Source organism: Pristiophorus japonicus, chromosome 1 (genome assembly GCF_044704955.1).
Source record: "Pristiophorus japonicus isolate sPriJap1 chromosome 1, sPriJap1.hap1, whole genome shotgun sequence".
Taxonomy (NCBI): domain Eukaryota; kingdom Metazoa; phylum Chordata; class Chondrichthyes; family Pristiophoridae; genus Pristiophorus; species Pristiophorus japonicus.
The window spans coordinates 521,611,349-521,856,524 of record NC_091977.1 but is presented as its reverse complement, the minus strand read 5'-3'; the positions used below and the strand labels follow the sequence as shown (position 1 = coordinate 521,856,524).

The 245,176-nt window shown below is 42.6% G+C and overlaps 2 protein-coding genes across 3 annotated transcripts; one reads left to right on the top strand and one right to left on the bottom strand.

Annotated features, from left to right (window-relative positions):
• Positions 1–24,393: 24,393 nt before the first annotated feature.
• LOC139277603 (inositol monophosphatase 2-like) lies at positions 24,394–69,949 on the bottom strand. Its single transcript, XM_070896293.1, has 8 exons — positions 69,781–69,949; positions 61,091–61,224; positions 41,509–41,613; positions 40,635–40,680; positions 36,138–36,246; positions 30,373–30,481; positions 28,681–28,832; positions 24,394–26,015 (listed from the first exon to the last, which is right to left on the bottom strand). Exons 1-8 carry the CDS (start codon positions 69,865–69,867, stop codon positions 25,873–25,875), a joined length of 885 nt encoding a protein of 294 aa, XP_070752394.1. The 5' UTR covers positions 69,868–69,949; the 3' UTR covers positions 24,394–25,872.
• On the top strand, positions 69,618–124,755 carry LOC139277611 (centrosomal protein of 290 kDa-like). Of its 2 annotated transcripts, none has more exons than XM_070896316.1 (7): positions 69,618–69,743; positions 103,370–103,509; positions 105,288–105,371; positions 107,416–107,509; positions 116,154–116,328; positions 122,771–122,865; positions 123,812–124,755. In XM_070896316.1, the coding sequence occupies exons 2-7, from the start codon at positions 103,484–103,486 to the stop codon at positions 123,947–123,949; spliced, it is 612 nt and encodes a 203-aa protein (XP_070752417.1). In that variant the 5' UTR covers positions 69,618–69,743; positions 103,370–103,483; the 3' UTR covers positions 123,950–124,755. The 2 variants fall into 2 exon arrangements, with proteins under 2 accessions (XP_070752417.1, XP_070752406.1); XM_070896305.1 differs by lacking the exon at positions 69,618–69,743 and adding an exon at positions 99,680–99,819.
• The last annotated feature ends 120,421 nt before the right edge of the window (positions 124,756–245,176 follow it).

The window sequence follows — 245,176 nt, the reverse complement described above, 5'->3', positions numbered from 1 at the left end:
CTTAAATACTCTAGGTGTGGTCTCATCAATACCCTGTACAGTTGTAGCAGGACTTCCCTGCTTTTATACTCCATCCACTTCATTTCATGTATGAGTTAAGATAGTCTAGGCTAAGAAGCTATTCAACTGCAGGGGCAAACAGGTTATTCAACTACAGCACTTCGATTAAGAAGATTCGATCCTATTCATCTTTTTCCTCCCTCTCTTCTAAGGCAGTAACTCCTTGCTGGGGTATAATTCCACCGCCACGTGTAGCTGACTGTATACAACACCAGTTAGGCCACAGCTAGACTTCTGCGTGCAGTTCTGGTCATCACGTTACATGAAAGATGTGATTGCACTAGAGAGGGTACAGAGTAGATTTACCAGGATGTTGCCAGGACTGGTTAACTTTAGCTCTGAGGAAAGATTGGATAGGCTGGGGTTGTTTTCTTTGAAGCAGAGCAGGCTGAGGGGAGATCTAATTTAGGTGTATAACATTATGAGGGGCCTGGATAGAATGAATAGGAAGGACCTATTTCCCTTAGCAGAGGGCTCAACAACCAGGGGGAATAGATTTAAAGCAATTGGTCGGAAGTTTAGAGGGGAATTGAGGAATAGAAAAATTACTCGGAGAGTGCTGGGGTCTGGAACTCACTGCCTGAAAGGGTGGTCGAGGCAGAAACCTTCAATGCATTTAAAAAGTACTTGGATGTGCACCTGAGTGCCATAACATGCAGGGCTACGGACCAAGAGCTGGAAAGTGGGATTAGGCTGGTTAGCTTTTTTTGGCCGGTGCAGATACGCTGGGCCAAAATGGCCTCCTTCTGTGCCGTAAATTTCTATGATTCGATAATCCAAGTCGCTATTTTTCATGTATGAGTTGAGATAGTCTGGACTAAGAGGCTATTCCACTGCAGGGGCAAACAGGGTAACAGCCACTGGATAGCGATCAGGGGTTTCCTTTGACTGCACTTTATAGCTGATTGTGACATTTTGTGTATTTTTAGTTTACTTCTCCCCTTGACCCTGTTGTGCCATACTCTTGTTTCTCAGTCAGGACAGAGCGGAGAGACTTCATGCTCCCTGTGCTCTGCGGCACTGGCGGTGATCACTATAGGCTGTAAGAAGGAGCTTGGAGGGTTTCCTGTGTGTTTTTTGATCTTTCCTATCCTCGCATGCATTGGCGCAAATTTAAACTCACTCTGGTAATCTCTGGGGTACATAGAAACATAGAAAATAGGTGCAGGAGTAGGCCATTCGGCCCTTCGAGCCTGCACCACCATTCAATAAGATCATGGCTGATCATTCCTTCAGTATCGCTTTCCTGCGTTCTCTCCATACCCCTTGATCCCTTTGCCGGTATGGGCCACATCTAACTCACTCTTGAATATATCCAATGAACTGGCATCAACAACTCTCTGCGGCAGGGAATTCCACAGGTTAACAACTCTCTGAGTGAAGAAGTTTCTCCTCATCTCAGTCCTAAATGGCCTGCCCCTTATCCTAGGACTGTGTCCCCTAGTTCTGGACTTCCCCAACATTGGGAACATTCTTCCCACATCTAGCCTGTCCAGTCCCGTCAGAATCTTATATGTTTCTATGAGATCCCCTCTCATCTTTCTAAACTCCAGTGTATAAAGGCCCAGTTGATCCAGTCTCTCCTCATAAGTCAGTCCAGCCATCCCTGGAATCAGTCTGGTGAACCTTCGCTGCACTCCCTCAATAGCAAGAACGTCCATCCTCAGATTAGGAGACCAAAACTGAACACAATATTCCAGGTGAGGCCTCACCAAGGCCCTGTACAACTGCAGCAAGACTTCCCTGCTCCTATACTCAAATCCCCTAGCTATGAAGGCCAACATACCATTTGCCTTCTTCACCGCTTGCTGTACCTGCATGTCAACTTTCAATGACTGATGAACCATGACACCCAGGTCTCATTGCACCTCCCCTTTTCCTAATCTGCCGCCATTCAGATAATAACCTGCCTTTGTGTTTTTGCCCCCAAAATGGATAATCTCACATTTATCCACATTATACTGCATCTGCCATGGATTTGTCCACTCGTCTAACCTATCCAAGTCATCCTGCAGCCTCTTAGCGTCCTCTTCACAGCTCACACCGGTACCAAGTTTAGTGTCATCTGCAAACTTGGAGATATTACACTCAATTCCTTCATCTAAATCATTAATGTACATTGTAAAGAGCTGGGGTCCCAGCACTGAGCCCTGCGGCACTCCACTAGTCACTGCCTGCTATTCTGAAAAGGACCCATTAATCCTGACTCTCTGCTTCCTGTCTGCCAACCAGTTCTCTATCACGTCAGTACATTACCCCCAATGCCATGTGCTTTGATTTTGCACACCAATCTCCTGTGTGGGACCTTGTCAAAAGCCTTTTGAAAGTCTAAATACACCACATCCACTGGTTCTCCCTTGTCCACTCTACTAGTTACATCCTCAAAAAATTCCAGAAGATTTGTCAAGCATGATTTCCCTTTCATAAATCCATGCTGACTTGGACCAATCCTATCACTGCTCTCCAAATGCGCTGCTAATTCATCCTTAATGATTGATTCCAACATTTTCCCTACTATTGATGTCAGGTCTATAATTACCTGTTTTCTCTCCCTCCTTTTTTAAAAAGTGGTGTTACATTAGCAACCCTCCAGTTCATAGGAACTGATCCAGAGTCGATAGACTGTTGGAAAATTATCACCAATGCATCCACTATTTCTAGGGCCACTTCCTTAAGTACTCTGGGATGTAGACTATCAGGCCCTGGGGATTTATCGGCCGTCAATCCCGTTAATTTCCCTAACATAATTTCCTGCCTAATAAGGATATCCTTCAGTTGCTCCTTGTCACTCTACCCTCGGTCCCCTAGTATATCCGGAAGGTTATTTGTGTCTTCCTTTGTGAAGACAGAAGCAAAGTACGTGTTCAATTGGTCTGCCATTTCTTTGTTCCCCATTATAAATTCACCTGAATCCGACTGCAAAGGACCTACATTTGTCTTCATTAATCTTTTTCTCTTCACACATCTATAGAAGCTTTTGCAGTCAGTTTTTATGTTTCCGGCAAGCTTCCTCTCATACTCTATTTCCCCCCTCTTCATTAAACCCTTTGTCCTCCTCTGCCGAATTCTAAAATTCTCCCAGTCCTCCGGCTTGCTGCTCTTTCTAGCTAATTTGTATGCCTCTTCCTTGGAATTAATACTATCCTTAATTTCTTTTGTTAGCCACGGTTGAGCCCTCCCCATTTTATTTTTACTCCAGACAGGGATGTACAATTGCTGAAGTTCGTCCATATGATCTTTAAAGGTTTGCCATTGCCTATCCACCATCAACCCTTTAAGTATCATTTGTCAGTCTAATCTAGCCAATTCGCGCCTCATACCATCAAAGTTACCTTTCCTTAAGTTCAGGAGCCTAGTTTCTGAATTAACTTTGTCACTCTCCATCTTAATAAGGAATTCTACCATATTATGGTCACTCTTCCCCAAGGGGCCTCGCACAACAAGATTGCTAATTAGTCCCTTCTCATTACACATCACCCAGTCCAGGATGGGCAGCTCTCTGGTTGGTTCCTCAACATATTGGTCTAGAAAACCATCCCTAGTACACTCCAGGAAATCCTCCTCCACCATTTACCAGTTAGGTTAGTCCAATCAATATGTAGATTTAAGTCGCCCATGATACTGCTGTACCTTTATTGCTCACATCCCTTATTTCTTGTGTGATGCTGTCTCCAACCTCACTACTACTATTTGGTAGCCTGTACACAACTCCCACTAGCGTTTTCTGCTGTTTGGTATTCCATAGCTCCACCCATATCGATTCCACATCATCCAGGCTAATGTCCTTCCTTACAATTGCATTAATTTCCTCTTTAACCAGCAACGCCACCCCGCCACCTTTTCCTTTCTGTCTATCCTTCCTAAATGCTGAATACCCTTGGATGTTGAGTTCCCAGCCTTGGTCACCCTGGAGCCATGTCTCCGTGATGCCAATCACATCGTATCCGTTAACTGCTATATGCGCAGTTAATTCATCCACCTTATTTCGAATACTCCTCGCATTGAGGCACAGAGCCTTCAGGCTTGTATTTTTAACACATATTGACCCTTTAGAATTTTGCTGTAAATTGGCCCTTTTTGTTTTTTGCCTTTGGTTTCTCTGCCCTCCACTTTTACTAATCTCCTTTCTAGCTTTTGCTTCTGTCTCCATTTTATTTCCCTCTGTCTCCCTGCATAGGTTCCCATCCCCCTGCCATATTAGTTTAACTCCTCCCTAACAGCACTAGCAAGCACTACCCCTAGAGCATTGGTTCCGGTCCTGCCCAAGTGCAGACCGTCCGGTTTGTACTGGTCCCACCTCCCCCAGAACCGGTTCCAATGCCCCAGGAATTTGAATCCCTCCCTTTTGCTCCACTGCTCAAGCCACGTATTCATCTGAGCTATCCTGCGAGACAGTGTTTAACTGCATGGTGCAGCTCTGCGTGAATCACAGCACCAGTGCATGAAACGCAGCCCACTCTGTGGTGTCGTTCTGCATGAATGCAGCAGCACTGCATGGCGAAGGTCTAGTCAGAACTCCTACACGGCAAGCGAGCCCAAGGTGGGCAGAGGAAACGTTACAAGGACACCCTCAAAGCCTCCTTGATAAAATGCAACATCCCCACCAACACCTGGGAGACCGTGGCCAAAGACCGCCCTAAGTGGAGGAGCTGAGCACCTCGAATCTCGTCGCCGAGAGCATGCAGAAATCAAGCGCAGGCAGCAGAAGGAGCGTGCGGCAAACCAGACTCCCCACCCACCCTTTCCTTCAACCACTGTCTGTCCCACCTGTGACAGAGACTGTAATTCCCGTATTGGACGGTACAGTCACCTAAGAACTCATTTTTAAGAGTGGAAGCAAGTCATCCTCGATTTCGAGGGACTGCCTGTGATGATGACGGTCAATAGAACACTCGTCTTTCCTGCCCCATGCCCCTTCCCCCACTTTTCCTTACCGTCTCTCCTGAAAATACAGACATTTTCTGGAGTCTGGTTCTGTCAGCACTCCACTACCCCACCTAATTGGTCATTTTGTTTTTGAGCTCAGACAATGAGTGTACCCCATGGAGCACTGTTGCACGTTCAATCATGGAGCCATTCATAGCTTCTCACATGAGCTTCACCACGCACACTTTCCAGCAGGGGGCGACATACTGGAGATCCGGACTGGGAACCCGGGTTGGTTTTCTCTCTCCTCCCTCACTGAGAGGCGCTGAAGCCAACTGTAGCGCACCCTACTGGAGCTCGACTGAGGGCAGCTCGCCCAACAGAGGTCAGAAGGTGAACCTCATGGGGTTGTGGTTCTTGTGGCATCGACAGGTGGGACAGATGGTCATTGAAGGAAAGGATGGGTAGGGAGTCTGGTGGTATGGTAGCATAGTGGTTATGTTACTGGGCTAATAATCCAGAGGCCTGGACTAATGTTGCAGAGTTCAAATCCCACCATGGCAGCTGGGGAATTAAAAAATTCAGTTAACTAAATAAAAATGGTGAGCATGAAATTACCTGATTGTCGTAAAAACCCATCTGGTTAACTGACCCTTCATCAGAACTGAGAGGGGTCATCTGGCAAAGGGTCACTGACCTGAAACGTTAACTCTGTTTCTCTCTCTATACATTCAATGAGCTAGCCTCAACTGCTTCCTTGGGCAGAGAATTCCAGAGATTCACAACCCTCTGGGAGAAGAAATTCCTTCTCAACTCGGTTTTAAATTGGCTCCCCCGTATTTTGAGGCTGTGCCCCCGAGTTCTAGTCTCCCCGACCAGTGGAAACAACCTCTCTGCCTCTATCTTGTCGATCCCTTTCATTATTTTAAATGTTTCTATAAGATCACCCCTCATCCTTCTGAACTCCAACGAGTAAAGACCCAGTCTGCTCAATCTATCATCATAAGGTAACTCCCTCATCTCCGGAATCAGCCTCGTGAATTGTCTCTGTATCCCCTCCAAAGCTAGTATATCCTTCCTTAAGTAAGGTGACCAAAACTGCACACAGTACTCCAGGTGCGACCTCACCAATACCCTGTACAGTTGCAGCAGGACCTCCCTGCTTTTGTACTCCATCCCTCTCGCAATGAAGGCCAACATTCCATTCGCCTTCCTGATTACCTGCTGCACCTGCAAACTAACTTTTTGGGATTCATGCACAAGGACCCCCAGGTCCCTCTGCACCGCAGCATGTTGTAATTTCTCCCCATTCAAATAATATTCCCTTTTACTGTTTTTTTTCCCAAGGTGGATGACCTCACACTTTCCAACATTGTATTCCATCTGCCAAACCTTAGCCCATTCGCTTAACCTATCTAAAACTCTTTGCAGCCTCTCTGTGTCCTCTACACAACCCGCTTTCCCACTAATCTTTGTGTCATCTGAAAATTTTTTTACACTACACTCTGTCCCCTCTTCCAGGTCATCTATGTATATTGTAAACAGTTGTGGTCCCAGCACCGATCCCTGTGGCACACCACTAACCACCGATTTCCAACCCGAAAAGGACCCATTTATCCCGACTCTCTGCTTTCTGTTAGCCAGCCAATTCTCGATCCATGCTAATACATTTCCTCTGACTCTATGTACCTTTATCTTCTGCAATAACCTTTTGTGTGGCACCTTATCGAATGCCTTTTGGAAATCTAAATACACCACAACCATCGGTACACCTCTATCCACCATGCTCATTATATCCTCAAAGAATTCCAGTAAATTAGTTAAACATGATTTCCCCTTCATGAATCCATGTTGCGTCTGCTTGATTGCACTATTCCTATCTAGATGTCCCGCTATTTCTTCCTTAATGATAGCTTCAAGCATTTTCCCCACTACAGATGTTAAACTAACTGGCCTATAGTTACCTGCCTTTTGTCTGCCCCCTTTTTTAAATAGAGGTGTTACATTAGCTGCTTTCCAATCCAATGGTACCTCCCCAGAGTCCAGAGAATTTTGGTAGATTATAACGAATGCATCTGCTATAACTTCCGCCATCTCTTTTAATACCCTGGGATGCATTTCATCAGGAACAGGGGACTTGTCTACCTTGAGTTCCATTAGCCTGTCCAGCACTACCCCCCTAGTGATAGTGATTGTCTCAAGGTCCTCCCTTCCCACATTCCCGTGACCAGCAATTTTTGGCATGGTTTTTGTGTCTTCTACTGTGAAGACCGAAGCAAAATAATTGTTTAAGGTCTCAGCCATTTCCACATTTCCCATTATTAAATCCCCCTTCTCATCTTCTAAGGGACCAACATTTACTTTAGTCACTCCTTTCCATTTTATAGATTGGTAAAAGCTTCTACTATCTGTTTTTATGTTTTGCGCAAGTTTACTTTCGTATTCTATCTTTCCTTTCTTTATTGCTTTCTTAGTCATTCTTTGCTGTTGTTTAAAATTTTCCCAATCTTCTAGTTTCCCACTAACCTTGGCCACCTTTTACGCATTGGTTTTTAATTTGATACTCTCCTTTATTTCCTTGGTTATCCACGGCTGGTTATCCCTTCTCTTACCGCCCTTCTCTTTCACTAATGCCCTTTAGGGAAGGAAACATGCCTCCTTACCCGGTCTGGCCTATATGTGACTCCAGTCCCACAGAAACGTGGTTGACTCTTAACTGCCCCTCTGCGGTTCAAGAAGGCGGCTCACCACCACCTTCTCGAGGGCATTTAGGGCAATTGCCCTAATTACGTTGACGCCCACATCCCAGGAACGAATATTTTAAAAACCACCAGTGAGTGTACAGACCCAGTGAACAAGTGGGGCCGGCGGGGCGATCTCAGTGAGGGAATGCAAAGGGCTGATAACTCCGCAGAAAGTGTGTGTATCCACATTAAACTGAAACATTCACCTGGTTGGATATTTTCAGTACTGCCGGTTGATGCTGTTGAGTCTAATTGTGAGAACATATGCCAAGCCCCGCCAATGATAATTCTACCGCCGTGTTCTTTGTTACTTTATTTTCATTCATCGTACAGAAATGAAAGGTTGCTATTTATAAAGCTACAACTTTGATATCTTTAAGAACAAAAGAATTAGGAGCAGGAGTAAACCATACAGCTCTTTGAGCCTACACCCATCATTCAATAAAATCACAGCAGATCGTCAACCTCAACTCCACTTTCCTGGCCGATCCCCAAATCCCTTGGGCTGGATTTTAGGTTTGCGGGATGGGAAAGTTAGTGGCCAGGAATGGTTTGGGCTTTAGTGTGTAAGTTTGGGCATCTGGGCCCTGCGTGGTGCAAGAGTGGGAACCTCGTGAACTAAAGAGCGAGGCCATGTGCGCTCCGTAAGAAGCCTGAGGGGGGGGGGGGAAAAAAATTAAAAATAACCCCAACAAAAAATTCTTAAAACATTGCCCATGGCACCGCAACACAAATCGCACAAAAATTAAGCACAATAAACATTCACACTTACTTTACTTTTACAACACATTGGCCCTGAAATTCCGGCCTCCCCAGGTCTGTACGGAGTTCCTACAGACCCGGGAAGGCATCGGAAATGCCAGTTTCTGGCTTGACAGATCGTAGCCAGATCGGGAGCGAGGACACTTGTAAGTGTAAGTTTCCGATAATTACGCTTACAAATATCCTCAAAAATCTTGTGCCTGAAAAAACACAAAAACATCTAAAAATACAGTTATTAAAACATATAATCATTAAAAACCCTCCCCACGACGGTAAGTTTATTTTAAAAAACTTTTTTAAAAATCGGGAAATTATTTTTTTTAAGACATTAATAACTTTACTTTAAATGAATGTAGTGTAATTATTTTCTATTTTTTATTACTGTTTTGGGTGTTTGGGGCTGTGTTCTGGGTCTATCACAATCATAGTAATAGGAGTTTAGGACCCAGCGGAACTCCTATTACTATGATGCGTTACCTGATTGGCTGCCCAGAGCCATGTGACTCCAGCTCGAGGCCTGCGCACGTGTCGACGTGCACGTGTCGACGTGCACGCGCTGCGACTGGCAGTCGAAGGAGGCCACAACGCCGGAAGGTCCAACGTGAGCACCAGCTTAAGGTAGGTGCGTACTTTTTCTCTAAAATGCCCGCGGGAAGGCCACACCGGAATTTCAGGGCCATTATCTTCCTCCTCGCCGCAGACATGGCTGGACCGCTCTGACTTCCCAGGCGGTCATTGCGGGGCGCACTTCCAGACGGACAGATCGGGCAAGACTCAAAACTCCTACCGGTGTTGCGACCAGGGGCGTTGCACACCCGACGCAGCTCTTCCCGGCGGTGCTGCTCTGAGCCACCGCAAAACCCGACCCGAGGATCGCGGCGAGGCCTAGGAGACCTGAACGCTGCATTTCACGCCCCGGAGCACAAAGGACCGGAAAATCGATTCCTTCAGTGCCCCAAAAAATGAATCTACTTCAGCCTTGAATATACTCAACAACTGAGCATCCACAGCCCTCTGGTGCAGAGAATGCCAAAGATTCACAACCTTCTGATTGAAGAAATTCCTCCTCATCTCAGTTTTAAATGGCCGCCCCCTTATCCTGAGACTGTGCCCCCCTAGTTCTAGACTCTCCAGCCCGGGGGAAACAACCTCTCAGCATCTACCCTGTCAATCCCCCTCAGGATCTTGAATGTTTCAATGAGATCACCTCTCATTCTTCTAGAGAGTATAGGTCCCATCTACTCAATCTCTCCTGAAAGCACAACCCTCTCACCCCAGGAATCGATCTAGTTTAAGATTAAGCACCTTCACTAAATAGCAGCCATGGGATGTTGATGCTTCAGCAACATGTGGGCAATATACAAACAGAATAACTTGTTATACACATTAATTAATGAGATAGGTACATCGCGTGCAACTTGTACAGTTCCCGTCAGAAGTTTCTATCAGTGTCTATTTAAACATAGTTTTTATTTTGCTTCACATCTCTGAAGATGTGAATGAATAAATAAATTATTCAAACAAATTCTGAATGTTTTTCTGTAAGACTTCAAAAATTTGTACTGTTAAGCTTTTTCTTCTTGCTAAATCATTTTCCATTTTGCTGAGGATGTAAGCTTCTTGATGGGGTATGCTACCACGGGGCACTGGCACCTCTTTTAGGGACAGGAGTAGGACATTCAGCCCCTCAAGCCTGCTCCAACATCCGATTAGGCCACGACTCATCTGTATCTCAACTCCATCTACCCGCCTTGGTTCTGTAACCCTTAATTCCCTTTCCTAACAAAAATCTATCAATCCCAGTTTTGAAAGTTTCAATTGACCCTGAGATATATTCTTACGACATCACTGAGAAACACACAACACAAGATGGCTCCAATACAGAAAACCTGTCACATGACCCTTTTATTACATACATCAGTAGTTGCATCAGTAGTCCACTAGGTGGAGCAGTAATCCACTATCCTCATAAGTCAACCCCTCATCTCCGGAATCAACCGAGTGAACCTTCTCTGAACTGCCTCCAGTTTCTAGCTTCCGCCATTTAGATAATGCTCTGATCAGTCTTTCCAGTGGATGACTTCACATTTCCCCACATTGAACTCCACCTGCCACAGTTTTGCCCACTCCCTCAATCTATCAATATCCTTTTACAACTTTCTGCTCCGATCTACACAGTGTACTGTGCCACCTAACTTAGAATCATAAAATAGAATCATAGGATGGTTACAGCACAGTCGGAGCCCATTCGGCCTGTCGAGCCCGTGCTGGCTCTCTGGGAGAGAACTTCAGCTCCCCCGCTCTTTTTTCCCTTCAGGTACTTATCCAACTCCCTTTTGAAAGCCACGATTGAATCTGCCTCCTCCACCTTCACAGGCAGTGCATTCCAGATCCTAACCACTCGCTGCATAAAAATGTTTTTTCTCACGTCGCCTTTGGTTCTTCTGCCAATCGCCTTAAATCTGTGTCTTCTGGTTCCCGACCCTTCCGCCAATGGGAACAGTTTCTCTCTATCTACTCTGTCCAGACCCCTCATGATTTTGAACACCTCTATCAAATCTCCTCTCAACCTTCTCTGCTCCAAGGATGACAACACCAGCTTCTCCAGTCTATCCACGTAACTGAAGTCCCTCTTCCCTGGAATCATTCTCGTAAATCTTTTCTGAAACCTCTCTAAGGCCTTCACATCCTTCCTAAAGTGTGGTGCCCAGAATTGGACACAACACTCCAGTTGAGGCCGAACCAGTGTTTTATACAGGTTGCAGTTTGGCGTGCAGTTTTGGTTTCCATATTTACGAAAGGATATACTTGCTTTGGAGGCAGTTCAGAAAAGGTTCACTAGGTTGATTCCGGAGAGGAGGGGATTGATTTATGAGGAAATATTGACTAGGTTGGGCCTCTACTCATTGGAATTCAGAAGAATGAGAGGTATTCTTATCGAAACGTGTAAGATTATGAGGGGGCTTGACAAGGTGGATGCAGAGAGGATATTTCTACTGATAGGGGAGACTAGAACTAGAGGGCATGACCTTAGAATAAGGGGCCACCCATTTAAAACTGAGATGAGAAATTTCTTCTCTCAGTGGGTTGTAAATCTGTGGAATTCGCTGCCTCAGAAAGCTGTGGAAGCCGGGACATTGAATAAATTTAAGACAGAAATAGACAGTTTCTTAAATGATAAGGGGTTAGGGGGAGCGGGTGGGGAAGTGGAGCTGAGTCCATGATCAGATCAGCCTGATCTTATTGAATGGCGGAGCAGGCTCGAGGGGCCGTATGGCCTACTCCTGTTCCTATTTCTTATGTTATTATGTGTAATGCACTTATGAATGACTCCATGAGGCAATGTGTTGTACTCAAACTGTCGTGACCTTGGTCCTTTTTTCGTAACTCCAGAGTGAGGCACAAGCATGGTGGGCAGCCTTTTATACTGGGCCCTGCACACCTATGCAGGTGACCCTTAGGTCTCCAACCGCAGTGCCCTCTGGTGGACAGCCTCTGCCACAGGGGCAGGAAACCCCGGTCTCCACCAGTTGCACCCTCTAGTGGTGCCAGCATAGTATATACACAGTGTAAACTTTATTGATAGTACATCAGGTAAGAAGTCTCCATCTTATGCAATTCTACAGTGACTACACAGAGAGTATATCTATAGTCTGCATATATAACATCACTCTCCCCCAAGTCCTTTGTGCCATTTGCCTTTGCACTATGTGCTCTGGCTTAGCTCTCCCAGACTTAAATGCCAATAGCCCTTGCACCTTGGCTGTGCTTTGGCTTGGCTCTCTCCCTGTTAACCCCCAAGTCCTTTTGCCACAATGTTGGGTAGTGGTTACCAGTTTGGATGGTTCGATGATGCAGTGGAGGTTCCAGTGGGTTCTGGGTGTGATCCATGGCTACATACATCCATTCCCCCCACCACCCCCCCCAGCGAGATCATGCAGCAGGCCCATTATAATAATATACAGGATCAGACACCGTGTAAGTACAAAGAAAGGAAGTTACAGATTGTATCATGACACCTTGGTTCAGTGACTTACATTCGTTACGTTTTGTGGTCGTACGCCAGGATTGGGTAGATTGCATTCATGGTTCAGTCATGGTCAGTACTGAGGTAGCAGTACAGATATGTGAGGACGCAGGTTCCAGAGCAACCAGACGGGGTCCTAGTCGTCTGATGGCGGTGCTGCACCCCCTGCTAGCGGGGTGGGCTTGGTTCGCTCACCTTGCTGGGACTCCGGGCCTTTGCTGTTTCCTAGTGGAGGGCAAAGCCACAGATGTGTGTGGCCTCCCTGTCCTCCTTTGAGGGCTGCAGAATCTTCTGCCTGCTCTCTCACGGTGTTGGGAACCTGGCTGCTCCATGTCCCGTTTGGGGAACTTGTTGGTTCTGACCTTTCGCTCCTGAACATGGCCGAGGTAGCGACTGGTCTGGGGGCTGCACACTCTCCACCCGGGCAACGGCGGCCGACTACGCATACTGGCACTGTTTCCATTTCCAGGTCCGTGGCGAATAGTGCCATCGGTTGCCTGCAACGTGGGATAGACTGGGGGCAGGGTATCAGGATTCGCGCCTTGACCCTCCCGAATTCGCTCGCTTGCTACTTTTGGGGACATTCTATTCCCGACATTTCACAACAACATGTTGTTCTTTACATTAGGACTGGTACCGACATCTCGCAACAACATTTTGTTCTTTACTTTAGGACTGGTACCGACATCTCGCAACAACATTTTGTTCTTTACATTAGGACTGGTACCGACATCTCGCAACAACATTTTGTTCACAATCTTTATCGGTTCGTTACATTGATTGCCATGTGTACAATGTCTCGTTAAGTTCAGCTGGTTGCAGGTCTCCTTTATGAGAACCCTGCTGACTTTATCCCAATCAAATCCTTTGTTAGACACCACATGTTGTTCCCTCAGCGTTGCACCTCGTGATATGGTTGTGGCCATCATTTTTTTCAGCCACGCTGCCTCTCGCTGCAGCAGGGACACCATCTTGCCTCTGTCCTCGACGTCGACTGCCTTGATCCTTCTTCCCTGCGATGCTGCCACCAAAGTTGGAAGAGTGCCCGTGAATTCGATCTTCCTCCCCAGGAGTCCTGCCACTGGAGCCGGGAAGGTACTTTTAGGTAATTCCGGTCGGATCATTGCCACGCAGTCGTGATGGGCGGTCTGTGCCTCAGGTGCTGCGCTGGTGCCTGGCCCAAGCGAAGGTGAGGTTTAGCTCTGCCTCTGCGCACGGGGGACATCGATTGCTGGAGTGACGAGGTCTTCCCATTTCCACTGGGTCTTCCTCATCCACCTTCTTCCGAGTAGCATTGGACCATCACCTGCAACAATCCACAGAGGTAACTTGTGCACCAGGCCATTATGGATTACATTTACATCTGCACTACCAAGGACTGGGATCAGCTCCTTGGTGTAGGTGTGCAACTTTTCCTGTAATGGAACCAGCTCGGGTCGTTTTTCGTTCCATAGCCTCTCAAAGGCATCCTGGCTCATAACTAACTGGCTCGCTCCCATGTCCACTTCCATGAAGACTGGAACGCTGTTTATCTCGACTTCCATCTTCAATGGAGGACAATCGGGGGTGCAGGTATACACTCCATATATTTCTTCTTGGGGCTGAACTGCTTCTCTGGCCAAATCATCATACTCCCCGCTGGATTCAAAGTTATCTACCGACTCCTCTGCTAGACGGTGAGTCGTTTTCCTTTTACACATACGCTGGAGGTGGCTCTTCATGTTACAGGCTTTGCATACATACTCAGCAAACCGACACTGGTGAGCCCTATGGTTTCCTCCGCAATGGCAGCATGGTGCTACTCGATCAGCACCCCTCGGTGGACTGAGTTCTGGAACCCTGAGGTCTGTGCTCTCTGCCCTGGGCAGAGCCATGTTCTACAGTCTTGCCTGTGAAAGGCACCATTCTGTGTACAGTACTTGCCGGGTTTGAGTCCACAGGATGAATAATTTGCTTGGTGCTGCAGGTTGAGGTCATGAACGCCTAACTGATGCTAATGGCCTTCTGCAGGTTGACCGTGGTGTCGGCAGATAATATCCTGTGAAGGAGGCCCTCGTGGCCAATTCCCATAAAGAAGATGTCTCGCAATGCTTCGTTCAGGTGTGTGCCGAAATCACACGGTGCCGCAGCATATTTTGCAATCTGCTGGCCCTCAGGTCTGAGGTGAGTGTAGAATCTGTGCCTGGCAGCGAGGAGGCTCTCTTTTGGTTTTAGTTGGTCGCGAATTAGTTCAGTCAACTCATCGTATGTCTTATCCTTGGCCTTCGTGGGTGCCAGCAAGTCCCTGACGAGGCGGTAGACCTCGGGCCCACAACTGGTCAGCAGTATAGCCTTGCGCTTCTCCGCCAATGTGTCCGTCTCCCCTGCCAGGTCGTTTGCCACGAACTATAGCTCGAGCCTTTCCTTGAAGGCATCCCAATCATCACCCTCTGCGAAGTCTTTTAGTGTGCCAAAGGTAGCCATAATCAGGTGAAAGTCCGTATTCTCGTCACCAGTTGTTATGTCTGTAATCCACTTATGAATGACTCCACGAGGCAATGTGTTGTACTCAAACTGTACTGACCTTGTGCCTCACTCTGGAGTTACAAATAAAGGACCAAGCATGGTGGGCAGCCTTTTATACTGGGCCCTATACACCGATGCAGGTGACCCTCAGGTCACCCACCGCAGTGCCCTCTGGTGTACAGCCTCTGCCACAGGGGCAGGAAACCCCGGTCTCCACCAGTTGCACCCTCTAGTGGTGCCAGCATAGTATATACACAGTGTAAACTTTATTGATAGTACATCAGGTAACAAGTCTCCATCTTATGCAACTTTACAGTGACTACACAGAGAGTATATCTATAGTCTGCATATAAATTGGCCAGAAAAAGCAGCAAACCTGAGGACTGGGAGAAATTTAGAATTCAGCAGAGGAGGACAAAGGGTTTAATTAAGAGGGGGAAAATAGAATATGAGAATAAGCTTGCAGGGAACATAAAAACTGACTGCAAAAGCTTCTATAGATATGTGAAGAGAAAAAGATTAATGAAGACAAATATAGGTACCTTGCAGTCAGAATCAGGTGAATTTATAATGGGAACAAAGAAATGGCAGACCAATTGAACAAATACTTTAGTTCTGCCTTCACTAAGGAAGACACAAATAACCTTCTGAGAATACTAGGAGATCGAGGGTCTAGCGAGAAGGAGGAACTGAAGGAAATCCTTATTAGTCAGGAAATTGTGTTTGGGAAATTGATGGGATTGAAGGCCAATAAATCCCCAGGGCCTGATAGTCTGCATCCCAGAGTACTTAAGGAAGTGGCCCTAGAAATAGTGTATGCATTGGTGGTCATTTTCCAACATTCTATAGAATCTGGATCAGTTCCTATGGACTGGAGGGTAGCCAATGTAACCCCACTTTTTAAAAAAGGAGGGAGAGCGAAAAACAGGGAATTATAGACCGGTTAGTCTGACATCGGTAGTGGGGAAAATGTTGGAATCAATTATTAAAGATGTAATAGCAGCGCACTTGGAAAGCAGTGACAGGATCGGTCCAAGTCAGCATGGATTTATGAAAGGGAAATCATGCTTGACAAATCTTCTAGAATTTTTTGAGGATGTAACTAATAGAGTGGACAAGGGGGAGCCAGTGAATGTGGTGTATTTGGACTTTCAAAAGACTTTTGACAAGGTCCCACACAAGAGATTAGTGTGAAAAATTAAAGCACATGGTATTGGGGGTAATGTATTGATGTGGCTAGAGAACAGGTTGGCAGACAGGAAGCAAAGAGTAGGAATAAACGGGTCCTTTTCAGAATGGCAGGCAGTGACTAGTGGGGTACTGCAAGGTTCAGTACTGGAACCCCAGATATTTACAATATACATTAATGATTTACACGAAGGAATTGAATGTAATATCTCCGAGTTTGCAGATGACACTAAGCTAGGTGTCAGTGTGAGCTGTGAGAAGGATGCTAAGATACTGCAGGGTGACTTGGACAGGTTAAGTGAGTGGGCAAATGCATGGCAGATGCAGTATAATGTGGATAAATGTGAGTTTATCCACTTTGGTGGCAAAAACAGGAAGGCAGAATATTATCTGAATGGTGACAGATTAGGAAAAGGGGAGGTGCACCGAGACCTGGGTGTCATGGTACATCAGTCATTGAAAGTTGGCATGCAGGTACAGCAGGCGGTGAAGAAGGCAAATGGCATGTTGGCCTTCATAGCGAGAAGAATTGAGTATAGGAGCAGGGAGGTCTTACTATAGTTGTACAGGACCTTAGTGAGGCCACACCTGGAATATTGTGTGCAGTTTTGGTTTCCTAATCTGAGGAAGGACATTCTTGCTATTGAGGGAGTGCAGCGAAGATTCACCAGACTGATTCCCGGGATGGCAGGACTGACATATGAAGAAAGTGGATCGACTAGGCTTATATTCACTGGAATTTAGAAGAATGAGAGGGGATCTCATAGAAACATATAAAATTCTGACGGTATTGGACAGGTTAGATGCAGGAAGAATGTTCCCGATGTTGGGGAAGTCCAGAACCAGGGGTCACAGTCTAAGGATAAGGGGTAAGCCATTTAGGACCGAGATGAGGAGAAACGTCTTCACTCAGAGAATTGTGAACCTGTGGAATTCTCTACCACAGAAAGTTGTTGAGGCCAGTTTGTTAGATATATTCAAAAGGGAGTTAGATGTGGCCCTTACGGCTAAAGGGATCAAGGGGTATGGAGAGAAAGCTGGAATGGGGTACTGAAGTTGCATGATCAGCCATATTGAATGGTGGTGCAGGTTCGACGGGTTGAATGGCCTACTCCTGCACCTATTTTCTATGACATCATTTTCTTATGTTCTTATGATCATAATTTCTACGCTTTTGCACTCTATGCCTCTATTTATAAAGCCCAGGATCCCGTAAGCTTTTTTAATTGCTTTTTCAATCAGCCCTGCCACCTTCAACGATTTGTGCACATATACCCCTAGGTTTCTCTGTTCATGCACCCCCTTTAGGATTGTACCCTTTAATTTATATTTCCTCTCATTCTTTCTACCAAAATGTATCACTTCACACTTTTCTACATTAAATTTCATCTGCCACGTGTTTGCTCATTTCACCAGCCTGTCTATGTCCTCTTTAAGTCTATCACTGTCCTCACTGTTCACTACACTTCCAAGTTTTGTATCAGCTGCAAATTTAGAAATTGGTTCCTGTACATCCATGTACACGTTATTAATATATATATATCAAAAAAAGCATAGGTCCTATTGCTGATCCTTGAGGAACACCACTGTAAACCTTCCTCCAGTCTGAATAACAACCATTCACCACTACTCTCTGTTTCCTGTCACTTAGCCAAATTCGTATCCATGCTGCCACTGTCCCTTTTATTCCATGGACTTCAATTTTTCTGGCAAGCCTATTATGTGGCTCTTTATCAAACGCCTTGTGGAATATATAGGATCATAATATCAGGACAGGAGGAGGCCATTCAGCTCATCGTATCTGTGCCTTGTCTTTGGTGCAGCTAACCAATGAATCCCACTCCCCTGCTCGGTCCCATGGCCCTGAATATATTTTCCCTTCAAAGATTTATCCAATTCTCTTTTGAAATTTACTATTGAATCTGCTTCCACCGCCCTTTCAGGCAGCACAATCCGGATTACAACAAGTCGCTGTGTTAAAAAAGATGTCTCCTCACATCACCTCTGACTCTTTTGCCAATTACAGTGACCTTTTGTTACCAACCTTTCTGCCACTGGAATCAGTTTCTCTTTATTTACTCTATCAAAACCATTCTCTATTTTGAACACTATCAAATCTCCTATTAACCTTCTCTATTCCACGGCCTACAGGTCACACACGCTGTGCTTCCGGTAGTAGAGACAACGCATTTTAAAAGCTACTTTACAGGACAATGTGGAACTTAACCTCTTGATGCACAGTTCCTCTACAAGTCACACACCATCCTGACTTGGAAGTATATCGCCGTTCTTTCATCGTCGCTGCGGTCAAAATCCTGGTACTCCCTCCCTAACAGCACTGTGGGAGTACCTTCACCACACGACTGCAGTGGTTCAAGAAGGCGGCTCACTACCACCTTCTCAAGGGCAATTAGAGATGAACATAAGAAATCGGAGCAGGAGTAGGCCATACGGCCCCTCGAGTCTGCTCCGCTTTTCAATAAGATCATGGCTGATCTGATGTTGGCCTCAACTCCACTTTCCTGCCCGTTCCCCATAACCCTCAGCTCCACTACAGTTCAAGAATTTGTCTATCCCAGCCTTGAATATATTCAATGTCTCAACTTCCACTGAGGTAAAGAATTCCCAAGATCCACACCCCTCAGAGAGAAGAAAATCTTCCTCATTTCCGTCATAATTGGGTGACCACTTATTCTGAAACTATGCCCCCTAGTTCTAGATTCCCCCACGAGGGGAAACATCCTCTCTGCATCTACCCTGTCAAGCCCCCTCAGAATCTTATGTTTCAATAAGATCACCGCTCAGTCTTCTAAACTCCAATGAGTACAGGCCCAACCTGCTCAAACTTTCCTCATAAGACGACCCCTTCATTTCAGGAATCAACCTAGAAAACCTTTTCTATAACTGCCACCAATGCAAGCATATCCTTCCTTAAATAAGGAGATCAAAACTTACGCAGTACTCCAGGTGTGGCCTCACCAATACCCTGTACAGTTGTAGCAGGACTTCTCTGCTTTTATACTCCATCCCCCTTGCAATAAGGGCCAACATTCCATTTGCCTTCCTGATTACTTGCTGTACCTGCATGCTAACTTTTTGTGTTGGAAGTATGAGGATACCTAGATCCTCCTGTACCACAGCATTTTGTAATTTCTCCCGACTCGAATAATATTTTGTTTTTCTATTCTCCCTACCAAAATGGATAACCTCACATTTTCCCACATTATGGGCCCAAGTTTCCACACGCGCCTAGAACGGCGCAGTCCCGACCTGGACGCCCGTTTTTCGCACCACAAAGTGCGCCTAAAAAAATCCTCCGTATTCTCCACCTCCCTGCAGGTCCTCTGGCCCTCGGCGCAGCCAGCACGAGCTGTAGGGGGCGGAGCCAGGTCCCTGCGCTGAAAACAGTGCCAGGACCTCTGCACATGCGCGCTACAGTGGGCACGCAAGTGCAGTAGCTCCAGGCGCCGAACTGTGTGGGAGGGGCCCAAAGCACGCAGCCCCTAGCCCTGGCTGAATGGCCTCACTGGGGCTGCGTGAATAAGGCTCCTCCCACGCCCAGCTCCTGCTCCCCCCCCCGCGACAAGACCCAACACTCGCTCCCCCCCCCCCCCCCGGACTGGACCCGACCCGCGCTCCTGTTCCTGTTCCTCGCCTGGACCCGACCCGACCCGCGCTCCCACCCCTTGACCCGACCCGACTCCCACTCCCGGACTGGATCCGACCTGACCTCCCCCCACCCTCCCTCTCTCTCCCCCCACCCTCCCTCTCTCTCCCCCCACCCTTCCTCTCTCTCCCCCCACCCTTCCTCTCTCTCCCCCCACCCTTCCTCTCTCTCCCTCCCTCTCTCCGCCCCCCCCTCTCTCCGCCCCCCCTCTCTCTCTCTCTCTCTCTCTCTCTCTCCGCCCCCCCCCCCCCGAACCGAACCTCCCCGACCCGACACCACCTACCTGTAAATCTGGTGCTGGGGACGGGCCCTGCCCGAAGTCTCGGGCCGGCCCGTTCAGCCTTCGGTCCCGAAAGGCCTGCCTGAAGCACTTTCACACAGGTAGGAAGATGGTTTATTTAATCTTTTCTTTGCTTATAAATGTTTATTCAGGTTGGATTTATTTGTATAATATTTGTAGAAGTATAAATAAGGATTTATTATAGAATTTAATGACTCCCCCCCCCCCCTCCCACCCCCTCGTTCTGGACACCTAATTTGTAACCTGCGCCTGATTTTTTAATGTGTAGAACAGGTTTTTTCAAGCCTCCAAAAATCTTCACTTGCTCCATTCTAAGTTAGTTTGGAGTACGCTTTCACTGTGGAAACTTTCAAATCAGGCGTCAGTGGCCGGACACGCCCCCTTTTGAAGAAAAAATTCTGTTCCAAAGTAGAACTGTTCTACCTGACTAGAACTGCAGAAAAAAAAATGTGGAGAATTGCGATTTCTAAGATAGTCCATTCTCCACCAGTTGCTCCTAAAAATCAGGCGCGAATCATGTGGAAACTTGGGCCCTACACTCCAACTGCCAAATTTTTGCCCACTCACGTAACCTATCTATATCCCTTTGCACACTCTTTGGGACTGACATTGCCCCTTCCCTTAAGGCCTGTTACCGCCGGAAATTGGCGGACATGTTGAAAAGTGAAATGGCCACCGTTCCTCGTGTAATGGCCTTCATTTTGAAAATTCCGTTCCTGAGTGATCCTGGTGCTGACCCACTCCCCCCACTACTGCTCCACTTCTGCCGATCCGTCCTCAGTGCGTCATCAGAGTGCGCATCACCAATGTTCCACCCCAATGGCGAAATTCCACCCAAAAAATTTTGCTGGCGCCACTTTTTTCTGCCGGTGCAGTGAGGTTGTAGTCCTTCTAAAATGGCGGTACGGCTCCCATTAAAGGGGAGGAGCTACTGCTGCTGCCGCCATGTTTTTTTTGTGTCAGCCGACTGCAATGTCGGGCCGACAATTGTGCCCCCCTCTTGGGTGCCAAGCCGCCGACCGGGCCGAAACCCTCCCCGATGGCCCAGTAGACTGAACTTAAACAATCGCGCAGGCTCTGCTCTTTAAGTGAAGGGGAGCGCCACAGTGACACGGCGCCGGAACGACATCATCAACGCTACGCCGATGACGGACAGCGGCGGCCACTACACCCGTCCCCTCCAGACTGCGAACTTCCGCTCACTGCCGCACATCTGTCCCCATTTTGACCGGCTTCCGGTCCGCCGACAAAAAAAGCCAAAGAGCGAAATTTCACTCAAGAGGCCACCGCGCCGGTAAAAACAACAGAAGCACAGTCGGTGCGTTTCGTTTCCAGCAGTGGGCCCTTTGTGTCCTCACAACTTGCTTTCCCATCTATCTTTTTATCATCAGCAAATTTGGCTACAATACACTCGGTCCCTTCATCCAACTTATTAATATAGATTGTAAATAGTTGAGGCCCCAGCACCGATCCCAGCGGCACCCCACTAGTTACAATCTGCCAACCTGAAAATGACCCATTTATCCCGACTCTCTGTTTTCTGTTAGTTAGCCAATCCTCTATCCATGCTGATATATTACCCCCAACACTGAGAGTTCATGGGCAATAAATGTTGCCAGTGGCACCCACATACCGTAAATGAATAAATTTGTTAATTCCAATATTAGAGGCTTCGGGCTCTATTTTCGCCATCATTGGGCACCATTTTTGCGTTCGCTGATTTTTTTTTGTTGGAGTAAACGTGAATATGCAACTTTCCTCAAAGTTTGTACGCTGGCGGCAACCGTCAGCGCAGAATTTTTTGTACGCAAAACTTTTTGCCGCCAGTCCGGTTGAAAACTGGATTCCGCGCTGTTGTTGGCCGTTTAAGCGATTTTCCCCAACACCAATTTTTTTTAAGGACGGGCTTTAAGTATTGTTCAGAAAAACCCTACATTAACTTAAGAAAATCGGTGCTCAGGTCTGTTTCTTTGCAGTTTAGTCTTGCTCATAAGGATAGTTTATAATGATCATGTTAAAGGACGTTCCTTCTTCATCTCTTCACATTAAGGATGACTTGTTTTGGTGTTGGCCCCTGCTCCCGGTCCCGCTGCAAGCCCGGGCTGAATGTCCCATCCCTACCCCCGCTCCTCGTCCCGCTGCAACCCCGGAGAATGGCACACCCCCCTCCTGCTGGAAGCCTTGGCTGTGGAACTTCAACCCTCAGTGTGTCTCTCATTACCCTGGCAACCTCAGCTTTTGGCACAGACTTGAAGCTTCACAACCAGATTTAACTTTGGGTACTGCAGCGCCAGAATGAAATTTTACTCCGCCGAAAGTTGCAACTTTTTTTTCCTGCCGCAATCGGGCACAAAAACAAATCGGTCGTTGATCCTCCTGGGTGCCAAAAATCGGCAAAAAGGAAAATTGAGCCCTTAGGATATTTTAAGTTGCGTAATCTTTCATTAATTAAATTGGTTAAGACACTTTCCATCCAGAATCTGAAGTACCAAAGAGTATAATTGTGTATCCAAATGAACACAAGAACATAAGAATTAAGGGCCCAAGTTTCCACATGATTTGCGCCTGATTTTTAGGAGCAACTGGTGGAGAACGGACTATCTTAGAAATCGCAATTCTCCACATTTTTTTTTCTGCAGTTCTAGTCAGGTAGAACAGTTCTACTTTGGAACAGAATTTTTTCTTCAAAAGGGGGCGTGTCCGGCCACTGACGCCTGATTTGAAAGTTTCCACAGTGAAAACGTACTCCAAACTAAAGTAGAATGGAGCAAGTGAAGATTTTTGTAGAACTGAAAAAACCTGTTCTACACATTAAAAAATCAGGCGCAGGTTACAAATTAGGCGTCCAGAACGAGGGGGGGGGGGGAGGGAACTCATTAAATTCTACAATAAATCCTTATTTATACTTCTACAAATATTATACAAATAAATCCAACTTGAATAAACATTTATAAGCAAAGAAAAGATTAAATAAACCATCTTCCTACCTGTGTGAAAGTGCTTCAGCCAGGGAGAATTCTGCAGCCGTTCGTTGCCACTGAGCGGGAGGAGGAGGAGGGGGGAGAAAGCCGTTCATGCCGCTGAGCGGGGGGGGGGGGGGAGGGGAAGGAGACAGCGGGTTGTTGCCGCGGAGGGGAGGGAGGGAAAGGAGACAGCGGTTTGTTGCCGCGGAGGGGAGGGAGGGGAAGGAGACAGCGGTTTGTTGCCGCGGAGGGGAGGGAGGGGGAGGAAACCGCCGTTTGTTGCCGTGGAGGGTGGGGAGGGGAAGGAGACAGTGAGAAGGCTGCAAGAAGCCTCAGTGCTGATGGCAATGTGCTTTTATTAAAAAATGTTCAAAAATTAAACAGCTACAAAGAACTACAAAAATGGCCGAGTGCCAATGTTTTTTTTCACATTGAGCATGCGCCAACGCTCCAACGCGCACGCGCAGCGTTGCCGGCAGGAAAAAAGTAATTTAAATAGTACCCGCCCCCTCCCACTTACAAAATCGGCGCGAGTGTAGGCTCCGCCCCCCTGGGCGCCACGCCAAACAGACAAGTAGCTGCAAAGCACTCGAGAATAGCGCGTTTTTTTTCTGGCGCCGTTTTAGGCGTGAAAAATGGGCGCCCAGCTCGGAGGGGCGCCCGTTTTTTATCCTGTGGAAACTTGGGCCCAATGAGTGGGAGTAGGCCATACGGCCCCTCAAGCCTTCTCCGGCATTCAATAAGACTTGGATTTATATAGCGCCTTTCTCGACCACCAGATGTCTCAAAGCGCTTTATGGCCAATGAAGTACTTTTATAGTGTAGTCACTGTTGTAATGTGGGAAACGCGGCAGTTAATTTGCGCACAATCCAGCTCCCACAAACAGCAATGTGATAATGACCAGATAATTTTTTTTTTTGTTCTGTTGATTGGGGGATAAATATTGGCCAGGACACCGGGGATAACTCCCCTGCTCTTCTTCAAAATAGTGCCATGGGATCTTTTACATCCACTTGAGAGGGCAGACGGGGCCTGGGTTTAACATCTCATCCGAAAGACGGCACACCCCTGACCAGTGTAACACTCCCTCAGTGCTGCACTGGAGTGTCAGCCTAGATTTATGTGCTCAAGTCCCTGGAGCGGGACATGAACCCACAATCTTCTGACTCAGAGGCGAATGTGCTGCCCACTGACCACAGCTGACGCATGCATAAGACCATATCTTTAACCTCAACTCCACATTCCCGCCCGATCCCCATATCCCTTGATTCCCCTAGAGTCCCAATGAGTTTGAGATATGAACCAAAACAAAAATTTAAAGTTTTTTATTAATGAACAGTTCAGTTCAATTTTAATTTCTATGCCAACAGTGCATTTTCAGTAAACTTAATAAAACCCTGAAATATAAGATATTTTTTTAAAAATAGGATTTTTTTTTGAAAGCAGTCTGAGTATCACTCACTCTGTGCTCACACGACTGACTGTCTGACCTTGCAGTGAAAACTGCTGCACTCGACGGTGTTTAAAATAAAAATTAGGTACAAAAAATATTTCGTTTGGATTCAAACCTTTTGGGGGTGTAACAGATCTTTGGTGGTAATGCACCAGAGGCACTGACCAATCAGGAGCCTGTTTTAGACCCCGCCTTGTGTTCTTTCCCATTGATCATCATAGGCAGTCCCTCGGAAGCGAGGATGACTTGCGTCCGCGCCAAAAAGGGACGGGTTCACAGGTGTTTCAATGTTCCAGATCTCAAACTGCATGTTGAAGGGTGGAAGATGTCTGTGCGTGGAATTTTTTAACGTGGGGTGGCCGTTGCACACCAGTCACCACACGGGCTTGACAGAGCTAGGTCTTGGTCCAGTGGCAAGGATTACCCAGGACGACTGGAGACCTGCTCTGCTGCACGGACCTAGTGCGCACACATAGCACAGTGTGGGCTGCTGGTTAGTGATCACCCATTTTGCTCTCCACCAAAGACCCATTTTACCCCATTTAAATCTGATTCAACCAGTTTTCGCAAATTAAAACACATGTCACTAAACATAGAACAGTTCAAGTGGGAGGGGGGGGGGGGGAACTTCATTTGTTCCATTAGTAATGAATAATTTACGAGCTGTTGAAATTAGATAAATGACGGGAGATTAATCTGGAAATAAGCCTTAAAAGTGATCTGTTGTATAATAAAGAAAGAAAGACTTGCATTTGTATAGCGCCTTTAATGACCACCCGATGTCTCAAAACGCTTTACAGCCAATGAAGTACTTTTGGAGTGTAGTCACTGTTGGAATGTGGGAAATGTCGATTTTTGTCGATGTGGATTTTTGAATTTTTTTTTTTTTACAGAATGGCGGTCTTATTTCCAGGTTTCTGCACTGTCCCATCACACGTCGGTTAGTTACTCCGTCAGCGCCAGCCAAGTGAATTTTACACAGACGAACACGCCCGTCGGGATCAGGTGCAACGCTGGATTTACACCAGGCCCGATATTCCTTTTCACTGAAGTCAGTGTAGAACCGGCGTTGAACCCGATCCCGCAGGTCCCACCCACCCACCGAGTTAGGTCAATCAGTCTGTCCAAACATTAAATGAGAACAGGAGAAAATGAGACCAACACAACTCATGTTACAGAAGACACACATTCTTGCAGGGAGAGCGAGACGTTATTCCACCAGTTTCGCTGTTTTTAATTTCTCTTTTTTTAAACCGCAGCACAGCTCTTCACTGGCAGCTATTTTAAATTTCAGCAGCTTGATTTCCGCCGCGGTTCCGCCAGCGAACCCGCCCCTTATTGGGGCAGCGAGTCCTCTGCGCCTTCAATGCCATCATCCCGCTCGTACGCCACCGGCTGCAGCTCTCGGGCAATCTGGCCAGCCATCTCGGGGGTGCCAGCCGCTACCACCCTGCGGGACATCAGGTCCAGGGGTCCTCCTAGAAATGAGAGAACCGTACACAAATCGAATGTTGCAGGTTTTGGCAAGGCTACAAGTATCAACCTGTTTGCTCAAAAAAAAAACACTCAACTGAATTCAAATCAATGACTTTCACAAAGCAATTAAAAAGACTTGCATTTATATGGTGACAGCTGTGGCTCAGTGGGTAACACACTCGCCTCGGAGACAAAAGGTTCAAGTCCCACTCCAGGGACCGCAGCACAAAACTCCAGTGCAGTACTGAGGGAGTGTTGCAGTGTCGGAGGTGCCATCTTTTGGATGAGATGTTAAACCTGCTTGTGAAAGATCCCCTGGCACTATTTCGAAGAAGGGCAGGGGGAGTTATCCCCGGTCTCCTGGCCAATATTTATCCCTCAATCAACATCACTAGAACAGATGATCTGGTCATTATCACGTTGCTGTTTGTGGGAGCTTGCTGTGCGCAAATTGGCTGCCGCGTTTCCCATATTACAACAGTGACTCGACTCCAAAATTATTTCATTGGCTGTAAAGCGCTTTGAGGTGTCCGGTGGTCGTGAAAGGCGCTATATAAATGCAAGTATTTCTTTCTTTGTAAAATGCCTTTCACGATCACGGACCTTTCAGTAGAGACACTTGCCACTTACCTAAATCTAGAGACCTTAAGCACACCTTGGCCAAGCTAAAAGCTTAAGGATTTTCCAGTGTGCACAGGTGTATGGCTGTAGTTTAACCAGCTAAAATCATATAGCTATTAACACAGAGCATTAGTAAGCTTCCTGCTACTTGTCCAGCTGGCCACCTACTCATTCGGACAGTGGCATACAGGGTTGTCTGAAGCCAAGTGTAAATAGTCCCAGCAACCTTATTGACAGGTCCCATTAATGCAACTGATGTGAAGTAATCAGGTCACGATTGCCCCAGTAAAGTATCCAATCACTGCAAGAGTTCTGCTTGCTAGCCGTGAAAGGTCATCAGAGGGAGGATTTGGAGTGTGACTGCATCGTACTTGGGAATGGAGGGATAGAGGTTGGGTCTGTGACTCACTGGGCTGGATATTAACGCAGAGGCAGGGAGGGAGCGGCGCTGCTTTGAGCTCCCAAAACCCGGAAGAACGGAAATTCGGCAGGACCCGATTAGCATTTTTTTTGCCTCCGTTTCCCGGTCTGGCTGAGGCGCGGGTAGGCCTTCAGCACCAGGCCGCAGCCTGGGAGCGGAGCACAGGGAGCTGGGCGGCGGCCTCGTGGTGGAGAGCAGAAGAGTGGTGGAGGAGATCGAAGGGTCGGGGCGGGGGTCCCGATCGCGGTGGGGGGGTGGGGGGCAGAGGTGGGTGAAGCGGGCAAGCTGGATCGAGCTTGTAAGTGGAAAGGCACGTATCTCCTGGATCCAGCAGCCCTCACCTCCCTTTAGCCGCCAGGTTTCCCGAGGCCCAGAACACTCAGTCGGCCAGGGTTAAATTTAAAATGGTGGTTACGTGAGGTGCGCGGCCCCATGATATTCAAATTGTGAATGCGCCTCCCGAGAGCGGCTTGTCTGTCCACTCCCCGTCCCGCCTCCGTTAAAACCGCAAGTTGGAGGCGGCTTGAGGTTGGGATTTAGATTTTTTACATTTTATCATCCTGACCCAAGCCTGACCATTTTGTGGGGGTTAAACCCCCCACCCCCACCCCCCACCCCCGCCCCCCCACCCCGCTCCCCACCCCCCACCCTCACCTCGCTCCCCACTGTATCACTCAGTTGCTGATCTCAGCTGTGGCACTGCGAGAGGCATCCGGTGGAGGGAATACCATCACTGGGCTCTTGTTCACAGTGCAGATCTTACGGGCTGGCTCTAAAGTAGCACTGTGGGGTGAGCTGGGAAAAGGCCCACCTACTTTCAGCTGCGTGTGGGCCAGGGATATCAGAAACCAGGTCGGGGGAAAAACACCGTAAACAGATGCGCTCAGAAAAAAATTTAAAGACTTGCATTTATATAGCGCCTTTCACGACCCCCGGATGTCCCAAAGCGCTTTACAGCCAATGAAGTACTTTTTGAAGTCAGGCCCTGTTGTAATGTAGGAAACGTGGCAGCCAATATGCGCACAGCAAGCTCCCACAAACAGCAATGCGATAATGACCAGATAATCTGTTTTTGTGATGTTAATTGAGGGATAAATATTGGCCAGGGCACATAGAAACATAGAAAATAGGTGCAGGAGTAGGCCATTCGGCCCTTCGAGCCTGCACCACCATTCAATGAGATCATGGCTGAACATGCAACTTCAGTACCCCCAGACACCGGGGAGAACTCTCCTGCTCTTCTTCGAAACAGTGCCGTGGGATTTTTTACGTCCACCTGAGAGAGCAGACGAGGCCTCGATTTAAGGTCTCATCCGAAAGACGGCACTTCCGACAGTGCAGCACTCGGAGTGTCAGCCTGGATTTATGTGCTCAAGTCTCTGGAGTGGGACTTGAACCCACAACCTTCTGACCCAGAGGCGAGGGTGCTGTACGCTGAACCGAGACTTTCAGAGCCAGCTAACCTGGTAAAACACACTTAATTGGACTTTGAGCTTGGGATCGGAATGCTCCAAGGTGCAAACCCTGTGGGGAAACAAAGAGAGTCTCGGATGGATGTGACCTCATGAATCAGGTAAAAATGAAGCACCATTAAAAGCCAGAATCTCGCAGTCAGCAGCTCCTACCTGCTGTATCCATCATGATCCCACCAGCTTCCCGGACAATGACAGCCGCAGCAGCCATATCCCAGCAGTGCAGACCAAACTGGTAAAAGGCCTCGACATCACCGGTGGCCACATGGCACAGATCGAGAGCAGCACTTCCTATTATCCTGATCCTAAGAGTCAGGGAAAAACGATTCAATAAAATCAGTGGAATTATCGCCAGCAACCTGCACTAATGCGATTGCGGAGACTGCCCGCTAGACTTCAAGGGCCATTATTCTTATTTTTAAAGCTATTGGTAATTGAAGACTCCCTTCCTTTCACATTTGGAGGGTATTTGAGGTGCTCTGTGCATACAAGTTCACAATTCACAATTTCAAACCACTGGGTTACGAGCTGGGATCTTAAGAAGAGAATTAAGCATAAAGGTTATGGGGGAGAAATTGGGTGCATTTGCGCCTCCTGTTAATGCCCTTGGGGCGCAAATGACTCTGAGGCCAGGCGCGGTGCCGCTAACGACTCCCGCTAAATTTGGCGGGTGTTTAGCGGCGGCGCTACGGCATTGCGCCCCAATCTCCTGCGCCCGGAGATCATGACGTCATCGCCGAGCACATCGACCCGTTAGCGCTCCGGACCATAAATTGGGCTTCGCCTGCTGAAGCAGCACCGGGCAGTAACAGCGACGGCTTCAGGGAACACGTACCTGGCGGCCAGCCGCTACAGGGGTAAAGGTTAAAGGGCAGGTGGCTGGCTGCTACTGGGGAAAAAAAATCCCATTTCGCTTCCCGCTCCGGTGCCGCTTTGGTCGCGGGCACGATCGCTCAGCCCGGTACTCTGCTTGAGTGCCGGGAAAATCATGCGGCAACTCCACTCCCTGGTGGTCCAGGTAGGCGGGTTCCTATTGTGCAACGCATTAAGCTTGGGAGACCAAAACTGTACGCAGCTCTCCAGGTGTGGTCTCACCGTGGCCCTATATAATTGCAGTTCATGCCTGGACAGACATGGGTTTTACTCTGCATTAAAAGGGTTCTGTGTTAATCAAAGTACATTAATGTATCAAGAGCAGTTCCAAAAAGCAGTTTTGGAGAAGTTTTGTACATTACAGGGCATTGGTGAGGCCACACCTGGTGTACTGTGTACAGTTCTGGTCTCCTTACCTAAGGAAAGCCATACTTGCCTTAGAGGGAGTGCAACGGAGGTTCACTAGGCTGATTCCTGGGATGAGGGGATTGCCCTATGAGGAGAGATTGCGTAGAGTAGGCCTATAGTCCCTAGAGTTTAGAAAAATGAGAGGTGATCTCATTGAAACATGTAAAATTCCTAAGGGGCTTGACAGGGTAGCTACAAGGAGGATGTTTCCTCTTGCTGGGGAAGCTAGAACACTGGGGCACAGTCTCAAAATAAAGGGTCGGCCATTTAGGACTGAGAGGAGGAGAAAGTTTGTTCACTCAATGGGTTGTGAATCTTTCAAATCATCTACCCCAGAGAGCTGTGGATCTTCAGTCGTTGAGTATATTCAAGACAGAGGTCGATAAATTTTGGGGAACGAAGGGAATTAAGGGATATGGGGATAGTGCGGGAAGGTGGAGCTGAGGTAGAAGATCAGCCATGATCTTATTGAATGGTGGAGCAGGCTTGAAGGGCTGAATAGTCTACTCCAGCTCTTATTTCTTATGTTCTTAGTTAATATCTGCATCATTTAATCATTCTTACCCATGTGCCTGCACCTTAAGCAACCTCTCCATGTTATTAAATAGCATCTTTACTGCCACAGGTTCACGAATTGAGCCAAGTTCAGTTAATATCAGGGCCTTTGAGATATCTAGAAGAGAAAACATCAAATTGTTCAGCGAACTAACATTGACCCTTGCCAGAAGGAACGTTGCCAGAAATGAGCTCCAAGGCACAGTGGTGCCCTCTCCACACTGCGAGCACATACCGGCTAGCCTCAGGACAGTGAGACATACTGTCTAAACATTAGGCGGAGACAGGGAACCATTGGAGCCTGGGGACCACAGTGAATTTAAACACTGTCCTTCTCATTTCTGCAGCTGAGTTTAAATGCAGCCCAGGGCGATGGGATGAAAATCTCCTCTCTCTCAGATTATCATTTCACCAAGAATCTAACATGGGTTATATCTGAACTTGGGAGTGCAAAACGTGAAGCAATATTCTCTGACCAGCATGCATATCCCTCATTTGGATGAATATTTTTTTTTAAATTAAGGCGTACACATTAACATCTGACATAGTATTTACAGCACGGTAAGGAGGGATGATGTGTTAGAGGGATCATCAAACGAGGCCATATGGGTTGAACTGAAAAAAAAGGGGCGATCACACTGCTGGGAGTGTACTAAAGACCCCCAAACAGTGAGAGGGAGATGGAAGACCACATGTGCCTACATAGGCACATTTCTGAGAAGTACAAAAACGAAAGAACAGTAATAGGGGATTTCAACTATTCAACTAGGGAATTTTAAAACTGTTGTGAAAGAATAAACTCAATAGTCACTTAAAGCCCATCAGCAGGAGGAACAACATGGGTTTATTTCTCAGTTCTGATTTGACTGATCTGGATTAGGATCAAACAGGTGGAGGCTGGTACCTAAATTCCTGGATGTAATATTAACTGGGACAAAATTAATGTGAAGGGTATAGAGGGTGCGGAATTCATAAAATGCATTCAGGAGAACTTTTTTAGCCAGTATATAGCATGCCCTACATGGGAGGGAGCGGTTCTGGACTTAGTTTTAGGGAATGAAGCTGGGCAGGTGGAAGGGATAGGAGAGCATTTAGGTGACCATAATTCAGTCAGACTTAAGGTCGTTATGGAGAAGAACAGGGATAGACCAGGAATAAAAGTTCTAAATTGGGGAACTTTGATAAGCTGAGATGTGATTTGGCCATAGTGGACTGGAAACAGCTACTTGAGGGTAAATCAGTGTCAGAGCAATGGGGGGCATTCAAGGGGGAGATCCGTAGAGTTCAGGCCAAATATGTGTCCTTAAAGAAGAAGGGAGGGACTAACAAATCTAGAGCCCCCTGGATGTCGAGGCACATACAGGGTAGGATAAAGAAAAAAAGGGAGGCTTATGACAGACACCGAGGGCTAAATACGGCAGAAACTGTAGAGGAGTAGAAAAAGTCCAGCGGTGAAATTAAAAAGGATATTAGCAAAGAGAGAGCATGAAAAATTCTTGGCAAGTAAAATCAAGGAAAACCCAAAGATGTTTTATAAATATATTAAGAGCAAGAGGATAATTAAAGAAAGGGTAGGGCCTATTCGAGACCACGAGGATAATGTGTGTGTGGAGGCGGAAGATGTGGGTATGGTTCTTAATGAATACTTTGCGTCTGTTTTCACAAAAGAGAGGGGCGATGCAGACACTGCTATCGAGGAGAAGAAGTGTGAAATATTAGATGAAATAAACATAATGAGAGAGGAGGTATTAAGGGGTGTAGCAGCTTTGAAAGTGGATGTCCCCAGGCCCAGATGAAATGTATCCCAGGCTGCTAAATGAAACAAAAGAGGAAATAGCAGAGGCTTTGACGATCGTTTTCCAGTCCTCTCTGGCTTCAGGTGTGGTGCCCGAGGACTGGAGGACTGCTAACGTGGTACCTTTGTTTAAGATAATTACGGGTCAGTCAGTCTAACCTCAGTGGTGGGAAAATTATTGGAAAAAATCGTGAAGGACAGGATAAATCTTCACTTAGAAAGACACAGATTAATCAAGGACAGTCAGCACAAATTTGTTAAGGGAAGGTCGTGTCTGACTAACTTGATTGAATTTTTCGAGGAGGTAACCAGGAGGGTCGATGAGGGCAGTGTGTACGATGTAGTGTCTATGGATTTTAGCAAAGCTTTTGATAAGGTCCCACATGGCAAGACTGGTCACAAAAGTAAAAGCCCATGGAATCCAGGGCAAAGTGGCAAGTTGGATCTAAAATTGGCTCGGAGGCAGGAAGCAAAGGGCAATGATTGATGCGTGTTTTTGCGACTGGAAGGATATTTCTAGTGGGGTACCGCAGGACTCAGTACTGGGTCCCTTGCTTTTTGTGATATACATCAATGATCTAGACTTGAATATAGGGGGTATGATTAAGAAGTTTGCAGAAGATACTAAAATCGGCTGTGTGGTTGATAATGAAGAAGAAAGCTGCGGAATGCAGGAGGATATCAATCTATTGGTCAGGTGGGCAGAACAGTGGCAAATAGGATTTAATCCAAAGAAGTGTAAGGTAATGCATTTTAGGAGGGCTAACACATTAAATGGTAGGATACTGAGAAGTGTAGATGCACAAAGGGACTTTGGAGTGCATGTCCACAAATCCCTGAAAGTAGCAGGCCAGGTAGATAAGGTTATTAAGAAGGCATATGGAATGCTTGCCTTTATTAGGTGAGGCATAGAATACAAAAGTGGGGGGGGGGGTTATGCTTGAACTGTATAAAACACTGGTTAGGCCACAGCTAGAGTACTGCGTGCAGTTCTGATCAACGCATTACAGGAAGGACCTGATTGCACTGGAGAGGGTACAGAGGAGATTTACGAGGATGTTGCCGGGACTGGAGAATTTAAGCTATGAGGACAGATTAGATAGGTTGGGTTTGTTTTGATTGGAACAGAGGAGACCTCATTGAGGTGTATAAAATTATGAGGGGCCTAGATATAGTGGATAGAAAGGGCCTATTTCCCTTAGCAGAGGGGTCAACAACCAGGGGGCATAAACTTAAAGTAATTGGTAGAAGGTTTATAGGGGATTTGAGGAAAACTTTCTTCACGCAGAGGGTGGTGGGGGTCTGGAACTCACTGCCTGAAAGGCTGGTAGAGGAAGGAACCCTCACCACATTTAAAAAGTACTTGGATGTGCACCTGAAGTGCCGTAACCTGCAGGGTTATGGCGGCCCAACAGGTCCATGCTTACATGTGCCTCTTCCCACCATTTCATCTAACCCCATCAGCATTCTAATCCTATATAAAAACACAGTTAATCATAGAATGGTTACAGCACAGAAGGAGACCATTCGGCCCGTCGAGCCTGTGTCGGCTCTCTGCAAGAGCATTTCATCTAGTCCCACTCCCCCTGCCCTTTCCCCGTAGCCCTGCAAATTTGTTTCCTTTTGAACTCCCTTTTGAAAGCCATGATTGAATCTGCCTCCACCATCCTAACCACTCGCTGCGTAAAAAAGTATTTCCTCATGTCGCCCTTGGCTCTTCTGCCAATCACCTTAAATCTGTGTCCTCTGGTTCTCGACCCTTCCGCCAATGGGAACAGTTTCTCCCCATCTCCACTTTCTAGACCCCTCATGATTTTGAACACCTCTATCAAATCTCCTCTCAATCTTCTCTGCTCCAAGGAGAACAACCCCAGCTTCTCCAGTCTATCCAGGTAACTGAAGTCCCTCATCCCTGGAACCTAAATCATTTCTGCACCCTCTCTCAGGCCTTCACATCCCTCCTAAAGTGCGGTGCCCAGAATTGGACACAACACTCCAGATAATCTGTATAGTTTATTCCCGAATATAGTCACACCATATAGAGAGATACAGGTTACAGGAGGAAGAGTGTCTGATTGACAGCGAGCAAGGTAAGCAAAACCTACAGTGGAGGCAGAGAAGGAGGGACTGCAGCCACAGGTCTTGTCTAACACCTACAACAGAGAAAAGAGAGAGGTGACCTGATAAAGGTCTTTACAATTATGATGCCGTTCAATAGTGCAGACGTAGAGAAGATGTTTCCCCTTGTGGGGAGTCCAAAACTGGTTACTCCCTATCTCTGTAACCTCCTTCAGCCCTACATCCCTCCAAGGTCCCCGTGCTCCTCCTATTCTGGCCTCTGGAGCAGCCCCTATTATAATCGCTACACCATTGGTGGTCGTACCTTAGCTGCCGAGGCCCCAAGCTCTGGAATTCCCTCCCTAAACATCTCCGACTCTCTACCTCTGTCTCCTCCTTTAAAACCTACCACTTTGGCCATGTTTTTGGTCAGCTGTCTTAATATCTCCGTACATAAAATTTTGTTTGATAACGGTCCTGTGAAGTGCCAAGAGACGTTTTGCTACGTTAAAGGAGCTGCATAAATGCAAGTTGTTGTTGTTATACAAAATCTTGCTCACTCTTCACTCCCGTTTTTGCATGCTCACTATCTTCCTGTTCGTCAGAGTATGGGACTAACTGTTTGTACTGCACTTTTTTTTAGACAGACAGGTGTCTGACCAGTCCCGCCCCCCCCCCCCCCACCCCCCACCTTGCACATTTTAAGCTCCACCCCCTCCCGGCTGAATCATTCCATCCCCGTGGTGCCAGAAGTAGGACCTGAGGCTCCGACTTACTTCCCTACCCCCCACCCCCCCACCCCCGGCCGGTCGGGGCTCAATGGCAGCGGGCTGCTGCTCCTCCGGCTGACTGGGCCCCGAGCCTCCCATGAGCCGCGAGTTCCCCGCCGGTCCCCCGACCAAGCAGCCCCGAGCCTGGAGATAATTCCCCTGTTTCTGGAGCTCCCCGAGCCGCGAGCTCCCCGATGGAGCCCGAGATCTCTGCTGGGCCCTGAGCTCCCTGCTGGGCCTGGTTGGAGGGAGAGAGAGAGGCTGGTTGGGGGGGGGGGGGGGGGAAGAGTGAGAGAGAAAGGCTGTGGGTGGGGGAAGAGTGAGATACGGGGGGGGGGGGAAGAGGGGGGAAATCGGAGGGGAGAGAGGGAACGCAGGGAAGACGGATCACGTTCTTCCAACCCCCCTACAAGGGACATCGTTGGAGTGGATGATATCCAGAAGTCACGACACTGTCACTATTCACTTCATAACCATTAAACTGGTTAACAATCCGTACACAATGCCTGCCCCACCTATGGTGGGGGGGGGGGGGGGGGAGGGGGAGGATGCACTTGCGCTTGGGGAGGGAAGTACTTGGACTGGGGTAAGGCACTTTGGTTGACCCTTGCTGCCTTCTGGGGAGTTCTGCCTCTGTCGCTTCAGGAAGTCAAAATGGATCGAGTTACAATTTGCAAAGTCAGTGAGACCTTGGGATGGATGGATCCAGTGACACATTGCTGTGAAACTTCAGGGTGTGGCTTATCCTCCAAGTGGACCAATCAGAAATAAGGGGTGGAGCTTGTTGGCCATTTAGAACTCACTCCAAAAAGAAACTTCTCCTTTCTACTTCGCTCCTTCCAAAAGTCTCCACAGAATTTTTTTTTTCTTTTTAAATTCCACCTTTGACAATCTTTCTCTGCCCGCCCCTGTAAAGTGCCCAGGGTCGTTTTACCATGTGAGGTGCACAAGATGCCATTTCCTATCCTACCTCACTTGGAATAATTCACGCGAATGAGGTGGTGAAAAATAATACAGGGGGGAGAGAGTGACCAGTAATTATCCACTGTCAATAATTCAATTACTTGTTAATTGTGCCGCGAATTCCAACTCTACTTAAATGGCCATTTCACATTTACATTTGAAAACATGAGAAGAGAAAGTTAACAAACCTGTTTGTTTAGACGCCTGAAGTTTCTGGCCATTACAAAATGCTCCATGACCTTTCCTGCCAGTATATAACTTCCTTTCAACACAGCTATAAATTACACCAAGTTCAAGCTAGTGGGAAACAAAATGGGGAAAAAAATAATGTCATCAGCACCCGGGGGTCATTCAGCGTTATGTATGGACCACAAAGCAACATAGTGATGTAGAAAATAAATTCATAAATCTGCGTGGGGGTAAGAGAAACATGAGGCAGATGTTTTAACTCAAATGCCATTCTTGAACTCTCAGCATCGCTATTTATCGAGGAACAAGTATATATTTCTCAATCCAACCTTTTAGGACTGACTCTTGTCAAAGAAAGAAAGACTTGCGTTTATATAGTGCCTTTCACATCCCAAAGCGCTTTACAGCCAATGAAATACTTTTCAAACTGTAGTCACTGTTATAATGTGGGCAACGCGGCAGCCAATTTGCACACAGCAAGCACCCACAAACAGCAATGTGTTAATGACCAGACAATCTGTTTTGAGGTGTTTGTTGATCGACTCAAATTTAAAATTCTCATCCCTGTGTTCAAATCTCTCCGTGGCCTCACCCCTCCTTACCTCTGTAAACTGCTCCAGTCCTACTACCCTCTGAGAACTCTGTGTTGCTCCAATTCCGGCCACTTGCACACCCCCGACTTCCCATCACCCCACCATTGGCGGCCATGTCTTCAGCTGTCTGAGCCCCAAGCTCTGGAACTCCCTTCCTAAACCTCCCCGCCTCTCTATCCCTCTCTCCTCCTTAAAACAAGACCTGGGTGTCATGGTACATCAGTCATTGAAGGTTGGCATGCAGGTTCAGAAGGCGGTTAAGAAAGCAAATAGCATGATGGCCTTCATAGCGAGGGGATTTGAGTACAGGGGCAGGGAGGTGTTACTACAGTTGTACAGGGCCTTGTTGAGGCCACACCTGGAGTATTGTGTACAGTTTTGGTCTCCTAACCTGAGGAAGGACATTCTTGCTGTTGAGGGAGTGCAGCGAAGGTTCACCAGACTGATTCCCGGGATGGCGGGACTGACATATCAAGAAAGACTGGATCAACTGGGCTTGTATTCACTGGAGTTCAGAAGAATGAGAGGGGATCTCATAGAAATGTTTAAAATTCTGACGGGTTTAGACAGGTTAGGTGCAGGAAGAATGTTCCCAGTGTTGGGGAAGTCCAGAACCAGGGGTCACAGTCTAAGGATAAGGGGTAAGCCATTTAGGACCGAGATGAGGAGAAACTTCTTCACCCAGAGAGTGGTGAACCTGTGGAATTCTCTACCACAGAAAGTTGTTGTGGCCAATTCACTAAATATATTCAAAAAGGAGTTAGATATAGTCCTTACTACTAGGGGGATAAAGGGGTATGGTGAGAAAGCAGGAATGGGGTACTGAAGTTGCATGTTCAGCCATGAACTAATTGAATGGTGGTGCAGGCTCGAAGGGCCGAATTGCCTACTCCTGCACCTATTTTCTATGTTTCTATGTCTAAAACCTACCTCTTTGACCAAGCTTTTGTTCACCTGTCTGAATGTCTTCTTCTCTGGCTCGGTTTCAAATTTAATTCTCTGTGATGCACATTGGGATGATTTACTACGTTAAAGGCGCTATATAAATGCAAGATGTTGTTGCAAGTCTCCGTCTGCATCAAGTTCAAAATGCCCCACAATTACAACTTGAGCCGTAGCGATAAGTTTCAGGTCAATGTAAAAGATCCCATGGCATTATTTCAAAGAAGAGCAGGAGAGGTATCCCGGTGTCCTGGCCAATATTTATCCCTCAATCAACATAACAAAAACAGATCATCTGGTCATTATCACATTGCTGTTTGTGGGAGCTTGCTGTGCACAAATTGGCTGCTGTGTTTCCTACATTACAACAGTGCCTGCACTTCAAAAGTACTTCATTGGCTGTAAAGCGCTTTTGAGACATTTGGTGGTCGTGAAAGGCGCTATATAAATGCAAGTCTTTCTTTTCTTCTTTGCTGCACTGTTGCCCTTGATCTCGATGGTCACAAATTCATGAAAGACCTTTTCTCGCTAATTATGCGTGATGCATTGTGTAGTTAGTTACTCCTCACCCTGGCAATTCAAGGGAGTCAACTGGTCAGCACTTCATGCAAACGTACTCAATCTCGATTTGTTCAGGATGACCCACATTCTTCAAGTCACACACACCATAAGCTTAGCATCCACAACAGCCAGCTCATAAGAACATAAGAACATAAGAATTAGGAACAGGAGTAGGCCATCTAGCCCCTTGAGCCTGCTTCGCCATTCAATAAGATCATGGCTGATCTGGCCGTGGACTCAGCTCCACTTACCCGCCCGCTCCCCATAACCCTTAATTCCCCTATTGGTTAAAAATCTACCTATCTGTGACTTGAATACATTCAATGAGCTAGCCTCAACTGCTTCCTTGGGCAGAGAATTCCACAGATTCACAACCCTCTGGGAGAAGAAATTCCTTCTCAACTCGGTTTTAAATTGGCTCCCCCGTATTTTGAAGCTGTGCCCCCTAGTTCTAGTCTCCCCGACCAGTGGAAACAACCTCTCTGCCTCTATCTTGTCTATCCCTTTCATTATTTTAAATGTTTCTATAAGATCGCCCCTCATCCTTCTGAACTCCAACGAGTAAAGACCCAGTCTACTCAATCTATCATCATAAGGTAACCCCCTCATCTCCGGAATCAGCCGAGTGAATCGTCTCTGTACCCCCTCCAAAGCCAGTATATCCTTCCTTAAGTAAGGTGACCAAAACTGCACGCAGTACTCCAGGTGCGGCCTTACCAATACCCTATACAGTTGCAGCAGGACCTCCCTGCTTTTGTACTCCATCCCTCTTGCAATGAAGGCCAACATTCCATTCGCCTTCCTGATTATCTGCTGCACCTGCAAACTAACTTTTTGGGATTCATGCACAAGGACCCCCAGGTCCCTCTGCACCGCAGCATGTTGTAATTTCTCCCCATTCAAATAATATCCCCTTTTACTGTTTTTTTTCCCCAAGGTGGATGACCTCACACTTTCCGACATTGTATTCCATCTGCCAAACCTTAGCCCATTCGCTTAACCTAACTAAATCTCTTTGCAGCCTCTCTGTGTCCTCTACACAACCTGCTTTCCCACTAATCTTTGTGTCATCTGCAAATTTTGTTACACTACACTCTGTCCCCTCTTCCAGGTCATCTATGTATATTGTAAACAGTTGTGGTCCCAGCACCGATCCCTGTGGCACACCACTAACCACCGATTTCCAACCCGAAAAGGACCCATTTATCCCGACTCTCTGCTTTCTGTTAGCCAGCCAATTCTCTATCCATGCTAATACATTTCCTCTGACTCCGCGTACCTCTATCTTCTGCAGTAACCTTTTGTGTGGCACCTTATCGAATGCCTTTTAGAAATCTAAATACACCACATCCATCGGTACACCTCTATCCACCATGCTCGTTATATCCTCAAAGAATTCCACTAAATTAGTTAAACATGATTTCCCCTTCATGAATCCATGCTGCGTCTGCTTGATTGCACTATTCCTATCCAGATGTCCCGCTATTTCTTCCTTAATGATAGTTTCAAGCATTTTCCCCACTACAGATGTTAAACTAACCGGCCTATAGTTACCTGCCTTTTGTCTGCCCCCTTTTTAAAACAGAGGCGTTACATTAGCTGCTTTCCAATCCGCTGGTACCTCCCCAGAGTCCAGAGAATTTTGGTAGATTATAACGAATGCATCTGCTATAACTTCCGCCATATCTTTTAATGGTGATATAATTCCAAGTCAGGATGGAGTGTAACTTGGAGGGGAACTTGCAGATGATGGTGTTCCCATGTGTCTGCTGCCCTTGTCCTTCTAGGTGGTAAAGGTTGTGGGTTTGCTAGGTGCTACCTAAGAAGCTTTGGCAAGTTGCTGCAATGCATCTTGTACACACTACGGATGCGTGGCAAATAATGTTTTGTTTTCAAGGTTATAAAGAGTATCTCTGTAGATCAGTTCCTCAGCTCTAACTTTCTAAGCTCCAACTCTCTTAAATAAGAAAAACAATTGCATGCTTCGCCAAAATCTCACTCCACCACACACCCCTGAAAGTTCCAGCTTTGACCTTCTGTCTCTGCTTTCTTCGCTGGCTTCAGCCGAGATGGGAAGGTGGTTGCTCCAATTAGCCTCAGTGCCTCTGGCCTGGAGGGCGAAACAGCCTGCTCCTCAATTGCTATCCAATGACTGCGTTAAAGGCTGAGCAGGATGGGCTGTGATGCCTCCCATGGTCAAATGGCCTGGCGACACTCACCGTCCATTCTCCCACATGAAGAATAGCTATCCGGGGCGGGTACAGGAGGGGAGGCCGTGACGATGGAGCTGTAACTCAGGAAGGAGTTAACTTCTTAAGGGGAGGAGGAAATTAGGGAGGAGAAGGAAACTGATGAAATTGACATGCAGTAAGTCCAATTTATCGCTCAATATTCCTTTACCTCTTTGTTGACAGAAAGCCCAATAGAAACTGCCACCACCGGTGCTCTGAAAAAGAGAGTTCAGTGTATAATTCAGTTTTATATAGCAATGTTGCATTTCATATAAAAAATGCTAACTGATACTTGGGTCATGAAATTCACCTCAATAGAAAATGGAAGATGCCTTTTGTAAACATCCAGTGACAACATTGCAAGAACATGCAGCTTTAAAATGTCCAATTTTGACTCATAGTTGTTAAATACAGAGAATTTAATCCCCTTGCCCTTTTCATACTACGTCAGCCGTGGCTCAGTGGGTAGCATCCTCATCTCTGATGTAAGAAGGTTGTGGGTTCAAAACCCACTCCAGGGACTAGAGCACAAATTCTAGGTTCACTAGATTGACCCCTGGGATGAGAGGGTTGTTCTATGAGGACGGATTGGGCCTATACTCTCTGGAGTTGAGAAGAATGAGAGGTGATCTCACTAAAACATATAAGATTCTGAAGAGGGACTGACAGGGTAGATGCTGAGAGGTTGTTTTCCCCTGGCTGGAGAGTCTAGAACTAGGGGGCATAGTCTCAGCATAAGGGCTTTTAAGGCTGAGATAAGGAGGCGTTACTTAACCGGGAGCCAATGTAGGTCAGAAAGCACAGGGGTGGTGGGTGCTGGGTCTTTGTGCGAGTTAGGAGGCAGGCAGCAGAGGTTTGGATGACCTCAAGTTTACGGAGGGCAGAACGTGGGAGGCCAGCCAGGAGTGCGCTGGAACAGTGGAATTATGGTCATTATATAATGACATTCTATTCCTTATACATTATTTGATATAAACATGGATGCACAATCCAGTTTTATATGTAAGGAGACCGTTTCGATGAGGTGGAAGCGAAGATTATACCCGTGTACAAAGTTACATGTTCCATCGATGGGGTCTATTATCCAGGTGGGATCATCGGTCAGAATGCATTTTTCACCAGCGGCAACTGATTCTTCGCCAATAAATCTGCAACAACAGAAAGTCAACCATGAATTCCGTTTGTTCATACAGCTGTGCACTATGAGATTACAGTCATTTAAAGAAAAACAGCAATTGTAATACATCGGACCAAAAATTCGGTTGGCTAGCGGCCCCACGAGGGGCGCTAAAGGATTAGCGCCAGCGAGTGTCAACAGTAGCGCAGCTCGGAAACTTCATTTGCAGTTACTGGCGGCGCTGAGGAGTATCGCCCGGAAGCGTGGCGCTGGGTGATCAACTCCCCCCCCCCACCCCCCCTACCCACCCCCGGGAGCAACCTGAAGCAAACTTTGCTTTGAACGCCACCCTTAGCGACCCGCGGTGACCTCGCTGGAGAAAGCCAGGCGTGCAGAGCTGTCCCGGGGGGGCGCGAAGGGAAGGCATGATGGCATCAGGTAAACGTGACTGCTTTTTGGAATTTTTTCGTTGTGGTTTAACTTTATTTGGGGGTGAGTATTGTATAGGGGAATGATTTTTGTGAATTTTGTTCTGATTTTTTTTTTGTTGCAGCGAGGCCTCTCTTCGGGCGCTACGAAGCTGGTTCTTTAACACAGGATCTTCCAATGCACACCCTGCTGGAAATGAATTTTGCTGGGCCCGGCACTAAATTTAACCCCCAGGCGATATTTGCGCCTCAGGAGCCCTGCAACTGAATTTTTTGACGTAAGTAACTCCTATTGCTATGAATGAGAAACCCCCCCACAAACAAGTACACAATTAACATGCATTTAAATTAAAGAAAAAAAAAGTTCTCCCACTTTAAAAAATTTTTTTTTATTAATACTTAAAATAAACACCATAGTGGCGAGGGTTTTTAAACATAAGAAGTGCTTTTATAACTTTATTTTTAAATGTTTGTGTATTTTGAACCATTTGCGCCTGTAAAAGAATGCTATACACCTACTTTTTCAGACACAGGATTTTAAAGGACATTTGCAGGGCAAGATATTCGTAAATATCGGAAATCTTACGCTACAATTGTCCTCGCTCCCGAGATACGGCCATCTGTCAAGACCAAAAACTTGACAGATCGGAAAAGCCGGTTTTCAGCGCATGCACATTGTGCGCTGGAAACCGGCTTTTCCCATGCCTTCCAGGGTCCGTACGGACTTCTTACGGACCCGGGACATCGGAATTTCAGGGCCAAAATCTTTTCAGGAAGCTGAACAGATCTTAATATATGAAGTCACATGACAACGTACCGCCGGGTGTGTTTTTCAATTTAGTTTGAATTTCCGACAGAGCCGCTTGTACGAATGTGTAATGTTACACCAGATACAAGTCTGAGACCGCTAGCTACAGAATCAATTAGCATCCAGCTACAGCCAATTTATACCGCTTGGCTGCAATTGCGTTTTCACCGACTTGCAGAGTTTAGCTCCCAGCTGGCAAACGTCGTAAGGCTTGAGAGCACCGTGTCAGCTGTGGCTCAGTGGGTAGCATACTTGTCTCTGAGTCATGAAGGTTGTGAGTTCAAAGTCCCACTCCAGGGACTTGAGCATATCATCATAGGTGGTTCCTTGAACGAGGATGACTTGTTTCCACAAGAGTTCACAGATCTTTCAATGAAGGATCTGATGTTCTAGTCCTGAACTCCAATTGAGGGGGTAGAAGATGCCTGTGCGTGGATTTTTTTAACGTGTGGTGGCCGTTGTGCACCAGCCACCACACGGGCTTGACAGAGCTAGGTCTTGGTCCAGTGGCAAGGGTTAACCAAGACAACTGGAGACCTACTCTGCTGCACGGACCTAGTGCACACACACATATCGCAGTGTGGGCTGGCCCGTGCTGCCCCTGGGCCCCATTCGCCGCACCTTCGCCACAATGTTCCAGGGTCTGGTGCTCCAGCTCTATTTATAGCCCCGACCCCGATTCCTTGCACGCTGGTCCTTCCTCAGCGGTTTGACTCCATGGCCCTGTGCTTGGCTGAAGCGAGATCCAAGTTGAAGTTGAAGTCCGCTTTATAGACAATCGATAAACAACAGCCAAGAATATCAAACTCTTGCTCTGGAATTCAGTTCCTCTACCATCTCTTCACCCATTAAACAGTAAGCACTGCTGATTAGGGTCAAAATTCGACAGGAAGAAAAGAGACCAAGAATGATGACAAGCTCAGTCAGCCAAAAGCAACTCGCCAAGGCTTGTTCGGCGGCAACTCCCAAACCCGCGACCTCTACCACCTAGAAGGACAAGGGCAGCAGGCGCGTGGGAACACCATCACCTCCAGGTTCCCCTCCGAGTCACACACCTTCCTGACTTGGAAATATATCGGTCGTTCCTTCATCGTCACTGGGTCACAATCCTGGAACTCCCTCCCTAACAGCGCTGTGGGAGCACCTTCACCACACGGACTGCAGCGGTTCAAGAAGGCGGCTCACCACCACCTTCTCGAGGGGCAATTAGGGATGGGAAATAAATGCCAGCCTTCCCAGCGATGCCCACATCACAGGAATGCATTTTTTTTTTTTAAACTCCAGTTGAGGCCGGAGTAGTGACAGAAAGAAGAAAGACTTGCATTTATATAGCACCTTTCACACCCACCGGACGTCTCAAAGCGCTTTACAGCCAATGAAGTATGTTTTGAGGTGTAGTCACTGTTGGAATATGGGAAACGCCAATTTGCGCACAGCAAGCTCCCACACACAGTAACGTGATAATGAGCGAATAATCGGTTTTAGTGGATGTTAGTTGAGGGATAAATATTGTCCCCAGGATACCAGTGATAACTCCCCCTGCTCTTCTATATGAATAATATGAAGAATATGAAGAATATGAATAGTGTTCTCCGTGAATAACTCTAGTGCAGTGCTGAGGGAGTGCTGCACTGTCGGAGGTGCCGTCTTTCGGATGAGACGTTAAACCCAGGCCCCTGTCTGCTTTCTCAGGTTGACGTAAAAGATCCCATGGCACTATTTTGAAGAAGAGCAGGGGAGTCATCCCCGGTGTCCTGGCCAATATTTATCCCTCAATCAACATAACAAAAAACAGATCATATGGTCTTTATCACATTGCTGTTTGTGGGAGCTTGCTGTGCGCAAATTGGCTGCCGCGTTTCCTACATTACAACAGTGACTACATTGCAAAAGTGCTTCATTGTCTGTAAAGCGCTTGAGACGTCCGGTGGTCGTGAAAGGCGCTATATAAATGCAAGTCTTTCTTTCGCAGGGACCAACATTCTTAAAAGATTAAATAAAGAAACTCTGCTCGAGTACTCAGGAAGTCCTACAGATCTTCCTAAACATTTCTTAAATTCTGCACTTCATCTATACTCCATTTTATTAACTACCAGCTGTATGTGGCATAGTTTCTCCGGAATCGAATGCCTCAAAATGGGCAGCACTTTGACTGAAAACGACTCCCCCCTTAGACTTTCCCTCCTCTGTAATGAATCACTAGATATGGGGCTCAAGTTTCGGCCCGAGTTACTCCTATTTTTTTGGAGTAACTAGTTTAGAATGGAGCACCTTAGAAATTACAATTCTCGGCATTTAGTTGGCTCCAGTTCCATTCAGTTAGAATAGTTCTATTTTAGAACAAGATTTTTTTTTCCAAAAGGGGGCGTGTCCAGCCACTTACGCCTGTTTTTCAAGTTTAGGCAGCGAAAACTTACTCCAAACTAACTTAGAATGGAGTAAGTGTAGATTTTTGTACGCTCAGGAAAACCTTGCCTACACTTAGAAATCAGGCGCAGGGAACGAGAGATTGTGGGGGGGGGGCGGGGAGGGAAGTTTACAAATATGAAACTCGTCACTTTTACAAATAAAGAGCCATCATTAATAATAAATGATAAATAAATCAATAAATTAACCAAAAAAAATTTAAAAATAAAAAATAAGAAATAAATAAATAAAAAATTACGTTTCTACTCACCGACTACAACACCGGGAGCCCTCCAACAGCGTGCTGGGACAGCCTCCCCCCCACCCACCCCCCACCCCAGTGTCTCTCTCTCTTTGTCTGTGTCAGTGTTTCTCTGTGTTTCTGACAGCGAGGGGGGGGGGGGGAGGAAGAGGGGGGGAAGGAAGAGGAGGGGGAGGAAGAGGAGGGATGGGAGAGGAGGGAGAGGAGAGAAGGGAGGGAAGGAGTGGAGGGGGGGAGAGGGAAGGAGTGGAGGGGGGGAGAGGGAAGGAGAGGAGGGGGAGGAGAGGAGGGAGGGGGAGGAGAGGAAGGAAGGAGAGGGGGAAGGAGGGAGGGGGAGAAGGAGGGAGGGGGGAGAGGAGAGGAGAGGAGGGATGAGAGGAGGGTGGGAGGAGAGGAGGGAGGGTGGGAGGAGAGGAGGGAGGGTGGGAGGAGAGGAGGGAGGGTGGGAGGAGAGGAGGGAGGGTGGGGGGAGAAGGAGGGAGGGGGAGAGGAGAGGAGGGAGGGAGGGAGGAGAGGAGGGAGGGAGGAGAGGAGGGAGGGAGGAGAGGAGGGAGGGAGGGGGGAGAAGGAGGGAGGGGAGGAGCGAGGAGAGGAGGGGGGAAGAGGAGAGGAGAGGAGGGAGAGAGGGAGGTGAGGAGGGGGAGGAGAGGAGGGGTGGGAGAGGAGAGGAGGGAGGGAGGGGAGAGAAGGAGGGAGGGGAGGAGAGGAGGGAGGGGAGGAGAAGAAGGTGGGGGGGAGGAGAGGAGGGGTGGGAGAGGAGAGGAGGGAGGGAGGGGAGAGAAGGAGGGAGGGGAGGAGAGGAGGGAGGGGAGGAGAAGAAGGTGGGGGGGGGGAGAGGAGGAGGGGGAAGGGGGGGGGGGGGGAGAGCTGGAGCAGGAGCAGGACCTAAGGATGAAGGGGAGGGAGGCCCGAGTCCGATCTTCGCTGCCCCAGTGAGCCCATTCGGCCAGGGCTAGGGTCGGGCCTCTTGCACGCAGCCTCGGCGGCCTGGAGCTACTGCACATGCGCGCACACTCTAGCGCACATGTGCAGAGGTCCCGGCACTGTTTTTCAGCAGCGGGACCTGGCTCCACCCCCCACAGCTTGTGCTGCCTGCAACGTTCCAACAGCGGGGAGAATACCGAGGTAAGTTTTAGGCGCGATTTTTGTTCTAAAAAGTCGGCGCAGCTCACGGAGTTGTGCCGTTCTAAGCGTGGGGGCAAACTTGGGCCCATAGAATTTTCTCTACAGGCCTAGCTAAAATATTAGATTTTTTTTAATACATAGTTATTACTTTCATTTACCAGTATATATTCTGATCTGGCACAGTTTAACATGAACTGTACTGTAGCAGGATGATACGATTATTCAATACAGCTCAAAACCCCACAGCGTTTCTTAAATGAGAACAGAAACAGAGCAATGTGCTATTTCACAAATTGTTTTACAAGGCGGTGGCTCCATAATTAAGCCAGAAATATTCATTTGAAACTCTGTGCTGCCTAGCAACCACTTAATGTAATTAATATAATCCGTTTGTAATGATTGCAAAATAACCACCTACAAGGACAAGGGCAGCAGGTGCACCACCACCTCCACATTCCCCTCCAAGCCACACACCACCCTGACTTGGAAATATATCGGCCGTTCCTTCATCATTGCTGGGTCAAAATCCTGGAACTCCCTCCCTAACAGCACTGTGGGAGCACCTTCACCACACGGACTGCAATAGTTCAAGAAGGCAGCTCACCACCACCTTCTCAGGGGAAATTAGGGATGGGCAATAAATGCCGGCCTTGCCAGCGATGCCCACATCCCATGAATGAATAAAGATCATCATTTGTCACCAAAAATGTGAGGGTATACACATCAGGAAAGGATGAACAGGCTGGGTCTCTATTCTCTTAAAAAAAGGCTGAGAGGTGACCTAATAGAGGTCTTTAAAATTTTGATAAGAGTGGATACAGAGAGAATGTTTCCACTTGTGGGGAAGAGCATAACTAGAGGCTATCAATACAAGATAACCACTAAGAAATCCAAAAGGGAATTCAGAAGAAACTTCTTTACCCAGAGAGTGGTGAGAATGTGGAACTCACTACCACAGGGAATGGTTGAAGCGAATAGTATCGATGCATTTAAGGGGAGGCTAGACAAGCGTATGAGGGAGAAGGGAATAGAGGGTTATGCTGATAGATTTAGATGAGGAAAGACAGGAGGAGGCTCGACTGGAGCATAAACGCCGGCATGGACTGGTTGGGCCGAATGGCCTGTTTCTGTGCCGTATATCCTATGTAATCCTATGTAATTCCAGGTATACATTGGAAAGCAAACACACTGGGACTGTGTTTATACAATAAACCCATGTCAAATAGATAGCTACAGTATTGATTTGCAGCCTTCTTTAGCTTGAGTTCCGCCCTCACTAAAGCTCCGGTCCCAGCGGGTAAGATTTAAATGTTTTCAAAGTCCAGGCAACAGTGTCCACACTTTGCAAATACAATGGGGTCGAGTTTCTGCTTGTTTCCGTTAGCAATATATCAGCGCAATGCGGGAATTGGCCGAACCAGCACAAAAGATTTGGAAACATTAAACGCGAGTGAGTTAGGCCCGAAACCACTTACCTTTGTGCTTTCCGCTGGTTTAAGATTTAATTTGGTAGATCAGGCCCCGCCCACAACACTGGCCTTGCCCCCAGGTGAAAATTGAGAGATTCCGATTGCACTGGTTCGAGAAGGCTCTTCAATGTGCCTGCATTTTCTGAGGCCCTAGTTGGCCCGGTTTTAAAAGTTTTTCATATCAAAAAATATTGAACTTACTAAGAACCTTACTAATGTCTGAAACTATTAAATGGTTCAGTATAGCTTTTCAGAGTCATTTTTGGTCATTTTAAACCTAGTTACTCACAGGTGGGCTCTTTTATTTAAAGTGCTTATTTTGGTGCCAAGCTGTATTAATAAAATTGCGCCTCAAAATTTCCCAGTTGCTCCTAAAAGCTGAAGCTCTACTTAACTAAGCCCTTCATCAACTTATAAAATGTCCAGGAGGTTCATTAGACTTTTTCAGTTAGGCTGGACGCCATAATGAAGCTTTACTCCATGGGGTACGAGGCCAAAGTGGTGCAAGAGAGTCTGCTCCAAGTGTCCCATGCTGCTCTCGTTCGATGTCAGCTCAGGAGTTATACTGTCACTTTGGAAACAATGCAAAGGTGGTAAGATAAGAACATAAGAAATTGGAGCAGGAGTAGGCCATATGGATCAATAGGATCATGGCTGATCTACAACCTCAACACTTTCCTGTGCAATCCCTATATCCCTTGATTCGTTTAGAATCCAGAAATCTAATTGATCCCAGTCTTGAATATACTCAACAATTGAGCATCCACATCCCTTTGGGGTAGAGAATTCCAAGATTCATAACTCTCTGAGTGAAAACATTTCTCCCCATCTCAGTCTTAAATGGCCGCCCCCTTATCCTGAGACTATGCCCCCTGATTCTAGACTCTCCAATCAGTCTCTCAGCATCTACCCTGTCAATCCCTCTCAGAATCTCTATGTTTCAATGAGATCACATCTCATTCTCTAAACTCCAGAGGGTGTAGGCCCATTCCACTCAATAACTTCATCAACAGTAAGATTTTCCACGTCATAGTTTGCTGGGCCACCTACTCTCCCTTCACACATTCACTATCTTGCTTAAATAATGAGGTCGGTTATACTGTTTGACTGTTCAGTGAGTATTTAACCCCAGAATTATGCAAGTATATTTTATGGTTGCAGATATATTGTGTACTAACCGTGTGACATGCAGGGATACAGATTTTGACTTCAGCACACAGGTCCCATGTGAAGATATAGAGCGGAGGCTGATTTGAGAAGAGGGAAAAAGTAATTTTTCTTCCGAATTAAGATTATCACAGTCACAGCAACGTTCAATTGTAGAATTCCACGATCAAAGGACTGTGAGGAGTCATGCATGGCGTGTTGGGGGGGGGGGGGGGGGGGGAGGGAGGGGGAAGAGTTAGGTAGAGGAAAAGAAGAATCTAAAAGCTGGCAGAAGAAAGAAAAAAATCTGGAATTGTTTTCAGAACTTGGGAGAAAAAAATGCTGCTAATGCCTATAGGAAATGTTATTATAAACACAACTTCTTAATTGTGTTTTTTTCATATTAGTGAATGTTCGATTTCAAAATTCTCATCCTTGTTTTCAAATTCCTCCATGGCCTCACCCTTCCCCATCTCTGTAATCTCCTCCAGCCCCACAAACCCCCCCCCCCCCCCAAGATGTCTGCGCTCTTCTAAATCTGCCCTCTTGAGGCTCCCTGATTATAATCGCTCAACCATTGGTGGCTGTGCCTTCTGTTGCCTGGGCCCCAAGCTCTGGAATTCCCTCCCTAAACCTCTCCGCCTCTCTACCTCTCGCTCCTCCTTTAAGATGCTCCTTAAAACATAAGAACATAAGAAATAGGAGCAGGAGTAGGCCATACAGCCCCTCAAGCTTGCTCCGCCATTCAATAAGATCATGGCTGATCAGATCATGGACTCAGCTCCACTTCCCCGCCCGCTCCCCATAACCCCTTATCCCCTAAACTGTCTATTTCAGTCTTAAATTTATTCAATGTCCCAGCTTCCACAGCTCTCTGAGGCAGCGAATTCCACAGATTTACAACCCTCCGAAAGAAGAAATTTCTCCTCATCTCAGTTTTAAATGAGCAGTCCCTTTTCTAAGATTGTGCCCTCTAGTTCTAGTCTCCCCCATCAGTGAAAACATCCTCTCTGCATCCACCTTGCCATGCCCCCTGATAATCTTTTATGTTTCGATAAGATCACCTCTCATTCTTCCGAATTCCAATGAGTAGAGGCCCAACCTACTCAACCTTTCCTCATGTCAACCCCCTCATCCCCGGAATCAACCTAGTGAAATTTCTCTGAACTGCTTCCAAAGCAAGTAAATATGGAAACCAAAACTGCACACAGTATTCCAGGTGTGGCCTCACCAATACCTTATATAGCTGTAGTAAGACTTCCCTGCTTTTATACTCCATCCCCTTTGCAATAAAGGCCAAGATACCATTGGCCTTCCTGATCATTTGCTGTACCTGCATACTATCCTTTTGTGTTTCATGCACAAGTACCCCCAGGTCCCGCTGTACTGCGGCACTTTGCAATCTTTCTCCATTTAAATAATAACTTGCTCTTTGATTTTTTTCTGCCAAAGTGCATGACCTCACACTTTCCAACATTATACTCCATCTGCTAAATTTTGTCTATATGTCCTATTGCAGATTTTTTGTGTCCTCCTCTCACATTGCTTTTCCTCCCATCTTTGTATCGTCAGCAAACTTGGCTACATTACACTCAATCCCTTCGTCCAAAACATATACCTCTTTGACCAAGCTATTGGTCACCTGCCCTAATTTCTCCTTATGTGACTCAGTGTTGAATTATTTTGTCTTTGAACACTCTTATAAAGCGCCTTGGGATGTTTTACTGCGTTAAAGGTGCTATATAAAACACCACCACCACCTTCAAGTCACACACCATCCTGACTTGGAAATATATCGTTGTTCCTTCATCGTTGCTGGGTCAAAATCCTGGAAATTCCAACAGCACTGTGGGAGAACCTTCACCACACGGACTGCAGAGGTTCAAGAAGGAGGCTCACCACCCCCTTCTCAAGGGCAATTAGGGATGGGCAATAAATGCTGGCCTTGCCCACATCCCAGGAACTAGTAAAAGAAAGAAATAAAATCAAGCTGGCTTTCAGTAATGAGACTCCCCATTGCACTGGACAGATACTTAAAACATTCAGAATAAAGGTCCTGGGGCAGAGAGGAAATTGATTGTTCAATGTGACCTCTTTAATCAGCAGTTGAAAGATGTTGAGTCACGATGACACATCTGGCATCTGGCACACCACACCGAAGGCTCCGTTCCCCTGACAGAAGTGCTTCACTTTTGGAAATACAAACGTACAGAAACACACTATTCCATTCATCATATCTGTCCAATGTCATTTGCATCAACACTCTCTTTTGGTCTCAAAAGCCAGGTCAGCTCTGGGTCAACCGCGGATCAACATGCACAGCTTCCAGTAAATGTACTGAAAACCGCAACAGAATTCCTTCATTTTTACACCGAACAAATGTAAACAATTTTTTTTCCACGTACCGATGGGACACGTGTAGTGGTTATAGAAACATGAACAGCCGATTCAGCCAATTGGACATGTTCACACCATTCAGTTAGATCATGGCTGATCTGCGCCTCCACTTCATTCACCTCCCGTTGATCCATATTATACTAGACAAACAACCCAGAGGTCGGGAGTTCAAATCCCACCGATGCTAAGTTGTGAAAATGAATTCAATAAATCGGGTCATTTGTCGGCCAAGAGCAGATTAATTCACAAGTAAGGTCCCACGTTAATCAGGGAAAACAAACTGGTTCATAACGCCCTTTAAGGAATTCAATCTTAATGCCCCTGGCATGACCTAGCAAGCCATTCAGTTGTGATAACTATAACCTTGCTAGTGTCACCCACAAGTATAAAATACATAGCATTGAGCAGTCCCAGAATAAGATCTTGGTAGTTGACAATTGCAGTGTTAAACCAGTTTTTTAAAAATCCATTCACAGAATGTGGGCATTGCTGGCAAGGCCGGTATTTATTGCCCATCCCTAATTTCCCTTGAGAAGATGGTGGTGAACTGCCTTCTTGAACTGCTGCAGTCCGTGTGATAAAAAGAATTGCATTTATATGGCACCTTTTATGACCACCGGACATTTCAAAGCGCTTTGCAGCCAATGAAGTACTTTTGGGGTGTAGTCACGGTCGGTAATGTGGGAAACGTGGCAGCCAACTTACACACAGCAAGCTCCCAAAAACAGCAATGTGATAATGACCAGATAACCTGTTTTTGTTAATGTTAATTGAGGGATATATTGTCCAGGACATCGGGGATAACTCCCTTGCTTTTCTTCAAAATAGGGAGAGTAGACGGGGCCTCAGTTTAACATCTCATCCAAAAGACAGACAGCACCTCTGACAGTGAAGTGCTCCCTCAGCACTGCACTGGAGTGTTAGGCGAGCTTTATGTGCTGCAGTGGGACTTGAACCCACAACCTTCTGACTCAGAGGCAAGTGTGCTACCCACTGAGCCACAGCTGACGCTAATGATGATGATGAAGGTACTCCCACAGTGCTGTTAGGGAGGGAGTTCCAGGATTTTGACCCAGCAATGATGAAGAAACAGCGATATATTTCCAAGTCAGGACGATGTGTGACTTGGAGGGGAACTTGGAGGTGATGGTGTTCCCATGTGCCTGCTGCCCTTGTCCTTCTAGGTGGTAGAGGTCGCACATTTTCTGTTTGTAATAATCATGAACAGATCCAGAAAAACTTGGGAATTTAGTGATATATTGGAGCTGAAGATACTATGAAACGAGGTCTATCATGCCTATCAGTAATGTATTTACCCACTAATGCATTGTTTTTTTTTTAGAAAGCAATCATTTAGATTTAAGCCCAATCAAACGCAAATCTAAATATAGTACCACTATTCAAAGAGAAGAGTTTTGGCTGAATCCCAAAACCGAAACTCCTGGATTGAAGTAAGCACTTACCTATAGATTCATAGCATGGTCACAGCACAGAAAGAGGCCATTCAGCCTCTCGAGCCCGTGCCAGCTCTCTGCAAGAGCACCTCAGTCCCACTCCCCCGCCCTTTCCACGTAGCCCTGCAATTTTCTTTCCTTCAGGTACTTATCCAATTCTCTTTTGAAAGCCGTGATTAAGTCTGCCCCCACCACCCTTTCAGGTAGTGCATTCCACTCACTGCTTAAACCCAAAGTAAGCGCTGTACTCAGAACTCCTACAGGGCAGGTGAGCCCCAGGTGGGCAGAGGAAACGTTTCAAGGACACGCTCAAAGCCTCCTTGATAAAGTGCAACATCCCCATAGTCACCTGGGAGTCCCTGGCCAAAGACCGTCCTAAGTGGAGGAAGAGCATCCGGGAGGGCGCTGAGCACCTCGAGTCTTGTCGCCGAGAGCATGCAGAAAACAAGCGCAGGCAGCGGAAGGAGCGTGCGGCAAACCAGACTCCCCACCCACCCTTTCCTTCAACCACTGTCTGTCCCACCTGTGACAGAGACTGTAATTCCCGTATTGGACTGTTCCGTCACCTGAGAACTCACTTTTGGAGTGGAAGCAAGTCTTCCTCAATTTCGAGGAACTGCCTATGATGATGACTCGCTGCGTAAAAATGTTTTTCCTTATGTCGCCATTGGATCTTCTGCCAATCACATTATTTGGTCTCCTCTGGTGCTCGACCTTTCCACCAATCATAGAATCATAGAAGTTTAAGCACGGAAGGAGGCCATTTCGGCCCATCGTGTCCGTGCCGGCCAACAATAAACTATCCAGCCTAATCTCACTTTCTGGCTCTTGGTCCGTAGCCCTGCAGGTTACGGCACTTCAAGTGTACATCCAAGTACTTTTTAAATGTGGTGAGGGTTTCTGCCTTTACCACCCTTTCAGGCAGTGAGTTCCAGACCCCCGCTACCCTCTGGGTGAAAACAGTTTCCCTCAAATCCCCTTTAAACCCGCCACCAACTACTTTAAGTCTATGCCCCCTTGTTGTTGACCTCTCTGCTACGGGAAATAGGTCCTTCCGATCCACTCTATTCCCAATGGGAACAGTTTCTCTCAGTCTACTCTGTCAAAACTTTCATTCTGCATTCTGCACAGTGCAATTGTCTGAGATTGACTAACTTTAGCTTTTATTCCCGCACATTGTCTTTGGTCCTTTCCTGAAGATGCAGAGTGCCGCTGGGATAGGGCAGCCATCTGACACCTTAACCAGGTGGCCAAGCTTCAAGTGTGGGCCTATACAGGCTGTAAAATATGAGGGGGATCGCCCGACATGCCCAACCCTGCTCTAACACACATGCACTTTTCAGCAGGGACCACTGATTGCAGGCATCAACTGAAACCTCTGCTGACTTTCTCCATGTGGCCTAAGGAACTAAGGCCAAATGAAGTACTCTGTTTACTGCGCTGGCAGAGATCTGCTAACTAGGTACAGTCTACAACTTAAAGCTGGGATTTTCTGTGACTGGCTCAGCAACATGCCTACCAGAAGTGTATTTACCCACTAAGAAATTGTTCTGTTTTCCTCTTTGTATCCCACCCAGGTGCTGCATTATTCAATGGAAATAAAGAAAGACTTGCATTTATATAGCGCCTCTCACGACCACCGGATGTCTCAAAGTGCTTTACAGCCAAAGAAGTACTTTTGGAGTGTAGTCACGGTTGTAATGTAGGAAACGTGGCAGCTCCCACAAACAGCAATGTGATAATGACCAGATAACCTGTTTTGTGATATAGATTGAGGGATAAATATTGGCCAGGGCACCGGGGATAACTCCCCTGCTCTTCTTCAAAAGTGCCGTGGGATCTTTTACGTCCCTCTGAGGGAGCAGACGGGGCCTCGATTTAACGTCTCATCCGAAAGACAGCACCTCCAACAGTGCAGCGCTCCCTCAGCACTGCACTGGAGTGTCAGCCTAGATTTATGTGCTCCAGTCCCTGGAGTGGGACTTGAACCCACAACCGTCTGACTCAGAAGAGAGAGTGCTACGCCCTGAGCCACGGCTGACAATAAAAATGGGGAAGAGATGTAAAATAGGCTGCTGATGTGCTATCACCCATTTTACACGATCGCACGTTGTCAAAATCTACCCCAATGTGACTAACAGCACTGTGGGAGTACCTTCACCACACGGACTGCAGCGGTTCAAGAAGGTGGCTCACCACCACCTTCTGAGGAACAACTAGGGATGGGCAATAAGTGCTGGCCTTGGCAGCGACGCCCACATCCCGAGAATGAATATTGTTTTAAAGACAACATGCTGAGGAATGAAAAGACGTAAAGGAAGGACATAGTACAACACAGCTTGACAATCAATAACAGGCAATTCAACATCTGACAAGCTGCTTCAAGTATGATTTTCTTCTTTATAGGACACTTAGACACGAATGCAAGCTTAAAATAACATGATTGAATGAATGCATCTGGCTCACTTAAATAAAAATTTGTTCACAAGATGTGGGCGTCGCTGGCAATGCCAGCATTTATTGCCCATCCTTACTTGCCCTCAAGAAGGTGGTGGTGAACTGCCCTCTTCTGCTGCAGTCTATAAAAGTTCTCCCACAGTGCTGTTTGGGAGGGAGTTCCAGGACCCAGCGACGATGAAGAAACGCCGATGTATTTCCAAGTCAAGATGGCATGTGACTTGGAGGGGAACTTGGAGGTGGTGGTGTTCCCATGCGCCTGCTGCCCTTGACCTTCTAGGCGGTAGAGGTCGCGGGTTTGGGGTGCTCTACCATTAACTCTCGGCACATTTGTGAGCAGAACTGCTTCCAGTGGAAGATGTCCCACAGTACGGCGAGGCTGTGGGGGCTCAAGAATTTGTTTACTTTGTGGGCCTGATCCAAAACACCAGGAGTAACAATGAAACAAGAAATAACTGCATGGCGCCTTGCTCAAGGAACATAAGAATTAGGAGCAGGAGTAGGCCATTCGGCCCCTCGAGCCTGCTCCGCCATTTAATAAGCTCATGGCTAAACTTCTATCTCAACTCCACTTTCCTGCACTATCCCCAGATCCCTTGATTCCCTTAATATTCAAAAATCTATCAATCTCGGTCTTGATTATGCTCAACCACTGAGCCTCCACAACCCTCTGGGGTAGAGAATTCCAAAGATTCACACCCTCTGAGTGAAGAAATTTCTCCTCATCTCAGTCCTAAATGTCCGACCCCTCATTCTGAGACTGTGACCCCTGGTTCTTGACTCCCCAGCCCGGGGAAACATCCTCCCTGCATCTACCCTGTCAAGCCCCTGTAAGAATTTTGTATGTTTCAATGTGATCACCTCTCATTCTTCTAAACTCTAGAGAATATAGGCCTAGTCTGCTCATTTACATGTTTCTGTATCTGGGTGTGAGCCCAATCTCCATGTTGTGGGAAGCTCCATACAGATGAGCACTCGGCCTTGTACACATGGGATTGATAGCTCAGGACTGCAGTAGCCAGATTACTGTTGGCTCGCAGCGATGTCTGCCACCAGATGCTTATATTTAAGTTTGCTGTCAGTAGCCCCTTGGAGGCCCAGCTTGTGAGGTGGGTCTTAGTGCCCCCAGAAACAGTAGCACCGTCTCATCTATATATTAGAGGGTTTCATAGTCGTTGGAGAAATACCACCAACGATGTCTCCGCAAGATCCTACAAATCCTTTGGGAGGACATGCGCACCAACATTAGTGTCCTCAACCAGGCCAACATCCCCAGCATTGAAGTACTGACCACACTTGATCAGCTTCGCTGGGCAGGCCACATCGTTCGCATGCCAGACACGAGACTCCCAAAGTAAGCGCTCAAGTCGAAACTCCTTCATGGCAAACAAGCCAAAGGTGGGCAGACGAAACGTTACAGGGACACCCTCAAAGCCTCCCTGAAAAAGTGCAACATCCCCACTGACACCTGGGAGTCCCTGGCCAAAGACCGGCCTAAATGGAGGAAGTGCATCTGGGAGGGCGCTGAGCACCTCGAGTCTCATCGCCGAGAGCATGCAGAAATCAAGCGCAGGCAGCGGAAAGAGCGTGCGGCAAACCAGTCTCACCCACCCCTTCCCTCAACAACTACCTGTGACAGGGACTCATATTGGACTGTTCAACCACCTAAGGACTTATGTTAAGAGTGGAAGCAAGTCTTCCTCGATTCCGAAGGACTGCCTATGATGATGAGGTTTCATAGACAGCACTGCAGTACATAAACGCAACATTTATCTCCCTTCCCAGTCCTACAGTGTCATGATAGCACAATGCCATGAATTGAACCACTCTCCACTGACATGGGATTGATCACTTCAATGTCGATTTGTTGTACCGAGCAGCCAAAAGGCATGTTTATTTTGCTCCACTGGCTTTGGCGATGTTGTGCAATAAAGTAGTAGTCTCCCATCGCCACTCCTCCCCCTACCCCCTGCCATTTAGATTTATTCCTAGGATGAGAGGGTGGCCTGTGAGGAGAGATTGAGTAGAATGGGCCTATATTCGCTGGAGTTTCAAAGAATGAGAGGTGATCTCATTGAAAGGTATGAAATTCTTAGAGGACTCGACTGAGTAGATGCTGAGAGGCTGTTTCCCCTGCCTCAAATAAAGAGTCAGCCATTTTGGACTGAGATGAGGAGAAATCTCTTCACCCAAAGGGTGGTGAATCTTTGGCATTCTCTACCCCTGAGGGCTCTGGATACTCAGTCGTTGAGCATATTCAAGACTGGGATTGATTTTTTTTGGACACTAAGGGAATCAAGGGATATGGGGACAGTGTAGGAAAGTGGAGTTGAGGTCGAAGGTCAGCCATGGTCTTATTGAATAGCAGAGCAGGCTCGAGAGGCCCTGTGGCCTACTCCTGCTCCCAATTCTTACGTTCTTATTTTACTCTTCCATCTGGCACTAATCATTGCCATCAAGCATTGGGGCGATGCAGAGCTGTCAAATCTGGGGACAATTTAAAAAAGTGATTCTCCCCGTTGCCTGGACAAAGCGAGTCGGCCCGCTGAACATCCCTAATCCCACCCGACAGAGAATGAGTGTCGCATTTACAACAAGGCTTTGGGAGCGGATGGAATCCCTGCTGAGGCACTGAAGTATGGCGGAGAGGCACTGTTGGCGTGAATACATGACCTCAGCTCTCTCATCTGGAGGGAGGAGAGCATGCCGGCAGATCTTAGAGATGCAGTGATCGTGACCATCTTTAAAAAAGGGGACAAGTCGGACTGCAGCAACTACAGAGGAATCTCTCTCCTATCAGCCACTGGGAAAGTCGTAGCTAGAGTCCTCCTCAGCCGTCTTCTCCCTGTGGCCGAGGAGATCCTCCCAGAGTCGCAGTGCGGATTTTGTCCCCTACGGGGCACAACGGACATGATTTTTGCAGTACGAGAGCTGCAGGAAAAATGCAGGGAACAGCGCCAGCCCTTATACATGGCTTTCTTCGACCGAACAAAGGCCTTTGACACTGTCAACCGCGAGGGTCTATGGAGCGTCCTCCTCCGTTTCGGATGCCCCCATAAGTGCATCACCATCCTCTGCCTGCTCCACGACGACATGCAGGCCGTGATCCTTACCAACAGATCCATCACTGACCCAATCCACGTCCGGACTGGGGTCAAGCAGGGCTGCGTCGTCGCCCCAACCCTCTTCTCAATCTTCCTCGCTGCCATGCTCCACCTCACAGTCACCTCCACCTCCAACAAGCTCCCCGCTGGAGTGGAACTAAACTACAGACCAGCGAGAACCTGTTCAACCTTCCAGGGCAGGTCCAAGACCACCTCAACCTCTGTCGGCGAGCTACAGTACGTGGATGACGCCTGCGTCTGCCCACATACAGAGGCTGAACTCCAGGATATAGTCGACGTATTTACTGAAACGTACGAAAGCATGGGTCTTACGCTAAACATCAGTAAGGCAAAGGTCCTCCACCAGCCTGTCCTCGCCGCATAGCACTGCCCCCCAGTCATCAAGATCCACGACGTGGCCCTGGACAAACGTTACAAGGACACCCTCAAAGCCGCCATGATAAAGTGCAACATCCCCACTGACACCTGGGAGTCCCTGGCCAAAGACCACCCTAAGTAGAGGAAGTGAATCCGGGAGGGCGCTGAGCACCCTGAGTCTCGTCGCCGAGAGCGTATAGAAATCAAGCGCAGGCTGCGGAAAGAGCGTGCGGCAAACCAGTCCCACCCACCCCCTTTTCCCCAACGACTATCTGTCCCACCTGTGACAGAGACTGTGGTTCTCGTATTGGACTGTACAGCCACCTGAGAACTCGTATTAAGAGTGGAAGCAAGTCTTCCTCGATTCCGAGGGACTGCCTATGATGATGATGATGATACCTCCCAAACCCGTGACCTCTACCACCGAGAAGGACAAGAGCAGCAGGCGCATGGGAACATCATCACCTGCAAGTTCCCCTCCAAGTCACACACCATCCTGACTTGGAAATATATCGGTGTCCCTTCATCATCGCTGGGTCAAAATCCTGGAACTCCCTCCCTAACAGCACTGTGGGAGCACCTTCACCACATGGACTGCAGCAGTTCAAGAAGGCCGCTCACCACCACCTTCTCAAGGGCAATTAGGGACGGGCAATAAATGCTAGCCTTGCCAGCAATGCCCACATCCCGTGAATGAATTTCTACAAAGCTGTCCTTTACAACGCAAAATATACCTTAAATTGCAATCCCCTCAGAAAACCTGTTTCCACCACTCAGTTTATTTAATCGGAGTTAACGTCTATTAAATATGGGACAGAGGAAAAGAAATGTGGCGAGGCATTTAGATGTTAGGAAACTACCTCAGCTATTTTAAAATTTACTAACCACTTATTTGCATTGGTAAAGGTGTGTTGCTGGTCAGTGCCTGCTCATTAGGATCATGGGATCAGGAGGATGCCATTCAGCCCCTGGAGCCTGTTCTGCCATTCAATGAGATCGTGGCTGATCTGTGACCTAACTACATATACCCGTCTTCGCCCCATATCCTTTAATACATCTGATTGGCATAAAACCTATCAATCTCAGATTTAAAATTAACAATTGATCTGGCATCAACTACCGTTTGTGGAAGAGAGAGTTCCAAACTACCCTCTGTGTGTGGAAGTGTTTCCTAATTTCACTCCTGATAGGTTTGGCTCTCATTTTTAGACTGCGCCCCCTAGTCCTAGAATCCCCAACCAGCAGGAATAGTTTCTCTCTACTCTATCTGTTCCCCTTAATATCCTGAAAACTTCAATCAGATCACCCCTTAACCTTCTAAAGTCTAGGGAATACAACCCTAATTTGTGTAATCCCTCCTCGTAACTTAACTCTTGGAGTCCGGGTATCATTCTGGTAAACCATCGCTGCACTCCCTCCAAGGCCAATATATCCTTCCTAAGGTGTGATGCCCAGAACTGCTCACAGTATCCCAGGTGTGGTCTAACCAGGGTTTTGTACAGCTGCAGTATAACTTATGCACCCTTGATTCTAGTCCTCTAGATATAAAGGCCAGCATCCCATTTGCCTTTTTGATTATTTTCTGTCTGTCCATGACATTTTAATGATCTATGTACCTGGACCCCCCCCCCCCCCCAAGTCTCTTTGAACCTCTACTGTTTTTAAGCCTTTGACCATTTTGAAAGTACCCTGTTCTATCCTTTTTAGGTCCAAAGTGGATAAGGGGTGAGATGAGGAGAAACTTCTTCACTCTGAGAATTGTGAACCTGTGGAATTCTCTACCACAGAAAGTTGTTGAGGCCAGTTCGTTAGATATATTCAAAAGGGAGTTAGATGTGGCCCTTATGGCTAAAGGGGTATGGAGAGAAAGGAGGAAAGGGGTATTGAGGGAATGACCAGCCATGATCTTATTGAATGGCGGTGCAGGCTCGAACGGCCGAATGGCCTACTCCTGCACTTACTTTCTATGTTTCATCAGTAAGACTAATGATCTGCATGTAAGGTGGGGAAGGGTGTAAAAGAGATTAAGTTGTAACATTTGTTGAGTGCAGAGCTGCCAATCAAAACCACCCACCTGTGTGAAGGAAACTTTTTGGTGAGAGTAGAGATGATTAGATTTTCAACGAGTTCATCTGTTTCAGTTACAAGGTCTGCTGCTGAGGACTTTGTTTGCACTCGTTTTTCAATCGTTAAGGCATCCCTGATTATCTTAGAACAAAGATAAAGTGTTCATGAACATTGTTGTTGGCACTTTCCTTATGTTACATTTACTTGCTTCCTCCTGTTCCATCCCCGCGCCCCCCACCTCTGAAGATTCTCACAGCGAGTATGTTTTCATGGGCATCAGACACCATCCACTAGGTGTCAGCCACGGTGAGCTTTTTCTTGGGGTAAGGCAGTCTGCAAAGCCACGCCTTTCAAATGAACGGACTCACATCGGACAGCATGGAGATCCCTCCATATCGAAAGCCCATGGAACAACCAAATAGGGAAAGGCAGAGATACTAGTCGCAGATCGTCAGGAAGAAGCTGCAAAGATAATGGGCCATAATTTGTTGTCAAAATAACAGCGAGAGTAATGGCGGAGGGGGGGGGGGGGTGGTCAGAGGGAGGTCGGTGGGAACGAGAGTGGGGTGTCGGAGGGAGGAGGTGTCAGAGGGAGGGAGGGAGAGGGGGATCACAGGGAGTGGAGGGTCACAGGGAGTGGAGGGTCACAGGGAGTGGAGGGTCACAGGGAGTGGAGGGGAGGGGAGACAGGGAGTGGAGGGGAGACAGGGAGGGGTCACAGGGAGGGGAGCATCACAGGGAAGGGAGGGGAGGGTCACAGGAAGGGGAGGGGAGGGGAGGGGAGGGGTCACGGAGAGGGGAGGGGAGGGTGGGTCACGGGGAGGGGAGGGGAGAGGGGTCACGGGGAGGGGAGGGGGGGTCACGGGGAGGGGAGGGGGTTCAAAGGGAGGAGTTGATGAAAATTGGTGGAAAAAAACACATTCCGTATTTTTGCGATCAATTCTGTGGTTTCAAGCAGGCCTTCAATTGCAGAAATATGAATACTAATAGTGCAATTACTTTATAAATCGCATTGGTGGGTACTTCCTCAGTATAACAACAACTTGCATTTATATACTGCCTTTAACATAGTAAAACGTCCCAAGGTGCTTCATAGGGACATTATCAAACAAAATTTGACACTGAGCCACACAAGAGATAGCAGGGCAAATGCCCAAAGGTTTGGTCAAAAAGGTAGAGTTCAAAGAGTGTCTTAAAGGAGGAAAGAGAGGTAGAGAGGTGGAGTCCAAAACTAGTGCTCAGAAATATAAGAACATAAGAACATAAGAATTAGGAACAGGAGTAGGCCATCTAGCCCCTCGAGCCTGCTCCGCCATTCAACAAGATCATGGCTGATCTGGCCGTGGACTCAGCTCCACTTACCCGCCCACAACCCGTAACCCTTAATTCCCTTATTGGTTAAAAATCTATCTATCTGTGATTTGAATACATTCAATGAGCTAGCCTCAACTGCTTCCTTGGGCAGAGAATTCCACAGATTCACAACCCTCTGGGAGAAGAAATTCCTTCTCAACTCGGTTTTAAATTGGCTCCCCCTAGTTCTAGTCTCCCCGACCAGAGGAAACAACCTTTCTGCCTCTATCTTGTCTATCCCTTTCATTATTTTAAATGTTTCTATAAGATCACCCCTCATCCTTCTGAACTCCAGTGAGTAAAGACCCAGTCTACTCAATCTATCATCATAAGGTAACCCCCTCATCTCCGGAATCAGCTTAGTGAATCGTCTCTGTACCCGCTCCAAAGCTAGTATATCCTTCCTTAAGTAAGGTGACCAAAACTGCATGCAGTACTCCAGGTGCGGCCTCACCAATACCCTGTACAGTTGCAGCAGGACCTCCCTGCTTTTGTACTCCATCCCTCTCGCAATGAAGGCCAACATTCCATTCGCCTTCCTGATTACCTGCTGCACCTGCAAACTAACTTTCTTTTTGGGATTCATGCACAAGAAGGAGTCCGTGTTCCATGTTTTTATTGAGTGCACAAGGTTGCAGCCCCTGTTCCATTATTTGAAGGGGCTGCTCCTGAAATTCTGGCTGCACTTCAGTCCCACTCTCCTGATCTTTGGGCACCCTGTGCGGAGGGGAGCGGGTAGGTCCGAAGGCCTCCTCGTAGGACTGCTCCTGGGCACGGCCAAGGGTGCCATCAGCCGGTCCAGGCAGCGGGCGGTCGAGGGGGTCGTTCAACCTGACTGCCTGCCTCTCTTCCGCTCTTACATCCGGTCCAGGGTGTCCTTGGAGATGGAGCACGCGGTGTCCACCGGTACGCTCGCGGCCTTCCGCGAGAGGTGGGCACCGGAGGGACTGGAGTGCATCATCACGCCCGGCAACCAAATTTTAATTTGATTTTACGTTTTAAAGTTTAATTTGTTTTCATTGCCGGTGCTTTTAGTGTCCCCCTCCCCTTTTATAGGGGGCACTGGAAAAAATTTGATTTTAGCGCCCCAAAAAAAAACCAAAAAAAAGAAAAGAAAAAAAAAGGGGCCTTGTAAATGTCTGCTGTGTCATCCAGGGCGGGTGGCACAGTTTAATGTCTTTTTATGTTCACAGATAAACTCAAAAAGAGTTTCATGCACAAGGACCCCCAGGTCCCTCTGCACCTCAGCATGTTGTAATTTCTCCCCATTGAAATAATATTCCCTTTTACTGTTTTTTTTCCAAGGTGGGTGACCTCACATTTTCCGACATTGTATTCCATCTGCCAAACCTTAGCCCATTCGCTTAACGTATCTAAATCTCCTTGCAGCGTCTCTGTGTGCTCTAGACAACCCGCTTTCCCACTAATCTTTGTGTCATCTGCAAATTTTGTTACACTACACTCTGTCCCCTCTTCCAGGTCATCTATGTATATTGTAAACAGTTGTGGTCCCAGCACCGATCCCTGTGGCACACCACTAACCACCGATTTCCAACCCGAAAAGGACCCATTTATCCCGACTCTCTGCTTTCTGTTAGCCAGCCAATTCTCGATCCATGCTAATACATTTCCTCTGACTCTGCATACCTTTATCTTCTGCAGTAACCTTTTGTGTGGCACCTTATCGAATGCCTTTTGGAAATCTAAATACACCACATCCATCAGTACACCTCTATCCACCATGCTCGTTATATCCTCAAAGAATTCCAGTAAATTAGTTAAACATGATTTCCCCTTCATGAATCCATGTTGCGTCTGCTTGATTGCACTATTCCTATCTAGATGTCCTGCTATTTCTTCCTTAATGATAGCTTCAAGCATTTTCCCCACTACAGATGTTAAACTAACCGGCCTATAGTTACCTGTCTTTTGTCTGCCCCCTTTTTTAAACAGAGGCGTTACATTAGCTGCTTTCCAATCCGCTGGTACCTCCCCAGAGTCCAGAGAATTTTGGTAGATTATAACGAATGCATCTGCTATAACTTCCGCCATCTCTTTTAATACCCTGGGATGCATTTCATCAGGACCAGGAGACTTGTCTACCTTGAGTCCCATTAGCCTGTCCAGCACTACCCCCTAGTGATAGTGATTATCTCAAGGTCCTCCCTTCCCACATTCCCGTGACCAGCAATTTTTGGCATGGTTTTTGTGTCTTCACTGTGAAGACCGAAGCAAAATAATTGTTTAAGGTCTCAGCCATTTCCACATTTCCCATTATTAAATCCCCCTTCTCATCTTCTAAGGGACCAACATTTACTTTAGTCACTCTTTTCCGTTTTATATATCGGTAAAAGCTTTTACTATCTGTTTTTATATTTTGCACAAGTTTACTTTCGTAATCTATCTTTCCTTTCTTTATTGCTTTCTTAGTCATTCTTTGCTGTCGTTTTAAAATTTTCCCAATCTTCTAGTTTCCCACTAACCTTGGCCACCTTATACGCATTGGTTTTTAATTTGATACTCTCCTTTATTTCCTTGGTTATTCACGGCTGGTTATCCCTTCTCTTACCGCCCTTCTTTTTCATTGGAATATATTTTTGTTGTGCACTATGAAAGAGCTCCTTAAAAGTCCTCCACTGTTCCTCAATTGTGCCACCATTTGTGTTTCCAGTCTACTTTAGTCAACTCTGCCCTCATCCCACTGTAGTCCCCTTTGTTTAAGCATAGTACGCTCATTTGAGACATCCTCACCCTCAATCTGTATTATAAATTCAACCATACTGTGATCACTCATTCCGAGGGGATCTTTTATTAGGAGATCATTTATTATTCCTATCTCATTACACAGGACCAGATCTAAGATAGCTTGCTCCCTTGTAGGTTCTGTAACATACTGTTCTAAGAAACAATCCCGTATGCATTCTATGAATTCCTCCTCAAGGCTACCCCACGCGATTTGATTTGACCAATCGATATGTAGGTTAAAATCCCCCATGATTACTGCCGTTCCTTTTTCACATGCCTCCATTATTCCCTTGATTATTGTCCGCCCCACCGTGAAGTTATTATTTGGGGGCCTATAAACTACGCCCACCAGTGACTTTTTCCCCTTACTATCTTTAATCTCCACCCACAATGATTCAACATTTTGTTCATTAGAGCCAATATCATCTCTCACAATTGCCCTGATATCATCCTTTATTCACAGAGCTACCCCACCTCCTTTCCCTTCTTGTCTATCTTTCTGAATTGTAAGATACCCCTGTATATTTAATTCCCAGACTTGGCCACCCTGTAACCACGTTTCTGTAATGGCCACCAAATCATACCCATTTGTGTACCCACCAATAAATCCAACAGGCAATTCAGGAGAAACCTCTTTACGCAGAGAGTGGTTCAAATGTGGAACTTGCTACCACAGGGAGTAGTTGAGGCAAATAGCACAGATACATTTAAGGGGAACTGGAAAAAAACACGAGGGAGAAAGGAATAGAAGGTTATGCTGATAGGATGAGGTGAAGTAAGGTGGGAAGTGGCTTGTGTGGAGCATAAACACCTCCATAGACCAGTTGGGCCAAATGGCCTATTCCTGTGCTGTAATTCTGCTAATTTTACTCTTGCAGCACGCTGACAATTCCCAGCGGCCCATTAGAGGGCCAATCAGATAGGGAGGCATGTGGTTTGTATTGCCTCCAAAGGCACCTCTTCGGACCCATTAAAGGTTAGATCCTGGACACCAATGAAGATGCAGAGTCCTGTGCCTTTAGACTGACACTGTACCATTGGTAGGAATACTACAGGTCTGCTGCCATAGCACATTATTATGTGAACGAAACAATCGCCAGCACCTGAATCTCTTATTCAGAAGGATCCATGATTCGCTACACAATTTCAACCTCCAAATTAAACAATCACATGGAATTTGCAGCATAAAAACAGGGCATTTAGCCCAACAGGCCCATGCTGGTGTTTATGCTCCACACGAGCCTCTTCATCTCACCCCATCAGCATAACTTGTATTCCTTTCTCCCGCATGTGTTTATCAAGATTTCCCCTTAAATGCATCGATACTATTCGCCTCAACCACTCCCTGTGGTAGCGAGTTCCACATTCTCACCACTCTCTGGGTAAAACAAGTTTCTCCTGCGTTCCCTATTGGATTTATTGGTGATCATTTTATATTTATGTCCCCTAGTTTTAGACTCCCCCCAAAAGTGGAAACATCTTTTCTACATCTAGAGTACGTTTCTGCTTTGAACTACACTGCTATGTTTCTGCTCTGCACTACACTGGATTATACTGCTACGTTTCCGCACTGGACTACACTGGATTATAACGCTACATTTCCGCACTGGACTACACAGGATTATAACGCTACGTTTCCGCACTGGACTACACTGGATTATACCATAAGACTACCTGCTGCCTCTCCATCTCTGCTGCTAACGTTTATTTTTCCTTTTAACTGCGGCTGTGTCTGCTGAACTCGTTCGAGGGTAGTTCAGCTCTGCTGGCTTCTCACTAGCAGCTGCTGGTTCACTCGGTCTACCAGTTTCAACTTTCCCCTCTCCCTCACCTCCGACAATAGGTGTGAGGAGCTCATCGACTTCTTTGTCTCTAAAATTGAGACCGTCTGATCAGCTGCCTCTGCCACTTCCTTTCCTTCACTGAGCCCACTGGGCCAAACTTCCTCTAAGGATCCCCACTGTCCTAGCCCTGACATCATATCTTTCTCTCCAATCTCCCCTCGTGACCTCTCCGAGTTCATCCTGCCCATGAGACTCACTTCCTGCTCCCTTCACCCTATTCCCACCAAATTGTTGACCACCCAACTTCCTTTTCTGCCTCCCATGTTAGCCGACATTGTTAACGGTTCTCTCTCCTCAGGTACTGTCCCCCAACCCTTAAATCTGCCGCCTTCAGCCCTCTCCTCAAAAAAAACAACTCTCGACCCTTCCGTCCTTGTAAACTACCGCCCCGTCGCCAACCTCCCTTTCCTCTCCAAAGTCCTTGAAAGTATTGTTGCCTCCCAAATTCATGCCCATCTTTCCTGAAATTCCATGTTTGAATCCGTCCAATCCGGTTTCCACACCTGCCACAGTACTGAAAATGCTCTCATCAAAGTCACACATGACATCCTTTGTGACTGTGACAAAGGCAAACTATCCCTCCTCGTCCTTCTTGACTTGTCTGCAGCCTTTGACACAGTTGACCACTCCATCCTTTTCCAACGCCTCTCCACCGTCATCCAACTGGGTGGGACTGCACTCGCCTGGTTCCATTCTTGTCTATCTAATCGTAGCCAGAGAATCACCTGCAATGTCTTCTCTTCCCGCCCCAGCATCGTTACCTCTGGTGTTCCCCAAGATGTCCCCAAAGGATCTATCCTTGGTCCCCTCCTAATTCTTATCCACATGTGGCGACATCATCTGAATACAAACCGTCATCTTCCACGTGTACGCTGATGACATCCAGCTCCACCTCACCACCACTTCTCTCGACCCCTCCACGGTCTCTAAATTGTCAGACTGATTGTCCGACATCCAGTTCTGGATGAGCAGAAATTTTCTCCAATTGAATATTGGGAAGACCAAAGCCATTGTTTTCAGTCCCCGCCACAAACTCCATTCCCTAGCCACTGACTCCATCCCTCTCCCCAATTTCTGTCTGACACTGAACCACACTGTTCGCAACCTTGGGTGTCATATTTGACCCTGAGATGAGCTTCTGACCACATATCCGCAGCATAACCGAGACCGCCTAATACCACCTCCATAACATCGCCTGTCTCTGCCCTTGCACTGCTGAAACCCTCATCCATGCCTTTGTTATCTCTAGACTTGACTATTCCAACACACTGGCCTCTCACATTCTACCCTACGTAAACTAGGGGTGATTCAAAACTCAGCTGTCCGTGTCCTAACTCACACCAAGTCTCGCTCACCCATCACCCTGTGTTCACTGACCTACATTGGCTTCCAGTTAAGCAACGCATCTATTTCAAAATTCTCATCCTTTTTTCAAATTCCTCAATGGCCTCGCCCCTCCTTATCTCTGTAATCTCCCCCCCACCCCGGGAGTTGTCTGCACTCCTCTAATTCTGCCCTGTTGAGCATCCCTGATTATAATCGCTCAACCATTGGTGGCCGTGCCTTCTGTTGCCTGGGCCCCAAGCTCTGGAACTCCCTGCTTAAACCTCTCCACCTCTCCTTCCTCCTTCAAGACGCTCCTTAAAACCGACCTCTTTGACCAAGCTTTTGGTCACTTGTGCTAATTTCTACTTATGCTTGGTGTCAAATTTTTTTATTTCATAACACTCCTGTGAAACGGCTTGGGACATTTCACGATGTTAAAGGCGCTATATAAATACAAGTTACTGTTGTCTACCCTGTCAAAATCTTTCATGACCTTAAAGGCCTCTATTAGGTCATACCCCCTCTCTGCTCAGCCTTCTCTTTTCTAGAGAAAATAGCCCAGCCTGTTCAATCTTTCCTGATACTTATAACGTCTCAGTTCTGATACAATTCTTGTAAATCGTTTTATTGCACCTTCTATAATATGACTAGAACGATGCACAGCACTCCAAAGTGTGGTCTAATCTTCTTTCAGACTTCAACTAAGAGCATTTATGCAACCATTTCCAACGTCACTTTAATTTTTTTTAAATCAGGGCATAATATCTATTCCACAAACTATGTAAGGCTGCCGTTTATTATCAAGGTCTAGCTGACATTGATGAAGCACTCAAGCTTTGCTCATGGTCTATGAGGTCATCTAAACCAGAAACTATCGTGTCGCACCCAGTTGGGGTTTTTTTTTAAACAGGTACCTCCTTCCTGTTTTAAGTGCTTGCATGTTCTGTTAATATATTTACCGAAATACAGACAGGATGTCTGCTCCAGATCTTACAACATTAAACATCACGAACACACACACACCCATTACTGAATTTGAAATGTCAGTGGTACAATTCCTTTAACAAACTCCCCCTTCCTTCCTGACCTGTAGTTCCCTGCTGCAAACCATGCTTTATTTTGTGTTTAAAATCGAGTGTTTTTATAAAATTATTATTAAGCAACCAACCGACTCGAAAATTGGCCAGCAGCCAAAACTGACGTTTCAGTTCATTTCAACATGAAGTAGTTAGACCCCTCCCAAATGCAGAAGGGGTCATTCGGAGCAACAGGAAGCAGAAGGACTCCAAGTGCTTAGTTTATAAAAATAACAAATGAAAATAAGCCAAGGCGACATGTCCTGCCCTTTGCCGGTCGGCCTGGTAATCCGCTCGGGACTGCTGCTGCATTTGGGTACGTTACTCTTTCCCCTTTCTGATCCGGGACTCACCTGTCCGGCTTCCAGCGCTACCTGCACCGCCGCATGTAGGCAATCGTCCAGCGGCTGCTGGCAACGCCTCTCCCCCGACCCTGCCATCGCCCCCTTCCCTGGCGCTGGATGCGGTGCCTCTGCTGCAGTTTTGGTGAGGGTGGATGGATGGCTGCCCCTCTCTCTCTCTCTCACACACACTCACATACACACACAGTCTCTCTGCTGCTCTCTAGTGAGTATCCCAGCTATCAGCCCTCATTGCTCAAACTGCAGCTTCCCTTCTCCACAACATCTCTTGTGGCCTGTCCCTCCCTCCCCCCGCCATTGGCATTTGCCAGCTTCAGCTTTGGGGGTACGGTAGCATAGAGATTACATTCATCATCATCATCATCATCATCATAGGCAGTCCCTCGGAATCGAGCAAGACCTGCTTGCACTCTTAACATGAGTTCTTAGGTCTGTCCCACCTGTGACAGGGTCTGTGGCTCTCGTGTTGGACTGTTCAGCCACCAAAGAGCTCACTTTGGGAGTAGGAAGCAAGTCTTCCTCGATTCTGTGGGACTGACTATGATGATGATGTACAGTCCAATATGAGAGCCGCAGACTCTGTCACAGGTGGGACAGATAGTCGTTGAGGGAAGGGGTGGGTGGGACTGGTTTGCCGCACGCTCCTTCCGCTGCCTGCGCTTGATTTCTGCACACTCTCGGCGACGAGACTCGAGGAGCTCAACGCCATCCTGGATCCGCTTCCTCCACTTGGGGCGGTCTATGGCCAGGGACTCCCAGGTGTCAGTGGGGATGTTGCACTTTATCAGGGAGGCTTTGAGGGTGTCCTTGTAACGTTTCCTCTGCCCACCTTTGGCTCGTTTGCCGCGATGAAGTTGCTTTGGGAGTCTCGTGTCTGACATGTGAACTATGTGGCCTGCCCAGCGGAGCTGAACGAGTGTGCTCAGTGCTTCAATGCTGGGGATGTTGGCCTGGTCGAGGACGCTAATGTTGGTGCGTCTGTCCTCCCAGGGGATTTGTAGGATCTTGCTGAGACATCGTTGGTGATATTTTTCCAACGACTTGAGGTGTTTACTCTACATGGTCCACGTCCCCCAGGCATCAAGATCCACGGCGCGGCCCTGGACACCGTGGACCACTTCCCATATCTCGGGAGCCTCCTATCAACAAGAGCAGGCATTGACAATAAGATCCAACACTGCCTCCAGTGCGCCAGTGCAGCCTTCGGCCGCCTGAGGAAAAGAGTGTTTATCTGTTTTTTGCCTCTCCCAGGAGATCACATGGCTCCGGTTGGGATGGAGTGTAGAATGTTTCAGTATAAGGGGTGTCGCAGTTGCGTGGGGCGGCCTGGTTGGGCCAGATGCTCTTTCCCTGTCCGCCATTGTTCATTGTTCATAGGTTTATATGTAACCTGCAGGGCTGCTGACCGAGGGTCGTGCGGCTCTTTGTCGGCCGGTGTGGACACGATGGGCCGAAATGGCCTCCTTCTGCGCTGTAAATTTCTATGTTTCTATATTTATGGCTGAGAGCAGCATTGTATCGCTGCAATCCACTGCAGATTAACCTGCCTAGTGATTCCATCACATCTAATCCTTCAGTGACCCTTGGGTATCCAGCTCCTGATCCCATGTCAAAATGCTTCTGTGCAGCTTTAAGCATTATCCTACATGGTGTCAAAAACCGAATACAGTATAAAGAGCGGGGACATATAGCGAGTGTGCTGATATTTTGCTTGCATCCAGTGGCCCTGCCATGCACAATAGTGATCCACTTGCAAAGTCTGTTGTCAATTTACACCTGATTTGTTCAAATATCATATTCATAAAACAGCAACAAATCAAGTCGAATCATGGAATGATACAGCACAGAGGGAGGCCATTCGGCCCATCGTGCCTGTGAAAGAGCGATTCAATTAGTCCCACTCCCCTCCCCTTTCCTCACCCCATCAACTATCTATCCAGTTCTCTTTTGAAAGTTATTACTGAATCTACATCCATCACCCTTTCGGGCAGGGCATTCCAGATGATAACACCTCACTGCGTAAAAAACATCTTCTCAGCTCGCCTCTGGTTCCTTTGCCAATTATCTTAAATCTTTATCTTTTAGTTATCCACCTTTCTTCCACTGGAAACAGTTTCTCCTTATTTACTCTATCAAAACCTTCATGATTTTCAACACCTCTGTTAAATCTCCCCTTAACCTTCTCTCTCCTTCAGTCCCCCGGAGTCGAGGATGACTTGCTTCCACACTAATATGAGCTCGCATGTGACTGATGAGTCCAATGTGGGACCTACAGTCCCTGTCACAGGTGGGGCAGACTGTGGTTGGAGGGATAGGTGGGTGGGGTCCTTGGGTTATCGTGCGTTCCTTCCACTGTTTGCGTTTGGCTTCCGTGTGCTCCCAACAAACAGACTCGAGGTGTTCGACGCCTTCCCAGATGCTTCTCCTCCATTTTGAGTGGTCTTGGGCCAGGGATTCCCAGGTGTCGGTGGGGATGTTGCACTTTTTCAAGGAGGCTTTGAGGATGTCCTTGAAGCGTTTCCTCTGCCCACCTGGGGCTCGCTTGCTGTGTCGGAGCTCTGAGTAGAGCGCTTGTTTTGGGAGTCTAGTATCGGGCATGCGGACGATGTGGCCTGTCCATCGGAGCTGATCGAGAGTGGTCAAAGCTTCGATGCTGGGGATATTGGCCTGAGCGAGAACACTGACGTTGGTGCGCCTATCCCGTCAATGGATTTGCAGGATCTTGCGGAGGCAGCATTGGTGGTACTTCTCCAGTGCTTTGAGGTGCCTGCTGTACATAGTCCATGTCTCTGAAGCATATAGGAGGGAGGGTTTGAGGTCCTGGTCTTCAAACACTCTCTCTCTCAAGCGACCGAAGGCTGCACTGGTACACTGAAGGCAGTGTTGGACTTCGGCATCGACATCTGACTTGTTGACAGGATGTTCCTGAGGTACGGAAAATGGTCCACGTTGTCCAAGGCCTTGTTGTGGATTTTGATAATCAGGGGGCTGTGTGGCGGGGGCAGGTTGGTAGAGAACCTTTGTCTTACGGATGTTTAGTGTAAGGCCCAGACTCTCATACACTTCGGTGAAGGTGTTGACGATGGTTTGGAGTTTGGCCTCCGAGTGTGCGCAAATGCAAGCGTCGTCAGCGTACTGTAATTCAGTGACAGAGAATGGGACAACCTTGGATCTGGACTAGAGGCAACGGAGGTTGAACAGTTTCCCGTTTGTTCTGTAGATTAGCTCCACTCCAGCGGGGAGCTTACTGAGGGTGAGATGGAGCGTTGCAGCAAAGAAGATCGAGAAGAGCGTTGGTGCGATGACACAGCCTTGCTTGACCCTGGTCTGCACATGTATTGGGTCTGTGGTGGATCCGTTGGTCAGGATCATGGCTTGCATGTCATCGCGAAACAGGCGGAGGATCGTGACGAACCTTTGAGGGCAGCCGAATTTGAGGAGGACGCTCCATAATCCCTCACGGTTGACAGTGTCGAAGGCCTTTGTGAGGTCAAAGAAGGCCATGTACACTGGTTGGTGCTGCTCCCTGCATTTTCCTTGAATGTGAAGCGCGGTGAAGATCATGACCGTTGTGCCCCTTAGTGAGTGGAATCCGCCACTGGGAGAAGGCAATTGAGGGGGATTATTGCGATGACTTTCCCTGTGGCAAACAGCAGGGAAACATCTCTGTAATTACCACAATTGGACTTGTCACCTTTCATGAAGGTGGTCACGATTACAGCATCTCTGAGATCCCCTGGCATGCTCCCCTCCTCCTCATTTACCTTAACCTTCTCTGCTCTAAGGAGAACAAACCCAGCTTCTCGAGTCCCTCTGCATAACTGAAGTCCCGCATCCCTGGTACCATTCCAGTAAATCTCCACGCACCCTCTCCAAGGCCTTCACAGCCTTCCCAAAGTGCGGTGATCCTAAAACTGAAAAGTATCATCTTTGTTGATACAAGTGCCAGCTGTGGCTCAGTGGTAGCACACTCACCTCTGAGCTAGAAGGTTGTGGGTTCAAGTCTCACTCCAGGGACTTGAACACAAAAACCCAGACTGACAGTCCCAGTGCAGTGCTGAGGGAGCATTTCACTATTGGAGGTGCCATCTTTCGGATGAGGCATTAAACCGAGGCCCCTTCTGCCCTCCTCAAGTGGACGCAAACGATCCCACGGCACTATTTCGAAAAGGAGCAGGGGAGTTATCACTGGTGTCATGGCCAATATTTAATCCCTCAATCAACATAACAAACAAACAGTTTATCTGGTCATTATCACATTGCTGTTTGTGGGAGCTTTCTTCGTGGACAAGACCAAGGGAAGGCGCAGGACGGGCCAATAGCGAGGTTGTGAGGCTCACACTGCGTACTGTGAACTCCATGTAGAGAGAGGTCCTGTGGGAAGGAGGACAGGAGGAGTATGTTTGAGCTTGTGTGGGGTACTGAGGTGAACGATCAGACATGATCTTATTGAATAGTGGTGCAGGCTCGAAGGGCCGAATGGCCTACTCCTGCACCTATTTTCTATGTTTCTAAGTTTCTATGTGTATGTATTGGCACATGCAGCGGAGCTTGGTCTCCAGTCGCCTTGGATCCCCTTGCCACTGGACCAAGACTTTGCTCCGTCAAGCCCGTGTGGTGGCTGGTGTGCAACGGCCACCCCACATTAAAAGAATTCACGCACAGGCATCTTCCACCATTTTAAATTAGTTCATAAGTCACCTGAGAACTCATTTTTAGTGTGGACGCAAGTTACCCTCGACCCCGAGGATCTGCCTATGATGATTGATCTTGTTCGCAAGTTGACTTCCTACATTACAATAGTGACTACACTGCAAAAGTACTTCATTGGCTGCAAAGCGCTTTGAGACATCCGGTGGTCGTGAAAGGCGCTATATAAATCCAAGTCTTTCTTTTTATCAAAACCCTTCATGATTTTGAAGACCTCTATTAAATCTCCTCTTAACCTTCTCCGCTCTAAGGAGAACAACCCCAGCTTCTCCAGTCCCTCCGCATAACTGAAGTCCCGCATCCCTGGTACCATTCTAGTAAATCTCCCAGCACCCTCTCCAAGGCCTTGACATCCTTCCTAGAGTGCGGTGTTCATAAAGCTGAAAATTATCATCTTTGTTTTAAGAAAAGCTTATAATTGACCTTGGGATGTGTCTAATCACTGGATCCAGGGCAGTGGACAGCCAGATGCAGAGCTGTAACACCTGCAGCTACCAGGCTCCACAGGACTTGCACATTCAGTGATAGTAACAGTCAATTGTTGCCTGAAATTTGGCTCTACCTTCTAGTACGCATGTTGCAATTCTGGGGACAGTGGTGTGAAATTGGCTCCCGGTCCGGCAATGCCTTCATTTTAAAATTCTCATCCTTGTTTTCAAATTCCTTCACACTCCCTCCCTAAGTCTGCAGCCTTTTCCGCCCCTACAAGCCTTCTCCAGTTCTGGCTTCTTGAGCATACCTTGATTTTAATCACTCCAAACTTGTCGGTCGTGCCTTCTGCTGCTGAGGCCCCAAGTTCTGGAACTCCCTCCCTAAATCTCTCCGCCTCTCTACCTCTCTCTCCTCCTTTAAAACGCTCCTTAAAACCTACCTCTTTGACCAAACTTTTGGTCACCTGCCCTGATATCTCCTTCTGTAGTTCGGTGTCCAATTTTGTCTGATTAAGCTCCTGTGAAGCGCCTTGGGACATTTTATTTTGTTAAAGGTGCTATATAAATACAAGTTGTTGTTGTATGATACGGAGTACAATGCAGCACTGCCTCCACTTCAGCTGCCATCAAAGAGCGGGAGGCTGGGGGCAGTCAGGTGCTGGGTCGCTCCGCCGTTTTCCGAATGGGTCGAGCTGCCTTCTGAGCTTTTCCAAAGGCTTTTGCAATGTTTGTCCCCCTATTCTGATGCTCCCCTTTAATTGTCCCCTTTCCTTTCAATTTCACTTGCATGCAATTTCCTGTTTCCACCGCGAGTGTTACTCCCTGCACTCATCCTGAAGCTACGCAAATAAACTATCCTCATAAACCTGGGTGCAAACCATACGCTTTCATCTGAGTCTGTCTAAAACCCACCACGACCATGAAAAATCTGTGTTCGCATACTTTAGGCAGAAACCGTGTTCTACTTCATTATCTAATTCCGTATCCCCAAGTTTGCATGCAGTAACACAAGAACACAAGAAGATAAGAAATAGGAGCAAGAGTAGGCAATTTGGCCCCTCGAGCCTGCTCCGCCATTTAATAGGGCCATGGCTGACCTTTGACTTCAACACTTTCCTGCACTATCCCCATATCCTTTGATTCCCTTAATATCCAAAAATCTATCGATCTCTGTCTTGAATATACTCAACGACAGCCTCCACTGCCCTCTGGGGAACAGAATTCCAAAGATTCACCACTCTCTGACTGAAGAAATTTCTCCTCGTCTCAATCCCAAATAGCCGACCCTTTATTCTGAGACTGCAACCCCTGGTTCTGGACTCCCCAGCCCGGGGAAACATCCTCCCTGCATCTACTCTCTCAAGTCCTGGAAGAATTTTGTATGTTTCAATGAGATCACTTCTCATTCTTCTAAACTTCAGAGAATGTAGGCTTAGTCTATTCAATCTCTCCTCATAGGACAATCCCCCAATCCCAGGAATCAGTCTGGTGAATCTCCGTTGCACTCCCTCTATGGCAAGTATATCTTTCATAGAAACATAGAAAATAGGTGCAGGAGTAGGCCATTCGGCTCTTCGAGCCTGCACCGCCATTCAATGAGTTCATGGCTGAACATGCAACTTCAGTACCCCATTCCTGCTTTCTCGCCATACCCCTTGATCCCCCGAATAGTAAGGACTACATCTAACTCCTTTTTGAATATATTTAGTGAATTGGCCTCAACAACTTTCTGTGGTAGAGAATTCCACAGGTTAACAACTCTCTGAGTGAAGAAGTTTCTCCTCATCTCTGTCCTAAATGGCTTACCCCTTATCATTAGACTGTGACCCCTGGTTCTGGACTTCCCCAACATTGGGAACATTCTTCCTGCATCTAACCTGTCTAAACCCGTCAGAATTTTAAACGTTTCTATGAGATCCCCTCTCATTCTTCCGAACTCCAGTGAGTACAAGCCCAGTTGATCCAGTCTTTCTTGATATGTCAGTCCCGCCATCCCGGGAATCAGTCTGGTGAACCTTCGCTGCACTCTCTCAATAGCAAGAATGTCCTTCCTCAAGTTAGGAGACCAAAACTGTGCACAGTACTCCAGGTGCGGTCTTGATTGCAGCAAGACATCTTTACCCTTATACTCAAATCCTCTTGTAATAAAGGCCAACATACTATTTGCTTTCTTAATTGCTTGCTGTTAACGATGAGATGTAGAATGGCAAGATCATGTTGTGGCATTTTAAGATCATGTATTTACTGCACAGTCTTGTTTATGTAAATGTATTACATTTAAAAGCTGGTAATGCTGTTGTTTAACTGATATCTATGTGCCAACCAATAAAAGAGAATAGCTTTTCTGTTGCATCATCGAAACAATTCATCTGCTGGATGCAAAGTCAGCCGGAAAAGCAGGCTGACTGAAGAAATTCAAATCCCACATATTATGTGTTTTGTTTGAATGATAGTGGGACCTGTTGGCAAAGACACTATATCTAGAAAAATGCAACTTGCCTACTCAGTCATGAATATGTTAAGCTGTTACTTTTAATTCAGCCCCTTTTTAAAATGTTCATTCCGACCCATCTCTCTGCCTTTCATAGTAGCATGTGCCGCTTTACAGATGAGAGAGAAGGATGAGACTAAACTCTGTTTTAATCACAATCATGATATTTCTTTCAGATGATAGTACAGTAAGTGTGCAGTAGGGGGCTCCACACTACAGGGTAGCCCCTCGCCTCTGAGTCACAAGGTTGTGGGTTCAAGTCCCACTCCAGACACTTGAGCACAAAAAAAATCTAGGTTGATACTCCAGTGCAGTGCTGAGGGAGCGCTGCACTGCCCGAGGTGCCGTCTTTCGGATGAAACGTTAAACCGAGGCCCCATCTGTTCTCTCAGGTGGACATAAAAGATCTCATGACACTATTTCGAAGAAGAGCAGGGGAGGTATCCCCGGTGTCCTGGCCAATACTTATCCCTCAATCAACATCACTAAAAACACAGATTATCTGGTCATTGTCACATTTGCTGTTTGTGGGAGCTTGCTGTGCACTAATTGACTGCTCGATTTCACATGTTACAACAGTGACTACTCTCCAAAAGTACTTGATTGGCTGTAAAGCACTTTGGGATGTCCTGAGGTCGTGAATGGCGCTATATGAGTGGAAGTCTTTTCTTTTTACTTAGTATAATTGCATCTGAAAGCAATATCAGTGCCACTTGAATGCAATAGTCTTTTAATATTTGTGCTTATTATCTTTTTAACATTTTTTTTAATGACTTACGTGCATGTTAAAGGAACAGTAAAGAATTGTGAAAATTCTGTGATATTATCACCATAGCAAATTAAGTTTTATTATTTTTATAATTCTGCCATATCTATCAAGTTTTAAATCCATTACCTGTCTAGTATCTGTTAGGAGGTATATGGATGCTGTAAAAGTTAACAATTGCTCCTGCAGAGTCTTTCTTGGCAAAGTAGACAGTCTGTTTTTATTTCAGATTCCAGCATCCGCAGTATTTTGCTTCTGTATTAGTCTTTAATTCACTGCCACTTCTCTTCCAGGAATGCCCACCTTGAAGAAGTTCTGCTCTTCCCTCAGATGGGATTTCCGTTTGTCTCTTTTACCTTATTCATTTTCATTGCTTTCTGTTGTACATGCAGACTATGGATGTACTCTCTGTGTAGTCACTGTGTGGTTGCAAAAGATGGAGACTTGTTTACCTGATCTACTATCAATAAGGTTTAAACTGAGTACATACATGCTGGCACCACTAGAGGGTGCAACTGGTGGAGACCGGGGTTTCCTGCCCTGATGGCTGGGCCCAGTATAAAAGGCTGCACACCATACCTGTGCCTCACTCTAGAGTTTAGAATAAAGGACCAAGGTCACTGCAGTTTGTGTACAACACATTGCCTCGTGGAGTCATTCATAAGTACATTACAGACATAATACTTTCTGTTTTCCTTCTCGTGTTTGATCAAATATCTGCCAAAACTCGCTTTCACAGCCACATCTCTTTCCTCAGCAAAAAGCCAGTTCTGACGAAGTGTCATCAACCTGAAATGTGAACTCTGCTTCTCTCTCCACAGATGCTGCCTGACCTGCTGAGTATTTCCAGCATTTTCTATTTTTATTTCTGGCTGAGGACCATTTCTGTTCACTGCGTATATCAATGATTTGGAGATAGGCCGAGAAGGCGTGGTGCCCAAATTTGCTGTTGATACCAAGATAGGAGACCAAAGGATTATTGATAAAATAAGTTGAATAAAATAAGGGGCAAAAACACGAAGGCAGAATATTATCTGAATGGTGGCAGATTGGGAAAAGAGGAGGTGCAACGAGACCTGGGTGTCATGGTTCATCAATCAATGAAAGTGGGCATGCAGGTACAGCAGGCGGTGAAGAAGGCAAATGGTATGTTGGCCTTCATAGCTCGGGGATTTGAGTATAGCAGCAGGGAGGTCTTGCTGCAGTTGTACAGGGCCTTAGTGAGGCCTCACCTGGAATATTGTGTTCAGGTTTGGTCTCCTAATCTGAGGAAGGACGTTCTTGCTATTGAGGGAGTGCAGCGAAGGTTCACCAGACTAGTTCCAGGGATGGCTGGACTGTCATATGAAGGGATTGGATCGACTGGGCCTCTATTCACTGGTGTTTAGAAGGATGAGAGGGGATCTCATAGAAACATATAAGATTCTGACGGGACTGGACAGGTTAGATGCGGGAAGAATGTTCCCGACATTGGGGAAGTCCAGAACCAGGGGACATAGTCTTAGGATAAGGTGTAGGCCATTTAGGACTGAGATGAGGAGAAACTTCTTCACTCAGAGAGTTGTTAACCTGTGGAATTCCCTGCCGCAGGGAGTTGTTGATGCCAGTTCATTGGATATATTCAAGAGGGAGTTAGATATGGCCCTTACGGCTAAAGGGATCAAGGTGTATGGAGAGAAAGCGGGAAAGGGGTACTGAGGGAATGATCAGCCATGATCTTATTGAATGGCGGTGCAGGCTCAAAGGGCCGAATGGCCTACTCCTGCACTTATTTTCTATGTTTCTATGAAAAGTGGCAGCTTAAATTCAATGTAAGCGTGAGGTGATGCATTTTTGTTAAAAAAAAACAAGTGTTTTATTCTGAATTGAATCGGTTTGCTGGTGTGGAACAGAGGGATTCAGAGGTACAGATTCATCTGATATTGAAGGCAGCCCCTCAGGTTTAAAAGGCTGTGTAGAAAAGCTAATAGAATTATAAATTTTATCACAAGAAGTATAGATATAAAAGTCAAGAGGTAATGGTGAGCCTAAAAGACCTCAGTTTGAGTACTGTGTGCACTATCGGGCTCCACACCATGTGAAAGATATTGAGGCTTTAGAGAGGATACATAGGATTACATCGGATATACGGCACAGAAACAGGCCATTCGGTCAACCAGTCCATGTCGACGTTTATGCTCCACTCGAGCCCCCTCCCGTCTTTCCTCATTTAAATCTATCACCATAACCCTCTATTCCCTTCTCCCTCATACCCTTGTCTAGCCTCCACTTAAATGCATCGATACAATTCGCTTCAACCCACTCCCTGTGGTAGTGAGTTCCACATTCTCACCTCTCTTTGGGTAAAGAAGCTTCTTCCGAATTCCCTACTGGATTTCTTGGTGACTATCTTATATTGATGGCCTCTAGTTCTGCTCTTCCCCACAAATGGAAACATTCTCTCTGTATCCATTCTATCAAAACCTTTCATAATTTTAAAGACCTCTATTAGGTCACCCCCTCAGCCTTCTTTTTTCAAGAGAACAGAGACCCAGCCTGTTCATCTTTCCTGATATGTATACCCTCGCATTTCTGGTATCATCCTCTGCAGATTCACTGGGATTCTGCCTAATATGACGGAATACAAATATGGCGAAAGACATATAATTTGGAGTAATGCAAGTTACGGAGGAATATAATCGAAGGGTTTCAAATGATGAAAGGATGGGACAGGGTGGCTAGAAGCAGATTGTACCCAATAGTTGAGGTCAAGACGAGAGGCCAAAGATACAAGATTAAATGTAAAAGATTTGGAACAGAGGGCAGGAGGAACTTCCTGACAGTTACTGTTAAATATGTAAACTTGTATTTACGCTGTACAGCCACCAGAGGGCTCATCCCCTAGCGTCCCAAGGGATCCCATAATCACTTGGGAGCACAGGTATTTAAGGAGGTCTCACAGGTTGGAGAGGCGCTCTAGAGACTTGCAATAAAAGACTAAGGTCACACTTTACTTTGAGCTCACAGTGTTCAGTCTGACTCTTTCCCCATACATACCAACTGGCGACGAGATACAGATAGCAAACCCAAAGATGCAGAGAACAGTGGGCATCCTGGAGAAATTCTCGGAGGGAGATGATTGGGAAACCTTGGTGGAGCGACTCGACCAATACTTCGTGGCCAATGAGCTAGATGGGGAAGAGAACGCTGCCAAATGAAGGGCGATCCTCCTCACCGTCTGTAGGGCACCAATGTATGGCCTCATGAAGAATCTGCTCACTCCAGCGAAACCCACGGAGAAATCATACGACGATTTGTGCACAATGGTCCGAGAGCATTTGAACCCGAAGGAAAGCGTTCTGATGGCGAGGTACCGGTTCTACACCTACAAAAGGTCTGAAGGCCAGGAAGTGGCGAGTTATGTCGCCGAGCTAAGACGCCTTGAAGGACATTTGGAGCACATGCTCAGAGACTTTTTCGTACTTGGTATTGGCCACGAAACCATACTTCGCAAACTTTTGACTGTAGCGACCCCAACCTTGAGTAAGGCCATAGCGATAGCCCAGGCGTTCATTGCCACCAGTGACAATACTAAGCAAATCTCTCAGCACACAAGTGCTGCTACAAGTACTGTGAACAAAGTGATGTTGTTTTCGAATCGCAACGTACAGGGCAGGTCACACGTCCGCAGATGTCTCAGAGTCCACCATCAAGGGTGATGAATGCAAGGCCATTAACACCTTGTTGGCGCTGCAGGGGTGATCATCATTTCCATTCATGCCGATTCAAAGGGTACGTTTGCAAAACCTGGTGGAACAATGGGACACCTTCAACGAGTGTGCAGGCGAGCTGCTAAGCCTGTTAAACCTGCAAACCACCATGTGCAGAGGAGGACAGATCCATGGAGGATCACGATGAACCAGAGCCTCAGACCAAGGAGGCAGATGTACATGGGAATGCATACATTCATCACGAATTGTCCCTCGATAATGCTGAAGGTTGAACTAAATAGACTCCCGGTATCAATGGAGCTGGACACAGGCGTGAGCCAGTCCATCATGGGCAAAAAGACTTTCGAAAAGATTGTGGTGCAACAAGGCCTCAAGGCCAGTCTTAACTCCAATTCGTACGAAACTAAGAACTTGCACGAAAGAACTGATTCCTGTAATTGGCAGTGCTACTGTAAACATCTCTTACGACGGAGCGTTGCACAAGCTACCACTCTGGGTGGTACCGGGCGATGGTCCCACGCTGCTCAGCAGGAGCTGGCTGGGAAAGATACGCTGGAACTGCGACGACGTCCGAGCGCTATCGCCCACTGACGACACTTCGTGTGCCCAGGTCTTAAACAATTTCCCTTCGCTGTTTGAACCAGGCATTGGGAAATTCCAAGGAGCAAAAGTGAAGATCCACCTAATTCCGGGGGCGCGACCCATCCATCACAAGGTGAGAGCAGTACCATACATGATGAGAGAAAGTGTAGAGATCGAGCTAGACCGGCTGCAACGAGAGGGCATCATTTCACCGATCGAGTTCAATGAGTGGGCCAGCCCAATCATTCCTGTCCTCAAGGGAGACGGCACCGTCAGAACCTGTGGCGATTACAAAGTAACTATCAATTTTTTCTCCCTGCAGGATCAATAACCACTACCCAAGGCTGACGACCTCTTTGCAACGCTGGCGGGAGGAAAGACTTTCACGAAGCTGGATCTGACTTCAGCCTTCATGACGCAGGAACTGGAGGAATCATCAAAGGGCCTCACCTGCATCAATACGCACAAAGGTCTTTTTATTTATAACAGATGCCCATTTGGAATTCGATCAGCGGCGGCGATATTCCAGAGAAACATGGAAAGCTTACTGAAGTTGGTCCCGCACACCGTGGTCTTCCAGGATGACATCTTGGTCACAGGTCAGAACACAGCCGAGCATCTGCACAACCTGGAGAAGGTTCTTAGTCGACTCAACCACGTGGGGCTCAGGTTAAAATGCTTGAAGTGCATTTTCCTAGTGCCTGAAGTGGAGTTCTTGGAAAGGAGGATTGCGGCGGACGGCATCAGGCCCACTAATGCAAAGATGGAGGCAATCTAGAATGCACCGAGGCCACAGAACGTGACGGAGCTGCAGTTGTTTCTGGAACTCCTGAACTACTTGGGTACCTTCTTACCGGGTCTCAGCACTCTGTTAGAACCACTACATGTCTTACTATGGAAAGGGGACGAATGGGTTTGGAGCAAAAGCCAAGAAAATGCCTTTGTAAAAGTGAGAAAATTGTTATGTTCAAACAAATTGCTTGTGTTGTATGATCCATGTAATCGTTTGGTACTAGCATGTGATGCGTCGTCATATGGCGTCGGCTGTGTATTGCAACAAGCTAATGATTATGGAAAACTGAAACTGGTTGCTTATGCATCCAGGAGTCTGTCTAAGGCTGAGAGAGCCTACAACATGATTGAGAAAGAAACGTTAGCGTGTGTCTATGGGGTAAAGAAAATGCATCAATATCTGTTTGAGCTAAGATTCGAATTGGAAATTGACGATAAGCCACTCATATCCCTGTTTTTCTGAGAGTAAAGGAATAAATACCAACGCATCAGCCCGCATCCAGAGATGGGCGCTCACGTTGTCCGCTTATGACTACGCCATCCGCCACAGGCCAGGCACAGAAAACTGCGCCGATGTTCTCAGTAGACTGCCATTGCCCACCGCGGGGGTGGAAATGGCACAGCCCGCAGATTTAGCCATGGTTATGGAAACATTTGAGAGTGAGCAATCGCCCGTCACTGCCTGGCAGATCAAAACCTGGACGAGCCAGGACTCCTTATTATACCTAGCCAAAAGCTGCCTGCTTCACGGGAGCTGGTCCAGTGTCCCAGTGGAAATGCCGGAAGAGATAAAGTCGTTCCAGCGGCACAAAGATGAAATGTCTATACAGGCAGACCGCCTTCTGTTGGGCAATTGCGTAGTGGTTCCCAAGAAGGGCAGAGACATCTTCATCAATGACCTCCACAGTACCCACTCAGGCATTGTAATGATGAAAGCGATAGCCAGATCCCACATGTGGTGGCCCGGTATCGTTGCGGACTTAGATTCCTGCATTCACAGATATAATACATGCTCACAGTTAAACAATGTACCCAGGGAGGCGCCGCTAAGTTTATGGTCTTGACCCTCCAAACCGTGGTCAAGGGTACACATGCAGGCCCGTTCTTGGGTAAAATGTTCCTTGTGGTTGTAGATGCGTACTCCAAGTGGATTGAATATGAGATAATGTCGGCTAGCAAGTCCACTGCCACTACTGAAAGCCTGCGGGCCATGTTTGCCACACACGGCCTACCCAATGTCCTGGTGAGCAACAATGGGCCATGTTTTACCAGTGCTGAGTTCAAAGAATTCATGACCCGTAATGGGATCAAACATGTCACATCTGCCCCATTTAAACCAGCGACCAATGGTCAGGCAGAGAGAGCAGTGCAAACCATCAAGCAAGGCTTGAAGAGGGAAACTGAAGGCTCGCTGCAGACTCCCCTATCCTGAGTCCTGCTTAGCTACCACACAAGACCCCACTCACTCACTGGGATCCCACCTGCTGAACTGCTCATGAAAAGAGCACTTAAGACAAGGCTCTCGTTAGTTCACCCTGATCTACATGAACAGGTAGAGAGCAGGCGACTTCAACAAAGTGCATACCATGATAGCACAAATGTGTCACGTGAGATTGAAATCAATGATCCTGTATTTGTATTAAATTATGGACAAGGTCCCAAGTGGCCTCCCGGCACTGTCATGGCCAAAGAGGGGAGCAGGGTGTTTCGGGTCAAACTTTCAAATGGACTCATTCACCGGAAACACTTGGACCAAATCAAACTCAGATTCACGGACTACCCTGAGCAACCCACCTTGGACCCTACCTTTTTTGATCCCCCAACATACACACCAGTGGCAACCGGCACCACGGTTGACCACGAAGCAGAACCCATCATCCACAGCAGCCCAGCAGGACCCAACACACCAGGCAACCCAGCAAGGCCAGCTGCACAGCAGCTCAGCGAGGGCCCAACAAATGATTCAACAACACCAGCTTTCACACCGAGATGATCAACCAGGGCAAGAAGGGCCCCAGATCGACTCACATTGTAAATAGTTACACTCTTGACTTTTGGGGGAGGGGGGGGGGGGAGGGGAGTGTTATTATATATGTAAACTTGTATTTACTCTGTACAGCCACCAGAGGGCTCATCCCCTGGAGTCCCAAGGGATCCCATAATCCCTTGGGAGCACAGGTATTTAAGGAGGCCTCACAGGTTGAAGAGGCACTCTGGAGACCTGCAATAAAAGACTAGTCACACTTTACTTTGAGCTCACAGTGTTCAGTCTGACTCTTTCTCCATACAGTTGTACAGGGCCTTGGTGAGGCCACACCTGGAGTATTGTGTACAGTTTTGGTCTCCTAACTTGAGGAAGGACATTCTTGAGGGAGTGCAGCGAGACTGATTCCCGGGATGGCGGGACTGACCTATCAAGAAAGACTGGATCAACTGGGCTTGTATTCACTGGAGTTCAGAAGAATGAGAGGGGATCTCATAGAAACGTTTAAAATTCTGACGGGTTTAGACAGGTTAGATGCAGGAAGAATGTTCCCAATGTTGGGGAAGTCCAGAACCAGGGGTCACAGTCTAAGGATAAGGGGTAAGCCATTTAGGACCGAGATGAGGAGAAACTTCTTCACCCAGAGAGTGGTGAACCTGTGGAATTCTCTACCACAGAAAGTTGTTGAGGCCAATTCACTAAATATATTCAAAAAGGAGTTAGATGTAGTCCTTACTACTAGGGGGATCAAGGGGTATGGCGAGAAAGCAGGAATGGGGTACTGAAGTTGCATGTTCAGCCATGAACTCATTGAATGGCGGTGCAGGCTCGAAGGGCCGAATGGCCTAATCCTGCACCTATTTTCTATGTTTCTATGTTTCTATAACAGTTACGAGGATGTGGAATTTACTTCCAGGGTCAGAGATCAAGAAAGAAACTGTCAATCTTCAATGTATGGATTGGATTGGTAGATGAAGGAAAAGGGGTTGATTACAATTATACAGGGCATTGGTGAGGCTGCACCTGGAGTACTGTGTACAGTTCTGGAATCCTTATCTAAGGAAAGACATACTTGCCATAGAGGAAGTGCAACGAAAGTCACTCAACTAGTTCCTGGAATGAGGGGATTGCCCTATGAGGAGAGATTGGGTAAATCATAGAATCATAGAAATGTACAGCGCGGAAGGAGACCATTTCGGCCCAGCGTGTCCGCGCCGGCCGACCAAGAGCTATCCAGCCTAATACCACTTTCCAGCTCTTGAAGGTTATGGCACTTCAAGTGCACATCCAAGTATTTTTTAAATGTGGTGAGGGTTTCTGCCTCTACCATCCTCTGAGTAAAGACGTTTCCCCTCATATCTCCTCTATACCTTCCCCCCACAATTACTTTAAATCTATGCCCCCTCTGCCAAGGGAATCAGCACTTTCCTATCCACTCGATCCAGGCCCCTCATAATTTTATACACCTCAATCAGGTCTCCTTTCAGCCTCCTCTGTTCAAAAGAAAACAGACCCAGCATCTCCAATTTTTCCTCATAGCCAAAATCTCCAGGCCAGGCAACATTCTTGTAAATCTTGTAAACTAGGCTTACATTGCCGAGAATTTAGAAGAATGAGAGGTGATCTAATTGAAACATATAAAATTCCTAGGGGGCTTGACAGGATAGATGCAGGGAGGATGTTTCCCCTGGCTGAGGAGTCTAGAACCAGGGGGGTCACAGACTCAGAATAAGGGGTCATCCATTTAGGACTGAGATGAGGAGAAATTTCTTTATTCAGAGGGATGCAAATCTTTGGAATTCTCTACCTCGGAGAGCTGTGGATACTCAGCGGTTGAGTATATTCAAGGCAGAGGTCAATACATTTTTAGGAACTAAGGGAATTAAGGGATATGAGGATAGGTGAAATTGAGGTGGAAAATCAGCCATGCTCTTGTTGATTAGCAGAGCGCGCTCGAAGGGCTAAATGGCGTACTTCAGCTCCTATATTCTTATGAAGGGATATGGGAACAGGGTGGATCAATATGATTGGAACTATTTGCTCCTGTGGAAGTAAAGTGCCGACATGGACTGGTTGGGCTGAATGGCCTGTTTCCGTGTTAGAACTTCTATGTATTTCTAAGTGGGCATTGTTACCCTCACCTTGCAACAGCATAACCGCTTACTCACATGGGCAATGCCAAGTGAGATAGCTAGCCTTTGAAGGAAAGATCCGTGTGGCCTGGCTGGGTCTTGTTTTTGGGTTGTAACTTTTACACATTTCTATGTATTTCACCCATTTTATATATAAAGGCAGAAACTACATTGCCAGAAATGTTTGTCATGGTGTGAGCACATATGTTGCAAGTCTGGAAAAAAATATTAGACTATATTTTCATCTAGAATCATAGAATGGTTACAGCATGGAAGGAGGCCATTCGGCCTGTCGAGCCTGTGCCGGCTCTCTGCCTGAGCACCTCAGCCAGTCCAACTCCCCTGTCCTGTTCCCATAGCCCTGCAAATTATTTGTCTTCAGATACTTATCCAACTCCCCTTTGAAAGGTAAAATTGAGTCTGCCTCCACCACCCTTTCAGGCAGTGCATTCTAGATCTTAACCACTCGCTGTGTAAATAAGTTTTTTTGTACAACGCTTTTGGTTCTTTTGCCAATCACCTTAAATCTGTGTCCTCTGGTTCTCAATGTCATGTATGTATGCTTGGAGTTACTAGCCACCAGGTGGCGCCACTGTCCGAGGTCATTGAGCAGTACACATGTGTGTGCGGCCCAGGTATAAAAGGCAAGCCATCATGTAATGTATTCACTTTGGGCCCTAATAAAGCAGAGCCAGGTTTGTACCTGTGTTAGTTTACAGTATTCAGTCGATCGAGTTATTACATACATAACATTTGGTGACGAGGTAACTTAAGAACCTTCGTATGCAAAAATGAGCACAATTGGAAATCTGGAGAGATTCGTGGAGGGAGCGGACGGGGCAGATTTTGTAGCTCGCCTGGACCAGTACTTCGTGGCCTACAAAATGGAGGAACGCACTGACGCAGTTAGGCGCAGGGCGGTTTCCTCGCGGTTTGCGGTCCAAAAATCTATGGACTCATAAAGAATCTTTTCTCACCTGCAAGTCCAACAGACAAGGACTACGAGGAATTGTGTGCTCTGGTACGTGACCATCTCAAACCAGAAGAAGGCATCATCATCTCACGATATCGATTCTACAAGCGCGTTTGCTCTGAGAGCCAGGATGTGTCGGAATTCGTTGCCGACCTAAGACGTCTAGCTAGACCATGTAAGTTCGAAAATGCGTTGGGAGACATGCTGCGGGACTTCTTTATAATCGGCATCAACCACAAGGTGATCCTGCCTAAGCTACTGGCGGTGGAGACGCTGGATTTGAGCAAGGCCATCACGATTGCCCAGGCATGCATGACGACGGACAAAAACTTAAAGCAGGTATCATCGAAAAATCAGAACTCGGCAAGTACTGTAAACAAGATTGTATTGTCATTTGGCAGAGCTGCACATGGCAGGGCCTACTCGACTGCGTATGCAAAACCTGTGGCTGCCCAAAGTCCACCAACGGGAATGAATCCGATTTCACCGTGTTGGCGTTGTGGGCGCAATCATCGGCCTCATCAGTGTCGGTTTAAACAGTACACTTGTAAAGGCTGTTCAAGACTGGGAAATCTCCAGCGCAGGTGTCCGTAACTGAGCAAGCGTGTTGCGACACACCACGTGGAGGATGATGACCAGTATAGCGCGGATACCAGAGGAGGAAGTGTATGGACTGTATTCGTTCCTAACAAAGAGCCAACCAATAATGATTAATATGAAACTTAATGGTGTGCCGGTACCGATGGAATTGGACATGGGTGCGAGTCAATCAATAATGAGCCAAAGGACATTCGACAAGCTGTGGGATACTAAGTCTGTGAGGCCTAAGCCCTGAGTTCAGTCAATGCCAAGTTGCGTACGTACGCTAAAGAACTCATACCGTGATTGGCAGTGCAGTAGTCAAGGTGCGGTTCATGATTTACCGTTATGGATTGTTCCAAGCAATGGTCCAACAAGGTTCGGCAGGAATTGGCTAGAAAAAATCGAATGGAATTGGAACGATATCAAAGCATTGCGTCGGAGGATGATACTCCATATGCTCAAGTGCTGAGCAAGTTCCCCTCGCTGTTTGAACTAGGCATCGGCAATTTCACAGGAGCCAAGTTGCAGATCCACGTGGACTCAGATGCAAGACCCATCCATCATAAAGCTCGAGTGGTCCTGTACATAATGAGGGAGAAGATCAAAATCGAACTGGACAGACTCCAGTGTGAAGGGGACATATCACCGGTCGAATTTAACGAATGGGCCAGCCCCATTGTTCCTGTGTTGAAGAATGATGGCACTGTCAGGATTTGTGGCGACTACAAGGTTACGATCAACCGAATTTCGAAACGGATCAATACCCATTACCCAAGGCTGATAACCTGTTTGCAATGCTAGCCGGGGATAAGTCGTTCACTAAACTGGATCTGACGTCGGCCTACGTGACACAGGAGCTGGTCAAGACGTTGAAGAAACTTACGTGCCTCAACACTCAAAGGACTGTTTATCTACAACAGGTGTCCACTCGGAATTCACTCGGCTGCAGCCATATTTCAGAGGAACGTGTAGTCCGTCCCTAGAACTGTCATGTTCCAAGATGGCATCCTGGTCACAGGTCATGACACCGCCGAACATTGAAACAACCTGGAAGAGGTTCTACATCATCTGGATAAAGTGGGACTCAACCTGAAAAGTTCAAAGTGCATCTTCATGGTACCGGAAGTCGAATTCGTGGGGAGGAAAATTGCTGCTGACGGCATCAGGCCTACGGACTCGAAAACCAAGGTCTTCAAAAATGCATCCAAGCCTCAGAATGTGACGGAGTTGCATTCGTTCCTTGGTCTACTCAACTACTTTGGTAATTTCCTACCTAGATTGAGCACTTCATTAGAGCCACTGCACATGCTGCTAAGAAAAGGCGACAACTGGGTTTGGGGTGCGTCTCAAGATAGAGCTTTTGAGAAAGCTACTAATCTGCTTTGCTCTAACAAGCTGCTGGTACATTATGATCCATGTAAGCGTCTTGTATTGGCCTGTGATGCTTCGTCATAGGGAGTTGGTTGCGTGCTCCAACAAGCTAATGAGTCGGGTAAACTACAACCTGTTGCGTATGCTTCTAAAAGTTTGTCAAAGGCAGAAAGAGCCTACAGCATGGTAGAAAAAGAAGCATTAGCCTGTGTGTATGGGGTTAAAAAGATGCATCTGTACCTGTTGGTCTTCAGTCTGAACTGGAAACAGATCACAAGCCACTCATTTCATTGTTTTCAGAAAACAAAGATATCAATACCAATGCATCATCCCGCATTATCTGCCTTTGATTATGCCTTCTGCCATAGACCTGGCACCGAGAATTGTGCCGATGCACTGAGCCGTCTGCCGTTGCCCACACCGGAGGTGGAGACGCCACACCTGCAGACCTACTGTTGGTTATGGATGTTTTTGAAAGTGAAAGAACCCCTGTCACGGCTCAACAAGTTAAGACCTGGACCAGCCAGGACCCGATATTATCAGTTGTGAAACGTTGTGTCCTTAATGGTGATTGGTCTGTCATATCCAAGCAAATGGGTGATGAGACCAAACCTTATAACTGTCGCAAAGACGAACTATCCATTCAGTCAGATTGTTTACTGTGGGGTAATCGTGTTGTTGTGCCTAATAAAGCAGAGAGAAATTTGTACATGATCTACATAGCACTCATCCCGGTATTGTCATGATGAAAGCCATTGCCAGGTCTCATGTATTGTGGCCTGGAATTGACTCTGATCTGGAATCATGTGTGCATCAGTGTAACACTTGCATGCAGCTAAGTAAAGCACCAGCGGAATCGCCGCTGAGTCTGTGGTCGTGGCCATCTAAACCATGGTCCAGGATCCACATCGACTCTGCAGGTCCCTTCCTGGGAAAGATGTTTTTAGTTGTGGTGGATGCATATACCAAGTGGATAGAGTGTATAATCATGTCATCCAGTACATCCACAGCTACAATTGGTCTGCCCGACATCGTTGTAAACGACAACGGACCTTGCTTCACTAGTCTGGAGTTTCAAGAGTTCATAAAACTCAATGATATTAAACCTGTGAGGTCAGCACCATTCAAAGCCGCTTCTAATGGTCAAGCAGAGCGTGCTCTCCAAACCATCAAGCAGAGTTTGAAACGTGTAACTCAAGGTTCACTGCAGACTCGCTTGTCATGCATATTGCTTAGTTACAGGACAGGACCCCACACGCTTACTGGGGTCTCCCCTGCTGAACTATTGATGAAGAGAGCTCTCAAGACCAAGCTCTCTCTTGTCCACCATGACTTGAATAATCATGTTGAATACATCAAAGTCAGCAGTGGTATCATCGTGCTGCTGTGTCACGTGACATTTCTGTTAATGATTCTGTGTATGTACTAAATTATGGTCAAAGTCCCAAGTGGATCGCCGGTACTGTTACGGCCAAGGAGGGTAACAGAGTGTTTATTGTCAAGCTCAAGAATGGGCAAACATGCAGGAAGCATGTTGATCAGATAAAGCTGTGGCACACGGATGAACCGGAACAGTCTGAGGAAGACACAATCAGTGACCAACCAACCTACCCTCAGTCATCAGAGGACTCTGCTGTCATCAATGAATCTGGACTTTCAATCACTGACATGGTCAATGAATTTGGACTTTCAATCCCTGACATGGTCATTGCCACTCCCATCAGATCGGCTACCCAGCCCCCAGTCATAACAGACTCAGAACGCTCACCCAAGGCTGGAGTTGAACTGATCACCTCGGGAGTGGAAAGCCCCGGACTGTCTCAATTTGTAAAAAGTCTGTTACTAATATCTTAAAGGGGGATATTGTCATGCTTGGGGTTACTAGCCACCAGGTGGCGCCACTGTCGGAGGTCATTGGGCTGTACGCACGTGTGTGTGGCCCAGGTATAAAAGGCGAGCCATCATGTAATGTAATCACTTTGGGCCCTAATAAAGCCGAGCCAGGTTTGTACCTGTGTTAGTTTACAGTATTCAGTCTATCGAGTTATTACATACATAACACTCAACCCTTCTGCCAATGGGAACAGGTTCTCTCTATCTACTCTGTCCAGAGTCCAGACCCCTCGCGATTTTGAACACCTTCATCAAATTTCCTCTCAATCTTCTCCAGTCTACCTACACACAACTGAAGTCCCTAACTCCTGGAATCATTCTACCTAGATTTGCAATCCTTAAAAGCCTCCATCGTCTAACCTTAATTTACCAGTATCTCTAAAAGAACTGGTCATTGGAAGTTTTAAAAAATTCATTCATGAGATGTGGGCGTCGCCGGCAAAGCCAGCATTTATTGCCCGTCCCTAATTGCCCTCGAGAAGTTAGTGATGAGCCACCTTCTTAAATACAACTGAATGGCTCGCTGGGCCATTTCAGAGGGCCAGTAAGAGTCAACTACATTGCTGTGGGTCTGGAGTCACATATAGGCCGGACCAGGTAAGGACGGCAGATTTCCTTCCCTAAAGTGAACCAGATGGGTTTTTACAACAATCTGGTCATTTCATGATTACTAATGACTAATACTAGATTTTTATTCCAGATTTATTTAATCATTTGAATTTAAATTCCCCAGCTGCCATGGTGGGATTTGAACTCATGTCTCTGGATCATTAGTCCAGGCCTCTGGATTACTAGTGCAGTAACATAACCACTAAAGGAATTAGATATGTACCTGAACTAAAAGAATTTGCAGGGCCATGGGGAAAGGGCAGGGAGTGGGACTAGTTGAGATGCTCAGGCAGAGAACTGGCTCGAGGGGCCGAATGGCCTCCTTCTGTGCTGTAACCACTCTATGATTTTATTTACCAGCTTAAGGCCCACTTGTGCCCTTGGGCCAGTCTATCTGCACCATTAAGTAACTTTATGTGTCACGCATCCAACCTGTACAAACATCATAATGTTCTAAATTTGGCAGGAAAATACAGTAAGCGTCAGAACACTTTGCACATGACAAAGTCCTTAATCCAACAAGGGCATTAGCATTGAAAAGTAGGGAAGTTCTGACAAACCTGTATCAAACCTTGGTTAGACCACACTTGGAGTATTGTGTACCATTCTGGTCGCCATATTATAAAAAGGATATGGAGGTACTGGAGAAGGTGTAGAGAAGATTTACAAGAATGATACCAGAAATGTGAGGGTATACATAATCAGGAAAGGATGAACAGACTGGGTCTCTTTGCTCTTGAAAAAGAAGGCTGAGGGATGACCTAATAGAGGTCTTTAAAATTATGAAAGGTTTTGATAGAGAGGATACAGAGAGAATGTTTCCATTTGTGGGGAAGAGCATAACTAGAGGCCATCAATATAAGATCGCCACCAAGAAATCCAATAGGGAATTCAGAAGAAATGTCTTTACCCAGAGAGTGGTGAGAATGCGGAACTTGCTACCACAGGGACTGGTTGAAGCGAATAACATCGATGCACTTAAGGGGAGGCTAGGCAGATATATGAGGGAGAAGGGAATAGAGGGTTATGCTGACAGATTTAGATGAGGAAAGACAGGAGGAGGCTCGAGTGGAGCATAAACGCCAGCACGGACTGATTGGGCTGAATGACCTGTTTCTGTGTCGTATATCCCCTGTAAAGAAATAAATACTTGCATTTATATAGCGCCTTTCATGACTACCGGATGACTCAAAGCGCTTTACAGCCAATGAAGTACTTTTGAAGTGTAGTCACTGTTGTAATGTAGGAAACGTGGCAGCCAATTTGCGTACAGCAAGCTCCCACAAACAGTGATGTGATAATAACCAGATAATCTGTTTTAGTGATGTTGATTGAGGGATAAATATTGGCCAGGACACTGGAGATAACTCCCCGGCTCTTCATCGAAATAGTGGCCATGGGATCTTTTATGTCCACCTGAGAGGGCAGATAAGGCCTCTGTTTAACATCTCATCCGAAAGATGGCACCTCCGACAGTGCAGCACCCCCTCAGCACTGCACTGGAGTAATGCAGATGTAATGTAGTCCTATGTAATATAATCCTATGTAATCCTATGAAGTCCTGCCCATTGTGAGAGCTGTTTAACTTTACTTTCTGCTGCGCTCGACAGGGTCCCTGTAGCTGAGAGTTAACTGCCCTCTCCAGTGCAAGTTTTCTTCCCCTATAGAAATGGAGATGTTTTGTCTGGATTGCGGGTCCAGATGAGGCCACTTTAAATGCCAGTAAGGTGAATATGCTTCTATGACTAAATTATCTTTTCATGATGTTGCCACTAAAATGTCCTGCCGAACTGATTATGGCTCTGTTGTTCACCTTAAGATTGTTCAGTCTACGAGGCCTGACTTGAAAACTATATTATTTAACAGATCAATTATACTTTATTACAGATTAGGGACAATAATTAGAAGCTAGTTCTAACACACAAAAAATGCTGGAAATACTCAGCAGGTTTGGCAGCTTCAGTGGAGAGAGGAACAGAGTTAGTGTTTCAGGTCGATGACCCCTTCGTCAGAACTGGAAGATGTTCGAGATGTAACAGGTTTTAAGCAAGTATAGGGGCAGGGAAAGGGGGGAGGGAGGGTCTGTGATAGGGCGGAAGGCAGGAGAGATTGAATGATGAGCAATGATGGTGCAAGGCGAAAGGAGAGGCTAATGGGACAAGTTAAGAAACAAAAGGTGGGTTGAGAGGAGCTGTCAATGGGGATAATCACCAATAGTTGCAATCCGAAAAAATGGGGGTGGAGGTTATGATCTGAAATTGTTGAACACGACGCAAGCTCGAGGAACAGCACCTCATCTTTCAATTAGGCACTTTACAGTGTTCTGGCTTTAACATCGAGTTCAACAATGTCATTGTTTCCTGCCCCCACCAGTCAGCCACTGACTCCATCCCACTCCCTGACAACTGTCTGAGGCTGAACCACACTGTTCGGAACCTTGGTGTCATATTTGACCCCGAGATGAACTTCCATCCACATATCCGCACCATCACTAAGACCGTCCATTTCTACCTCCGTAACATCGCCCGTCTCCACCCCTGCCTCAGCTCATCCGCTGCTGAAATCCTCATCCATGCCTTCGTTACGTCTGGACTTGACTACTCCAACGTCCTCCTGGCCAGCCTCCCATCTTCCACCCTCTGTAATCTTGAAGTCATCCAAAACTCTGCTGCACAAGTCCTAACTCGCCCCAAGTCCCGCTCACCCATCACCCCTGACCTACATTGGCTCCCGGTAAAGCAACGCCTTGATTTCCAAATTCTCACCCTTGTTTTCAAGTCCCTGTAAGCTCCTCCAGCCCCACAACTCTCCGAGGTATTGCACTTCTCTAATTCTGGCCTCTTGAGAATCCCCGATTTTTAGCCTCCATCACCCTTTCAGGCAGTGCATTCCAGATCCTAACCACTCGCTGCGCAAATAACCTTTTTCTTGCGTTGCCTTGCGTTTTTTTTGCCAATCACCTTAAAGCTGTGTCCTCTGGTTCTCGACCCTTCCGCCAATGGGAACAGTTTCTCTCTATATACTCTGTCCAGACCCCTCATGATTTTGAACACCTCTATCATTGGCACTCTGCCTTCAACTGCCAAAGCCCTAAGCTCTGGAATTCTCTCCCTAAATCTCTCCGCCTCTCTACCAACGTTCCCTGCAGGGATCCCGTGCAGCCAGCCTTTCAATGTAAACATGCATGCACAGTATTTTGAATGGTCCATACAGCCCCAAACAAAATTACAGCGAACATTGCTCTCGGCCTCTCGCTCCTCCACTAAGATGCTCCTTGAAAACCTACCTCTGTGTTTGGTCATCTGCACGCACTGATATCTCCTCTTGTGGCTTGATGTCAACTTTTGTTTGATAACGCTCCTGTGAAGCACCTTGGGATGCTATACTACCATAAAGGCGCTATAGAAATACAAGTTGTTGTTGTTATGCAAAAACCCTGCGTGTTATCCATATTTTCTCCATCACATTTCAGACATTGCACTTTCAGTGTCATGCTTCTCTATATGCAAATGTTGTGTCACGAGGAGAAGGAAATAGAGGGATATGGGGGTAGGGCGTGAAGAGATAATTAGAGTGGGAGGAGGTCTGTGTGGAGGTTAAACAGACCAGTTGGGCTGAGTAGCCTGGTTCTGTGCTGTGCTGTGCTATGTCAACATCATCATCATCATAGGCAGTCCCTCGGAATCGAGGAAGACTTGCTTCCACTCTTAGCATGAGTTCTTCGGTGGCTGAACAGTCCAATACGAGAGCCACAGTCTCTGTCACAGATGGGACAGACAGTGGTTAAAGGAAAGGGTGGGTGGGGAGTCTGGTTTGCCGCACGCTCCTTCCGCTGCCTGCACTTGGTTTCTGCATGCTCTCGGCGACGAGACTCGAGGCGCTCAGCGCCCTCCCGGATGCTCTTCCTCCACTGAGGGCGGTCTTTGGCCAGGGACTCCCAGGTGTCAGTGGGGATGTTGCACTTTATCAGGGAGGCTTTGAGGGTGTCCTTGTAACGTTTCATCTGCCTACCTTTGGCTCATTTGCCGTGAAGGAGTTCCGAGTAGAGCGCTTGCTTTGGGAGTCTCGTGTCTGGCATGTGAACGATGTGGCCTGCCCAGCGGAGCTGATCAAGTGTGGTCAGTGCTTCAATGCTGGGGACGTTGGCCTGGTCGAGGACGCTAATGTTGGTGTGTCTGTCCTCCCAGGGGATTTGCAGGATCTTGCGGAGACATCGTTGGTGGTATTTCTCCAGCGACTTGAGGTGTCTACTGTACATGGTCCATGTCTCTGAGCCATATAGGAGGGCGGGTATTACTACAGCCCTGTAGACCATGAGCTTGGTGGCAGATTTGAGGCCTGGGCTTCAAACACTCTTTTCCTCAGGCGGCCGAAGGCTGCACTGGTGCACTGGAGGCGGTGTTTAATCTCGTCGTCAATGTCTGCTCTTGTTGATAAGAGGCTTCCGAGGTTTGGGAAATAGTCCACATTTTCCAGGGCCATGCCGTGGATCTTGATGACTGGGGTCAGTGCTGTGCAGTGGGGACAGGTTGGTGGAGGGCTTTTGTCTTACAGATGTTTAGCGTAAGGCCTATGCTTTCTTACGCCTCTGTGAACACATTGACTATGACTTGGAGTTCGGCCTCTGTATGTGCGCAGACACAGGCGTCGTCCGCGTACTGTAGCTCGACGACAGAGATTGGGGTGGACTTGGACCTGGCCTGGAGATGGAGACGGCGAAGGTTGAACAGCTTCCCACTGGTTCTGTAGTTTAGTTCCACTCCAGCAGGGAGCTTGTTGACGACTTCCGTCGTCTCCGGGAGTTTCTATGTATGTCATTTCTTTTTAGCACTTTAATGCTTAAATTATATCCCTTGAGATTACCAGAGAGCTGAGGAGGCTGGGTCATTGAATATACTTAAGGCTGAGATAGATAGATTTTTGAACGACAACGGGTTATGGGGAGCGGGCAGGAAGGTGGAGTTGAGGCCAAGATCAGACCAGCCATGATCTTATCAAATGGCGGAGCAGGCTCAAGGGGCCGTATGGCCTACTCCTGCTCATTTTTCTTATTTTCTTATGTTTTTACAGGGGATCATTTTAATATATAATTTGCTGAATAGGAACTCCCTTAACAGGATTTGGTTGGAACTCAGGTTTTACACACCTGCCTAATAGTCAATGGAGTGTAAAATCAGGCGGGGTGTAAAACCAGCACCAAATCTCATCGGTTTTGGTTCAAATTGGCCCCTCATGCAAGTCTTCATCATAGACAGTCCCTTGAAACGAGGATGACTTGCTTCCACACCAATAAAAAGGATCAGTTCACAGGTGTTGCAAATGAAGAACCCGAACTACATCCTCAAGGGTGGAAGATGCCTGTGTGTTAATTTTTTTAACGTGTAGTGGCCGTTGCACACCAGCCACCAAACGGGCTTGACAGAGCTAGGTCTAGGTCCAGTGGCAAGGATTACCCAAGACGGCTGGAGACCAGCTCTGCTGTACGGACCTAGTGCGCACACATATCGCAGTGTGGGCTGGTCCGTGCTGCCCCTGGTCCCCTGGCCTCGAACTCACGCCTCCCCTGGACCCCGATCACGTCCCTCCACAATCTCTCACCGCTCCTTCGCCCCGACATCGCCGCTCCTGCTGTACCTGCCCACCCTCCAATCACCGACCTGGACCTTGCCATGCCTGGTCCAGGTTGGTGAGGTACAGGTAAAACCTGCTTGGCTACCTTGCACAAAGAGTACTGCTTCCTGAACGTTAAAGTTTTGACATGACCTTAAAATAGAAGACACTCACTTAATAAACTTACATACATGTATTGGCACAGTTCTTCAGCTGGATGTATAAATAATAATGACAAATGATTTTCAACAGCTCAATTTCAAACTAAAGTTTTGCCAAGTGACGTGAACTCCATAAGTAAATCGATTAAACCCCAAGTACGAATTTTTTTATAACAAAACTATAAATGCTACTTTGGGAAGCATATTATGCCATGTGTTTTTCCCCAGTTAGGGATGGATACTGTTAATAGGATTGACATCTAAGATAGCTCTCTATATTTTCGTGTGAAAATCTGATTTCTGATAATGGCACTTGTGCTAACTATATGAATTTGCTGGTCCACAGGTGAGAGTTAAACCATTATTGTTGTTTAGACTGAGCAAAGTCTATGTAAGCTGCAGTGCGCTCCTCCCACCGACAGGTGGTGCTCACTCCCCACCACCGGGCGCTGCAGATTGTTCCTCCCACCGACAGGTGGTGCTCACTCCCCACCACCGGGCGTTGCAGGTTGTTCCTCCCACCGACAGGTGGTGCTCACTGCCCACTCCCGGGCGCTGCAGGTTGTTCCTCCCACCGACAGTGGTGCTCACTCCCCACTCCCGGGTGCTGCAGGTTGTTCCTCTCACCGACAGGTGGTGCTCACTCCCCACTCCCGAGCGCTGCCGATTGTTCCTCCCACCGACAGGTGGTGCTCACTCCCCATTCCCGGGAGCTGCAGGTTGTTCCTCCCACCGAGAGGTGGTGCTCACTCCCCACTCCCGGGCGTTGCAGGTTGTTCCTCCCACCGACAGGTGGTGCTCACTGCCCACTCCCGAGCGCTGCAGGTTGTTCCTCCCACCGACAGGTGGTGCTCACATCCCACACCCGGGCGCTGCAGGTTGATCCTCCCACCGACAGGTGGTGCTCACTCCCCACTCCCGAGCGCTGCAGGTTGTTCCTCCCACCGACAGGTGGTGCTCACTCCCCCCCCCCCAGGCGCTGCAGGTTGATCCTCCCACCGACAGGTGGTGCTCACTCCCCACGCCCGGGGCGCTGCAGGTTGTTCCTCCCACCGACAGGTGGTGCTCACATCCCACACCCGGGCGCTGCAGGTTGTTCCTCTCAGGCGGCGAGGCCCAAAGTCTGGGTCCCTAGCAACGGGAGCCGGGCAGCGGGTGGCCTGAGGCCTGGCTTCACTCCCGGTCCGTGCGGCGGCTCTGATGGACATGCCGCCCATACACAGGTGCCTGCAGGTGAGTGAAGCGGGGGTGAGGGCGGCTCCATCTGGACCGCAGTTATACTGCCGAACGTGTCACTTGACAATTCCCCTGAGATCACCTGCTGTAGAGTAAGTAAAGACTTTCTCTGTAAGAGTCACAATATCAATCGTATGGACACCTGTCAATATGTTAAAAAGGAAAGACTTTTCCCCACATTACAACAGTAATGCAAGTCTTTTATATATATATATAGTGCCTTTCACGACCACTGGACATCCCAAGGCGCTTTACAGCCAATGCAGTACTTTTTTGGAATGTAGTCACTGTTGTAATGTGGGAAACGCAGCAGCCAATTTGCGCACAGCAAGCTCCGACAGGCAGCAGTCTGAGGGATAAATATAGTCCAGAACACCGGGGATAACACCCCAGCACTTCTTTGAAATAGTGCCATAGGATCGTTTACGTCCACCTGACAGAGAACAGACCAGGCCTCGGTTTAACGTCTCATCCAAAAGATGGCAACTCCGACAGTGCGGCACTCCCTGTTCCCCATTATTGGATCAAAGCGTCTGAGAGTTTATATTGGTGCAGTGTCACTGTTCATCACATAAATCAGGATGCTCCATTATGCAAGGGTGTTAAGAGCCCTTGCGAAGGTTGAGGGTTCAAGTCCCACTCCAGAGACTTGAGCACAAAAATCTCGGCTGACACTCGAGTGGTGCACTGTTGGATAAGACATTAAACCCAAGTCCGCCTGTTCTCAGATTATTTAGTCATTAAGGTGTTTGGGAACCTGCTGTGTGCAAATTGGCTTCCGTGTTTTCCACATTACAACAGTGACAACACTACAAATGTACTTCATTGACTGTAAAGCGCTTTGGGATGTTCTGAGGTTGTGGAATGCCCTATATAAATGTAAGTCTTTCTTTATAGATGGAGTTAAGATGCAGGTATGCCATGATGTAATTGAATGGTGCAATAGGCTCGTGGGGCTGTTCTAATGTTCCCGTCATGAGGGAAAGGGACAGATCGGCATGCAGCATGGAGGGAAGGAATTTAAGGAAGAGACTGAAGCATATAAGAACTTAAGAAATAGGAGCAGGAGTAGGCCATTTGGCCCCTCGAGCCTGCTCCGACATTTAATAAAGATCATGGCTGATCTGATCTTGGGCTCAGTTCCACTTCCCTGCCTGCTCCCCATAACCCTTGACTCCCTTATCGTTCAAAAATCTATCTACACCTTAAATATATTCAATAACACAGCCTCCACAGCTCTTTGGGGCAGAGAATTTCACAGATTTACAACCCTCTGAGGGAAGAAATTCCTCCTCATCTCAATTCGAAATGGGCGACCCCTTATTCTGAAACTATGCCCCTAGTTCCAGATTCCCCCACAAGTAGAAATATCCTCTCTGCATCTATCTTGTCGAGCCCCCTCAGTATCTTATGTTTCAATAAGATCACCTCTCATTCTTCTAAACTTCAGTGAGTAGAGGCCCAAACTGCTCAACCTTTCTTCATAAGTCAACCCCTTCATCTCAGGAATCAACCTAATGAACCTTCTCTGAACTGCCTCCTATGCAAGTATATCCTTTCTTAAATAAGGAAATCAAAACTGTACGCAGTACTCTAGGTGTGATCTCACCAATACCCTGTACAGTTGTAGCAGGACTTCTCTGCTTTTTTCCCCAATTGGCCTGGGTTTTTATCTGTTTATTTGCCCCTCCCAGGGGATTGCATGGCTCCGGGTGGGGTGGAGTGTAAAATGTTGGGGTATCGCAGTTGTGTGGGGCGGACTGGTTGGGCCAGATGCTCTTTACCTGTCCGCTATTGTTCATTGTTCATAAGTTTATATGTAACCTTCAGGGCTGCTGACCGAGGACCGTGTGGCTCTTTGTCGGCCGGCACGGACACGATGGGCCGAAATGGCCTCCTTCTGCGCTATAAATTTCTATGTTTTTTCTATGTTCTATACTCCATCCCCCTTGCAATAAAGGCCAACAGTCCATATGCCTTCCTGATTACTTGCTGTACCAGCATGCTAACTTTTCGTTTTTCATACACAAGGACTCCATTGTCTCTCTGCACTGTAGCATTTTGTAATCTCTCCATTTAAATAATAATTTGCTTTTTTATTTTTCCTGCCAAAGTGGATAACATCACACATTCCCACATTATATTCCATCTGCCAAATGTTTACCCACTCCCTTTGCAGATTCTTTGTGGCCTCCTCGCAACTTGCTTTCCCATCCATCTTTATATCATCAGCAAACTTGGCTACATTAAACTCGGTCCCTTTATCCAAGTGATTAATATAGACTGTAAATAGTTGATGCCCCAGCACTGATCCCTGCGGCACCCCACTAGTTACCGTTTGCCAACCGGTAAATGACCCATTTATCTGGACACTCTGTTTTCTGTTAGTTATCTATGCGAATATATTACCCCCAACCCTGTGAACTCTTACCTTGGGCAGTAACCTTCCATGTGGCACCTTATCGAATGCCTTCTAGAAATTCAAATACACCACATCCATTGATTCCCCCTTATCCACCCTGCTCGTTACATCCTCAAAGAACTCCAGCAAATTTGTTAAACATGATTTTCTTTTCATAAAACCATGCTGACTCTGCTTGATTGTATTATGATTTTCCAAATGTCCTGTTACTGCTTCCCTAATAATGGACTCCAGCATTTTCCCAACGACAGATGTTAGGCTAACTGGTCTATAGTTTCCTGCAAATGGCAGGACTGTCGTATGAGGAAAGATTGGATCGACTCGGCCTGTATTCACTAAAGTTTAGAAGAATGAGAGTGGATCTCATTGAAACGTATAAATTCTGACTAGGTTGGATAGACTGGATGCGGGGAGGATGTTTCCCCTGGCTGGGAAGTCTAGAACAAGGGGTCACAGTCTCAGGATACGGGGTAGGAAATTTAGGACTGAGATGAGGAGAAATGTTTTCACTCAGAGGGTGGTGAACCTGTGGAATTCTCTACCACAGAAGGCTGTGGAGGCCAAACTGAATATATTTAAGAAGGAGATAGATAGATTTCTAGACACAAAAGACATCAAGGGGTATGGGGAGAAAGCGGGAATATGGTGTTGAAATAGAGGATCAGCCATGATCTTATTGAATGGTGGTGCAGGCTCGAAGGGCCGAATTTCTATGTAATGGTGACCCCCCCCCAGGATATTGATGGTGAGGGAGGGAGTGAATGAACATTAAGTAATGCCTGTGGAAGATGATCTTATTGATTCATGATGGTGAATTGCAAACCTTAGACGGGTGGGAAAGTTGGCATCCAAGTGTCACTTCCACACATTTTCAATGGGCTGGCTCAAGGTGTCATTGATGGAGGCCTAGGAGTAGGCTTGTTTGCTTTCTCAGTCATAGGCAGCACATGGAGATCAGGGTTAGTGGGAAGGGAAAAAATCGAGGGTTTCATACCACCCAAACTACAGATTCCTTTGCCCGATGGAAGAGGGGAATGTTCAGAAGGTGTCAATGGAGGTAAGCTTTAGCAGCGTACCTATTCCCTTTGTGAATGGCTCTAACCCCCACTCCGTGTGCTTCTGCAGCTTTGTGCTGAAAATGAGCACGTGCAGAGAAAGTTGAGGAAAGTTCGGCAGAAGAATGAACGATTGGAGAGTGAGCTATCAGAAATCCAGGGAAAACTGCAACAGCAACAGCTGATGAGGGACTTTGTAACGACGAGAGAGTAAGAGCCCTAAAGGCATCCAAGAAAAACTTGCTTTTTCTGTACCTGTGTAAACACACTGTAGGAATTCTTGACCATTGCAGTTAAATTGTTGGTGTTACACTACCATATAAGGTGACTCGCACATAATACCGCCACCCCCCCCCCCAAAAAAAAATTGGTGACTGTTGTGTAAGACGAGGCCCATGAGGTTATAAAACCTCTATCCACCCAAATTCTTCTGTACAATGTTGGCTGGATCCACGAATGTGCTTTCCTTCTGTTCTTTCTCATAAGAGCATAAGAAATAGGAGCAGGACTGGGCCATACGGCCCCTCGAGCCCGCTCCGCCATTTAATAAGATCATGGCTGATCTGATCATGGACTCAGCTCCACTTCCCTGCTCGCTCTCCATAACGCCTTATCCCTTTATCTTTAAGAAACTGTCTTAAATTTATTCAATGTCCCAGCTTCCACAGCTCTCTGAGGCAGTGAATTCCACGGATTAACAGCCCTCTGAGAGAAGAAATTTCTACTCATCTCTGTTTTAAATGGGCGGCCCCTTATTCTAAGATCATGCCCTCTAGTTCTAGTCTCCCCCATCAGTGGAAATATCCTCTCTGCATCCACCTTGTCAAGCCCCCTCATAATCTTATACGCTTTGATAAGATCACCTCTCATTCTTCTGAATTCCAATGAGTAGAGGCCCAACCTACTCAACCTTTCCTCATAAGTCAACGCCTTCATCCCCGGAATCAACCGAGTGAACCTTCTTTGAACTGCCTCCAAAGCAAGTATATCCTTTCATAAATATGGAAACCGAAACTGCACGCAGTATTCCAGGTGTGGCCTTATATAGCTGTAGCAAAAACTTCCCTGCTTTTATACTCCATCCCCTTTGCAATAAAGGCCAAGATACCATTGGCTTTCCTGATCACTTGCTATACCTGCATACTATCCTTTTGTGTTTCATGCACAAGTACCTCCAGGTCCCGCTGTACTGCAGCACTTTGCAATCTTTCTCCATTTAAATAATAACTTGATCTTTGATTTTTTTTCTGCCAAAGTGCATGACCTCACACTGTCCAACATTATACTCCATCTGCCAAATTTTTTCCCACTCACTGAGCCTGTCTATGTCCTTTTGCAGATTTTTTTGTGAGCTCCTTACACATTACTTTTCCTCCCATCTTTGTATCGTCAGCAAACTTGGCTACTTGGCTCATTGCAACTAGCACATTGGTATTCTTGATTGGTTTAAATGACTTTTAGTTGACTTCATAGTAAATCTCTCAACTGAAGGTTTAAATAATTAAATAATCTTACATCGCAACAGTGACTACATGCCAAAAAGTACTTCATTGGCTGTAAAGCACTTTGGGATGTCCGGTGGTCATGAAAGGTGCTAATTAAATGCAGGTGCTTTTTTTTCTATACTTTTCATGTCAGGAAGTAGTGCCGTTACTGCATCTGCTTTTCAAAATGTTTTAATCCTTCTGTAAAGTTTAATCGTAAATCACTAAGTGCCCTGGAGTGACAAGGGACATATTATGAACCTTGAACTCCTGCCTGCTACAATGCCAAACAGAAACCAGGAATTTACACCGACAAGAGGATATTGGGGGACCTGTCACCCCAGGCTGCTCTTGTGCATGAGTTACCATCTCCTCACAAATTGTTCATGGAAGAAGCCTGGGTACAGGCTAGTTCTAATAGTTGTTGGGAGATATTTGGGGTGATGTAGAAGACAGCAAAAGATGAATACTAAATTTCACAATTTTTTAAAATGTTTTATCAAGTGCTCAAATACAGACAGAACCTCAACCATGGAACAGAGCAGGTCTCAAAGAGGGCACTGCTTCAAAGGCAGACGAAAAGAGCAAGTAAGTATTTAATTATTGTTTTCAAAAATAATAGTGTATTGAGCAGAATGAAAAAGTAACAAAACTTTGTCTTAGATTAGAGCAAGCGGAATGAAAGAAGTGATCCAAAGGAAGTCAGAAATAGTTTTCTCTTTAAAGGAGTTGGAACGACCAATGACCTGCTTTTGGTGGTGTTGGTTGAGGGGCAAATATTGGTCAGGGCAACAGGTGAGCTATCTGCTCTTGATTGAATTGTGCCATGGGACCTTTAGGATGCATCCAAACTCCTGAAGCATACATGTGCGTAGCCTAGTGGTTTTGATTTATTTTTATTCATTCCTGGTATGTGGGCGTTGCTGGCAAGGCCAGCATTTATTGCCCATCCCTAATTGCCCTTTAGAAGATGGTGGTGAGACACCACCTTGAATCACTGCAGTCCTTGTGGTGAAGATCAGTGCTGCTATGGAGGGAGTGCCAGGATTTTGACCCAGCAAGGATGAAGGAACGGCGATATAATTCTAAGTCAGGATGGTGTGTGACTTGGAGGGGAACGTGGAGGTGGTGGTGTTCCCATGCGCCTGCTGCCCTTGTCCTTCTAGGTGGTAGAGGCCGCGGGTTGAGGAGGTGAAGCCTTGGCGAGTTGCTGCAGTGCATCTTGTAGATGGTACACACTGCAGCCACGGTATGTTGGTGATGGAGGGAGTGAATGTTGAAGGTGGTGGATGGGCTGTCAATCAAGCGGGCTGCTTTGCCCAGGATGGTGTCGAGCTTCTTGATGTTGTTGGAGCTGTACTCATCCAGGCAAGTGGAGAGTATTCCATCACACTCCTGACTTGTGCCTTGTAGATAGTGGAAAGGCTTTGGGGAGTCAGAAGGTGAGACACTCGCAGCAGAATACCCAGCCTCTGACCTGCTCGTGTTACCACAGTATTTATGTGGCTGGTCCAGTTAAGATTCTGGTCAGTGATGACCCCCAGGATGTTGATGGTGGGGGATTCAGCGATGGTAATGCTGTTGAATGTCAGGGGGCAGTGGTTAGACTCTCGCTTGTTGGAGATAGTCATTGCCTGGCACTTGTGTGGCGCGAATGTTACTTGCTACTTATCAGCCCAAGTCTGAATGTCGTCCAGGTCTTGCTGCATGCAGGCATGGACTGCTCCGTTATCTGAGGAGTGGTGAATGGCACTGAACACTGCAGTCATCAGTGAACATCCCCACTTCTGACCTTGTGATGGAGGGAAGGTCATTGATGAAACAGCTGAAGATGGGCCTAGGATACTGCCCTGAGGAACTCTTGCAGACATGTCCTGGGGCTGTGATGATTGACCTCCCAACTACCACAACCATCTTCCCTTGTGCTAGGTCTGACTCCAGCCAGTGGAGAGTTTTCTCCCTGATTCCCATTGACTTCAGTTTTACGAAGGATCCTTGATGTCAAGGGCAGTCACTCTCACCTCAGCTCAGGAATTTTGGTGACTAGCAGCCCATAGAGTTCAAATCCCACTATGACCTGTTGTGGTCAATTAAATCTGGCAGTTTGTTGGTCAGCACCAGAAAAACCCAATTTGTTCACCAATGTCCTGCCACACTTACCCATGTGTGATGTATATGGTTGACTCTTTATGCCCTGAGGGTAACAAAGTGTTATCATTTCAGAAATGGTGATCCTGTTATAGAAATTTACAGCACAGAAGGAGGCCATTCAGTCCATCGTGTCTGTGCTATCCAGCCTAATTCCACTTTCCAGATCTTGGTCAGCACTTCAAGTGCATAGCCAAGTACTTTTTAAATGCGATGAAGGTTTCTGTCTCTACCACCCTTTCAGGCAGTGAGTTTAAGACCCCCCCCCCCACCCTCTGGGTGAAAAACGTTCTCCTCACCTCCCCTCTAATCTTTCTACCAATTACTTTAAATCTGTGACCCCTGATTGTTGACCTCTCTGCTAAGGGAAATAGGTCCGTCCTATCCACTCTATCTAGGCTCCTCATAATTTCATGCCCCTCAATTAAGTCTCCCCTCAGCCTCCTCTGTTCTGGAACTAGACATAGTGTCTTTGTTTTCCTAGTCGGCTGCTACAGATGTACAACGCACTGCAGAAACGTTACGAAAAAGAAATTAAAACCAACAGGGAGCAGAGCGAAACCATCTCGAAACTCACTGTAAGTTCTGCATTTTTGTGTCACAACTGCATCTCAACTCACTCTTTGTCATAGGCGGTCCCTCGAACGAGGATGACTTGCTTCCACAAGAGTTTACAGATGTTTCAATGAAGGGCCCGATGTTCCAGCCCTGAACTCCAATTGAAGGGTGGAAGATGCCTGTGCGTGAATTGTTTTTAACGTGTGGTGACCGTTGCACATCAGCCACCACATGGGCTCGACAAAGCTAGGCCTTTATCCAGTGGTGAAGGTTAACCAGGACGACTGGAGACCTGCTCTGCTGCTACGGACCTAGTGAATACAGTGAATGTGTATACATGACATATCGTTGGCTTGGGATGAGCATAACATCTACAATTGAGTAACCCAGTGGGGTTCACAGTCGATACGGAATTTGATCTAAAACAGGACTGCGTACTTATTTATGATGGCTTTTTTTTTGCTTGTGGATAAAATATTGGTCTGTTCAAGGAAACTATTTTCCTAATGTGAAACACCCTGGAATTAAAGGTGCTATATAAATGCAAGTTGGTTTTCACCTTTTATGGATGTCAGCATTTCCAGCCGCAGTTCATACAGGGACTGAAATGTCAGCTGTTTTTTGGACTGCTGAACTCATTCCATAATCATAGGGAAGATAGAAACAGGAGTAGGCCATTCAGCACCTCGAGCGTTATGTCATAAGCAGTATTAGCACTTCTTAACAATTTTATGGTCTGCACTTTGCACAGGATCCACTGTATTTTCAGAGACTACTTTGCCATTAAGTGTTGATAATGTATTTTGATTCAAACTTCTTTGTTAACTTAAGGTACTTTGCTGATAATTCAAATTAGTGACAGCCATGGATTATGGTTCCAAGTCCCACTCCAGAGACTTGAGCACAAAAATCTAGGCTGACACTGCAGTGCAGTACTGAGGGAGTGCTGCACTGTCGGAGGTGCTGTCTTTCGGATGAGACATTAAACCGAGGCCCAGTTTGTGCTCTCAGATGGACGTAAAAGACCCCATAGCACTATTTTGAATCAGAGCAGCGGAGTTATCCCAGTGTCCTGACCAATATTTATCCCTCAATCTACATCATTTAAAATCAGATTATCTGGTCATTATCATATTGCTGTTTGTGGGAGCTTGCTGTGCGCAGATTGGCTGCCACGTTTCCCACATTACAACAGTGACTACACTCCAAAAGTACTTCATTGGCTGTAAGGCACTTTGGGATGTCCGGTGGTGGTGGTGGAAGGCACTATATAAATGCAAGTCTTTTTTCAAATTCTATTGAAATTACCTATCCGTTCCCCTTTATCATACTGCATTTAGTGAAAATTGGCCTAAGCCTCGATTCTGGGCTGGCATTACCTCTCACTATCCTCAGTGTTGCTGTATTAATGCTTATCTGTGAGTTTCTGCACTTTCTAACTTAGTCTTTTTGCTCTGCTGCCAACTGGGCTACTTTAAGATTTTCGAAGCCCTCTCAGACATTTTTGAACACTGCTGTTTACTACTATCAGCTTTACTTAAAATCGAAACTGTTTGAATAACCTTTGGATTGTAAATGATATTCTAACCCATCCTTTGCTCCAGTCACTTATCTGTTCGGGTTTCATTACTTGGTTCAGGTTCAACATCACAAACCTCTCCTGCGACTGAGCTCTCGCTCAACAACACCTTGCATTTGTATAGCGCCTTTGACGTAGTAACACGTCACAAGCCATTACACAGGAGCGTTAGCAAACAAAATGTTACATGAGCAACATAAAGAAAGGAAGGAAGACTTGCATTCATATAGCGCCTTGCACGGTCTCAGGACAACCCAAAGCACTTTACAGCCAATGAAGTATTTTTTCAAAGTGCAGGCACTGCTGTAATGTAGGAAACGCGGCAGCCAATTTGCGCACAGCAAGATCCCACAAACAGCAATGAGATAATAACCAGATAATCTGTTTTTTAGTGATGTTAATTGAGGGTTAAATATTGGCCTGCTCTTCTTCAAAATAGTGCCTTGGGATGTTTTACGTCCATCTGACAGAGCAGACGGGGCCTCGGTTTAACGTTTCATCCAAAAGACGGCACCTCCAGGAGTGCAGCACTCCCTCAGCACTGCACTGGAGTGTCAGCCTTGATTTTTATGCTCAAGTCTCAGGGAGTGGGACTTGAACCTACAGCCAGTGAGTTACTAAGACAGGTTGGTCAAAGTGATAGATTTTAAGGAACATCTTAAAAGAGGAGTGAGGTCTAGGGGCAGAAAGGTTTAGGGAGGGAATTCCAGAGCTTGGGGCCTAGGCTGCTGAAGGCATGGCCACCAATGGTGGAGCGATTAAAATCGGGGCTGTACAAGAGGCCAGAATTGGAGGAGCGCAGAGATCTCGGAACCCGGAGTGTGCTTTATTTTATATCTAGATGAATGTAGTGAGCCCAGTGGTCAAACAGAGGACATTTGTTATTGAACTCTGACCATCGTGTGGTTTCCTGTTCAGAAAGGAAGAAGAATAAACACTATTATTAGATTGTGGCCCAGAAGATACAGGTTATTGAACATTAACCAGATAAGTGAATTGTATCAAATATAAACAGTAGATTTACAGCAAATACATTTACTGTTCCTTCACGGAATATGGAAAATAAAAGCCTTTCACCTTTCAGACTAAGCTGTACCAGAAGCTTAGTCTCTGACTAAACTTATATGGCCATTTATAGTGGACTGCACCACAGTGTCTCTGGCCTAGTCATCATCATCATCATAGGCGGTCCCACGAACGAGGATGACTTGCTTTCACGAGAGTTCACAGATGTTTCAATGAAGGATCGATGTTCCAGTCCTGAACTCCAGTTCAGGAGATGGAAGATGCCTGTGCTTGGATTTTTTTAACGTGTGGTGACCATTGCACATCAGCCACCACACAGGCTTGACAGAACTAGGCCTTTATCCAGTGGAAAGAGTTGAACCAGGATGACTGGACACCTGCTCTGCTGCACGGACCTTGTGCGCACACATGTCGCAGTGTGGGCTGGTCCTTGCTGCCCCTGGGCCCTCGGCTCTTCTGGGCCCCGTACCCTCATTCTCCGCACCTCCGCCCACACTGTTCCAGGGCCCGGCGCTCCAGCTCCATTTATAGCCCCGACCTGCGGTGGTGTTCCCACACAGGTCTACCCACGAGGACCCGGTTGGAAACAGACACTTACATCGCTTACTTTGTTCCTGCACCAAGATATGGATGTGATGTATAGGTTAAGTGTGTGTGCTCTTTGAAAATTTAAACTCTCTTAATGGTTTCTTTGGGAAATTGAAGATTACATGTGCTGATGATCTGTATCAAAGTGAACTAATGTAGCCAGAGGTTAAGGGTTTTTAAATCTAAAGTTTCATGTCGAAGAATTTTATGGAACAGTTCAGCCAATAAACTAAGATTAGATGTTGGCTTGAAATTGAACATAAGAACATAAGAATTAGGAACAGGAGTCGGCCATCTAGCCCCTCGAGCCTGCTCTGCCATTCAACAAGATCATGGCTGATCTGGCCGTGAACTCAGCTCCACTTACCCGCCCGCTCCCCATAACCCTTAATTCCCTTATTGGTTAAAAATCTATCCATCTGTGACTTGAATACATTCAATGAGCTAGCCTCAACTGCTTCCTTGGGCAGAGAATTCCACAGATTCACAACCCTCTGGGAGAAGAAATTCCTTCTCAACTCAGTTTTAAATTGGCTCCCCCGTATTTTGAGGCTGTGCCCCCTAGTTCTAGTCTCCCCGACCAGTGGAAACAACCTCTCTGCCTCTATCTTGTCTATCCCTTTTATTATTTTAAATGTTTCTATAAGATCACCCCTCATCCTTCTGAACTCCAACGAGTAAAGACCCAGTTTACTCAATCTATCATCATAAGGTAACCCCCTCATCTCCGGAATCAGCCTAATGAATCGTCTCTGTACCCCCTCCAAAGCCAGTATATCCTTCCTTAAGTAAGGTGACCAAAACTGCACGCAGTACTCCAGGTGCGGCCTTACCAATACAGTTGCAGCAGGACCTTCCTGCTTTTGTACTCCATCCCTCTTGCAATGAAGGCCAACATTCCTTTCGCCTTCCTGATTACCTGCTGCACCTGCAAACTAACTTTTTGGGATTCATGCACAAGGACCCCCAGGTCCCTCTGCACCTCAGCATGTTGTAATTTCTCCCCATTCAAATAATATTCCCTTTTACTGTTTTTTTTTCCCCAAGGTGGATGACCTCACACTTTCCGACATTGTATTCCATCTGCCAAACCTTAGCCCATTCGCTTAACCTATCCAAATCTCTTTGCAGCCTCTCTGTGTTCTCTACACAACCCGCTTTCCCACTAATCTTTGTGTCATCTGCAAATTTTGTTACACTACACTCTGTCCCCTCTTCCAGGTCATCTATGTTTATTATAAACAGTTGTGGTCCCAGCACCGAACCCTGTGGCACACCACTAACCACCGATTTCCAACCCGAAAAGGACCCATTTATCCCGACTTTCTGTTCGCCAGCCAATTCTCTATCCATGCTAATACATTTCCTCTGACTCCGCGTACCTCTATCTTCTGCAGTAACCTTTTGTGTGGCACCTTATCGAATGCCTTTTGGAAACCTAAATACACCACATCCATCGGTACACCTCTATCCACCATGCTCGTTATATCCTCAAAGAATTCCAGTAAATTAGTTAAACATGATTTCCCCTTCATGAATCCATGCTGCGTCTGCTTGATTGCACTATTCCTATCTAGATGTCCTGCTATTTCTTCCTTAATGATAGTTTCAAGCATTTTTCCCACTACAGATGTTAAACTAGCCAGCCTATAGTTACCTGCCTTTTGTCTGCCCCCTTTCTTAAACAGAGGCGTTACATTAGCTGCTTTCCAATCCGCTGGTACCTCCCCAGAGTCCAGAGAATTTTGGTAGATTATAACGAATGCACCTGCTATAACTTCCGCCATCTCTTTTAATACCCTGGGATGCATTTCATCAGGACCAGGGGACTTGTCTACCTTGAGTCCCATTAGCCTGTCCAGCACTATCCCCCTAGTGATAGTGATTGTCTCAAGGTTTTTATGTCTTCCACTGTGAAGACCGAAGCAAAATAATTGTTTAAGGTCTCAGCCATTTCCACATTTCCCATTATTAAATCCCCCTTCTCATCTTCTAAGGGACCAACATTTACTTTAGTCACTCTTTTCCGTTTTATATATCTGTAAAAGCTTTTACTATCTGTTTTTATGTTGTGCGCAAGTTTACCTTCGTAATCTATCTTTTTTTTATTGCTTTTTTAGTCATTCTTTGCTGATGTTTAAAATTTTCCCAATCTTCTAGTCTCCCACTAAACTTGGCCACCTTGTACTCATTGGTTTTTAATTTGATACTCTCCTTTATTTCCTTGGTTATCCATGGCTGGTTATCCCTTCTCTTACCGCCCTTCTTTTTCACTGGAATATATTTTTGTTGAGCACTATGAAAGAGCTCCTTAAAAGTCCTCCACTGTTCCTCAATTGTGCCACCGTTTAGTCTGTGTTTCCAGTCTACTTTAGCCAACTCTGCCCTCATCCCACTGTAATCCCCTTTGTTTAAGCATAGTACGCTCGTTTCTGACACAACTTCCTCACCCTCAATCTGTATTACAAATTCAACCATACTGTGATCACTCATTATGAGAGGATCTTTTACTAGGAGATCGTTTATTTTTCCTGTCTCATTACACAGGACCAGATCTAAGATAGCTTGTTCCCTTGTAGGTTCTGTTACATACTGTTCTAAGAAACAATCCCGTATGCATTCTATGAATTCCTCCTCCAGGCTACCCCGTGCGATTTGAGTTGACCAATCGATATGTAGGTTAAAATCCCCCATGACTACTGCCGTTCCTTTTTCACATGCCTCCAGTATTCTCTTAATTATTGCATGCCCCACCGTGAAGTTATTATTTGGGGGCCTATAAACTACGCCCACCAGTGACTTTTTCCCTTACTATCTCTAATCTCCACCCACAATGATTCAACATTTTGTTCATTAGAGCCAATATCGTCTCTCACAACTGCCCTGATATCATCCTTTATTAAAAATTGGTTAATCTAAACAACAACGGGATATTCTATTTGTATATATTTTTTAAATCAGACTGTGATAACTGACTGGAATGCCAGGCACTTCTCTCCCTAGATCGTTTTTGTAAGACACGACTGATTAAGGCCTAAAGTTTATAAAATGAAGTGTTAATTAAAGGCCATCGACAAAAGCCAGGGATTCTTGACAGTTACATCAGAACATAAGAATTAGGAACAGGAGTAGGCCATCTAGCTCCTCGAGCCTGCTCCGCCATTCAACAAGATCATGGCTGATCTGGCCGTGGACTCAGCTCCACTTACCCGCCCGCTCCTCGTAACCCTTAATTCCCTTATTGGTTAAAAATCTATCTATCTGTGACTTGAATACATTCAATGAGCTAGCCTCAACTGCTTCCTTGGGCAGAGAATTCCACAGATTCACAACCCTCTGGGAGAAGAAATTCCTTCTCAACTCAGTTTTAAATTGGCTCCCCCATATTTTGAGGCTATGCCCCCTAGTTCTGGTCTCCCGACCAGTGGAAACAACCTCTCTACCTCTATCTTGTCTATCCCTTTCATTATTTTAAATGTTTCTATAAGATCACCCCTCATCCTTCTGAACTCCGAGTAAAGACCCAGTCTGCTCAATCGATCATCATAAGGTAACCCCTCATCTCCGGAATCAGCCTAGTGAATCGTCTCTGTACCCCCTCCAAAGCTAGTATATCCTTCCTTAAGTAAGGTGACCAAAACTGCACGCAGTACTCCAGGTGAGGCCTCACCAATACCCTGTACAGTTGCAGCAGGACCTCCCTGCTTTTGTACTCCATCCCTCTCGCAATGAAGGCCAACATTCCATTCGCCTTCCTGATTACCTGCTGCACCTGCAAACTAACTTTTTGGGATTCATGCACAAGGGCCCCCAGGTCCCTCTGCACCGCAGCACGTTGTAATTTCTCCCCAATCAAATAATATTCCCGTTTACAGTTTTTTTTTCCAAGGTGGATGACCTCACATTTTCCGACATTGTATTCCATCTGCCAAACCTTAGCCCATTCGCTTAACCTATCCAAATCTCTTTGCAGCCTCTCTGTGTCCTCTACACAACCCGCTTTCCCACTACAAGCACCGCTTGTGTATCCTATCGCTGTCTTGGGTAAACAGTTGCACTTGGCAGATTATCCAGACAGTGACCAGTCACTGTATTGATAAGTGCAGACACAATAAAAACTGTATTAAGAGTCCTGCCATAGGGATTTACAGTAAATATATTACAGCACTCAAGTGAATTGCCAATACTGCTTGTTTAGCATTTTGCAAGGGCAATGGCAGTATGGATTTTTGCATTAGAAGGGAAGAGCTGTTGGAAAGCATTGGTGATGGCTGAGGAGAAATCGACTTCAAGATCCAATTGCTGTGTTTGGGTGAATCATGAAAAGCTCCCGTGAATTGTAGAAGAGCTGATTGTTGAGGGTGGGTGGACTGGGGATTGCATGGGCCTCGGCTCATTAGATGCTTGGTTGTATAATCAGCCTCTACATGCTACTTGTCGGGGCCCGGGAGAGGCGTGAGTTCGGGGCCAGAAGAGGCGAGGGCCCAGGGGCAGCACGGACCAGCCCACACTGCGATATGTGTGCGTACTAGGTCCGTGCAGCAGAGCTGGTCTCCAGTCGTCTTGGTTAATCCTTGCCACTGGACCAAGACCTAGCTCTGTCAAGCCCGTGTGGTGGCTGCTGTGCAACAGCCACTCCACGTTAAAACAATCCACGCACAGGCATCTTCCACCCTTCAACATGTAGTTCGGGACCTGGAATATTAGATCCTTCATTGAAACACCTGTGAACTCATCCCTTTTTTGGTGTGGAAGCAAGTCATCCTCGCTTCGAGGGACGGCCTATGATAATGATGATGAATGCTTTCAGAATAACTGCTGTCTAGGAGTGAGTCCGCCTCAGATAGACTATTGAAATCGCGTTGAAGATATAATTAATTGAACAGATATAAAGGAAATCAGAGATGCCAATAAAACGTATAAAATATGCTCATATATAAATTGAATGGATGGATTGGACTCTACCTGGGGGAATAAATTTATCCCGTGTCATCTGAGTGCTTATTATTAAAAGCATTACGAAAGCAGTAGATCAGGCAAGCAGGTACTGAGTTTCAATTTATATATGTATCAGATATTATCTGACTCTGAAAATAGTTTGCACAAAAAAGCCTGCTTATTAAGTGAATCTTGATTTTGACCTAGAGTGTACTGCAACCCAAGGTGGAAGCAGATTATATTGTAATATTTAAAAGAGAATTGGATAAATATTTGAAGCGAAATATTTACAGTACTATGGGGAAAGAGCAGGGGAGTGGGATTAATTGGATAGCTCTACCAAAGGGCCAGCACAGGCATGATTGGTCAAATAGCCTCCTTCTATGCTGTATCATTCTATGATTCTAAGAAACACAAAATAATTGACAAAAAAGCTTATCTTTCATCACAATTACCTAGATCCTTCATTTCAGTTATACTTGGGCAACAAAAAACACATGTTTTGGCTCCTCACTCTTGTTCACATCTTCCAGGTGGATGTTCACGAGTTAGAACTACAGCTTGTGACATCAAAGCAACGAATTCAGCAACTGGAAAACACTCCCATGGGGAGAAGGCAAAGGACTCCAACGCCAGACCAGGGCTCTGCATCTCACAAACGCAGGTCTGCTGGCAGGAAAGGTTGCTCACCTGACTGCATTCACATTGGTGAGGCTTCAACTGAATCTTTTCCCTCTTGCAGATGTTAACTGTTGTTGTTGTTGCAGTACCGACTGGTTCCACAGGCACTGGCTCACGTGGCCATTCCTGGGATCAGAGGGTTCCTTATGAGGAGGGATTGAGTAAACATAAGAACATAAGAAATAGGAACAGGAGTAGACCATAAGGCCCGTCGAGCCTGCTCCGCCATTCAATAAAATCGTGGTTGATCTGATCATGGACTCAGCTCCACTTCCCTGCCCACTCCCCATAACCCCTTATCCCTTTATCGTTTAAGAAACTGTCTATTTCTGTCTTAAATTTATTCAATGTCCCGGCTTCTACAGCTCTCTGAGGCAGCGAATTCCACAGATTTACAACCCTCTGAGAGAAGAAATTTCTCCTCATCTATGTTTTTAATGGGCGGCCCCTTATTCTAAGATCATGCCCTCTAGTTCTAGTCTCCCATCAGTGGAAACATCCTCTCTGCATCCACCTTGTCAAGCCCCCTCATAATCTTATACGTTTCCATAAGATCACCTCTCATTCTTCTGAATTCCAATGAATAGATGCCCAACCTACTCAACCTTTCCTCATAAGTCAAGCCCCTCATCCCCGGAATCAATCTAGTGAACCTTCTCTGAACTGCCTCTAAACAAGTATATCCTTTCGTGAATATGGAAACTAAAACTGCGCGCAGTATTCCAGGTGTGGCCTCACCAATACCTTATATAGCTGTAGCAAGACTTCCCTGCTTTTATACTCCATCCCCTTTGCAATAAAGGCCAAGATACCATTGGCCTTCCTGATCACCTGCTATTCCTACATACTATCCTTTTGTGTTTCATGCACAAGTATCCCCAGGTCCTGCTGTACTGCAGCACTTTGCAATCTTTCTCCATTTAAATAATAACTTGCTCTTTGATTTTTTTCTGCCAAAGTGCATGACCTCATACTTCCCAACATTATACTCCATCTGCCAAATTTTTGCACACTCACTTAGCCTGTCTATGTCCTTTTGCAGATTTTTTGTGTCCTCCTCACACATTGCTTTTCCTTCCAGCTTTGTATCGTCAGCAAACTTGGCTACATTACACTCAGTCCCTTCTTCCAAGTCGTTAATATAGATTGTAAATAGTTGGGGTCCCAGCACTGATCCCTGCGGCACCCCACTAGTTACTGGTTGCCAACCAGAGAATGAATCATTTATCCCGACTCTCAGTCCTCTGTTAGTTAGCCAATCCTCTATCCATGCTAATATATTACCCCCAACCCCGTGAACTTTTATCTTGTGCAGTAACCTTTTATGTGGCACCTTGTCAAATGCCTTCTGGAAGTCAAAATACACCACATCCACTGGTTCCCTTTATCCACCCTGTTCGTTACATCCTTAAAGAACTCCAGCAAATTTGTCAAACATAACTTCGCTTCAATAATCCATGCTGACTCTGCCTGACCGAATGTCCAGATGTTAGGCTAACTGGTCTATAGTTTTCTGCTTTTTGTCTGCCTCCTTTTTTAAATAGGGGCGTTACATTTTCAATTTTTCAATCTGCTGGGACCTCCCCAGAACCTCCCCAGGGAATTTTGGTAAATTACAACCAATGCATCTACTATCCCTACCGCTACTTCTCAAGACCTTAGGATGCAAGCCATCAGGTCCAGGGGATTTATCTGCCTTTAGTCCCATTATCTTACTGAGTACCACCTCCTTAGTGATTGTGATTGTGTTAAGTTCTTCCTCCCCTATAGCCCCTAAACTATCCACTGTCGGAATATTTTTAGTGTCCTCTACCGTAAAAACTGATAAAGTATTTGTTCAGAGTTTCTGCCATCTCCGTGCCCCCATCACTAATTCCCCGGTCTCTTCCTCTAAGGGACCAACATTTACTTTAGCCACCCTTTTCCTTTTTATATATCTATAGAAACTCTTGCTATCTGTTTTTATATTTTGCATTAGTTTACTTTCATAGTCTATCTTCCCTTTCTTAATCATTTTTTTAGTCGTTCTTTGCTGGCTTTTAAAAGCTTCCCAGTCTTCTGTCCTCCTACTAGTTTTGGTCACTTTGTATGGCCTTGTTTTTAATTGGATACCGTCCTATATTGCTTTAGTTTGCCACAGGTGGCTATCTTTTCTCTTACACCTTTTCCTCCTCACTGAAATATATTTTTCTTGAGAGTTGTGAAATATCTCCTTAAATGTACACCACTGTTCATCAACGTCCTACACTTTAATCTATTTTCCCAGTCCACTTTACCCAACTTTGCCCTCATACCTTCATAGTCTCCTTTATTTAAGATTAGTACGCTGGTTAGAGATCCAACTTTCTCGCCCTCCATCTGAATTTCAAATTCAATCATGCTATGATCACTCATTCCAAGGGGATCCTTTACTAGGAGATTGTTTATTAATCCTGTCTCATTAAACAGGACCAGATCTAAGATAGCCTGCCCCCTGGTTGGTTCCATTACGCACTGCTCAAGGAACCCGTCCCTTATGCACTCTATGAACTCCTCCTCAAAGCTACCCTGACCAATTTGATTTGTCCAATCAATATGGAGGTAAAAATCACCCATGATTATTGCTTTTCCCTTTTTACAAGCCACCACTATTTCCTGGTTTATGTTCCGACCAACAGATTTGCTAGTTAGGGGGCCTATAGACTACGCCCACCGGTGACTTTTTCCCCTTATTGTTCCTGATCTCCACCCAAACTGTTTCAACACCCTTATCATTTGAGCCAATATCGTTTCTTACTATTGCAGTGATTCCATCCTTTATCAACAGAGCTACCCCACCTTTCTGTCTGTCCTTCCGGATTGTCAAGTACCTCTGAATATTTAATTCCCAGTCCTGGTCACCTTGCGACCACGTCTCTGTAATGACTATCAGATCATACCCATTTGTCTCAATTTGTGCCATCAACTCATTTATTTTGTTACAAATGCTACGTGTATTTAGACAAAGTGCCTTTAAGTTTGTTTTTTTTATCCTTTTTTCCTGCTTGTTTCCTCTCTCCTTCAAACTCACTTTCTTTATTTTTGCTTTCTAATTCCAGCTTTACTCCCCTCCCTACTGAATCTAGTTTCAGGTTCCCATCCCCCTGCCAAGCTAGTTTAAACCCTCTCCAACAGCACTAGCAAACCCCTCCCCAGGGAGGACATTGGTCCCGGCTCTGTTGAGGTGCAACCCGTTCGGCTTGTACAGGTCCCACCTCTCCCAGAATCGGTCCCAATGCCTCAGGAAACTAAAGCCCTCCTGCCTGCACCATCTCTCCAGCCACGTATTCACCTGCTCTATCCTCCTATTTCTATACTCACTAGCTCGTGGCACTGGGAGTAATCCAGAGATTACTACCTTTTTGAGGTCCTGCTTTTTAATCTTTCTCCTAGCTCCTTAAACTCTGCCTGCAGGACCTCATCCCTATTCCTACCTAGGTCATTGGTACTGATGTGGACCACGACCTCTGGCTGTTCACCCTCTCCCCCCAGAATGCCCTGCAGCCGCTCAGTGACATCCTTGACCCTGGCACCAGGGAGGCAACATACCATCCTGCAGTCACGTCTGCGGCCGCAGAAACGCCTGTCTGCTCCCCTGACTATCGAATCCCCTACCACTATAGCTCTTCCATTCTTCTTCCTCCTCCCCCCCTGTGCAGCTGAGCCACCCATGGTGCTGTGGACTTGGCTCTGGCTGCACTCCCCAGAGCCACCATCGCCCCCACCGAACAGAATACCGGTTGGAGGGCAAGATGGACTCGGGGGACTACCTGCCTAGTCCTCCTCTTCTGTCTGGTGGTCACCCAAACCCTCTCTGCCTGCACACTCTTAAGCTGCGGGGTGACCGCCTCTAGAAACGTGTTATCCACGTAGCTCTCAGTCTCGCGGATACATCGCAGTGACCCCAGCCACCGCTCGAGCTCCAAAACACGGAGCTCGAGTTGGTGTAGCCGGAGACACCTCCTGCACACGTGGTCGCCCCGGCTGCGCGAAGCACCCGGGACTTCCCACATGCCCCAGGATGTGCAATCCACGGGACTGAGCTGCCCTGCCATCCCTCTAGTTACACTCGCAACTATCGAGTCGAACTATAAACTCTAAACCTTAGCACAGCACACCCAGCCGCTACTCAGCAAACAGCAGATTTAATTAACTGGCTCTCCTCACATAATAAAAATCACATATATTTACTGGCAGATCCTACTTACAACAATGCCAAAGATTTCCAACTGAAAAAAAGAAAAATACTCCCCAATCCACCAGCCAATCACTTACCCGCTTGGCTGTGACGCTTTTGTTTTTTTTTTTACTTTTTGTCCCTGCACCAGCTGGCTCCTGTGGTTTCTCCCGAACTGCTGCTGACCTTTTTATGGGCCTTGACCTCCCACTCCCGCTCGGCCTATACTCTCTGGGGTTAAGAAGAATGAGAGGTGATCTCATTAAAACATATAGGATTCTGAGGCGGATTGACAGGGTAGATGCTGAGAGGTTGTTTTCCCCTAGCTGGAGAGTCTAGAACTAGGGGGCACAGTCTCAGGATAAGGGGGTTTTAAGACTGAGTTGAGGAGGATTTTCTTCACTGAGTGTTGCAAACCTTTGGAGTTCTCTGCCCCAAAGGGCTGTGGATGCTGAATAGTTGTATATTCAAGGCTGAGATAGATCGATTTTTTGAACTCTAGGGGAATCAAGGGATATGGGGATTGGGCGGGAAAGTGGAGTTGAGGTCAAAGATCAGCCATGATCTTATTAAATGGTGGAGCTGGCTCGAGGGGCCGTTTGACTTACTCCTGCTCCTAATTCTTATGTTCTTGTGTGTGGACAGAGTGCTGGCAAACTTTTCAACTGTGAGGGCAAAGGGTGTATCACAGGCAAAGGCCTCCTCCTGACCTCGCCTGATGTCATCCACACTTTCTGACGGGAGTCATTTGACTGGTGATCGGGAATGGGAATGCTAGCTGAGAATTTTTTTCCCCCTCAAGCCTTAAAGGCAATGTGCCATTTGTGGCACCCAGGCTGTGATCAGATAACTCAGCATGGACCGAGCCTTGGACCTGTTCTGGTCTATATGGCTTAGCAACATGTTAATCCACTGAGTCATTTCTGGAAATTCAGCTGAATTGAACCTTTATGAAGGTACTCTGGGCAATTTATGCAAACTTGCAGATGTACTTACATTCTATGGAAGCACCAAGAAACGGTGAAGTGAAATAAGTTCGTTTGGCCCCACAAGCCCACTTCTGCAGACCATGTGCATAATCCATCCCACTATTTAACCTGAGGAAAAGTTCTATATGATTTCTCCCTGATCAACAACGGTAATTGAAGGGACATGGGGAAAGAGTGGGGAAGTGAGACTAACTGGGTTGCTCTACGAAAGAACTGGCGCTGACTCGATGGGCCGAATGGCCTCCTTCTGTGCTGTACTAGTCTATGATTCTATATGTATCTGTCGGTATGTCCCTATTTTTCCACTTTTGAGTGGTGCATTCAATTAGCATACTGTCCACTTCCCTTGGGTCTGGATGAATCCAGCACACAATGCAAGGATGAAAGTCCCTTTCTTTCTGCCAGAGGTAAGGCTCCTGAAAGAAACAACATTTTGGGACAGTTTGAAACCAGTTTCTAATGGCTGGGCATCCCAAACACAAAACTGTCCATAAATGGGATGTAATATCCAAACCAATTCAATCAGACCGTAAGGATATCCAGTGTGAAAATTGGAAATGTTGCTTTTTTGAAGTTGCTGTTAAAGGCACATTGTTGGGGAAAAATGTTCCTCTGTAACTAACTTGTAAGTATCAGATGTTGACATTGGGTTCTGTCTGCCAGCTCTGATATCCTTCACCTTGTACAAAAAGACAAAAAAAAGAGTTTAAAAACTGAAGTGGGATACCATTTTAATTTTCCCCATTACTAAGTTCTTGACCTCAACCAACTTTGTCGTAGCAAAGCACCAAGGAGGTGATCGGAGGGAGACTCAGTCCCGGGATGCTCTCATGTTTCATAGGTGGCATCGTTTCAGAATAAGGGATCGCCCATTTAAAATGAAAATGAAGAGGAATTTCTTCGCTCAGAGAGTTGTGAATCTTTGGAACTCTCTGCCCCAGAGAGCTGTGGAGGCTGGGTTATTGAATGTATTTAAGGTGGAGATGGACAGATTTTTGAATGATAAGGGAGTCAAGGGTTATGGGGGAGCAGGTTTCTGCTCCTAATTCTTATGATCAGAGTGAGTCTTGCTCTCACTTGGTGTGTGGGTTTTGCAGATACCAGAGAAAGAGCTGAGGAAAATATTTAAGAAAAGGAATTCACACAAAAAATACAATCAACATGCTAGCAACCACCAGTAGGGGTTTCTACCGTGGACAAATAACATTTCAGACTGTTTTAACAGCTGAGACCTTCTGCGTTTTCAATCCTGTAATTTACGTTTAATACTTGTGGTTTTCTGCAGAGCTGCTGTTCGAGATAGAAAGACTGCAAAAAGAAAGGGACAGACTGACAAAAGAGAAGAGAAGCCTGAAAAATGAGCTGGCTGGACTAGACAAGGTACTGATATTTCACAAGTGACTTGCTGTAGACATTAGTTGAGCTATCTTCCCCATCTGTTAGTTTATTTTAGGTCCATTGTACCAGTCCATGCTCGTGGGTTGCACTGATTAAATGAATAGGACTTCCTGCTCTGTGTCCACCGCTCCTGCAATCTACTCAACTAGCCATTTTACTTCCCCTTCTTCTACAATCTTTTGCTTTTAAAACCCATCATCTAATCACTACTTCCTGACTTAACCTTTTCTTCCACTTTTTCTGTATTCCTTCACCTTGGACCTAAGTTTCTCAACTGAAAAAAAAAACTTTTAAAAGCAACTTCTGTGCAGTTACTTTTCTGAAGGTATAAATGAACATAACGTAAGAACATAAGATATAGGAGCAGGATTAGGCCATTTGGCCCCTCGAGCCTGCTCTGCCATTCAATAAGATCCTGGCTGATCTGATCTTGGCCTCAACTCCATGTCCCTGTCCGCTTCCCATAACCCTTAACTCCCTTGATGAGGAAATAAGGAACCATTGAGCGTCTGTTTAATACTGTGTCTAATCTAATAACGATGAGTCACCTTGTAGTTCGGCTGTTGCTATAAATCTTGTTAGGCTATAAGTAGCCTGGATTTCATTGGATTCGGTGGGTGGTATTTAGCAGGACATGATACTTTACTGCCTGACTATTAACCACTTCTGATCAGATTCCAACCCACATTGATCCCAATAGAATATAATTTACGATTCATTTTGTGTGGGAACAAGGATTGTGTGGTATCAAGATATACTTCCATTGAATATCCAAAACTGTATTAAGCCGACATTTCAATCTGGGAGTGATTTTTCTTTTTGGTCACGTCATATTAAGTACAATAAATATATTATGTCATACATTTTAATGTGATTTCCTGATTATTACATTTCTTTGACTAATTTTATGTTTGCATGTGCATTATAGGGTTTCTTTGAAGAAATTGAAGATTTAAAGTATGCTCTGCAAGAATCTACTAAACTGAATAAAGAATATGAAAAGTGTTTACGAAAAATATGTGAAAAATATAGACTTCCATTTTCACAACCGGTGGCCACAAAATGAAAAAAAATGAATTCATAGTGAATAAGATTAACCTTTTTGTTTTTATGTACAAAAATTGTCATTGTTGGTATTTAAGGTGGTGTATCATGTTGCTGTGTGGACATGCTATGTGATATGGTGATAGTAAAGCAATTTAAACCAATGGCAAGTTACCTATCTAGGCTGGGCTGTCAAGCGGATAGCAAGAAAAAAAGCCAGATTTCCTTCCTCATTGGAAAGGAGTAAACATTGATAGACAATTCAACCCAATTTGTGGTTGGGCACCTCCTAGCAACGTTGACAAAGGCCTGTGATGAATTATTCTCCCACCCTCTAGCAGGGAAATATGTGGATGAACAAAATAAAATAAATGGGAGTTAGCCACTGAAAGCAGAGTCTACTTTACAGCAAACAGCATCTATTTATTTAGCTCAGTCTATTGAAAGAGTTTCTATGAACTACAGCAAAAAGAACTCATGACCAAAACTGAAGCAGAGTTTCCTGATAACAGCAGGATTATTTTCCCAGCAAAATACAGTGAGTTGAGGATAGTCACATAATACAAATGTGTGTAAAATCAATCCCAGTCACTTACAGAAGTGGTGTCCAGGTGTGATTGGTGGGGGAAATTACCCAATCATCTCCATTCTGGCCGGGACTTGTAGTGTCACTATATACCACCTAAAACAAATGTTGGGAGAATGTTGTGTTTTTCTAATAAAATGTTTCAATAATTATTTGGGTTATTTTAAGTTTTATATTGTTTTGATTTATTTTTGAATAATCACGTCAGCATTTGTACATCAATAAAATATATTTTAAAGAAACATGTTAATAGATTTCTGTGTATGTGGTGGTTGAAGGAGCCAAGTTCATTACTGCAGTATTGTCAACATCGCCTATCTCTATCCCCGGTTTAAAAGCCCAGAGGATAATAAAGATGTGAGAATGGCCAGGGCTGGCATCTTCTTGCAATTGTTCCCTCCTTTCTGTGAAAGAGATAGAACTTGCATTTATATCGCGCCTCTCACAACCTCAGGATGTCCCACAGCGCTTTACGGCCAATGAAGTACGATTGAAGTGATTGCTGCAATCAGTGACTACAATCAGTTTGGGCACAGCAAGCTCCCACAAATCAGTAGGTTGCCAACAGAGCATGGCAGGCTGGGAAGAGCTTGGGCAGTTGAAGATGAGAAGGGAAGTGGTTGGACAGTAGCAAGTTGAACTTGAGATAGGACAGTCTTAAAAAAAAAAATGAACCTTCAGTGGCAGCACTAGAAAGTAGCCGCTCCAGAAGCAGCCTGACAGTCAAGTTTGTGACTCAGACCACTGACACAGGTGATAGCTTGGGTGCAAAACGTAATTATCGGGCTAGAAATTCGCAAACTTTGCGACATTCTTTTTGCGATATTTCACCATATTTGGCGAAAAACCGGTCGGCGGGAATTTCGGTGACGCTTTGCAGCAGCGGTTTTCGAATACCACCGGGGAGACGAGTGCCTCCGTGCAAGACACGAAATAGCATTATCGTGCACCCGTATTTTGCGCGAAAAATATGTAAAAAGCTGCGTTGCAGCCCTTGGAGCAACGGTCAGAATGGAGACCTGCAAAAAAGCGAAGTTAAAGTTTTTATGTTTTAATTCTTTTTCAGCGATTCAATAGATAAGTGTCTTGTAAACGTTTTGTGAATTTCTTTTTCCCCCAATTTATTTTTAGGTGTTTTTTCCACCCTCCCAAGGCCCAACTCGCAGTGGTATCGGCCTCGGACTAAAGTTGGCAAGGATCGCGGTTTGGGCCACAAATCCTCGTGCAATGATGATTTTTACCACTGCGCAAATTAAGGGTTGAATTTCCAGCTTGATAGTGAAGCGATAATGGTAATTTTGCCAAAAATTATACAGTTTTCGCTGAGAACTGAATTTGTAGCCCAATAGATGGTCGGTCACTTCACTGCTGTGTGCTGCATGTTGCATAACTTAGCCATCATGAGGCAGCAGCAGCTGATAGTGGAAGAAGACGACCAGCTGCGGTGAGAGTGCTTGGTGATAATGATGTGGAAGATGCAGGTGATGAGCAGGAGGAGGATGATGACGAGGATCAGGAAACCATGCAAGTGCCTGAAGCAGAGCACGACGTTGGAGGAGGGCGGACCATCGTGCTCCTTTAATGCTTGCTCAAGCCTTGCACCAGCAGCTCATCCATAAACGCTTTACTGATGCATGAGGGCTCAGCGACAACTGTTCTGCTTTGACATGTTTATTTTTTGCAGCTGTTCCTAAATGTGTTAATGGAACATGATTCAGTTTCAATGTAAAAAATATTTTATTGAAAATTTTAGGATTACACTTTAGTGTAATAAAATAATTTTTAAATCAAACTGTACTTTAATATGACTCTTTAAGATCACTTAAAGATATTAAGGTCACTTACAAACTTGTAAAGTTACAAGACTTACAAAACAATTTCCATTAGAAAAAACTTACACTCTAAGATCACTTAAAAACTAAGGTAATTTTAGTCTTGTAAAGTTACATCACTTACAAAACAATTTACATTTGAAAACAGTTACAAGAGTAAAATCAACAACAACAACAAAAACAACAGCAGCAAAGAAAGGCTGCACCCATCTCAGATCCACATCTTGGTGAAGGTGCACTGCTTCATGGGGGTGGGTGGGGCGGGGGGGATGTGATGGTTGGTGGGGGGGGGGCTTACGGCTTGGGTCTCTACAGAGACTAGTGTGGGAATTGCCGTGGGAATGGCCGTGGATTGGCCTGGCTGTGTTCCCTTATTGCAGGAGCTACCTCCCTGATGGCCTGTGCCGTCGTTCCCGCTGCCTCTGAAATTCCGTCCCTGATGGTCTGTGCTATCATTCCCGCTGCCTCTGAAATGTCCTCCCTCATGTCCCGTGTCATTATTGCTATTTCTGCCGTCAGTGCCATTACCTCATCACCCACCCCACTGACGGTGTTCACGAGTGATCGGGTAAGCTCATTGGTCTCCATACCCAGTGCCATCACCTGAGCCACATCTGTTGCACCCTCCAGCTCAGGACAGCGTGGTACATTTCTCCTTGGTCTCGCCCTGGGTCTGTCTAGCGGAACCCCTCCAGTGTGAGGCGCAGGCTGGGAAGGTGTGGCCATGGGTGTTACAGGCTGCATTCCACCAGCACTGGGAGTTGCAGGCTGGGACGGTGGGGCCCTGGGTGTTCCATGCTGCATTCCCCCAGCACTGGGACCCGGAACCTCGGACGGTGGGCTCCTTGGTGATCCATACTGCATTCCAACAGCACTGGAACCTGCAACCTCTAGACTTTCGAAAGCATCCAATGTCGGACCAAACCTTAAACCACTATGCAGGGACTGGAATGAGCTGAAACCACAGAATGTCGAAGCAGAACCTAAAACACTATGCAGGGACTGGGCCGCGCTCAAACCACGGAATGATGAACCAGAAATCATGGAAGTGCTTGGCAATGCAAGTTCAAGATTCTCCCCTTCATACCTCTCCATGGCCACCCTCTCCCTCCTACAAAGTTGGTCTGGCTCGCCCGTGTCTGAATCTTCTTCTGTATCTTCAGGATTGCCATCAGGTTCTGCAAAATATAACAGAACAGTCAAATGGTTAGCAGCAGAGGAGGGGGCAGGATGGGTGGCATGAGTAGGCTCACACGTAGCAGGCCAGGCAGCAGGTTGATTTGAAGGGCCACGAGTAATTTTCAGTACTTAGCCTCTCCCTTGTGTGTGGGCCCAGCTTGTGCAGTACTGATTGCTCTTTTCCAGCTAGGACCCATCAAAGCAGCGACCCTCTGTTCCAAGGGTGTCAGTGGCTGCAGATTTGGCACACCTCCTCCTGTTCAAGTTCTTTCCCTTTGGTTGTGGGCCAATTTCTTCTGCAAAGATGAAAACATAACCTGTTAGAGAGGGTGTCTTTGTGCTGGGTGGGACATATACAGATGGTCACATTTACAGATGCAATTCCATTGATAACTGAAAATATTACTTTCACTAACGGCTTGGCCAAGGTCCTGCCATTTCTCGTGGTATTCACCACTGCGCAGTAATCTTCTGCAACTTTGTTCCAGCGTTTATTCATTTCTTTGGGTGGCACTTTTGTGCGACCTCTGTTGCTCGTATCCAGCTCCTGCCATCCTTCCTCGATTACATTAACTAGTACCTCCACTTCGTGATACGTGAAATTCTTCGTTCTTGATGCACGGTGTTGCATTGCTCTATAGAATTGACACTCAGTGATTTTTCAAAACACAAATCCTTACTTTGCTTGCAGCAATGAATGCTTCTCACCTATGCAGCACTCTTTGTGGAGGTTTAGCAGCTGATTTCTTGCAGAGTACTCCAAACAGCACTCCTATAGCTTTCAAAACATCAAACAGGCATCCAAAACTCAGTGAACATAAGAATATAACAACATAAGAACGTAAGAATTAGGAACAGGAGTAGGCCATCTAGCCCCTCGAGCCTGCTCTGCCATTTAACAAGGTCATGGCTGATCTGGCCGTGGACTCAGCTCCACTTACCCGCCCGCTCCCCGTAACCCTTAATTCCCTTATTGGTTAAAAATCTATCTATCTGTGACTTGAATACATTCAATGAGCTAGCCTCAACTGCTTCCTTGGCCAGAGAATTCCACAGATTCACAACCCTCTGGGAGAAGAAATTCCTTCTCAACTCGGTTTTAAATTGGCTCCCCCGTATTTTGAGGCTGTGCCCCCTAGTTCTAGTCTCCCCGACCAGTGGAAACAACCTCTCTGCCTCTATCTTGTCTATCCCTTTCATTATTTTAAATGTTTCTATAAGATCACCCCTCATCCTTCTGAACTCTAACGAGTAAAGACCCAGTCTACCCAATCTATCATCATAAGGTAACCCCCCTCATCTCCGGAATCAGCCTAGTGAATCGTCTCTGTACCCCCTCCAAAGCTAGTATATCCTTCCTTAAGTAAGGTGTCCAAAACTGCACACAGTACTCCAGGTGCGGCCTCACCAATACCCTATACAGTTGCAGAAGGACCTCCCTGCTTTTGTACTCCATCCCTCTCGCAATGAAGGCCAACATTCCATTCGCCTTCCTGATTATCTGCTGCACATGCAAACTAACTTTTTGGGATTCATGCACAAGGACCCCCAGGTCCCTCTGCACCGCAGCATGTTGTAATTTCTCCCCATTCAAATAATATTCCCTTTTACTGTTTTTTTTCCCAAGGTGGATGACCTCACACTTTCCGACATTGTATTCCATCTGCCAAACCTTAGCCCATTCGCTTAACCTATCTAAATCTTTTTGCAGCCTCTCTGTGTCCTCTACACAACCCGCTTTCCCACTAATCTTTGTCTCATCTGCAAATTTTGTTACACTACACTCTGTCCCCTCTTCCAGGTCATCAATGTATATTGTAAACAGTTGTGGTCCCAGCACCGATCCCTGTGGCACACCACTAACCACCGATTTCCAACCCGAAAAGGACCCATTTATCCCGACTCTCTGCTTTCTGTTCGCCAGCCAATTCTCTATCCATGCTATTACATTTCCACTGACTCCGCGTACCTTTATCTTCTGCAGTAACCTTTTGTGTGGCACCTGGTTTGGCACCAGTGTGAGGTTCTCCCTTTAAAAATGGCCAATTGCCAATGTTAATGCCCCACTGAGCATGTGCGAACGCTGCAACGCGCATGCGTGTGCTGCCGGCACTTACACAGGCACTCCGATCAGGCCCCGCCCCCCCCTGCCAGTTCTGTGCGGCCAGCACGGACCTAGCTCTGCCCCCTCTCTGTGTTCTGCACCACGCCACCTCGACAGACAGCCCGAGAATCGGACATAAGTGCAAGTATTTTTTTTGCTGCTGCTTTTGCTCTACAATGTCGGCGGGGGGCTTGGAGGTGTGCCGTTTTACCTTTGTGGGGAAATTTGGGCCCAATGTTTCCACTTGTGGGGAAAAGCATAACTAGAGGCCATCAATATAACAAATCAAATTAGGGAATTCAGAAGAAGCTTCTTTACCCAGAGGATGGTGAGAATGTGGAACTCACTACCACAGGGATTGGTTGAAACGAATAGTATAGATGCATTTAACGGGAGGCTAGACAAGCATATGAGGGAGAAAGGAATGGAGGATTATGCGGATAGTGTTGTGTAGGTATGCCTGTTAGAAACATAGAAACATAGAAAATAGGTGCAGGAGTAGGCCATTCGGCCCTTCTAGCCTGCACCGCCATTCAATGAGTTCATGGCTGAACATGCAACTTCAGTACCCCATTCCTGATTTCTCGCCATACCCCTTGATCCCCCTAGTTGTAAGGACTTCATCTAACTCCCTTTTGAATATATTTAGTGAATTGGCCTCAACAACATTCTGTGGTAGAGAATTCCACAGGTTCACCACTCTCTGGGTGAAGAAGTTTCTCCTCATCTCGGTCCTAAATGGCTTACCCCTTATCCTTAGACTGTGACCCCTGGTTCTGGACTTCCCCAACATTGGGAACATTCTTCCTGCATCTAACCTGTCTAACCCCGTCAGAATTTTAAACGTTTCTATGAGGTCCCCTCTCATTCTTCTGAACTCCAGTGAATGCAAGCCCAGTTGATCCAGTCTTTCTTGATATGTCAGTTCCGCCATCCCGGGAATCAGTCTGGTGAAACTTCGCTGCACTCCCTCAATAGCAAGAATGTCCTTCCTCAGGTTAGGAGACCAAAACTGTACACAATACTCCAGGTGTGGTCTCACCAAGGCCCTGTACAACTGTAGCAACACCTCCCTGCCCCTGTACTCAAATCCCCTCGCTATGAAGGCCAACATGCCATTTGCTTTCTTAACTGCCTGCTGTACCTGCATGCCAACCTTCAATGACTGATGTACCATGACACCCAGGTCTCGTTGCACCTCCCCTTTTCCTAATCTGTCACCATTCAGATAATAGTCTGTCTCTCTGTTTTTACCACCAAAGTGGATAACCTCACATTTATCCACATTATACTTCATCTGCCATGCATTTGCCCACTCACCTAACCTATCCAAGTTACTCTGCAGCCTCATAGCATCCTCCTCGCAGTTCACACTGCCACCCAACTTAGTGTCATCCGCAAATTTGGAGACACTACATTTAATCCCCTCGTCTAAATAATTAATGTACAGTGTAAACAGCTGGGGCCCCAGCACAGAACCTTGCGGTACCCCACTAGTCACTGCCTGCCATTCTGAAAAGTACCCATTTACTCCTACTCTTTGCTTCCTGTCTGACAACCAGTTCTCAATCCACGTCAGCACACTACCCCCAATCCCATGTGCTTTAACTTTGCACATTAACTTTGTTCACTGTGTGATGTCTGTAACACTGTCATGCAACATTGAATGTACCTTTGTACTGTACACACCTTACCGGTACACTAGAGGGTGCTGTTGCTGGAGACCATGGGGTTGTCTGCACACGGCAGGTAACCCAGTATAAAAAGGAACACACAGCTTATTGTCGTGACTCAGGAGCTGCTAATAAAGTACTGCAGGTCTGCAGAGTTTAAGGATCATACCCCGCCTCGTGGAGTCATTACTAAAGGTGCCTACACACACTACAGATAGATTTAGATGAGGAATGATGGGAGAAGCCTCGAGTGGAGCATAAACGCCGGCATGGACTGGTTGGGCCGAATGGCCTGTTCCTGTGCCGTATATCCCGTGTAATCCTATTTAATATCTCCTCCAGCGCAGCCTTCAGCCGCCTGAGGAAAAGAGTGTTTGAAGACCAGGCCCTCAAATCTGCCACCAAGCTCATGGTCTACAGGGCTATAGCAATACCCGCCCTCCTCTATGGCTCAGAAACATGGGCCATGTACAGTAGACATCTCAAGGCGCTGGAGAAATATCACCAACGATGTCTCCACAAGATCCTACAAATCCCCTGGGAGGACAGACGCACCGACATTAGCGTCCTCAACCAGGCCAACATCCCCAGCGTTGAAGCACTGACCACACTTGATCAGCTCCGCTGGACAGGCCACATTGTTCACATGCCAGACATGAGACACCCAAAGCAAGTGCTCTACTCGCCAAAAGTGGGCAGCGGAAACGTTACAAGGACACCCTCAAAGCCTCCCTGATAAAGTGCAACATCCCCATTGACACCTGGGAGTCCCTGGCCAAAGACCGCCCTAAGTGGAGGAAGTGCATCCGGGAGGGCGCTGAGCTCCTCGAGTCTCATCGCCGAGAGCATGCAGAAAACAAGCGCAGGCAGCGGAAAAAGCGTGCGGCAAACCTGTTCCACCCTCCCCTTCCCTCAACGACTATCTGTCCCACCTGTGACAGGGACTGTGGTTCTCGAATTGGACTGTTCAGCCACCTAAGGACTCATTTTTAGTGGAAGCAAGTCTTCCTCGATTCCGAGGGACTGCCTGTGATGATGATGTAACAATTTGATGGCCAGTTTTGCTAATCCTCAGTTTGACAGAATGACATGAGCAGCCTGTTGAAAAGTGACTATGTGGTCTCCTCACTCCTCAGGGGGAAGTACCTGGCTCTGTGTGGCAATGACCCCGTCCTACACAATGGAGATTAGTTGTGGTGGGGATTTGAACCTTCTTTGTTGCTCTGAACAGTAGAACTACACGTGATCCTATTATTTTTAATCTACAGTTCCTGCTCGCTTATAGAATCGTAAATATCTTCTCTCCTCCTCTAAGGCAACCACACAATCTTACCGGGCAAGTGGACCTGTTCCTCGACTTCTGCCAGAGCTGTTGTTAAGCTGGCCTGCAGAAGTTGAACAAGAACAGCCGCGGGGTGATTCACTGCTGGATTTTCTTTCTATTATTTCACCGCTATCCTTGTAAGCATACAGACTGACGTTTTCTTACAAGGATTGCAGCAGGAAAGCTACATTCTTACAACAACATCAACGTGCGTTTATATAGCGCCTTTAACGTAGCAAAACGTTGCACAGGAGCGATTATCAAAAAGAATTTGACACCGAGCCCCATAAGGAGATATTGGGGTAGAAATTCAGGCCTGCCCGAAACCTGGCGCAGCTATCGATTTTGAAGTGTTTTTTCCGCCGTGCTGGATGAAATATTTGGAGAAATTTAGGTCATAAATATAAGACAGTCACTAATAAATCCAATAAGGAATTCAGGCAAAACTTCTTTACCCAGAGAGTGGTGAGAATGCGTAACTTGTTCCCAGGTGGAGTAGGTGATGATGTAACAATTTGATGGCCTGTTTTGCTAATCCTCACTTTGACAGAATGACATGAGCAGCCTGTTGAAAAGTGACTATGTGGTCTCCTCGCTCCTCAGAGGGAATTCCTGGCTCTGTGTGGCAATGGCCCCGCCCTACTCAATGGAGATTAGTTGTGCTATTGCTTAAATACTCAAAGGAGCAAAAATTGCAGGGATGTGTGGGAAAAGAGTGGGGGAGTGGGACTAACTGGATTGCTCTTTGAAAAGTGCAGACTCGATGGGCCGAATGACCTCGTTCTGTGTTGTATTATTCTCTGATTCTATGCATTTAAGGGGAAGTTAGGTAAGTACTTGAGGGAGAAAGGAGTAGAAGGTTATGCTGATGGGGGTGAGATGGAGTAGGGTGGGAGGAGGCTCGTGTGGAGCATAAACACCAGCATAGACCTGTTGGGCCGAATGGCCTGTTTCTGTATTATACATTCTATGTAATTTTCTACAATTTGATTGGTTTGCCATCTTCATTCTTTTATTGTTACCCGTGTGGTGGCTGGTGTGCAACGGCCACCACACATATAAAAAATCCACGCACAGGTATCTTCCACCCGACAGGATGTAGTTCGGGTCCTTCATTGAAACACCTGTGAACTCATCCTTTTTTGGCGGGGAAGCAAGTCATCCTGGTTTCGAGGGGCCGCCTGTGATTGTTACCTGTTGCTGAATGCTCATTGTTTACTGCTAGTGTTTTGAATTTCATGATTGGGTGTTTAATTTCTGCTTCCCCCTTTCTGATCAATACGTTGCCAACCCGTTGAGTTCAAATTGGTCGTTGATTAATGAATATGCAATTTGAGCCAATCAGATGAAAGTGTGACATATGAATCTGCATATAGCCATTGTCTTGCCTAAAATGTGGTGGACACTAAAGTATAGTGGACAATGTGCACTAGCTGTGTCTCTTTTATATACAGGTGCAGCGTCCCGAATCCGGAACCCTTGGGATCGAGGCCGTTGCGGATTTTGCGTTTCGCCGGATTTTGAAACGTCTTTCTGAAGTCACGAATCCGGAAACACCCGAGCCCAGGTTCAGGTATTTCCGGATTTTGGAACGTCTTTCTGAAGTCACGAATCCGGGTCCAGGTTCGGGTATTTCCGGATTTCGGAACGTCAGAAAGGGGGACGGGGGGGGGGGTGCTCGTCGATGAGCCGGGTTGCCGGGTGGGGCCCCGCTGCTGTGGAAGTGTTCGCGCGGGCCCCACTGAAGAGATGTTGTTAGTGCGGGGCCCCACCGAGGAGATATTCGCGCAGGGCCTCGCCGCCGAGGACCTGATTGAGCGGGGCCCCGTCGCCGTGGATGAGTTCCTTGTCTGGCCCGAGGTAGATGGGGTCGGGCAGCCGAGGTACACGAGAGGGAGGTTGGGCCGGGGCGAGGTCGGGCCGCGCGAAGGCGGGGCAGGCGAAGTTGGACCGGGGTGAAGTCGGTTCGCAGAGGCGGGGGGAGTCCGGATATCGGAACATTTTCCAGTTTCCGGACGACCCCGCCACGGATCGGCCCGGTGTCCACATTCCGGAACATTCTGGATTACGGAACTCCGGATTTTGGAGGTCGAACCTGTACGAACATTTCCGCAGAACAGCTTATGTTGAGTTAGAGGTTGCCCTATTGTGGTGGAGGTGAGGGAGGGAGGTGGATAGAGGTGTGGAGAATTGCAAGGAAATTAAGGTTTGTAAGAGTTCTGCCCAAAGACAATACAGCCAGTATTTCTGATTGCTTCCTGGAAAGTAAATGAGTGATTTGCGCACCCACTGTAGCGATATAAACAAACCTGTTTTGTAAACGATTAGTATAATGCTTCAGGATTTGGGGGATCACAGAGACAGATTACCTTCTTCACAATGACAGGTCTGGGAAAAATAGCAACTCAAACCCATGGCATTTCAGAGGGGCAGAGTTCTCAAGTAAAAGATTCATGAAGCTACAGAAATATGCAGTAGACAATTGTATGAATAATTTTAATTGTGCAATTTGTCACTTTTAATGGTACAAGACCTATCAATCCATATCAATGACGTAGATGAGGGAACCGAGTGTAAGATAGCCAAGTTTGCTGATGATACAAAGCTAGATGGGAAAGTAAGCTGTAAGGAGGATGCAAAAAGGCTGCAAGAGGGAAATATAGACTGGTTAAGTGATTTGAAAGAAAGATTTGGATTTATATAGCGCCTTTCACGACCACTGGACTTTTCAAAGCGCTTTAAAGCCAATGAAGTACAATGAAGATTGGGCAAGATGGCGTATAATGTGGTGGTGTGAAATTATCCACTTTGGTAGAAAGAATGAAAAAAACATTTTTTTTAAAGGTGAGAGACTAATAAATGTTGGCATTCAGAGGGATTTGGGTGTCCTTGCACACGAATCACAGAATGTTAACATGCAGGTACAGCAAGCAATTAGGAAGACAAATGGTATGTTAGGCTTTATTGCAAGAGGGTTGGAATATGAGGAAGGAAGCCTTGCTGGAATTATATAGGGCTTTGGTGAGACCACACCTGGAGTACTGTGCACAGTTTTGATCTCCTTAGCTAAGGAAGGATATACTTGCCTTAGAGGGGGTGCAATGAAAGTTCACTAAATTGGTTCCTGGGATGAGCGTGCTGTCCTATGAGGAGAGTTTGAGGCAGTCACCCGAGCCGTCTTTCACTTCGCCTGGAGATCGAAAATGGACCGTGTCCTCAGAGACACGATGTACAAATCCCTGGACAAGGGAGGAAAGGACGTTCCGAACGTGGCCCTCAACCTGATGGCTACTTTTGTGTGCGGCTGCATCAAGCTGTGCATAGACCCTTCATATGCAAACACCAAGTGTCAGTACTTGCTGAGATTCTATCTGTCCCCGGTGACAGAGAATTCAAATAGGCTGCATTCAGACAGGCTGTGAAAATTCACAGACCCCAAGTCAAAGCTGCTATGTGCGACTCAGCATGATGCATTAAGTCATCAATCAACGTGACATTTTAGGACCTTGGGTAGCGAACCAATTAAAAGGTTAAAAGACTATCAATTGAGCCAATTAGGTCAAAGAAGGCGAGTTCTTTTCTGTAAATTGAACCAGGTATAAGTACAGCCATGTGGTCTCAGAAGGACAAAGGCCTGGCTTAAAGCCAGAAGCTTGTTGCTGCTGCCAGAATAAAGTTACATTAAAATTACAATCGGAGTTCGTATTTCATTGGAAATTAAGACATCTAACAATTTTGGCATCACGAACACGATCGCTGAGGAAAGAAACTAAATTTTGGACATCGGACCTACATACTGAGGTAAGGACTCCTCTTTATAAAAGTCCTCGGTCAAAAGTCTAAATTCGCCTCTCCTACTACGCGATTCCGAAAGTCTTCGGTTTGCGAACCCTCCGGTTGGTAGTCGGCTCGAGGTCCCATAGACGTCTAAACTTCGGCGGTGTGTTAGTTAATTAATCACCGACCTACTGATCGGCTAGAAAGCCTACGACTCGAGACCCCAGTAAAGAAATCAGTATTATGGCAGCAGGAGATAAGAGCAAAGAATTGCCTACAACTGTTAAAGGCGGGCGGGCACCACCTGAGGTTTCGATAGATGAAATTCTCCAACAGTTGAAAGAATACATAGAGCAACAATTCAACTTATCTAAAACCTGTATTAAGATCGAACAAAAGTACGGAACCTCCAAAGGACAATGGTCCTTGGACGAGATTAAAAGGCTCTGGGGAAAAACGACCTGTATGAAAAATAAAGAGCGAACTAGATGGTCCCTAGCCGTTATGGGACAGATCCAAAAGCGGAATGAAATTATAATGCGTTCCCAACATGATCGAGAACTGACCAGTACAAAGGACCAATTGCAAGCTGTTTGTGCGCAGCTGCGACAGAAAAGATTTGAACTTGAAAAGTCGGAAGCGGAAGTTAAAGATCTTAAAGATGAAATTAAAGAATGGAAAAAATCATTAGGTCAAGAGACAGTAATAGGAAAAGGAAAATGTATTGGTCAATTCCCAGGGTACCCATGTTTGGATAAATTAAAAGTGCAAACCCGAAGACACGACCGAGGATTAGATACGGATTCGGAATCCTCCGACGATACAGGGACGGAAGATGAAGAATTAGAGGTGCACTTTGCCCCGTTTAAAAAAAGATGTGTTGTAGTCAAATCAGAAGAGACTGCGGATGAAGGCGGAACCAAAAAAATGAAGAAAAGGGTGTATGCAGAATACTTATTTCATGATCCGGCAGACCCAGAGAAAATTGATAAATGGTCCAAGGAATTGCCCAATCCAAAGAAAGGGGGAGTAAAAACGTGGGACCAATTGGACCCCTTAAGAAATATATATCAACTTCATCCCTGGGCCGGAGTGCAAATTTTGACCATAATGATGTCAAAAACACACGGAAGAAAATTGCACGACAAAGTATAAGAAGCTTTGGAGCAGGATGAGCAAGAATTAAATGCAGGATGGGAGGCGATTAAACACTGGCTGCAAGCCTTCAGTCCAGCTAAGACAGACTGGGGAAAAATTGCAGCCTGCCAACAAGAAAGGAACAGAGGAGGTCCTGGACTATGACGAGCGGTTTAGATGCACGTGGCTAGAACATTCGGGTATGAATAATACGGATGAGGATATGGATGAACAAGTGTTTGGACCCCTGAAAGCAGCTTTCGTGGCAGGTCTAAAGCCAGAACTGTCCAAAATGCTTAAGGTAGTGTTACCGGACTGGGAAGGTAGAGGAACTACCTTTGCAGCATTGGTGGATCGATGTAACCAATTAGATCGGGATATGGGAGCTAAAGTCCGAGCCCTGCAGGCTATGGATGGAAATCCCAGGATTCCGATAAACAGTTATTAGGAAAATTACCCGGAAAATGTCATTATTGTGGGAAAGAAGGTCACTGGGCCAAGACGTGCAGGGCAAAACAGAAAGGTCATGGCTGGGGAAGAGGACGCAGCCAGGGATACAATTCAGCCAAAAAGCCAGGCTTGTCACAAGACAACGACCTCATAGAAGCATTTAAGCGACTGACAATACAACAACAGAAGGAGTTACTTGGGATAGCAAAAAACGATTAGAGCCCACCCTGGCCCCCCTCCTCGCACTAATACAACAAAGGGGAGATGGGCTATATATAACTGTGAGGGTGGGCGATAAGGATGTGGACTGTCTTTTAGACACGGGCGGAATTAACATGCTTACCCCTACAATATGGAGACTTTTTGCCGTTGGATGGTAGGGCACGTACAGCCTATGGAGTTGGGGGCCATAAAATGGAAATTAAAAGGACAACACCGGTACTTATAGGGCTGGGTCCACATGAACTAACCACGCTGGTCTGGATAGGCCCAGTAGATCAACCCCTTTTGGGAATGGACGTTCTAATCCAAGTAGATTCATCGTTGCATTTCGAGGATGGTCGGGTGACATGGTCAATTAGAACTTTGAAGAAAGAAGAATTGAAGGAACATCCGATATGGGCTAAAGATAAGAACGATTGTGGCCTACTCCAGATGGAGCCTGCGTCATTTACCGGGACCAAGCCTCCATGCACTAAACAGTATCCCATCAGTCCAACTGCCATCGCGGGAACCTTACCGGTTATTCAGCAATTGGAGAAACAAGGGGTGCTTATTAAAATGCATAGCTCCTCCAATAGCCCCATGTGGCCGGTACAGAAATCTAATGAGACTTGGCGTTTGACTGTCGATTATAGGAAAGCTAACCAGTGTATTGATCAAAAAGCTCCTTTGGTAGCAGATCCCTCCACCATTTTTAATGCCCTCAAACCGGAACATAAATATTTCTCGGTTATAGATATGGCCAATGGATTTTGGTCAGTACATCTGGCACCGGAGGTTCGACAGTGGTTTGCTTTCACTGTCCAAGGACAACAGTATACTTGGACCTGGTTACCGCAGGGTTTCCACAACAGCCCTAAGGTATTCCACATGGCTTTACAAAGCCATTTGCAAGAATTACCTCCCCTGTCATCCACAGTCATCCAATATGTAGACGATATCCTGCTGGCTTCAAGCACGGAAGAACAGCATGAACAAGATTTATGAGCTTTGCTGGACTACCTTTGGCTGAAAGGACATAAAGCCAGCATCGACAAAGCACAAATATCCCAAGAAGAGGTTGTATACCTGGGACAAAAGATTTCACCAGGAAAGCGAGAATTTACCCAGGATAGAACTGCAGTCATTCGGGCTGCTAAAAAACCCACCACTATTCAGGAACTAAGGTCTTTTTTGGGATTCTGTAACTTTAACAGAAATTGGATTCACTCCTTCACACAGCTTGCTCAGCCATTGAATGATATTTTAAAGGGGAAGCCATCACCCTCACTAAGGAACAGCAAGAGGCCTTCCTGAGTTTGAAAAAGGCTTTGTGTTCGGCACCGGCTCTGGGAATCCCCGACAGTGGTAAGCCATTTACCCTGTTTGTCCATGAGAAAGAAGGATATATGACAGCTCTACTGACACAAGAACATGGGGATCGGCAAAGACCTATTGGTTATTATTCGTCAAAACTGGATGCGGTAGCCCTCGGATGGGGAAGTTGCCTAAGGGCCATGGAAGCTACATGTCGAGCGGTAATGATCACTGCAGGTCTAGCCTTCGACCAAAAGCTGATTGTCAAGTGTCCCCACACCGTACACGCTTTGCTGTCTATGAATAGAATGTCTCAGGTGACAGCAGCAAGATGGACCCGCTGGACAGCAGTTTTGGAAGCTCCTAATCTCCATATCGTCCGGGCCAGCCCAGTTAATCCCGCAACTATGCTCCCGATGTCAGAATCGAGGGAGCAAGAGGGGGGAAGAATGGGAAGAGCATGACTGCGTGGAGATTTTAAAAGAAACAGAAGAAGCAGCCTTAGCAGCAGAGGAGCCTCTGCACAACCCAGACCTCATCCTGTTTACAGATGGTTCCTCCTTTGTTGACAATGGTACCAGAAAAGCAGGATGGGCAGTTACAACCTTATATGAGGTAATGGCAAAAGGATGTTTACCCTCAGGAACGTCAGCACAACAGGCCGAGTTACGGGCCCTGTCAGAAGCATGTCGAATAGCAGAAGGACAGACAGCTAATGTCTACACAGATTCGCGTTATGCTTTTGGAGTCGCTCACGATTTTGGTCTGTTATGGCGGAAAAGAGGATTCCTCACTGCTGCTGGTACACCTATCCGAAATGGAAAAGAAGTCCGAGACTTACTAGAGGCCATACAATTACCTCAGGAAGTGTCCATCCTGAAGTGTAAGGCCCATACCAAGGAAAATACCACAAAAGCACAGGGAAATGCCCTAGCCGACCAGGCAGCTAAAGATGCCACCTCACAAGGCGTTCCCCCAGAAGAACCAACACAGATGTGCAGATTGAAAGCACTCAGGACTCTGACATGAGACCTTCAAATAATGCAAGGCGAGTTCTCCCGAGGAGAAAAATGTACATGGATTGAGGCAGGAATTAAGCTATGTGAAGATGGTGTCTGGAGACAAAGAGATACTGACAAGCCAGTCGTGCCACAAGCGCTTATGTCTTTTTTAGCCCAACAGATCCACTCGTGGGAACACTTGGCCTCACAACAAATGACGGCACAGTTCCAGAAAAGCTGGTGGGGTTGGGGATTTAAAAAACATGCCCAGCTGGTAACAGACCGCTGTGTGGTCTGCCAGAAAAATAATTCTGGACCCATCACAGTAATGCCCCAACTGAGGCCCCCTGCCCCTGTCGGACCATTCCAGCATCTGCAGGTTGATTATATATCCCTTCCTTCATGCCAAGGATACACTAACATTCTTGTCATGGTCAACAGATTCTCTAGATGGGTCGAAGCTGTTCCAACTAAAAGAGCCACAGCCAATCACACTGCAAAGATCTTGTGTAAGGATTACATTCCCCGATGGGGAGTCCTGAGTAGCATTGACTCAGATCAGGGAACACACTTCACAGGTGCTGTCTGCCAAGAAGGTTACTGAACATTACGTGGGATTTACACTGTCCTTATCATCCACAATCATCAGGACAAGTAGAGCGAATGAATCGAACTCTTAAACAACAGCTTGCCAAATATCACCAAGAAGGAAAACCATGGCCCCAGGCACTACCAATAGTGCTATGTAGCATTAGGGCAACCCCGAACAGAACTACAGGTCTAAGCCCATTTGAAATTATAACAGGAAGACCCATGTCGCTGCCAGGAACTATTGGTTTAAGGAAAGCTGATGTTCACTTAATGAGTGACACTTTGTGATCATACTGTTAGAACCTAACCAATGCTATTAGAGGCGGGAGTCGAGAGAGGCAGCGGCCTATAAAAGGCTCAGCAGTCCGGGGAGCGTCGAGAGAGGCGGGAGTCGAGAGAGGCAGCGGCCTATAAAAGGCTCAGCAGTCCGGGGAGCATCGAGAGAGGCGGGAATCGAGAGAGGCAGCGGCCTATAAAAGGCTCAGCAGTCCGGGCAGCGTCGAGAGAGGCGGGAGTCAAGAGAGGCAGCGGCCTATAAAAGGCTCAGCAGTCCGGGGAGTGTCGAGAGAGGCGGGAGTCGAGAGAGGCAGCGGCCTATAAAAGGCTCAGCAGTCCGGGGAGCGTCGAGAGAGGCGGGAGTCGAGAGAGGCAGCGGCCTATAAAAGGCTCAGCAGTCCAGGGAGTGTCGAGAGAGGCGGGAGTCGAGAGAGGCAGCGGCCTATAAAAGGCTCAGCAGTCCGGGGAGCGTCGAGAGAGGCGGGAGTCGAGAGAGGCAGCAGCCTATAAAAGGCTCAGCAGTCCGGGGAGCGTCGAGAGAGGCGGGAGTCGAGAGAGGCAGCGGCCTTTAAAAGGCTCAGCCGTCCGGGGAGCGTCGAGAGAGGCGGGAGTCGAGAGAGGCAGCGGCCTATAAAAGGCTCAGCAGTCCGGGGAGCGTCGAGAGAGGCGGGAGTCGAGAGAGGCAGCGGCCTATAAAAGGCTCAGCAGTCCAGGTACCGGTGCAGCTCCAGCTGGGAGAGAAAGCAAAAAAGAAGTAGAAAGAAATCAAAAGGTGACGTCACAGCCAACGTGGTAAGTGATTGGCTGCGGATTGGTGAGTAGTTTTTCTTTTTCTTTATTAGTAAGTAACTTTTAACATTGTTGTCGCCAATTTAAGTGTATCTAAGGGTTAAGTCATGGCAGGACAGCTCGGTCACGTGATATGCTCCTCCTGCACCATGTGGGAACTCAGGGACAACACCAGTGTCCCTGACGACTACAGGTGCGGGAAGTGTGTCCACCTCCGGCTCCTGACGGTCTGCGTTGCGGAGTTGGAGCTGAGGGTGGATTCACTCTGGAGCATCCACGATGCTGAGAATGACGTGAGTAGCACGTGTAGCGAGTTGGTCTTACCGCAGGTGAAGGGTCCACAGCCAGCGAGGGAATGGAAGACCAGCAGGAAGAGTAGTGCAAGGAAGGCAGTGCAGGGGTCCCCTGTGGTCATCCCACTGCAAAACAGATACACTGCTTTGAGTACTGTTGAGGGGGATGACTCATCAGGAGAGGGCAGCAGCAGCCAAGTTCATGGCACCGTGGCTGGCTCTGTTGCACAGGAAGGCAGGAAAAAGAGTGGGGGAGCGATAGTGATAGGGGATTCAATTGTGAGGGGAATAGATTGGCGTTTCTGCGGCCGCAACCGAGACTCCAGGATGGTATGTTGCCTCCGTGGTGCAAGGGTCAAGGATGTCTCGGAGCGGGTGCAGGACATTCTAAAAAGGGAGGGAGAACAGCCAGTTGTCGTGGTGCACGTTGGTACCAACGACATAGGTAAAAAAAGGGATGAGGTCCTACGAAATGAATTTAAGGAGCTAGGAGCTAAATTAAAAAGTAGGACCTCAAAAGTAGTAATCTCGGGATTGCTACCAGTGCCACGTGCTAGTCAGAGTAGGAATCGCAGGATAGCTCAGATGAATACGTGGCTTGAGCAGTGGTGCAGCAGGGAGGGATTCAAATTCCTGGGGCATTGGAACCGGTTCTGGGGGAGGTGGGACCAGTACAATCCGGACGGTCTGCACCTGGGCAGAATCGGAACCAATGTCCTCGGGGGAGTGTTTGCTAGTGCTGTTGGGGAGGAGTTAAACTAATATGGCAGGGGGATGGGAACCAATGCAGGGAGATAGAGGGAAACAAAAAGGAGGCAAAAGCAAAAGACAGAAAGGAGATGAGAAAAAGTGGAGGGCAGAGAAACCCAAGGCAAAGAACAAAAAGGGCCATTGTATAGCAAAATTCTAAAAGGACAGAGGGTGTTAAAAAAACAAGCCTAAAGGCTTTGTGTCTTAATGCAAGGAGTATCCGCAATAAGGTGGATGAATTAACTGTGCAAATAGATGTTAACAAATATGATGTGATTGGGATTACGGAGACATGGCTCCAGGATGATCAGGGCTGGGAACTCAACATCCAGGGGTATTCAACATTCAGGAAGGATAGAATAAAAGGAAAAGGAGGTGGGGTAGCATTGCTGGTTAAGGAGGAGATTAAGGCAATAGTTAGGAAGGACATTAGCTTGGATGATGTGGAATCTATATGGGTAGAGCTGCAGAACACCAAAGGGCAAAAAACGTTAGTGGGAGTTGTGTACAGACCTCCAAACAGTAGTAGTGATGTTCGGGAGGGCATCAAACAGGAAATTAGGGGTGCATGCAATGAAGGTGCAGCAGTTATAATGGGTGACTTTAATATGCACATAGATTGGGCTAACCAAACTGGAAGCAATACGGTGGAGGAGGATTTCCTGGAGTGCATAAGGGATGGTTTTTTAGACCAATATGTCGAGGAACCAACTAGGGGGGAGACCATCTTAGACTGGGTGTTATGTAATGAGAGAGGATTAATTAGCAATCTCGTTGTGCGAGGCCCCTTGGGGAAGAGTGACCATAATATGGTGGAATTCTGCATTAGGATGGAGAATGAAACAGTTAATTCAGAGACCATGGTCCAGAACTTAAAGAAGGCTAACTTTGAAGGTATGAGGCGTGAATTGGCTGGATTGGCGAATGATACTTAAGGGGTTGACTGTGGATGGGCAATGGCAGACATTTAGAGACCGCATGGATGAACTACAACAATTGTACATTCCTGTCTGGCATAAAAATAAAAAAGGGAAGGTGGCTCAACCGTGGCTATCAAGGGAAATCAGGGATAGTATTAAAGCCAAGGAAGTGGCATACAAATTGGCCAGGAATAGCAGCGAACCTGGGGACTGGGAGAAATTTAGAACTCAGCAGAGGAGGACAAAGGGTTTGATTAGGGCAGGGAAAATGGAGTATGAGAAGAAGTTTGCAGGGAACATTAAGACGGATTGCAAAACTTTCTATAGATATATAAAGAGAAAAAGGTTAGTAGAAACAAACGTAGGTCCCCTGCAGTCAGAATCAGGGGAAGTCATAACGGGGAACAAAGAAATGGAGGACCAATTGAACAAGTACTTTGGTTCGGTATTCACGAAGGAGGACACAAACAACCTTCCGGTTATAAAAGGGGTCGGGGGGTCTAGTAAGGAGGAGGAACTGAGGAAAATCCTTATTAGCCGGGAAATTGTGTTGGGGAAATTGATGGGATTGAAGGCCGATAAATCCCCAGGGCCTGATGGACTGCATCCCAGAGTACTTAAGGAGGTGGCCTTGGAAATAGTGGATGCATTGACAGTCATTTTCCAACATTCCATTGACTCTGGATCAGTTCCTATAGAGTGGAGGGTAGCCAATGTAACACCACTTTTTAAAAAAGGAGGGAGAGAGAAAACAGGGAATTATAGACCGGTCAGCCTGACATCGGTAGTGGGTAAAATGATGGAATCAATTATTAAGGATGTCATAGCAGTGCATTTGGAAAGAGGTGACATGATAGGTCCAAGTCAGCATGGATTTGTGAAAGGGAAATCATGCTTGACAAATCTTCTGGAATTTTTTGAGGATGTTTCCAGTAGAGTGGACAAGGGAGAACCAGTTGATGTGGTATATTTGGACTTTCAGAAGGCGTTCGACAAGGTCCCACACAAGAGATTGGTGTGCAAAGTTAGAGCACATGGGATTGGGGGTAGTGTGCTGACATGGATTGAGAACTGGTTGTCAGACAGGAAGCAAAGAGTAGGAGTAAATGGGTACTTTTCAGAATGGCAGGCAGTGACTAGTGGGGTACCGCAAGGTTCTGTGCTGGGGCCCCAGCTGTTTACACTGTACATTAATGATTTAGATGAGGGGATTAAATGTAGTATCTCCAAATTTGCGGATGACACTAAGTTGGGTGGCAGTGTGAGCTGCGAGGAGGATGCTGTGAGGCTGCAGAGCGACTTGGATAGGTTAGGTGAGTGGGCAAATGCATGGCAGATGAAGTATAATGTGGATAAATGTGAGGTTATCCACTTTGGTGGTAAAAACAGAGAGACAGACTATTATCTGAATGGTGACAGATTAGGAAAAGGGGAGGTGCAAAGAGACCTGGGTGTCATGGTACATCAGTCATTGAAGGTTGGCATGCAGGTGCAGCAGGCGGTTAAGAAAGCAAATGGCATGTTGGCCTTCATAGCAAGGGGATTTGAGTACAGGGGCAGGGAGGTGTTGCTACAGTTGTACAGGGCATTGGTGAGGCCACACCTGGAGTATTGTGTACAGTTTTGGTCTCCTAACCTGAGGAAGGACATTCTTGCTATTGAGGGAGTGCAGCGAAGGTTCACCAGACTGATTCCCGGGATGGCGGGACTGACCTATCAAGAAAGACTGGATCAACTGGGCTTGTATTCACTGGAGTTCAGAAGAATGAGAGGGGACCTCATAGAAACATTTAAAATTCTGACGGGGTTAGACAGGTTAGATGCAGGAAGAATGTTCCCAATGTTGGGGAAGTCCAGAACCAGAGGTCACAGTCTAAGGATAAGGGGTAAGCCATTTAGGACCGAGATGTGGAGGAACTTCTTCACCCAGAGAGTGGTGAACCTGTGGAATTCTCTACCACAGAAAGTTGTTGAGGCCAATTCACTAAATATATTCAAAAAAGAGTTAGATGAGGTCCTTACTACTAGGGGGATCAAGGGGTATGGCGAGAAAGCAGGAATGGGGTACTGAAGTTGAATGTTCAGCCATGAACTCATTGAATGGCGGTGCAGGCTAGAAGGGCCGAATGGCCTACTCCTTAACCTATTTTCTATGTTTCTATGTTTCTATGTTTCCCGACAGGTATCGGCAGCTTGGGGTAATCCACCCAAAGGAGGACACGACATCATATGTGAAAAAGTTGCATAAAGAACCTTTGGGTGCCAAGTGGGAGGGACCTTATCAAGAGTTATTGACCACCCAGGCAGCTGTTAAAGTCCAAGGAAAGAAAGCCTGGATCCACGCTTCACACGTTAAACGAGCACCCATAACTGAAGCTGAAATCTAATGAAGACAATTACTTTTTGCCAAAATGTATAAATTTACTGTATTACTGATTGTAGGTATTCTAGGCATAGGCCTACTTCTTACTAGCCGACCCTCTGCACTAAAGGGAAATAGTAGAGTACCAAGGGAATTACATGTAAATACCTTTTTATATATGTCATACATTTATGCCAAACAAGGTAACATTTCTAGTTGTTGGGTGTGTGCGCATATTCCTATTCACTCAAAGGGAGGGATTCCCTTGAGGCCAGTTCCCTTGAATATCTCGGAAATGGCTGAGTGGATAATTAATCAAAACAAAACCGGCAATGCGTTTCAGGATACGGAAAACTGGAAGTCAGCAGGTTACAATCTGACTACCATGCTACAATAATTCCAAACGGCCCCCATTTTTTGTTATCACTAATACAACGGGAATAGGAAGACCGGGGAAATCGGTCTGTCTGATTAGAAACATCAAAGGAGGCCAAAATATGGGGTATAGTAACTGCTCCCAGAATTATAATATAATCAAGCCACGGAACCGTCCAAACTGGACCGATGTGGGAATTTTTAACGTAACGGGGATTCTGAATAAAACAGATGGAAAGGCCTGGACAGGCCCCGGAGTGTTGCTGACAAAGAAACAGCTAACCTTCATTGCCTATAATGGCACCTATTGGGTGTGTGGCCACAAGGCCTACCCTTGGCTGCCCCAGAATTGGACGGGATCCTGCTATTTAGCCTACATTGTGCCATATATGTATCATATGTGTCACTGTCGGAACATTTACACCATCCGAAGAGAGCTATCACAGAAACAGAGAGGTTCTTTGCCATTCTGATCCCCAGGTATGGAACCTCCAGACTGGCAAAGGAATCCATTAACATGGCATCAGTTGTGGAACAGGTAGCCAATGATACCTCAGAGGCCCTAGTTAAAATCAATGCAGAAATGGTAGCAATCCGCACAGTAGCCCTACAGAATAGACTGGCCCTTGATTACATCCTGGCTGAAAAGGGAGGTACTTGCGCCCTACTCGGAACTGAGTGTTGCACATATATCCCAGATAGCTCCGAAGAAATTCCCCACTTAGCGGAGCATATCCAAAAGGAGGTAGAAAAACTTAAGCAACCCCCATCATTCACTTTGTGGAGCGGAGCCACTGAATGGCTAGGTTCAATAGGAACTTCATTGGTGGAAGGCTTAATTCTATTTGTTGTAATTATTTTACTTTTATATTGTTTGTTTATATTGATTAAATGTTGTTGCAACCAGGTGGCTGTAGCTGCTGTCCCGCAGGTGAGACACCTTGCAGGTCCCAGCAGACCGTCTATACGTGGCACAGGGGTATGTTATGCTTAAGGGAAGGTTGTTTACTGGTTGAATTAAGATATTGATTTGGATTAAATTGGAATAAGGTTAATTAACCTACTAAAACCAGACTTCCATTGTGGGCACGATGGAACTCGGGTTGGTGTAAATTTGTGTGGAAGCTACTAGTCCGGACATATGGCGAAACACATCAACAAATTTTAGAAGGAAACTCTATTAACATGTATGAAATTATTTTGTAGAATGTTTAACCAGTCATACCTGATGTTTTATGATTCAGTTTGTGAAAGAATCAAAGGGGGGATTGATAGAGAATTCAAACAGGCTGCATTCAGGCAGGCTGTGAAAATTCACAGACCCCAAGTCAAAGCTGCTATGCGCAACTCAGCATGTTGCATTAAGTCATCAATCAACTTGACATTTTAGGACCTTGGGTAGCGAGCCAATTAAAAGGTTAACAGACTATCAATTGAGCCAGTAAGGTCAAAGAAGGCGAGTTCTTTTCTGTAAATTGAACCAGGTATAAGTACAGCCATTTTGGCCATGTGGTCTCAGAAGGACAAAGGCCTGGCTTAAAGCCAGAAGCTTGTTGCTGCTGCCAGAATAAAGTTACATTAAAACTATAATCGGAGTTCGTATTTCATTGGAAATTAACACCCGGTGTTATGAAGGATGAGTCTGGCCAGGCTGCCGTGGAATGCTCCAACCAGTTGGACCATGCCTCACCATCTGTCCTCCGTGGAAAAGCTTTTCAAGAAAAACACCTTTGACCACAAGGCCATAAAGCAGTGGTCAGCATACAATGTCCTGGACGCCCAACGGAAGAAGAAGATGATGGATCCTGTCGGGCGGTTCCCCGAGCAGACTGTCAAACTCATTTGGCAGAATGTCTCATTGCTAGAGCTTTCACACAAGCACCAAGACGTAGCTTGGTTGGCGGTGAGAAGGGCCCTACCTGTCAGATCAATTCATGCACAGCCGGGGTTTCAGAGACATGGCACTCTGCCCCAGAGTCGGCTGTGGTGCAGACGAGACTGTCATCCATCTTCTTTGGGATTGCCCCTTTGCAAGGCAGGTCTAGAAGGAGATGCAAGGGTTGCTGTCGAGGTTCATCCCAAGCAGCTCCGTAACACAGGACTCTGTGCTCTGTGGACTGTTCCCAGGGACGCACACCGAGACAGACATCATCTGCTGCTGGAGAACCATCAACTCGGTGAAAGACGCACTTTGTTCTTCCCGAAACTTGCTGGTCTTCCAGAGCAAGGAGATGTCCATGGCCGAGTGTTGCAGACTGACGCAATCCAAGGTCCAGGAGTACGTGCTGAGGGAAGCACTAAAGATTGGTGCAGTCGCCGCAAAGGCACGATGGGGAAGTGCCACAGTTTAAGGCCCTTCCGCCGCAGTAAACCCAGGGGATGGAATCAGACCCCCCCTCGGGCTGTAATTGTTAATCTGCTTGTATACATAGAGCACCATGTACTGAAAAACACCTGTGTTGAGCCCTGTGTAATGAAAGTCTCTGCACTGTTAGTAACTTGTAAAGTAATGTAAATATATTCCCATCCGTTCCGTGTATTGCTTTCATCTGCAGAGTGCTACATGTAACGTGATTCGTGATCGGTATTGAAATGTATCCTGGAATGTAATGTAAACCTGTTCTCATCCCTGTAATACCCTTATTTGCACAGTACTACATGTAATGTGATTTATGGGTTGCACGAAACTGTACCTTGGAATGAAATGCACGCTAATGCATTGTATGGAACTGCTGTCAGCATTCAAATGAATTGTGTGGAATTGCTGACTGCAAGGTACTGAGCTATTTTCCAAAGTATTGTGAAAATGTTATAATAATAAGGTATATTTTTGAAAAAAAAAATTGAGTAGAATGGGCCTATTTTCTCTGGCATTTAGAAGAGTGAGACGTGATCTCATTGAAACATATAAACTCAGCAGTTCAGTTCCAGCAGCTGTGGAGGGAAGTAGAGGTAACATTTTAGGTCGGTGACCTTTCATCAGAACTGGAAAAAGTTAGAGACGTAACAGGTTTTAAGCAAGTACAGAGGGAGGACAAGGAGGAAGGGGAGGAAAGAACAAATGGGAAGGTCTGTGATAGGGTGGAAGACAGGAGAGATTAAATGACAAAAAGGATGCTGATGAAAGGCAAAAGGAGATGGAAATGAGACAAGTAAAGAAACAAAAGATGGGTGCAGAGGTGGTGTAAATGGGAACAACACAACCAACACCAGCTGTCCAAGAAAATAGCAGCAATGGTTATGGTCTGAAATTGATGAACTCAATGTTGAGTCCAGAAGGCTGTAAAGTGCCTAATAGAAAGATGAAATGCTGTTCCTTGAGCTTCTGTTGAACTTCATTGCACGGGAGTTACGGGTGTCCTGGCCAATATTTATCCCAAAATCAACATAATTAAAAGCAGATTATCTGGTCATTGCTGTTTGTGGGAGCTTGCTGTGCGCAAATTGATTGCTGTGTTTCTACAGTACAAAAGTGACTACATTTCAAAAAGTACTTCCTTGTCTGTAAACGCTTTGGGACATCGAATGGTCGCGAAAGGCACCATGTAATGCAAGTCTTTCCTTCAGGTAATCAGGAAGGCGAATGGAATGTTGGCCTTCATTGCGAGAGGGATGGAGTACAAAAGCAGGGAGGTCCTGCTGCAACTGTATAGGGTATTGGTGAGGCCGCACCTGGAGTACTTCGTGCAGTTTTGGTCACCTTACTTAAGGAAGGATATACTGGCTTTGGAGGGGGTACAGAGACGATTCACGAGGCTGATTCCGGAGATGAGGGGGTTACCTTATGATGATAGATTGAGTAGACTGGGTCTTTACTCGTTGGAGTTCAGAAGGATGAGGGGTGATCTTATAGAAACATTTAAAATAATGAAAGGGATAGACAAGATAGAGGCAGAGAGGTTGTTTCCACTGGTAGGGGAGACTAGAACTAGGGGGCACAGCCTCAAAATACGGAGGAGCCAATTTAAAACCAAGTTGAGAAGGAATTTCTTCTCCCAGAGGGTTGTGAATCTGTGGAATTCTCTGCCCAAGGAAGCAGTTGAGGCTAACTCATTGAATGTATTCAAATCACAGATAGATAGATTTTTAACCAATACGGGAATTAAGGGTTACGGGGAGCGGGCGGGTAAGTGGAGCTAAGTCCACGGCCAGATCAGCCATGATCTTGTTGAATGGCGGAGCAGGCTCAAGGGGCTAGATGGCCTACACCTGTTCCTAATTCTCATGTTCTTATGTTATGTTAACAGTGTAGGAGGCCGAGGACAGAGAGTGGGGCGCAGAATTAAAATGTCAAGCGACCGGAAGCTCAGGGTCTCGCTTGCAGACTGAATGGAGGTGTTCCTCAAAGTGGTCAACCAATCTGCGTTTGGTCTCCACAATGTACAGGAGACTACATCGTGAACAGCGAATACAGTACACTAAATTGAAAGAAGTACAAGTAAACCAGTGTTTCGCCAGGTAGGAGTGTTTGTGGCCTGGACAGTGGGAGGAGGAGGTAAAAGGGCAGGTGTTGCATCTCCTGCACTTGCACAGGAAGGTGCCGTGGGAAGGGGAGGGGGTGCTGGGGGTGACTGCGGAATGGCCCAGGGCGTCGCGGAGGGAGTGGTCCCTTTGGAATGTTGAGAGGGGAGGGGAGGGGAAGACGTGATTGGTGGTGGCATCACGCTGGAGGTGGCGGAAATGGCATTGGATGATATGTTGAATGTGGATGGTGAGGACAAGGGGAATCCTATCATGGTTCTGGGAGGAAGGGGAAGGAGTGAGAGCAGAAATGCGGGAAATGGAATGGATACAGTCGAGGACCATGTCAAACAGTGGAGGAGAATCCTCCATTGAGGAAAAAGGAAGACATATTGGAAGCTCTGGTCTGGAGGGTGGCATTGTCAGAACAGATGAGACGGAGACAGAGAAACTGGAAGAATGGAATGGAGTCCTTACAGGAAGCGGGGGGGTGGGAGGTGGGGGGGGAGTCCAGTTAGCTGTGGGAGCTGTGGGATCGGGGCTCAAGAGAGGCGTGAATCTGGGGTCCAGAAGAGGCAAGGGCCCAGGGCCAGCCTACACTGCGATGTGTGCGCGCACTAGGTCTGTGCAGCAGAGCTGGTCTCCAGTCGTCTTGGGTAATCCTTGCCACTGGACCAAGACCTAGCTCTGTCAAGCCCGTGTGGTGGCTGGTGTGCAACGGCCACCAAACGTTAAAAAGATCCACGCACAGGCATCTTCCACCCTTCGAGATTTAGTTCAGGATCTGGAATATTAGGTCCTTCATTGAAACACCTGTGAACTCATACCTTTTTGGTCTGGAAGCAAGTCATCCTCGCTTCCGAGGGACTGCCTTTGATGATGACGGGGAGTCAGTGGGCTTTTAGTGGATATTTGTCGATAGTCTACCCCCAGAAATGGAGACGGAGAGGTCGAGGAAGGGAAGGGAAAGTCGGAGATGGACCGTGTTGATACGTCCTTACTACACAGTATAAATGGTGATACGTCCTTACTGTACAGTATAAATGTTGATACGTCCTTACTACACAGTATAAATGGTGATACGTCCTTACGACACAGTATAAATGGTGATAAGTCCTTACTATACAGTATAAATGTGATACGTCCTTACTATAGAGTATAAATGGTGATACATCCTTACTACACAGTATAAATGTGATACGTCCTTACTATACAGTATAAATGGTGATACGTCCTTACTACACAGTATAAATGTGATACGTCCTTACTGTACAGTATAAATGGGGATACGTCATTACTACACAGTATAAATGGTGATACGTCCTTACTACACAGTATAAATGTGATACGTCCTTACTGTACAATATAAAAGTGATAGGTCCTTACTATACAGTATAAATGGTGATACGTCCTTACTACATAGTATAAATGTGATACGTCCTTACTGTACAGTATAAATGGTGATACGTCCTTACTACACAGTATAACTGGTGATACGTCCTTACTATACAGTATAAATGGTGATACGTCCTTACTGTACAGTATAAATGGTGATACGTCCTTACTACACAGTATAAATGGTGATACGTCCTTACTATACAGTATAAATGGTGATACGTCCTTACTGTACAGTATAAATGGTGATACGTCCTTACTATACAGTATAAATGGTGATACGTCCTTACTGTACAGTATAAATGGTGATACGTCCTTACTACACAGTATAAATGGTGATACGTCCTTACTATACAGTATAAATGGTGATACGTCCTTACTATACAGTATAAATGGTGATACGTCCTTACTGTACAGTATAAATGGTGATACGTCCTTACTACACAGTATAAATGGTGATACGTCCTTACTATACAGTATAAATGGTGATACGTCCTTACTATACAGTATAAATGGTGATACGTCCTTACTGTACAGTATAAATGGTGATACGTCCTTACTACACAGTATAAATGGTGATACGTCCTTACTGTACAGTATAAATGGTGATACGTCCTTACTACACAGTATAAATGGTGATACGTCCTTACTACACAGTATAAATGGTGATACGTCCTTACTACACAGTATAACTGGTGATACGTCCTTACTACACAGTATAAATGGTTGACACGTCCTTACTGTACAGTATAAATGGTGATACGTCCTTACTATACAGTATAAATGGTGATACGTCCTTACTACACAGTATAAGTGGTGATACGTCCTTACGACACAGTATAAATGGTGATACGTCCTTACTATACAGTATAAATGGTGATACGTCCTTACTACACAGTATAAATGGTGATACGTCCTTACTACACAGCATAAATGGTGATACGTCCTTACTATACAGTATAAATGGTGATACGTCCTTACTACACAGTATAAATGGTTGATACGTCCTTACTGTACAGTATAAATGGTGATACGTTCTTACTACACAGTATAAATGGTGATACGTCCTTACTACACGAAATAAATGTTGATACGTCCTTACTACACAGTATAAATGGTGATACGTCCTTACTGTACAGTATAAATGGTGATACGTCCTTACGATACAGTATAAATGTTGATACGTCCTTACTACACAGTATAAATGGTGATACGTCCTTACTGTACAGTATAAATGTGATACGTCCTTACTACACAGTATAAATGGTGACACGTCCTTACTGTACAGTATAAATGGTGATACGTCCTTACTGTACAGTATAAATGGTGATACGTCCTTACTACACAGTATAACTGGTGATACGTCCTTACTATACAGTATAAATGGTGATACGTCCTTAGTGTACAGTATAAATGGTGATACGTCCTTACAGTACAGTATAAATGGTGATACGTCCTTACTACACAGTATAAATGGTGATACGTCCTTACTATACAGTATAAATGGTGATACGTCCCTACTACACAGTATAAATGGTTGATACGTCCTTACTGTACAGTATAAATGATGATACGTCCTTACTATACAGTATAAATGGTGATACGTCCTTACTACACAGTATAAGTGGTGATACGTCCTTACTACACAGCATAAATGGTGATACGTCCTTACTATACAGTATAAATGGTGATACGTCCTTACTACACAGTATAAATGGTTGATACGTCCTTACTGTACAGTATAAATGGTGATACGTTCTTACTACACAGTATAAATGGTGATACGTCCTTACTACACAAAATAAATGTTGATACGTCCTTACTACACAGTATAAATGGTGACACGTCCTTACTGTACAGTATAAATGGTGATACGTCCTTACTGTACAGTATAAATGGTGATACGTCCTTACTACACAGTATAAATGGTGATACGTCCTTACTATACAGTATAAATGGTGATACGTCCTTACTATACAGTATAAATAGTGATAAGTCCTTACTATACAGTATAAATGGTGATACGTCCTTACTACACAGTATAAATGGTTGATACGTCCTTACTGTACAGTATAAATGGTGATACGTTCTTACTACATAGTATAAATGGTGATACGTCCTTACTACACAAAATAAATGTTGATACGTCCTTACTACACAGTACAAATGGTGATACGTCCTTACTGTACAGTATAAATGGTGATACGTCCTTACTATACAGTATAAATGTTGATACGTCCTTACTACACAGTATAAATGGTGATACGTCCTTACTGTACAGTATAAATGTGATACGTCCTTACTACACAGTATAAATGGTGACACGTCCTTACTGTATAGTATAAATGGTGATACGTCCTTACTATACAGTATTAATGTTGATACGTCCTTACTACACAGTATAAATGGTGATACGTCCTTACTATACAGTATAAATGGTGATACGTCCTTACTATACAGTATAAATAGTGATACGTCCTTACTATACAGTATAAATGGTGATACGTCCTTACTATACAGTATAAATGGTGATACGTCCTTACTACACCGTATAAATGGTGATACGTCCTTCCTACACAGTATAAATGGTGATACGTCCTTACTATACAGTATAAATGGTGATACGTCCTTATTACACGGTATAAATGGTTGATACGTCCTTACTGTACAGTATAAATGGTGATACGTCCTTACTATACAGTATAAATGGTGATACGTCCTTACTACACAGTATAAATGGTGATACGTCCTTACTACACAAAATAAATGTTGATACGTCCTTACTACACAGTATAAATGGTGATACGTCCTTACTATACAATATAAATGTTGATACGTCCTTACTATACAGTATAAATGGTGATACGTCCTTACTACACAGTATAAATGGTTGACACGTCCTTACTGTACAGTATAAATGGTGATACGTCCTTACTATACAGTATAAATGGTGATACGTCCTTACTACACAGTATAAGTGGTGATACGTCCTTACTACACAGTATAAATGGTGATACGTCCTTACTATACAGTATAAATGGTGATACGTCCTTACTACACAGTATAAATGGTTGATACGTCCTTACTATACAGTATAAATGGTGATACGTCCCTACTACACAGTATAAATGGTTGATACGTCCTTACTGTACAGTATAAATGATGATACGTCCTTACTATACAGTATAAATGGTGATAAGTCCTTACTACACAGTATAAGTGGTGATACGTCCTTACTACACAGCATAAATGGTGATACGTCCTTACTGTACAGTATAAATGGTGATACGTCCTTACTACACAGTATAACTGGTGATACGTCCTTACTATACAGTATAAATGGTGATACGTCCTTACTGTACAGTATAAATGGTGATACGTCCTTACTGTACAGTATAAATGGTGATACGTCCTTACTACACAGTATAAATGGTTGACACGTCCTTACTGTACAGTATAAATGGTGATACGTCCTTACTATACAGTATAAATGGTGATACGTCCTTACTACACAGTATAAGTGGTGATACGTCCTTACTACACAGTATAAATGGTGATACGTCCTTACTATACAGTATAAATGGTGATACGTCCTTACTACACAGTATAAATGGTTGATACGTCCTTACTGTACAGTATAAATGGTGATACGTTCTTACTACACAGTATAAATGGTGATACGTCCTTACTACACAAAATAAATGTTGATACGTCCTTACTACACAGTATAAATGGTTGATACGTCCTTACTGTACATTATAAATGGTGATACGTCCTTACTATACAGTATAAATGTTGATACGTCCTTACTACACAGTATAAATGGTGATACGTCCTTACTACACAGTATAAATGGTGATACATCCTTACTGTACAGTATAAATGGTGATACGTCCTTACTACACAGTATAAATGGTGATACGTCCTTACTGTACATATAAATGGTGATACGTCCTTACTATACAGTACAAAAGGTGATACGTCCTTACTACACAGTATAAATGGTGATACGTCCTTACTGTACAGTATAAATGGTGATACGTCCTTACTACACAGTATAAATGGTGATACGTCCTTACTGTACAGTATAAATGGTGATACGTCCTAACTACACAGTATAAATGGTGATACGTCCTTACTGTACAGTATAAATGGTGATACGTCCTCACTACACAGTATAAATGGTGATACGTCCTTACTACACAGTATAACTGGTGATACGTCCTTACATATACAGTATAAATGGTGATACGTCCTTAGTGTACAGTATAAATGGTGATACGTCCTTACTGTACAGTATAAATGGTGATACGTCCTTACTACACAGTATAAATGGTGATACGTCCTTACTATACAGTATAAATGGTGATACGTCCTTACTACACAGTATAAATGGTTGACACGTCCTTACTGTACAGTATAAATGGTGATACGTCCTTACTATACAGTATAAATGGTGATACGTCCTTACTACACAGTATAAGTGGTGATACGTCCTTACTACACAGTATAAATGGTGATACGTCCTTACTATACAGTATAAATGGTGATACGTCCTTACTACACAGTATAAATGGTGATACGTCCTTACTACACAGTATAAATGGTGATACGTCCTTACTGCACAGTATAAATGGTGCTACGTCCTTACTGTACAGTATAAATGGTGATACGTCCTTACTGTACAGTATAAATGGTGATACGTCCTTACTACACAGTATAAATGTGATACGTCCTTATTTTTCAGTATAAATGGTGATACGTCCTTACTACACAGTATAAATGTGATACGTCCTTACTGTACAGTATAAATGGTGATACGTCCTTACTACACAGTATAACTGGTGATACGTCCTTACTATACAGTATAAATGGTGATACGTCCTTAGTGTACAGGATAAATGGTGATACGTCCTTACAGTACAGTATAAATGGTGATACGTCCTTACTACACAGTATAAATGGTGATACGTCCTCACTATACAGTATAAATGGTGATACGTCCCTACTACACAGTATAAATGGTTGATACGTCCTTACTGTACAGTATAAATGATGATACGTCCTTACTATACAGTATAAATGGTGATACGTCCTTACTACACAGTATAAGTGGTGATACGTCCTTACTACACAGCATAAATGGTGATACGTCCTTACTATACAGTATAAATGGTGATACGTCCTTACTACACAGTATAAATGGTTGATACGTCCTTACTGTACAGTATAAATGGTGATACGTTCTTACTACACAGTATAAATGGTGATACGTCCTTACTACACAAAATAAATGTTGATACGTCCTTACTACACAGTATAAATGGTGATACGTCCTTACTGTACAGTATAAATGGTGATACGTCCTTACGATACAGTATAAATGTTGATACGTCCTTACTACACAGTATAAATGGTGATACGTCCTTACTGTACAGTATAAATGTGATACGTCCTTACTACACAGTATAAATGGTGACACGTCCTTACTGTACAGTATAAATGGTGATACGTCCTTACTGTACAGTATAAATGGTGATACGTCCTTACTACACAGTATAAATGGTGATACGTCCTTACTATACAGTATAAATGGTGATACGTCCTTACTATACAGTATAAATAGTGATACGTCCTTACTATACAGTATAAATGGTTGATACGTCCTTACTGTACAGTATAAATGGTGATACGTTCTTACTACATAGTATAAATGGTGATACGTCCTTACTACACAAAATAAATGTTGCTACGTCCTTACTACACAGTACAAATGGTGATACGTCTTTACTGTACAGTATAAATGGTGATACGTCCTTACTATACAGTATAAATGTTGATACGTCCTTACTACACAGTATAAATGGTGATACGTCCTTACTGTACAATATAAATGTGATACGTCCTTACTACACAGTATAAATGGTGACACGTCCTTACTGTATAGTATAAATGGTGATACGTCCTTACTATACAGTATAAATGGTGATACGTCCTTACTACACAGTATAAATGGTGATACGTCCTTACTATACAGTATAAATGGTGATACGTCCTTACTATACAGTATAAATAGTGATACGTCCTTACTATACAGTATAAATGGTGATACGTCCTTACTATACAGTATAAATGGTGATGCGTCCTTACTGCACCGTATAAATGGTGATACGTCCTTCCTACACAGTATAAATGGTGATACGTCCTTACTATACAGTATAAATGGTGATACGTCCTTACTACACGGTATAAATGGTTGATACGTCCTTACTGTACAGTATAAATGGTGATACGTCCTTACTATACAGTATAAATGGTGATACGTCCTTACTACACAGTATAAATGGTGATACGTCCTTACTACACAAAATAAATGTTGATACGTCCTTACTACACAGTATAAATGGTGATACGTCCTTACTATACAGTATAAATGTTGATACGTCCTTACTATACAGTATAAATGGTGATACGTCCTTACTACACAGTATAAATGGTTGACACGTCCTTACTGTACAGTATAAATGGTGATACGTCCTTACTATACAGTATAAATGGTGATACGTCCTTACTACACAGTATAAGTGGTGATACGTCCTTACTACACAGTATAAATGGTGATACGTCCTTACTACACAGTATAAATGGTTGATACGTCCTTACTATACAGTATAAATGGTGATAGGTCCCTACTACACAGTATAAATGGTTGATACGTCCTTACTGTACAGTATAAATGATGATACGTCCTTACTATACAGTATAAATGGTGATACGTCCTTACTACACAGTATAAGTGGTGATACGTCCTTACTACACAGCATAAATGGTGATACGTCCTTACTATACAGTATAAATGGTGATACGTCCTTACTACACAGTATAAATGGTTGATACGTCCTTACTGTACAGTATAAATGGTGATACGTTCTTACTACACAGTATAAATGGTGATACGTCCTTACTACACAAAATAAATGTTGATACGTTCTTACTACACAGTATAAATGGTGATACGTCCTTACTGTACAGTATAAATGGTGATACGTCCTTACGATAAAGTATAAATGTTGATACGTCCTTACTACACAGTATAAATGGTGATACGTCCTTACTGTACAGTATAAATGTGATACGTCCTTACTACACAGTATAAATGGTGACACGTCCTTACTGTACAGTATAAATGGTGATACGTCCTTACTGTACAGTATAAATGGTGATACGTCCTTACTACACAGTATAAATGGTGATACGTCCTTACTATACAGTATAAATGGTGATACGTCCTTACTATACAGTATAAATAGTGATACGTCCTTACTATACAGTATAAATGGTGATACGTCCTTACTACACAGTATAAATGGTTGATACGTCCTTACTGTACAGTATAAATGGTGATACGTTCTTACTACATAGTATAAATGGTGATACGTACTTACTACACAAAATAAATGTTGATACGTCCTTACTACACAGTACAAATGGTGATACGTCCTTACTGTACAGTATAAATGGTGATACGTCCTTACTATACAGTATAAATGTTGATACGTCCTTACTACACAGTATAAATGGTGATACGTTCTTACTGTACAGTATAAATGTGATACGTCCTTACTACACAGTATAAATGGTGACACGTCCTTACTGTATAGTATAAATGGTGATACGTCCTTACTGTATAGTATAAATGGTGATACGTCCTTACTACACAGTATAAATGGTGATACGTCCTTACTATACAGTACAAATGGTGATACGTCCTTACTATACAGTATAAATAGTGATACGTCCTTACTATACAGTATAAATGGTGATACGTCCTTACTATACAGTATAAATGGTGATACGTCCTTACTACACCGTATAAATGGTGATACGTCCTTCCTACACAGTATAAATGGTGATACGTCCTTACTATACAGTATAAATGGTGATACGTCCTTACTACACGGTATAAATGGTTGATACGTCCTTACTGTACAGTATAAATGGTGATACATCCTTACTACACGGTATAAATGTGATACGTCCTTACTATACAGTATAAGTGGTGATACGTCCTTACTACACAGTATAAATGTGATACGTCCTTACTGTACAGTATAAATGGGGATACGTCATTACTACACAGTATAAATGGTGATACGTCCTTACTACACAGTATAAATGTGATACGTCCTTACTGTACAATATAAATGTGATACGTCCTTACTATACAGTATAAATGGTGATACGTCCTTACTACATAGTATAAATGTGATACGTCCTTATTTTACAGTATAAATGGTGATACGTCCTTACTACACAGTATAAATGTGATACGTCCTTACTGTACAGTATAAATGGTGATACGTCCTTACTACACAGTATAACTGGTGATACGTCCTTACTATACAGTATAAATGGTGATACGTCCTTACTGTACAGTATAAATGGTGATACGTCCTTACTACACGGTATAAATGGTGATACGTCCTTACTATACAGTATAAATGGTGATACGTCCTTACTACACAGTATAAATGGTTGACACGTCCTTACTGTACAGTATAAATGGTGATACGTCCTTACTATACAGTATAAATGGTGATACGTCCTTACTACACAGTATAAGTGGTGATACGTCCTTACTACACAGTATAAATGGTGATACGTCCTTACTATACAGTATAAATGGTGATACGTCCTTACTACACAGTATAAATGGTTGATACGTCCTTACTGTACAGTATAAATGGTGATACGTTCTTACTACACAGTATAAATGGTGATACGTCCTTACTACACAAAATAAATGTTGATACGTCCTTACTACACAGTATAAATGGTTGATACGTCCTTACTGTACAGTATAAATGGTGATACGTCCTTACTATACAGTATAAATGTTGATACGTCCTTACTGTACAGTATAAATGGTGATACGTCCTTACTACACAGTATAAATGGTGATACGTCCTTACTGTACATATAAATGGTGATACGTTCTTACTATACAGTACAAAAGGTGATACGTCCTTACTACACAGTATAAATGGTGATACGTCCTTACTACACAGTATAAATGGTGATACGTCCTTACTACACAGTATAAATGGTGATACGTCCTTACTGTACAGTATAAATGGTGATACGTCCTTACTACACAGTATAAATGGTGATACGTCCTTACTGTACAGTATAAATGGTGATACGTCCTCACTACACAGTATAAATGGTGATACGTCCTTACTACACAGTATAACTGGTGATACGTCCTTACTACACAGTATAAGTGGTGATACGTCCTTACTACACAGTATAAATGGTGATACGTCCTTACTATACAGTATAAATGGTGATACGTCCTTACTACACAGTATAAATGGTGATACGTCCTTACTACACAGTATAAATGGTGATACGTCCTTACTGCACAGTATAAATGGTGCTACGTCCTTACTGTACAGTATAAATGGTGATACGTCCTTACTGTACAGTATAAATGGTGATACGTCCTTACTACACAGTATAAATGTGATACGTCCTTATTTTTCAGTATAAATGGTGATACGTCCTTACTACACAGTATAAATGTGATACGTCCTTACTGTACAGTATAAATGGTGATACGTCCTTACTACACAGTATAACTGGTGATACGTCCTTACTATACAGTATAAATGGTGATACGTCCTTAGTGTACAGTATAAATGGTGATACGTCCTTACAGTACAGTATAAATGGTGATACGTCCTTACTACACAGTATAAATGGTGATACGTCCTTACTATACAGTATAAATGGTGATACGTCCCTACTACACAGTATAAAAGGGTGATACATCCTTACTGTACAGTATAAATGATGATACGTCCTTACTGTACAGTATAAATGTGATACGTCCTTACTACACAGTATAAATGGTGACACGTCCTTACTGTACAGTATAAATGGTGATACGTCCTTACTGTACAGTATAAATGGTGATACGTCCTTACTACACAGTATAACTGGTGATACGTCCTTACTATACAGTATAAATGGTGATACGTCCTTACTGTACAGTATAAATGGTGATACGTCCTTACTACACAGTATAACTGGTGATACGTCCTTACTATACAGTATAAATGGTGATACGTCCTTACTGTACAGTATAAATGGTGATACGTCCTTACTGTACAGTATAAATGGTGATACGTCCTTACTACACAGTATAAATGGTTGACACGTCCTTACTGTACAGTATAAATGGTGATACGTCCTTACTATACAGTATAAATGGTGATACGTCCTTACTACACAGTATAAGTGGTGATACGTCCTTACTACACAGTATAAATGGTGATACGTCCTTACTATACAGTATAAATGGTGATACGTCCTTACTACACAGTATAAATGGTTGATACGTCCTTACTGTACAGTATAAATGGTGATACGTTCTTACTACACAGTATAAATGGTGATACGTCCTTACTACACAAAATAAATTTTGATACGTCCTTACTACACAGTATAAATGGTTGATACGTCCTTACTGTACAGTATAAATGGTGATACGTCCTTACTATACAGTATAAATGTTGATACGTCCTTACTACACAGTATAAATGGTGATACGTCCTTACTACACAGTATAAATGGTGATACATCCTTACTGTACAGTATAAATGGTGATACGTCCTTACTACACAGTATAAATGGTGATACGTCCTTACTGTACATATAAATGGTGATACGTCCTTACTATACAGTACAAAAGGTGATACGTCCTTACTACACAGTATAAATGGTGATACGTCCTTACTGTACAGTATAAATGGTGATACGTCCTTACTACACAGTATAAATGGTGATACGTCCTTACTGTACAGTATAAATGGTGATACGTCCTAACTACACAGTATAAATGGTGATACGTCCTTACTGTACAGTATAAATGGTGATACGTCCTCACTACACAGTATAAATGGTGATACGTCCTTACTACACAGTATAACTGGTGATACGTCCTTACATATACAGTATAAATGGTGATACGTCCTTAGTGTACAGTATAAATGGTGATACGTCCTTACTGTACAGTATAAATGGTGATACGTCCTTACTACACAGTATAAATGGTGATACGTCCTTACTATACAGTATAAATGGTGATACGTCCTTACTACACAGTATAAATGGTTGACACGTCCTTACTGTACAGTATAAATGGTGATACGTCCTTACTATACAGTATAAATGGTGATACGTCCTTACTACACAGTATAAGTGGTGATACGTCCTTACTACACAGTATAAATGGTGATACGTCCTTACTATACAGTATAAATGGTGATACGTCCTTACTACACAGTATAAATGGTGATACGTCCTTACTACACAGTATAAATGGTGATACGTCCTTACTGCACAGTATAAATGGTGCTACGTCCTTACTGTACAGTATAAATGGTGATACGTCCTTACTGTACAGTATAAATGGTGATACGTCCTTACTACACAGTATAAATGTGATACGTCCTTATTTTTCAGTATAAATGGTGATACGTCCTTACTACACAGTATAAATGTGATACGTCCTTACTGTACAGTATAAATGGTGATACGTCCTTACTACACAGTATAACTGGTGATACGTCCTTACTATACAGTATAAATGGTGATACGTCCTTAGTGTACAGGATAAATGGTGATACGTCCTTACAGTACAGTATAAATGGTGATACGTCCTTACTACACAGTATAAATGGTGATACGTCCTCACTATACAGTATAAATGGTGATACGTCCCTACTACACAGTATAAATGGTTGATACGTCCTTACTGTACAGTATAAATGATGATACGTCCTTACTATACAGTATAAATGGTGATACGTCCTTACTACACAGTATAAGTGGTGATACGTCCTTACTACACAGCATAAATGGTGATACGTCCTTACTATACAGTATAAATGGTGATACGTCCTTACTACACAGTATAAATGGTTGATACGACCTTACTGTACAGTATAAATGGTGATACGTTCTTACTACACAGTATAAATGGTGATGCGTCCTTACTACACAAAATAAATGTTGATACGTCCTTACTACACAGTATAAATGGTGATACGTCCTTACTGTACAGTATAAATGGTGATACGTCCTTACGATACAGTATAAATGTTGATACGTCCTTACTACACAGTATAAATGGTGATACGTCCTTACTGTACAGTATAAATGGTGACACGTCCTTACTGTACAGTATAAATGGTGACACGTCCTTACTGTACAGTATAAATGGTGATACGTCCTTACTACACAGTATAAATGGTGATACGTCCTTACTATACAGTATAAATAGTGATACGTCCTTACTATACAGTATAAATGGTTGATACGTCCTTACTGTACAGTATAAATGGTGATACGTTCTTACTACATAGTATAAATGGTGATACGTCCTTACTACACAAAATAAATGTTGCTACGTCCTTACTACACAGTACAAATGGTGATACGTCCTTACTGTACAGTATAAATGGTGATACGTCCTTACTATACAGTATAAATGTTGATACGTCCTTACTACACAGTATAAATGGTGATACGTCCTTACTGTACAGTATAAATGTGATACGTCCTTACTACACAGTATAAATGGTGACACGTCCTTACTGTATAGTATAAATGGTGATACGTCCTTACTATACAGTATAAATGGTGATACGTCCTTACTACACAGTATAAATGGTGATACGTCCTTACTATACAGTATAAATGGTGATACGTCCTTACTATACAGTATAAATAGTGATACGTCCTTACTATACAGTATAAATGGTGATACGTCCTTACTATACAGTATAAATGGTGATGCGTCCTTACTGCACCGTATAAATGGTGATACGTCCTTCCTACACAGTATAAATGGTGATACGTCCTTACTATACAGTATAAATGGTGATACGTCCTTACTACACGGTATAAATGGTTGATACGTCCTTACTGTACAGTATAAATGGTGATACGTCCTTACTATACAGTATAAATGGTGATACGTCCTTACTACACAGTATAAATGGTGATACGTCCTTACTACACAAAATAAATGTTGATACGTCCTTACTACACAGTATAAATGGTGATACGTCCTTACTATACAGTATAAATGTTGATACGTCCTTACTATACAGTATAAATGGTGATACGTCCTTACTACACAGTATAAATGGTTGACACGTCCTTACTGTACAGTATAAATGGTGATACGTCCTTACTATACAGTATAAATGGTGATACGTCCTTACTACACAGTATAAGTGGTGATACGTCCTTACTACACAGTATAAATGGTGATACGTCCTTACTACACAGTATAAATGGTTGATACGTCCTTACTATACAGTATAAATGGTGATAGGTCCCTACTACACAGTATAAATGGTTGATACGTCCTTACTGTACAGTATAAATGATGATACGTCCTTACTATACAGTATAAATGGTGATACGTCCTTACTACACAGTATAAGTGGTGATACGTCCTTACTACACAGCATAAATGGTGATACGTCCTTACTATACAGTATAAATGGTGATACGTCCTTACTACACAGTATAAATGGTTGATACGTCCTTACTGTACAGTATAAATGGTGATACGTTCTTACTACACAGTATAAATGGTGATACGTCCTTACTACACAAAATAAATGTTGATACGTTCTTACTACACAGTATAAATGGTGATACGTCCTTACGATAAAGTATAAATGTTGATACGTCCTTACTACACAGTATAAATGGTGATACGTCCTTACTGTACAGTATAAATGTGATACGTCCTTACTACACAGTATAAATGGTGACACGTCCTTACTGTACAGTATAAATGGTGATACGTCCTTACTGTACAGTATAAATGGTGATACGTCCTTACTACACAGTATAAATGGTGATACGTCCTTACTATACAGTATAAATGGTGATACGTCCTTACTATACAGTATAAATAGTGATACGTCCTTACTATACAGTATAAATGGTGATACGTCCTTACTACACAGTATAAATGGTTGATACGTCCTTACTGTACAGTATAAATGGTGATACGTTCTTACTACATAGTATAAATGGTGATACGTCCTTACTACACAAAATAAATGTTGATACGTCCTTACTACACAGTACAAATGGTGATACGTCCTTACTGTACAGTATAAATGGTGATACGTCCTTACTATACAGTATAAATGTTGATACGTCCTTACTACACAGTATAAATGGTGATACGTTCTTACTGTACAGTATAAATGTGATACGTCCTTACTACACAGTATAAATGGTGACACGTCCTTACTGTATAGTATAAATGGTGATACGTCCTTACTGTATAGTATAAATGGTGATACGTCCTTACTACACAGTATGAATGGTGATACGTCCTTACTATACAGTACAAATGGTGATACGTCCTTACTATACAGTATAAATAGTGATACGTCCTTACTATACAGTATAAATGGTGATACGTCCTTACTATACAGTATAAATGGTGATGCGTCCTTACTACACCGTATAAATGGTGATACGTCCTTCCTACACAGTATAAATGGTGATACGTCCTTACTATACAGTATAAATGGTGATACGTCCTTACTACACGGTATAAATGGTTGATACGTCCTTACTGTACAGTATAAATGGTGATACATCCTTACTACACGGTATAAATGTGATACGTCCTTACTATACAGTATAAGTGGTGATACGTCCTTACTACACAGTATAAATGTGATACGTCCTTACTGTACAGTATAAATGGTGATACGTCCTTACTACACAGTATAAATGTGATACGTCCTTACTGTACAATATAAATGTGATACGTCCTTACTATACAGTATAAATGGTGATACGTCCTTACTACATAGTATAAATGTGATACGTCCTTATTTTACAGTATAAATGGTGATACGTCCTTACTACACAGTATAAATGTGATACGTCCTTACTGTACAGTATAAATGGTGATACGTCCTTACTACACAGTATAACTGGTGATACGTCCTTACTATACAGTATAAATGGTGATACGTCCTTACTGTACAGTATAAATGGTGATACGTCCTTACTACACGGTATAAATGGTGATACGTCCTTACTATACAGTATAAATGGTGATACGTCCTTACTACACAGTATAAATGGTTGACACGTCCTTACTGTACAGTATAAATGGTGATACGTCCTTACTATACAGTATAAATGGTGATACGTCCTTACTACACAGTATAAATGGTGATACGTCCTTACTATACAGTATAAATGGTGATACGTCCTTACTACACAGTATAAATGGTTGATACGTCCTTACTGTACAGTATAAATGGTGATACGTTCTTACTACACAGTATAAATGGTGATACGTCCTTACTACACAAAATAAATGTTGATACGTCCTTACTACACAGTATAAATGGTTGATACGTCCTTACTGTACAGTATAAATGGTGATACGTCCTTACTATACAGTATAAATGTTGATACGTCCTTACTGTACAGTATAAATGGTGATACGTCCTTACTACACAGTATAAATGGTGATACGTCCTTACTGTACATATAAATGGTGATACGTTCTTACTATACAGTACAAAAGGTGATACGTCCTTACTACACAGTATAAATGGTGATACGTCCTTACTGTACAGTATAAATGGTGATACGTCCTTACTACACAGTATAAATGGTGATACGTCCTTACTGTACAGTATAAATGGTGATACGTCCTTACTACACAGTATAAATGGTGATACGTCCTTACTGTACAGTATAAATGGTGATACGTCCTCACTACACAGTATAAATGGTGATACGTCCTTACTACACAGTATAACTGGTGATACGTCCTTACTACACAGTATAAGTGGTGATACGTCCTTACTACACAGTATAAATGGTGATACGTCCTTACTATACAGTATAAATGGTGATACGTCCTTACTACACAGTATAAATGGTGATACGTCCTTACTACACAGTATAAATGGTGATACGTCCTTACTGCACAGTATAAATGGTGCTACGTCCTTACTGTACAGTATAAATGGTGATACGTCCTTACTGTACAGTATAAATGGTGATACGTCCTTACTACACAGTATAAATGTGATACGTCCTTATTTTTCAGTATAAATGGTGATACGTCCTTACTACACAGTATAAATGTGATACGTCCTTACTGTACAGTATAAATGGTGATACGTCCTTACTACACAGTATAACTGGTGATACGTCCTTACTATACAGTATAAATGGTGATACGTCCTTAGTGTACAGTATAAATGGTGATACGTCCTTACAGTACAGTATAAATGGTGATACGTCCTTACTACACAGTATAAATGGTGATACGTCCTTACTATACAGTATAAATGGTGATACGTCCCTACTACACAGTATAAAAGGGTGATACGTCCTTACTGTACAGTATAAATGATGATACGTCCTTACTGTACAGTATAAATGTGATACGTCCTTACTACACAGTATAAATGGTGACACGTCCTTACTGTACAGTATAAATGGTGATACGTCCTTACTGTACAGTATAAATGGTGATACGTCCTTACTACACAGTATAAATGGTGATACGTCCTTACTATACAGTATAAATGGTGATACGTCCTTACTGTACAGTATAAATGGTGATACGTTCTTACTACATAGTATAAATGGTGATACGTCCTTACTACACAAAATAAATGTTGATACGTCCTTACTACACAGTACAAATGGTGATACGTCCTTACTGTACAGTATAAATGGTGATACGTCCTTACTATACAGTATAAATGTTGATACGTCCTTACTACACAGTATAAATGGTGATACGTCCTTACTATACAGTATAAATAGTGATACGTCCTTACTATACAGTATAAATGGTTGATACGTCCTTACTGTACAGTATAAATGGTGATACGTTCTTACTACATAGTATAAATGGTGATACGTCCTTACTACACAAAATAAATGTTGCTACGTCCTTACTACACAGTACAAATGGTGATACGTCCTTACTGTACAGTATAAATGGTGATACGTCCTTACTATACAGTATAAATGTTGATACGTCCTTACTACACAGTATAAATGGTGATACGTCCTTACTGTACAGTATAAATGTGATACGTCCTTACTACACAGTATAAATGGTGACACGTCCTTACTGTATAGTATAAATGGTGATACGTCCTTACTATACAGTATAAATGGTGATACGTCCTTACTACACAGTATAAATGGTGATACGTCCTTACTATACAGTATAAATGGTGATACGTCCTTACTATACAGTATAAATAGTGATACGTCCTTACTATACAGTATAAATGGTGATACGTCCTTACTATACAGTATAAATGGTGATGCGTCCTTACTGCACCGTATAAATGGTGATACGTCCTTCCTACACAGTATAAATGGTGATACGTCCTTACTATACAGTATAAATGGTGATACGTCCTTACTACACGGTATAAATGGTTGATACGTCCTTACTGTACAGTATAAATGGTGATACGTCCTTACTATACAGTATAAATGGTGATACGTCCTTACTACACAGTATAAATGGTGATACGTCCTTACTACACAAAATAAATGTTGATACGTCCTTACTACACAGTATAAATGGTGATACGTCCTTACTATACAGTATAAATGTTGATACGTCCTTACTATACAGTATAAATGGTGATACGTCCTTACTACACAGTATAAATGGTTGACACGTCCTTACTGTACAGTATAAATGGTGATACGTCCTTACTATACAGTATAAATGGTGATACGTCCTTACTACACAGTATAAGTGGTGATACGTCCTTACTACACAGTATAAATGGTGATACGTCCTTACTACACAGTATAAATGGTTGATACGTCCTTACTATACAGTATAAATGGTGATAGGTCCCTACTACACAGTATAAATGGTTGATACGTCCTTACTGTACAGTATAAATGATGATACGTCCTTACTATACAGTATAAATGGTGATACGTCCTTACTACACAGTATAAGTGGTGATACGTCCTTACTACACAGCATAAATGGTGATACGTCCTTACTATACAGTATAAATGGTGATACGTCCTTACTACACAGTATAAATGGTTGATACGTCCTTACTGTACAGTATAAATGGTGATACGTTCTTACTACACAGTATAAATGGTGATACGTCCTTACTACACAAAATAAATGTTGATACGTCCTTACTACACAGTATAAATGGTGATACGTCCTTACTGTACAGTATAAATGTGATACGTCCTTACTACACAGTATAAATGTGATACGTCCTTACTATACAGTATAAATGGTGATACGTCCTTACTACATAGTATAAATGTGATACGTCCTTATTTTACAGTATAAATGGTGATACGTCCTTACTACACAGTATAAATGTGATACGTCCTTACTGTACAGTATAAATGGTGATACGTCCTTACTACACAGTATAACTGGTGATACGTCCTTACTATACAGTATAAATGGTGATACGTCCTTACTGTACAGTATAAATGGTGATACGTCCTTACTACACGGTATAAATGGTGATACGTCCTTACTATACAGTATAAATGGTGATACGTCCTTACTACACAGTATAAATGGTTGACACGTCCTTACTGTACAGTATAAATGGTGATACGTCCTTACTATACAGTATAAATGGTGATACGTCCTTACTACACAGTATAAATGGTGATACGTCCTTACTATACAGTATAAATGGTGATACGTCCTTACTACACAGTATAAATGGTTGATACGTCCTTACTGTACAGTATAAATGGTGATACGTTCTTACTACACAGTATAAATGGTGATACGTCCTTACTACACAAAATAAATGTTGATACGTCCTTACTACACAGTATAAATGGTTGATACGTCCTTACTGTACAGTATAAATGGTGATACGTCCTTACTATACAGTATAAATGTTGATACGTCCTTACTGTACAGTATAAATGGTGATACGTCCTTACTACACAGTATAAATGGTGATACGTCCTTACTGTACATATAAATGGTGATACGTTCTTACTATACAGTACAAAAGGTGATACGTCCTTACTACACAGTATAAATGGTGATACGTCCTTACTGTACAGTATAAATGGTGATACGTCCTTACTACACAGTATAAATGGTGATACGTCCTTACTGTACAGTATAAATGGTGATACGTCCTTACTACACAGTATAAATGGTGATACGTCCTTACTGTACAGTATAAATGGTGATACGTCCTCACTACACAGTATAAATGGTGATACGTCCTTACTACACAGTATAACTGGTGATACGTCCTTACTACACAGTATAAGTGGTGATACGTCCTTACTACACAGTATAAATGGTGATACGTCCTTACTATACAGTATAAATGGTGATACGTCCTTACTACACAGTATAAATGGTGATACGTCCTTACTACACAGTATAAATGGTGATACGTCCTTACTGCACAGTATAAATGGTGCTACGTCCTTACTGTACAGTATAAATGGTGATACGTCCTTACTGTACAGTATAAATGGTGATACGTCCTTACTACACAGTATAAATGTGATACGTCCTTATTTTTCAGTATAAATGGTGATACGTCCTTACTACACAGTATAAATGTGATACGTCCTTACTGTACAGTATAAATGGTGATACGTCCTTACTACACAGTATAACTGGTGATACGTCCTTACTATACAGTATAAATGGTGATACGTCCTTAGTGTACAGTATAAATGGTGATACGTCCTTACAGTACAGTATAAATGGTGATACGTCCTTACTACACAGTATAAATGGTGATACGTCCTTACTATACAGTATAAATGGTGATACGTCCCTACTACACAGTATAAAAGGGTGATACGTCCTTACTGTACAGTATAAATGATGATACGTCCTTACTGTACAGTATAAATGTGATACGTCCTTACTACACAGTATAAATGGTGACACGTCCTTACTGTACAGTATAAATGGTGATACGTCCTTACTGTACAGTATAAATGGTGATACGTCCTTACTACACAGTATAAATGGTGATACGTCCTTACTATACAGTATAAATGGTGATACGTCCTTACTATACAGTATAAATGGTGATACGTCCTTACTACACAGTATAAATGGTTGATACGTCCTTACTGTACAGTATAAATGGTGATACGTTCTTACTACATAGTATAAATGGTGATACGTCCTTACTACACAAAATAAATGTTGATACGGCCTTACTACACAGTACAAATGGTGATACGTCCTTACTGTACAGTATAAATGGTGATACGTCCTTACTATACAGTATAAATGTTGATACGTCCTTACTACACAGTATAAATGGTGATACGTCCTTACTATACAGTATAAATAGTGATACGTCCTTACTATACAGTATAAATGGTTGATACGTCCTTACTGTACAGTATAAATGGTGATACGTTCTTACTACATAGTATAAATGGTGATACGTCCTTACTACACAAAATAAATGTTGCTACGTCCTTACTACACAGTACAAATGGTGATACGTCCTTACTGTACAGTATAAATGGTGATACGTCCTTACTATACAGTATAAATGTTGATACGTCCTTACTACACAGTATAAATGGTGATACGTCCTTACTGTACAGTATAAATGTGATACGTCCTTACTACACAGTATAAATGGTGACACGTCCTTACTGTATAGTATAAATGGTGATACGTCCTTACTATACAGTATAAATGGTGATACGTCCTTACTACACAGTATAAATGGTGATACGTCCTTACTATACAGTATAAATGGTGATACGTCCTTACTGTACAGTATAAATGGTGATACGTTCTTACTACATAGTATAAATGGTGATACGTCCTTACTACACAAAATAAATGTTGATACGTCCTTACTACACAGTACAAATGGTGATACGTCCTTACTGTACAGTATAAATGGTGATACGTCCTTACTATACAGTATAAATGTTGATACGTCCTTACTACACAGTATAAATGGTGATACGTCCTTACTGTACAGTATAAATGTGATACGTCCTTACTACACAGTATAAATGGTGACACGTCCTTACTGTATAGTATAAATGGTGATACGTCCTTACTACACAGTATAAATGGTGATACGTCCTTACTGTACAGTATAAATGTGATACGTCCTTACTATACAGTATAAATGTTGATACATCCTTACTACACAGTATAAATGGTGATACGTCCTTACTGTACAGTATAAATGATGATACGTCCTTACGACACAGTATAAATGGTGATACGTCCATACTGTACATATAAATGGTGACACGTCCTTACAGTACAGTATAAATGGTTGATACGTCCTTACTGCACAGTATAAATGGTGATACGTCCTTACTATACAGTATAAATGTTGATACGTCCTTACTATACAGTATAAATGGTGATACATCCTTACTACACAGTATAAATGGTGATACGTCCTTACTGTACAGTATAAATGATGATACGTCCTTACGACACAGTATAAATGGTGATACGTCCATACTGTACATATAAATGGTGATACGTCCTTCCTATACAGTATAAATGGTGATACGTTCTTACTGTACAGTATAAATGGTGATACGTCCTTACTGTACAGTATAAATGGTGATGCGTCCTTACTACACAGTATAAATGGTGATACGTCCTTACTACACAGTAGAAATGGTGATGCGTCCTGACTACACAGTATAAATGGTGATACGTCCTTACTACACAGTATAAATGGTGATACGTCCTGACTACACAGTATAAATGGTTGATACGTCCTTACTACACAGTATAAATTCTGATACGTCCTTACTACAGAGTATAAATGTGATACGTCCTTATTTTACAGTATAAATAGTGATACGTCCTTACTATACAGTATAAATGGTGATACGTCCTTACTATACAGTATAAATGGTGATACGTCCTTACTACACCGTATAAATGGTGATACGTCCTTCCTACACAGTATAAATGGTGATACGTCCTTACTATACAGTATAAATGGTGATACGTCCTTACTACACGGTATAAATGGTTGATACGTCCTTACTGTACAGTATAAATGGTGATACGTCCTTACTATACAGTATAAATGGTGATACGTCCTTACTACACAGTATAAATGGTGATACGTCCTTACTACACAAAATAAATGTTGATACGTCCTTACTATACAGTATAAATGGTGATACTTCCTTACTACACAGTATAAATGGTGATACGTCCTTACTGTACAGTATAAATGTGATACGTCCTTACTATACAGTATAAATGTTGATACGTCCTTACTGCACAGTATAAATGGTGATACGTCCTTACTATACAGTATAAATGTTGATACGTCCTTACTACACAGTATAAATGGTGATACATCCTTACTACACAGTATAAATGGTTATACGTCCTTATTGTACAGTATAAATGATGATACGTCCTTACTACACAGTATAAATGGTGATACGTCCATACTGTACATATAAATGGTGATACGTCCTTACTATACAGTATAAATGGTGATACGTCCTTACTACGCAGTATAAATGGTGATACGTCCTTACTGTACAGTATAAATGGTGATACGTCCTTACTGTACAGTATAAATGGTGATACGTCCTTACTGTACAGTATAAATGGTGATGCGTCCTTACTACACAGTATAAATGGTGATACGTCCTTACTACACAGTATAAATGGTGTTACGTCCTTACTGTACAGTATAAATGGTGATGCGTCCTTACTACACAGTATAAATGGTGATACGTCCTTACTACACAGTATAAATGGTGATACGTCCTTACTGCACAGTATAAATGGTTGATACCTCCTTACTGTACAGTATAAATGGTGATGCGTCCTTACTACACAGTATAAATGGTGATACGTCCTTACTACACAGTATAAATGGTTGATACGTCCTTACTACACAGTATAAATGGTGATACGTCCTTACTGTACAGTATAAATGGTGATGCGTCCTGACTACACAGTATAAATGGTGATACGTCCTTACTACACAGTATAAATGGTGATAAGTCCTTACTATACAGTATAAATGTGATACGTCCTTACTACACAGTATAAATGGTGATACGTCCTTACTATACAGTATAAATGGTGACACGTCCTTACTGTACAGTATAAATGGTGATACGTCCTTACTGTACAGTATAAATGGTGATACGTCCTTACTACACAGTATAAATGGTGATACGTCCTTACTATACAGTATAAATGGTGATACGTCCTTACTATACAGTATAAATGGTGATACGTCCTTACTACACAGTATAAATGGTTGATACGTCCTTACTGTACAGTATAAATTGTGATACGTTCTTACTACATAGTATAAATGGTGATACGTCCTTACTACACAAAATAAATGTTGATACGTCCTTACTACACAGTACAAATGGTGATACGTCCTTACTGTACAGTATAAATGGTGATACGTCCTTACTATACAGTATAAATGTTGATACGTCCTTACTACACAGTATAAATGGTGATACGTCCTTACTGTACAGTATAAATGTGATACGTCCTTACTACACAGTATAAATGGTGACACGTCCTTACTGTATAGTATAAATGGTGATACGTCCTTACTACACAGTATAAATGGTGATACGTCCTTACTGTACAGTATAAATGTGATACGTCCTTACTATACAGTATAAATGTTGATATATCCTTACTACACAGTATAAATGGTGATATGTCCTTACTGTACGGTATAAATGATGATACGTCCTTACGACACAGTATAAATGGTGATACGTCCATACTGTACATATAAATGGTGACACGTCCTTACAGTACAGTATAAATGGTTGATACGTCCTTACTGCACAGTATAAATGGTGATACGTCCTTACTATACAGTATAAATGTTGATACGTCCTTACTACACAGTATAAATGGTGATACATCCTTACTACACAGTATAAATGGTGATACGTCCTTACTGTACAGTATAAATGATGATACGTCCTTACGACACAGTATAAATGGTGATACGTCCATACTGTACATATAAATGGTGATACGTCCTTACTATACAGTATAAATGGTGATACGTCCTTACTACACAGTATAAATGGTGATACGTCCTTACTGTACAGTATAAATGGTGATACGTCCTTACTGTACAGTATAAATGGTGATGCGTCCTTACTACACAGTATAAATGGTGATACGTCCTTACTACACAGTAGAAATGGTGTTACGTCCTTACTGTACAGTATAAATGGTGATGCGTCCTTACCACACAGTATAAATGGTGATACGTCCTTACTACACAGTATAAATGGTGATGCGTCCTGACTACACAGTATAAATGGTGATACGTCCTTACTACACAGTATAAATGGTGATACGTCCTGACTACACAGTATAAATGGTTGATACGTCCTTACTACACAGTATAAATTCTGATACGTCCTTACTACAGAGTATAAATGTGATACGTCCTTATTTTACAGTATAAATAGTGATACGTCCTTACTATACAGTATAAATGGTGATACGTCCTTACTATACAGTATAAATGGTGATACGTCCTTACTACACCGTATAAATGGTGATACGTCCTTCCTACACAGTATAAATGGTGATACGTCCTTACTATACAGTATAAATGGTGATACGTCCTTACTACACGGTATAAATGGTTGATACGTCCTTACTGTACAGTATAAATGGTGATACGTCCTTACTATACAGTATAAATGGTGATACGTCCTTACTACACAGTATAAATGGTGATACGTCCTTACTACACAAAATAAATGTTGATACGTCCTTACTATACAGTATAAATGGTGATACGTCCTTACTGTACAGTATAAATGTGATACGTCCTTACTATACAGTATAAATGTTGATACGTCCTTACTGCACAGTATAAATGGTGATACGTCCTTACTATGCAGTATAAATGTTGATACGTCCTTACTACACAGTATAAATGGTGATACATCCTTACTACACAGTATAAATGGTTATACGTCCTTATTGTACAGTATAAATGATGATACGTCCTTACTACACAGTATAAATGGTGATACGTCCATACTGTACATATAAATGGTGATACGTCCTTACTATACAGTATAAATGGTGATACGTCCTTACTACGCAGTATAAATGGTGATACGTCCTTACTGTACAGTATAAATGGTGATACGTCCTTACTGTACAGTATAAATGGTGATGCGTCCTTACTACACAGTATAAATGGTGATACGTCCTTACTACACAGTATAAATGGTGTTACGTCCTTACTGTACAGTATAAATGGTGATGCGTCCTTACTACACAGTATAAATGGTGATACGTCCTTACTACACAGTATAAATGGTGATACGTCCTTACTGCACAGTATAAATGGTTGATACCTCCTTACTGTACAGTATAAATGGTGATGCGTCCTTACTACACAGTATAAATGGTGATACGTCCTTACTACACAGTATAAATGGTTGATACGTCCTTACTACACAGTATAAATGGTGATACGTCCTTACTGTACAGTATAAATGGTGATGCGTCCTGACTACACAGTATAAATGGTGATACGTCCTTACTACACATTATAAATGGTGATACGTCCTGACTACACAGTATAAATGGTTGATACGTCTTTACTACACAGTATAAATGCTGATACGTCCTTACTACAGAGTATAAATGTGATACGTCCTTACTACACAGTATAAATGGTGATACATCCTTACTATACAGTATAAATGCTAATACGTCCTTACTATACAGTATAAATATAATACGTCCTTACTACACAGTATAAATGGTGATAAGTCCTTACTATACAGTATAAATGTGATACGTCCTTACCACACAGTATAAATGGTGATGCGTTCTTACTACAGAGTATAAATGTGATACGTCCTTACTACACAGTATAAATGGTGATACGTCCTTACTATACAGTATAAATGCTGATACGTCCTTACTATACAGTATAAATATAATACGTCCTTACTACACAGTATAAATGGTGATAAGTCCTTACTATACAGTATAAATGTGATACGTCCTTACTACACAGTATAAATGGTGATACGTCCTTACTATACAGTATAAATGGTGATACGTCCTTACTATACAGTATAAATGTGATACGTCCTTACTACACAGTATAAATGGTGATACGTCCTTACTATACAGTATAAATGTGATACGTCCTTACTACACAGTATAAATGGTGATGCGTTCTTACTACACAGTATAAATGTGATACGTCCTTACTACGCAGTATAAATGTTGATACGTCCTTACGACACAATATAAATGGTGATACGTCCTTACTACACAGTATAAATGGTGATACGTCCTTACTGTACAGTATAAATGTTGATACGTCTTTACTACACAGTATAAATGTGATACGTCCTTACTACACAGTATAAATGGTGATACATCCTTACTACACAGTATAAATGGTGATACGTCCTTACTGTACAGTATAAATGATGATACGTCCTTACGACACAGTATAAATGGTGATACGTCCATACTGTACATATAAATGGTGATACGTCCTTACTATACAGTATAAATGGTGATACGTCCTTACTACACAGTATAAATGGTGATACGTCCTTACTGTACAGTATAAATGGTGATACGTCCTTACTGTACAGTATAAATGGTGATGCGTCCTTACTACACAGTATAAATGGTGATACGTCCTTACTACACAGTATAAATGGTTGATACGTCCTTACTACACAGTATAAATGGTGATACGTCCTTACTGTACAGTATAAATGGTGATGCGTCCTGACTACACAGTATAAATGGTGATACGTCCTTACTACACATTATAAATGGTGATACGTCCTGACTACACAGTATAAATGGTTGATACGTCCTTACTACACAGTATAAATGCTGATACGTCCTTACTACAGAGTATAAATGTGATACGTCCTTACTACACAGTATAAATGGTGATACGTCCTTACTATACAGTATAAATGCTAATACGTCCTTACTATACAGTATAAATATAATACGTCCTTACTACACAGTATAAATGGTGATAAGTCCTTACTATACAGTATAAATGTGATACGTCCTTACTATACAGTATAAATGTGATACGTCCTTACCACACAGTATAAATGGTGATGCGTTCTTACTACAGAGTATAAATGTGATACGTCCTTACTACACAGTATAAATGGTGATACGTCCTTACTATACAGTATAAATGCTGATACGTCCTTACTATACAGTATAAATATAATACGTCCTTACTACACAGTATAAATGGTGATAAGTCCTTACTATACAGTATAAATGTGATACGTCCTTACTACACAGTATAAATGGTGATACGTCCTTACTATACAGTATAAATGGTGATACGTCCTTACTACACAGTATAAATGGTGATACGTCCTTACTGTACAGTATAAATGTTGATACGTCTTTACTACACAGTATAAATGTGATACGTCCTTACTATACAGTATAAATGTTGATACGTCCTTACTACACAATATAAATGTTATACGTCCTTACTATACAGTATAAATGCTGATACGTCCTTACTATACAGTATAAATGTTGATAAGTCCTTACTACACAGTATAAATGTGATACGTCCTTACTATACAGTATAAATGTTGATACGTCCTTACTATACAGTATAAATGTGATACGTCCTTACTATACAGCATAAATGTGATACGTTCTTACAACACAGTATAAATGGTGATATGTCGTTACTATACAGTATAAATGGTGATACGTCCTTACTACACAGAATAAATGGTGATACGTCCTTACTGTACAGTATAAATGGTGATACGTCCTTACTATACAGTATAAATCTGATACGTCCTTACTACACAGTATAAATGTTGATACGTCCTTACTATACAGTATAAATGTTGATACGTCCTTACTATACAGTATAAATGTGATACGTCCTTACGACACAGTATAAATGGTGATACGTCCTTACTGTACAGTATAAATGGTGATACGTTCTTACTACACAGTATAAATGGTGATACGTCCTTACTGTACAGTATAAATGGTGATACGTCCTTACTACACAGTATAAATGGTGATACGTCCTTACTACACAGTATAAATGGTTGATACTTCCTTACTGTACAGTATAAATGGTGATACGTCCTTACTGTACAGTATAAATGGTGATACGTCCTTACTATACAGTATAAATGGTTGATACGTCCTTACTGTACAGTATAAATGGTTGCTACGTCCTTACTGTACAGTATAAATGGTGATACGTCCTTACTACACAGTATAAATGGTTGATACGTCCTTACTGTACAGTATAAATGGTGATACGTCCTTACTGTGCAGTATAAATGGTGATACGTCCTTACTGCACAGTATAAATGGTGATACGTCCTTACTATACAGGATAAATGTTGATACGTCGTTACTGTACAGTCTAAATGGTGATACGTCCTTACTATACAGTATAAATGGTGATACGTCCTTACTACACAGTATAAGTGGTGATACGTCCTTACTGTACAGTCTAAATGGTGATACGTCCTTACTGTACAGTATAAATGGTGATACGTCCTTACTAGACAGTATAAATGTGATACGTCCTTACTATACAGTATAAATGGTTGATACGTCCTTACTACACAGTATAAATGGTGATACGTCCTTATTATACAGTATAAATGGTTGATACGTCCTTACTGTACAGTATAAATGGTGATACATCCTTACTGTACAGTATAAATGGTTGATACGTCCTTACTGTACAGTATAAATGGTTGATACGTCCTTACTACACAGTATAAATGTGATACGTCCTTACTGTACAGTATAAATGGTGATACGTCCTTACTACACAGTATAACTGGTGATACGCCCTTACTATACAGTATAAATGGTGATACGTCCTTAGTGTACAGTATAAATGGTGATATGTCCTTACTGTACAGTATAAATGGTTGATACGTCCTTACTACACTGTATAAATTGTGATACGTCCTTACTATACAGTATAAATGGTGATACGTCCTTACTACACAGTATAAATGGTGATACGTCCTTACTATACAGTATAAATGGTGATACGTCCTTACTACACAGTATAAATGGTTGATACGTCCTTACTGTACAGTATAAATGTTGATACGTCCTTACTACACAGTATAAATGGTGATACGTCCTTACTACACAGTATAAATGGTGATACGTCCTTACTGTGCAGTATAAATGGTGATACGTCCTTACTACACAGCATAAATGGTGATACGTCCTTACTGTACATATAAATGGTGATACGTCCTTACTATACATTATAAATGGTGATACGTCCTTACTACACAGTATAAATGGTGATACATCCTTACTACACAGTATAAACGGTGATACGTCCTTACTGTACAGTATAAATGGTGATACGTCCTTACTACACTGTATAAATGGTGATACGTCCTTACTGTACAGTATAAATGGTGATACGTCCTTACTACACAGTATAAATGGTGATACGTCTTTACTGCACAGTATAAATGGTGATACGTCCTTACTGTACAGTATAAATGGTGATACGTCCTTACTACACAGTATAAATGTGATACGTCCTTATTTTACAGTATAAATGGTGATACGTCCTTACTACACAGTATAAATGTGATACGTCCTTACTGTACAGTATAAATGGTGATACATCCTTACTACACAGTATAACTGGTGATACGTCCTTATTATGCAGTATAAATGGTTGATACCTCCTTACTGTACAGTATAAATGGTGATGCGTCCTTACTACACAGTATAAATGGTGATACGTCCTTACTACACAGTATAAATGGTTGATACGTCCTTACTACACAGTATAAATGGTGATACGTCCTTACTGTACAGTATAAATGGTGATGCGTCCTGACTACACAGTATAAATGGTGATACGTCCTTACTACACATTATAAATGGTGATACGTCCTGACTACACAGTATAAATGGTTGATACGTCCTTACTACACAGTATAAATGCTGATACGTCCTTACTACAGAGTATAAATGTGATACGTCCTTACTACACAGTATAAATGGTGATACATCCTTACTATACAGTATAAATGCTAATACGTCCTTACTATACAGTATAAATATAATACGTCCTTACTACACAGTATAAATGGTGATAAGTCCTTACTATACAGTATAAATGTGATACGTCCTTACCACACAGTATAAATGGTGATGCGTTCTTACTACAGAGTATAAATGTGATACGTCCTTACTACACAGTATAAATGGTGATACGTCCTTACTATACAGTATAAATGCTGATACGTCCTTACTATACAGTATAAATATAATACGTCCTTACTACACAGTATAAATGGTGATAAGTCCTTACTATACAGTATAAATGTGATACGTCCTTACTACACAGTATAAATGGTGATACGTCCTTACTATACAGTATAAATGGTGATACGTCCTTACTATACAGTATAAATGTGATACGTCCTTACTACACAGTATAAATGGTGATACGTCCTTACTATACAGTATAAATGTGATACGTCCTTACTACACAGTATAAATGGTGATGCGTTCTTACTACACAGTATAAATGTGATACGTCCTTACTACGCAGTATAAATGTTGATACGTCCTTACGACACAATATAAATGGTGATACGTCCTTACTACACAGTATAAATGGTGATACGTCCTTACTGTACAGTATAAATGTTGATACGTCTTTACTACACAGTATAAATGTGATACGTCCTTACTACACAGTATAAATGGTGATACATCCTTACTACACAGTATAAATGGTGATACGTCCTTACTGTACAGTATAAATGATGATACGTCCTTACGACACAGTATAAATGGTGATACGTCCATACTGTACATATAAATGGTGATACGTCCTTACTATACAGTATAAATGGTGATACGTCCTTACTACACAGTATAAATGGTGATACGTCCTTACTGTACAGTATAAATGGTGATACGTCCTTACTGTACAGTATAAATGGTGATGCGTCCTTACTACACAGTATAAATGGTGATACGTCCTTACTACACAGTATAAATGGTTGATACGTCCTTACTACACAGTATAAATGGTGATACGTCCTTACTGTACAGTATAAATGGTGATGCGTCCTGACTACACAGTATAAATGGTGATACGTCCTTACTACACATTATAAATGGTGATACGTCCTGACTACACAGTATAAATGGTTGATACGTCCTTACTACACAGTATAAATGCTGATACGTCCTTACTACAGAGTATAAATGTGATACGTCCTTACTACACAGTATAAATGGTGATACGTCCTTACTATACAGTATAAATGCTAATACGTCCTTACTATACAGTATAAATATAATACGTCCTTACTACACAGTATAAATGGTGATAAGTCCTTACTATACAGTATAAATGTGATACGTCCTTACTATACAGTATAAATGTGATACGTCCTTACCACACAGTATAAATGGTGATGCGTTCTTACTACAGAGTATAAATGTGATACGTCCTTACTACACAGTATAAATGGTGATACGTCCTTACTATACAGTATAAATGCTGATACGTCCTTACTATACAGTATAAATATAATACGTCCTTACTACACAGTATAAATGGTGATAAGTCCTTACTATACAGTATAAATGTGATACGTCCTTACTACACAGTATAAATGGTGATACGTCCTTACTATACAGTATAAATGGTGATACGTCCTTACTACACAGTATAAATGGTGATACGTCCTTACTGTACAGTATAAATGTTGATACGTCTTTACTACACAGTATAAATGTGATACGTCCTTACTATACAGTATAAATGTTGATACGTCCTTACTACACAATATAAATGTTATACGTCCTTACTATACAGTATAAATGCTGATACGTCCTTACTATACAGTATAAATGTTGATAAGTCCTTACTACACAGTATAAATGTGATACGTCCTTACTATACAGTATAAATGTTGATACGTCCTTACTATACAGTATAAATGTGATACGTCCTTACTATACAGCATAAATGTGATACGTTCTTACAACACAGTATAAATGGTGATATGTCGTTACTATACAGTATAAATGGTGATACGTCCTTACTACACAGAATAAATGGTGATACGTCCTTACTGTACAGTATAAATGGTGATACGTCCTTACTATACAGTATAAATCTGATACGTCCTTACTACACAGTATAAATGTTGATACGTCCTTACTATACAGTATAAATGTTGATACGTCCTTACTATACAGTATAAATGTGATACGTCCTTACGACACAGTATAAATGGTGATACGTCCTTACTGTACAGTATAAATGGTGATACGTTCTTACTACACAGTATAAATGGTGATACGTCCTTACTGTACAGTATAAATGGTGATACGTCCTTACTACACAGTATAAATGGTGATACGTCCTTACTACACAGTATAAATGGTTGATACTTCCTTACTGTACAGTATAAATGGTGATACGTCCTTACTGTACAGTATAAATGGTGATACGTCCTTACTATACAGTATAAATGGTTGATACGTCCTTACTGTACAGTATAAATGGTTGCTACGTCCTTACTGTACAGTATAAATGGTGATACGTCCTTACTACACAGTATAAATGGTTGATACGTCCTTACTGTACAGTATAAATGGTGATACGTCCTTACTGTGCAGTATAAATGGTGATACGTCCTTACTGCACAGTATAAATGGTGATACGTCCTTACTATACAGGATAAATGTTGATACGTCGTTACTGTACAGTCTAAATGGTGATACGTCCTTACTATACAGTATAAATGGTGATACGTCCTTACTACACAGTATAAGTGGTGATACGTCCTTACTGTACAGTCTAAATGGTGATACGTCCTTACTGTACAGTATAAATGGTGATACGTCCTTACTAGACAGTATAAATGTGATACGTCCTTACTATACAGTATAAATGGTTGATACGTCCTTACTACACAGTATAAATGGTGATACGTCCTTATTATACAGTATAAATGGTTGATACGTCCTTACTGTACAGTATAAATGGTGATACATCCTTACTGTACAGTATAAATGGTTGATACGTCCTTACTGTACAGTATAAATGGTTGATACGTCCTTACTACACAGTATAAATGTGATACGTCCTTACTGTACAGTATAAATGGTGATACGTCCTTACTACACAGTATAACTGGTGATACGCCCTTACTATACAGTATAAATGGTGATACGTCCTTAGTGTACAGTATAAATGGTGATGCGTCCTTACTGTACAGTATAAATGGTTGATACGTCCTTACTACACTGTATAAATTGTGATACGTCCTTACTATACAGTATAAATGGTGATACGTCCTTACTACACAGTATAAATGGTGATACGTCCTTACTATACAGTATAAATGGTGATACGTCCTTACTACACAGTATAAATGGTTGATACGTCCTTACTGTACAGTATAAATGTTGATACGTCCTTACTACACAGTATAAATGGTGATACGTCCTTACTACACAGTATAAATGGTGATACGTCCTTACTGTGCAGTATAAATGGTGATACGTCCTTACTACACAGCATAAATGGTGATACGTCCTTACTGTACATATAAATGGTGATACGTCCTTACTATACATTATAAATGGTGATACGTCCTTACTACACAGTATAAATGGTGATACATCCTTACTACACAGTATAAACGGTGATACGTCCTTACTGTACAGTATAAATGGTGATACGTCCTTACTACACTGTATAAATGGTGATACGTCCTTACTGTACAGTATAAATGGTGATACGTCCTTACTACACAGTATAAATGGTGATACGTCTTTACTGCACAGTATAAATGGTGATACGTCCTTACTGTACAGTATAAATGGTGATACGTCCTTACTACACAGTATAAATGTGATACGTCCTTATTTTACAGTATAAATGGTGATACGTCCTTACTACACAGTATAAATGTGATACGTCCTTACTGTACAGTATAAATGGTGATACATCCTTACTACACAGTATAACTGGTGATACGTCCTTATTATGCAGTATAAATGGTGATACGTCCTTAGTGTACAGTATAAATGGTGATGCGTCCTTACTGTACAGTATAAATGGTGATGCGTCCTTACTACACAGTATAAATGGTGATACGTCCTTACTATACAGTATAAATGGTGATACGTCCTTACTACACAGTATAAATGGTGATACGTTCTTACTACACAGTATAAATGGTGATACGTCGTTACTACACAAAATAAATGTTGATACGTCCTTACTACACAGTATAAATGGTTGATACGTCCTTACTGTACAGTATATATGTTGATACGTCCTTACTACACAGTATAAATGGTGATACGTCCTTACTACACAGTATAAATGGTGATACGTCCTTACTGTGCAGTATAAATGGTGATACGTCCTTACTACACAGCATAAATGGTGATACGTCCTTACTGTACATATAAATGGTGATACGTCCTTACTATACATTATAAATGGTGATACGTCCTTACTACACAGTATAAATGGTGATACATCCTTACTACACAGTATAAACGGTGATACGTCCTTACTGTACAGTATAAATGGTGATACGTCCTTACTACACAGTATAAATGGTGATACGTCCTTACTATACAGTATAAATGGTGATACGTCCTTACTACACAGTATAAATGGTGATACGTCCTTACTGTACAGTATAAATGTTGATACGTCTTTACTACACAGTATAAATGTGATACGTCCTTACTATACAGTATAAATGTTGATACGTCCTTACTACACAATATAAATGTTATACGTCCTTACTATACAGTATAAATGCTGATACGTCCTTACTATACAGTATAAATGTTGATAAGTCCTTACTACACAGTATAAATGTGATACGTCCTTACTATACAGTATAAATGTTGATACGTCCTTACTATACAGTATAAATGTGATACGTCCTTACTATACAGCATAAATGTGATACGTTCTTACAACACAGTATAAATGGTGATATGTCGTTACTATACAGTATAAATGGTGATACGTCCTTACTACACAGAATAAATGGTGATACGTCCTTACTGTACAGTATAAATGGTGATACGTCCTTACTATACAGTATAAATCTGATACGTCCTTACTACACAGTATAAATGTTGATACGTCCTTACTATACAGTATAAATGTGATACGTCCTTACGACACAGTATAAATGGTGATACGTCCTTACTGTACAGTATAAATGGTGATACGTTCTTACTACACAGTATAAATGGTGATACGTCCTTACTGTACAGTATAAATGGTGATACGTCCTTACTACACAGTATAAATGGTGATACGTCCTTACTACACAGTATAAATGGTTGATACTTCCTTACTGTACAGTATAAATGGTGATACGTCCTTACTGTACAGTATAAATGGTGATACGTCCTTACTATACAGTATAAATGGTTGATACGTCCTTACTGTACAGTATAAATGGTTGCTACGTCCTTACTGTACAGTATAAATGGTGATACGTCCTTACTACACAGTATAAATGGTTGATACGTCCTTACTGTACAGTATAAATGGTGATACGTCCTTACTGTGCAGTATAAATGGTGATACGTCCTTACTGCACAGTATAAATGGTGATACGTCCTTACTATACAGGATAAATGTTGATACGTCGTTACTGTACAGTCTAAATGGTGATACGTCCTTACTATACAGTATAAATGGTGATACGTCCTTACTACACAGTATAAGTGGTGATACGTCCTTACTGTACAGTCTAAATGGTGATACGTCCTTACTGTACAGTATAAATGGTGATACGTCCTTACTAGACAGTATAAATGTGATACGTCCTTACTATACAGTATAAATGGTTGATACGTCCTTACTACACAGTATAAATGGTGATACGTCCTTATTATACAGTATAAATGGTTGATACGTCCTTACTGTACAGTATAAATGGTGATACATCCTTACTGTACAGTATAAATGGTTGATACGTCCTTACTGTACAGTATAAATGGTTGATACGTCCTTACTACACAGTATAAATGTGATACGTCCTTACTGTACAGTATAAATGGTGATACGTCCTTACTACACAGTATAACTGGTGATACGCCCTTACTATACAGTATAAATGGTGATACGTCCTTAGTGTACAGTATAAATGGTGATATGTCCTTACTGTACAGTATAAATGGTTGATACGTCCTTACTACACTGTATAAATTGTGATACGTCCTTACTATACAGTATAAATGGTGATACGTCCTTACTACACAGTATAAATGGTGATACGTCCTTACTATACAGTATAAATGGTGATACGTCCTTACTACACAGTATAAATGGTTGATACGTCCTTACTGTACAGTATAAATGTTGATACGTCCTTACTACACAGTATAAATGGTGATACGTCCTTACTACACAGTATAAATGGTGATACGTCCTTACTGTGCAGTATAAATGGTGATACGTCCTTACTACACAGCATAAATGGTGATACGTCCTTACTGTACATATAAATGGTGATACGTCCTTACTATACATTATAAATGGTGATACGTCCTTACTACACAGTATAAATGGTGATACATCCTTACTACACAGTATAAACGGTGATACGTCCTTACTGTACAGTATAAATGGTGATACGTCCTTACTACACTGTATAAATGGTGATACGTCCTTACTGTACAGTATAAATGGTGATACGTCCTTACTACACAGTATAAATGGTGATACGTCTTTACTGCACAGTATAAATGGTGATACGTCCTTACTGTACAGTATAAATGGTGATACGTCCTTACTACACAGTATAAATGTGATACGTCCTTATTTTACAGTATAAATGGTGATACGTCCTTACTACACAGTATAAATGTGATACGTCCTTACTGTACAGTATAAATGGTGATACATCCTTACTACACAGTATAACTGGTGATACGTCCTTATTATGCAGTATAAATGGTGATACGTCCTTAGTGTACAGTATAAATGGTGATGCGTCCTTACTGTACAGTATAAATGGTGATGCGTCCTTACTACACAGTATAAATGGTGATACGTCCTTACTATACAGTATAAATGGTGATACGTCCTTACTACACAGTATAAATGGTGATACGTTCTTACTACACAGTATAAATGGTGATACGTCGTTACTACACAAAATAAATGTTGATACGTCCTTACTACACAGTATAAATGGTTGATACGTCCTTACTGTACAGTATATATGTTGATACGTCCTTACTACACAGTATAAATGGTGATACGTCCTTACTACACAGTATAAATGGTGATACGTCCTTACTGTGCAGTATAAATGGTGATACGTCCTTACTACACAGCATAAATGGTGATACGTCCTTACTGTACATATAAATGGTGATACGTCCTTACTATACATTATAAATGGTGATACGTCCTTACTACACAGTATAAATGGTGATACATCCTTACTACACAGTATAAACGGTGATACGTCCTTACTGTACAGTATAAATGGTGATACGTCCTTACTACACTGTATAAATGGTGATACGTCCTTACTGTACAGCATAAATGGTGATACGTCCTTACTACACAGTCTAAATGGTGATACGTCTTTACTGCACAGTATAAATGGTGATACGTCCTTACTGTACAGTATAAATGGTGATACGTCCTTACTACACAGTATAAATGTGATACGTCCTTATTTTACAGTATAAATGGTGATACGTCCTTACTACACAGTATAAATGTGATACGTCCTTACTGTACAGTATAAATGGTGATACATCCTTACTACACAGTATAACTGGTGATACGTCCTTACTACACAGTATAAATCGTTGATACGTCCTTACTGTACAGTATAAATGGTGATACGTTCTTACTACACAGTATAAATGGTGATACGTCCTTACTACACAAAATAAATGTTGATACGTCCTTACTACACAATATAAATGGTGATACGTCCTTACTGTACAGTATAAATGGTGATACGTCCTTACTCTACAGTATAAATGTTGATACGTCCTTACTACACAGTATAAATGGTGATACGTCCTTACTGTACAGTATAAATGTGATACGTCCTTACTACACAGGATAAATGGTGATATGTCCTTACTACACAGTATAAATGGTGATACGTCCTTTCTATACAGTATAAATGTTGATACGTCCTTACTACACAGTATAAATGGTGATACGTCCTTACTACACAGTATAAATGGTGATACGTCCTTACTGTACAGTATAAATGGTGATACGTCCTTACTACACAGTATAAATGGTGATACGTCCTTACTGTACATATAAATGGTGATACGTCTTTACAATACAGTATAAATGGTGATACATCCTTACTGTACAGTATAAATGGTGATACGTCCTTACTACACAGTATAAATGGTGATACGTCCTTACTGTACAGTATAAATGGTGATACGTCCTTACTGCACAGTATAAATGGTGATACGTCCTTACTGTGCAGTATACATGGTGATACGTCCTTACTACACAGTATAAATGGTGATACGTCCTTACTGCACAGTATAAATGGTGATGCGTCCTTACTACACAGTATAAATGGTGATACGTCCTTACTGTACAGTATAAATGGTGATACGTCCTTACTGTACAGTATAAATGGTGATACGTCCTTACTACACAGTATAAATGGTGATACGTCCTTACTACACAGTATAAATGCTGATACGTCCTTACTGCAAAGTATAAATGGTGATGCGTCCTTTCTACACAGTATAAATGGTGATACGTCCTTACTTCACAGTATAAATGCTGATACGTCCTTGCTGTACAGTATAAATGGTGATGCGTCCTTACTACACAGTATAAATGGTGATACGTCCTTACTGTACAGTATAAATGGTGATACGTCCTTACTGTACAGTATAAATGGTGATACGTCCTTACTACACAGTATAAATGGTGATACGTCCTTACTACACAGTATAAATGGTGATACGTCCTTACTACACAGTATAAATGGTGATACGTACTTACTACACAAAATAAATGTTGATACGTCCTTACTACACAGTATAAATGGTGATACGTCCTTACTACACAGTATAAATAGTGATAGGTCCTTACTGTACAGTATAAATGGTGATACGTCCTTACTACACAGTATAAATGGTGATACGTCCTTACTACACAAAATAAATGTTGATACGTCCTTACTACACAGTATAAATGGTGATGCGTCATTACTACACAAAATAAATGTTGATACGTCCTTAATACACAGTATAAATGGTGATACGTCCTTAGTGTACAGTATAAATGGTGATACGTCCTTACTGTACAGTATAAATGGTGATACGTCCTTACTACACAGTATAAATGGTGATACGTGCTTACTATACAGTATAAATGGTGATACGTCCTTACTACACAGTATAAATGGTTGATACGTCCTTACTGTACAGTATAAATGGTGATACGTCCTTACTATACAGTATAAATGGTGATACGTCCTTACTACACAATATAAGTGGTGATACGTCCTTACTACACAGTATAAATGGTGATACGTCCTTACTATACAGTATAAATGGTGATACGTCCTTACTACACAGTATAAATCGTTGATACGTCCATACTGTACAGTATAAATGGTGATACGTTCTTACTACACAGTATAAATGGTGATACGTCCTTACTACACAAAATAAATGTTGATACGTCCTTACTACACAATATAAATGGTGATACGTCCTTACTGTACAGTATAAATGGTGATACGTCCTTACTATACAGTATAAATGTTGATACGTCCTTACTACACAGTATAAATGGTGATACGTCCTTACTGTACAGTATAAATGTGATACGTCCTTACTACACAGTATAAATGGTGATATGTCCTTACTACACAGTATAAATGGTGATACGTCCTTTCTATACAGTATAAATGTTGATACGTCCTTACTACACAGTATAAATGGTGATACGTTTTACTACACAGTATAAATGGTGATACGTCCTTACTATACAGTATAAATGGTGATACGTCCTTACTACACAGTATAAATGGTGATACGTCCTTACTGTACATATAAATGGTGATACGTCCTTACAATACAGTATAAATGGTGATACGTCCTTAATACACAGTATAAATGGTGATACGTCCTTACTGTACAGTATAAATGGTGATACGTCCTTACTACACAGTATAAATGGTGATACGTCCTTACTGTACAGTATAAATGGTGATATGTCCTTACTACACAGTATAAATGGTGATACGTCCTTACTGTGCAGTATAAATGGTGATACGTCCTTACTACACAGTATAAATGGTGATACGTCCTTACTGCACAGTATAAATGGTGATACGTCCTTATTGTACAGTATAAATGGTGATACGTCCTTACTGTACATTATAAATGATGATTCGTCCTTACTGTACAGTATAAATGGTGATACGTCCTTACTGTACAGTATAAATGGTGATGCGTCCTTACTACACAGTATAAATGGTGATACGTCCTTACTGTACAGTATAAATGGTGATACGTCCTTACTACACAGTATAAATGGTGATACGTCCTTACTACACAGTATAAATGGTGATACGTCCTTACTACACAGTATAAATGCTGATACGTCCTTACTGTAAAGTATAAATGGTGATGCGTCCTTTCTACACAGTATAAATGTGATACGTCCTTACCTCACAGTATAAATGCTGATACGTCCTTACTGTACAGTATAAATGGTGATGCGTCCTTACTACACAGTATAAATGGTGATACGTCCTTACTGTACAGTATAAATGGTGATACGTCCTTACTGTACAGTATAAATGGTGATACGTTCTTACTACACAGTATAAATGGTGATACGTCCTTACTACACAGTATAAATGGTGATACGTCCTTACTACACAAAATAAATGTTGATACGTCCTTACTACACAGTGTAAATGGTGATACGTCCTTACTACACAGTATAAATGGTGATAGGTCCTTACTATACAGTATAAATGGTGATACGTCCTTACTACACAGTATAAATGGTGATACGTCCTTACTACACAAAATAAATGTTGATACGTCCTTACTACACAGTATAAATGGTGATGCGTCATTACTACACAAAATAAATGTTGATACGTCCTTACTACACAGTATAAATGGTGATACGTCCTTACTGTACAGTATAAATGGTGATACGTCCTTACTACACAGTATAAATGGTGATACGTCCTTACTACACAGTATAAATGGTGATACGTCCTTACTACACAGTATAAATGGTGATACGTCCTTACTATACAGTATAAATGTTGATACGTCCTTACTACACAGTATAAATGGTGATACGTCCTTACTGTACAGTATAAATGTGATACGTCCTTACTATACAGTATAAATGTTGATACGTCCTTACTACACACTATAAATGGTGATACGTCCTTACTGTACAGTATAAATGGTGATGCGTCCTTACTGTACAGTATAAATGGTGATGCGTCCTTACTACACAGTATAAATGTTGATACGTCCTTACTGTACAGTATAAATGCTGATACGTCCTTACTGTACAGTATAAATGGTGATGCGTCCTTACTACACAGTATAAATGGTGATACGTCCTTACTGTACAGTATAAATAGTGATACGTCCTTACTGTACAGTATAAATGGTGATACGTCCTTACTACACAGTATAAATGGTGATACGTCCCTACTACACAGGATAAATGGTTGATACGTCCTTACTACACAGTATAAATGCTGATAGGTCCTTACTGTACAGTATAAATGGTGATGCGTTCTTACTACACAGTATAAATTGTGATACGTCCTTACTGTACAGTATAAATGGTGATACGTCCTTACTGTACAGTATAAATGGTGATGCGTCCTTACTGCACAGTATAAATGGTGATACGTCCTTACTGTACAGTATAAATGGTGATACGTCCTTACTACACAGTATAAATGGTGATACGTCCTTACTGTACAGTATAAATGGTGATACGTCCTTACTACACAGTATAAATGGTGATACGTCCTTGCTGCACAGTATAAATGGTGACATGTCCTTACTGTACAGAATAAATGGTGATACGTCCTTACTACACAGTATAAATGGTGATACATCCTTACTACACAGTATAAATGGTGAAACGTCCTTACTACACAGTATAAATGGTGATACGTCCTTACTATACAGAATAAATATGATACGTCCTTACTACACAGTATAAATGGTGATACGTCCTTACTATACAGTATAAATTGTGATACGTCCTTACTACACAGTATAAATGGTGATACGTCCTTACTACACAGTATAAATGGTGATACGTCCTTACTATACAGTATAAATGTGATACGTCCTTACTCCACAGTATAAATGGTGATGCGTTCTTACTACACAGTATAAATGTGATACGTCCTTACTACACAGTATAAATGTTGATACGTCCTTATTGCACAATATAAATGGTGATACGTCCTTACGACACAGTATAAATGGTGATACGTCCTTACTGTACAGTATAAATGTTGATACGTCTTTACTACACATTATAAATGTAATACGTCCTTACTATACAGTATAAATGTTGATACGTCCTTACTAGACAGTATAAATGTTGATAAGTCCTTACTACACAGTATAAATGTGATACGTCCTTACTATACAGTATAAATGTTGATACGTCCTTACTGTACAGTATAAATGTGATACGTCCTTACAACACAGTATAAATGGTGATACGTCCTTACTATACAGTATAAATGGTGATACGTCCGTACTGCACAGAATAAATGGTGATACGTCCTTACTGGACAGTATAAATGGTGATACGTCCTTACTACACAGTATAAATCTGATACGTCCTTACTACACAGTATAAATGTTGATCCGTCCTTACTATACAGTAGAAATGTTCATACGTCCTTACTATACAGTATAAATGTGATACGTCCTTACTACACAGTATAAATGGTGATATGTCCTTACTGTACAGTATAAATGGTGATACGTCCTTACTACACAGAATAAATGGTGATACGTCCTTACTGTACAGTATAAATGGTGATACGTCCTTACTACAAAGTATAAATGGTGATACGTCCTTAGTACACAGTATAAATGGTTGATACGTCCTTACTGTACAGTATAAATGGTTGATACGTCCTTACTGTACAGTATAAATGGTTATACGTCCTTACTACACAGTATAAATGGTTGATACGTCCTTACTGTACAGTATAAATGGTGATACGTCCTTACTACACAGTATAAATGGTTGATACGTCCTTACTGTACAGTATAAATGGTGATACGTCCTTACTGTACAGTATAAATGGTGATACGTCCTTACTACACAGTATAAATGGTGATACGTCCTTACTGCACAGTATAAATGGTGATACGTCCTTACAACACAGTATAAATGTGATACGTCCTTACTACACAGTATAAATGGTTGATACGTCCTTACTACACAATACAAATGGTGATACGTCCTTACTGTACAGTATAAATGGTGATACGTCCTTACTACACAGCATAAATGTTGATACGTCCTTACTACACAGTATAAATGTTGATACGTCCTTACTATACAGTATAAATGGTGATACGTCCTTACTATACAGTATAAATAGTGATACGTCCTTACTATACAGTATAAATGGTGATACGTCCTTACTATACAGTATAAATGGTGATGCGTCCTTACTGTACAGTATAAATGGTGATACGTCCTTACTACACAGTATAAATGCTGATACGTCCTTACTGTACAGTATAAATGGTGATACGTCCTTACTGTACAGTATAAATGGTGATACGTCCTTACTATACAGTATAAATGGTTGATACGTCCTTACTACACAGTATAAATGCTGATACGTCCTTACTGTACAGTATAAATGGTGATACGTCCTTACTACACAGTATAAATGGTGATACGTCCTTACTGTACAGTATAAATGGTGATACGTCCTTACTACACTGTATAAATGGTGATACGTCCTTACTGTACATATAAATGGTGATACGTCCTTACTACACAGTATAAATGGTTGATACGTCCTTACTACACAGTATAAATGGTGATACGTCCTTACTGTACAGTATAAATGGTGATACGTCCTTACTACATAGTATAAATGGTGATACGTACTTACTGTACAGTATAAATGGTGATACGTCCTTACTACACAGTATAAATGGTGATACGTCCTTACTGTACAGTATAAATGGTGATACGTCCTTACTACACAGTATAAATGGTGATACGTCCTTACTGTACAGTATAAATGGTGATACGTCCTTACTGTACAGTATAAATGGTGATACGTTCTTACTACACAGTATAAATGGTGATACGTCCTTACTGTACAGTATAAATGGTGATACGTCCTTAATGTACAGTATAAATGGTGATGCGTCCTTACTACACAGTATAAATGCTGATACGTCCTTACTGTACAGTATAAATGGTGATACGTCCTTACTACACTGTATAAATGGTGATACGTCCTTACTGTACATATAAATGGTGATACGTCTTTACTACACAGTATAAATGGTTGATACGTCCTTACTACACAGTATAAATGCTGATACGTCCTTACTGTACAGTATAAATGGTGATACGTCCTTACTACATAGAATAAATGGTGATACGTACTTACTGTACAGTATAAATGGTGATACGTCCTTACTACACAGTATAAATGGTGATACGTCCTTACTGTAAAGTATAAATGGTGATACGTCCTTTCTCCACAGTATAAATGGTGATACGTCCTTACTGTACAGTATAAATGGTGATACGTCCTTACTGTACAGTATAAATGGTGATACGTTCTTACTACACAGTATAAATGGTGATACGTCCTTACTGTACAGTATAAATGGTGATACGTCCTTACTGTACAGTATAAATGGTGATGCGTCCTTACTACACAGTATAAATGCTGATACGTCCTTACTGTACAGTATAAATGGTGATGCGTTCTTACTACACAGTATAAATGGGGATACGTCCTTACTTTACAGTATAAATGGTGATACGTCCTTACTGTACAGTATAAAAGGTGACACGTCCTTACTGTACAGTATAAATGGTGATACGTCCTTACTACACAGTATAAATGGTGATACGTCCTTACTACACAGTATAAATGGTGATACGTCCTTACTGTACAGTATAAATGGTGATACGTCCTTACTACACAGTATAAATGGTTGATACGTCCTTACTACACAGTATAAATGCTGATATATCCTTACTGTACAGTATAAATGGTGATGCGTCCTTACTACACAGTATAAATGGTGATACGTCCTTACTACACAGTATAAATGGTGATACGTCCTTACTACACAGTATAAATGGTGATGCGTCCTTACTTTACAGTATAACTGGTGATACGTCCTTACTACACAGTATAAATGGTGATACGTCCTTACTGTACAGTATAATTGTTGATACGTCCTTACTATACAGTATAAATGTTGATACGTCCTTACTACACAATATAAATGTGATACGTCCTTACTATACAGTATAAATGGTGATACGTCCTTACTATACGGTATAAATGTTGATACGTCCTTACTACACAGTATAAATGTGATACGTCCTTACTATACAGTATAAATGTTGATACGTCCTTACTATACAGTATAAATGTGATACGTCCTTACTATACAGTATAAATGTGATACGTTCTTACAACACAGTGTAAATGGTGATACGTCCTTAACATACAGTATAAATGTGATACGTCCTTACTATACAGTATCAATGTTGATACGTCCTTACTATACAGTATAAATGTGGTACGTCCTTACTACACAGTATAAATGGTGATACGTCCTTACTGTACAGTATAAATGGTGATACGTCCTTACTGTACAGTATAAATGGTGATACGTCCTTACCACACAGTATAAATGGTGATACGTCCTTACTACACAGTATAAATGGTGATACGTCCTTACTACACAGTATAAATGGTGATACGTCCTTACTATACAGTATAAATGTTGATACGTCCTTACTACACAGTATAAATGGTGATACGTCCTTACTGTACAGTATAAATGTGATACGTCCTTACTATACAGTATAAATGTTGATACGTCCTTACTACACAGTATAAATGGTGATACGTCCTTACTACACAGTATAAATGCTGATACGTCCTTACTGTACAGTATAAATGGTGATACGTCCTTACTGTACAGTATAAATGGTGATACGTCCTTACTGTACAGTATAAATGGTTGATACGTCCTTACTACACAGTATAAATGGTGATACGTCCTTACTGTACAGTATAAATGGTGATACGTCGTTACTATACAGTATAAATGGTGATACGTCCTTACTGTACAGTATAAATGGTGATACGTCCTTACTACACAGTATAAATGCTGATACGTCCTTACTGTACAGTATAAATGGTGATACGTCCTTACTGTACAGTATAAATGGTGATACGTCCTTACTATACAGTATAAATGGTTGATACGTCCTTACTACACAGTATAAATGCTGATACGTCCTTACTGTACAGTATAAATGGTGATACGTCCTTACTACACAGTATAAATGGTGATACATCCTTACTGTACAGTATAAATGGTGATACGTCCTTACTACACTGTATAAATGGTGATACGTCCTTACTGTACATATAAATGGTGATACGTCCTTACTACACAGTATAAATGGTTGATACGTCCTTACTGTACAGTATAAATGGTGATACGTCCTTACTACACAGTATAAATGTGATACGTCCTTATTTTACAGTATAAATGGTGATACGTCCTTACTACACAGTATAAATGTGATACGTCCTTACTGTACAGTATAAATGGTGATACATCCTTACTACACAGTATAACTGGTGATACGTCCTTATTATGCAGTATAAATGGTGATACGTCCTTAGTGTACAGTATAAATGGTGATGCGTCCTTACTGTACAGTATAAATGGTGATGCGTCCTTACTACACAGTATAAATGGTGATACGTCCTTACTATACAGTATAAATGGTGATACGTCCTTACTACACAGTATAAATGGTGATACGTTCTTACTACACAGTATAAATGGTGATACGTCGTTACTACACAAAATAAATGTTGATACGTCCTTACTACACAGTATAAATGGTTGATACGTCCTTACTGTACAGTATATATGTTGATACGTCCTTACTACACAGTATAAATGGTGATACGTCCTTACTACACAGTATAAATGGTGATACGTCCTTACTGTGCAGTATAAATGGTGATACGTCCTTACTACACAGCATAAATGGTGATACGTCCTTACTGTACATATAAATGGTGATACGTCCTTACTATACATTATAAATGGTGATACGTCCTTACTACACAGTATAAATGGTGATACATCCTTACTACACAGTATAAACGGTGATACGTCCTTACTGTACAGTATAAATGGTGATACGTCCTTACTACACTGTATAAATGGTGATACGTCCTTACTGTACAGCATAAATGGTGATACGTCCTTACTACACAGTCTAAATGGTGATACGTCTTTACTGCACAGTATAAATGGTGATACGTCCTTACTGTACAGTATAAATGGTGATACGTCCTTACTACACAGTATAAATGTGATACGTCCTTATTTTACAGTATAAATGGTGATACGTCCTTACTACACAGTATAAATGTGATACGTCCTTACTGTACAGTATAAATGGTGATACATCCTTACTACACAGTATAACTGGTGATACGTCCTTACTACACAGTATAAATCGTTGATACGTCCTTACTGTACAGTATAAATGGTGATACGTTCTTACTACACAGTATAAATGGTGATACGTCCTTACTACACAAAATAAATGTTGATACGTCCTTACTACACAATATAAATGGTGATACGTCCTTACTGTACAGTATAAATGGTGATACGTCCTTACTATACAGTATAAATGTTGATACGTCCTTACTACACAGTATAAATGGTGATACGTCCTTACTGTACAGTATAAATGTGATACGTCCTTACTACACAGGATAAATGGTGATATGTCCTTACTACACAGTATAAATGGTGATACGTCCTTTCTATACAGTATAAATGTTGATACGTCCTTACTACACAGTATAAATGGTGATACGTCCTTACTACACAGTATAAATGGTGATACGTCCTTACTGTACAGTATAAATGGTGATACGTCCTTACTACACAGTATAAATGGTGATACGTCCTTACTGTACATATAAATGGTGATACGTCTTTACAATACAGTATAAATGGTGATACATCCTTACTGTACAGTATAAATGGTGATACGTCCTTACTACACAGTATAAATGGTGATACGTCCTTACTGTACAGTATAAATGGTGATACGTCCTTACTGCACAGTATAAATGGTGATACGTCCTTACTGTGCAGTATACATGGTGATACGTCCTTACTACACAGTATAAATGGTGATACGTCCTTACTGCACAGTATAAATGGTGATGCGTCCTTACTACACAGTATAAATGGTGATACGTCCTTACTGTACAGTATAAATGGTGATACGTCCTTACTGTACAGTATAAATGGTGATACGTCCTTACTACACAGTATAAATGGTGATACGTCCTTACTACACAGTATAAATGCTGATACGTCCTTACTGCAAAGTATAAATGGTGATGCGTCCTTTCTACACAGTATAAATGGTGATACGTCCTTACTTCACAGTATAAATGCTGATACGTCCTTGCTGTACAGTATAAATGGTGATGCGTCCTTACTACACAGTATAAATGGTGATACGTCCTTACTGTACAGTATAAATGGTGATACGTCCTTACTGTACAGTATAAATGGTGATACGTCCTTACTACACAGTATAAATGGTGATACGTCCTTACTACACAGTATAAATGGTGATACGTCCTTACTACACAGTATAAATGGTGATACGTACTTACTACACAAAATAAATGTTGATACGTCCTTACTACACAGTATAAATGGTGATACGTCCTTACTACACAGTATAAATAGTGATAGGTCCTTACTGTACAGTATAAATGGTGATACGTCCTTACTACACAGTATAAATGGTGATACGTCCTTACTACACAAAATAAATGTTGATACGTCCTTACTACACAGTATAAATGGTGATGCGTCATTACTACACAAAATAAATGTTGATACGTCCTTAATACACAGTATAAATGGTGATACGTCCTTAGTGTACAGTATAAATGGTGATACGTCCTTACTGTACAGTATAAATGGTGATACGTCCTTACTACACAGTATAAATGGTGATACGTGCTTACTATACAGTATAAATGGTGATACGTCCTTACTACACAGTATAAATGGTTGATACGTCCTTACTGTACAGTATAAATGGTGATACGTCCTTACTATACAGTATAAATGGTGATACGTCCTTACTACACAATATAAGTGGTGATACGTCCTTACTACACAGTATAAATGGTGATACGTCCTTACTATACAGTATAAATGGTGATACGTCCTTACTACACAGTATAAATCGTTGATACGTCCATACTGTACAGTATAAATGGTGATACGTTCTTACTACACAGTATAAATGGTGATACGTCCTTACTACACAAAATAAATGTTGATACGTCCTTACTACACAATATAAATGGTGATACGTCCTTACTGTACAGTATAAATGGTGATACGTCCTTACTATACAGTATAAATGTTGATACGTCCTTACTACACAGTATAAATGGTGATACGTCCTTACTGTACAGTATAAATGTGATACGTCCTTACTACACAGTATAAATGGTGATATGTCCTTACTACACAGTATAAATGGTGATACGTCCTTTCTATACAGTATAAATGTTGATACGTCCTTACTACACAGTATAAATGGTGATACGTTTTACTACACAGTATAAATGGTGATACGTCCTTACTATACAGTATAAATGGTGATACGTCCTTACTACACAGTATAAATGGTGATACGTCCTTACTGTACATATAAATGGTGATACGTCCTTACAATACAGTATAAATGGTGATACGTCCTTAATACACAGTATAAATGGTGATACGTCCTTACTGTACAGTATAAATGGTGATACGTCCTTACTACACAGTATAAATGGTGATACGTCCTTACTGTACAGTATAAATGGTGATATGTCCTTACTACACAGTATAAATGGTGATACGTCCTTACTGTGCAGTATAAATGGTGATACGTCCTTACTACACAGTATAAATGGTGATACGTCCTTACTGCACAGTATAAATGGTGATACGTCCTTATTGTACAGTATAAATGGTGATACGTCCTTACTGTACATTATAAATGATGATTCGTCCTTACTGTACAGTATAAATGGTGATACGTCCTTACTGTACAGTATAAATGGTGATGCGTCCTTACTACACAGTATAAATGGTGATACGTCCTTACTGTACAGTATAAATGGTGATACGTCCTTACTACACAGTATAAATGGTGATACGTCCTTACTACACAGTATAAATGGTGATACGTCCTTACTACACAGTATAAATGCTGATACGTCCTTACTGTAAAGTATAAATGGTGATGCGTCCTTTCTACACAGTATAAATGTGATACGTCCTTACCTCACAGTATAAATGCTGATACGTCCTTACTGTACAGTATAAATGGTGATGCGTCCTTACTACACAGTATAAATGGTGATACGTCCTTACTGTACAGTATAAATGGTGATACGTCCTTACTGTACAGTATAAATGGTGATACGTTCTTACTACACAGTATAAATGGTGATACGTCCTTACTACACAGTATAAATGGTGATACGTCCTTACTACACAAAATAAATGTTGATACGTCCTTACTACACAGTGTAAATGGTGATACGTCCTTACTACACAGTATAAATGGTGATAGGTCCTTACTATACAGTATAAATGGTGATACGTCCTTACTACACAGTATAAATGGTGATACGTCCTTACTACACAAAATAAATGTTGATACGTCCTTACTACACAGTATAAATGGTGATGCGTCATTACTACACAAAATAAATGTTGATACGTCCTTACTACACAGTATAAATGGTGATACGTCCTTACTGTACAGTATAAATGGTGATACGTCCTTACTACACAGTATAAATGGTGATACGTCCTTACTACACAGTATAAATGGTGATACGTCCTTACTACACAGTATAAATGGTGATACGTCCTTACTATACAGTATAAATGTTGATACGTCCTTACTACACAGTATAAATGGTGATACGTCCTTACTGTACAGTATAAATGTGATACGTCCTTACTATACAGTATAAATGTTGATACGTCCTTACTACACACTATAAATGGTGATACGTCCTTACTGTACAGTATAAATGGTGATGCGTCCTTACTGTACAGTATAAATGGTGATGCGTCCTTACTACACAGTATAAATGTTGATACGTCCTTACTGTACAGTATAAATGCTGATACGTCCTTACTGTACAGTATAAATGGTGATGCGTCCTTACTACACAGTATAAATGGTGATACGTCCTTACTGTACAGTATAAATAGTGATACGTCCTTACTGTACAGTATAAATGGTGATACGTCCTTACTACACAGTATAAATGGTGATACGTCCCTACTACACAGGATAAATGGTTGATACGTCCTTACTACACAGTATAAATGCTGATAGGTCCTTACTGTACAGTATAAATGGTGATGCGTTCTTACTACACAGTATAAATTGTGATACGTCCTTACTGTACAGTATAAATGGTGATACGTCCTTACTGTACAGTATAAATGGTGATGCGTCCTTACTGCACAGTATAAATGGTGATACGTCCTTACTGTACAGTATAAATGGTGATACGTCCTTACTACACAGTATAAATGGTGATACGTCCTTACTGTACAGTATAAATGGTGATACGTCCTTACTACACAGTATAAATGGTGATACGTCCTTGCTGCACAGTATAAATGGTGACATGTCCTTACTGTACAGAATAAATGGTGATACGTCCTTACTACACAGTATAAATGGTGATACATCCTTACTACACAGTATAAATGGTGAAACGTCCTTACTACACAGTATAAATGGTGATACGTCCTTACTATACAGAATAAATATGATACGTCCTTACTACACAGTATAAATGGTGATACGTCCTTACTATACAGTATAAATTGTGATACGTCCTTACTACACAGTATAAATGGTGATACGTCCTTACTACACAGTATAAATGGTGATACGTCCTTACTATACAGTATAAATGTGATACGTCCTTACTCCACAGTATAAATGGTGATGCGTTCTTACTACACAGTATAAATGTGATACGTCCTTACTACACAGTATAAATGTTGATACGTCCTTATTGCACAATATAAATGGTGATACGTCCTTACGACACAGTATAAATGGTGATACGTCCTTACTGTACAGTATAAATGTTGATACGTCTTTACTACACATTATAAATGTAATACGTCCTTACTATACAGTATAAATGTTGATACGTCCTTACTAGACAGTATAAATGTTGATAAGTCCTTACTACACAGTATAAATGTGATACGTCCTTACTATACAGTATAAATGTTGATACGTCCTTACTGTACAGTATAAATGTGATACGTCCTTACAACACAGTATAAATGGTGATACGTCCTTACTATACAGTATAAATGGTGATACGTCCGTACTGCACAGAATAAATGGTGATACGTCCTTACTGGACAGTATAAATGGTGATACGTCCTTACTACACAGTATAAATCTGATACGTCCTTACTACACAGTATAAATGTTGATCCGTCCTTACTATACAGTAGAAATGTTCATACGTCCTTACTATACAGTATAAATGTGATACGTCCTTACTACACAGTATAAATGGTGATATGTCCTTACTGTACAGTATAAATGGTGATACGTCCTTACTACACAGAATAAATGGTGATACGTCCTTACTGTACAGTATAAATGGTGATACGTCCTTACTACAAAGTATAAATGGTGATACGTCCTTAGTACACAGTATAAATGGTTGATACGTCCTTACTGTACAGTATAAATGGTTGATACGTCCTTACTGTACAGTATAAATGGTTATACGTCCTTACTACACAGTATAAATGGTTGATACGTCCTTACTGTACAGTATAAATGGTGATACGTCCTTACTACACAGTATAAATGGTTGATACGTCCTTACTGTACAGTATAAATGGTGATACGTCCTTACTGTACAGTATAAATGGTGATACGTCCTTACTACACAGTATAAATGGTGATACGTCCTTACTGCACAGTATAAATGGTGATACGTCCTTACAACACAGTATAAATGTGATACGTCCTTACTACACAGTATAAATGGTTGATACGTCCTTACTACACAATACAAATGGTGATACGTCCTTACTGTACAGTATAAATGGTGATACGTCCTTACTACACAGCATAAATGTTGATACGTCCTTACTACACAGTATAAATGTTGATACGTCCTTACTATACAGTATAAATGGTGATACGTCCTTACTATACAGTATAAATAGTGATACGTCCTTACTATACAGTATAAATGGTGATACGTCCTTACTATACAGTATAAATGGTGATGCGTCCTTACTGTACAGTATAAATGGTGATACGTCCTTACTACACAGTATAAATGCTGATACGTCCTTACTGTACAGTATAAATGGTGATACGTCCTTACTGTACAGTATAAATGGTGATACGTCCTTACTATACAGTATAAATGGTTGATACGTCCTTACTACACAGTATAAATGCTGATACGTCCTTACTGTACAGTATAAATGGTGATACGTCCTTACTACACAGTATAAATGGTGATACGTCCTTACTGTACAGTATAAATGGTGATACGTCCTTACTACACTGTATAAATGGTGATACGTCCTTACTGTACATATAAATGGTGATACGTCCTTACTACACAGTATAAATGGTTGATACGTCCTTACTACACAGTATAAATGGTGATACGTCCTTACTGTACAGTATAAATGGTGATACGTCCTTACTACATAGTATAAATGGTGATACGTACTTACTGTACAGTATAAATGGTGATACGTCCTTACTACACAGTATAAATGGTGATACGTCCTTACTGTACAGTATAAATGGTGATACGTCCTTACTACACAGTATAAATGGTGATACGTCCTTACTGTACAGTATAAATGGTGATACGTCCTTACTGTACAGTATAAATGGTGATACGTTCTTACTACACAGTATAAATGGTGATACGTCCTTACTGTACAGTATAAATGGTGATACGTCCTTAATGTACAGTATAAATGGTGATGCGTCCTTACTACACAGTATAAATGCTGATACGTCCTTACTGTACAGTATAAATGGTGATACGTCCTTACTACACTGTATAAATGGTGATACGTCCTTACTGTACATATAAATGGTGATACGTCTTTACTACACAGTATAAATGGTTGATACGTCCTTACTACACAGTATAAATGCTGATACGTCCTTACTGTACAGTATAAATGGTGATACGTCCTTACTACATAGAATAAATGGTGATACGTACTTACTGTACAGTATAAATGGTGATACGTCCTTACTACACAGTATAAATGGTGATACGTCCTTACTGTAAAGTATAAATGGTGATACGTCCTTTCTCCACAGTATAAATGGTGATACGTCCTTACTGTACAGTATAAATGGTGATACGTCCTTACTGTACAGTATAAATGGTGATACGTTCTTACTACACAGTATAAATGGTGATACGTCCTTACTGTACAGTATAAATGGTGATACGTCCTTACTGTACAGTATAAATGGTGATGCGTCCTTACTACACAGTATAAATGCTGATACGTCCTTACTGTACAGTATAAATGGTGATGCGTTCTTACTACACAGTATAAATGGGGATACGTCCTTACTTTACAGTATAAATGGTGATACGTCCTTACTGTACAGTATAAAAGGTGACACGTCCTTACTGTACAGTATAAATGGTGATACGTCCTTACTACACAGTATAAATGGTGATACGTCCTTACTACACAGTATAAATGGTGATACGTCCTTACTGTACAGTATAAATGGTGATACGTCCTTACTACACAGTATAAATGGTTGATACGTCCTTACTACACAGTATAAATGCTGATATATCCTTACTGTACAGTATAAATGGTGATGCGTCCTTACTACACAGTATAAATGGTGATACGTCCTTACTACACAGTATAAATGGTGATACGTCCTTACTACACAGTATAAATGGTGATGCGTCCTTACTTTACAGTATAACTGGTGATACGTCCTTACTACACAGTATAAATGGTGATACGTCCTTACTGTACAGTATAATTGTTGATACGTCCTTACTATACAGTATAAATGTTGATACGTCCTTACTACACAATATAAATGTGATACGTCCTTACTATACAGTATAAATGGTGATACGTCCTTACTATACGGTATAAATGTTGATACGTCCTTACTACACAGTATAAATGTGATACGTCCTTACTATACAGTATAAATGTTGATACGTCCTTACTATACAGTATAAATGTGATACGTCCTTACTATACAGTATAAATGTGATACGTTCTTACAACACAGTGTAAATGGTGATACGTCCTTAACATACAGTATAAATGTGATACGTCCTTACTATACAGTATCAATGTTGATACGTCCTTACTATACAGTATAAATGTGGTACGTCCTTACTACACAGTATAAATGGTGATACGTCCTTACTGTACAGTATAAATGGTGATACGTCCTTACTGTACAGTATAAATGGTGATACGTCCTTACCACACAGTATAAATGGTGATACGTCCTTACTACACAGTATAAATGGTGATACGTCCTTACTACACAGTATAAATGGTGATACGTCCTTACTATACAGTATAAATGTTGATACGTCCTTACTACACAGTATAAATGGTGATACGTCCTTACTGTACAGTATAAATGTGATACGTCCTTACTATACAGTATAAATGTTGATACGTCCATACTACACAGTATAAATGGTGATACGTCCTTACTACACAGTATAAATGCTGATACGTCCTTACTGTACAGTATAAATGGTGATACGTCCTTACTGTACAGTATAAATGGTGATACGTCCTTACTGTACAGTATAAATGGTTGATACGTCCTTACTACACAGTATAAATGGTGATACGTCCTTACTGTACAGTATAAATGGTGATACGTCGTTACTATACAGTATAAATGGTGATACGTCCTTACTGTACAGTATAAATGGTGATACGTCCTTACTACACAGTATAAATGCTGATACGTCCTTACTGTACAGTATAAATGGTGATACGTCCTTACTGTACAGTATAAATGGTGATACGTCCTTACTATACAGTATAAATGGTTGATACGTCCTTACTACACAGTATAAATGCTGATACGTCCTTACTGTACAGTATAAATGGTGATACGTCCTTACTACACAGTATAAATGGTGATACATCCTTACTGTACAGTATAAATGGTGATACGTCCTTACTACACTGTATAAATGGTGATACGTCCTTACTGTACATATAAATGGTGATACGTCCTTACTACACAGTATAAATGGTTGATACGTCCTTACTACACAGTATAAATGGTGATACGTCCTTACTGTACAGTATAAATGGTGATACGTCCTTACTACATAGTATAAATGGTGATACGTACTTACTGTACAGTATAAATGGTGATACGTCCTTACTACACAGTATAAATGGTGATACGTCCTTACTGTACAGTATAAATGGTGATACGTCCTTACTACACAGTATAAATGGTGATACGTCCTTACTGTACAGTATAAATGGTGATACGTCCTTACTGTACAGTATAAATGGTGATACGTTCTTACTACACAGTATAAATGGTGATACGTCCTTACTGTACAGTATAAATGGTGATACGTCCTTAATGTACAGTATAAATGGTGATGCGTCCTTACTACACAGTATAAATGCTGATACGTCCTTACTGTACAGTATAAATGGTGATACGTCCTTACTACACTGTATAAATGGTGATACGTCCTTACTGTACATATAAATGGTGATACGTCTTTACTACACAGTATAAATGGTTGATACGTCCTTACTACACAGTATAAATGGTGATACGTCCTTACTGTACAGTATAAATGGTGATACGTCCTTACTACATAGAATAAATGGTGATACGTACTTACTGTACAGTATAAATGGTGATACGTCCTTACTACACAGTATAAATGGTGATACGTCCTTACTGTAAAGTATAAATGGTGATACGTCCTTACTACACAGTATAAATGGTGATACGTCCTTACTGTACAGTATAAATGGTGATACGTCCTTACTGTACAGTATAAATGGTGATACGTTCTTACTACACAGTATAAATGGTGATACGTCCTTACTGTACAGTATAAATGGTGATACGTCCTTACTACACAGTATAAATGCTGATACGTCCTTACTGTACAGTATAAATGGTGATGCGTTCTTACTACACAGTATAAATGGGGATACGTCCTTACTTTACAGTATAAATGGTGATACGTCCTTACTGTACAGTATAAAAGGTGACACGTCCTTACTGTACAGTATAAATGGTGATACGTCCTTACTACACAGTATAAATGGTGATACGTCCTTACTACACAGTATAAATGGTGATACGTCCTTACTGTACAGTATAAATGGTGATACGTCCTTGCTACACAGTATAAATGGTTGATACGTCCTTACTACACAGTATAAATGCTGATATATCCTTACTGTACAGTATAAATGGTGATGCGTCCTTACTACACAGTATAAATGGTGATACGTCCTTACTACACAGTATAAATGGTGATGCGTCCTTACTTTACAGTATAACTGGTGATACGTCCTTACTACACAGTATAAATGGTGATACGTCCTTACTGTACAGTATAATTGTTGATACGTCCTTACTATACAGTATAAATGTTGATACGTCCTTACTACACAATATAAATGTGATACGTCCTTACTATACAGTATAAATGGTGATACGTCCTTACTATACGGTATAAATGTTGATACGTCCTTACTACACAGTATAAATGTGATACGTCCTTACTATACAGTATAAATGTTGATACGTCCTTACTATACAGTATAAATGTGATACGTCCTTACTATACAGTATAAATGTGATACGTTCTTACAACACAGTGTAAATGGTGATACGTCCTTAACATACAGTATAAATGTGATACGTCCTTACTATACAGTATCAATGTTGATACGTCCTTACTATACAGTATAAATGTGGTACGTCCTTACTACACAGTATAAATGGTGATACGTCCTTACTGTACAGTATAAATGGTGATACGTCCTTACTGTACAGTATAAATGGTGATACGTCCTTACCACACAGTATAAATGGTGATACGTCCTTACTACACAGTATAAATGGTGATACGTCCTTACTACACAGTATAAATGGTGATACGTCCTTACTATACAGTATAAATGTTGATACGTCCTTACAACACAGTATAAATGGTGATACGTCCTTACTGTACAGTATAAATGTGATACGTCCTTACTATACAGTATAAATGTTGATACGTCCTTACTACACAGTATAAATGGTGATACGTCCTTACTACACAGTATAAATGCTGATACGTCCTTACTGTACAGTATAAATGGTGATACGTCCTTACTGTACAGTATAAATGGTGATACGTCCTTACTGTACAGTATAAATGGTTGATACGTCCTTACTACACAGTATAAATGGTGATACGTCCTTACTGTACAGTATAAATGGTGATACGTCGTTACTATACAGTATAAATGGTGATACGTCCTTACTACACAGTATAAATGGTGATACGTCCTTACTGTACAGTATAAATGGTGATACGTCCTTACTACACAGTATAAATGGTGATACGTCCTTACTGTACAGTATAAATGGTGATACGTCCTTAATGTACAGTATAAATGGTGATACGTCCTTACTACACAGTATAAATGGTGATACGTCCTTACCAAACAGTATAAATGTTGATACGTCCTTACTATACAGTATAAATGTTCATGCGTCCTTACTATACAGTATAAATGGTGATACGTCCTTACTACACAGTATAAATGGTGATACGTCCTTACTGTACAGTATAAATGGTGATACGTCCTTACTACACAGTATAAATGGTGATACGTCCTTACTGTACAGTATAAATGGTGATACGTCCTTACTGTACAGTATAAATGGTGATACGTCCTTACTACACAGTATAAATCTGATACGTCCTTACTACACAGTATAAATGTTGATACGTCCTTACTATACAGTATAAATGTTCATACGTCCTTACTATACAGTATAAATGTGATACGTCCTTACTACACAGTATAAATGGTGATATGTCCTTACTGTACAGTATAAATGGTCATACGTCCTTACTACACAGTATAAATGGTGATACGTCCTGACTGCACAGCATAAATGGCGATACGTCCTTACTACAAAGTATAAATGGTGATACGTCCTTACTACACAGTATAAATGGTTGATACTTCCTTACTGTACAGTTTAAATGGTGATACGTCCTTACTGTACAGTATAAATGGTGATACGTCCTTACTATACATTATAAATGGTTGATACATCCTTACTGTACAGTATAAATGGTTGATACTTCCTTACTGTACAGTATAAATGGTGATACGTCCTTACTACACAGTATAAATGGTTGATACGTCCTTACTGTACAGTATAAATGGTGATACGTCCTTACTGTACAGTATAAATGGTGATACGTCCTTACTGCACAGTATAAATGGTGATACGTCCTTACTATACAGTATAAATGTTGATACGTCCTTACTGTACAGTATAAATGTGATACGTCCTTACTACACATTATAAGTGATGATACGTCCTTACTGTACAGTCTAAATGGTGATACGTCCTTACTGTACAGTATAAATGGTGATACTTCCTTCCTACACAGTATAAATGGTTGATACGTCCTTACAACACAGTATAAATGTGATACGTCCTTACTACACAGTATAAATGGTTGATACGTCCTTACTACACAATACAAATGGTGATACGTCGTTACTGTACAGTATAAATGGTGATACGTCCTTACTACACAGCATAAATGTTGATACGTCCTTACTACACAGTATAAATGTTGATACGTCCTTACTATACAGTATAAATGGTGATACGTCCTTACTATACAGTATAAATAGTGATACGTCCTTACTATACAGTATAAATGGTGATACGTCCTTACTATACAGTATAAATAGTGATACGTCCTTACTATACAGTATAAATGGTGATACGTCCTTACTATACAGTATAAATGGTGATGCGTCCTTACTGTACAGTATAAATGGTGATACGTCCTTACTACACAGTATAAATGCTGATACGTCCTTACTGTACAGTATAAATGGTGATACGTCCTTACTGTACAGTATAAATGGTGATACGTCCTTACTATACAGTATAAATGGTTGATACGTCCTTACTACACAGTATAAATGGTGATACGTCCTTACTGTAGTGTATAAATGGTGATACGTCCTTACTACACAGTATAAATGGTGATACGTCCTTACTGTACAGTATAAATGGTGATACGTCCTTACTACACTGTATAAATGGTGATACGTCCTTACTGTACATATAAATGGTGATACGTCCTTACTACACAGTATAAATGGTTGATACGTCCTTACTACACAGTATAAATGGTGATACGTCCTTACTGTACAGTATAAATGGTGATACGTCCTTACTACATAGTATAAATGGTGATACGTACTTACTGTACAGTATAAATGGTGATACGTCCTTACTACACAGTATAAATGGTGATACGTCCTTACTGTACAGTATAAATGGTGATACGTCCTTACTACACAGTATAAATGGTGATACGTCCTTACTGTACAGTATAAATGGTGATACGTCCTTACTGTACAGTATAAATGGTGATACGTTCTTACTACACAGTATAAATGGTGATACGTCCTTACTGTACAGTATAAATGGTGATACGTCCTTAATGTACAGTATAAATGGTGATGCGTCCTTACTACACAGTATAAATGCTGATACGTCCTTACTGTACAGTATAAATGGTGATACGTCCTTACTACACTGTATAAATGGTGATACGTCCTTACTGTACATATAAATGGTGATACGTCCTTACTACACAGTATAAATGGTTGATACGTCCTTACTACACAGTATAAATGGTGATACGTCCTTACTGTACAGTATAAATGGTGATACGTCCTTACTACATAGAATAAATGGTGATACGTACTTACTGTACAGTATAAATGGTGATACGTCCTTACTACACAGTATAAATGGTGATACGTTCTTACTGTAAAGTATAAATGGTGATACGTCCTTACTACACAGTATAAATGGTGATACGTCCTTACTGTACAGTATAAATGGTGATACGTCATAACTGTACAGTATAAATGGTGATACGTTCTTACTACACAGTATAAATGGTGATACGTCCTTACTGTACAGTATAAATGGTGATACGTCCTTACTGTACAGTATAAATGGTGATGCGTCCTTACTACACAGTATAAATGCTGATACGTCCTTACTGTACAGTATAAATGGTGATGCGTTCTTACTACACAGTATAAATGGGGATACGTCCTTACTTTACAGTATAAATGGTGATACGTCCTTACTGTACAGTATAAAAGGTGACACGTCCTTACTGTACAGTATAAATGGTGATACGTCCTTACTACACAGTATAAATGGTGATACGTCCTTACTACACAGTATAAATGGTGATACGTCCTTACTGTACAGTATAAATGGTGATACGTCCTTACTACACAGTATAAATGGTTGATACGTCCTTACTACACAGTATAAATGCTGATATATCCTTACTGTACAGTATAAATGGTGATGCGTCCTTACTACACAGTATAAATGGTGATACGTCCTTACTACACAGTATAAATGGTGATACGTCCTTACTACACAGTATAAATGGTGATGCGTCCTTACTATACAGTATAAATGGTGATACGTCCTTACTACACAGTATAAATGGTGATACGTCCTTACTGTACTGTATAATTGTTGATACGTCCTTACTATACAGTATAAATGTTGATACGTCCTTACTACACAATATAAATGTGATACGTCCTTACTATACAGTATAAATGGTGATACGTCCTTACTATACGGTATAAATGTTGATACGTCCTTACTACACAGTATAAATGTGATACGTCCTTACTATACAGTATAAATGTTGATACGTCCTTACTATACAGTATAAATGTGATACGTCCTTACTATACAGTATAAATGTGATACGTTCTTACAACACAGTGTAAATGGTGATACGTCCTTAACATACAGTATAAATGTGATACGTCCTTACTATACAGTATCAATGTTGATACGTCCTTACTATACAGTATAAATGTGGTACGTCCTTACTACACAGTATAAATGGTGATACGTCCTTACTATACAGTATAAATGTTGATACGTCCTTACTACACAGTATAAATGGTGATACGTCCTTACTGTACAGTATAAATGTGATACGTCCTTACTATACAGTATAAATGTTGATACGTCCTTACTACACAGTATAAATGGTGATACGTCCTTACTACACAGTATAAATGCTGATACGTCCTTACTGTACAGTATAAATGGTGATACGTCCTTACTGTACAGTATAAATGGTGATACGTCCTTACTGTACAGTATAAATGGTTGATACGTCCTTACTACACAGTATAAATGGTGATACGTCCTTACTGTACAGTATAAATGGTGATACGTCGTTACTATACAGTATAAATGGTGATACGTCCTTACTACACAGTATAAATGGTGATACGTCCTTACTGTACAGTATAAATGGTGATACGTCCTTACTACACAGTATAAATGGTGATACGTCCTTACTGTACAGTATAAATGGTGATACGTCCTTACTGTACAGTATAAATGGTGATACGTCCTTACTACACAGTATAAATGGTGATACGTCCTTACTGTACAGTATAAATGTTGATACGTCCTTACTATACAGTATAAATGTTCATACGTCCTTACTATACAGTATAAATGGTGATACGTCCTTACTACACAGTATAAATGGTGATACGTCCTTACTGTACAGTATAAATGGTGATACGTCCTTACTACACAGTATAAATGGTGATACGTCCTTACTGTACAGTATAAATGGTGATACGTCCTTACTGTACAGTATAAATGGTGATACGTCCTTACTACACAGTATAAATCTGATACGTCCTTACTACACAGTATAAATGTTGATACGTCCTTACTATACAGTATAAATGTTCATACGTCCTTACTATACAGTATAAATGTGATACGTCCTTACTACACAGTACAAATGGTGATATGTCCTTACTGTACAGTATAAATGGTCATACGTCCTTACTACACAGTATAAATGGTGATACGTCCTGACTGCACAGTATAAATGGTGATACGTCCTTACTACAAAGTATAAATGGTGATACGTCCTTACTACACAGTATAAATGGTTGATACTTCCTTACTGTACAGTTTAAATGGTGATACGTCCTTACTGTACAGTATAAATGGTGATACGTCCTTACTATACATTATAAATGGTTGATACATCCTTACTGTACAGTATAAATGGTTGATACTTCCTTACTGTACAGTATAAATGGTGATACGTCCTTACTACACAGTATAAATGGTTGATACGTCCTTACTGTACAGTATAAATGGTGATACGTCCTTACTGTACAGTATAAATGGTGATACGTCCTTACTGCACAGTATAAATGGTGATACGTCCTTACTATACAGTATAAATGTTGATACGTCCTTACTGTACAGTATAAATGTGATACGTCCTTACTACACATTATAAGTGATGATACGTGCTTACTGTACAGTCTAAATGGTGATACGTCCTTACTGTACAGTATAAATGGTGATACTTCCTTCCTACACAGTATAAATGGTTGATACGTCCTTACAACACAGTATAAATGTGATACGTCCTTACTACACAGTATAAATGGTTGATATGTCCTTACTACACAATACAAATGGTGATACGTCGTTACTGTACAGTATAAATTGTGATACGTCCTTACTACACAGCATAAATGTTGATACGTCCTTACTACACAGTATAAATGTTGATACGTCCTTACTATACAGTATAAATGGTGATACGTCCTTACTATACAGTATAAATAGTGATACGTCCTTACTATACAGTATAAATGGTGATACGTCCTTACTATACAGTATAAATGGTGATGCGTCCTTACTGTACAGTATAAATGGTGATACGTCCTTACTACACAGTATAAATGCTGATACGTCCTTACTGTACAGTATAAATGGTGATACGTCCTTACTGTACAGTATAAATGGTGATACGTCCTTACTATACAGTATAAATGGTTGATACGTCCTTACTACACAGTATAAATGGTGATACGTCCTTACTGTACAGTATAAATGGTGATACGTCCTTACTACACAGTATAAATGGTGATACGTCCTTACTGTACAGTATAAATGGTGATACGTCCTTACTACACTGTATAAATGGTGATACGTCCTTACTGTACATATAAATGGTGATACGTCCTTACTACACAGTATAAATGGTTGATACGTCCTTACTACACAGTATAAATGGTGATACGTCCTTACTGTACAGTATAAATGGTGATACGTCCTTACTACATAGTATAAATGGTGATACGTACTTACTGTACAGTATAAATGGTGATACGTCCTTACTACACAGTATAAATGGTGATACGTCCTTACTGTACAGTATAAATGGTGATACGTCCTTACTACACAGTATAAATGGTGATACGTCCTTACTGTACAGTATAAATGGTGATACGTCCTTACTGTACAGTATAAATGGTGATACGTTCTTACTACACAGTATAAATGGTGATACGTCCTTACTGTACAGTATAAATGGTGATACGTCCTTAATGTACAGTATAAATGGTGATGCGTCCTTACTACACAGTATAAATGCTGATACGTCCTTACTGTACAGTATAAATGGTGATACGTCCTTACTACACTGTATAAATGGTGATACGTCCTTACTGTACATATAAATGGTGATACGTCCTTACTGCACAGTATAAATGGTTGATACGTCCTTACTACACAGTATAAATGGTGATACGTCCTTACTGTACAGTATAAATGGTGATACGTCCTTACTACATAGAATAAATGGTGATACGTACTTACTGTACAGTATAAATGGTGATACGTCCTTACTACACAGTATAAATGGTGATACGTCCTTACTGTAAAGTATAAATGGTGATACGTCCTTACTACACAGTATAAATGGTGATACGTCCTTACTGTACAGTATAAATGGTGATACGTCCTTACTGTACAGTATAAATGGTGATACGTTCTTACTACACAGTATAAATGGTGATACGTCCTTACTGTACAGTATAAATGGTGATACGTCCTTACTGTACAGTATAAATGGTGATGCGTCCTTACTACACAGTATAAATGCTGATACGTCCTTACTGTACAGTATAAATGGTGATGCGTTCTTACTACACAGTATAAATGGGGATACGTCCTTACTTTACAGTATAAATGGTGATACGTCCTTACTGTACAGTATAAAAGGTGACACGTCCTTACTGTACAGTATAAATGGTGATACGTCCTTACTACACAGTATAAATGGTGATACGTCCTTACTACACAGTATAAATGGTGATACGTCCTTACTGTACAGTATAAATGGTGATACGTCCTTACTACACAGTATAAATGGTTGATACGTCCTTACTACACAGTATAAATGCTGATATATCCTTACTGTACAGTATAAATGGTGATGCGTCCTTACTACACAGTATAAATGGTGATACGTCCTTACTACACAGTATAAATGGTGATACGTCCTTACTACACAGTATAAATGGTGATGCGTCCTTACTATACAGTATAAATGGTGATACGTCCTTACTACACAGTATAAATGGTGATACGTCCTTACTGTACAGTATAATTGTTGATACGTCCTTACTATACAGTATAAATGTTGATACGTTCTTACTACACAATATAAATGTGATACGTCCTTACTATACAGTATAAATGGTGATACGTCCTTACTATACGGTATAAATGTTGATACGTCCTTACTACACAGTATAAATGTGATACGTCCTTACTATACAGTATAAATGTTGATACGTCCTTACTATACAGTATAAATGTGATACGTCCTTACTATACAGTATAAATGTGATACGTTCTTACAACACAGTGTAAATGGTGATACGTCCTTAACATACAGTATAAATGTGATACGTCCTTACTATACAGTATCAATGTTGATACGTCCTTACTATACAGTATAAATGTGGTACGTCCTTACTACACAGTATAAATGGTGATACGTCCTTACTGTACAGTATAAATGGTGATACGTCCTGACTACACAGTATAAATGGTGATACGTCCTTACTGTACAGTATAAATGGTGATACGTCCTTACTACACAGTATAAATGGTGATACGTCCTTACTACACAGTATAAATGGTGATACGTCCTTACTACACAGTATAAATGGTGATACGTCCTTACTATACAGTATAAATGTTGATACGTCCTTACTACACAGTATAAATGGTGATACGTCCTTACTGTACAGTATAAATGTGATACGTCCTTACTATACAGTATAAATGTTGATACGTCCTTACTACACAGTATAAATGGTGATACGTCCTTACTACACAGTATAAATGCTGATACGTCCTTACTGTACAGTATAAATGGTGATACGTCCTTACTGTACAGTATAAATGGTGATACGTCCTTACTGTACAGTATAAATGGTTGATACGTCCTTACTACACAGTATAAATGGTGATAGGTCCTTACTGTACAGTATAAATGGTGATACGTCGTTACTATACAGTATAAATGGTGATCCGTCCTTACTGTACAGTATAAATGGTGATACGTCCTTACTACACAGTATAAATGGTGATACGTCCTTACTGTACAGTATAAATGGTGATACGTCCTTACTGTACAGTATAAATGGTGATACGTCCTTACTACACAGTATAAATGGTGATACGTCCTTACTGTACATATAAATGGTGATACGTCCTTACTACACAGTATAAATGGTTGATACGTCCTTACTACACAGTATAAATGGTGATACGTCCTTACTGTAGTGTATAAATGGTGATACGTCCTTACTACACAGTATAAATGGTGATACGTCCTTACTGTACAGTATAAATGGTGATACGTCCTTACTACACTGTATAAATGGTGATACGTCCTTACTGTACATATAAATGGTGATACGTCCTTACTACACAGTATAAATGGTTGATACGTCCTTACTACACAGTATAAATGGTGATACGTCCTTACTGTACAGTATAAATGGTGATACGTCCTTACTACATAGTATAAATGGTGATACGTACTTACTGTACAGTATAAATGGTGATACGTCCTTACTACACAGTATAAATGGTGATACGTCCTTACTGTACAGTATAAATGGTGATACGTCCTTACTACACAGTATAAATGGTGATACGTCCTTACTGTACAGTATAAATGGTGATACGTCCTTACTGTACAGTATAAATGGTGATACGTTCTTACTACACAGTATAAATGGTGATACGTCCTTACTGTACAGTATAAATGGTGATACGTCCTTAATGTACAGTATAAATGGTGATGCGTCCTTACTACACAGTATAAATGCTGATACGTCCTTACTGTACAGTATAAATGGTGATACGTCCTTACTACACTGTATAAATGGTGATACGTCCTTACTGTACATATAAATGGTGATACGTCCTTACTACACAGTATAAATGGTTGATACGTCCTTACTACACAGTATAAATGGTGATACGTCCTTACTGTACAGTATAAATGGTGATACGTCCTTACTACATAGAATAAATGGTGATACGTACTTACTGTACAGTATAAATGGTGATACGTCCTTACTACACAGTATAAATGGTGATACGTTCTTACTGTAAAGTATAAATGGTGATACGTCCTTACTACACAGTATAAATGGTGATACGTCCTTACTGTACAGTATAAATGGTGATACGTCATAACTGTACAGTATAAATGGTGATACGTTCTTACTACACAGTATAAATGGTGATACGTCCTTACTGTACAGTATAAATGGTGATACGTCCTTACTGTACAGTATAAATGGTGATGCGTCCTTACTACACAGTATAAATGCTGATACGTCCTTACTGTACAGTATAAATGGTGATGCGTTCTTACTACACAGTATAAATGGGGATACGTCCTTACTTTACAGTATAAATGGTGATACGTCCTTACTGTACAGTATAAAAGGTGACACGTCCTTACTGTACAGTATAAATGGTGATACGTCCTTACTACACAGTATAAATGGTGATACGTCCTTACTACACAGTATAAATGGTGATACGTCCTTACTGTACAGTATAAATGGTGATACGTCCTTACTACACAGTATAAATGGTTGATACGTCCTTACTACACAGTATAAATGCTGATATATCCTTACTGTACAGTATAAATGGTGATGCGTCCTTACTACACAGTATAAATGGTGATACGTCCTTACTACACAGTATAAATGGTGATACGTCCTTACTACACAGTATAAATGGTGATGCGTCCTTACTATACAGTATAAATGGTGATACGTCCTTACTACACAGTATAAATGGTGATACGTCCTTACTGTACTGTATAATTGTTGATACGTCCTTACTATACAGTATAAATGTTGATACGTCCTTACTACACAATATAAATGTGATACGTCCTTACTATACAGTATAAATGGTGATACGTCCTTACTATACGGTATAAATGTTGATACGTCCTTACTACACAGTATAAATGTGATACGTCCTTACTATACAGTATAAATGTTGATACGTCCTTACTATACAGTATAAATGTGATACGTCCTTACTATACAGTATAAATGTGATACGTTCTTACAACACAGTGTAAATGGTGATACGTCCTTAACATACAGTATAAATGTGATACGTCCTTACTATACAGTATCAATGTTGATACGTCCTTACTATACAGTATAAATGTGGTACGTCCTTACTACACAGTATAAATGGTGATACGTCCTTACTATACAGTATAAATGTTGATACGTCCTTACTACACAGTATAAATGGTGATACGTCCTTACTGTACAGTATAAATGTGATACGTCCTTACTATACAGTATAAATGTTGATACGTCCTTACTACACAGTATAAATGGTGATACGTCCTTACTACACAGTATAAATGCTGATACGTCCTTACTGTACAGTATAAATGGTGATACGTCCTTACTGTACAGTATAAATGGTGATACGTCCTTACTGTACAGTATAAATGGTTGATACGTCCTTACTACACAGTATAAATGGTGATACGTCCTTACTGTACAGTATAAATGGTGATACGTCGTTACTATACAGTATAAATGGTGATACGTCCTTACTACACAGTATAAATGGTGATACGTCCTTACTGTACAGTATAAATGGTGATACGTCCTTACTACACAGTATAAATGGTGATACGTCCTTACTGTACAGTATAAATGGTGATACGTCCTTACTGTACAGTATAAATGGTGATACGTCCTTACTACACAGTATAAATGGTGATACGTCCTTACTGTACAGTATAAATGTTGATACGTCCTTACTATACAGTATAAATGTTCATACGTCCTTACTATACTGTATAAATGGTGATACGTCCTTACTACACAGTATAAATGGTGATACGTCCTTACTGTACAGTATAAATGGTGATACGTCCTTACTACACAGTATAAATGGTGATACGTCCTTACTGTACAGTATAAATGGTGATACGTCCTTACTGTACAGTATAAATGGTGATACGTCCTTACTACACAGTATAAATCTGATACGTCCTTACTACACAGTATAAATGTTGATACGTCCTTACTATACAGTATAAATGTTCATACGTCCTTACTATACAGTATAAATGTGATACGTCCTTACTACACAGTACAAATGGTGATATGTCCTTACTGTACAGTATAAATGGTCATACGTCCTTACTACACAGTATAAATGGTGATACGTCCTGACTGCACAGTATAAATGGTGATACGTCCTTACTACAAAGTATAAATGGTGATACGTCCTTACTACACAGTATAAATGGTTGATACTTCCTTACTGTACAGTTTAAATGGTGATACGTCCTTACTGTACAGTATAAATGGTGATACGTCCTTACTATACATTATAAATGGTTGATACATCCTTACTGTACAGTATAAATGGTTGATACTTCCTTACTGTACAGTATAAATGGTGATACGTCCTTACTACACAGTATAAATGGTTGATACGTCCTTACTGTACAGTATAAATGGTGATACGTCCTTACTGTACAGTATAAATGGTGATACGTCCTTACTGCACAGTATAAATGGTGATACGTCCTTACTATACAGTATAAATGTTGATACGTCCTTACTGTACAGTATAAATGTGATACGTCCTTACTACACATTATAAGTGATGATACGTGCTTACTGTACAGTCTAAATGGTGATACGTCCTTACTGTACAGTATAAATGGTGATACTTCCTTCCTACACAGTATAAATGGTTGATACGTCCTTACAACACAGTATAAATGTGATACGTCCTTACTACACAGTATAAATGGTTGATATGTCCTTACTACACAATACAAATGGTGATACGTCGTTACTGTACAGTATAAATTGTGATACGTCCTTACTACACAGCATAAATGTTGATACGTCCTTACTACACAGTATAAATGTTGATACGTCCTTACTATACAGTATAAATGGTGATACGTCCTTACTATACAGTATAAATAGTGATACGTCCTTACTATACAGTATAAATGGTGATACGTCCTTACTATACAGTATAAATGGTGATGCGTCCTTACTGTACAGTATAAATGGTGATACGTCCTTACTACACAGTATAAATGCTGATACGTCCTTACTGTACAGTATAAATGGTGATACGTCCTTACTGTACAGTATAAATGGTGATACGTCCTTACTATACAGTATAAATGGTTGATACGTCCTTACTACACAGTATAAATGGTGATACGTCCTTACTGTACAGTATAAATGGTGATACGTCCTTACTACACAGTATAAATGGTGATACGTCCTTACTGTACAGTATAAATGGTGATACGTCCTTACTACACTGTATAAATGGTGATACGTCCTTACTGTACATATAAATGGTGATACGTCCTTACTACACAGTATAAATGGTTGATACGTCCTTACTACACAGTATAAATGGTGATACGTCCTTACTGTACAGTATAAATGGTGATACGTCCTTACTACATAGTATAAATGGTGATACGTACTTACTGTACAGTATAAATGGTGATACGTCCTTACTACACAGTATAAATGGTGATACGTCCTTACTGTACAGTATAAATGGTGATACGTCCTTACTACACAGTATAAATGGTGATACGTCCTTACTGTACAGTATAAATGGTGATACGTCCTTACTGTACAGTATAAATGGTGATACGTTCTTACTACACAGTATAAATGGTGATACGTCCTTACTGTACAGTATAAATGGTGATACGTCCTTAATGTACAGTATAAATGGTGATGCGTCCTTACTACACAGTATAAATGCTGATACGTCCTTACTGTACAGTATAAATGGTGATACGTCCTTACTACACTGTATAAATGGTGATACGTCCTTACTGTACATATAAATGGTGATACGTCCTTACTGCACAGTATAAATGGTTGATACGTCCTTACTACACAGTATAAATGGTGATACGTCCTTACTGTACAGTATAAATGGTGATACGTCCTTACTACATAGAATAAATGGTGATACGTACTTACTGTACAGTATAAATGGTGATACGTCCTTACTACACAGTATAAATGGTGATACGTCCTTACTGTAAAGTATAAATGGTGATACGTCCTTACTACACAGTATAAATGGTGATACGTCCTTACTGTACAGTATAAATGGTGATACGTCCTTACTGTACAGTATAAATGGTGATACGTTCTTACTACACAGTATAAATGGTGATACGTCCTTACTGTACAGTATAAATGGTGATACGTCCTTACTGTACAGTATAAATGGTGATGCGTCCTTACTACACAGTATAAATGCTGATACGTCCTTACTGTACAGTATAAATGGTGATGCGTTCTTACTACACAGTATAAATGGGGATACGTCCTTACTTTACAGTATAAATGGTGATACGTCCTTACTGTACAGTATAAAAGGTGACACGTCCTTACTGTACAGTATAAATGGTGATACGTCCTTACTACACAGTATAAATGGTGATACGTCCTTACTACACAGTATAAATGGTGATACGTCCTTACTGTACAGTATAAATGGTGATACGTCCTTACTACACAGTATAAATGGTTGATACGTCCTTACTACACAGTATAAATGCTGATATATCCTTACTGTACAGTATAAATGGTGATGCGTCCTTACTACACAGTATAAATGGTGATACGTCCTTACTACACAGTATAAATGGTGATACGTCCTTACTACACAGTATAAATGGTGATGCGTCCTTACTATACAGTATAAATGGTGATACGTCCTTACTACACAGTATAAATGGTGATACGTCCTTACTGTACAGTATAATTGTTGATACGTCCTTACTATACAGTATAAATGTTGATACGTTCTTACTACACAATATAAATGTGATACGTCCTTACTATACAGTATAAATGGTGATACGTCCTTACTATACGGTATAAATGTTGATACGTCCTTACTACACAGTATAAATGTGATACGTCCTTACTATACAGTATAAATGTTGATACGTCCTTACTATACAGTATAAATGTGATACGTCCTTACTATACAGTATAAATGTGATACGTTCTTACAACACAGTGTAAATGGTGATACGTCCTTAACATACAGTATAAATGTGATACGTCCTTACTATACAGTATCAATGTTGATACGTCCTTACTATACAGTATAAATGTGGTACGTCCTTACTACACAGTATAAATGGTGATACGTCCTTACTGTACAGTATAAATGGTGATACGTCCTGACTACACAGTATAAATGGTGATACGTCCTTACTGTACAGTATAAATGGTGATACGTCCTTACTACACAGTATAAATGGTGATACGTCCTTACTACACAGTATAAATGGTGATACGTCCTTACTACACAGTATAAATGGTGATACGTCCTTACTATACAGTATAAATGTTGATACGTCCTTACTACACAGTATAAATGGTGATACGTCCTTACTGTACAGTATAAATGTGATACGTCCTTACTATACAGTATAAATGTTGATACGTCCTTACTACACAGTATAAATGGTGATACGTCCTTACTACACAGTATAAATGCTGATACGTCCTTACTGTACAGTATAAATGGTGATACGTCCTTACTGTACAGTATAAATGGTGATACGTCCTTACTGTACAGTATAAATGGTTGATACGTCCTTACTACACAGTATAAATGGTGATAGGTCCTTACTGTACAGTATAAATGGTGATACGTCGTTACTATACAGTATAAATGGTGATCCGTCCTTACTGTACAGTATAAATGGTGATACGTCCTTACTACACAGTATAAATGGTGATACGTCCTTACTGTACAGTATAAATGGTGATACGTCCTTACTGTACAGTATAAATGGTGATACGTCCTTACTACACAGTATAAATGGTGATACGTCCTTACTGTACATATAAATGGTGATACGTCCTTACTGTACAGTATAAATGGTTGATACGTCCTTACTACACAGTATAAATGCTGATATATCCTTACTGTACAGTATAAATGGTGATGCGTCCTTACTACACAGTATAAATGGTGATACGTCCTTACTACACAGTATAAATGGTGATACGTCCTTACTACACAGTATAAATGGTGATGCGTCCTTACTATACAGTATAAATGGTGATACGTCCTTACTACACAGTATAAATGGTGATACGTCCTTACTGTACAGTATAATTGTTGATACGTCCTTACTATACAGTATAAATGTTGATACGTCCTTACTACACAATATAAATGTGATACGTCCTTACTATACAGTATAAATGGTGATACGTCCTTACTATACGGTATAAATGTTGATACGTCCTTACTACACAGTATAAATGTGATACGTCCTTACTATACAGTATAAATGTTGATACGTCCTTACTATACAGTATAAATGTGATACGTCCTTACTATACAGTATAAATGTGATACGTTCTTACAACACAGTGTAAATGGTGATACGTCCTTAACATACAGTATAAATGTGATACGTCCTTACTATACAGTATCAATGTTGATACGTCCTTACTATACAGTATAAATGTGGTACGTCCTTACTACACAGTATAAATGGTGATACGTCCTTACTGTACAGTATAAATGGTGATACGTCCTTACTACACAGTATAAATGGTGATACGTCCTTACTACACAGTATAAATGGTGATACGTCCTTACTACACAGTATAAATGGTGATACGTCCTTACTATACAGTATAAATGTTGATACGTCCTTACTACACAGTATAAATGGTGATACGTCCTTACTGTACAGTATAAATGTGATACGTCCTTACTATACAGTATAAATGTTGATACGTCCTTACTACACAGTATAAAAGGTGATACGTCCTTACTACACAGTATAAATGCTGATACGTCCTTACTGTACAGTATAAATGGTGATACGTCCTTACTGTACAGTATAAATGGTGATACGTCCTTACTGTACAGTATAAATGGTTGATACGTCCTTACTACACAGTATAAATGGTGATACGTCCTTACTGTGCAGTATAAATGGTGATACGTCGTTACTATACAGTATAAATGGTGATACGTCCTTACTACACAGTATAAATGGTGATACGTCCTTACTGTACAGTATAAATGGTGATACGTCCTTACTACACAGTATAAATGGTGATACGTCCTTACTGTACATATAAATGGTGATACGTCCTTACTACACAGTATAAATGGTTGATACGTCCTTACTGCACAGTATAAATGGTGATACGTCCTTACTGTACAGTATAAATGGTGATACGTCCTTACTACATAGTATAAATGGTGATACGTCCTTACTGTACAGTATAAATGGTGATGCGTTCTTACTACACAGTATAAATGGTGATACGTCCTTACTGTACCGTATAAATGGTGATACGTCCTTACTGTACAGTATAAAAGGTGACACGTCCTTACTGTACAGTATAAATGGTGATACGTCCTTACTACACAGTATAAATGCTGATATATCCTTAGTGTACAGTATAAATGGTGATGCGTCCTTACTACACAGTATAAATGGTGATACGTCCTTACTACACAGTATAAATGGTGATACGTCCTTACTACACAGTATAAATGGTGATGCGTCCTTACTATACAGTATAAATGGTGATACGTCCTTACTACACAGTATAAATGGTGATACGTCCTTACTGTACAGTATAATTGTTGATACGTCCTTACTATACAGTATAAATGTTGATACGTCCTTACTACACAATATAAATGTGATACATCCTTACTATACATTATAAATGGTGATACGTCCTTACTATACGGTATATGTCCTTACTGCACAGTAAAAATGGTGATACCTCCTTACTATACAGTATAAATGGTGATACGTCCTTACTATACAGTAAAAATAGTTGATACGTCCTTACTACACAGTATAAATGGTGATACGTTCTTACTACACAGTATAAATGGTGATACGTCCTTACTATACGGTATAAATGGTGATACGTCCTTACTGTACAGTATAAATGGTGATACGTTCTTACTACACAGTATAAATGGTGATACGTCCTTACTGTACAGTATAAATGGTGATACGTCCTTACTGTACAGTATAAATGGTGATGCGTCCTTACTACACAGTATAAATGCTGATACGTCCTTACTGTACAGTATAAATGGTGATGCGTTCTTACTGCACAGTATAAATGGGGATACGTCCTTACTTTACAGTATAAATGGTGATACGTCCTTACTGTACAGTATAAAAGGTGACACGTCCTTACTGTACAGTATAAATGGTGATACGTCCTTACTACACAGTATAAATGGTGATACGTCCTTACTACACAGTATAAATGGTGATACGTCCTTACTGTACAGTATAAATGGTGATACGTCCTTACTACACAGTATAAATGGTTGATACGTCCTTACTACACAGTATAAATGCTGATATATCCTTACTGTACAGTATAAATGGTGATGCGTCCTTACTACACAGTATAAATGGTGATACGTCCTTACTACACAGTATAAATGGTGATACGTCCTTACTACACAGTATAAATGGTGATGCGTCCTTAGTATACAGTATAAATGGTGATACATCCTTACTACACAGTATAAATGGTGATACGTCCTTACTGTACAGTATAATTGTTGATACGTCCTTACTATACAGTATAAATGTTGATACGTCCTTACTACACAGTATAAATGGTGATACGTCCTTACTGTACAGTATAAATGGTGATACGTCCTTACTATTCGGTATAAATGTTGATACGTCCTTACTACACAGTATAAATGTGATACGTCCTTACTATACAGTATAAATGTTGATACGTCCTTACTATACAGTATAAATGTGATACGTCCTTACTATACAGTATAAATGTGATACGTTCTTACAACACAGTGTAAATGGTGATACGTCCTTAACATACAGTATAAATGTGATACGTCCTTACTATACAGTATCAATGTTGATACGTCCTTACTATACAGTATAAATGTGGTACGTCCTTACTACACAGTATAAATGGTGATACGTCCTTACTGTACAGTATAAATGGTGATACGTCCTTACTACACAGTATAAATGGTGATACGTCCTTACTACACAGTATAAATGGTGATACGTCCTTACTACACAGTATAAATGGTGATACGTCCTTACTATACAGTATAAATGTTGATACGTCCTTACTACACAGTATAAATGGTGATACGTCCTTACTGTACAGTATAAATGTGATACGTCCTTACTATACAGTATAAATGTTGATACGTCCTTACTACACAGTATAAATGGTGATACGTCCTTACTACACAGTATAAATGCTGATACGTCCTTACTGTACAGTATAAATGGTGATACGTCCTTACTGTACAGTATAAATGGTGATACGTCCTTACTGTACAGTATAAATGGTTGATACGTCCTTACTACACAGTATAAATGGTGATACGTCCTTACTGTGCAGTATAAATGGTGATACGTCGTTACTATACAGTATAAATGGTGATACGTCCTTACTACACAGTATAAATGGTGATACGTCCTTACTGTACAGTATAAATGGTGATACGTCCTTACTACACAGTATAAATGGTGATACGTCCTTACTGTACATATAAATGGTGATACGTCCTTACTACACAGTATAAATGGTTGATACGTCCTTACTACACAGTATAAATGGTGATACGTCCTTACTGTACAGTATAAATGGTGATACGTCCTTACTACATAGTATAAATGGTGATACGTCCTTACTGTACAGTATAAATGGTGATGCGTTCTTACTACACAGTATAAATGGTGATACGTCCTTACTGTACCGTATAAATGGTGATACGTCCTTACTGTACAGTATAAAAGGTGACACGTCCTTACTGTACAGTATAAATGGTGATACGTCCTTACTACACAGTATAAATGCTGATATATCCTTAGTGTACAGTATAAATGGTGATGCGTCCTTACTACACAGTATAAATGGTGATACGTCCTTACTACACAGTATAAATGGTGATACGTCCTTACTACACAGTATAAATGGTGATGCGTCCTTACTATACAGTATAAATGGTGATACGTCCTTACTACACAGTATAAATGGTGATACGTCCTTACTGTACAGTATAATTGTTGATACGTCCTTACTATACAGTATAAATGTTGATACGTCCTTACTACACAATATAAATGTGATACATCCTTACTATACATTATAAATGGTGATACGTCCTTACTATACGGTATATGTCCTTACTGCACAGTAAAAATGGTGATACCTCCTTACTATACAGTATAAATGGTGATACGTCCTTACTATACAGTAAAAATAGTTAATACGTCCTTACTACACAGTATAAATGGTGATACGTTCTTACTACACAGTATAAATGGTGATACGTCCTTACTATACAGTATAAATGGTGATACGTCCTTACTGTACAGTATAAATGGTGATACGTTCTTACTACACAGTATAAATGGTGATACGTCCTTACTGTACAGTATAAATGGTGATACGTCCTTACTGTACAGTATAAATGGTGATGCGTCCTTACTACACAGTATAAATGCTGATACGTCCTTACTGTACAGTATAAATGGTGATGCGTTCTTACTGCACAGTATAAATGGGGATACGTCCTTACTTTACAGTATAAATGGTGATACGTCCTTACTGTACAGTATAAAAGGTGACACGTCCTTACTGTACAGTATAAATGGTGATACGTCCTTACTACACAGTATAAATGGTGATACGTCCTTACTACACAGTATAAATGGTGATACGTCCTTACTGTACAGTATAAATGGTGATACGTCCTTACTACACAGTATAAATGGTTGATACGTCCTTACTACACAGTATAAATGCTGATATATCCTTACTGTACAGTATAAATGGTGATGCGTCCTTACTACACAGTATAAATGGTGATACGTCCTTACTACACAGTATAAATGGTGATACGTCCTTACTACACAGTATAAATGGTGATGCGTCCTTACTATACAGCATAAATGGTGATACGTCCTTACTACACAGTATAAATGGTGATACGTCCTTACTGTACAGTATAATTGTTGATACGTCCTTACTATACAGTATAAATGTTGATACGTCCTTACTACACAATATAAATGTGATACGGCCTTACTATACAGTATAAATGGTGATACGTCCTTACTATACGGTATAAATGTTGATACGTCCTTACTACACAGTATAAATGTGATACGTCCTTACTATACAGTATAAATGTTGATACGTCCTTACTATACAGTATAAATGTGATACGTCCTTACTATACAGTATAAATGTGATACGTTCTTACAACACAGTGTAAATGGTGATACGTCCTTAACATACAGTATAAATGTGATACGTCCTTACTATACAGTATCAATGTTGATACGTCCTTACTATACAGTATAAATGTGGTACGTCCTTACTACACAGTATAAATGGTGATACGTCCTTACTGTACAGTATAAATGGTGATACGTCCTTACTACACAGTATAAATGGTGATACGTCCTTACTGTACAGTATAAATGGTGATACGTCCTTACTACACAGTATAAATGGTGATACGTCCTTACTACACAGTATAAATGGTGATACGTCCTTACTACACAGTATAAATGGTGATACGTCCTTACTATACAGTATAAATGTTGATACGTCCTTACTACACAGTATAAATGGTGATACGTCCTTACTGTACAGTATAAATGGTGATACGTCCTTACTATACAGTATAAATGTTGATACGTCCTTACTACACAGTATAAATGGTGATACGTCCTTACTACACAGTATAAATGCTGATACGTCCTTACTACACAGTATAAATGGTGATACGTCCTTACTGTACATATAAATGGTGATACGTCCTTACTGTACAGTATAAATGGTTGATACGTCCTTACTACACAGTATAAATGCTGATATATCCTTACTGTACAGTATAAATGGTGATGCGTCCTTACTACACAGTATAAATGGTGATACGTCCTTACTACACAGTATAAATGGTGATACGTCCTTACTACACAGTATAAATGGTGATGCGTCCTTACTATACAGTATAAATGGTGATACGTCCTTACTACACAGTATAAATGGTGATACGTCCTTACTGTACAGTATAATTGTTGATACATCCTTACTATACAGTATAAATGTTGATACGTCCTTACTACACAATATAAATGTGATACGTCCTTACTATACAGTATAAATGGTGATACGTCCTTACTATACGGTATAAATGTTGATACGTCCTTACTACACAGTATAAATGTGATACGTCCTTACTATACAGTATAAATGTTGATACGTCCTTACTATACAGTATAAATGTGATACGTCCTTACTATACAGTATAAATGTGATACGTTCTTACAACACAGTGTAAATGGTGATACGTCCTTAACATACAGTATAAATGTGATACGTCCTTACTATACAGTATCAATGTTGATACGTCCTTACTATACAGTATAAATGTGGTACGTCCTTACTACACAGTATAAATGGTGATACGTCCTTACTGTACAGTATAAATGGTGATACGTCCTTACTACACAGTATAAATGGTGATACGTCCTTACTGTACAGTATAAATGGTGATACGTCCTTACTACACAGTATAAATGGTGATACGTCCTTACTACACAGTATAAATGGTGATACGTCCTTACTACACAGTATAAATGGTGATACGTCCTTACTATACAGTATAAATGTTGATACGTCCTTACTACACAGTATAAATGGTGATACGTCCTTACTGTACAGTATAAATGTGATACGTCCTCACTATACAGTATAAATGTTGATACGTCCTTACTACACAGTATAAATGGTGATACGTCCTTACTACACAGTATAAATGCTGATACGTCCTTACTGTACAGTATAAATGGTGATACGTCCTTACTGTACAGTATAAATGGTGATACGTCCTTACTGTACAGTATAAATGGTTGATACGTCCTTACTACACAGTATAAATGGTGATACGTCCTTACTGTACAGTATAAATGGTGATACGTCGTTACTATACAGTATAAATGGTGATACGTCCTTACTACACAGTATAAATGGTGATACGTCCTTACTGTACAGTATAAATGGTGATACGTCCTTACTACACAGTATAAATGGTGATACGTCCTTACTGTACATATAAATGGTGATACGTCCTTACTACACAGTATAAATGGTTGATACGTCCTTACTACACAGTATAAATGGTGATACGTCCTTACTGTACAGTATAAATGGTGATACGTCCTTACTACATAGTATAAATGGTGATACGTCCTTACTGTACAGTATAAATGGTGATGCGTTCTTACTACACAGTATAAATGGTGATACGTCCTTACTGTACCGTATAAATGGTGATACGTCCTTACTGTACAGTATAAAAGGTGACACGTCCTTACTGTACAGTATAAATGGTGATACGTCCTTACTACACAGTATAAATGCTGATATATCCTTAGTGTACAGTATAAATGGTGATGCGTCCTTACTACACAGTATAAATGGTGATACGTCCTTACTACACAGTATAAATGGTGATACGTCCTTACTACACAGTATAAATGGTGATGCGTCCTTACTATACAGTATAAATGGTGATACGTCCTTACTACACAGTATAAATGGTGATACGTCCTTACTGTACAGTATAATTGTTGATACGTCCTTACTATACAGTATAAATGTTGATACGTCCTTACTACACAATATAAATGTGATACATCCTTACTATACATTATAAATGGTGATACGTCCTTACTATACGGTATACGTCCTTACTGTACAGTAAAAATGGTGATACCTCCTTACTATACAGTATAAATGGTGATACGTCCTTACTATACAGTAAAAATAGTTGATACGTCCTTACTACACAGTATAAATGGTGATACGTACTTACTACACAGTATAAATGGTGATACGTCCTTACTATACAGTATAAATGGTTGATACGTCCTGACTGTACAGTATAAATGGTTGATAACTCCTTACTGTACAGTATAAATGGTGATAAGTCCTTACTGTACAGTATAAATGGTGATACGTCCTTACTGTACAGAATAAATGGTGATACGTCCTTATTTTACAGTATAAGTGGTGATACGTACTTACTGCACAGTATAAATGGTGATACGTCCTTACTGTACAGTATAAATGGTGATACGTCCTTATTTTATAGTATAAATGGTGATACGTCCTTACTATACAGTATAAATGGTTGATACGTCCTTACTGTACAGTATAAATGGTGATACGTCCTTACTACACAGTATAAATGGGTCCTTACTACACAGTATAAATGGTGATACGTCCTTACTACACAGTATAAATGGTGATACGTCCTTACTACACAGTATAAATGTTGATACGTCCTTACTACACAGTATAAATGTTGATACGTCCTTACTATACAGTATAAATGGTGATACGTCCGTACTATACAGTATAAATGGTTGATACGTCTTTATTAAACAGTATAAATGGTGATACGTCCTTACTGTACAGTATAAATGGTGATACGTCCTTACTATACAGTATAAATGGTGATACGTCCTTACTATACAGTATAAATGGTTGATACGTCCTCACTACACAGTATAAATGGTGATACGTCCTTACTGTACAGTATAAATGGTGATACGTCCTTACTATACAGTATAAATGGTGATACGTCCTTACTATACAGTATAAATGGTTGATACGTCCTTACTACACAGTATAAATGGTGATACGTCCTTACTGTACAGTATAAATGGTGATACGTCCTTACTATACAGTATAAATGGTGATACGTCCTTACTATACAGTATAAATGGTTGATACGTCCTTACTGTACAGTATAAATGGTGATACGTCCTTACTACACAGTATAAATGGTGATACGTCCTTACTACACAGTATAAATGCTGATACGTCCTTACTGTACAGTATAAATGGTGATACGTCCTTACTGTACAGTATAAATGGTGATACGTCCTTACTACACAGTATAAATGTTTATACGTCCTTACTATACAGTATAAATGGTGATACGTCCTTACTATACAGTATAAATGTGATACGTCGTTACTATACAGTATAAATGGTGATACGTCCTTACTACACAGTATAAATGGTGATACGTCCTTACTGTACAGTATAAATGGTGATACGTCCTTACTACACAGTATAAATGGTGATACGTCCTTACTGTACATATAAATGGTGATACGTCCTTACTACACAGTATAAATGGTTGATACGTCCTTACTACACAGTATAAATGGTGATACGTCCTTACTGTACAGTATAAATGGTGATACGTCCTTACTACATAGTATAAATGGTGATACGTCCTTACTGTACAGTATAAATGGTGATGCGTTCTTACTACACAGTATAAATGGTGATACGTCCTTACTGTACCGTATAAATGGTGATACGTCCTTACTGTACAGTATAAAAGGTGACACGTCCTTACTGTACAGTATAAATGGTGATACGTCCTTACTACACAGTATAAATGCTGATATATCCTTAGTGTACAGTATAAATGGTGATGCGTCCTTACTACACAGTATAAATGGTGATACGTCCTTACTACACAGTATAAATGGTGATACGTCCTTACTACACAGTATAAATGGTGATGCGTCCTTACTATACAGTATAAATGGTGATACGTCCTTACTACACAGTATAAATGGTGATACGTCCTTACTGTACAGTATAATTGTTGATACGTCCTTACTATACAGTATAAATGTTGATACGTCCTTACTACACAATATAAATGTGATACATCCTTACTATACATTATAAATGGTGATACGTCCTTACTATACGGTATACGTCCTTACTGCACAGTAAAAATGGTGATACCTCCTTACTATACAGTATAAATGGTGATACCTCCTTACTATACAGTAAAAATAGTTGATACGTCCTTACTACACAGTATAAATGGTGATACGTTCTTACTACACAGTATAAATGGTGATACGTCCTTACTATACAGTATAAATGGTTGATACGTCCTGACTGTACAGTATAAATGGTTGATACCTCCTTACTGTACAGTATAAATGGTGATAAGTCCTTACTGTACAGTATAAATGGTGATACGTCCTTACTGTACAGAATAAATGGTGATACGTCCTTATTTTACAGTATAAGTGGTGATACGTACTTACTGCACAGTATAAATGGTGATACGTCCTTACTGTACAGTATAAATGGTGATACGTCCTTATTTTATAGTATAAATGGTGATACGTCCTTACTATACAGTATAAATGGTTGATACGTCCTTACTGTACAGTATAAATGGTGATACGTCCTTACTACACAGTATAAATGGGTCCTTACTACACAGTATAAATGGTGATACGTCCTTACTACACAGTATAAATGGTGATACGTCCTTACTACACAGTATAAATGTTGATACGTCCTTACTACACAGTATAAATGTTGATACGTCCTTACTATACAGTATAAATGGTGATACGTCCGTACTATACAGTATAAATGGTTGATACGTCTTTATTAAACAGTATAAATGGTGATACGTCCTTACTGTACAGTATAAATGGTGATACGTCCTTACTATACAGTATAAATGGTGATACGTCCTTACTATACAGTATAAATGGTTGATACGTCCTCACTACACAGTATAAATGGTGATACGTCCTTACTGTACAGTATAAATGGTGATACGTCCTTACTATACAGTATAAATGGTGATACGTCCTTACTATACAGTATAAATGGTTGATACGTCCTTACTACACAGTATAAATGGTGATACGTCCTTACTGTACAGTATAAATGGTGATACGTCCTTACTATACAGTATAAATGGTGATACGTCCTTACTGTACAGTATAAATGGTGATACGTCCTTACTATACAGTATAAATGGTGATACGTCCTTACTATACAGTATAAATGGTTGATACGTCCTTACTGTACAGTATAAATGGTGATACGTCCTTACTACACAGTATAAATGGTGATACGTCCTTACTACACAGTTTAAATGTTGATACGTCCTTACTACACAGTATAAATGTTGATACGTCCTTACTATACAGTATAAATGGTGATACGTCCTTACTACACAGTATAAATGTTTATACGTCCTTACTATACAGTATAAATGGTGATACGTCCTTACTATACAGTATAAATGTGATACGTCGTTACTATACAGTATAAATATTGATACGTCCTTACTATACAGTATAAATGTTGATACATCCTTACTATACAGTATAAATGTTGATAAATCCTTACTACACAGTATAAATGGTGATACGTCCTTACTGTACAGTATAAATGTTGATACGTCCTTACTACACAGTATAAATGTGATACGTCCTTACTACACTTTATAAATGGTGATACGTCCTTACTATACAGTATAAATGGTGATACGTCTTTACTACACGGTATAAATGGTGATACGTTCTTACTACACAGTATAAATGGTGATATGTCCTTACTATACAGTATAAATGGTTGATACGTCCTTACTGTACAGTATAAATGGTTGATACGTCCTTACTGTACAGTATAAATGGTGATAAGTCCTTACTGTACAGTATAAATGGTTGATACGTCCTTACTGTACAGTATAAATGGTGATACGTCCTTACTGTACAGTATAAATGGTGATACGTCCTTACTACACAGTATAAATGGTTGATACGTCCTTACTACACAGTATAAATGGTTGATACGTCCTTACTACACAGTATAAATGTGATACGTCCTTACTACACAGTATAAATGGTGATACGTCCTTACTGTACAGTATAAATGGTGATACGTCCTTACTATACAGTATAAATGGTTGATACGTCCTTACTGTACAGTATAAATGGTGATACGTCCTTACTACACAGTATAAATCGGTCCTTGCTACACAGTATAAATGGTGATACGTCCTTACTTCACAGTATAAATGGTGATACGTCCTTACTGTACAGTATAAATGGTGATACGTCCTTACTACACAGTATAAATGGTGATACGTCCTTACTGTACAGTATAAATGGTGATACGTCCTTACTATACAGTATAAATGGTGATACGTCCTTACTATACAGTATAAATGGTTGATACGTCCTTACTACACAGTATAAATGGTGATACGTCCTTACTGTACAGTATAAATGGTGATACGTCCTTACTATACAGTATAAATGGTGATACGTCCTTACTATACAGTATAAATGGTTGATACGTCCTTACTGTACAGTATAAATGGTGATACGTCCTTACTACACAGTATAAATGGGTCCTTACTACACAGTATAAATGGTGATACGTCCTTACTACACAGTATAAATGGTGATACGTCCTTACTGTACAGTATAAATGGTGATACGTCCTTACTGTACAGTATAAATGGTGATACGTCCTTACTATACAGTATAAATGGTTGATACGTCCTTACTACACAGTATAAATGGTGATACGTCCTTACTGTACAGTATAAATGGTGATACGTCCTTACTATACAGTATAAATGGTGATACGTCCTTACTATACAGTCTAAATGGTTGATACGTCCTTACTGTACAGTATAAATGGTGATACGTCCTTACTACACAGTATAAATGGGTCCTTACTACACAGTATAAATGTTTATACGTCCTTACTATACAGTATAAATGGTGATACGTCCTTACTATACAGTATAAATGTGATACGTCGTTACTATACAGTATAAATATTGATACGTCCTTACTATACAGTATAAATGTTGATACATCCTTACTATACAGTATAAATGTTGATACGTCCTTACTACACAGTATAAATGGTGATACGTCCTTACTGTACAGTATAAATGTTGATACGTCCTTACTATACAGTATAAATGGTTATACGTCCTTACTACACAGTATAAATGGTGATACGTCCTTACTGTACAGTATAAATGTTGATACATCCTTACTACACAGTATAAATGTGATACGTCCTTATCACACAGTATAAATGGTTGATACGTCCTTACTATACAGTATAAATGGTGATACGTCCTTACTGTACAGTATAAATGGTGATACGTCCTTACTATACAGTATAAATGGTGATACGTCCTTACCACACAGTATAAATGGTGATACGTCCTTACTACACAGTATAAATGTTGATACGTCCTTACTACACAGTATAAATGGTTGATACGTCCTTACTATACAGTATAAATGGTGATACGTCATTACTGTACAGTATAAATGGTGATACGTCCTTACTACACAGTATAAATGTTGATACGTCCTTACTACACAGTATAAATGGTGATACGTCCTTACTGTACAGTATAAATGGTGATACGTCCTTACTATACAGTATAAATGGTGATACGTCCTTACCACACAGTATAAATGTGATACGTCCTTACTACACAGTATAAATGGTTGATACGTCCTTACTATACAGTATAAATGGTGATACGTCATTACTACACAGTATAAATGGTGATACGTCCTTACTACACAGTATAAATGGTGATACGTCCTTACTATACAGTATAAATGGTTATACATCCTTACTACACAGTATAAATGTTGATACATACTTACTATACAGTATAAATGGTTATACATCCTTACTATTCAGTATAAATGTTGATACGTCCTTACTGCACAGTATAAATGGTGATACGTCCTTACTGTACAGTATAAATGTTGATACGTCCTTACTATACAGTATAAATGTGATACGTCCTTACTACACTTTATAAATGGTGAAACGTCCTTACTGTACAGTATAAATGTTGATACGTCCTTACTATACAGTATAAATGGTGATACGTCCTTACTATACAGTATAAATGTGATACGTCCTTACTATACAGTATAAATGGTGATACGTCCTTACTATACAGTATAAATGGTGATACGTCCTTACTACGTAGTATAAATGGTGATACGTCCTTACTACACAGTATAAATGGTGATACGTCCTTACCACACAGTATAAATGGTTATACGTCCTTACTACACAGTATAAATGGTGATACGTCCTTACTACACAGTATAAATGCACACGAGGCCCATGCTTGAGAGAAGGTCAGTCTGTGACCTGTCCTTTATTCCTTAGCACTCAAGTGATGAACTTGGGTGGAGCGTCTCCTTTTATACCTGAAGGTCCAGGTTGGGAGTGTCTCCCACCTAGTGGTCAGTGTTCTCACAGTGTACAACTTAGGTCAGTTTATAATGGGTTACAATGCTGGTTGAATATATGACATCACCTCCCCCCGCAAAGTCTTATTGGGATCACAGGTTAAGTCTCTCTGGTGGTTTACACTCCCTTGTAGAGCGCCTGAGTTGGGGCTCCGGTTGTTGGGCGCTGGCCTGAGTGTCTGCTGTTTGCAGTGCCTCAGGCCTGTCCGGACTGCCCACAGTGACTGGGCTCTCCTCCCTTTGGTTCCGGTGTTCGGTCACCTGTGGTGGAGTGAACTCTTCATCATGTTCTTCCTCTGCTTCTTCTATGGGGTTGCTGAACATCCTTTTTGTTTGATCCACATGTTTGCGGCAGATTTATCCATTTTAACGACCAGAATCCTATTTCCCTCTTTGGCAACCGCAGTGCCTTCGAGCCATTTGGGCCCTGCAGCGTAGTTGAGGACAAAAACAGGATCATTTACATCAATACATCGTGCCCTCGCATTCCTGTCATGGTAGTGATATTGTGACTGGCGCCTGCTCTCGACAATTTCTTTCATGGTGGGGTGTATAAGGGACAATCGGGTTTTGAGCGTCCTTTTCATTCGTAGCTCTGCGGGTGGAACCCCTGTGAGCGAGTGTGGTCGGGATCTATAGGCCAACAGGAGGCGTGATAAGCAGGTTTGTAGGGAACCCCCTTGGAATCTGAGCATCCCCTGTTTGATTATCTGCACTGCTCGTTCTGCCTGGCCGTTTGAGGCCGGCTTGAACGGTGCCGTTCTAACATGGTTAATTCCATTGCCTGCCATGAAGTCCTGGAATTCAGTGCTTGTGAAGCACGGGCCATTGTTGCTGACCAAGATGTCCGGTAGACCGTGGGCGGCGAACATTGCCCATAGACTTTCTACCATGGCAGAGGATGTGCTTGAATTTAAAATGTCACACTCGATCTATTTGGAGTAGGCGTCTACTACAAGCAAAAACATTTTCCCCATGAAAGGACCTGCGTAGTCCACATGGATGCGTGACCAAGGCTTGGCGGGCCATGGCCAGGGGCTAAGGGGGGCTTCCCTGGGTGCATGGCCCAGCTGGGCACACGTGTTGCACCTGCGAACACAAAGTTCCAGATCTGCGTCTATCCCTGGCCGCCAAACGTGTGACCTGGCAATTGCCTTCATCGTGACAATGCCCGGGTGCCCATTGTGGAGTTCTCTGATGAACACCTCTCTGCCCATCTGGGGCATGATTACGCGGTTTCCCCACAGTAGGCAATCGGCCTGAATCGAGAGTTCATCCTTGCGCCTGTGAAATGGTTTAAATTTCTCAGGGCATGCCCTGTACGTGGCTGCCCAGTCCCCATTCAGGACACATTTCTTGACTAGAGACAATAGCGGGTCTCTATTTGTCCAGACTTTAATCTGACGGGCTGTCACGGGTGAGCCTTCGCTTCCAAAAGCTTCAACAGCCATGACCATCTCAGCACCATGCTCGGTAGCCCCCTCAGTGGTGGCTAGTGGGAGTCTGCTGAGTGCATCGGCGCAGTTTTCGGTGCCCGGTCTGTGCCGAATTGTGTAGTCATAGGCAGCTAATGTGAGTGCCCATCTCTGTATGCAGGCCGATGGATTGCATTTATGGCCTTGTTGTCGGCCAAAAGGGACGTTAGGGGTTTGTGATCTGTCTCCAGCTCAAATTTCCTGCCAAACAGGTACAGGTGCATTTTCTTTACCGCATATACACATGCGAGCGCCTCCTTTTCTACCATCCCGTAGCCCCTTTCTGCCTGGGACAGACTCCTGGAGGCATAAGCTACCGGCTGTAACTGACCCTTGGCATTGACATGCTGCAACACACACCCGACACCATAGGACGACGCAGCGCACGTTAACACAAGTTTCTTACATGGGTCATATAGCATTAACAGATTGTTGGAACATAACAAATTGCATGCTCTATTAAAAGCCCTTTCCTGGCTGTCCCCCCAGACCCATTCACGACCTTTGCTTAGGAGCACGTGTAGCGGCTCTAGCAGCATGCTCAATTTGGGAAGAAAGTTACCAAAATAGTTCAGGAGCCCCAGGAACGAACGCAGCTCCGTCGTGTTACGGGGTCTGGGTGCTCTCTGGATCGCTTCCGTCTTGGATGCAGTAGGGCTGATCCCGTCTGCTGCTACCCTCATCCCCAGGAATTCTACCTCTGGAGCTAGGAAGACGCACTTCGCCTTTTTCAGTCGCAGACCTACCCGGTCCAGTCTGCGTAGCACCTCCTCCAGGTTGTGGAGGTGTTCTTCAGTATTGTAACCCGTAATGAGGATGTCGTCCTGAAAAACCACCGTCCCTGGAATCGACTTGAGGAGGCTTTCCATATTTCGTTGGAAGATCGCGGCGGCCGAGCGAATCCCGAATCTGTTGTACTCAAACAACCCCTTGTGTGCCGTGATGGTGGTCAGCTTCTTCGACTCACTCGCCAGCTCCTGGGTCATGTAAGCTGAGGTCAGGTCCAATTTTGAAAAAAGTTTGCCACTGGATAGCGTCGCAAAGAGGTCCTCCGCTCTCGGTAGCGGGTACTGGTCTTGGAGTGACACCCGATTGATGGTGGCCTTGTAATCGCCACATATCCTGGCCGACCCATCCGCCTTGAACACCGGCACAATCGGGCTCGCCCAGTCACTGAATTCGACTGGCGAGATTATGCCTTCCCTCAACAGGCGGTCCAATTCGCCTTCTATCTTTTCCCGCATCACGTACGGCACCGCTCTGGCCTTGTGGTGTACTGGTCTGGCGTCCGGGTTTATGTGAATCACTACCTTGGCCCCCATGAAAGTGCCAATGCAGGGTTGAAATAATGAGTCAAATTTGTCCAGGACCTGTGAGCATGATACTCGCTCCACAGAGGAAATTGCATTGACATCGCCCCATTTCCAGTTCATGACAGCAAGCCAACTCCTCCCCAGTAGTGCGGGACCATCCCCTGGGACAATCCAGAGTGGCAACCTGTTCTCCGAATCTTTATGGGTCACGACTACCGTGGCGCTGCCTAGCACCGGAATGATCTGCTTTGTGTAAGTCCGTAGCTGTGTGTCAATCGGCGATAATTTTGGCTTCCTGGCCTTGGATGCCCACAACTTTTCGAACTGTTTGATACCCATCAGGGACTGGCTGGCACCCGTGTCTAACTCCATTGATACTGGGATGTCATTGAGGAGCACTTTCATCATTATCGGTGGCGTCCTGGTGTATGAACTGTATACGTGCTCCACATGAACTCGCTGAACTTCAGCTTCCAGCGATTTCCCCCAGTGTCCATTTCTGCAATTTCTGCAGGTATTTTGCTCATCTCTGTAAACTCCGGCTGAATGTGTGCCTACACGCCTCCAGCATGAGTTGTGGTTTGAAATAAAAGGTCCCTTGCCAGTCGATCGTCCCTGACTGCCCCTGTTATTGTCCTTGAGTGCACCATTAACAGGTGTTGATGGCCCCATTACTGGCCGCATTGTCCCTTGCAATGGCGTGAATCGCTGTTCAGCTTGCCATTGTCTCTGTCGAACTCCCCCTCTGGGTTCGACTACATGTTGGGGCATGCCCGACTGCCCTTGTCTGCCTGGAGAACTGTGTGCTGCTTTAACAATGTTGAATCTCTGTCCCAACCATTCCTTAACACAGTACCTCTCGTCTGTTCTGCTAGTGGCCATGCTCGACAGTTTCTTGTTGCCATTGATACGTCCTTACTACACAGTATAAATGCACACGAGGCCCATGCTTGAGAAGGTCAGTCTGTGACCTGTCCTTTATTCCGTAGCACTCAAGTGATGAAGGTGGGTGGAGCTTCCCCTTTTATACCTGAAGGTCCAGGTTAGGAGTGTCTCCCAACTAGTGGTCAGT

Coding starts and splice junctions, on each gene's coding strand:
- LOC139277603 (XM_070896293.1), bottom strand. CDS start 69,867: ATGGCAGGGTCGGGGGAGAGGCGTTGCCAGCAGCCGCTGGACGATTGC. Junction 30,482..36,137: donor TCAGGCGTCTAAACAAACAG/GTTTGTTAACTT, acceptor TTTCTCTTCTAG/ATATCTCAAAGGCCCTGATA. Junction 26,016..28,680: donor GATCATGATGGATACAGCAG/GTAGGAGCTGCT, acceptor TCTCATTTCTAG/GAGGACCCCTGGACCTGATG.
- LOC139277611 (XM_070896305.1), top strand. CDS start 99,787: ATGGACATGCCGCCCATACACAGGTGCCTGCAG. Junction 107,510..116,153: donor AAACCATCTCGAAACTCACT/GTAAGTTCTGCA, acceptor CACATCTTCCAG/GTGGATGTTCACGAGTTAGA. Junction 116,329..122,770: donor ACCTGACTGCATTCACATTG/GTGAGGCTTCAA, acceptor GGTTTTCTGCAG/AGCTGCTGTTCGAGATAGAA.